Below are 288,358 nucleotides of genomic sequence, written 5' to 3'. Positions count from 1 at the left end.
GGCAGGAAAAGTGGGCGCAGTGAGGGAGGATCCAGCACTTAGCGCCATTGAAGATGACTTTGATGCCAGGAAGCATCATAAGGTGCTGGTGTCCATGTCAACATGGCTTTGGTTTATCAATGGTCCTGTTGGGACAGGAGAAGCATTTCTGGCTGTGTAAATTGCAGAGTTTTCAGACAGCCTGTTCAGTTCATCTCCATCTTACAGGCAGATTGAACAATCCCCCAGATCCCACAACTAATGACAAACTGCACTTTGTGTGTCCTGGGCCTGCACATCTAGGACATGTTCATAAAGAAAACATAAGGGAAGCCTGGTGGGAGCTGATATGTGCATCCTAGATGTCCTGACAATCATTTCAGAACATTACCTGACCAGGATTTGCTGTTTTCCCTTTCTCTTTGTATCTATCAGTTATGTTTATGCCAAAATAAACGCATGTGAGTCTTTCAGGCCATTGCTGGCCTAAGTATTCTGGCTTCTTTGTCCTTGATTTCAGAAGTATCCTCACAGGATCTCACACAGTCAGCAAGGCCCTTGCAAAGTCTTAGGTAATGGGTTTGCCAGCATCAGAGGCTGGAGTCTTACCTAGCCCTTCTGAGCGTTAGCGAGGTACCCTTCTTCAAGGTGTCTCATGACCTCTGAGTGGAAAACACACCTTCTGCAGATTTTACAGAAAGGGTTTTATTGAGATAGAATTTTGTACCAAAAATTCAGTCATTTTCGGCTTGCAATTTTAAGGCACTTTAATGATACCTGTGAATTCCGAGCTGGGCTCCCAGTGCTTCAGAATATTTCTGAGACCTAAAAAAGTGCCCCATGTTCCTGCTTGCTGTAGTCCCTGTCTGTCTTTGCCAGTCATTTCTTAGAAAAGGAATCATAGAGTATGTAGCCTTGTGTACGACATCTAGTAACATCTGTTCTAGATTCATCCGTGTTCTAAAATGTATTATCAGCCCAATGTATTATATTTCAGTGTCTTGGTTTATCTCTCTGACAATTACCAGGCATTACTTATAAGCCTTAACTAAAATGGCTAATGCACTTAGCATTTACACACAAGTTTTATGTGCTCAAATGTTGTCATTTCTCTTGAGGGCAGAGTAGAATTGCTTGGTTATATTGTAACCTTATATTTATATCTCAAGAAACTTCCAAACTAGTTTCTAAGGTGGCTGCAATATTTTGAAATCCCTGCCCCAATGTTTGAGAGTGCTAGTTAGTATCTTTTCATCCTAACTAACACTCAGTATCTACCTTTTGTTTCCATAGAAGTGTAGTGGTATCTAGTTGTAATTTACATTCCCCCAAATACTAACTAACAGCCCTGAAGATCATGTTTGTTAATGTCTGTATTAATATACTGTGGTGTTTAGAATGGGAAATGTCCCCCATACTCTTGGACACTTGGATGCTTGGTTTCCAGTTGGTGCCACTGTTTGGAGAGATTTAGGTGGTATGGCATTGTTGGAGAAAAAAATGTCACCAGTGGTGGGCTTTGAGACTAAAAGCCTCATGAAACTTCAAATTCTCTCTCTCAGTTTTCAGCTTCCTGCTCCTGCTTCTGTACCTGTTGTCTGCTGCCATACTGTTCCTGCCATTATGGACGTTAAGCCTTTGGAATCATAAACCAAAATAAACTCTCTATTCTATGAGTTGCATTTGCCTTGGTGTTTCACCTCATGAGCTGAGAGGCAAGCAATACATACATTAATATATAGCATGTATTAGTATATTAATATTATTTTGATATCAACCCATCATATGCCAATTGACTTGACTATCTTATTATGTTTAAGTTTACATCAGAAAGTAATGTTTCCACAATTGTTTGTTAAAATTTCTTTAGCTTTAAGCTCTGTGAGTTTTCATATGAATTTTAGAATAAAGTTGTATATGTTTCTAAAAACATTACTGAGATTTGGATAGGAATCTCACTAAGACTGATTTAGCAAGAGTTTTAACTTTATTGTGTTGAAATTTCTACTCCATGAATATGCGTTTGCTACCTTGCATTGGCTTTTCTTTATCTCACCATGATTGGTTTACTACACAAATTCTACAATGCTTACCCCATGTGTGCCTAGCTATTGTAACTGCGGTTTTGCTTTGGTTTCCACATGCTTTGTGAACTTGGACCATTTATCTTGCTGCTCACTCATTCTGGCATGAGCGTCCTGAAAGGCAGGTGGAACTGTCAGGAGATCTAGACTGAAGATAAGAAAACGTGGATCCAGGCTCTGGTTTTTCTTCTTTCTGGCCCTGGTCTTGGGTCTTGGGCAAGCTACTGAACCTCAGGTAATGGTTACTGCCTAGCTCGCTGGAATCAGAATATCATGTATTTCACATGTCAGTGAGTGCAGATGCTCTGCCCTTGGATTGCAACATTTGGAGAGATGTCTGCATGCTAATTAAATGCTTTTAATAATCCACCTTTAAAATGAAGAGCAAACCTGGTTTAAAAAGAGAAAGACAATGAATTGATAACATCTGACTACTGACATTCATGTTTTTCTCCTTCTTCCTGCTTATGTTCATCTTCCTGACCCCCTCTCTCCTGTTCTGTGCTGTTCAGTCTTGTCCTGTTGCTCAGTCTTGTCACTGAGAATCTTCCTTAAAATCTGGAATGCTAGCTGGGACTATAGTCAGTTGTAGGGCACTTACCTGTTGTACATGAAGGCCTAGGTTCATTTCTTAGTGCTCCAAACATCAAAACACAGCAATAAAAAACAAAAAAATACCAAAGTGTCATAGATAGATGGATAGGAAAATCATAGTAACTGGGAGATAAACAGAATCAAGAAAACAAGACTAGACCCGTATCTCCTGTGGGCAATAAGACCATCTTTTATGCGATGAGACTAGAACAAAATTTCAGGCAAGAAAGGAAATTAGAGCTAAATAGACTAAGCAACCAGGAAGTGACAGAAGTCAATACAGATACTGCCAAAATTGTACCTGTAGATGCCGTAGAGCAATCAATGGTCCAGCCTATAGAAATATCAAATACAGGGATCTATCCTACTGAAGTATCACATTCCGAGTCCATCCTAAAGAACTATCAAGCGCAGAAGATTAACACTGACTTAGCCAACAACTGCCAGGGCAGCCAGTGTGACATATCAGCATCTGTGTTTTCTGAGACCCATGTGAGAGCCGAGGGAGGAAGTGCATGTCAAGGCTCTCCCTGTCATGGTGATGATCAAGGCAGCCTGAGAATGTATTCCAGGCCTGAGCTCAGACTATTCACTTCTGATAGGAGACAGCATATAGTGTTATTGGAGTGTGTTGAGAAAGAAAGAAAGTCACACACCATCCCTTTGATTATGGCCCACATTAAGGTCAAGTTTAATTACCAGGGCTACGGATTGTTCTGCTAGATCTCAGAGGAATTCTGGTACACAGGGGACAGCAGGAGGTGTGCAGGGACAAAATGTGTGCAGAGACAGAATGGATGAACTAATGTGAGCAATTCTTGCACACACTAAGTCCGTAATAACTTTGCTGGAGGATTCAGTAATTCTAAGTAGGCGGTTAAACTAGATGTTATAGATAAGTATTTGATATTTGAAATCAGCCTAAGTAACTCAAACAAAACCCTAGAAAAACAGACCTGAGGGACAGAAAAAGAAAGAATGTTTAGGGTCACCTCAAGTTGCTTGCAAAATGTCCTGAAGAACAGGCCACTCCTGCATGGAAGTGCCCTATCCCTCTAGCCAACAGTTCTGCATGCAGGATCCAAGAAAACACTGATTTAAAACATTGCAATTCAAACTTAACCGAAGAGTAATTTTACTTAAAGGAGCTTTTGTATACATTTCAGTGTTTCCCTCTTTGAGAACACTACCTTGATACAGCTACTTGAAAATGAATTGGAGAGCTGACAAAAGTGGCCTGTGAGCCCTCAGATAAGTGAAGCTGCCTAACAAAACCCAGGCTTTGACATTTGTTATTTAGAGGGTCTTTTCATGGTCAAAATATTTGCTTTTTCTTCCGGCGCCTTCCAGGAGAGTTTATCTTAATACACAGGCTAGCTGGGGATTTTCAGTTGAACCAACATTAGTCACACAAGTTGCCTGGGTCTCCTGATTTTTTTTTCTGAAGCCACAACAGTATTGTTTTGTAACAGGCCTAGCTATGGGGCCTAGAAAGGAGAGGGTGGCTTTGGGTGGTCATTAGCAAGCCCCACGCTCACCACTCTGAGGGACCGAGTACATCTGTTGTCTGCAAGCTGTGTGAGTGCCGGTGACGGACAGGTTGCTCTTTGACGCCTGTGTGTAGTGCATAAGTCTGGGATCTCGATCCCGTCTTGGAACGCTTTTGAGCGGGAAACATCTAACAGCACACATCTCTGCAGAGGGACTGATGGTTGGTAACAGATACAGCACAAGCGGTCAGTGGACTGGGATCATCCAGGAGGACACAGCTAGTGATGCAGAAGCCCAGAGCCTAAAGACAAAAAAAAGGCCAGAGAAAATCCCTATCCTCTCAGATTCAGTTTTTAATAAAGGCAAAATGGCTGTAAGATGTCGGTGGGCAATCTGAATCCCTGTCTCAGTAGCGAAGGATTACACTGTTAAAATTGAGCCCCGATTTTTCCCATGCTTGAAAACTTGAAAGGCACTGTCTTAGTTAGAATTTCTAGTGCTGTGATGAGGCACCACGTCCAAAGCAACTTGGGGACAAAAGGGTTTATTTGGCTTATACTTCTGTATAATAGTTCATTCATGGAAATCAGGAGAGGAAGTCAAAAAGGACAGGATCCTGGAAGCAGGAGCTGGTGCAGAGGCCATGGAGGGGTGCTGCTTATTGACTTGCTTTCTCTGGTTTGCTCAGTTTGTTTTCTTGTGAAACCCAAGACCACCAGCCCAGGAATGGCACCACCCACAATGGGCTGGGCCCTCCTCCAATCAATTACTAATTAAGAAAATGCCCTAGAGGTTTTCCTACAGTCATTTTCTTTTTAAAAAGATATTTTATTGATTTTATTAAGCTATACATTTTTCTCTGCTCCCCTCCCTTTCTCTCCCCTCCCCTTCAACCATCTCCCATGGTCCCCATGCTCCTAATTTACTCAGGAGACCTTGTCTTTTTCTACTTCCCATGCATATTAAATCCATATATGTCTCTTTTAGGGTTCTCATTGTTGTCTAGGTTCTCTGGGATTGTAATTTGTAGACTGGTTTTCTTTGCTTTATGTTTAAAAACCACTTATGAGTGAGTACATGTAATAATTGTCTTTCTGGGTCTGGGTTACCTCACTCCAAATGATGTTTTCTAGCTCCACCCATTTGCCTGCAAATTTCAAGATGTCATTATTTTTTCGGCTGTACAGTGCTCCATTGTGTAAATGTACCACGTTTTCCTTATCCATTCTTTGGTCAAGGGTCATTTAGGTTGTTTCCAAGTTCTGGTTATGACAAACAATACTGCTATGAACATAGTTGAGCACATGTCCTTGTGGCACGATTGAGCAATCTTTGCATATATACCCAAAAGTAGTATTACTGGGTCTTGAGGAAGGTTGTTTCCTAATTTTCTGAGAAATTGCTACACTGACATCCAAAGGAGTTGTACTAGCTTGCATTCCCACCAGCAAGGTAGAAGTTTTCCCTTTACCCCACAACCTCTCCAGCATAAATTGTCATCAATGTTTTTGATCTTGGCCATTCTTACAGGAGTAAGATATAATCTCAGAGTTGTTTTGATTCACATTTCTCTGATGACTAAGAATGTTGAGCATTTTCTTAAGTGTCTTTCAGCCATTTTAGATTTCTCTGTTGAGAAGTTCTTTATTTAGGTCTGTACTCCATTTTTTTTAAATTGGATTATTTGTTCTTTTGATGACCAATTTCTTGAGTTCTTTGTATATTTTGGAGATCAGACCTCTGTCTGATGTGGGGTTGGTGAAGATCTTTTCCCATTCTGTAGGCTGTCATTTTGTCTTGTTGACCATGTCCTTTGCTTTACAGAAGATTTTAAGTTTTAGAAGGTCCCATTTATTAATTGTTTCTCTCAATATCTATGCTCCTGGGGTTATATTTAGGAAGTGGTCTCCTGTGCCAATGCATTCAGGTGTACTTCTCACTTTCTCTTCTATGAGGTTCAGTGTAGCTGGTGTTCTGTTGAGGTCTTTGATCCATTTGGACTAGAGTTTTATGCATGATGATAGATATGGCTCTATTTTCATTCTTCTACATGTTGATATCCAGTTATGCCAGCACCGTTTGTTAAATACACTTTTTTCCATTTTATTTTATTTTATTTTTTGCTTCTTTGTCAAAAATCAGGTGTTTATAGGTGTGTGGATTAATATCTGGGTCTTTGATTCTGTTCCGTTGGTCCTGGGCTTTTTTTGGTTGGGAGACTTTTGATGACTGTTTCTGTTTCTTTAGCAGTTATAGGTCTGTTTAATTTGCTAATGTGGTCTTGATTTAATTCTGGTAAGTGAGATTTATCCAGAAATATGTCAATTTCCTTTAAGTATCCCAATTTTGTGGAGTACTGGTTTTCAAACCATGACCTGATGATTCTCTGGATTTCCTCCATGTCTATTGTTATGTCCCCCTTTTCATTTCTGATTTTGTTAATTTGAATATTCTCTCTCTGCCTTTTGGTTAGTTTGGATAAAGGTTTGTCTTTTTTGTTGATTTCCTCAAAGAACCAACTCTTTGTCTCATTGATTCTTTGCATTGTTTTCTTTGTTTCTATTTTGTTGATTTGAGCTCTCAATTTGATTATTTCCTGCCGTCTAGTTCTTTTGTGTGAGATTGCTTCTTTTTGTTCTAAAGTTTTCATATGTTCTGTTAATTCACTAGTGTGGGATTTTTCTAGCTTCTTTATGTAGGCATTTTGTGTTATAAACTTTCCTCTTAACACTACTTTTGTTGTGTCTCATAGATTTGGGTATGTTGTGTAGTCATTTTCATTGAATTTTAGGATGTATTAAATTTCTTCCTTTATTCTTCCTTGACCCATTGATGATTCACGTGAGCATTGTTTAATTTTCATGTGTTTGTGGTCATTCTGGAATCAGTGTTGCTTTTGAATTCTAATTTTAAGCCATGACGATCCAATAAGATACAGGGGGTTATTCCATTTTTTTTTTTGTATCTGTTGAGGTTTGTTTTGTTACTGAGTATGTGGTCAATTTTTGAGAAGGTTCCATAAGGTGCTGAGAAGGTATATTTTTTTATGTTTGGATGGAATGTTCTCTAGATGTTTGTTAAGTTCATTTGAGTCATAACATCTGTTAGTTCCCTTATTTATCTGTTCTGTCCATTTTTTTTGTCTTACTGACCTGTCCAATGTTGAGAGTGGAGTGCTGAAGTCTCTCACTATTAGTGTGTGGGGTTTAATGTGTGATTTAAGCTTTAGAAGTGTTTCTTTTACATATGAGGGTGCCCTTGTATTTAGGGCATAGATATTCAGTATTGAGATTTCCTCTTGATGGATTTTTCCTTTGACTAATATGAAATGTTTCTTTTGATTGATTTTAGTTTGATATTTTGTTAGATATTAAGACAGCTACACCAGCTTGTTTCTTAGTTCCATTTGATTAGAAAACTTTTTTCACACCCTTTACTCTGAAACAATGTCTGTCTTTGAGGTTGAGGTGTGTTTCTTGTATGTATCAGAAGGATGGATTTTTTTTTCGTATCTAATCTGTTAGTCTGTGCCTTTTCATAGGTGAGTTCAGTCCATTTATATTAAGGGATATTAATAACCAGTGATTGCTATCTCTTGTGCATTTAGTTTTCTTTGTTGGTGATGTTATTTTGTGTGTTTTCCCCTTCTTTGCGATTTGTTGCTGTGAGATAATCAATTGTCTGTGTTTTTGTTGATGTAGCCAATTTCTTAAGGCTGGAATTTCCCTTTTAGTACTTTGTGTAGAGTTGGGTTTGTGAATAGGTATTGGTTAAATATGGTTTTGTCATGGAATATCTTGTTTTGTCCTTCTATGGTGATTGAAAGTTTTTCTGGGTATAGTAGTCTGGGCTGGCATTTGTGGTCTCTTAATGTCTGCATAATACTTGACCAGGACCTTCTGGCTTTCATTGTTTCCATGAGAAAGCAGGTGTAATTCTGATAGGTCTACCTTTATATGTTACTTGGCCTTTTTTCCTTTGCAACTCTTAATATTCTTTCATTATTCTGTATGTTTAGTATTTTGATTACTATGTGGCAAAGGGACATTTTTTTCATCCAGTCTGTTTGGTGTTCTGTAAACTTCTTGTATCTTCATAGGCATATCTTTCTCTAGGGTGGGAAAGTTTTTTTCTATGATTTTGTTAAATATATTTTCTGTGCCCCAGGACTCTAGCCATTTTCCTAATTGAGTTTCCCCTCCCCTCTTAGATGACTTTAGTTTGTGCCAAGTTGATACAGAACTATCCAGCACAACACTTTTTTACTTCCTTGAACCATGATGTCATTAACTACTGTTCTGTGTTGATTAAATCAATGTTTTCATTAAGGTGAGTTATTTTAAAAATACAATAGAAGAGTAACTCATTTCAAGTCATCTCTTCCTCCCTTGTAGTAGACTAGGTGAACTGTTTGAATGCATCTGTCCCATTCAGTTCTAATTCTTCACTCTGAGCCCTCTAATACTTTTTTAAAAAAAGGCTATCTAGGTCAACTCTTTGGGCTAGAACTCAGAAAGTGTGGAGCCCTGTAGAGTCTGGAGTCCAGATCTCACCTCTTTTGAGGCTGGAGGACATTGTTTTAATCCCCACTCCACCCATTGTTCTAGTTAGCTTTGTCAACTTGGCAAACCTTGATTCATCTGGGAGGATAGTCTAAATAGAAGAATCACCTAGATCAGTGGCCCATGGGTATGTCTGTCAGATATCATCTTGATAATTAATTGATGCAGGGCCCAACGCACTGTGGGTGACACCATTCCCTAGGCAGGTGGGCCTGGGCTATATAAAAAGTTAACTAAACAGGACTTGTGAGCAAGCCAGAGATTTCCTGCCATGGTTTCCATCAATAATGACGTATGAGCCAAATACATTCTTTCCTCCCCTTAGGTTCCTTTCAGTAAGAGTGTTCTGTCACTGCAAGAGAATAGAAACTAGGATATCCATGTATCATTCATTCACCCTCAGAAGGAATTACCCTGATAAGATTGAAGCTGATCTCATTGGCCAGGATAGTTAACTTTACCAAGCCAGGAAGTACAGTGCTGATGTTCACAGCAGCTCCTGAACAGGCCGAAGAGAAACTCTGGAATTTGAAATATACTTGTGAGTCTTTGCCTGCATCTTCAGCTAAGCTTTTAAAGCTCGCGGCTTCTTAAATCAAATGTTCAGTGAACGGTGAGGGAAGTTTAGTGCTCAGGTGAGAACAAATACTTTTTGTCAGAGATCTCATTGAGCTTCAAATCAATGCTGGGCATGGATGATGTGTCCTACTAGAACACTTGCCTATGAGGTTAACGGTTAGCAAAATGATTAAGTGTGAAAGCATCAAAGAAGGTGTGACTGAGGGAGGAAATGCTCCTCAAAGCAATAAGGTCAGTGTGCACATCGTGGCCACTATGGACTGTTCCCAAGAAGAAAGATGAACGTGATGTACGAGTGTGGTGTCTCAGCACAGGAGTGGTGGGGCCCACTGGGCCATGGCAGAGGGTGCTATCCTTTCCTTCCATTCTGTAGGATTCCCTGTCTGTCCTGGAAGGTGGAACTGGCAGCTCCAAGCTTTCTTAGTCTTGTTTTTTTTAAAGATGGCTATTTAGTTTCCTACAGGAAGCAGTGATAAAAATACTGCGTCCATTTAACTTCTCCTTTGTCCCATTCTTCTCTCATTTAATTGCACACACCTGTCAGAGGGTCATTTCTCCATTCTGCAGAATGCTTTCCCAAACCCCAGCTTTGTGACAGTGGCTGGAGCTTAGGGCCTCATCCCATACCCGCGTCTCCCTTTTCACCCTCACACAGCGTTAGGCATTCTCTGTTTCATCTAGACTCTCTTATCTCCTATTTTCCTTCATGTGCTGCTCCGGGCTCCTTCTCTGAGCTGGAAACACAGGACCCCATTATTCCTCAGGAAGACATTTAGTTGGCTCCTTTGGAGCATTTATTGGTGGGACCAGGCAAAACCCATGCACATGGGGCATAGATTTATTCTGTCACTCACAGTTCGAGCATAGGAACCCATTCTTTCTAGTGTGATTAGCAGAATGGTGCTCCAGTAGGTGCTCCAGCAGGTGCTGTGACATAGGCCCTCTGCTCCACAGGAGCCCACTTCCTCGGAGGCCTCTGCTGCTATGGGCTCAACCTTCCAGGCTTCTGCATCAGGGTTCAACCTGTTTTTGCCGTTTTGTGATCTGTGGTCTAGTTTTTCTAGATGTGATTTTTTTTTGGTGAATTTAGGACATCCAAGAACTACTTGCTAGTGCCACTATCTTTTCTGATTCTTGGCTGCTCCAATATCTTCCTTCCCGTCTTTGAATTTTTACTTGTTGTTAACTTAAACAATCCAAGAGACATTCCCCAGAGCATTATCAAAATTAGAAATAGGCTAGTACAGAAAACAGAATCTAAGACCTACGGGTGTATTCAGGGGAGCTGGAATAATGGGAATGCTTCAAAAGGAAAGAGAGACACGAGCGACTTGTGGACATCGGTTTGGATGTTAGCGGCAGGCTTAGGGTCCATGCAATGAAGTCGCTCTCCTGCTGAGAAAGCATTCCATCCAGGGCACCCGGACCTTGGTGAAGCTCCTGCCTAACTGAGGAAATGTTGCACCAGGAGCATCTGGTTTGGATTCTGCAGTCTTGCAGCATGCTGAAGATCTGCTTTTCACAAAACTCTGTGCATACATGCAAGGCTCGCAGAGCACGGGGAAAGGAATCTCTTGCGGCTTCAGACTGTCTTGTAAAAGTGCTTCTGTCAGACAGGCAGGCAGAAGCCGCCCTACTCCCTAATATGCTGTCCAGTTTTGTCTGAGTCTCCCGAGGATGACACCTCAATGTGGCCTTCTCAGCCTTCCGTCCATAGAACTGAATATACAAGTAAACTCATTTTTACTTTTTCCAGTATAATATTTATATTTCATGTTGTGTTGTGCTAGCTGTAGTTTCCTTAGAATGTAGAATCATCACGTGATGCGGCGACATTCTGTGCTCTTTCCCTTCTTCCCCATCCTTGTTTTTCTACACAGTCTTTCTGAGACTCATTTAAAGTGTTCAAATTAAGGGAAGGTTCTTTGCAATGAGAACTGTTCCTTTTGTGCAGCAGATGCCATTCCCGCCCTCTACTCTTGGTATTAGAGTTCTTAGGACTATTTTCAAGAGCTTTTGTGAGTTAGAGTGCTTTGCCTGAATGTGCATATGTGCACCGCATCTGTGTATGCTATGCCTGGTGCCCTTGGAGTCCAGAAGAGGGCATCAGAGCCTCTGGAACTGGAGCTACAGACACTTGCGAGCTGCCATGTGGGTGCTGGGAATCAGCCCTTGGTCCTCCGAAGAGCAGTAGATGCTCTTGACTGCTGGGCCACCTCTCCACCCTCCTTTGAACTATCTTTTATGCATCCCAGGTCTTATCCTGTAGGACTGGTCCTGTTACTTGTGTGGTTTATAGTTATTCTATTTTGAAGTCAGATTAAAGCTTGCTTGGTAAAATAAATGTGATATTTGTCCACCTTTTAATATCTTCTGGAAGGTGCTTTTTGTGATTTTAGAAGGAATCCTTTGTGGCTTTAAGTTCCTTGAAAGGTAGAACTTTTCCTGGAATCTTCTATCACTTTTGGTTGTTGCTTCCGTTAGGTCTTCACAAATCACCCTACTAGATAAACATAAAACTGTCCCAGAGACTAATAGGAACCAGGGGCACTCTCTCTGCACCCCCAGGGCAGGCCAGCATGTTAATAGACATGCCAGCAGGTATCTGCTAATGCTACAGAGGAGGAGACTGAGGCTTGGAGAGTGTCCCTCTAAAGTCTCCCGGGTCCCTCTAATGTCTCCTGGGGTGGGGGCGGGGGGGGGCACTGGACAGCTAAGCCGAGGCAGCGTATGAGCCTGGTTTCAAAGCCTGTGCTCTTCAAAGGTTTCTGCCCCTCTGGCCGAATCTGGTGACTACTGTTTACATTAATTATTATCCCTTCCAAGTTGTTAAAGGAAACGGCTCAAAGAACAGTACATTCTCGGCCACGGCGAGTTTCCCTTCCAAGCCCGCTCCAGACATGCAGAATGCTTTCCTGACGTTGCCACCCAGAGTGCTGCTCCCGGCTCCTTCCCTGTGAACGCGCTTGCTCCAGTTCCGTCTGATTGCTCGCACCCTCCCAAGCATTTGTTGTGTCTGAGGCTTCGGAACCAGGTGGCCCATTTCCCAGCCCCGCGGCTGCAGTTCCATTCCCAACATTCCGACTCGACCCCTGAAGTCAGAAGTTCTGTCTATAGCCTTTGCTAGATTTCTTCTCGTTGGCCTTCTCGACAGTCTTCTAGCTTTTAATAGCCGCAGAAAAGCCTTGTGGCCAAGCAGTCTTCTTGACTGTTTGAAGCACTTCCAGCTGCTCACGGCCAGGACGTCTGTTTTCTCCCATCCCATCATTGTCGGGCTCACCACTGTCTGACCGTGCAGCCCATGGAGCCAGGCTGAGAGGGAGGCAGGGGCTCTTTCAGATGGAAATGGTATGCAGTCCTTGTCTGTGATGATCAGCAGAGACCTGGCAGGGTGGTGTCTGCTCACCCTGCTTTCTGTGCTGTTTAATTCCAAACTCAAGGCAGCCAGACCATCCTAACGAGAGCCATTTCTCAGTGTTAGCTTTTTATGTGGTGTGAGCAAACATCTCCTCACCCCAGAAAGAGTAACAATGATTAGGACAAGGAAATGCCACCCAAGTCCAGTCGACTGTGTTGAATTGGGTTTCTTACAGAAATCTGAACTCTAATAGGTAACTAAATATTACAAGGAAAGGGAGGGGGGCCTTAGGACCACTACCTGACTCCATCTCTGATGAGATATTATGGACTCAGTCTATTGCATGCCTCACATAGTAATTACAGCGGCATAGAGTTCAAGAGGGAATGGGCAGAGGACAGCATTTCACAACACTGGGGATCCTGAAGGTTCTCACAGTTTCTCCTGCACCTTGTCAAATAATCCATGACTTGTTGATATGAGATGGTAATGAGCACAGACCTTGAAATCTAAGCAACTGATGTTGGAGTGCCGTCAGGTTATCATATCCAAAGGAACACAGGTGCCTTTGAAAGAAAGTAATTCGTCCTTATACTTCCCGAGGCAGGCTGTCCAAGATGAGGATGACAAAATGGTTGGGTTACGGTGAGGACTTAGTTATGGCTGCAGAACACTGCCATCTTATTGCGTCCTTGTGTGACAGAAAGAGTCCAAGGAGCTTTGGGGGGGAGTCTCTTTAATAAGGTATCTAATCCCTTTAACTTGCTTTACCATTATGACTTACTTATCCATCTCCAGAAAGACTCGCCACTGAATCCATCTTGGGGTGAGCCTTTCAGCCTGGGAATTTAGAGTTGCACAGACACGCAGTCCGTAGCATCCTGGAGCTGTTTTCTCAGCTGCTACCCTGGCTGTGTGAACTTGGGAAGGCCAAACCAGCTCCCGGAGCGCCAGCTTAACTGTGTACTGTGCATGGTGCCCACTGAAGTCAGCCAATAAATGATGAAATAATCTCATGGACCACTCCCCTGAAATCAGCACACAGGAGTTATGGTACAGTCGCTTCCCTGGTGAGGAAGAAGAAACAGAGCATGGTGCTTCAAGGCCTGGTCGGCTCCTCTGACCCTACACTTTCTCTTTCTTGTTCTTATTGACCCAGATGCAGCCACAGGACCAACAAGGTTCTCTTGGCTTGCTCATGCCCTTTGAATGGCCTTCCTGCAGCAACCCCCCAGCACACTTGCATTTCTTCTCTCCCCCTTTTTCCCATGTTTATGAGGATGCAGACAGTGGAAGGTGGGCTGCACCCTTGCAGGATGCCCCCCTCAAGGCTGAACACTCTGCTGCACCCAAAATTTGAGCACTACCTTCAGGATGGAAAGCTCACCATGTTGACTCACCGAGTGAAATAACCCCAGCATTTTTGTTTCTTAGGAAGTTCCTGTAATTCTTAAATGTTTGGAGACTTTATGGTTTGGTTCTTCTCGTCTGTTAGCCGTGTCTTGGATACGGTTTCCGTACGGAGTGTAAACTAAGTTGTAGAGTCAGCTTATTGCAGGGTGAACAAAGGCTGGAGAGCTGGTTGAGGTTTATTTACATAGCAAGACACATATGCTGGGAGGTCCTGGGATGTGCAAGAGATCTGGTCTCCATTTGACTCACTCAGAGGAGACTGACAGACTTCATTAATGGTTGAATTATGAGGACTGTGTTTTCTGGAATCTCAGACAATCTAGGAGAAAATATGTGTGTGTTGTGTATTTGTGTACACAAGTATGTGTGCTTTTACCTGTGTGGGTGTATACATGTGGAGGCCAGAGGTCGGTGTCTGGTGCTTTCCTCTGTGGCTCTCTATATTTATTCCTATTATTATTAATTAAGATTATTCCTATTATTATTAATTGAGACAAACTTTCTCGTTGAGTGACTTTGTGACACTGGCTGGCCAGCAAGTCTCTGGAACCTGCCTGTCTCTGGTCCTCAATGCTGGGATGACGAGCTTGCACAACCCAGTTGCCCTTTACATGAATCCTGGGATCCAACCTCGGGTCCTCATGCTTGGGCAGCAAGCATGTCACCTCCTGAGTCATTTCACCAGACCCTAGACATGTATTTAAAAGTTTAAGCTTGTCTTAGCCCTTTTCTATTAGTTTTCTCTGGATTAAATTATTCTGTGCCAAAACGTAGCAAAAGTCAGGGTGATTTTGCTTCTAGACAAGCATCCTAATATTTTAAAGGTATTTAACTAACTTGCATATGTGTTACTAATGAGATACGTAATGGGCTTCATTTGTTGGACTGCAATGGGCTCTAGAACTCAAATTCAAAGATGAGAATGGACCAAGGAGGACTTCTGAGGATGACGGATGCAGGAGCCCATGCAAGCCCATCTTGTGGTTAGAAGCACTGATGAAGACCATCCTCAAACTGTGCTTTGGAAGTAGCAAGAAAGTGGAACTTCACTAATATGTCTTTCAGATGTGAAAAAGAAAAGATGAAAATGGAGGCACAGAGAGGAGATGGGAAGGTGCGGAAACAGCGGTTGCCTGGGGACTCTGGACTCAGACCCATGTCAGGCCTGACTGATCTGTCTTTAGAAGACAGTTGAGAGGCTCCCAACATGTGTGACAAGATCACAGGAGCTACTAAGCAGAGAATCCACTGTGGCAATATGGCGATGGGAGTCAGAAGATCACGTCTGGGCTTGAGAGGGATTAGTGAGAAAATCATTAAGGGCTTGAACTACAATACTTGGGAGTGAAAAGCCAGAGTTTGAAGAATTGGCAGGAACTGAGAGCTATCAAGGTTGATGACTGCTTGCCTCATTTTCATAAGAGTTGAGTGGTGGAGACATTTATTTGAGGGGAGATATTTTTGAATAAGCCTTTCTAAGAAGTATAAAATAAGGGTTGGGAAGAGAAACACATAATGAAATGACCACCACTCAAACAAGGGCCTGGATGGCTATTGGATTCTGCCAGGAGGGATAAGGATGAGAACGTATCCCTCCAGGGCTAGAAGCCTAGAGGTCCTTGTTGACCTTGGCTAGAGCGAATCCTGTAGGACAGGAGGCACAGAATCCAGATCAGAGTTAAGCAGGAGGAAGAAGTGACAGTGTGCTGGAGTAGACAGCGTGCCCTGGGTGCTCCAGCAATGCGGGGAACCCACAATCAGAAATGGAGAGAGTGCACCTCCTTTGACTTTGAAAGTGGGTAGTGGTTGAGTAAGACTAAATAATAAAATGGAATGAACTTAATGAAACAAGGACGAATGGGCATTGGTGGCATGAAATACATTTACTTTCTAAATCCATTACTTTTTTTTTTTTAAACTTGCACCACCTCTTATTCATCTTAGGTCATCACTATACTTTAAATTCCATCATTTGTTTGGATAAACCAGCATGCTTGGTTTTTCTTGTGGGTCTGAAAATTGCAAAATTCTGCCTACTTTGTTTCTTGCCACTGTTCTGATTCTTGGTGGACATTTCCATTGACTCTTGTTCATGGTGGTTCATATCTCCTGCCCTGTGTGATGCTTTTTAAACTGCAGAGCCTTGTTCTTGGGCCAGCAAGATGGCCCAAGAGGCAAAGGCTCTTGCTTCCAAGTCTGACAACCTGAGATTGATCCCTGGATCCAACATGGAGGAAGGAGAGATGCAATTACCACAGGTTGTTCTCTGACCTCCACATGTTCACAGATGTACACACACACACACACACACACACACACACACACACACACACACACGTAAGTACATGTAATTAAATTGACTTAAAATGTAAGTGAAACCATGTTCTTTAGAATGTCATGTGTAAAACTCCAGTGAGGCCCAAAACTGAAATATCCTTTTCTGAAGATATTATGTGTAAATTAAGGCTACCACTAGCATAAGACAACGTGAAAATGAGTTTTGATTTAGTTTTGAGATTTTCCTCTGAGCAATGATAAAAGCAGTGGAGGGTGTCTTAGCTTGGGTTTCTATTACTGTGAAGTGACACCATGACCAGGGGAGTTCTTGTAAAGCAAACATTTAAATGGGCTGGCTTACAGGGGTTTCAGTCTATTTTCACCATGGCAGGGAGCATGGTAGCATGCAAGCAGACATGGTGCAGGAGTAATAGCTGAGAGTCCTACATCTTGCAGGCAAGAGGAAGTCGACTGAGACACTGGACAGTATCCTGAACATAGGAAACCTCAAAGCCTGCCCCCACAGTGACACGCTTCTAGCAAGGCCATGCCCACTCCAACAATGCTGTACCTTCTAACAGAGCCACTTCCTATGCGATTATAAGGGCCAATTACATTCAAACTACCACAGAGGATGCTTTTTTTTCAACCTAGACGTGTAATTTTTTGTGGTAGAGCATTCAATTTCATTGAGGCATTTCCTGGGGGCACAAAATGGTAGATGGGATTTCTTGACCTGCGTGGTTTTCCAGGATCATAGAGTCAGAGGATGTAAGTTATGATGTTACTAAGAACTGATCTTTTCAAGGAGGATGTAGGTTTCAGTGTTACTAAGAACTGACCGTTTCTAGGAGGATGTAAGTTACAATGTTACTAAGAACTGACCATTTTGAGGCGGAGATTGGTTTGCTTTATTCATTTCCCCCCTGTAGCTTTTGGCTCCTGGGAGACACGCATGAGCACTTGCTCTCTGTTTCCCACGTGTGTGCTTCCAGGAGGGAAACCGTGACAACCAAACCTGTGGCACTCCAATTTTTTCTGACTCTTGCCACACCTTGTCACTGCGGTCCCCCAAGTCAGCCTCCTTCCTGAAGTCATAGTAAGTGAACTTGTTTGTCTTGCTTTTCCTTTGGAGGGCAACTCCGTGTCCTGCTCACACACATCACACCTGCTAAGCACATGTTCTGCATCGAAGATCTACGAAAGCCTGTCTGACATCATTGATTGTATATAAAAGACTTCTTTTCTGAACGCAGATTCAAAATAATACAAATTTTATTATTTTCTGAAAGAATACTACTAGTTTAGTCTCTCTCTCTCTCTCTCTCTCTCTCTCTCTGTGTGTGTGTGTGTGTGTGTGTGTGTGTGTGTGTGTGTGTTCGCGTGCATATAACTCTGACTCTTGGCTTTCCTAGTGACTAGAGCCATGTGACAGGGTGGCTTTTGGTGTCTGAAACATGACATGATTAGAAGTGCTGCATTAAACTTTTCCTACCAAATACCAATGCAGTTTTTACTCATTCTACTTCAGACAGCGTCAGTCTGCATTTCATCCTCAGAACTCATGAAATATAGCACATTTTATGAGTGCACTTATTTTACATAGAAAATTATACCTGGAGAAATGACTGGACTGAATTTGTATAGCTATTGAATATCAGAGGCTAGATTAGAAACCAGGTGTTTTCTCCTCTGACTTACCACCATCTATTATATACGTAGCTCGACTTCCATCCACCAGCTCCCAGCCTTCCACTGCTTTATTTCCATAATGACATTCAGTGCTGTCTTAAACTCACCTTGGTCACATGTGTTTTGTTTCCTCTCTGGCTGGGTTCTCAGCAAGGTGAGCTGTTGGCTAACAGATGCACAGTGGAGCCCAGACCTACTAAGTCAGTAGACATCCTCTCTGTGACTAGGGAGATGGTATCATTCCTCATATCAGGGATCTGATTACTGCCACATCTGCATCCAAAAAGTCTGGGGTGGTGCACCTGGGGGCTTCACAGGGGCGTCACCTGCCTGTCACAATAGTACAGAAGAGAAAATGGAGGTCATTTAAGTAGTTTTCCCAAGGAGACACAGCTAATAAGTCCTAGAGTCTGAAATGGGTTCTAAGAACATTGTCTTCAGGTCATGACTGGTAGCCTATTGTCATTGAATAGTTACACATTAAAATCTGTAATTTGGGGAGGAGTAAACATAGGTTCCCGTAGAGTTATTTCAGCTACAATAACATCTAAAGGAAAAGCCAACCTTGCCTGACCCCAATACTATACGTTAGGCCCTTCAGAGGTCAAACACATTTACATTTGAGGGGCAGGTTTGACACTATCTGTCTACACTGGCCTTGAACTCAGGATACTCTTACCCCAGCCTCCTGAGTGCTGGGGTCATGGTTGCTGGCCACCGAGACCAGGCTTCTAACACATTTGTAATTCAAACCTGTCTTAACATGTTTGTAGATTCACAAGAAGTCCCAAGGAATTGCAGGGCGATCTCTCGTGGCTTATACCTGGTTTCTCCAATAGGCAACGTTTAACAAGATGACAGCACGGTGCCATGACCGAGTTGTCGACACTGGTGAAAATCCATGAATCAGAATGCCGCTTTCAGTGTGCCCATTGTTGGTCTAGATCTGTGGCACGTGTGGACTCCTGCAACTACTGCCACAGGCGCACCCTCTCTTTTGTTTCTCACTACCTCGGGAATCAACCATCAAACATTCTAAACTGACTGACTGCTGAGCACCAGGTAGTCACCGGCTTCCACCCCCCCTACCTAACCTTGGGATTGCAGACATGCACTGCCTTGCCAGTGGTGTTTTGGGTTATGGTTTTGTTTGTTTGGTTGTTTGGCTGGTTTTCCACATGGGGTCAGTGGATTGAACTTAGACCTTCACACTTGGATGCAGATGTGGCAATAATCAGATATCTGATACTAGGTTCTTCACACACATGTCCTGACATCATCGTAAAAGTGTGTGTGTGTGTGGGGGGGTGGTCTGGGAACTTCTGTAAGTTAGACTGGGCATGCACATGAAGACCCTCACCTAACAACAACCTTTGTTCATCATCTCAGTAAGGCCACACCTTGCTGCGAATTTCAGATGTTCCCTCTTTACACACCTCAAGGTGCTGCTGCTGCTCTTACGACCAAGGGACTTTCCAGGCCCTGGAACAAGTCCAGATCCAATCAGTAAAGGAGCAGTGTAGAGTGGATCCTGCCTAATTGAACAGGCTCGCCTCTGGAAAATGAACTGCGGGGGCAACTGGGGCCATTCCTTGAGGCTCCATGCTTAGTGTGTACTAGGTTCTTTCCTTATATTGTCTTGTAATATTTTTAATTCAAGTCTTGGATTTCAACAAATTATATGGCTCCTTGAAGGTGGTGGTTGGGAGCCACGGGTCAAACCTGGGCAGCTGCTAGTGCCCTGGCCAACACAACTGTCGGTGTTGTTTCTGAGGTTTGTTTTGACCTTGAACCCAAGGTAGAAATAAGGGAGGGTTGAGGTGATTCTGTCATCTTTCTTCCTGGGTCAACATCTATTTAGTCATCTTTCTCCCCATAGGCTTTAGACCACATGCTCTCGTGGCCCTCTTGGGTCAGGTACCCAGTGAGCTGCTTCCCTAAGAAGCCTTCATCCTTGCTCTCCATCCTTCATCTTTCAGATGCTTCAATCTGTCAAGTGAACAGAAAAGTGCTCTTATGTGGGTGACATATGACAGTGTCCTTGAACACTCAGGCTTATTTGGTCTAGAAAATCCAGACACTGCTTTAAGCGAGAACTTGGACGCTTGGCTCACAATGAAGGAAATCTTCATTCATCAGCTCTGTCAAGCAGGGTACACTGAGCAAGGCTGTACCTAAAGACCCAGGAAGCTGAATGTCTGTAAAGAGGAATTTTCTCTAACAGGAAGCTACTTACGTCTCAAAAGAGCACCCCACATTCATTTTCTAGCGTTCTCTTTGGAAAAGTAAAGTTAGGTTTGCCTCTCATCAGAGGCAATCATCTTTAGAGCCAAATCTTGACAAAATGGTGCGATGGCTTCAACTTTGCAAGAACTCCTGATCCCTTAGCTTCTCATTATCATGGGCAATGTGCTTTCCCGGGGTTAAGTCCAGAAAGCTAAATAAATCATTTGCCTAACCTCCTTGTTTAGGTTCCCCTGTGGGATGGCTGTAAGCATCTCATTAAGTCTTTGGCAGGGAGCTCCAATCAGCTCAGTGCTGGTGCGGCCAAGCCTCTGCAGCTGCCTATGAAGGCCCACAGGCTGAAGCGGCAGCAAGTTCTGCTGTCCTTAAACTCTCCACTCTCAGAGTGTACTCCGAAACCCTCACTTCCAGCACAGGCTACCTCTGAGGGAGATTGACCCCTTCTAAGAGGCTTGATAAAGGGTACTGAGTGTTCGCGCTTGGGCTTGCCACCTTGGCACAAATTGTCATGGGCGTGAAGCACAAGTGATTGTGGCCTCCTGTCTGCTCTGTGCCCACAGCAGGAGCTACTCAGCCTCTGTAACGTGACTCTCAGTCTCTTCAGCCAATATTGTGTGTGTGTGTGTGTGTGTGTGTGTGTGTGTGCGTGTGTGTGTGTGTGTGCGCACGTGTGTGCATCTAGAGGATACTGGATGCTGAGGCTCTCGCCCGAAGGGGTCTAGAATTTGTTGACATTCTAGAAGGGCAATGTGACCTTCTAGAGCCCTAATTCACTACTTCTTGGTACAGGAACCATCTTCCTTGAAGTTATTGCAAAAATTGAACATTTATTGACTGAAAATAAGAATATCACACACACACACACACACACACACACACACACACACACACACACACACCGGGGAGGGGGAGAATCTGCACAGTTTTGCTATGTGGCTGACCTCCCCACACGCGACACTCCAGTGTCTGGAACTCTGATGTCACATTTTCATTCCCCCATTGGGACTTACCTGTTTGAATGTGTTTTAAATAGGTTTGGTTCATTTCCTGCTTCTGAGTGGGACTTGATGACTGCGCCTCTTCTTGCCCAACAATCCCCGCTCTGACTCGTCTTCCCTTCGGTCACCTGAGTGTGAAAGAATTTGCCAAATATAGGCCCTGAGAGCAATCAGCAGACACAGTCAATCTGGGCAACACCACAAAGACATCGCCTGACTTGTTTGGTGTCCTGTGCTCGGCAGCTGATGCCTTCTTATTGGCAGAAACGTTTTGTGTGCCGTGAGAATTCCACTACCATTCTCTTCCCAGACCCAGATTATTGGAAATGCTACCAGAGCGTAAACCTTGGTGTTTTGTCTCCTTTCTGATGATGAACAGTTTAGCAACACTTCCCAGCTAGAAGGTTAACTGCAATTATCAAGTCCAGGTAGAAGCCAATTAAAGGAAGGGTCAGCTTTCCATTCTGCCTTTTAACCTGAAGCTGAACCAGAATCTGGTATTCTGTGGGTTCACCACTACGTGCCCAATGCCAGCAGAATTCTCACTGGGTGTCCATGTCTCCCACTGTCCAAACCTCTGTTGTGAGCTCACTCTCTCATCCTTGGCCTATGAGTCAGATTTGCTTCTGATTTCTCTGCTATCTGAGCTTGCCTATCGACCACATCTTCCCTGGGTGGTCAGTGTGAAGTCCAGAAAGGGATGTCTTGCGCACTGAACGCTGTTGGGGCCCAAGTACTTTTTTTGATATTGTGGTACTCTTTATTTTGCAAGTGAAGAACCAGGTGTGGGACTGTCCAAAAACTGCAGGGGCAAGTGGAGAGTGGGAAGTGGAATTCAGAATCCAAATTCCACAGCCAGACTCAGAGCTGTGTTCTGGTAGCTGGGCATGCCTGGATTCCGTTTTAACTCTTGTAGCCACCAACCAGCATGTGTGGGGCTTCTGTGTAGCAGCGCCCTCATGTCCTGAGACAAATGGATGGATGGACGCCCCAGGGATACAGCCCTGTGTATCCACTGTGGCCAGACAAGAAGATGCTTCATTTGAATATACAAGTTGAGCTTATTTTTCCTGAAAATGGGAAGAAAGGGGACAGTGAGAACAGGATTTTGGTGTAAACTGTTCTTTTCTTTTTTAAACATCTCATAGCTGGGAGGGCTGCAAGACTAGTTGCCAGGGCTTGGCAGGGAACCTTGCTGTGTTTACTTTCTCATATATTCTCCTATGACCTTCCCTATCTGTCCTCCCAGGGTGCTTTCTGGGAAGCAGAAAGCTGGGAGCCGACTCAAGAGATCCTGGCCCTTGTGTCAAAAGACACAAGGCTGCAGAACTCGGTCCTGCCCTAATTATGCACCAGGCAACCTGCCCCAGCTGTGGGTTTTCTCTCTGCTAGGTTCCCAAGAAAATGATACTTTGGTAATAAAGTATACATGCACATACATATGCATACACGTACACACATATACATATATGTAATGTTTATCCGTCCTGTCATTGTTTTGTTTCATAGATATATGTTACTGTATGGTTTTCTTTTTTGGTGATTTTTAAAATATAAAAGCCACGAATAGCATGCTTGGTGCCATGGTGCACACACGTCCAGTACACATCAATACATTCAATAGCCATAAAATAATAGTTGTTCAAAATCACTATGTCTTACCTGATGATGGATTTAATTGGTTTCTGGTCTCCTCATTGGGCTTGTAGGGTTGGGGAGTGCAAGCCCTTCTACAGTGCATGCAAAAATCTAGAGCATGGAAGCTGCTCAGGAGGTAGGCTAGCGACCTAGAAAACGAACAACGCCAATGTTGCGGCTAATGGGCAGAAGTCACAGATGTCCCGGGACCTGCATGGAAGCCAGCCTGTAAGAGAACCACGATGACAAGTTCTGAAGGTGCATAAGGTGGCCAGCCCTTAGCTCTTCTCAGAGTATCCCCAACTGTCCTGACTCACTGGCAGCGGTTGCTCTGCTGTGGGTCACTTGCCTGGTTCTCGGCTTTGGAAATAGCTGGTTTTCCCACCAGTTGCTTGGGTTCCTTCTCTTTGCAACATCTCTAAGTGTTAATGTGACTTTTCTTTGATACTTGTCCTTTTTTGTTGTGTGTACAAACAACAGAAAGAATAAGCTGACTTGATTGAAGAAAACCCTAGAACAAGTCACACATTTGTGTGTATATGTATGCAGGCATGTGAACTGAACACATGTGCTAGTGTTATTCTGTGTATATTTGTAATTGTGATGTTTCTAGAATTTTATGCATATTTGTAGGCATGAACATGTGTGATTTTATTCATGTATATTTCAGTGCACGCGCACACACACATCTGTGAGAAATGGATGGATCCACTATTTTCTCTGAATTTTCCATGTTGCCATTTTGGTTTCTTGTTAGCCCAGGCTCTCTTCTAAGAACCTGTTCAGATGTATCATGGTTCCCAGAGGGCAGGAGAGTTTTCTGACCACAGACTAATTCCCTTTGCCCTTTTTCCTGGCTAGAGGTTAGCTCTCTCTGTTCTCCACCCACTCATGCTTCCTCCCGTGCCAACCCCATAGAGTGACTTACACACTCCGTCCCCCAGGTTTTCTCAGCAAAGGCTCTCAGGGCTGGTGGCCCATCCATGTGCGTACTTGTTCTATTCAGAAGGATGGGGGTGGGCGGGACTCATGGGTCCCAGTTTAGGGCAAAGCACACCAGCAATATGCACGCAGTGTGTCTTGGGTTCATATGGCACTGGCACAATGGCAAAGGTGAATCGATATCGGTGTTAGTAGAAGCAGACGTTCATGATTCTGCCTTATTGTATATATTATTAAATTTGCAGTTACTCCCCCACACCAGGACACTGTACCTTTTGGTAAACAGTCCAGGCTCCTAGAAAGCTGTAAGGTGGAAGTGAGTGTTGGACTCTCCTTTATGCTTCGGTGAGTTGTATTATTCCTTCCCTCATCTGTGTCTGCCAAAAGGGCTCGCTGAGCAATCTGAGTTGCAGACATAATGATTTCTAGAAACAGATCACTTCGCAGGCACAGGTGGTGAGCACTGAGCCACTTTTTGGGTGCCTGGGACACATTGAGTCTCACACAGCAGCGTGGAGAAGGGGGTCAGGAAAGCAGCGACTGTTCCGCCTCTTTTCTCAGGCCATTCCAGGGCAGGGTGGGGATTTCTTGCTGCTATGATCACACGAAGGAAAAATACAAATGGCTTGCCTTCCCTGTTTTGAAGTATGAGTCCCCAGGTGTGCGCAGTTATGCTGCCTTCTTTACTAAAGTTTGCTGCACCCTTGTAGAGCAGATTCCCAAATCCTCTTTCCCCAGCTGAGGAATTGGAGGTCCCAGAAAGTTGCTCAACTCTGGCAACCAGTACTTGTGGCAAGCCAGGTCCCAGCCCCTACACCAGGCATTTGCTCCCTTGGGCAAGATGGATGGCATTGAAGGCAGGTGGCCTGAGGTGTCAGAAGAGGTTAAACTGTCACCTTTTGGGATTCTTCATGAACTTCCGCCCACATTGAAGGTGAAGCTGGAGAGAGTAAGGGAGATGAGGGTTGCTATGGGCTTTGAGGGAACCCCTTTGGGTAAGGCTGTGTGAAGACCCGCTGATGCACACTGACAAATCACGGACTGCTAGCCTATACCTGGGCTCTCGTGTTGACCGTCCCTCACACAGAGACCATGCCTCTGGACCCTCACACTGCCACCCCAGACCTACTTTTCCCTGTCCTGGGTGTGTGCATGCCCAACTCATAGATTTCTCCTCACACAGTCTACCTGGCATTGTGCTCTAATACCCCCGGAATCCTTCAGGTAGCTCCATCAGGACCACGGTCCTCACAGTTCTTGGCATTGTGAATATCACCCCACCTTTGCGTGTTTCACATGGCCAGAGTATCAGTCCACATCCTCCCGTGGGCATGCCAGCCCCTCCTGCACCCGTCCTGAACTACGGCTTTTTAGACCTCCCTCCTGCTGGGTGGCTTGTGGAGAGGCTGCTGCTGTCAGAGTGTGAGGTCCAGTCCTTTTTAGGGACTCGAAGACACTCAGCTCTGACAAGTTCTTCCAGTGTCCTCTGGGGGGGGGGGTGTGTGGGTAGAGGGTGCAGCCACATGGTCGCCCTCATCTTTGGCAAAGTTGTCATCTTCTGGCACAGGGAGAAGGCAAGGGTGTGGGCTACAGCTTTTGATCTAGAAACATGGCTTGTGTGAAATTATTTAGATGAAGGGGCTGAAAAGGTGTGTCTGACCGTGGTAGTTATCAAACACTATTGAGCACCTAATTTTAAGAGAGATAATACATAGATGTTAACACATTCTTGTTTGAGATCTGTAGTGTTTGCTTTCTGGAGAAGACCGAGAAACAGGGTCTAAAATATCAATCATACAGATAGACAATCTTAAAGACAATAAAACATTTTTTTAATGGTATATATAGAACCCCTCAAAGTGTCTATGTTCACGAACAAGCAATTCACATTCTAAAAATATCCTTAAAAGGTAAGCAAGTATTCTTTAACAGAAGTTGATTTTCATGTTATCTGACTGTTACGGCAGTCAATTATAATGAGAATACCTTTATATCTATTTTCTAAACTATGAAATACTGGTCATTACACTGGTCATTTTTGAAGTCTCATTAAATTGATACTGTTGGAAAACATTGGGAAATATGGCATACATGTTTTCTAGAATTTTAGCCTTGAAAGAGAAGATTCCCAAAGGTCTGAATATATCTATACACTTGTATATATCTATATCTATACAATATATCTATACACTTGTATCTCCTGATATTATCTTTGCTATTTATGTACATAAGCCACACTGGCAATGTATTTGTGCACATATGTAGTTATACAGAGCATCTCATGTGTAGATAGACTCTATCGATATGCTGATCGGTCTATCTATCTATCTATCTATCTATCTATCTATCTATCTATCTATCTATCTCTGGCAACTCGCCCACCCACATATACTCAATTTATTTGTCTGTTGTCTAGCTACATTTTTGTCTATATCATTGGATTGCAAGCTGCCAAAATGTGTACTGGAATTGTATCGGAACCAAGCAAAACGTCTCTGTAGAATTAACTTTCTAAATTTTTGACTTCAGAGTTTGCTCTTATGATCTTGCGTATTGCTTTTTTAAAAAGGCAAACAATGTACTTTAAAAAATGACTTTACCCACCATTTCACATTTATGACCCTTAAGACTTTCTGAAAGTTGGAATGCGCTTTAAACAAAAATAGCAGTAGCCACGACAATGGGCATTTTCCCCTCTGGCAGCCACACAATGAGAATGTGCTTGACACACAGCCCAGAACATTCCAAGTGAACCAACAGCAGGAAACACACTGGAGCTGAGATCATTATAAGTTACTAGATGACAATTTGTCCTGAGTTCTGAAAGCTAACCCAGCAAGTATGATTTGGCTCCAAGAACTGAATACTGAAAATCATTAAGACCCAACGCTTCCAGTGTTGGACAACATTTCTGTTGTTGTTTGAACACGGCCCCAATGTCTGCGTTGTTGTTTCCAGCCCCCTTGTGAGAGCCACTGGAATAGCCCAGGGGTCCCTGCAACCTCAGGAGAGAGTTCAGGACACTAGGATGCTTGCTGATCATTTTAATACGGTGTCCTGATACCATTAAGAGTCTTACTGCATTATGTTTCTCTTTGTTGTTCTTTAATTAAAAGCGATTGGAACTCTCAGATGGCCCCCGTGACAATGATAGTGCCAGTAAAGTGCCCATTTCAGTGGGTAGAGTGTAATATTTAGTGAACACTTAGGGGTGTGGATCCCCAGTCTCTTATATACTTCTAATTTCAATCAAGTTAACAACCAAAGCCAAACATCACAGAGACCCCTCTGCAGCAGCATGAGATTGTGGTCAACACAATCTCTGTAGCCTGGGTTTCCATGGACGCAAATTACCCTCATGGGAAGGGGAGTCATTTGGATAGGAGAGAACTCATACCTGTTTGCCATAGTACTTCAAGATGGGCAGAAGGAGGGAGAGGGAGGAGGGAGAGTGGAAGGGGAAGACAGGAAAGAAAATAAAGGATAAAGTCCTACAACACTTCATGGGTCCCTGTGTTAAATCTGTTAAAATTGCATGCATGAAAGAAGACACAGATCTTTACTGGGCCTTGCGGTCCACTTCTTCCGGCTCTGAGGGTGACAGGGGCTGCTTACGGCTTCAATCCCTTCTCCATATTTCTCCTCAATTTTTCCCAAGTTCCCTGTTCTCACAGAAACCCACATTTGAAGCACTTTGTTCTCAGCATAGGAAAGAATTTCGAGAGATTCTGTCAGTGTAGTGGAATCTAGTGTTTTTTAACTTCGGAATATTTTCCCATTGTGAGCTCCACAATAAGTCATATGGAAAAGATGGCATTCGTCCATCTTCCCAACTCCTGACCTAGATTTTGGAGATTGTAACCCAGGGATTCAAGCATGCTAAACTGGGGCCATAGCTGATTCTCACTGCTTCTCTTTGTACTTTGTGGCAAGCTTACCTGTACCTTGCTTCCCTGTGGATGTTTGGATTTTAGCTCTCTTTCCTCACCTTGCAGAAATATCCTGTTCAAAACTGGGACACAACCTATATGATTGCATTAACTGACCTACATGGCAGGGGTTACATTTATACATTTATGAGATAAATAAATATATTTTAACAGAATAAAGAGAAAATGAACCTGAATATGCCCAGCACCATGGATCAAGTTTGTTCTACCCATTAATCATGTTTCTGATAAAACAAAAAACAGAGCCAGAGAGTTTGAAAAGAAGTAGACTTCTGCTGAGATTGGTTAATTTGTTTATTTCGTTAATGTTTATAACTGATGTTATAAACACCAATAAGCCCTGTTGTCCAGGACTTGTGTTGGTGTCAAGGATTCAGGGCCTCTTCTGTCCTTTTGATACATCTTTTCCAGTCTGTGCACTATGGATCACATGCCTAAGATGTGTGTGTGTGTGTGTGTGTGTGTGTGTGTGTGTGTGTGTGTGTGTGTGTGAAGATGTAAAGATTTCATGAACTAGAAAGTTTGTCTTTGAAATCACACATCTCAAGGGCTCTTCGTGTGGAAGGAAGATGTTAGGAATAATAACTTTTGCAATCTGGACACTATGGGAAAAGGTATGTGCCCTTCCTCCTGCTATTATAAGGTTTGCAAAGAGGGATGGGGTGAAATGGCTAGATTTGTAAGGAAGTCAGGGAGCTAGTAACGAGAGCAGTCAGCAGAGTAGACACAGTAGAAGGAAAACCATTTGTGTGGATTACTTTCGTATTCAAAGTATTTTATAAGTGTAGACTATTTAAATGCATTATTCCATAAAGGAAGTACAACCATATTACTTCCCTTTAATGGATAGGGAAACTAATCTTAAAGGTTTAATTTGACAAGGTCACATAACAATGATGTATCAAAGTCTGCTCTTTCTGCAACTGTGCTCTGACCCAGAGACCCTGACCATGGCCGCTCACTAACAGTATTGCACAGTTTTTTTTTTTTGTTCCAGATAGTGATAATGATTAGCAAGCATCAAATTGTAGTACTTCTCTGAAAAAAATGCCACATTCCAAGTTTATAGAGGAAAAAGAGAATCTTATGCAGCCTGTACTATCTAGCTCACTATCAAACTCAGAGCTGCCCCACTGAGAAAGAAGATCATAAGTTGATGTATGTACTTGTCCCAAGATCAATGTACTCCTGTGTCTCAGAGGCCAGAGGGTACCAATGTCCCAGCCAGTCAAGAGGAAGTAGTACCCAGTGTGCACGGTCTATGAAACAGTTTATGGTCGGCTTCCATTCAGCACACATGGGAAACCAGAAGTCAACCCTCCTGGCAAAACTTGCAAGAGACCTGGCCCTTTGGATTAGTCTCTCACGCATCTCCTTATTTATTTGGTGCCACAGAAGGGGAGAAAAATCCAGGCAGAGAAAAGAAAAAAAAGAAAAGAATCACATGAAAACTGAGATGCATGTGAAAAGACACAGCGCTTGATGAAGGATGAGAAATTAGAACTACAGTTGGAGATTCCCCCAAAATGCCTCATTTCATGCTATCCAGAGGAGAGGATTCAAGGCACAGAAATGAGGTTGACTGGCCAGTGTGAGCCTGGATACCAGGCTGGGACCAACAAGTTTCTCAGCCACAATGGAGAGAGCAGAGACACTGTTTTGTCTTGTTTCGAATGGGGTTGGGTTAGCTTAAGGTTGGAATTGACTCAAGCCACTTTGTTGGTCAGGAAAGACATTCCGGGAAGTGTGAAGAAGCATGTTCTGGCTCAGGAGCTGACGCAGAGACACCACTTACGAAGGTCAAAGTCAGAGGCCTAAAGATGGAAGCAGGCAGCAGTCTGGTGACATGAGGGGAAACGGAACGGCACCAGGGCTCCTGCAAACTCAAACATCTGGAGGCTCTGACGTCCAGGGACAAGGTCAAGGATGGGGAAACTATTTGAGCAGGGAGCCTTCCCTCTGTTTTATTTGGAGAACGGACATGTCATGACTTGGTTGTGCATTGGCGTGGAAAGCGTATCTTTGATTGTTGACATGTCAAGGTCTCATTAGGTGGAGGGAAGACTCTAGGAACCATGTCTTTCAAAAGGCGAAGACTTAGATGCTCCATTCTTATTCAGAGAGGGGACTGTGGCTACAGATGACAGGGCACAGCCATTTTCCCCACAGACCCAAACAAGGCTCTGAAGTTTGTCAGTCCCCGTACTGTATGGACTCACGCATGGAGCTCTTTCTCTCACAAAGAATTTCTGGATCTTTGGAGTACAAGTTTTTGAACAATAAAAACGCACTTAATTCTCCAGAGACATATAGATAAGGAGCCCGGCTTTAAGGCTCCCTTCGTAGCCACTTTATAATACGGCAGAAAGAACTATGAGATTTTAATGCTTTGGAATCAGAATTGGGTCTTCCAGCTAAGCAGTGCTTTGTTCTGGGAAGCTGTTTTCTTACCTATTAAACTGGCAACGCTTATGATCCGGTGCATGGAGCTCTTGCGATGGTAAATGAATGAATACAGGCTGTGCCGGCTAGTTTCGCGACAACTTGACACAAGCTAGAGACAGTTTGAAAAAGGAGGCATGCCTCCCTTGGGGGCATTCTCTTAATTTATAATGGACGTGGGAGGGCCTGGTTCACTATAAGTCATGCCACCCCTGGGCAAGGCAGTAAGCAGCATTTCCTCCCTGGTGGCTGCATCACTTCCTGCCTCCAGATTCCTGCCTTTGGGTTCCTGCCCTGACTTCCTCAGTGATGGACTGTAATGTGGAAGTGTAAGGTGAGATAAACCCTTTCCTTCTCAAGTTCCTTTCGGTCCTGGCGTTTTCTCACAACAGGTGAAACCCTAACCAAGACACAGGCGCAAACAATGGTTTCTTAAATGCAGGTTGGATGCATTCATCTATCCATCATTTTGCTTCAAGTTCTCTCAGACAGAAAATCCATGTTCGGGGACTAGAAGTTGGTGTATGAGTGTAAATGGAAGTACAATCTTGTGGGAGACATTCTTACCAGAGACAACCAGAAACTCCTCCCCCCAAACCGCTGCGCACACAGGGATGTCTAGTAGGATGAGGGTGGAGCCTGGGGAGCCGTGCGTGTGCTGTGGGAGACTCCTGTTCCCATCTCCTGATGTGGATGTCCTACCACACAGGACACTGGGAGAAATTCATTCTCGTGTCAATGGTATGTGAACAGTAGTGAGACATACCGTGTCAACAGGGGCCAACATGGGAGAAGCTCTGGGGAGGACCAGCACCAAAGATCCAGGGTGGCCCCAGAGAGCAGCCTCAGCTCTGGGTTTGACCCGTAGCTGCACCCTAGGCCATTGTCTTAGCTGCTTTCTGCTGCTGTGATAATACCAGAGTTGAGGAGGAAAGGGTTCATTTGAATGACACTTCCACATCACAATCTACCTTTAAAGAAAATCAGGGCAGGACATCAGGGAGGAACCTAAATGCAGGAACTGAAGCAGAGGACATGAAGGAACGCTATTCACCGGGTTTCCATGACCTGCTCATCTATCTTTATTACAGGACCTCCAGGACCACCCAACCAGGGGTGGCACCACCGTCAGCGAGCTGGGCCCTCTACCAATCAAGAAAATGTCCCATAGACTTGCCTACAGAGCTTTCTGATGGTGTCAATTCCTCAACTGAGGCTCCATCTTCCCAGTTAAGACTGGGTTTGGGTCAAGTGGACAAAAACTGGTCAGCACAGACACGAAGTCGTCTTTGAACTTGTGAACACGGGAAGCCGCAGCCGTCATGTCTCTGCCTGTGAAGGTTTCCTATGGCTGTACATGACAGACACTGGAAAGACTCAGCAGTCTGGAGTGTGCTGAGGCAGGCTGGTGGGGAAACTAGTTCTCTTCCGGGCAGACTTTCTTCCCTTGGTTCTCTTCATGGCACTTTACATTTTCTGAGGAGATGGAGGGTCATAGTGACTTATTTTAGCTCCTTCTAAACTCAACTGTCCTCTTGGTAGTGTTCAGCATTAACCTTAAAGTTTTTACTTCATTTTATCTGTGTGTATGTGTGCATGCACTACAGGTGTATGTGTGGTGTGTGTGTGTGTGTGTGTGTGTGTGTGTGTGTGTGTGTGTAGAGTAAAGGAGACCTGTGGGAATCAGTTGAGTCAGTTCTCTCTCTTCACCACGTAGGTTCTAGAGATCCAACCTGGGTTTGACAAGCTTGGAGTCAGATGTCTTCACCTGTCAGATCTTCTAGGTAGCCCTAAATAATTCTCTCAGCTGGCAAAATTTAGAAATAGAAAGTGTAAAATATACAATTTCCTTGCTGCTCTCTGAATGAACATATCTTGCTGAACTAGACTACCATGTGCATTTCTGAGAAATGGAAACACTAACCTGACCTGGGGAGCACAGACCAGACTTTTACCATGATGCTCTTAGTGTCCTCAGTGGGCTCTTGTTTCACTAGAGCCTTGTTGAAACAAAACAAACAAACAAACAAACAAACAAACAAACTAGATAATCGCTTCCGAAGATACTTAGAGATCAACGTTCATTTAAGATAAACATTTAAATTTATTACATTTATCTATTGTATTGTATGTGTACAGGTGTTCTGCCTGCATGTATGAATGTGTACCACGTGTGTACGGTGCCCCACAGAGGTCAGAAGAGAGTGTCAGATCCCTCTGAAATTTGGGTTAAGATAGTTGTGTGCTACCATGTGGGTGCTGGGAACTGAACCTTGGTCTTTTGCAAGACATAAGTGCTCTTAACTGCGGAACCATCTCTTCAACTCCTAAGAACAACAACAGTACACTAGCTAGAAGAACAAAATTCTGAAGGGAAAGATTAGTAGAATGTTCTAGAGATTTTTTAACGTCCACCATTAACAATGAGTGAAAGAGTTTTCCAGTTTGCCATCTATGGAAAAATCCAGAGCTATCTTGATACTTTAAGTATATGTACACTTTATTATCTACGAGAAAATCCACAACTATCTTGACATTTCAAAGCATGTGGGTAGTTTATTATCAGCTTCCTATTCTAAAATGTTTCCATCTTGATTTGCTATGTTAACTTGTGTTTGTGGCAAATAAAGAATTTAAGTAATTTTAACAAAGAAATTCTTGGGAAATCTATTTTTGCATGGAATGAGATTATCATTTTAGTTTATGTCTGCTTATATGTTTTTTCTCAAACATATTTATTTTTTCTCATGTATCTTGGAAAAACACAGCAAACGAAAATGCACTTGCAAAATACTTGTAAAAGATCATCCCCTTTATTTTACTCTTTAAATATTTGGGGTATGCTGTTTGACTGTCTGTCATGCAACACTTCAGTAACTTCTAAAGTGCTGTACTGGTATAGTCAAAAAAATCATTCTAAAAGACTAATCAGAGAACCCAAATTCCTGTTTTATTCTTTCTAACATGTATGTCAATGGTCGGAGTATGAAGCAAGAATAACTCTTAAATCACTCCTTTTCAACTTGTCTTCATAGATTTACTACATCACAATAGAAGTAATTGTGTTAACCAATCAGCTGCCCAGGATCCTTTGCTCTCTTCAGGGAGAAATCATGGGTGGCCGAGGAGAAGCTTTTTGTCTGCTAGTCTGTGACAGCCTTTGTTTCTTGTAGTTTCTGGGATCAGGGACCCATAGCCACAGTAGGCAGGTGGAGGCAGTGGCAGGCAGCACCCTGTAAGTAGCTCTGTAGTCTCGGTGAAGGCCTTGGCCATCAGAATCCAGAGCTGTACCATGCTACACCTTTTGTGTTGGCCTTATTCCTTCATGCTGGCCAGCATTAGAGTTCTTGGCCTGGCTTCCGAGCTCTCTGCTTCATTGCTGTCTCTCCACATCCACTGTCCCCCTTCTTCCAGCCTTGGCTACTTTGAGAGCATCAGTTGCCACTTCTTCCCTGTCAAGCAGCATATTCACAGCCGTGCTGCCGACTGCTTAGCTGTCGCCACCACTGCGGCCCTAGCATTGGCGCTCACCTGATTCCTATTTCTGCTGCTTCTTTCTTTATGTGACCAGCTCAGCCTACACCTTCTTTGGGGGCCCTAATGTCACATCACTAGGAGAGGCAGTACCAAGGAGCATCTCTCAGCCACCTCACTGAGTGAACTGAGGCAGCTTGCCTGGAGAGCTGGAGAGAGGGGTGTTCTGGTCCATCACAGTCTCATCCCTTTACATCAGACAAAGCGGTCCCTCTTCTAGGTTACCCAGGCAAAGTTTCCCCCTTTTGGCTTAGGTGGAAATGGCACAGAGTCATCTGGAGTTCACCAAGGCTTGCAATAGCCCAAGGTCTGGTACAAACTGTTTCTAACAGGCCCTGGCTCAGACTGCGCCTTCAGCAGCTGCAACTGTTGTGTTATTCTCAAGGGGTCCACACAGTGTGTCCAAGACAGCCGATGCTGGCATCGGGGGTAGCCTGGCTGGCTGTATGACTGACAGTCTCTCAGTAGGGAGAGTCCAAGAGCTATTAATGGGAAGTGTGAAATCAGATTGCCCAATCCCTCAGCATCTTTGCTTATTTATAGGAAACTGAACATCAGGAGTGCTTGTAATAAGAACTTAGTGTTTAAGCCAATAATGGTTTTAACAGATTTTTAAGGAGGCTTACCACCTGCCCAGAAACCCCAGGCAGTGGTAGGTCCTCTCTGTCTCACAGAGACTTCTGGCTCTGGTTTCCTAGATTTCGGTCAGAAGTTTCACCATCCCGAATCAGCATGTCAGTTTCATTGTAACCCTTTCAAATGATTTCTCTTTGCTCATAAGGTTTTAAATGGGGCTGATCCTCCAGGCTAAGCATTTGGAATGTTGCCTGAAGCTGGGTGGGAGTCCTAATGGTTTGTTTCATGGGGTGCTATACCACGAACCAGAGAGCTGTTGGACACAGCCCAATCTTCCAATCGACAACAGAGGAAAGACGAGAGTTTGTGCAGTGTCTTTGTCTGGACAAAGATTTAGATACAGATCAAGTTGTCTTTGGTAACCTGCTTACTCATTTTTGGGAAAGGTGTTCCTTCTAAGCAAGTGTTTTCGGGTCACTCCTCATGTCTGTGGGAGTGGGGACTGCTGTCCCACTCCTGACCGCTGAAGCTTTGGAACTTATTCTTCTGTTTCAAATAAGGAACAAGCCCGACCTACTGAGTCTCTCTGACTCATTCTTTCAGGTGACCTAGAATCAACTTCCTCAATTTAATAGTACATTCTTCTCAGGGAGGCCTTCTAGCAGCCAATTTTAAATAAGTATATAAGGAAGAAGCCCGATTTTAGGCTTAGCATGCTCAGGAATGTTTCTGTATTACATGTCTGTCCTATGTAAACATATGTATGTTTTCTGATAAAAGACCTTTGCTTGGCTTGTTCTGGGAAACACTTGTTTAGGGCTATCCCCAGAGCACTCCCCACTAGTTCAGGCAGTGACCCCCTGCTTCAGTTTTCTCTCTTGGTTGTGCACAATGGCTTCACAATTTCTGAGAGCTGGCCTGTTGTGCTTTGGCGTGAAGGAACCCATGGGATCTGATGCTAATGGTAGCTCGGATCATCGTGTTCATGAACTTTGATGTAACTTTACCAATTAGGGATTTTGTCTGTCTTTATGAATATCAAAATCTTTGTAAAAAAACTCACAGATTTGGATGAAGTCTGTGACCGACATGTCCTCTGAATGTTGTCCTCTGTGTGATTAATGCTAACTTCCATACTTCCACCACTTGTCCCCATGCCCCCTCCCGCAAGCCCAGCCTAGACATCACGCTAGACTCCGTAGAGTGCGCTGAAGCCTCAGGATGTCTCACACCTCTGTCTCAAATGGATCACATAGCTAGAGACTGTTAGACCTGTAGATTGTACCTTCTTAGATTTTTTTTCTGGTTAATATTGCATTTTTTTTAAAAAAAATATTGTGATTCTTCAGAAGTGCTTTGGGGATGTTTCTCATGTGTTTCGGGAATACACAAATTTCTCTGTTTTTCAAACTTCACAGCTGTTTGATTGGCAGCTCCTTTATGACAGTTCATTCAGAAGTATTTCCAGGAGAACTTCTGCCCTAGAATATCTTATAAAAGATATTCTTCTTAGTCCAAACTAAAAATCTTTGGAGTAAAAAACAAACAAATAAACAAAAACCAAAAAAAGACAAATTTAAAGAAATCTTTGAAGTACAAATCAGTAAGTATAGGCATTTTATTCAGGTGCTTGAATGTAATATATGCTTTCATTATTTATTAATTTAGTGTATTTTTGCTTTTCCAGTGGAAGGAGGGATCAAAATCATTTCATAATTGTGAAAAAACATAAGACTGTAATTCTAATTCAGTCTTTTAGCTTTCCGTAACATAACAAGTGACTGGGATCACTGGCTTATGAAGAGAAGAAAGGTTATTTCGACTCACAGTTTTGGAGGGTCTAATCTATGACCAGTTGATCCAGCTGCTTTGGGTTGGTGGGAGAAGGAGGAAAAGTAAAATGGTCACATCTCAAGCCAGAGAGAACAGAAAATGAGGAGGGCCCTGAGGTCTTCAAGGACACACACTGACTTAAAAACTGTCCCATTTCTTAAAGATCTGGACACTCCTCATTGACACCACTCTGGGGATGTATCTTTAACTCATGGGCCTTTGGAGGTCTTTTGGGATCCAACCTGTCAGGGGACTTCTTGGGCTGTCACTTGGATTCTCATTAGCATGGCCATCTATAAACTCTGTGACAATGAAACTTCAGTGTCCAGTTCTTCTGTGTGCCCTTCTTCCTCTCTGACGAACATAGTGGAGAGTTTAATAGACTATGAACTAGTCTTTGGAGGAAAGCTTATTTATATAATGTCAAATACGTAAGTATTTGGAAATATCTGAAATAACTCCTAGAGTTTTGTTTTATGCATAAACATTGCCATAAAGATTTCAAGATCTGACTTGCTTGCCAGCTGTATATTTGGAAACATTTCTTCTCTGGGGACCTTATTCCACAGGCTTCCTTTGTGTGATTTACCATCTTCGGTGCTCACCTGTTATATTCTGGAGCCCTGAAATGAGATCCGTTATGAGATCACTTATACATAAGTGAACGTAAACAGGGGCTCCGCAGACAGAGTTAATGTATGCTTGTACCAGTCTGCTCAGGGTGTTGTAACAATGAACTATGAACCGTGTGATTGTGTGGCTTCTTGTTTCTGGAGGCCGGGAGTGGAAGACCACTGGACTGGCAAATTGGTTCCTTCCAAGGCCTTGCTCCCAGGCTTGTGGACGGCCCTCATCCTCAGTGGCTTCTCACATCCTCCTTTTCTCCCTGTGTTGGAATCCTGCCTTTGTGTCAGATTAGAACCCATCCCTATTTTAGCTTGATTCCTGCTGTCAAGAGTCTGTCTCTAAGGTCACACTTGAATCCATAGGAGCTGGACCTCAACACATAAATTCAGCCCTCAACAGGATCTCCATGTTACCAACAATGAGTCTTGATTTCTTAAAAATTATACTTTTGCCAGGCAGTGGTGGCACAGGCCTTCAATCCCAGCACTCAGGAATGCATAGGCAGGTAGATATCTGAATTCGAGGCCAGCCTGGCCTACAGAGTGGGTTCTAGAACAGCCAGAGTTACACAGAAAAACCCTGTCTCAAAAAAACCAACCAACCAAACAAACAAAATTTATACTTGTGTAGATATTTAAGTTGGTCCCTCACATGATAACTTTAAGTTTATATGAGTTTATATGTTTTTTATACAAGAAGAATGACTTAGTGCTTCGTAGCCAGAAGATACTGATAATCAAGCAAGAAATGTTTGTTTTGCTGGGTCAGAAACGTGAACAATCTATTATGCCTGGGATCTACTGATAGTGTTCATTGGTAAACATAGTAGATTAATTCTCAATGGTACTCAAGGTAGTTGGAAGCCAGTATGCCCTCTGTCCTTTGCTTTCTGACTGGAGCCTTCAATGGCTTGGTTTCTGCCTTCTTCCATCCCTTTTTGGTTGTGGCAAGGATCACTGAGCTTCTTCCTTTCCTGGAAGATAGAAATAGTAAAGACAGGAAGCAAAGCTGAAACCCTTTGTCCTCCTCCTGTGGAGACAGAGCCCTCTCACTAGGGAACAAAAGGCGGAGGGCCCAAGATGGCCATCACTGTGTTGGTGGGGAGCTTCACACCATCTTTCACAGAGCTCTAGCAACAGTGAGTTAGAGAAATGAGCAGTCACATCAGAAGCCGTCTCTCTGCCTGACTGCAGCATATGGAAAAGTCTCCTCACTCAGGGACAGCCTCACTTCCGGGCCCTCCTCCTGGAATGCACTGTATTCCTCTTCAAAGGTCCCAGGTGCAGGGAATAGGGGCAGTGAAGCCTCTCAGGGAGCAAGACTGAGGTACCACCTGTGTCCTCTGGGAAGGCAGAGACGGCCATCTGTCCCTGTTGGAGTGGGAGTGCCCAGTGTCCCTTTCACACGTGACAGAAATAGAAAGTTCTGAGGAAGAAGCTTGGGCCTATGGAGAGGGTCTCAGAGAGCTTACCATGTCACCACAACCACCTGGTAAGAGCGGGTATAAACCAAGCTTGTGTGGTTTTGGCCAATATCCTCTGTGAGTTTTTGACTTGTTTCTGTGTTCATAGGCTGTGATGGAACATCTGGGTTTGAACGGAAAAGGCCATCTGTTGTCTAGGGGGACAAGACACCCATGAGAGCAATCTTTCAAAGTAAATGGTCAACACACACCAGTGAGTCCTTCTTCCTGAGACTCTCACCCTCGTAACGACCGTCCTCTCTAGCTGCCTGTTCACCTCAGGGCCAGGTGCTCTGTAAGCAGGACAGCCCCTGAAATAGCAAACCAACCAACGGTTACCGTACTCTGCCTTCCTCAGCCTCTCCCTCCTGCAGATACCACAGCAAAGGCCACCATTCACCCATCCTGCCCTCTCTCTGCTGCCTGAGTAGATGCTAGTATCTCCCTGGTGGCCTTGAGGTCAGCTCAGGCCCGCCTTTTAATAATGAACACTTGTATTCCACCCTCAACGGCAATTGTTTCCTGACATGTTGACCTCATTGTACATCTTCTCGCAATATCCTATAGTTAAAAACCCCAGAACCCTAGACACTCCAGTACAGCACCAAGACATGTGTCCAGAAAGTACTAGGGCTTGGTCAGGTCTGCCGCTGTTCTCAGGCCCGCTCACTCCTGTCATCTCTTCTTCTCAGGACCCTCAAGTCTTCCTCCAAGGGCTTCTTCTCCATGCCCCGAGAACCATTTGTCCTCATGACTATTAGAAAAGACAGTAGTTTGAATTGTGTTTGGCTATGCCAGTGTTTTCGCAGCTTAATTAAGGTGAGCACAAAATCTTTGAATGCACAGCCCCAGACAAATGTGTTTGGGGCTGGAAATGCTCTAGAGTCTCCCACCCAGCAAGGTCTGCCCTCTAAAAGGTAGAGCCACATAGCTCAAGAATAAGAGGAGATCACAAGGGATTTCATAGGTAAATCATTGAGAGGCCAGCCCTGAGAGCAATTTTATTTTCCCAGCTCCCTGTTCCCATCACAATGTAGGTTGATGTTTTCAAATAAACACAATAAGGCCAAAGTAAGTAGTGAAGATTACGGTGTTATTGTAGCGTGCCCCACCCCTACAGTAGATGGGCTCTCTCACCTGTGTTTACTTGGGGGAAATAATCTTGTAAACATGGTAAAGGAATGCCACATCTCATGTTCCTGGAAGTTTCAAGAACAAAAGCAAGTGTGTATTTTCTTCTCTAACCACCTTTCAACCGAGCAGCCCAGTGTTTAAATCGCCCACTCCTCGTCACCCATATTGATTCTGGCTCTAGAATCATTAGCCCATCCGGGAAGGTCTGCCCCAGGGGTGGCTGTGGCTCCCATTTCTCCTTATGTGGAGGGACCAGTCGAGCTCTTCAGAAGCCAGAGGACTTTTAAATTAAGGAGAAAGCTAAGTCTGTGTATATAGAGATAAATCTTTGGGTAAATATTTTAAAAAATGAAACCAGTGAATTATTCTGCACATAAAAATGCCAGGATTTCAGTTGCTTACAGATGTCCAGATGGCGTGAGAACTGGAAGACGTGATCCCCGTGGAGGAAAACAGACCAGCTTATCATTAGCTGAATAGCTAGGACCTAATTATCGTAGGTCTCCTTGGTGCTGGTAACAGTTGAGAAACACGGCATCAGTAGTTCTAATGTAGTTGATAAAATTGATGTATATTCAAAATGAAATGTCGTGGTGAAATATTTCATGTTATCTCATTAAATAGATGCTTTCCCTAAGAACCCCTTTATCATTTAAGCTCGCAGATAAATTCCTTAGCAATCTTATAATTCTGCCACAGTGGGAGACCCAAAGTAGAAAACAGAGGATGTTCTGAGGGGTCTCAGTTTCTTTTCCTCCTCCTTACTGTTCACTCTTCCTCCTTCTTCCCTTAAACAGAGCATCATCTTAAGCAGAAATGTCCCATACATGTGCCAAATATAACCTAATTTAAACACAAATTTGGAACCACGCAAAGAAGAGAAAAAGAAAGTCAACACTTGAGTCTTATCAGGAGAAACTGTCCAGTTTCAGAGAAGACAAATTCTGTATGTGAAAGTGTAGGATGGCTGATACCAATGGGCCTGGCAGACAATTAACCCACAGTGTCTAAGGATCTCCAAGTGCCTTGCAATATTGGAGGCATCCTTATATGAGCCTATTATGTTCTTTTTATATTATTCTATAAGGCAGCAAAATTGACTTGAGAGTAGAACCCTGACTTGACCCACTTATTGCATTGTGTTTGTCATTCTTGGCTGATGAGCAACTGCTTGGTAACAGGAGGATGTTGGCATGCATGTACCAGTGCTGTCCTAAAGTCTAAGGCCGAGCCTGCTTGTGCTGCAGGGTGCGGCATGTGCTCCCCATCCTCAGAGGTCCTTGGGGACGCTAGCATTCCTCGGTAGGAGGGAAATCGTTCTTCTCCCAGGGGTGCCAGAGGCTGACTGGCCATTGTACAGGACAATTAGGGACGGTGACCATTCTAGAGGCGTTATTTTCTGGTTCTTTTTCCTTGTGTCTCTTGAATAGAGTGAGAAGTGTAAATGAGAAACAGGCCTTGGCACTTGCCGCCAGCTGGGCCAAGTTTCATGAACAGACGATTTAGAGCACTTTAAAGATGCGCTCTGAATTCTGGGGGGAATTAGTGTTTATTAAGCTCTAGTTTGGTCTCATTTCATTGCTCAGCCTCAAGAGGAAAAAAAAAGACAATAAAGGATTTAAATATAAGTGATTTTCTGCCATTAAAGTCTTCTGGAATTTTAAAAAGTCCAATTATATTGGCATTTGCCAAATATAAATGCATTTTCCATCAGCTCAGCCAAGAGAAGCTGTGATGGGCCATCAGGTTTTCAAGGAGCTGGGTGACTTTGCAGTCCCTACCTTGGGAATCAGGGCTGGTCCTTCGACTGGTGATGGCACAACAGGACACTTAGACACTTTCTGTGGGGAAGAACTGTCCCAAGAGCAGGTGTTCTACGTTAAACTCATGCTTCAGTCTCCTAAAGCTGTCAGATGTAGTCAGGTACCTAGCTGGCTCTCCTTCAAAGGGTTAAGTATCCTCAGAGCAAAGTCCAGCCTCAATGTCTAATCTAATCCTGGAAGACAGCCACGAAGCTCTTGCATATCACCATAATGTTGGAGAAGCACAACAAACAAGCCCCAGGGGCTCTCCAGAGCCCGCTCAGACAGGGGTGCAAGGTGTGAAGAACCCAGCCTGTGGCTCAGGCCTCCCCAAAGAAGCCCACTCCCCTGACTGTGACCAGTTCTGTGACTTTACACACACACCGCTGGATCCCTCTGTGCCTCTGTTTCCACACACACAAAGTGGGGTGGGGTGGTGGTATAGATTTACGCCTGGTTCACATAGGCATAGACTACCATCCGGTGCCCACTCCCACTGCAGAATTGCTAGCGGGCAGTAGATGAAGCGACTTATTCCAGACTCTTAGAAAGGTGACTGTTCCTGACCAAGCACTATAACAGGAACGCCACCCTCCCTCCTGAGATGAAAGGGTCAAAGGAGGCTGGGAAATCTGGATGTTCCAAAGGTCAGGGAGATTGGCTTGTCCCTAGTCCTATCTGGAAGGCTGACCAAGCTGGACTAGATTATTAGAAAATTAACCACGAGTAATGATTTCATCTTCTGTTTTTATTGTTTACTGTGCTCTGCTTTACTTATTCTTCTAATATTATTTTTATACAATATATTCTGATTACACTTTCCCCCTTCCCCAACTCCTTTCGGGTCCTCCCTACCTTCCCGCCCACATAACTCCATGCTTACCCTTTCTCTCTTTCTTTAAAAAAGCAAACAAAAAAAAAAATCAAGAAACACACACTAAAAAAGCCCTACAAAAACACAAAGAAGGAAAATAAAACATACAAGCAGAAGACCAATAAGATAAAAAAAATGTTTAAATAAAGCAATATGAGCCAAAAAGTCTACAAAATTACCACTGAGTGTACTTTGTGTTGGCCGACTGCTCCTGGGTATGGGGCCTGCCCCAACATGAGGTTAATATAGTCAGTGAAACTCTATTGGGGAAAACTAATTTTTTCTTTTCAAGCAGCTACCAATGGTTTTGGTTTGGGGTGGGGGAGTTTTGTTTGCTTGAACTTACTGATACCTATGACCCCAGGAGCAAAGGGACATGGGTGTGGCCTTCATTTGGCTCCCTTTGTAAGGTGCTATCTAGCTTTACATAGCCCTTTCTCATTACAAAAATTCCAACAGTATGCATGTGATAGCCACATCGCATGGTATGACCTTCCAAAGTCAAAATGCCTAGAAGCAGATTTTAAGAATCCACTCCTCTTTAAAACATCACTTTTCATCTGGGCAGTGATGGCACAGGTCTTTAATCCTAGCACTCGGGAGGCAGAGACAGGTGGATCTCTTGAAATTGAGGCCTTCCTGGCCTACAGACACCCAAGGCACAGTGAAACTGGTCTCAAAAAACAAACAAACGACCAAAACAGACAGACAAAAAACCCCCATAACTTTTATAGTCCTCGTAAGCATCTGGTAAATGTCACAACAAAGGTAGCAGTCAAATGGGTGAGAAAATAAAGAATTATTCTGAAACATTTATTCCCGAGACAAAGACTGTATGGGTGAAGGAAGGTGTCAAACAAAAGAAGAATGAATACATTATAATGGGAATTTATATTGAATTTATTATGAATCTGTTCACCTTTCTCTTCTAAATGACAAAATGGAACTTGCTGTGATATTGGGTGGCCAGACACTTGGGGGCTAACACCCAAGTAACAAAGAAATATTTATGACCAGGTACTCAAAACCAGATGAGAAGAGAAGCCGGAACCTCAGGAGCAATCATCACCAGAGCAGCCAGGCCAAAATTTCCCAACAGCCACAGCATAGCAGCCTCGTCATGGCCCTAGCATCAGGGGTGAAAGAGCTGCATCCTGTAAAGCCAGAGAAACGAAGGCTCTTGGCCATCAAGGAGAAATGGTAGCATGTGCCACATATTTATCATGTACAACATGTTCCAGAGTAAAATAATTAAACATTTTGTCATGTGCCAAAACAAAAAAATGTAAGCTTCTGGCCGATGTGTTACAAGGCTGCCTTGAAACCTATGGTGGCCATTCCAAAGAGCACTCGCTCCTCAGAGTGCAGTGCAGGTTTTGCCTTTGCTCACCTCTGGCTGAGAGTCCAGGGAGGCCAGCCTGGCTCTGCCCATGTGAACTGGTGCAGGTGTTCCCATGGCACTGAGAGAGCCACCCAAGACTGGTCCAGGAGAGCAATAAAGGCTTCCTAGATTTCTGCAGTGGTTGCAGTACCTCCACGATCCTCCAGAGGAACCCCCCTAAAGGTAAAATGATCCAGTTGATGTGAGCTCTAAGGTTGCTTGCTCTCTCCTAACTCTCTTCCATAGCTGCCTCAGCAGCAAACCTTGCACAGTTTCTTTCCTAACACTGACCTGCCAGGGAGGTCCCCACCCCCTCAGAGGACGCTTTGAGAGTTGACTCTGCTGTCTTTCTTGTTTCTTCAGACTTTGTTTCTGTATTCAACTGGAGGAACTGGGACATGACTGGTTATGTACCTGTACCTATTAATAAAGTCTCAGGCTAAGGCCAATTCTCCTCTCCTTTAATAAATAAAACAAAACGGAAAGAAGAAAGCCCGTGAGACCGACTCCCCCGCCCCCAGCCTCTTGAGCAGACTCTGTGCGCTCTGGTTCTTTGATTTGCTGTCAGATTTCCTGTCATGGTCATTTACAGACTTCCGGTGAAATGGGGAATAAGGAGCTTTAGGGTTGAACATGATGAGCTACTCTCACTGGGGAGGGAATGTACTTCCCATTTGGCACTTAGTTGTCCTTCACCCCAAGCTTGGGTGGGTTCCGCCCTAGGAGGACTGACACCAGGAAGCGTCCTCTGAATTCCGTGCCATGGCAGCGCCATGTGCAATCCATTTTTGTTTGAAGTGCGTCAATAATCAGATGCAGCCTCGGCTGGGAAAGCTGGTGCAGGTTCCTCGTCTTCCTGTGGTATTTAGTCAAACACTAAGGGATAAAAATGGAAGCGAGCGCTCCCTAGGGAAATCACAAGCTTTTATTTATCCTGGAGGCCACTGAGCATCAAAGGGCGAGTCGATTTGAGCTCTTTCTAAATAGGGAAGGCAGTTCCTGACTGTCTTCTCAGGAGATGTTATAGGCAAACGCTGGCGAATGCTGGTCAGCCGAATCAGAACTTCTTCTTCCATAAATAGAGCAGAAGCAGACAGAATTAGTAAATGGACATATGGTAGCAAAATTTAAAATGACGGCTGTCCAACCACCTCTTCCCCAGCCTTACAAGCGTTTCCTTTGGGGCTTTGTTGTATGTGGTCTTCTATATTTTAATGTACTACTTTAAGATTTATTTGTGTGTCTAAGTATTTTGCCTACATGTATATATGTGTACTGCATACGTGCCTGATGTTTGCAGAAATCGAAAGGGGCTATCAGATTCCCTGGAACTAAAGCTATGGATGGCTGTGAGCCACTATGTGGTGCTGGGAGCCAAACTGGGACCCTCTGCTAGGCAACAAGTGCTTTTTAGAGCCGAGCCCTCTCTCTACCTTGCATATCTTTTCATGAATGGAGAAATCTGAATGGGCTGCTTCCAAAGTCAACTCCGGCCAACCAACAGTCTATACTGAGAGGGCAGGGCTTGGTCTCATATTCCAATTCAAGATAGAGCACACAATCAGAACAAACATATGCACAGTGAGCGGTGTTTGCGGCACAGATAGGATGAGGACAGTGAGGGAATTGCCCGTGTCCACTACTGGCTGGAGCATTAGTGAAGAACATGCAACGGAGCCTAACCTCGCAGGACTAGAGGATTTTCATGGTAAAAGGCATTGGAGGAAGTTCCGAGCCATAAAGTTAAAACCCTCTCTTCACACTCTGCATGGGCCTTTGGGAGTGTGTGTGTGTGTGTGTGCGCGTGTGCGTGTGCGTGTGTGTGTGTGTGTGTGTGTGTGTATGTGTAGGGGGGATATGTCAGCATCAAGCTCCACTGACACCAGGTGGCTGTCACTCCTCACTGTGCGGTGACACCCTGAGCAGGAATTTCTGGGTGCTAAAGAGAGGAGGCTTTGGGCCTGTTTTCACCTGTCAGGGCAGTTTTCCTTTCTCTCAGGACTAGTTCTTCAAGGAAAGACACAAAGGCAACACAAAATCTCTCCCCCCCCCATTCCATGCTTCCAGAAGGACTCATTGGTCATACATCTTTTATTTTAAATAAAATCACCACAGTCCCTCATTTTGTTGCTGTGTTGCTTCGGCTCAGAAGCTTCAACAGATATTTATTTACATTTTTTATTTTGTTCCTCCGCTGTAGGGTGCATACGAGACACTTTAATTCAGTGACTATGACTTCTCAGATGTATGAATAATACCACTTAATTTCATCAAATATAAATTGAAAGTTGTATAGCTTTGGATGATATACATCTTCAAGTTTAATGACAAGGTCTCTTAGTTAGGGTTTCTATTGCTGCGAAAAGACACCATGACCACAGAAACTCTTATAAAAGAAAACATTTAATTGGGTGGCTTACAATTTCAGAGGTTTTGTCCATTATCATCATGGCATGGTGGGATATGATGGCATGCTGGCAGAAATGGTGCTGGAGAAGGGGGTGAGAATTCTATGTCTTGACCTGTAGCCAACAGGAAGTGAACTGAGATACTGAGCATATTTTGTGCACAAGAGACCTCAAGACTTGCTCCCCTCCAGTGACACATTTCCTCCAACAAGGCCACACTCACTCCACCAAAGTCACAACTCCTAATGGTACCACTCCCTACAAGCTTATGGGGGCCTATTACAGTCAAATTACCTCACAAGAGATCATAGTTTATAATGATCATTAGCTGCAGTTTTAAAAAAATATTTTGTTTTTATGTTATGTATGTGAGTGTTTTACCTGCATATATGGATGTGCACTATGTGCTTGCTGTACCTGTGGGGACCAAAAGAGGGCCTCAGATTCCCTAGAACTGGAGTCATAGACAACTGTGAGCAGCCATGTGGGTGCTGGGAACCAAACCTGGGTCTTCTAGAAGAGCAGCACGTTCTCTTCTTAGTTGCTTTCACTACTATTGCAGTTTTAGAGTGACTTGGTGCTAAGAAACCTTTCAGACACAAGGAATTCAAAGTATGCTTCATGGTGATGTAACAAGGCAGGAAGTTGTAGAGATTGGCAGTTACTAGCTCTGACATGCCACCTAGCATTGCCATCTTGAACCCAGTACTTTCTAAGCCATTCCTATGATATTGGTCAATTGTGTCCATGTTGGGCTCATGGTGACAGGGAGGTTGTTGTGGATATAATCATCACTTCTGAGTGAGTACCAGGGGCAAGGGAGGAAAATCTCACTTTAATTCGAACAGGGCAGAGGCATCACAGCATGAAGTAATGCCCAACATCTGCTCAGCTCGTATTAGAAGACTTGACAAGAGAAAGAAAGGTATAGAGATAGTTTCTGAGAAGCCAACAAACAACACCCACCTGTAGTCCCAAAGATAATCTTACCAGTTCAGGCTAATCTCAGACACCCCAGAAATTCCTGTGATACTTGGCATTGCTGCTCCTCTCTCTGAGAGATGTTGTCAGGGTGTTGGTGGGGTGCTAAGCATGGGGCACATCCGTGTGAGCTGGCTGTTTCCTAGAGTCATGTGCTTTCATGCACCATCTTTCTGACCTGGATTGGCTGTCTGCTTGGCTGAGTCTCTTGTTCACAACCTATAGTCAGAAATTTACAGGGGCTTTGACATGACTCTCAGAGTTTGCTCACTTCACTCTCTGTTCAGGACATGAGCATTTCCCAGCTGTTGCTGCAGACCGCCCCCAAGGCTTCTAGAGAGTCTAATCATGGTTCAGTGTCCTCTCTCCCCCAGACACACATGGCCAACACTGCTTGTGCCCCATCATTGACCATGAAGCTACAGCAATGCTCTATCATGTTTGCAGCCTCCTCTGCTCCAAGTGCTTGTCCTATGTCCTCCATCCTCCACCTACAACATGCTGTAGCTTCCTCCCATCCAGCCATCTCCTTCCCATCTTTCTTTCTGCTCCTACTTCCAGCCTATCTTTCTTCCCCTCTTACCTTTTAAGACTCCCCTTTCTATATCAGTTGGGTTTTGCTTGGGGTGGGGAGGTGTTTATATTGGATTTAAAGTAGTAATGTTATGTCTTAGCTTGAACATTTTAAAACAAAATTCTTTTAAAAATATCTTTTAGAATCAATCTTCTTTTGCGCCTAACTCTTGTAAATTTTGCGGCAATCTTAGAGTGTGCATCTCTCATAGTTGCTCCATAACCAATTGAATTGGATTCACCTGAAAATTTAACTTCATTTATAAGCACATGGCTTCTTAAACTTGTTTAAAACAAATCGTAGATTTGGCATTTCTGGTTGTTTCAGTCCGTGGCCTGCGTGTCGAAGCCTTGCCAGTAAACCGGAACATGTATATGATCACGACAGGCACACTGGGCTGAGTTTTAAGCATGCATGGAAGTATTTATGTATAGTCACACTTCTGAGCTCCAATGCCCGTCTTTGAAGTCAGCTTCTGAAATGTGTCTAATTATAGCTATGAACTTACATGGCATAGTCTACCTTCAAAGACAGGTAGACTCTACCTAAAATTCGTCTGGGGCCTGCTTGACTCCACAGATGCTATACTACACCCAGAGGGAACGGGAAGTTCCAGTACTGGTATAATTGAGGTCCCTGAGGAGATTAATGTCTCCCACAGGTACCTAGCTCCAGAAAGCCAGAAAGGGAGACTGGTCTGGACTTCCCTGTGACAGGGGAGTGACAGGAGGTGCTGTCCAGGTGAGGGTTCCCACAAGCAGAGAGAGACTACATAGTCTTTATCTCTCACTGGCATGGAAGAACGGATGCTCAGTCATCTCCTCACCTAGAACAGCATCTCTCACGAGAAGTAGGGGTGGCTGACAGGTACTAGCAGCTGACAACTTCCCACAGCTGAGTGGGATTACAAATGATGCCACGAGCAATTGACTTTCCTTCAAAGACAGAAAATGTCCACAAAGGGTAGAGTCACTCAGAGGAATCATAGTGTTTCTTTCACGCTATCCTCCATGCTGTTAGCCCTTCCTCCTCCCTGCCACAGACGCAACCCCTCAGGTAGTATAGAGTTCTTATGATGGCTGGATCTCAATCTACCTTTCTTGAATTGAAACTGTCAAACCATTAAAAAAAGTTTTCCCATTATTTTAAAACTATTATAATGTTTATGCCAAGGGAAGATGTGATGGTTTGAATAATAATAGTCCCCTATAAGCTCATATATTTGAAGGTTTAGTTATCAGAAAATGGCACTACTGGAGAAGGATTAGGAGGTGTGACCTTGTTGGAGGAAGTGTGTCACTAGGGATGGGCTTTGAGGTTTCAAAAGCCCAAGCCCGACATGGTATCCCATTCTTCCTGCTGCCTGTGTGCTGCCATGCTCCCTACCATGATGACAATGGGTGACACCCCTGACATTGTAAGCAAACCCCAGTAAAATGCTTTATTTTATGAACTGTCATGGTCATGGTGTCCCTTCACTACAATAGAACATTGGATAAGAGAGGAGACTACTAGATTTTATAAGTCAGGCTTGTCCTGACTCCAGTATGTGGGACAGTGATGTCCCAAGAGCACTTCTGGCAGGGAGGAGAAGGGTAAAAACACCAACACTGAGTGACTAGGGTTCATAGTGACTGTTTCCCTACAGGAAACTGTTGAGTAGATTTGTAATGAGTCTAAGCCCTCTCTGTTGCTCTCTAAACATCACCTGCTCACCCCAGTGCTCACCCCGCATGCCTCCCTTCCCCATCACTTTTGCTCATGTGTGCTCACGGTCATGCCCTCGTTTCTGTCTAGCCACCAGCAATCTGCAGTACCCTTCACTTCTAAAAAGAAATGAAAGGCTAGTCCAAGAGTTAAGGCAATGAGTAACTTAGCCGTTTGAACCTCTCTATAAAAGTTCAAATTTGGGTAGCAGTTCAAACTTGCTCAGTGTATAGTTTGAGAACTGTATGATACAGTTAAAAAAGTCACAGACATTTCAGGGCAAATACCATAAATAGGGATGAAATAATTAATAAAACACACATAAAAACCCGATGAAATGTTGTACTCAAAATGAAACCTCTACTCCAAGAATAGGGGTTGTTATTTAGAAACCAATAACAATATAATGCACTCATACATACATTCAGAGGATGAGAGAGTCAGGTGTCATGGTCTATAATCCCAGAACTCAAGGCAGCGGAGACAGAGTAGGTGAGCTTTTGATATCAGGAGGCCGGTCTGGACTACATAGTGAGTTCCCAGCCAGAGAGAAGCACATCTGATAGAAATGAGCATCTGTTGTATGCTTTTTAAAAGTACAAGTCTTTAACATAAAGTGCAAAACAACACTTTTTAGATATTGTTCACAAAATCTCCATAGTTCACAAAAACTTCATACTTAAGTTTATCAACTTTTCCCCCAGAATTAGGAAATAAAAATGATTCATAAGATTCTATTATCCAGCATGGAGTCGGAAACCTAATAAGTCAGCAGGACACATCTTTCACAAGACCAGACATCAGTGACTTCTCCAGCTGGGCGAACCACAGTGCACTGTCTTAAACATTATATGGAAGTTTCCATTGCACTGACTCCTTGCCAACACTTGAATTTGCCACTTTTTTTAAAATTAGTCATTCTTGTCAATGAATCCATAGCTCAAGAACATTTAAATTTGCATTTACTAATATTTAATAATATTGGGTACATGTTGAATTTATTTTCTATGTGTTTTCTCTTCACTTGACATGTTCTGGCCTCATGCACATTTTTCTTTTCCATACTTTACTATGGATCTGAAAGTTTATTTTGCATTCTAGATACATTTTTTTTTGCTTTTATGGTAAAAAGGACAATCTCTCACTCTGGCTTGCTTTTTTTATTCCGCTTTCATTGTCTAAATGAACAGAAGTTCTTAATTTAATGTGGTCAGGTTTATTGCTTTCCTTCCATGCACTGCCCTTTGGATCCTGTTTAAAATGTTTCCATCTCCACAAGGTCATGGGAACAATTTCACTGATGTATGCTGAAGTCACTGTTCTGCCTTTCAGTTCCTACCTGTAGCCTCTGGGCTGTCCACTGGTTAGAGTTCTCATATTAATGCTCCTGAGCCTCACCGGACTCGGCTTCATTTATAGCTCTTGGCTTTCCTGTCTGGAAGAGCTGAGTTTTCCCACTGAATGGGTGCTGTCTGTACTTCAGGCCTGGAATGTTGTTGGTATGGGTAGAGAACTACAGGCTTTGGAGGCTGAGCTTACAACCCAGAACCACGTGGTGAGACCAATTCTCATCATGTTTCCTATGTTAATCAAGTCTTTTGATGTACTGAATCTCAGTATAACTAGAATGCGCTTAACAGCTCAGAAGGCAAAGAGCTGACTTTATGCACAGATCCACTCCATTTTCCATCGTAATACCAAGAACACTCTCTAACCATGGTTCTCTGAGATGCTCTCAGTCGCTGCTGAGATCCTGTGGGAAGAGCTCACGCCCCATGTTTCCCCATGTCTTTCTCTAGAAAGGGAAGGCTTAGTTCCCTCACAGGAAGAGCTGGCACACACAAGAATGGTCTTTCTCTTGTTGGAGTCAGAGGAGAAGAGTCACAACTGACAAAATTATAGATGTGAAGCCACAGTGCTTAGCATGCTTGTGATGTCTGGATGGCTTGCTCGGGGATCACCCCTTCTGTTAGAGGGTTTAAGGATAACACATTTTAGAACCTTGAATCTCTTCAAAGGTCCCTCTAAGTGCTTCACAGGAGAAAGAGCAAGAGGACAAAAGGCGTACCTGGGGTCTTCAGTGCTGGAAACCTCATGCGCGGCTAACTGATTGTGTTAACTAGCTTTCTGCTACTATTAACCCTTCCAGAAACAATCAACTTAGAGAGAGGGAAGGCTTGTTGTGGCTCCTAGTTTTGGGGACTTTGCCCCACAGCCCGTTGCTTTGGACCTGAGACCACATAGCACACCATGGAGGACCCACCCAAAGCAGAGAAATGTCTTGCCTTATGGTCAGAAAATGAGAAAGGAAGAAAAGATGAAGGACCCACAGTTCTCTTCCCAGGTTCGATTCCATCTGTCCAAAGACTCTGCTGGAGGCCCCACCTTTTCTAGAGGCTCCATTGTTCCCAATACTGAGTTCCATAGTAACGGATCAACCTTTACCATGGGACCAGGTCCAGACTGAAGCTCTGATGGTCTGTGGACAGGAAATCTGCTATAGGGACGCCTCAAAACATTGCTTTCATATTTACATTCAGGGTTCATTGCACCAAATGATATCTGGGTCGTGAAGCAGCACAAGGGCGGGAACAGGCTGATCTGAAGTTACCAGTTGAAACTGACTTTCTTTGTTGTTGTTTTTGCCAAACTGTTGCTACTCTTGTAGTTTTCTTTAAGCACAGATAGAACGCGTGTGTGAGCTGTCTGTTTAATTTCCTAGTCATTCAGCCTGGCTTTGGAACGGGTGACTGACAGTCAGGTGGGTCGCTCTCTCTCAGATGCAGTGTCAGCAATCTCTGGGAAGGTTTGCCAAGGTAGCAAGAGCTGAGCTTTCTATCCTTGTGCCACACGGTCTGAGGGAATCTGTTGGGCACTGTGGGCTTTTCTCTCTGGTCACTTTGACTGTTGGTGTGGTGCACTGTGACCAGGCTTTCAAATTGCCTCGGTGCCTGGTTGTCAGCGCCTCTGGTTTCTGCCAGCTGAGCGCAGTTTTGCTGTTTCAATATGGTCATTGCTAAAAACGCTCCCCGGTCCTGTTTCTGATGATCTTAGATTAGGAGATGTTGGAGGGCAACCATGATGTTCAGAAAAGAGGGCCAATACCTGTGGAAATTTACATTCTATGTTAAATACCTTTGACCCTCTTATAAAATATAATTCTTTTATTTAGAGATTCTAATGGAACAAGGTTTTTTCCCCATTAAGACTATTGACTATTTACTTATTTAAGACTACTATTAAACAGCACCTCAGTTTCAAAACAATCATTTATGTGTATGCATATATATATGTGTATTATGTAGATATTGTTTAATATACATAATACACATATATGCATATATTTAAAATCTATCCAATCAGGATTGGGAATGTGTCTCAGTGGAAGTGAGCGTACTTAAGGCATGAACCTTAGGTTCCATTACATCTCACAGCAATCAGACAAACAACAATAAAAACAAAAATGTAAAGAAAGTAAAGCTCCCCTCCCCATGGTGGTTAGAAAGAAATTGGACCCCCATAGAGAGTGACGCTTTTCGGAGATATGGCCTTGTTGGAGGAAGTGTATCACTGTGAGAGTGGGCTTTGAGGTCTCCTAAACTCAGGCGACACCAGTGAGACAGTTCACTTCCTGTGGCCTGAGGATCAGGATACAGAACTCCCACTTCCTTCTCCAGCACCGTGTCTGTCTGCCACCGCCATGTCCTTCAATGGTGACGATGGACTAAGCCTCTGAAACTGTAAGCCACAGCAATGAAATGTTTTCCTTTATAAAAATTGCTGTGATCATGGTATCTCTTCACAGCAGTAGAAACCCTGACTAAGACATCCCCCATACACACATACAAACAAAACCGAACAACATCAGAAAACACAGTTGATAACAGTGACTCACACCTGTATAATTCCAAATTTAAGAGGCAGAATAAACATTTGTTTAATATATATGATACATACACACATTGCATATATTTAAATATATGACTGCTCTGAGTTTGAGGACAGCTTGTGACAAAGTAAAAAATAAAATCACTTGCTCAAGGCCCCAACAAATTCAAACTAGGAAAAAGTCAATCTCGGCGTGGAGGAGTGTAAATGCTCAAGGCCCAACCCCAAGCCAAGACACAATACACAAATGATAGCTTGTAGGAGAGGAACCTCATCATCGTCTCTGGTAGCATCAAGGACCATAGATATCACCATGGCCACAGCATTATTCTTGGACCTCAACATGACCCCAGTGGCAGCATGGACCCTGGACCTCATCATGGTCTCAGGCAGTGGCACAAACCTCACACATCAACACAGCCTCCAGCTGCAGCAGACTGCAGAGATCAACAAGGCCTCTGGTGGGTACAGAGATCACAGACCTCAACACGGTCTCCTGGGGCAGCCCTGATCATAAACATCAGCACGGTCTCTGGAGATAGCATGGACCACGGATGTCAACACGGTCTCTGGCAGTGGTATGGACCATAAAAACCATGGTTTGGGATACCACCTGAGGACACATTGATGTCAGTGGTCCATACTGCTGTGGGATAACATGTTGATGTCTGTGGTCCATGTTGCTTCCATACTGGCCACATAAGAATCAATCACATACCTGAAAGAAACCTTCAGACTCTGTGGAGTGCAGCTACCTCCCCCAGGCAGCTCTCCTCTCATGTCATACTCACTTAGCCCTTGATGCTGTCTCCCCTTTGCTCCCCTCCATCTTCCCACACATATAACTTAGTGACTTTCCCAAGAAAGGCATTTGTGTCTGTCTATTGTGCCCCTCCCCATCGTGGAGGAATTTTGCTTTCTTCATTTATTGTATGCAAAATTGCCCCTACTGTGAAATAACCAGGTGATCGAACATCAAATAAAACAACCCTGAAAAGATCGGAGAGGAGTGGCTGGGCTTGGCATGATGGCTGCTGCCATGTATCCTACCAACTACGGCAGGAACTTGTCCACTGACCTCGTTGGCTATGTTCAAGAGGGAGGCACAGGCTAGCTGTTTCTATAGAACAGAAACTTCACACTGAGCTTCCCCGCGCTTCTGAACACTTCCACCTTAGATACTAATTTTACTGCACTCTCATGGGACTTCCTTTAAACTCCTCATACTCTCAGGAGCACATTTTTATTTTCCTATAAATAAGCATTCACTTTGAGTTTCCTCTCTATTAAAATGATGTGAGCTGAGCTCTCTAGCATGTGTTGGACTATATTCTTTTATTTTTTTCTGGCTCTGACTGATGTTTCTGACATTGTCAGACGTGCTCTCATATCGGGATGTCAAATCCATCCTTTCCCTTTAATAGACTCCATGGTGAAGTAAGAGAGGGCTTTGGGTTTACACACTGCAACGCTGCCCGGGTGCGGGAGTCTTTGCTCTTTCCATGGAGTATCGCATCACTTGACCTGAGGTCGGTCTCCTGCTCCTTAAAGGCCATGGTGCATATGTTGATGTGCGCTGCCGAGGATACGAAAACTTAGGGCCCAGCAAAGAATGTGCTCCTTATGCGAGGCAGTCACCGGTCATCAAACATTTGGTGAAGAGGTACACAATTGTGTTTGAAATATTCCTTTACACTGTGTGAAGATGTGTCACTTCGATTGATTTAATAAAGAGCCGAATGGCCAATAAATGATCAGGAAGAAGTTAAGTGGGACTTCTGGGGAAAGAGAAGTCTCAGGGAAGAAGAAAGGTGGGGTCGCCAGCCAGAAGCCGGACATACAGGTGGAGAGCTAAAAGCCAAGAGCCACATGACAGCAGGTAGATGAATAGAAATGGGTTAATTTAAGGTATAAGAGCTACTTAGAGATAAGCTGAAGCTAAGGCCAAGCTTCCATAACCATAATTAATAAGAAGTCTCCATGTTATTATTTGGAAGCTGGTGGTACCGAGAGGTCCTGGTGCACAGGTGTGTGAACTGACATGGATAACAGCTAGTGTTACCAAGGAGAAGTTCATGTGGCTTTAGTGTTTTAATCTTCACACATGTTGGGCATAAAAATGTCTGTGTGAACTCTGTGGGTCGGCAGCGCTCCCATTCCCAACAGCTATTCCTCCAGCTCTGTTGTCACAGCCATGTTAACAGCCTTTCAAGGAAAATTTTGAGATGCTATGTTTCAGAATTTGCCTTTCTTCAGAGCTTCGCTAGACTCATATAATATATACAGATATGTATACATTTATGCCCACATTCGCATAATGTGGGATAAAAAAAATCCCTGGATTTATTCTTTAGTTCAGATTTTGTAGTCCAATTAATTTATTATGTCAGGTGTTAATGTTGAATACATTTTCAAACACATTCTGTCTTCCAAAATCTTTTGGATCCCAGAGTTGTGAATAAGGGAACTGAAAGGTTGCGTTATGTGCTTATAATTGTGGTAGTTACAGGTTCACACATTGCTGTCCATGCTGCCATGTCTTCCTCAACGGCAGCCATCATCAGGACAGAGTGGTTGGTATACTCCACAGGGTGCTGACCATTTCTTCTCTGTTATCTGTCCTTACCGAGTGTTTATATTGAGCTCTGCATTTGTCACATGTGTGCTTCATAGAGAGGCTCTCCAGTCTGTGCCCCCTCCCTTATAACCCAGCAGCAAGAGGAGCTCTTAGTGCTACACTGCAGATGCCCCTGCTTTGCCCTTTTCCCAGGTGTCCATTCTTTCACTAGAGAGACCGATACCAGGTATAGCTTTCCACAGCTGCTCCATTTACCTGTTGTTGACTTCGAGATGTGTGGCTTTCCCTTTGCTCGATTCAAGGCTTCACCTGGTTGTGCAGGCTTGCCCTCCCTTGGCCTTCTGGGTAACTGAGATTACAGGCACATTGAAGGCAGATTTTGTTCCTTTTAGGCAGCATAGAGTTAAGCTACTTTCCCTTTATGTACTTTGATTTTCGTGGTCTTAATACCATGATTTTCTGTTTTACTTGGAAACTTTATTTATTATGTCAGAGGCCTGTAAAGATTTTTCTCTTGGAAGATAACTTGTTATATTCAGCAGTTAGGTCATGACCTATTTTTTTTTTTTTTTGGTGATCTTTATTTCCACTGCAGTTTCTTTTCAGAGCCCTCCCAGAGACTTATTGTCTTGGTTTATGTGGTACTGTTCAACCTGAGTGGATCGGAGGGGCTTCACCAGAGTGACCTGGAGCCCTGGGTGTCTTTGTCAGGAAGGACCAGGGCTGCTATGTGCTTCAGAATCTTGTATGAAGGAGAGCCCTAGGCGGACAGAAGGACACAGAGGCTGTGACTCTAACCGTTTCTAGAAGCCTCATTTTCATTAGTACTGTGCTGATACTGAAGGTCAAGGAACTCAGCTTGGCAGGAGAGAGTGCGTGTGCTATGTTCTAGATGGGTTTTCCTCTTCTAAATGTACAACTTTTCCACAGTCCCGATCCAGGAATCTCCCTTTGCGTGCCATGACATCCTCGAGGAGTAGCCCACAAAGTGGAATTTTTGTTTTCATAAATACCTCACAGCTTAACATCCTTAAGGAAAGAGTATTTCTTTGCATGAATCCTGATAACTAATCCAAGGGTTTGTTGAAAAAAGTCTAGCCTGGTAGCTGGTGCTTAGAATTCGAGTAGAAATGTGTTTTTTGTTTGTTTGTTTTGTTTTGTAATGTTTCCCGTGCTCTTTGGGATCTGGTTTGTTTAATACTGCAAGTGATAAATTCTCACTAGAACAGTTTATTTGAAGTTCATGAGGCTGTCTCTTCATCACGTCAGAGGGCCATGTGGATGATGGGGAAGTAATCGAAGAAAGATTCACTGTGAAGTAAAAGAACTTTTAACAGGCTGAGAAAATACAGAGCTAATGGTCTTGAACTCAGATGTCAAATTGTATGACAATAATGCTTAGCTTTGGCTTCTAAATTGTTCCCTTGTCATTCTTAGCTGCAGGCCCATCGTGTACTGGAAGCCAGTTTTACTAGGGAAGAAAAGGAAGCAAAGTAAAAACATTACAGGAGACAATTCACAACCTAATTATCCCTAGTTACTAGAATTATAACAAAAACATCACCACCTTCCATATAACCCATTAGACTGCTGCATTTGCCCAGGCCACTTAGCTCACTCACATTACATTCAAAGCTAACTTTGTTTATATTAGCAACAAATCAGAGGACACAGTAAATGGTAAAAAGGCTAAAGAAAGTATAATAATAATGATGATAATAAATATTTAGCTTACCACTAAAAACTCAAATATCTTAGATGATATTTCTGTCAGAAAGATGTAGAACCTTTCCAATGAAAACGGTGATACTGAAAGAGTACAGAAGCAGCGGAGCAGATTCCTTTGGCGTGAGCACAGGTATCACACAATTGGTAAAATCTAATGTTTTCCTATTGTGTGTGAGTGTGTGGAAACAGAGGCACTGCTGGGGAACAATCTTTGTGTACACTATGAATATGTGTCAGTCTCATTTGCTAATAAAAAGTTGATTGGGTGATAGGCGATTAGGAAGAGACTGAGCTCAAGAGTCAGACTAGAATTCTGGGAACAGGAAGGGCGGGATCAGGGCATGGCAGGTAAACACAGAGAAGCAAGATGAAAATGCTGTTCTGAGAAAAAGTACCAAGCCACATGGCAAAGTATAGGTAGAAATATGGGTTAATTTAAGCATAAGAGTTAGCTAGTAATAAGTCTGAGCTATCGGTCAAGCATGTAGGTCATATTAAGCCTCCAAGTCAATTATTTGGGAAGCAACTGTCGGGTGTTTGGGAACAGGTGGGTGGGAGAGAAATGTCCACTTACAGAGACGCTGTTTATGAGATTATGGAAAGGAGAATCCCATTCCAAGTCAGCAGGTACTAGCTTTACTAAATACCACCATTTCCCAACTCCAGGACATAATTTCCCCACTAATGACCACTAGGTCTCCAACCAAACTTACAGTGTAAGCTTTGTTTTAATAGCTGACCCCCAACACATGCATGTGCAGACACACACACGCACACACACACACACGCACACACACACACGCACACACACACACACAAAACCTTTTCTTGGTTAGTTGTTACTTGTATAAGACACCACCATAAATCACAGTGGCAGAGAGTATGATCTCAGTGAGTCCCCAAACCTGTGAGCCAGCAGTGCTGGGTGGCCTAGACTGGCTTCACAGGGATAGCTTTGCTGATGTTGGGCAAACTTGCATCTGCGAGTAGGAGGTAAATGCCCGAGTTCAGTTGTGTGGGTGAACCTGGGGTAGCTCTTTTCTTGCTGTTCATACTCATCCTCTCCTGGGATCCATGAGCCAGGCCATGTGTTTTTCACGGGGAAAGAGAGATGCCAGAATCCCGGTTCATCATTATAAACACAGCCTGGAGTCCAGCTTGCCTGCTGTCTTTGCGTTGCCAAAGCGAGTCTCTTGGGTTTTGACAAATGGTGATGAATCATGGGGAGCGTTTTCCTGGTTCCACTCAGCTCTGCCCACTCATCCCTCCCCCATATTGAAGTTGCTCGCAAGTATGGGCATCGTTACTGTCTCCAGAAGCTGTCTGTATGGTATTGGGGAGTTGAATTAATCTGTGTGTGACTTCAGACTTGCTTCTCTCCCTTCGCCATGCACATGAAGGTTATTTTAGGTCTTTTCAGGCCTTGACAGCTCCACTTCTTTTTAGCACCATGTAATATTCCACTGACAGGCTGCATACCACCAGTTTATTCTTTCTGTCATTACAAGATATATCCAGGTTGCTGTGATAGTTAATTCCTATTAAGGGATTAAGGGATGCCTTGGCCTCAGGCACAGTTTTGAGGGTGCCTGTAAGAGCATCCAGACAGGATTAACTAAAGAACAAAGGGCATGGCCCGAGTGTGGGTACCATCCCAGTGGGTGGGGATCTTAGACCGAATAAAAAGGGAAAAAGAAGAAAGCCAGCTGAGTGGTGTACTCTTCCTCTGGCCCCCCAACCTGTGAGGAGGTCCACTCATGCCTCCTCTACCGGTCCTGCCACAATGTGTTGAACGTTCAAACTGCACCACAAAATAAACCCTTTCTACCATAAACTGCTTTTCTGTTAAGTATTTGGTCATGGCAATGAGAAAAATAACCGGTAGGGCTTTGAGTTTGAACAATTTTGGAAAACAATGCTGTATTAAGAATCTGCATGCAGGTTTTATTCGAACAAAAAAAGGTTAAGTCCTTTGGGTATACACTGCAGTATAGGATCATTTTGTCAAATGCCAAAAATGTATTCAGTTTTGTAAAAAAGTGTCTCCAAAGAGAGTGTACCATTTTGAATATCTATGAACAATTACCTTCCAGTATGGCATTCTTATGTTCATTAACCTTTGCTGTTGTTTCTTTGCTTGTTTATTCATTTATTTACTTATTTATTTATTTGTGCATGTGTGTGCATGTATGTTCTTGTGCATGTATTTGCTCACCATGGTACATGTGGGTAGGTCCAAGTCAATTTGTAGAATGGCTCTCTCCTTCTGCCATGTATATTCTGAAGACTAAAGTCAGTTCATTAAGCTTACAAGCAAGTGTTTTACCACTGAGATGGCCCTTACTTACAATTCTTTAATGACATATGTCTCTAGCACCCTTCTAATGCCCATCAGAATTCAACTGAGTGAAGACATAACACAAAGACTTGGAGCAAAGACATGACTCATAAAGGACTATTATCCAAAATATGTTTTAATAATTTCATTTTTAATTATAATATAATGGCATCATTTCCTCTGCCCCTTTCTTCCCTCAAAAACCTTCATATGTCCTTCCTTACTCTCTTTCAAATTCATGGCCTTTATTTTTTATTACTTGATGTTACTTACATATATGTATATACACATACATGTTCCAAAATGTGTAAATACAACCTGCTAGGTCTGTATAATGTTGCTTGTGTGTATATTTTTGGGGTCAACCCTATGGGTTTGGCTAACCAGTTGGTGTACTTTTCCCTGAAGGGAGATCATTTTTAAAAATTCAAAATTTTCCAGTCGAAATGACTAATTTAAAACAAATAGAAGTAGATTTGGCTAGTGGTCACCTCATCAAAGAACACACGCAGGTGAGAATTTTGAAGTATTAGTCAAGTCTAGCTTATCAATTATTCTTATCACAAATTATGCCAGTGATAGTCCCACTAAAAAGACACCCACAGCCCAATGGCCTCCACAATTTTTCCTGGGTATTCTCCCAGCAGGTTTATGATTTGCGTTTGTACTCAGGCCAAGGCTCATCTGGAGTGGGCAAAGGATCCTATGCAGGCTCTTTCGTGCACGTGGGCGTGTGGCTCTCCTGTTTGTTGAAGACTACCTTCACCCCATGGGCTGTCTGCTCCCCGAAGACTGTCTTTCTCTGAGGCTCTGCTTCAGCTTTTTTGTCTTGTCCTGCTGATCTATGGCTCTGCTTTTCCAGGCATTACGCACTATCTTGGCCACTGTAATGTAACATTCAGTCGTTTGTTCCTTCAGTCCTGTGCTGGCTATCTGCTAATGGCCTCACGATCACATTCTGGCGTTTCCTTAGGATTGTCCTGCATCTGTGTATCAAGGTGAGAACAGATGGCTAGTATCCTGACAATGCTGAATCTTCCCAACCAGGGTCTGGACATAATTCCTTTGTTGTTGTTCTTTGATTTTTTCCATCAATTTTGTACTATTCCTTATTTAGATCTTATAAATATCTCATTGGATTTATATACAACTCTTCCATTTTGTGACTGCTGATACAAATGACCTGTGTCTTTAATTAAAAAATTTTGTTAATTCTTTGCTGAAATGCATTCAGCTTTTTTAATGTTTAAGCTTATTTGAATGAACTTTTCTTTGTGTGGAAACAGCTTGCCAGTTTGTTTCTTTCAATAACTCATTTTTTTTCATATAGATATGCAAAATACTTAGTATAGAGTTTTTATAATATTTTTATTGTCATTTTAATACCCATAACATAGAGATGGCTGTAACCTGTGACTTCTCTACATTTTTTTTTTCTTTTACCTTGACTAGAATCTTGCCATTCCTTTGGATCACCTTTTGCTGCTGTTGATTTTATCTGTCAGTGGCCTTACTTAATTTCATTGACTTCTGTTTTCATTTTTATTGTTTCTTTTCTTCACATTTTTGCAAAATTTCATCTTCTCTGCCTTTTCTAGTTTCCCGAGTCAGAGGTTCAAGTTCCCGACCTTAGATTGTTCTTCTTCAGCTGACAAGTTCAGGTCAAGAAGCTCCCTACCAATGTCCCCAGTTCGTATTTTCATGTTTGTTTATTTCACAATGTCTTTCCCTTACTCTTGAGAGTTCTTCTTGGTCCCATGTGGTACTTAGAACTGCCTTGTTTAACTTTCAAGTATTTGGGGGATTTCCACTTCTCTCTCTGATGCCGATCTCCAGCTGAACTTCACTGTGCTCGGGGAGCAAATCTTAGATAATTTCAGCTTTAAAATATGTATGGTGTGCTTTGTGGTCCAGAGCATTTTCACTCCTGTTAGCATTCCACACGGGCGGGAGAACAAGCTGCCTGTCCTGCTGGTGTTGACTGAAACACAGTTGCTTAGCACTGCTGTGATATAACCTTACCTATTCCCTTGCTTTTAGTCTGTATGTCTCTTTATGCTTGAAGTTAGTTTCTCTTAGACAGCACAGCGGGGTCTTTCTATTGCCCTTTGATGGTCAGTCTTTTAATTGGCTTATTATAGCATCAGCACTTAGCTCGTGACTGATTTGTTTGAATAACAAACCGCCCTTTCATTACTCTTCTTTACTTCTTTACTTGGTCTACATTTGTTTTCTAGTCTTCTGAGTTTTGTTTGGGCATTATTTATTTACTTAGGTTATTTGGCTATAAGTCAGAACTAGCACTCCACGCATGCTGAGCACTTATCTACCTCTGAGCTACATGCTTGGCCCCTTCTACAGCAACAATTATGTACTTTCTACTGGTCTGCTTTCTCTCTCTCTCTTTATTATATTGATTATAATTCCTCATGCCCCACAGTCCTCTAGTGGTTGCTCTTGTGCATGTAATATTCATTTACAATGGCGTCAAATTCATTTTCAGACATCACTGTCTTGCTTCGTGGGTAATTTGAGTAGCTACCATCAAAGCTCACTTAATCCCTCTCTGCCTGAGCCTTTCATTTAATTCATCCTTATCCAATGAAACTATGCTCTTCTAACTAGTTATTTTTTTATCATGTTAATTAATGTTTTAAAAAGTCCTCCACTTATTTATGTTTATACTCTTCATTTCTTCATGTAAGTCTGAGTTTCTGTACCAGGTCATTTTCCTTCTCTCTGAAGGATTCCTTACAACATCTTTCAGCACAATATATTTTATCTCACTCACTTTGCTTGTTCAGTATAGTGGCCAAAGTCTTAGCTGTAGCTAAAGAGAAATGAAGGGGATATAAATAGGAAGGGAAGGTGTCAATTTCTCCCTATATGCAGACAGTATGCTACTATTCTTTAAACACCCTAAAAACGCCATCAAAAAAGTCTTGGAATGAATGAGTCCTTTCAGCGAAGAATCAGGGTACAAATAATGCAAAAACCAGTAGCTTCTCTCTACACCAATCACAAACTCACTGAGAAAATGAAAAAGTTAAAACAACAACAAAAGAAAGAAAAATTCAACTTATCTTCATGGGAATAAAAGTAAACTGTCTAGGAATAAATATAACCAGGAAGTAAAAGACTTGCACAGAGAAAGCAAGCCTCCAGACACCCTTAAAAGAAAACTGAAACCAATACTAGAAGATGGAAAGACCTCCCAGGCTCATGAAGAATTACTATGAAAATGGTTATTTTACCAAAAGTCGTCTACAGACTTACCCATCAAAATCCCAATATGATTCTTTTCACAAACAAAAAATAACCTCAAAATGTATATGGAAACACAAAGGGCCCCAGATAACCAAAGAAATATTTAGCAGAAGGAACAATGCTGGAGACACCAAATATCTGATCTCAAATTAATCTAATCACAGAACTATCTGTAATGACAAAGACAGCACAAGACTTGTTGTCAGAGAGATTCCTGTCCCACCCGATCCTTGTGCTTCCTGGTTCTCACAATTGTTAAGTCCTAAAGAAATCACACAGAGGTCTACATTAGTTATACACTGATTGACCCTTTCACTCAGGCTTCTTATTAACTCTCATAACTTACATTAGCCCATTATTCTTGTCTATGCTAGCCACATGGCTCGGTACCTTTTTCAGTGGGGTAGTAACATCTTGCTTCTTCTGTGGGGGGCTCACAACTGCAGAGGAATGGGCTTCCTCCTTCCCAGAATTCTCCTGTTCTCATTGACCCGCTTCTACTTCCTGTCTGGTTGTCGGCCTATAGCTCCCGCCTAACTACTGGCCAAACAATGTTTATTTAAAATATAATTGACAGAATGCAATTGTCCTGCATCAAAGACTGGCCTTAAAAAAAGAGGTACACACCAATGGATTATAATAGAAGATCCAGAGATAAACTCACACAGCTACAGCACCTCACTTTTGACAAAGGTGTAAAGAACATACATTGGAGAAAGACAGCCTCTTCAACAAAGGCTTCTGGACAAACTAGGTTTCTACATGGAGAGAGACGAAAGGTCTTCCTCACCCTGAACAAAATCCAACTCAACCTGAATCCCAGACTGTAATGTGAGACCTGAGACTTTGACACCGTCAGGACAAAACATGGACAAAGGGCTTCAAAAGAGAAGCACAGGCAAGAAGTTTCGGAGCAAGACTCCAACAGCACAGAAAATAGTACCAAGAACTGACATATGGGATCCCCTGAAATCCAACGCTTTGGCATAGCACAAGAAATAATCAGCCAGTGGGAGAAGCAGCCTGCAGGCTGGGGAGAAACATCTTCACTGACTGCACTTCAGACTTGGAATTCAATATCGAAAGTAGATACAGAACTGCAAAAAACAAACACCAAAAGACCCACATCATCCAGTCAACAAATGGGCTGATGAACTGAACAGGGCTTTCTTTGTTTCCTTCAACTCCAATGCAGTCAGCCATCACATATATTCTTGGGGCTAGTTTTCCCCTTGCCATGCATTCTCTATCACTGTGGACTGGAACCCTTTGAAACTGTGAGCCGAGCTAGGCTTTTGGCCCTAATATTGTTTCTACCACGTGCTGTCACACTGGTGACAAAGGTAACTAAGACAGCACATTACTGCCGTGAAGCTGTGTGAATTGTTTGCACCTCTGCTTGGTGTTTACTGTTAACCTCGGAAAACGCTTCATCAATGTTGTCTTAATGTTCTTTCCCCCTGCTGGTTTCTTCATTTTTCCCTTCTTCTGGTATTCTAATTACGCCCAGATTCTGCATTTTAAAATTATCCTCTTTGGGTTCTTTTTTTCTTATTAGTTTTCCTTTTTTAGCTATGTTTTGGGAAATTTCTATTAATAGGAATTATGGCTTGAATATAAAATGTCCCCCACAGGCTTGTGTATTTGAACACTTGGTACCCAGCTGGTGGCGATATTTTGAGAGGTTTTGGAATCTGTGAAAATGTGGCTTAACAAGCCAACTTCCTATGTGGAATGGGCCTTTTAGTTGATACCCACTGCTAGAGTTTTGACAGAGTTTATCTTTGGGCTTTCTGACCTGACAAGGCGTCTGCCATGGACAGAGCACCCAAGGCACCATGCCTTCTCCACCATGATACATTGAGCCTGAAGGAATCCTTTCTCTCAGTAGTGTTGCTATCAGGGAATATGCCGCAGTGATCAGAAAATCAACTGCGACGTGTTCAAAAGTACCGATTCCTTTCTCTATTTTATCTGCTTTAGCCACAAAATCATTAAAGGTCCTTCGATTCATATATTTTAAGTAATTTATCATTCTCTTGGCATTCCTGTGTCTATGTCTGTGTTACGCATTTGCTTTTATATCTTGCCTGCTTTTTTCCCACTAATGCTGTTGACATATTTGGATATGGCTTTGACAATACTTTTCCTCACAGTGTGACTCCCTGCCTTTTGCTGTGTCATCCCCTGCGGTTCAATGATAATGACATGAGGAACTAGTATCTAGGCAGACAGGATGGGCTTTTAATTAATTTGCCTTGGCCTTGGGATGTATTAGATGCTTATATTGGTTGTTCCTTGTTCCTTATTTTGACTCTTGTTTTTTTCTCTTTCCAGAACATTCCTGCTCGAGGAGTCTGTCAAGCTCTTTAAGCAGCACTGGCTTTCAGCAAGCAGGAGCAGTGTTGGTGAGGTGGGAAAGATCTGTGCCTCACGACGAAGTTGCAGTGTTTTCATCTGTCCACATCCTTGGACTGTGACCTTCAGACCATTTTCCCCTTTAAATGAGATGGTAAGGGTAGAGGGTTCTGACTTGGGAATGATATTCCTGTGTCCCTTCAAGGAAGTTCTTATAAAGTTTACTTCTTTTTATTTTTCCTTTGGAAAGGAAGCTTTTATGAAGAACATTCTGTGGGTTTTGAGAAATATTTTCCTTATCTCTTGTGAGACCCGTGAATGGATCTTTCTTGAATCTTTGCCCGAAGACCATCATGAGTACTTGGGGACTGTACATCTTTCCTTCAAAGAAGAGTTGGGGCCTGCAAATCCCAGGACACCAGCAGCTCTTTTTAGATTACAATCGCCACTCGCTTTGTCAACTTGCCACTGAACGTCCCCCCATTTTATGGCTACAGTGAGCTCTGGGCAGCAGACATCAGCTCTGACTCTCTGCAGGCTGTTTCTCCAGGGTAATTTGCACTGGAGACTTGTTCTTCTGGTACAAGAGGACTCACTGGTGTTTGATGTATTTTAGTTTTGCTTATTGTAAGACAGGGATCCCAAAACACAAACTCTTTCTACATAGGGACTTTCTTTCTTTCTTTCTTTCTTTCTTTCTTTCTTTCTTTCTTTCTTCCTTCCTTCCTTCCTTCCTTCCTTCCTTCCTTCCTTCCTTCCTTCCTTCTTTCCTTTCTTTCTTCTCTCTTTCTCTCTCTCTCCCTCTTTCTTTCTTTCTTTTTCTCCTCCTCCCCCTCTTCCTCCTTTTCCTCGTCTTCCTCCTCCTCCTCCTCTTCTTCTTCTCTCTCTTTCTGTCTCTCTGTCTCTGTCTCTGTCTCTCTCTCTCTGCATGCACCAGCTTGTGTATGGAGGCCAGAGGTCACTGTTGAATTTCATCTTCTTTGTTCTCCATCCTTTCTTTAGAGATTGCGTATCTCACTGAATTTGGAGCTTGCCAATCTCGTTAGTGGGCTGAGCAGCTACCTGCAGAATTCCCTGATTCTGCCTGCACCTCCAGAGCTGGGATTAGAGGCTTGTGTGGTCACATGTCCACATTTAGATTCTAGAGATTAAACTCATGACCTATGGCTTGCTGGGAAAGTGCTTTGTTAGCAGAGTTGTCTCCCAGCCTAGAATTGAAGCTCATAATTTTATTTTAGAAAAAAATATCTTCTATACCTATACCTATTCCTATACCTATATCCATATCATCAGTTCCTTTAGAACTTGCAGAAAAGAGTAAACAAAGAAGTTAGGCCTTAAAAAAAAAAAAAAAACCCGTATCTGCTGATGGAGTTGAACTCAAGCTCTTTCTTCAGCCTCCCACGTGCTGAGAGTCCAGGTGTGCAGCACCATGCCCCATTCCAGTGCTTTCTTCTCTTTTTAAAACAAAATGATAATACTCTAAGAGGCAGGTTTGCTCTGTTCTTAAATATAAACAGGTCCAGAAATCAGTAGGGGAGGATTGATCTTACGTTTTACTTACAGAAGTTTGAGCATATTTGGGAGGGCGTGTTCTTCCAATGTAGCAGATACAAAAGTAAGACTGTGATTTGGAATCCACTTGTGCTAATTTTTTTCTGTATTCATTTTATTCCTCTAATTCTTAGAGCAAATGTTCGTCATAAGCATTATGATGTTAGAAACTTTAGTTTCTAACATTTCTAACTAATGACTGGTTCATTTTAAGAATTCCCCCCTTTTTAAATTTGAGTAATTTAAGTAATTTAGAATGTACACATAGAGTTTGCCACAAAATTAGCCAAAAATAAGTATGTTCAGATCTTTAAACAATTAAATACCCTCATTTTTCCTAAAACAAGCAAAACCAAAAATCACCTTTGGGTAAAAACTAAAGATGGAAAATTTTCAACCAAAAAAAGAATTATTTATAAAAATTCAAGTGTCCTCAAATTAAAGTGTATAGTGGAAACTGTTTCACAATTTTAATTATATTGGCCATTCTCTCTAATGTTTGTAATGGGTTACAATACCTAAAGTGGATGAGAAAAGCCAAGGACAAAATGTCAAGCCTAGAAACCACATAAAGGCTCTTAAGATTTTTGCTAATTTCTGCTCCCCTTCAGGCATGCGTTGTGAAATGCAGACACATTCTGCAGGCTACTGGCACACCCACACCAGAGTCCCCACTGAGTCCTCGAGAAGTTTCAAGAGGTAAAAAGTTGTTCCCCTCTTCAATAACGAAAATAAGAAAGCATCCATTTTTCTTTATAAATTGGAATACAATAAATGTCTTTATTTTGGGATGTGTTGGGGCCACGGGCACAGACCAGATCTACTATATCTGTGTCTGTGTGTGCAGACTGTAGAAATCAAGAGAAGATTTTTTTCCATAGGAGAATCTGGTGTGCAGTGAACAGGTGGCTTTTCTGAACTGTTCTTCTGCAAATAGAACTGAATTGCAAAAGGAAGGGGCTATTGAATTCATGATCCCCAATCAAAGGAGCTGTTATCTTCCAGACACTGACCCGGCCTGATTTGCTGCTCACTGTTGTCTTTGCTATAATATAAGGAGATAAATATGTTTCTTCTTCTATGAAGGCAGATATTCAGTGGTCAATATTTAATCGATTGCTCTTTCTTTTGTTTTTATTGAGCTATACATTTTTCTCAGCTCCCCTCCCTTCTTCCTCCTTCCCCTTCTATCCTCTCCCATGACCCCCATGCTCCCGATTTACTCAGGAGACCTTGTCTTTTTCTACTTCCCATGTAGATTAGATCCATGTATATCGCTCTTGGGGTACTCTTTGCTGTCTTGGTTTTCTGGGATTGTGAATCATAGGCTGGTGATTTTCTTTGCTTTATGTCTAAATGCCACTTATGAGTAAGTACATGTGATATTTGCTTTTCTGGGTCTGGGTTACCTCACTCAATGTGATGTTTTCTAGATCCATCCATTTGCCTATAAATTTCAAGAGAGCATTTTTTTTTCTGCTGTGTAGTATACCGTTGTTTAAATGTACCACATTTGTTTTTATCCATTCCTTGGTCAAGGGACATTTAGGTTATTTCCAGGTTCTGGTTATGACAAACAATATTGCTATGAATTTAGTTGAACACATGTTCTTGTGGTATGATTGAACATCCTTTGGGTATATACCCAAAAGTAGTATTGCTGGATCTTGAGGTAGGTTATTTCCTAATTTTCTGAGAAATTGCCATACTGATTTCCAAAGTGGATGTACAAGTTTGTAATTCTACTAGCAATGAAGGAGTGTTCCCGTTACCCTACATCCTTTCCTGCATAAGTTGTCATAAGTGTTTTTTGATCTTGGCCATTCTTACAGGTGTGAGATGGAATCTTAGAGTTGTTTTGATTTGTATTTTTCTGTTAGTTAACAATGTTGAACATTTTCTTAAGTGTCTTTCAGTTATTTTAGACACACCTGTTGAGAGTTCTCTGTATAGGTCTGTACCTCATTTTTTTTTGCTGGATTATTTGCTCTTTTGATGACCAGTTTCTTGAGTTCTTTGTATATTTTGGAGATCAGTCCTCTGGCCAATGTGGGGTTGGTGAAGATCTTTTCCCATTCTGTAGACTTCAGTTTTGTCGTGTTGACTGTGTCCTTTGCTTTACAGAAGTTTCTCAGTTTTAGGAGGTCCTACTTAATTAATTGTTTCTCTCAGTGTCTGGGCTACTGGAGTTGTATTTAGGAAGTGGTCTCCTGTGTCAGTGCATTCAACTGTACTTTCCACTTTCTCTTCTATTTGCTGATGATATATAGTTTACATAAGTGATCCCAAAAATTATACCAAGGAACTCCTACAACTCATAAACACCTTCAGTGGTATAGCAGGATACAAGATTAACTCAAAAAAACAGTAGCACTCCTTTATATAGATGGTAAATGGGTTTAGAAAGAAATCAGAGAAATATCACCCTATACAATAGCCACAAATAACATAATATATCTTGGAGTAACTCTAACCAAACAAGTGGAAGACCTGTATGACAAGAACTTTAACTCTTTGAAAAAAGAAATTGAAGAAGACAACAGAAAATGGAAAGATCTCCCATGCTTCTGAGTAGGTAGAATTAGCACAGTAAAAATGGCAATCTTATCAAAAGCAATCTACAGGTTCAATGCAATCCCCATCAAAATCCCAGCAAAATTCTTCATTCTTCATAGAGCTCAAAAGAACAATACTCAACTTTATAAGTAAAAGCGAAAGACCCAGGGTATCCAAAACAATACTGTACAATAAAGAAACTTCTGGAGGCATCACAATCCCTGACTTCAAGCTCTACTACAGAGCTACAGTACTGAAAACAGCCTGGTATTTACATAAAAACAGACAGGCGGACCAATGAAACCAAATCAAAGACCTGGATATCAGTTCACACACCTATGAAGACCTGATATTTGACAAAGAAACAAAAGATATAAAATGGAAGAAAAGAAAGCATGTTTATCAAATGGTGCTGGCATAACTGGATATCAGCATGTTGAAGAATGCGAATAGACCCATATCTACCGCCACGCACAAAACTCAATCAAATGGATCAAAGACCTCAACATAAAGGCAACCAAACTGAACCTCATAGATGAGAAAGTGGGAAGTACACTTGTCAGCTGATCTTTACTGATGGGATATCTCTTTGGTCAAGAGAAAAAGCTCTTGGAAAAACAAACAGAAGATCTTTAAAAAGGGAAAGGGTCCGTTCCAAAGGAGAGAGCTATCCTCTTAAAATCTTCTCAACATCACCCTGGCCTATCCTCCATGCATATGCAGCCTTAGTAATTCCACAGAGGACCCATCAGTCATGTGATTGAGTCCACATCCTCTTTCTGATTGCCCCAGGGCAACTTTAATAAGCTCATGGTTGAACCGGCTCACTGAGTGTTGGAGCATTAGTTACTGTTGCTGTGACATTTGGCTGGCTTCAAGGGAACTGAAGGTGTGGCTGTTGCCCCTTCTGCAAAGAAAACAAGTTCTCAATGTTCTGGACCACAGAGTTGGTCAAGGTTTTGCATTCTCTTCAGTCCTCCTACCTCTTGATACCTGGAAATCCATATAATTCTCCCGACTTTGTGGGTAATATTCTGGAGAGAAAAGTAAAAATTAGTCTGTTTTTACCAACTTCAGGAAGACTGTTTGGAGAGATCATTTCCCCTTCTTCTTCTGTGGGCAGGCTGGATTTCTCATCTGTTGTTGCTGTTGTCCATCACCCGAAGGCGATGATGTGGCTTGACGCTCTCCATCTTATGTCTGGTACCAAGAGAGAATACAAAGTGGAAAATCTCCTAAATATATCAGCTCTATGGACACAACAATTCTAATGTTCCTTAACTGCCTTTGTTTGAAATGGACATCATCCTACTGGCTCCAAACTTCTCCATGAAGCTGCTCTCAACATGTGGAAATGGATACCTTATTCAGAGAAAGTTAAAACATAGAGAGTTAAGCCAAAATGAGAATGAACTATGAACTCTGACTAGGGAGATGGTGCTTGCTAGAAATGACTCTAAAACTTAGCATTAAGTTCTCTGATGATCAAAAAGGAAAACAAAGCAAAAAAATCCTCAGGCATGGATAAACATACATGCACAAACATGTCTAAATGTATGTGCATACACATATATACATGGATGAATATATATACATACATACATATACACATATACACATATACACACATACACATCTGGAATAGTGATAACAGTTTACCCTTTAGTTTTCTAAACACTAGTTCCAAAGATATTTGTGCTTGCTAGAAATATCTTGGGACAAATCCACTTCAGCCGAACTTTATTGGCGAGTCAGAACATCATGCCATAGATAGTCATGGTGACAATGCTGTGCCTTTATAGATTTTTTTTTTGGTGTGTGTGTGTGTGTGTGTGTGTGTGTGTGTGTGTGCATTTGCTGGGGCATGGGGAGTGTTCCATGCTCATATTTGCAAGTAGCCCAAAGTCAGGAAAGCAGCAGCCAGGACAGGAAATTTCTGCTGTTGATCTGGGTTTCAGAGAGCTGGACTTGCCTCCAGTAGCGAGGGACCTAGAGGAGGGTTCAAGGCCATAGTACAGCTGCTGGCTTTGCTTGTCAGAGCTCTGTCTGAAAAGGGACATGCTGCAGGAAGGGAATGCTTCAAGTTTGGGGAGCAAAATAGAAGCAATTGTAGGATCTGTGATGTAACAATGACAAACTATGGTTTTGCTGACGGAGTTTTGTGCAATTATCTGAAAAAAAAGTCTTCCCCAAACATAGACGACCGGAAGAAGGAGAAAGCAGCCTGAGTGGCAATCATACTCCTCACTTGGGATTCTGTTTCTGGAGAGACTTGCTTCTGTCTTTGAGAAATTCGTTGTGCATCTGAGAAGCTCACTGTGTATCTTTGATTAAAATTGTTTCCCTCTCCTCACTCTTATGTGCCCTTCAATGCAGACTTAGCTCATGTCTCTGATTCTAGCCACTCGGTAATATATATATGAGTGTGTATATATATATATATATATATATATATATATATATATATATATATATATATATATATATTGGGTGATTTGGTAGAACAGCCTCCGATTTACAAAGCAAAGACAACGGTCCAGTCTGAAACAGCCCACACATGTGAGGGGAGAGTGCTGCATGGGATTGTCACAGCAGCAGCATCTTCTTCTCACACACCTCAGCATGCTGTGTTACTGTAATGAAATGCCTGAGACTAGGCAACTTGCACAGCAGAAATGTATTCTCTCGTAGTTTCAGGGATCAGATAGCCACAATGCAGCTTCTTCCAGGGTACTAGGGAGGGGAAGTTCTCTTCTGAACCTGGAGGAAGGCTCCCCCATGTCAAGGGCAGTCATCAATCTCATCAAGACTCTACCTTATAGCCTTTTCAACTACAATTGCTTTGTTATTGAACCTATCATGGGGTATAATGGTTTGAAGTTCAGATCTTCACCTATGACTTCGGGGCAGGCTCAACGCCTGCTACAATATCTAGGTACACCAAGGTGAACTGATTCAGGGTGTCCTGGTAGTTTAGCAGATGAAAAAAAAAACCAAGCAGTTAAAGAAGTTTTTCAGCAAGGCAGGGATTGGGGGGATGATAACCCCTGAAGAACAATGAGGAGTTCCCAGGATACATTATCAACTGAATTCTAATTGCTAAACTCCTAGTAGATTTTTACCCAAAGTCCTTTTAATCCAGCTATGTACTATGTACTTAGAAAAGATACAACTGTCTCAGGGTAACAACATATTGATGAAGGTTGAGTATACAATTTTAGTTTTTATTTTCTCATTGCTCAATGTTGGTATCTTTCCATGGCTAGCATATTTTGAAATTTAGAAAATGTTCTGAAAATTAAATGGGGCCATAAAGTCAAAACAGGAAAAGTTACTAGGGCCAAGTAAAAATATTTGAAAGCTAAGAAAAGCAATAGAAAAGATGAAAAACAATCCTGATTTTTTCTGCCAGTTAACATAATTTGCCTAAAATCATTGGACATCACATCTAACTCTTTGGTCAGCTCCATTACTTAGCAAGAGAGATTCCCATTTCCTCCTTTTTTGACACCTTTGTTTTGTGTTTGGCTCCTCAGTAATGTTCTTCTATTTTTGACTTTTTATCTCTTAAAATCAGCACTTTTTCTTGACCAAGCCTTCCTCAGAAAGATTTTTAATACCAGCACCACACCATTGTGACATTGCTTCTCAAATATGCATAAGTAGCTCTCAGTTCTCCCACAAGCCTCCGCTCCCTGGTCCTTCTGCTTGGCTTTCAGACAGGCATCCAAATCAAGCAAGTTACTGACTTTATTCTCAAGTACAGTGCACACACACTGAAGTCCAAACACACAGAATCACATCTGGTTTTGCTGTATCAACATTACAGACCAGTGTCACCTCTGCTGGTCTGCTGGCTGGTCCCACCCTTCCTCCTGCTCAGACTATAGGTCCAGCCTTTCTTGGTTAAAGAGTGAGATGAGATACGACTGATAACCAGGTCACGATTACATTGGACAGACTCCTGTCTTAGAGCAGAAAACAATGACCCCATGTCCTTTATCCACTATGTAAGTTGTTTTCTTCCTGAACGCTGAGTGGGAGAGACACTAATATTTGCCTGATGGTTGTCAAACTTCCTTTGCTATATTGGAAACATATGTCTTATTTGTTCTACAGGGGCTGGCTACTTAGAGTTTACCTTAGCCTTAGAAAGGACTATGGAGGCCATGGACTTTTGGATTTTTGCAGTGTTGAGACTGTTAACACGATGGGGATGCCTGACATCAGCTTTACATTTAGCATTTGCTTTCGGAGGTGGCCATGAGCCCAGGGAGGCGAGGGACAGAATGCTGGGGTTTGATTGCAGGTTGCCCTGCAGTGTTTGAAATCATGGCCTCCAGTTGGTGCTGGTATTTTTGGAGGCCATGAGAATATGGGGCCAGGAAATCTGAAGTAGGTCATTTGGGGCAGGCCTTGAGGATTATAACCCCTTTTCACTCCAGCTAAAGATCTCAGCTTCCTGGTTTACTACAGTGTGAGAAACAGTAACCATGTGGTCGCATCCATCACTTCCCTGCCACAATGGGCTATACCCTCTGGAACAGTGCACAAAATAATCCTCTCCTGCCTGTCACAGTACTTTTCAGATATTGTCACAGTTGCAGAAAGTACTGAAAACCAAATGTTTATTATCAGACAGAGGTTCTGATCTCATCTCACCTGCATGCCCCATCCATCCAAAGGGGGAGGGGACTGAGTTTTCAGCATGAGATAAAGAATGTTAAGGTCCCAGATCTCATTGTCAGAGAGGCCTCCTCCTGCAACAGTGGGGGACAAATACAGAGGCCCAGAGCCAGTCATCATGCAGAGAGTGAGGGACCTCAGAACACTCAGCCCTAAATGGCATGTCTCTATCGAATCCCTGCCCTCAGGACTAAAGGAAACCTGCAGAAGAGGAGACAGAAAGAATTAAGAGTCAAAGAGGATGGAGGACACCAGAAAAATCTTCTAAACCTTCTAACTCTGTGTGATTGAAGCTCATCTGAACTCAGAGACGAAGGTAGTAACTACACACAAGGCCTTCTCAGGTCTGCACCCGATGGGGTCCTAGAGCTGAAAGGAGAAGCAGACAAATGCCCCCAATCCTAATCCAGAAGTTGCCTCCAGTTGATGACCACTTGGGAAAGAAAAGTGAGTTTTCTCCAAGGGAGTCTCATTAGGGAAGCAACTACATTTAAAGGTGGGGCTGATGCCCAGCAGTGGGTGCCACCGGAGAACGAACAATGGCGTCTTTGGAGGTTACTTGTCTCATAAAGTCAGGTTAGGGCTTTTGGTTTGTTTGGTTTGGTTTTTTGAGACAGGGTTTCTCAGTGTAGCCTTGATTGTCCTGGAACTCACTCTGTAGACCAGCCTGGCCTCAAACTCACAGAGACCCACCTGCCTCTGCCTCCTGAGTGCTGGGATTAAAGGTGTGCACCACCACCACCTGGCCAGGCCAGGTTAGTATATTTCTACTTTTTAATTTGATCTTATTTTTATTTTTATTATATATATATATATATATATATATATATATATATATATATTCTCTTTTTACACTATGGGTCTTTTTGCGTAAATATTGTGACTTCCAGTTTAGTGTTTCTATGAGATTCCTGAGTGTGTGAATAAGTGGGTCTCTGTGTTGGTTTCTTGTGATTTTTCTTGGGTTCTTTTTCTTCTGTTTGTTTTGTCCTATTCCAATATGTTAGTTTTTATTGTATCTTATTTTATTATTATTCCTTATAAACCTGTTTGCTTTTTAACAAGAGACAGAAAGGATAATGGATCCAGATGGGAGGAGAGGAAGGGAGGAATTGGAAAGAGTAGGGGAGGGGAAACCATGGTCAGGATACATTATATGAGAAAAAATGTACTTAAAGAAAAGGAGAGGTGTTCCCATGGCTCATAGCATTTCTGGCTTTTTCTCATATTAGTGTATTTGTGGTTGTACATGTGTGTATCCCTTGCATATAGTTGTCTCGTGTATTTTCTGGGAATCAATTCCAAGGCAACTCATTGCCAAAGGATAGTAATTATTTGTGGTTGCTCAAGTTCTATGTATAAAATAGCTGTCGTTATATATGACCTACATACACTTAGTGTACATTAAACCATCTGTAGGCTATTGGTCATGCTAGTTCAATGTAATGTTAGAGAACGGTGACATAAATTATCTACAGCAATTCATTGCAGATACAACTTTTTTTTTCTGAATAATTTTAATCTGTAAATATGGGCTGTAGACACAGCAGACAGTTGCCCGTTCTTTCTCTCTCTGCCTCTCCCCCCAGGACAGTGCTCATTAACTCCCATGTGCCCCTCCTTCCCACTTTCCTTTCTCCTCACTTTATCTCCCAGGCTTGCACCCACTTTGTTCCTACAATTTCACCTCTCCTTTCATGTCATATAAACAGACATGGTTTCATACTCCGGTATAAAATCCAGGCAAGAAAAATGAGAGAAAGCATGTGATGTTTGTCTCTCTGTCATTGCCTTAAATCATTTAATGTAATTATCTCCCATTGCCCTCATTTTCATAGATAATATATAAGTTCTTTCTAGCTAAAAACGCTCTTCTGTGCACATACATTTTCTTCATTTGTTACTGGTTGATGGGCACCCATATGGGTCCCATAGCTCGTGTGAAGAATAGTTCACACGATACTTATGAGCAAGTATCTTTGTGATGTTCTGACCTGGAGTCCTTCAGGTCAGCGCCCAGGATTGGTACTGCACATTCATGTTTTCCATCTATTTTTCCACAGTAGTTTCAGTAGTGACTGGATGTGTCTACATTGCTGCCAGCAATGGGTAGGGCTCCCTTTTCTCCACAGTCTCACAAGTATTTGTAGCTATTTGTGTTCTGAGTTACTGCCATTTCCCAGGGGATAAAATGGGGCCTCACAGTTTCAATTTACATTTTTCTAAAGCCTGCTGCTATTGGACATTTGCACATGATTATTGGATATTTGTATTTCATTCTTTGAGGGCTGCCTGCTCATTGAGCCAGTTCACTCACTGATAGAGAGGGTTTTTTCTTTTTGATATTTATTTGTTTACGTTCTTTGTACGTTCTGAGTGCTAACCCTCTGCTTGATAGCAAAGACCGACTCTCCCATTCTGTAGGGCATCTCTTCACTTGCTTCTTTCTTTTGCTGTATAGACATTTTCAGCTTTGTAAAATCCAACTTGTCAATTTTTGGCATTATTTCCTGAGTCCTTTTCAGAACCACCTTGTCTATGCCTATGTCTTGAGGCGTTCCTATAATTTTGCCAGTTTCAGTTCTTATAATAAGAGCTTTATCCATTTGCTGTTAATTTTATAGGGTGGTAGATATGGATCTAATTCCACGTTTTCCCAAATGCCATTAGTGAGTTCATCTCCTTTCTGATGTTTTGCTTTTAACAACTCTGTAAAAGTTAGGTGACTATAGTTGTGTGGGTTACATAGGGTTCTTTCTTTTGTGACAGTGTTTTGCTGTTTTGTTACTATGGATTCATAATATAACTTGAAATCAGGCATGGTGATATCTCTATCAGTGTTCTGTTTGTTTCATGTTGACTTTATTAGCATGTGTCTTTTGGGCTTCCATATGAATATTTTTATATTTCTGTGATAAATTATAACTTTGATGGGACTCTCATTAAATCTGGAGATTGTATTTGGTAGTATAAACATTTGTTGACAATATTAACCCTTTTAGTATACTACCAAAGGAAGCTTTCCCATCTTGCAGCATCTAGAATTTATTTCTTCAATAATTTAAAATTTTTGCTGTACATGTTCTTTCATTTCCTTGTGTTGGAAGGAGAGAGCTGCTTGTAGGTTTCTGGCCTCTTAGCCCTGAAATAATCACTCAGAAACTGTATTAATTAAATCACTGCTTGGTCCATTAGTTCTAGTGTTTTATTTGCCAATGCTTACATCTTAATTTAACCCATTCCCATTAATCAGTGCACCAGCACGAGGTTGTGGCCTACCAACATAGTTTCAGCACATCTGTCTCTGGCAGCAGCTCCATGGTTTCTCCCTGACTCTTCTCTTCTTTCTCCCAGCATACCTTTTAGTTTCCCCTGCCTATTTAGGTTTTGCCCTATCAACAGGCCAAAGCAGTTTCTTTATTAACCAATGGTATTCACAGCATAGAGAGGGAAATCCCACATCACCTCCCCTTTTCTGTTTAAATAAAAGAAGAAGGCTTTAACTTTAATATAGTAAAATTTTATGTAACAAAACGGGTATCAAGTAAGAATTATAGTTAAAATATTTATATCTACTTTATCTTTTATTATAACTAAAGAAAACTATAACTATCATGAAATTCTTCAACTCCATCAAAGACTCCAGAAGGATATAATATCACCTAAGCAAACAGGAAATACATTACAAGCAACTTCCAAATCTCTAGAAATGACAGACACATCTCACTGCCTGGACAGTTACTCAAGGTACTTCTGTACCATTGGGGCATCCAATCCTCAGCCTACAGGCCCATAGTATCCAGCAGATTTTTCCATGAAGCAGGAAATTTCAAAGGCAGTTCCACCTCTATTGGCAGTTTGTCAATCACTTTCTTCTGTACCTGCAGAATGTCTAGCAGACTCTCTCATGAAGCAGGAACCTCGAAGGACTGTCTCACCTTTAGGCAAGTTCAGCAGCCATTTCTCTGACTGGTCCTGCATATCCAGTTGAAACAGCATAACATCAGGCAGTCCAGGCAAGAGCAGTCCCTTGCCCAAATGGCTAGCAAATTCCATAAGGAGTCTCTTCACTGCCCATCTTCCTCTTAAAGTAATTGGTGCTGCCAGGAGCAGATGTGTCTCACTGTCATGAAATTCTTAAACATTTTAAATGCCATATTCTGAAGGTCTTTGAAAGATTTGGAGAATCCCTATCCATATGAAATATATCTCAGTGCATCTACAAATCAAACTAATATCACTACAAGCTCGACGATTATAGATGATTATCTATTAACCTGTATTTCTTAATTATATGATACATTTATAAATGTGCTACACAAATATAATACCTTAACCAAGAGCAGAAATATACATATAACAAAATTTACCTTAAGTTTATACCAATTAACCAAGATCCAAACCAATGCAAATCTCTATAGCATATCCCTCTTTAAATGTAAAGGAATATTTACAAACAACATTTGGGAATATGGGCATGGTTTTCTCCAAACTGCTTCCTGCTGTTATTTGTGTGAAGTAATTTTTTTGAGGGGTGTTCAAGGCAACCTTTCAGAGGGTCTTGGTTCATCAAACCATATTAGTCTGGAAGCAATCCACATGCTCTCGTCCTCCGTGTAAACAAAAGAAGAACCTCTTTTCCAAAGCAACATGTCCTTAGACTCAAATTTTGAATTCAAGATACCTTTGAAATATATATGTTGGCTTAGCGTAGCAATCCCCAGAATCAAATGTCTCTCTGCAGTCAAAAATTTAAATATAACACAATTATATGCATAATTCAGACTCTCTTTGCATATGTCATCTTTACATGGCTTATTTTTATTTATTCTTTAAAGACTGTTTTATTTATTTATTATAAACCATTTACTTCTTTTTATAACTCTCTATACTTCTTTTCTTCTCTCTTCTAAGCCTACGTACATTTATCCAACACTGTGACCCATTTAGAGGTCTTTTATGTCTGAATCTGTCCTATTGTGTATCTCTAATTATTTGCGGTCTTGAAGACTTTTTACAATGGTAAGCAGCTTGGTTGCAGCTGCTATGGATGCTGGCTCTGCCTCTCTCTCCATTTTCAAAATGGTGGAGGTACCATTATAGCCAGTTCTGGGACCACCAGGCAGGAGCTGTGCTCAGCACTTAAACTCTGAGAATGAACATGCAACACATAAACCTTTTTTAAAAAAAAAAATTCTGAGTAATAGTTAGATATTCCACGCAGAGCATTGCACTGCCTGGAAATATCTCTGTGTATGGCAGCAGGAATCCACCATGCTCTTCTGCCTGTGCACTCCTAGCAGTCCTGAGCCTGCTGCCTGCCTAGGGGAGGGGCACTGAACTGTGGGCATGGTCTCAGCTACTTTCCTAAGCAGGCGTACAAGCACCCAGGCCTACAAACCCCATTCAAATGCTCCATAGCTGGGCCTCCAGACGGAGTCAGAGTTTGCACCAGCAGCACAGCCCAGAAAGCTGGCATTTCAAAACTGCTGCTTTTTTTTTTTTCCTTTCTGTTACCACTGAATCAGGAAACCCTTTCTTAAAGGAGCCACAGCATGCTGCCAGCAAGCAAAGCCCATTTGGGAAAATAAATGTGGCTAAACTTTGTTTTTTTAGAGTCTAGAATTCCTTTCTAAGCCCTCTCAGGTTTTGCATGGGTTCAGTCAACCACATTGGTGTGGCAGTTTGTTGTAGGGAGGGAGTTGCTTGTTGGTTCCTGGCTGCTTAGCCCAGAAATAATCCCTCAGAAACTGTATTAATTAAATCACTGCTTGGCCCATTAGCACTAGCATCTTATTTGCTAACTCTTACATCTTAATTTAACCCATCTCCATTAATCAGTGCATCACCACGAGGTTGTGCAAAGTTTTAGCATGCCAGTTTCTCTGGCCGTGGTTCGATGGCTTCTCCCTGACTGCCCTTCTTTCTCCCAGCATGCCATTTAGTTTTCCCTGCCTACTTAAGTTCTACCCTATCAACAGGCCAGGATAGTTTTTTTTATTCATTAATGATAATCACAGCATACAGAGGGAAATCCCACATCATCCTTGGTAGTGTTCTTTCAAAGTATTTTATTTTCATTTTTGAGGTAATTATGAATAGGATTATTTCCCTGAATTGTTTCTTAGCATATTTATTATTGGTATGTAGAAAGGCTACTAAGTATTGTGTGTTAATTTTGTATCCTGCCACTTGGCTGGAGGCATTTATGGGATGTAAGACTTTTTCTGATGGAGTTCTTAGGCTTCTTTATATAAAGAATCTCTTCATCTACAATAACAGTAATGTGGCAACTCCATTTTACATTTATATCCTACATGTTTTCTTTGCTTGTCTTGAAGTTCTAGTTGAGATTTCAAGTGCTATGCCGATTTCAACGGAAAAACAGCAGTATAAATTTTCTTGCTATGTCTTTTTAAATTTTCTTCTCTAATTTCTCTCCTAATTGTCATTGTTAGTTTCTCTAAGACTTTGCCAATCCTGCTTACCTTTTCACAGAAGCAATAACTTCCACAGATACGCTATAGTTTTTCTCCATTTCATTAACTTTTCACCGATTTCAGTTATTTTTTTCCATCTACTGATTTGGACTTGGCTCGCCCCCACCCACCTCAATGCTCCAAGTTACATCATTAAGTTGTTTGCTTGATAACTTTTCTAATTGTCAATGTAGGCACTTGTGGCCGTAAAAATCCCTTTTAGGACTGTTTTTATCGTATCTCGTAGATTTTGCTATGTTGTGTTTTCATTTTGTACAATTCTAAACATATTCTGATGTTGTTTTGATTATTTTGGTAAACAACTGATTATTTTGCAGTGTGATGTTCATTCTCTAAGAGTCTTTTTCTTTTGATGCCCAATTCTTTTCTATCATGGTTAAACAGAATACTAGAAATTATTTCAATTTTCCTTGCTAAGACCTGTTTTGTACACTGTTGTCACTTGCTTTAAAGAAAGTTCTATGAGTTTCTGGGAAGAATGCATTTTTAGGTTCTGTAAATGTCTGTTAAGTCCATTTAATCTATAATGTCATTTTACTCAAATATTTGTTAGAATGGCATGACTTTTAGTAAGAATGGGGTATTGAAGTCACCACTATCGTCGTGTTAGTGTTAATCTATGTCTTTAAATCTAGTAGTGTTTGTTTTATAAATTGGGTAGACCCCTGCTCAGTGTGTACATGTTTAAAACTATCATGTGCTCTTGATATATTTTTAATTGGCTTGTTTTGATAATCTTTATCTCTTCTAACTAATTTTGGTTTGAAGTGTACTTTTTCAGCTATACCTACTTCTTGTCTAGCTCCATTTGCTTAGAACACCTTCTTCCGTGGCTTCATTTAATACCTTCTTCCATGGCTTCACTTTCAAGTTGTGTCTGTCTTTGTTTGTGAGGTGCTATTCTTGGAATTTGTCAACAGATGAATCCTGTTTCTAATCCAAACTACTACTCTATGTCTTTTGATTATGCAACTGAGATCATTAATAATCAAAGTTATTTTTGAAATTCTTCACTAATTTCTATCATTCTATCAATTTTGTAGTGTTTGGTACTTTTCTATCCTCACTAATTACTATTCTAGTATGGCTTATTCTTTTTGCAGCTTCATGAAGGTTTTTAACTTTAAGTTCACTCAAAAGGATTCCTTAGGTATCTGGTAGAACTGGTTTAGTGGTTGTTAATTCTGTTTTCTCTGTGACCTCTTATAGTATTTGGGTTTTCCATAGTGCTTTTAATCTTATTACTGACTTTTTTATTTCCAACATTTTATATTTTTTAGTATTTCTCTTTATTGAGTACCACTGACACAGACTATACTGACCTTTCTGTTCATCAGTTTTGTGTCTTTTCATGAGTCTCTCTCTCTCTCTTTCTCTCTCTCTCTCTCTCTCTCTCTCTCTCTTCACGCTCTGCATGGGTCTTTGGAACTCTCTCTCTCTCTCTCTCTCTCTCTCTCTCTCTCTCTCTCTCTTTCTCTCTCTCTCTCTGTGTGTGTGTATGTGTATGTGTGGTATGTGAGGTGTGCCCGCTCTTGCACTCCTACTTATGTGTGCACATGGATGCCTGTGGAGTCCAGATCAGGTTTTTGGATGCCCTGGAGCTTGAGTTACAGATGGTTAGGAGCTGGGAACTGAACTCAAGTCCTCTGCAAGAGCAGCAAGCACTCTTAACCACAGAGCCATCTTTTAATCATCTCCAGTTTCTTTAAATATATTCATTCTTTTGATTCTTTTCTGGGATTTCATCTATTTCACTTGCATTGAAGGACATTGCTGTAGAATTAGTGGTTTTTTGGAGGAGTCATAATGCCTTGGGTTTTCAACTGTCTTCTGAATTTTGTTGTTGAGACTTGCAGGACTGTGGCTAGGTTGTTGGTTGCATTTTTTTTTCTTAAATCACCTTTATTATTTCAGCAGCAGAGTTTTCAGTTTTCAAGAGAGGTAGGTTATAAAGGGTTGAGGGTCTCTTTTTTCCCAGCTACAGTTTTCAATACTCGTCTGAAGTAAATCAGCATACAGTCACTATCAGAGTTTAGGGCAGTTATGAATGTGCACTAATAATCAGGGAAAAAGCATTTACCCTTAAGTTCTGATCAAGAACATTGATAGCACATATTATATTAAGATATTAATTACTATTGACTTGAGTGGAAAGAGCTAGTGACTAGTATTTTGGTGGCAGTGGGGGTGGAAAATGGGGATAAAAGGTGTCTTATGGTAGATTTACTAAAGGCAGAATAACAGAATGAGGTAAGGAAATGTCATTAGACACCCTAAAAGAATACCACATCTCAAAGCTGGGCTGTGGAGACTCCACAAACCTGTCTAGGCTTTTATCCTTGAAAAGTTCACCAAAGGGGGTAAAACAAAACAATCAAAAGCATAAATTAAAAACGGGTATAGGGAAAGGGTTGGTGAAACAGTTCAGGAGACATTTGCTGCCAAGTTTGTTGACCTGTGTCAGTACATGGGTATGGAAGGAGAGAACAGCCAGGAAGTTCTTTGACTTCCACACATGTGCTGTACATGTGTATACACACAAACATACACACACACACACACACACACACACACACACACACACTGAATGCAGTTTTAAAGCAAAGAGGGGGTATGGAACAGAGCTGGCCTCTTGAATTGACATGGGATGTGAATGAGGACAGACAACTGTGAAGGGGAAAAGGCTGGCTGGGGGAACAGTGTTGGAGTGGAGCCTGGACTCTCCTGGCATTCGTCTTGCAACTTCTCCCAGACGCTTATGGAATCCCTGAGTGTTTCTTCACCAGGTCAGGTCCTATTAGTGAGCTGTCTTTCACAGATGGGGCCACAGTTGCTGCTCAGGTCATGGATGCTTCTAACACCTCTAAATTGCACGTCACAGTGCTGGCCCTGCTCGTGGATGTTCTTTCCTGGTCAGGCAGCCCACGTGAGACTTCTCTGTCTTCTGAAATGCTGTGTGGTACCACCTCCGATTCTTCCCCAGGGTCTAAAGTTACAATCTTCTGAGAGTTGCTGTTGGGTTCTCCCCATTTTAGTTCCTGGAGATTCTGGCCAACCACGTACGGATACCACATGTCATCTTGGATCTCCCAGTTTTATCACTTTCTGTTAACATATTTGAGAAATCTCTCCACGATAAAAGTTACTGATGTTTCCTTTGTCAGCTAATATTTCCTCTATTTTGTGAAACACTGCTTGAACGGAATATGTATGTATTCTCTGCTAGCAGGCTGTAGATTTTCGATATAACCCCAAATATTATTTTATTCTATCTATCTATCTATCTATCTATCTATCTATCTATCTATCTATCTATCTATCTATCTATCGTCTGTCTATCTATCTATCTATCTATCTATCTATCTATCTATCTATCTATTGTCTATCTATCTATCTATCTATCGTCTGTCTGTCTATCTATCTATCTATCTATCTATCTATCTATCTATCGTCTGTCTGTCTATCTATCTATCTATCTATCTATCTATCTATCTATTGTCTATCTATCTATCTATCTATCGTCTGTCTGTCTATCTATCTATCTATCTATCTATCTATCTATCTATCGTCTGTCTGTCTATCTATCTATCTATCTATCTATCTATCTATCTATCGTCTGTCTGTCTATCTATCTATCTATCTATCTATCTATCTATCGTCTGTCTATCTATCTATCTATCTATCTATCTATCTATCTATCTATCTATCTATCTTTCCTTGAACTTGCTGGCCTTGAACTCACTACGCAGCTGGGAATGACCTTGAACTACTTATCCTCCTGCCTCCATCTCCACACTGCTGGGATTATAGTGTGACACACACCCAGTTTTTAATGTGGATTGAACCCACTGCTTTGCGCATGCTAGGTAAGCACTCTATACCACCTGAGCTACACCCTTGGCCTGAATCTTCTTGATCTGTTTTTCTCCTGCAGCATTGCCTGTAATATTTTCTTCACAAAAGTGAAAAATTTCATCTCCGTAACAGAGATAAATGCCAGTAGCATTAAACACTGTCCTTTAATGTCACATTTAGTACTTTGGGTCTTGAGATCTGTCTAATAACGTAGCTTTTCTGCTGATGTTAATTTTTTTTTTGATTTTTTTTTGATACACTCCCCTCACCCCCAAATCCAATTAGACAGGGCTCAATGGAGGTGGTGTGAAGACAAATGAAGCCGACAGACCTCTCCAGAAGCCAAACCATGCTTTAAGCAGAGCAACTGCACAGTTGCTGTCTCTAGAAGTGAGACTGTGCATACCTGGCCTGGGGGCGGGGGTTGAAATTTTTATCTGATGGAGAAAGGAGAGCTTTGGAGATGGAGAATTCCATCTGCAGTCTGGAAGTGGGAGATATCCGTGGGTTTGGTGTGTGGCCCTCCTTAGCGGAAGCTTCCACAGGTGTTACCTACCCATCAATCAGCTCCCCTCTCCACAGCTCCTCAGTCCACCTGAGGCTCTAGGTCACCAACCCTTCACCCTCCACTTTACCTTTTCTCAATTGCTCTGTGTTCACGCCTTTTGTTCACGTATATAGCTGGATTTTATTTTGTGAGACAAATTGTATACACTTTTGGCAAAAGGACACATGCACCGGGAAAGAGGAATACAGTCTAGACATGAAGACAGAGGTGTGGAGCAGGGGCAGCTGCGATATGAGGGAGGCGGAGGAAGGAAAGTCACGAAATATATTTTGTTAGAGTACAATCGCAATGGTGTCCCACACAGTCTGTGCTGATAACAGGAAGTCAATCAAAACCAAAGCGAAAAGAACTAACTGTTCACAGTTAGGCTTTGTTTGTGCTCAACTTTAGCATATTTTATAATTATGTGCATTCTGTAGCAGTTTTTGGTGTTTTGTATGGTATGTGCTCTGTTTAATTTGAGAGTTGAGAAGGGTTGTGCGTACTGTACGTCTTACACGTGTGGCTATATATTTTCATCTTTTTACTTTGCCTTCCATTTTATTACTTGGCTTCTCTGTTTTTGTTGCAGATAAACACACCCTTGATTGCCAGCCAACAAGCCTTTTTTCTGCTTTTTTTTAAATTTTTGAGATTATACTATCATCACAACAGTTCTCCCTTCCCTTCCTCACCTCCAAGCCCCTGTTCTCCACTTTAGTTTGGATCTTTTAACTGGTCTACTGAGGCTCAACCTGATACGAGACCTGGGGGTACTCTTTAGGTTGATACACTTTTCTTATTTAAATCTATTCTCTTTTAAGAAGCTTGACATTTTGCTTAATTTCCTATAAACTTGTCTTTTCCTTAAACTTCTTTTCGAGATCAGCTAACTATATTTTTAAAATTCTAAGTCTATCTTTATCCACTTATTTTTTTTTTTTAGTTTCTGATTCAAGGCAATTTTCATAACTGGAGTGCCACTTTGAGGGTGTGAAATTATATTTAAAGTATTGTGCTTGCATTCCTTGGAGAAGGTTCCCCGAAGTGAAGTGTGTGCCTCCCCAAGGAGCTTGGCGGTACCTATGAAACTGGTGATTGTCCAATCCCATAATGATGGAATATTGCTTGGCAAAATATTTCACAGACATAATTAAATTACCCATCTGACTTCAAGTTGGGTAGGCCTGAGCTAAAGAAGGAAGTCTTAAGAAGACAAAAAGGTTGGCCAGTTCTTCCCTCTTGGCTCGCAAGAAACCAAAAGCCACAGTGCTGAAAACGTGTGTATGGTTTTCAAACCGGACAGTAGGGAGATGATGGAAGGTGAGCGGCCTGACATTGGCAGTGGTGGCTCAGGATGAAGTGAGATTGGCCGCTGGACACTGGAGGAGGCAGGATCCTAATGCAGAAGCAGGGAGCTCAGCAAGATTGCAAGAGTGTGGAAAGTAAAAGAAGCGGTCAGCAGCTTTGCTCTATGTTAGGGGAGAGGCTGAAGGGGCCATCTGGTCGGTTGCGCTGGGAAGATCCGGGCCAGGGAGCTAAATGGAGGAAGCAGCTGCTAAGGAGGAACCAGAACCAGATGAGGCTGAGAGTCCTTAGTCTCTCTAGATGACAAAGGAGCCTAAAAATAAGAAGTGGCTGCTGACAGCTTTCATCGAGGAAAGGCTTAGTATGCATGAGAATGCAGCCTTTTGCAAAAACTGCAGGATGACCTGAAGATTCGCCTATTCACTGCACACAAAGAGCTCTTTCAAGAGATTAGGGGCGGGATCCTCTCAGGAAGTGTAAGCTCCTCGTCTCTCAATGACCTCCGCAGGCGCCAAAGGCTGACTCATGGTTATCTTGAAAAGAATTGTGGCTATGGCTTTTGTTTAATGAAGTCTAATCCGTGGAAAACCCACAACGTTTTTACGAAATTATTTCATCAGAAACCAGCAAGTTTGGACGACAAGGGACAAAGAGAGGACAAAAGAAAGGAGGCTGATAAAACATGAATACCATTCGTGTCTACCTTTCCTGGGACCAAGAAGGGAGGCTAAGGCAGTGGGACCAAGAGCTGGTGGACAAATCTCAGAGCATCTAATCTGAAACAGGCAAACCTCTCATTCTCCCAGAAGGCTTTTGTCCTGTTGTAGGGACCCTTATTCTTTTAGCTTTCTTTCTTTCTTTCTTTCTTTCTTTCTTTCTTTCTTTCTTTCTTTCTTTCTTTCTTCCTTTCATTCATTTATTCTTTCAATCTTACTGCATTCTAGGCTTATAAAGACGTACGGCTTCCAGTTTTGTAGATTCGCAGATAGATGTGGGACCACAAGGTAAGAAGTGGGTTGGGTACTGAACCCCACAGAAACTGTTCTGAGCATTCCCTTGCCTAAGGCCAGGAGCAGCAGAGCAGGGAATACTGCCGTTTCTTTGTCATCTCCTAAATGTGTCCTTTGCCCAAAGGGGCTGTGCCTGGTGGGGAGATGGAAGCTGAAGCTGGAGCCCAGGATAGACCAGCTGCCCTGAGCAACAACCCCTCTCCCTATCCCTCACCCCAGTTTCTGCCCTGAGTCCTTTTAAAGGCCTCTGTAGCAGCAGCTCCATGGTATCCTATTTCCATCCATACAAGAGCACCCGCATCTCACCCACCCCACGCTCCTATCTACGCGTTCATAATAAAACTCTCCCTGAAACTCATCCTCTGTGGTCTGTGAATTTTGGTATTTGGACATGTCCAACAGGAATGCCATCGACTTGGGGAAGCTATGGTAGCCATCACATCTGAACAGTTGTCACTTCTGGAGAGGGCTCTGTTCTCAAAGACACCCCAGGATTCTCACGTCGACTGCAATCCAGAGCTTCCTTGGAGTCCAATACAGAGCCAAGAGAGGAAGAGAATTTGGGACTCAAGCTGAAAGGATGAGGCACAGACCAGAAGGGAAGGTTTTGGGTTGGGGAGACCGAGATGGAACCTAGATAATCCCGGCTTAGACTCCTGACCTTTAGATATTACAGATAATGAATAGTTTGTGGTGGTTTTACTCAGCGTGGTAGAAATGAGTTTTCTGTTGCTTTGTGATTGGCCTTCAAGGGAGGGAACTACTTGAGATTCCTTATGTGTTATTTTATTTTCTATAGAGGTCCTTATGGACTCAACCTGTCTTTGTTTTAAATCCTTTATTAGACTTATGGTGTGTGTGTGTGTGGAAGGGAAGGGCACACATGTGCCATGCCATGCGTGTGGAAGACAGAGAACAATCAGGGGACTGCCCTCTTCTTTCACACTGTGGGCCCCAGGAACAACCTCTGTTCATAAGGCTTGGTGGCAGGCATCTTTACCCACTGGACCCTCTGCTGGACTTTGGACTTGATTTTCTACTTTTAGAATATTGTTTTTGCCTCAAGCTAGTATAACTAACAGTTGCATGGCACAGGGGTCAAGCAGTGTAAGAAAAGGAGGTGCATGAGCCATTTTGCTTAGTTTGTTTCAATGGGAGGAATGGTGGTGATTCCCCCTCAGACTTGGTAGCTTTCTTTTATGTTGAAGAACTTTAATCAACTCAACGTCTGTACTATGTAATTGCCAGTAGACATATCTTCTTTCATGTATGATAAGTCTGAAGAGCTATGCAAAACATATCAGTAGTTACTAGGTCTGAGAGGTTCTTTTTGTGCATGTGTATGTGAGTGTGCATGTGTGTGTATGTGTGTGTATATGTGTATATGATGTATGTGCTAGGATATGAATGCTACAGAGTATTCATGGAGGTCAAAGGACAAGGCTGTCGAGTCAGTGCTCTCCTTCTAGCTTAATGTAGGCTTGGGGCTCAAACTCAGGTCTCCAGACTTGCAGAGCGAGCATTTTTCCCAACTGAATCGTCTCGCAGCCATCCCCAACCCTAGGGACTCTTATTAGCAGTTTTATTTAAAACTTGTTCCATTAGGCATGCATTAGTGACATAGCCCTATTAACAGAAATGGTGACATTAATATTAGCTACTGGTTATTATGGGCTGCTCTTTTATTTATTTTTATTTTTAAAGTTATTGTTATGAATTATGTCATAATACATCAAACAAACTATTTTACACAAATGATTTCACTGTGTGATAAAATTTCTTAGTTACACATTATAATTCTCTTTTGAGATTAGTTCAGATAAAGTATTGTTTCATATGTCATACATTAAAATGAATTTTTATGGGAAACCCAATTATGCTCCTGGAATGAGAGTCCAACTTTTTACTTCTTGAATATCATCATGGTGGACATATTGAACTTTCACTGTGGGCCACACACTGTGGAAAGTCTTCCCCAAACATGATCCTGTGTAGTGTTTCCCATATAGAAGGAAAGCTACAGTTTGCAAAGTATTCACAACACGATTAAGAAGGAAACCTCGGTTTTAAATATAGAGTTCTAGGTACTTCCAATGATAGCAGCTATGACAGACGTTTGTGACTCCTCCTACTGTTGTCTTGCTGTTGTCTGTGTGAGGAAGATGTTGACCTTTGTCTCAGGGCTCTGCTGCACCCAGATGACAGGATACACATGGAGCCTGGTGGTCCATGGTGGGTCGTGGAATATTCGAGCACTTTCTTATGGTACAGCAGGAATTCGAGGCAGACCATGTAAACTAATTTCTCAAGCTGTTTTGTATGAAGTCAGAAGAGTTAGTGACCCTTGCTAGAACCTAATTTTTTGTGTTATGACTTAAAACTCTCTGCTTGGTTGACTGTGGATATGGCCAGTAATTTATCTACTCAATGTGTCTCCTGGGTCCCGTAAAGCCAAATTATATTCAGTTTTGGATTAGGAAAATGTTTGATTAGGCTCTGCTTCACATTTCCTTTTCCCTGGTACATTCCACTCCGGGAATGCTCTTACTGAGAGAGTTTAAAAACAACTTTCTAAAGAGTTCCTCAGTCTGGGTCAGACCCTCTTCATGGCCCCACACCTGGGATGTGGCCCACATTTACCCGAAATACCTGGACCCCTTTTATCCAAGGACTTTGTAAGCATTGCTTGGATCACACCCCACCTCCCAATCCACCCCACCCCTGCTCAAGGCTTGAGCAAATGCAAATTTGTTTTCAAAAGAATTGATCTTTTTCTCTTCTCGGGGCTGGTGGGACACAGGCAGTGTTTTGCCTTTTGATGGAGGCATGGCTTTGTTTTCTTTTGGGAAAGCAGTTCCATGTTGTCTCATCAGAAAGGTGAACACAGAAAGGGGCGTGCAGAGAGCTGTTGACTTCGCTGCTGCGTCCAGGAGGTGCTCACTGTAAATTCTGAGCTGGCTTCAAGCTGTGGGATGGTTTCCCAGGCTACCCAGCCGGTGACTGTCTCCCTCTTTCAGTCCGGGCTTTGCCTTCTGGAGAACTACGTTCACTACTAAAAGTCTCCAAAATGAACAGCTTAATTTTTTGCGTGGCCCCGAAGTGATATTTTAATCCTGAGTAAACAGGAGGTTTGGTGACTGAATGCAGTGCAGATGTTCCTAACTGGCCTCTCAAGCCTCGAAGCAGTTCGTGCTTTCAAGAGACAGAGTTACCGAAAGCTTTTATAAATATAAAGGAATCCAACAATATCTGGAAAAACACATTTTCTTCCTTTGAAATTTTGTTCTAGAGCTTAAAAGATTAAAAAACAACAACAACAACAAACCACCTTAATTTATACAGAACATTGTGGTAGTCTCAAAATCTGTTTAGTAGATTTACAACCTTGATGTAACTTGGATGTAACAGAGACTTTTTCTTTTTTTGAGACAGGGTCTCATGTAGCTCAGGCTGTACGATGTACTATGCAGTCAAGGATAGCGTTGAAGTTCTGCTTCTCCCATCTCTACCTCCTAAGTGCTGGGATTACCAGTGTTCACAACTACACCATTTTCAAAAACACAACGACCTTTCTTCCTCCTTCTTTGTTGTCTTCTTCATACTATTATGAAATAGCTAGCCGGCGCAGGTGAAGACGGAACACAACGAACCCCACTTAAGTGTTTATTAAGAGAAAAGAGACGTGCACGCAGGCCTGAGAAAGTTGGTGAGAGAGAGCGTGGAAATGAAGTGTCCACTTTTTAAAGGCTGTCTAGCGCATGTGCAGCAGGGGGTGGGGGTGCTGACATAGCTATATCATATGCAAGTGACGGAGCTCACGCATGCATGCAAGGGCTGCGACGTACGTAGGTGATGTGACCATGCCACATGTAGGTCACGCAGCGCCTTTTAAGGACCCTAGGTGGCTATGTATTTTGCCTGAGAACTTATCTGTGCCTGTGTGACCCAGGAACCTGGAAGTGCCCGCTACTGCTGTGTGGCTGAAACCATAACACTATGTCTAACTATGTCCAACAGCATCAACCACAGTACTGGGGGTGGGTCTTCAAACTGTCTTTGTTATTCAGGGCAAAAGATAGGAGTCACCAAAACTGGGAAGAGGGAGGAAAACGAAGAACGGCGAGTTAGGAGGCATACTAAAATGAAGGATGCAGGGGGGCTTGAGAGACCTCACTGATTTAACAACTAATGGAATGGGCTGCACTTTCCACCCTCGGTGTGAAACTGAGTTTTCTTAGCCTTATGTAAAACTTTGTAGTCCACACACATTGGTTTGACCCTGTGTTCCTCTTAGCTATATGGGGTCACTTATTCAAACCTACTTCCTTCAAAGTTGAGGATCATTTGCAAGAAATCTTTATTATGTACCTAAGAGACCATTGTAAATACCCTTGGAACTGACTTGAGTTTAGTAACCTCAGGAGTTGTCAACATTCAAAATAAACATCATACACCTTGGATGGAAATGTTGTTGCCTCAGAAACAATTGCCCTCAACATATTAGAAACAATCTCAGAATCACAAAGAGAGACCACTGGATGAAGTGTCTTTGCAAGGTAAAACTTCACACTATCAAGAGGATGTGCTGCTCACAAAATTGGAGGATCAAGCACCAGGAGTCAGGAAGTGCATTTGACTTTTCTTCTAAGGAAGGTATTGACTGTGTCTATTAGTCCTTGGCTGGGGTCTGACCTCGCAGCCTTTTGAGACTGATTAGTAGATTAGTCAAGATTCCCTAGAGATACAAAACTAATAGAATGGATTCATATCTATCTATCTATCTATCTATCTATCTATCTATCTATCTATCTATCTATCTATCTACCTATCTATCTAAAGGGTATTTATTAGAGTACCTTACAGACTGTGGTCCAGCTAGTCCAACAGTGACTATCTACCAACGGAAAGTGCAAGAACCCAGTAGTTGTTCAGTTCATGAGACTGAATGTCTCAGCAGGTCTTCAGTATATGCCAGAATCCCAAAGAAGTAGGCTTTATGCCAATGAAGGAATGGACTTGCCAGAGAGAGTAAGAGCAAGTAGGTAAAAATGGCAAGCATCCTTCTTCAGTGCCCTTTATATAGGCTGCCAGGAGAAGATGAGGCCCAGATGAAGGATCTTTCCACTTCAAAAGATCTAGATTAAAATGGATCTTCCCACTTCAAATGATTCAGTTAAGAAAAATCCCTCACAGGTGTATCCAGCTGCTTGGGTTTTAGTTCATTCCAGACATAGTCACGGTGACAGCCAAGAATAGCCATCACAACCCATTTGAGAGGATTGATGCAAAGAAAGTGAGTGCGGGAGGGGTCAAGAATGTAGTAGGGCCTTTGTATAAGCCAAAGTTTTACTGCATGAGGGATTTTAAAACATTTGCATAAAAGTCTTACATAGTGAGGGAGAAAAAATGAAATTCTTTATTATAAAGTAGTTATATAATATTTGATAGAAAAGATTCATGTTTAATTTCTTACAAATACCTATTCTTATTTTTAAACATTCTTTTCTTCACACTCACTGAGAGGTTGGCCCTCTTTTCCTGTCCTGTCTTGGGATAAGAAACTGCAATAGGGAGGGGGTGATGGTCTAATAATAGTTGACTCAATAAGCTGGAGTTAGGCCCCTAGTACAAGGAATTGTTTTTATCTATTTCATTAGTAAGGTTTACTGTAAGCCTGCCTTCCTTGGGGGTCTCTTGCCCAGGAGATTGACCCAGCTCCCCTGGAATGTTGGGTCTGCATCCAGCCCAGAGAATCTATTCTCTTCACCAGGAAGAATTTTCTCTTAACAGGTCTTCACTGCTATTTTAACACTCACGTTTGATTTCCTTACAGATACCGACTCTCATTTTTAAACACATTCTTTTCTTCAAACTCATTGAAAAAACTGTTTCTCTAAAGAGTAGAGACATTTAGGAACCAAGTCGTAGATCAGAGCTCTCCAGATGCCATCTTTGGCCTCAGGGGAGGATGTAACTGCCAGAGTCCCAATGGCACCCTTCCCCAAACTGCTTATTTCTACCTCCTGTTCATACTATTGATCTCCCCCTGAAGAGGTAACCCTAACTGCTCCATGGGATCGGAGTGATAATTGATCTGCCTTCTTCAAACTGAATTTTAGGTGTTGGGTGTGGCCATTTTGGGGTACCCTTTCAGAGGGCCTGTCTAAAAGATTCCAACTATAAGATGTAGGAGAAAGGGATGTCCTTGACCTGTGTCTGGAAAGAGATGTGAGGGAGAAGACAAATTACCAGCATGACAAACCTCAAGTCGGGAACCAGAAGAGGCTAGAATACAAGCTATTTTAAGGCATACAAATCAAAGTCCATTAACATCTCTTGATGGGATCACAAGGGCGTCTTCCTTCTCTTGGGCTCCTTATTTTTTTTAAATTTATTTTATTATTATTATTATTTGACTTCCAAGTTTGGTTTCCAGTATGATGAACCCATGACCTGCTTTCATGCCCTTTAATGCTGCCTGAGTGGTTAAAAATCAGAGTGGTGTCCCTTTCATATGACTTGCAGGTCAGAAGGGAGGCATTTAACCATCATTTAAAATTTAGATGAAAAACAATAGTAGAACTGTCTCTCTTGGCTGTAGGTGTGTCTTATAACTGGGCAACAATTTTTTTTTTTGTTAAGAAGGAAATGATTAGTGAGCTCTAGTTGTCCAAATAACATCTCATATCAACTGATGCCTAACATCTGGGGAAAGCAATCCCTTGGACTGTTAGAAAATCATCTTAGTCATTCTTTCCTGCTGGGTGTTTAAGGCCATGCAGGTGGCCAAAATGAAATCTTTCTTTCCTCTTAGGGCCAACGGAGGGTCTGGTCCTCAGGAAACACTTGGGCTTGAGAGAAACCTCTGACTCCTCCAGCCTTTCTTTACCAGTTGTTCCACGTATGTGAGGAAAAGTCCAAGGTCTTGCCTGACCACCGCTTTACTTGGAAGCAGTGAGGAAAATCTCCCTCTGTATTGACGCCCCTCTTAGCCAGCCTGAGGGCACATCAATTCTTATTTCCCTCATGTATTTGACACTGAAGTTTGAAGGTGTGACATAGAGTTACCCAGCAGTAGCTTATTTATGTGGCTCTAAAGGTCGACAAAGAGGTTGGTGAAAAACACGGAAAACAAAATGGAAGCCACGTGAGGAAGAGCTGGTTGGTAGCATCGGCTGTACAAGAGAAGGAAGAGACCAGGAAGAGGACAGGGGAGCAGCCATTACAAAATGACAGGAAGGGTTTCTAGAACTAAGAACTACAGCAGTCTACCTCAGCACGAGTTTCTGGAAGGGGCTGCCCAGGAAGACACAGTGGGATGTGGTGGGTAATAGTCATGGGGCTGTAGGTGGCCTCAGAGCAGAACCTAAGTCAGAGCCCTGGGGAAATGATTGTAGGTGAAGTCGCAGGCCAGGGAATGCAGACAGCTCCACACTGGATTCCGGTTGTCCTTCCCTAGCTCATTCATGGGGAGATGTAACTCCTGATCTCGCTGATGGGCCTCCAACGATAAGGTCTGCGTTACTCTCTGTACAGTTCGCACACCACTGTACCGGATGTACCGGATGCGAGCCGGGCAAGGGTCTAGAGATTGAAAGAACACACAAAAGACCTGGGTCATTTGAAAGGAGATCAGCCGAATGCCGTTTATTCAAGCTTAGGAAAATCCTTATATACCTAGCTGCTGCACATGGAATTCTTCCCTTGGCAGGTGGGAAATTGCCAAACCCAAGATGGACTAAACCTGCGCTATAGCTAATCACCAGGCAGGGCAGAAGGAGCACAGGAACAAACAGGATGTTTTAGCAGGCTGGCCAGAAACTGTCCTCAGGATGAAACCCAGGAGCAGGGGTAGACTCATAGGCCCTACAGGGAGAGGTCTTGAGGCCTCTACACGCCTTTGGTTTGGGGTTTGCTCTGGTTTGGGTGACTATGATTTCAGGATGCTTCATGAGTAGACAGTGACGGCTTCCTGGAAACCTGTGAGATTCTAGCTCTAAGAGAGATGCTTTAATGGATCTGGTTTGTTTGATCCAATTCTTGTCAATGTTTTTGTTTCTATTTTATAATCACAAAATAGCTATTAGTTGGGAGGCTCAGGACTGCAATAAGGCCCAACTCCCAAACCTATTTTCTTTTTACTACATCTTGGTGGTACTGTTTGGAGATTGCTTTCATCTGATTAGATTGTGTGTGCAGTCCAACATGGTCACTGATGACACTGGGGTTCTGGCTGGGGACCGGTGCCTGACTCCTCTGACCTCCCCCTCTACCACACAAAGAAATTTCAGATGGTTGGTAGTGCACCTTGCTAAGCACCTTGGAGCAAATGTTCAAGCTACTAACTTCTTAAGAGTCTAAAAAGTCTCAGGTAAACAGCAGTTCTGACCTTAAAAGTACATCAGTTGATCATGGCTTAACTTTGTGCAAGTAGGAGTGACCTATAATTTAAAGATACAGCAATGAACTTGTAACTCAACGGAAACAGAATGTAAATCTTACTAATGCCACTGCTGGCCAAGAACTGTCAACAGCAGGCAGATTGATTCTTTAGTCATTAGGTTATCTAGGAAGATATTTGGTGTCTTCTATATTTGTGGATTTCAGTATGGTTTGGATCTTCAATGACCCCAAAGGACCACATGTGAAAAACTTGGTTAATATGATGCCAAACGGAACCTCGAGAAATGGTAGATATGCAGAAATCAGCGGTCTGTCCTAGGCATGGGATAACCTCTATTTTCATATATATACACACATGACACATAATTTTAGTTAAGACATATAAAATATTTAAAATTAGTAAGATATTCGGATAAAACTTGAGATGTCTAAGTCTTAAAGTCATGCAAGAAGGGAAAAGATGAAAGAAATTTCAAAAGGCTTGTAAGTTAGTTGTTCCAAGTTGGGTCAATAGCTAAATCTCACCAGGTGCAGGTTTTGGTGGGGTGGGGATAGACAATGCAAAGCACAAGACTCACCCTTCCTGGAATGTTCTTCAGTGTCAACTGCACTTGTACGGCTTCCTGAGTCCGCTGGGAATGGAGGAGCCGTCCATCCAGGTCTGATGACGGCAGAGGACAGGAAAGGCTTGAAAGGCAGGAAGGAGCTAGGGGAGCGTCTTAGTGTTGTTCATCACTGAGACCCAGGTCATGGAAACCTGTACGCCATTCCACGTCCAGTCTCAACACTGTCACAGCCCACGGCAGTTGCTTCTGGGAACAGAGGACCTCTCTCTGTTTTCTGCGTTAGAAAGCTGGTCTGAAGAGCATGGAGCTCCGAGCCCCACAGTCTTTGGCCGCACCAAGGCTGATGTGTCATCTGGGTCCTAAACTGGCACCTATTATTTCCACACGTTAGCTGAGAACTTCCTGGACACTCCTCATGCCCTGGTGTCATGAGCTTTGACAGGTGTCCTCACAGATGAACTTGTCCTCATACATGGTACCCACCCATTCGCTAGGCCAGTTGTCCCAGGACCTCACACTAACATGCCACTTTTAGGTTGAGTTCTCTGATTTTTATACTTAATTTTTCTTTAAATGGTTTTATTATATTTATTGTGTGTGTGGGCAGGGTTGGTTGGGTATGGGGGCGGTGGTAGAATGCCACAGCCCACATGCGGTGGCTCAGAGGACAACTTATGATAAATGGTCCTCTCTCTCCTTCCACCACGTGTGACCTAGGGATGAACATCAGGTTGTCCATCTTAGCGAGAAGGGCCCTTATCCATGGAACCATCCTGCCAGCCCGAGGCTGGCTTCCCACAAGTGGGTCGCAATCCCTAACTCTTTTTTGAGTGACCACACATGGCCACCCCAAGTGCTCAGCAGTAGGTGTGGACGCTCTTGTCCTTCTAGGATTGTCTCTTGGAAGACAGCAGGAATGAAAGAAGAAAAAGTTATAGAAAGGAAAGAGAGAAAGAAGAAGAAGAGAGATAGAGCAGGGGTATTCGCCAGTTTAGGAAATTCACAGGTGACAATTCAGAAATAAATTGAATGTGTGAGCCTGCTGTGACTTTTTTTATTTTTATTTAAAACTTACTTTCTTTCATTAGTGGTCTGGACTGGGGGTGGGGGCTCAGAGAGTTCACAGAGATTTGTGAAGACAAGATTCGGAATCTTCTCGCAAAAGCGTATTAGACTAAATGTCATCAAATTCTGTTGAAATTTAATCTATTTCTAAAAGCAGTCAGCAGCTGAGGCACTGTTGGCCTCACGGGCACTTAGAATCCCTTTGTGCTAACAGAGACAGAATCCATCCAGATTTCCTCCTGTCTTGTCTGTGACAGTGAAGGGCACGCCAGGTGCCACACACCCATTTATTGTCACCAGGGGCTGTTGACTGGCCTCCTCCAGTCATTTCTGGGGTAGATCAGGTCTACCCTGTGGAACTAATACCAACTTTTCCCACAAAGACAGTAGGGGGAGGATTTCGCCAGCTGTTGGGAAAATTCCACAGTGTCCTATTACTTGCATGTAATTTTGCTGTGACATTTTCGAATTTTACGTAAGGAGGAGCCTGCTGCTTATCTGAATTTCTAGTTTCAGTCACAGTTGCAAGGGGACACAATGAGCTCAGTGGGTCCACAGTCTCAAGGAGTCACTGCTCTGATTTGAGTAAATATTCTGCAACATGGAATCGCCCCCCAACGCCCTCACTTGTGCCTCAACATCACTGTTTTTGAAAAGTGAGTCGTGGAGCCAGCTAGCAGAGAGCAGTGGCTTCACTCTAGGCAACTTATTGGTCTCCTTCATTCTCTGAAATATGAAAAACAAGCCAACAACAACAACAGCACAACACGACAGCTCTTAAAAGAGAAGTCACAAAGGAATCAGAGGGAATTCTGGGTGACGACGATGGCTGTGGTGGCCAGGGCTGAGGGCCAGACCCAGAGTTGATGCTGGGCTGCAGCCAGGAGTTGGCTTTTATTAAAACATATATGAATGTCGATATAGGTCCAGCAGGATGGCTCAGTGGGTGGAAGCACTTGTCTCAAAGACTGAAAACCAGAGTTTGATCCCTGGGACTCACAATGTGGACAAAGAGAAATAACTGCTCAGCTGTCCTTGTTCTCCACACATGCACACACCCCCATGCACACACGCCCATGCACACCCCCCATGCACACACCCCATGCACACACGCCCATGCACACCCCCCATGCACACACCCCCATGCACACACGCCCATGCACACACCTCCATGCACACACCCCCATGCACACACCCCCATGCACACACCCCCATGCACACACGCCCATGCACACACCCCCATGCGCACACCCCCATGAACACACCCCCATGCGCACACGCCCATGCACACCCCCCCATGTGCACACCCCCCATGCGCACACCCCCATGCACACACCCCATACACACACGTAATAAACAGACATATAACACACATGTTCATAGATTTATGTGGCATTAGGATTTGACTTAACTCAGAACACCTACAGTGCTTGCAGAATTTATATCTTTGGCCAGCTAGTTCCTGATCTGTGCTTGTCGCTGCCTTCTTCAGCTCTGACAGACACTCCCCAGAAACATGCCTGCCCCCACAGAAAGCCTACAGTGTCCCTGCAGGTCACCGTCTTGTGGAACCTGGGCAGAGCATCCCCGGCTCAGGGAAGAAGGCCTCTAGAATCCTGACCAGCCAAGCACCCTGCAAGCTGGGCCCCCCTCACACTCACTGAGTGGATTGTCCACTTGATGGCGACAGAGTCATAAAGCTCCTTTATTAGCTTCCCTGTTGAGACCAGCAAGTTCCACCCTAGGAAAGCAAACACCCTACAGCTAAAGCCTGCTTCTGCGAGGATTTTGCTATGTTCTTAAACTAAATTATTAATGAATGTTTTTTTCTCACTAGTAAAAATTCGAGGTACTTTAGAATGAAACCAGTTGCTAAATTTTAGTAACTAGCAACATGAATATTTGATATTCAGTTGCAGATAAAATAATTTCATGCATTTGTCTCTGTGGATTAATAATGATATGCTAATGTGCAGAAAAACATGTTTAAAGTGAAGTTTTTAATTTCTTTGTCTAAGAATTTGAGCTATGATTTTCACTCATGGCTGTTTTATACTTAAAATACTAAAATTGATAGACTGCTCTATGTCCTTACATTTTCTTATGTATCAGAAACATCTGTTAGAATTGCAGAGTGACTATACCTCTCAGCGTTAGTTCTAGCTCCTGTTTTGAATCATTTCACGAAGACTTCGTTATGTTTTTAACTTTACTCTTCAAAGTGCAAGTTCTTTCAGATGCTTCGGGACGTTTCTACTGAGTGGCTGAGAAGCTGCACTCTTCTGCCCCACCCCCATTCAGACAGCAACAGTTCTGAGACTTACAGCAAATAGACTCACTCTTAGAAGGGGTCCACCTTCTTCGGACCATTGGATTTTCAGCACAGTGAGACAGCACAGTGGCCAGTCTCACAGCCTGCACAGAGTGTGTGTCTGAAATCGGTACAAAGGGTATAAGCTATTCATTTAATTCCTCTTGCTATTATTGTTATTATTGTTGTTCTTGTTGTTATTTGTAATCCAGACTCTGTGTTTTTCTGAAAATAATATTGAAATAAATGCCACCAAAGCTGATGCTATTATATTCTCTTTCTAAGAAGCCGTATGGTTTTAGATAAATTGTCTAACCCAAGTGTATCTCAAAGTCTGATTTGTGAAGCCGATGCTGTAACATGAAGGCAGACTTAAAACAATCCCTAAACAATTGCACCATGGAAACAGACATTCTGGGCTGCTTTTCAAAACCGGGACCCTCTCACAGCTTTTCTGAATTCTGGGAAATGGCACAAGGCAGGACACCGGGCTTATTAAAGATGCCTGAGATGACGAGAGGAAGTGAAATCTGTGTCAGGGTTCCTTGGGCTGCTTACCGAAAGAGAGCATCTGCAGAACTGTGCTTCTTAACAAAGGGTGCAGATCTTGGTGCAGGTGGGGTTGTCTCATGAATGATGAGAAAAGAATGATCCCCACTCCGGAGTGGGCCCCTAAGGCCAATCTCTGTGACATCACGTTGACATCATGGCTGCTGCGCTCCAATAATAATGTCCACCGCTCTTAACAAGGAGTAGACAGCAATAACGAGAAACAAATAATCCTGCGGGAGAATTAGAGAGTTTCCCAGCTCTTCCTTTCAGGCTTCGCTAGCAGTCGCAACAAGAGGAAATATGCCTAGGCAAAAAGGAGGAACACGTGACGTTCTCAGAGGCATTCTCTCTCTCTCTCACTCTCTCTCTCTCTCCCTCCCTTTCTCTCTCTCTCTCTCTCTGTCCCCACCCCCCATCACAAACTTGAGAACAGTTTTGTCAGACTTTAAAAGAAAACACCAGGGCAGGAAAGTAGATGCCCAGAGAAGAAAAATGGAGAAGAAAAGAAAAGAAGAAAATCAAGTTTACTGTTTGAGTTAAGACACCATGGGGGCCAGCAATATGGTGGAAAGTCAGCTATCTGGAAGGAACTTTTGAGGAAGACTAGAGAAGCCCAGAATACCAGAAAAGTCATACTTGGGATGCAGTCAATCTAAGCATGTAAAAGGCAGAGGCAGATGAATCTCTGTAGTTTGAAGCTGGTCTACATGATGAATTCTAAGCCATCCAAGGCTACACAGTGAGATGAGAGCAGTTCCTGGCCACTGGATGGACCTTACCAATAGTGTCTTGTCCTGGATGCTTTCTTGGACTGTAAGCCAGTTGGTGAGCACAACCTTAGCCCTGTTAGTGATGAAGGCAGACAGGCAGTGAGCGGCAGGGGCTGCCACGCTCTATTTGCTTCGTTCAGAGAACTGTACAGGGTTAAGCTGCTTTTTGATAGGAAAGGCTGAAGCTGCCTCTGCATCCGTGCCAAGTGGCAAGTTCATCACTAAGGTGTCCCATTAGCTCCCAGACCCCATCCTTCAGCACTGTAAATGCCTATGGGGAATATTAATCCAACTTTAGCATTCCAAAGATGCCTTAGTACCATTGCCTTAGCAACAAGTCGTTATGATAGAGCATCCTGACCAAAGCATCCCGAGAAAGGGCTTAGTTTAGTTCAAATTCCAGGGTGCAGGAAGGTTGTCAATGCAGCAGGAATTGAAGCAGCTAGTTACATCCCCGGCCAAGAACAGAAAGTGCAAATGTACGCGTGCTTGTTCTCAGCTTGCTCTCTCTACTCCCTTGCAGTTCAGCCTAGGGTGGGTGGGTCTTCCCGCTTCAGTTAGTATAACCAGCACATCTCTCTACTTACCTACCGACGGGTCAACCTTATGCAGACCTCCCCTCAATCAGATCTTCCCAACCCTAGACTCTAGAGTGTGTCGGGTTGCTGGTTCAAACTCACTGCCCCAGCAGTCCATATGGTAAGGCTCCAGCGCATAAAAATTTCCTGGGTTCTTAGTGAAATCAGCAAATGGAAAACAGCAAGTACACCTTACTTTCATTGGTGAAATTTCACCACGACCAAAGTCTACAGGTGTCCCCGCTATAATTAGACATTGTGGCCCAGGCCTGGTGGTGCAAGCCCATAATCCCAGGTAGGAAGTAGGAACCCAGGAACCCTGCCTCAAAGTAGAAAACCAAGAGGGAGCTAAGTTTGCAGCGCAGTGAGAGAATACTTGCCAATTTGTGGGGACACCAGCTTCAAACCCCCGCCCGACGTGAGGATCAAAATCTATACTAGAAGTAGAACTGCCTCGCAGCCGCAGAGATGGAGGTGAGTCTACGCAGCAACATTTATAGGCAGCAGCTCAGACTTCCTGAGCTACAAGAGTTCTGAGCAGCGCGGGCTGCAGGCCATGGTCACATTCCACACTCACCTTCTGTCTCAGTACAGCTGATCTTTCAAGTGACCTCCATGCAACAGCTTTGGAGACCCCTGCTTTGCATGTGAGAGAAGCTGAGGAGACAAAGCAACCTGTGTGAAACTCGGGAGGATGGGGACCTTACCCGAGGCTGTGACAAATTTCTCTTTCAAAATAGACCCACCCTAAGACAAGAGAAAGGGCGTTGGCCTTTGCCAGGTCATCCTGACAATGAGCTTGTGATTGTTCGTTTCTTTCACAGGGCTCTGCCTTTTGGAGCATCTTTCGTTCTCCAAAACGAAAAGAGGTTTCTTTAAACCTCTGCAGAATCTTCTTGGCTCCAGTTGTAACTGAGGGCAGTGGGCTCGTGGCTCACACAGCCAAGGAGCAGAAGAGTGGGTAAAGGCGAGCAGCAGCAGGCATGGGCAGCTTGGGCTCATTTCCAGAGCGATGCTCTTCTTGAACAAAGGGGCTTTTGCTTAGGGCCATAAACGCATCCATATAGGAGTGGGCCAGTTCCTAAGCATTTTCCTTTGAGGCCGACTTGGTGACAGTGTGCAGTGTGCATTACAACGTTTTATCTGAAGATAAAAGCATATTCTGCAAGCCGCACGGGAATCTGCCTTTTGAGTGCCTGCCCTGCTCACTCACTGTTTTGTGGACTAGCACTGTTTTTGGTCTTGGGCCCTGGGTTAGACTGTACCTAGGCTGCTCTTGGAGAGCCTGACTGGAATAGCTCTGCTGCCCCTCTCGCTGTTTCTTCCTTGGCCCAATCTTCCCTTCTGTACTCAAACAGGGCAGTCAGGAGCAGACTCGCAAGGCACCTTGACTACCTGTTCAGCTCTGTTTTCTTTGATGCTGCCTGATTATAAGATGTTACATGATTTATGTTATCAGGTAAATATCACAATTTAAAATTGGCAGCTAAAATAGCAAATAATCTAACTAACTAACTAACTAAACCATCCAAAATGTCCCAAGAAACTGACTTTGCTGTTGGTTCCTGGCTGACTTTGGGATGTCGAGGGGAGGTGGACGACACATGTCTCACCCTCTCAGAGGTCTTCCTGTTTCTGACTAGAGGCTTTTGGTAGTCTCCACGAGGCAGCAAGCATTTCATCTCTCCCACCCGAAGACTATTTGATTTCTCCATGTGCTTCTGCCTGAAGACTCATGGGAACTGGACTCCCTTAGTGGCTCCTGGGCAACAAGGAACCCATGATTGTAGCAGAGGGTCCAGAGATTGTGCAGGACGTAGCTCGTGCCCAGAGCAGAGGTATGTCCTTCAGAGACCCTGTAGATGCTATGAAGTCACTAGCCGAGAGTCTACCTACCCAATTTCCAGAATGAGAGTTGCTGTGGTTTTGTTGGATCCTTGAAAAAGAACAACATGTTGTAGGTGCCTTCAAGGTGTGCTTGGCACAGAATTGTTAGACAGCAGCTGACCTGATAATGAGACCATGAGAGGAGGGCTCTGAGCAGGGCGGGGTCTGTAGGGTGGGGTCTGTAGAGGGGGTCTGTAGAGGGGGTCTGTAGGGTGGGGTCTGTAGGGTGGGGTCTGTAGGGCGGGGTCTGCTGGGTGGGGTCTGCAGGGTGGGATCTGTAGAGGGGGTCTGTAGGGCGGGGTCTGTAGAGGGGGTCTGTAGGGTGGGGTCTGTAGAGAGGGTCTGCAGGGTGGGGGTCTGTAGGGCAGGGTCTGCAGGGCGGGGTCTGTAGAGAGGGTCTGCAGGGTGGGGTCTGTAGGGCGGGGTCTGTAGGGTGGGGTCTGTAGGGTGGGGTCTGCAGGGCGGGGTCTGTAGAGGGAGTCTGCAGGGTGCTGCTCTAAAGCAGAGCTGCCCTGGAACTGTTCCCATCTGATTCTTGTGATAGCAGCTAAAAGTTTTCATTGGTTCCCTGATTCCCAGATACGGGGAGATGGCTTTCCTAGACACATCCAGTGGCCAGCTGTTACCCTGGAGATGGATGGAAAGGCTCAGGATAGAGCTTTATGGTTCCCGCTCTCCAAACTGAAAAGTTGCCCTATGCCGTGTGCAGGCTACAGCATGGCCACTGGGCCTTGAGTGAGAATTAATCACAGTGCACCAGAACCCTAATCTGCAGAATCAGTGACAATAGATAGTGAAACCAAACCACATCATGGGGCACAGGTGAATGATCGGGTAGGAAGAATGACGTAAAGGAAGCATAGTTGGGATTGGATAAGGAAGGTGAACCCGAAGATGAAAGCAGCTTGGAGGCAGGAATGCAGGAGGAAAACCCAGGACCCACGGGTCACTAACGTGGAGCTTGGCCTGTAGTGAAACTTCTAGCTCCCCAAACTGACACGCTTTCTTGTAAGCCTTATGCCAGTTTCAATTGGGTTTCTATCTGCTGACTTCGTGACCAAACTCAGGCTATGGAATTCTAATGTAACCAGCCTTCCTTGGTGGCATTAGCTAGGCTGGAATTTCCTTACAAGCCAATTTCTCGTTCTTGTTGTTTCAAGATCCCTACTTGAAAGATCCCTATTATAGAGTCTCCTAGATTTTGCCAAGTGTGCATGTGTGTGTGCGCACACTCACATGCACACACACACGAGAGTGCATCCAGTGTGCACATGCCCCTTGCATGAGCAGTAACTGCCTTTTCAGGTCTAGAGGCCTGCATCTCAACCATGAAGGATTCACACTGTGAATCACCCTGCCATTTTGGTGATTCATTGTTTTCAGTTTGGAAAGCTGCTTTGGAGCCCCATTTAAGAAATCCCAGTTTAATGAATGAAGATATTCTTCCATGTAATCTTCCAAGAGTCTAAGAGATTTTCCTTTTGACATGAAATCTCACAGCCCACATCTAAAGTTTATGCTGAGGCAGGGTGTCATGGCTGTAATTTATTACTGTTTCCTTACGGGACACACCTAACCGTGGACTCCGCTCCCTACCTATGGGAAATGCCTTGGCTACTGCACAGACAATGCCCTTCTCTCCCGGGATACTGTCTTCACTGTTATGCTCGCCTTCCCCACATCATCCTCTTGCTGTTTGCTTAGCTTTACCAACAAAGTTAATTAGTATAGCTGGTAAGCGAGTCTGGTGGTCTTATCTGAAAGCCTCAAATGTTCCCGTTAGCTCTCCAAGCAGGGCATGCCAGTGAAGACTTTGAAAACTTCAGCTAACTTGGATGTCAACATAGCCTTCTCAGCCATTTTGAAGTACTCAATCCAGTGCTTTGCTGTGTTCATAACAGTTATGACTGTCATCAAATCCAATTCCAGAACGATTTCATCAACTCAAAAAGTAGCCTTATATCCTTAAACAATCACTGCCTGTGTCCTCCTCTCCGGTTCTATGGAAACCACTGTCTACTTCCTGTCTAGGTAGATTAGCTTATTTTCCACAGTGCATACAAGGGCAGTCACATCACTGGCACCACCTTTGTCTGGCATGTTTATTCTTTACTTTTTATCATGAGGATCGAACCCAAGACCTTGTGCAAGGCTAGGCAAAGACTTCTATCACTGAGCTATCTGCCCCCATCTATCTATCTGTCTGTCTGTCGGTCTGCCTGCCTATCTATCTCCATATATCTCTCAGAGAGAGAGAGAGAGAGAGAGAGAGAGAGAGAGAGAGAGAGAGAGAGAGAGAGAGGAAGAGGAAGAGGAAGAAGAAGAAGAAGAAGAAGAAGAAGAAGAAGAAGAAGAAGAAGAAGAAGAAGAAGAAGAAGAAGAAGAAGAAGAAGAAGAAGAAGAAGAGATGACTTTTCTTTTGAGACAGCTGTGTAGTTCAGGCTGGCCAGCAACATATTTTCCTGTCATCCTCCTGCCTCAGCTTCTTCAGTGTCTGAGTTTCTAGTCTATGTCTCTACATTTGGTTGGTGCTTTTCATCTATCATAAATGTTCTCAGTTTCATTGATGACAGCATGTATCAGTCCTGTACATCAAATTACATTTCGTCACTAAACTGTATCATACAGGGCTTATGCTGTCACTGACTGATGAACATTTTGCTGCTGTATAGCACAATTATTAAAAAAAAACCCAGAAAGAGAAATTGAGGTTCAGCCTGAAAATCTGAAAAGCAAAGCAGCCAGCCACTGGCTCTTACCTCGACTTCAGTCCGAAAATGGCCATCCTGCCTTCAGGAATCTCAGAATGAGATTGTGGTTGAGAGCTGTCTTCTCCTGTCTTATAATCTTCTCTCGGGCTGGTATTAAAGGTGTGCACCATTGTGATTAAAAGCATGCACCACCCAGTTTCTATGGCGTGGCTACTGGGATTAAAGGTGTGTGTTATTACGTGGTTTGTAAGGCTGACCATTGGGGCTGTTTTACTCTCAGATCTTCAGGCAAGCTTTATTTATTAAAATACAATTTAAATGCCACTGCAATGCTGGGAATGAAGGTGTGCCACCATGCCCTGCTATTTTCATATTTTTGATGTTATTGAAATTTAAATTGCTTTTATAATTTATTTTTTTCTTCATTTTTTGAGAACTTCATACAAATACAAAGAAATATAATCAAATCTACCTCTCACTTCCCTTCTCTCCTCACTCCATCCCCCCTAGCCTTCCCCTCATTAACATCATGACTTTATTTTTTTATTACATTGGTCAGACAGGCGTATTTTTGCATTATTCTGTCTGCTGATGTACATACAAGAAAAGATGTTGCTTTGAGCCTTCCAGTCAGGATAACAGCAGCAAGGAGGATCTTGCTTTGGTATAGACCTCACAAGGGAAGACCTTTAGCCTTTTACCACCTGCTCTGACATAGCTGGGCTCTGCCTACACTATCGAGAAAGACTTTTTATCCCTACTATTTTTAGTGTTTTTTCCCATGCAAATGCAAAGATTTGAATGATTTCCCCCCAATGAGACACATTTTTTCTTTCCTTCTATTAATAAACAATTGTGCATTAATAAAATAATTTGTAAATCTCTCTTGGCCATCAAAGTAATAATTTTTTTTTGTCAGTTTAGATAGGTTTCAGTACCCAGATGTGTGGTTTATATTTAAACCAATAGGCTTTGAGTAAAGCAGATTGTCCTCCATAGTGTGAGTGGACCTTGTCCAATCCAGGAAATCCACAGGGAAAACAGACTGAACTGAGACAACACTCCACAGGTACATGAGCTAATAACTTGAATCTTTCTGGGAATTTACTCACATCTCATTGCCTTTATGGCTCTGAAAATACTAAGTAATGTTTCTAAGCTTTGAGTTCAATGTCAGCACTTTGTTGAACATATAGGCACCCCATATTCATAAGGGGCATTAATCTCGAGTTTTCTTGTACTCCTTTTCTGCCTGTGGTGTCAGTAAATGATGGAAAACCAGAATGAGCAAGTCTCTTCATTCATTACTATAGAACAGGTTTGATAAGGGTCAAGGTTTATTCTTCTTGACGTATTTGGCAGAATGCACCAGTGAATCCATATTGTCCTAAATTTCAGTCAATTAAATTGTTTATGCATGTGTGTGCTCACATGTGTGTGATGTGCCTTCATGTATGTACACGTGTTCACATGCATCTGAAGGCCAAAGGCTCACTCATATCAGGACTTTTCCCTGATCATTTACCACCATATTCACTGAGCAGGGCCTCGAAACAGAACCGAGAGCTCTCAGATCCAGCCGGCCTAGCTCGCTGGCTTGCTAAGGGATCCCCCCGTCTCTGCCTTCTGAGTGTTGGAAACGCAGCAGTCCACCACACTGACTGGGCATTTTCCTGAGTGTAGGGATCTGAACTCTGACCTTTACACTGGTACAACAAGCGCTTTATTTGCCGTGACTCTTCCCAGCCCTGGATTTCATCTTATTAGATTTGTAAAAATTACTGACTCATTGTTTTGGGGTTAATTTTTATGCTTCTTTCTTAAATAATTTTTGATAGTTTGTATATTTTTGGAATGTGTTTATTTCTCCCAAGTTGCCCAATTTTTTACATATGCATTTTAATTGAATTTTTAATTTCTTTTTCTTCCATAAGGTCTTTGAACATGTCGACATCTCATTCCTTATTTAGTAAGATAACCCTTCGCTCTCTTTTGTCTATTTTTTTCAATTTTCTTCAGGAAACCAGCTTTTGCTTTCATTTATCTTTTGGACTGATTTGAAGTTGTTTATTTTGTGAATGATTATTCAAGCCTTTTTTGGTTTGTTTTTCAAGACAGGCTTTCTTTGTGTAACAGCCCAGTCTAACCTGAAACTCACTCTGTAGACCAGGCTGGCCTCCAACTCACAGAGATCCATCTGCCTCTGCCTTCCAAGTGCTGGGATTAAAGGTATGCACCACCATGCCTTGTTGATTTATTCAAACTTTTTTGTGTGTATGCTTGCATGAATGTGATGGGGGTTGGTATATGTACATGTGTGGAGGCCAGAGGTCAACATCAGATGTCTTCCTTAGTTATTCTCCATGATACTTATTTATCCATCTATCTGTCTGTATATCTATCTTCTGTCCACCTAATATTTATCTATCATCTGTTACCTATTAACCTATCACCTGTCTGTCCATTCATCCGTCCATCCATCCATCCATCCATCCATCCATCCATCCATCCATCCATCCATCCATCCATCTATCTATCTATCTATCTATCTATCTATCTATCTATCTATCTATCTATCTATCTATCTATCTGCCTATCTATCTGCCTATCTATCTATCTAGTTTCTTACTTAACCTAAGTTTTCATCAGTTTGACTAATACTGGACAGCAAGCTCACATGATTCACTTGTCTCTGCTTCTTGCAGATTACAGATGTGTTCTGTTGTGCCCAGATGTGCAAACTTACTGAAGTCTGAATTCAAATCCTCATGTGTATGTATTGTGTGCGTGCATGCCTCTCTGTGTGTACATGTGTGTATATGTGCATGTGTACAAGGGTGAATGACACATGCCTTCCTCTGAGTCATCTCTCCAACCCTTGCTCTAGTCTTGTTCATCTATTCCTTTTTCTGCCTTTAGTGTAGTTTCATATGCTTTTCTACACTCTTGAGAAGAGCGCCGAGGATGGGAATTTGAGACTTCATTTCTTAATGCCCATTCCCGAGTCTTGATTGCACTGCACCTTGTGAGCTTCTTATGTTTTCTTTAATGATAGTCTAGAAGTGGAGTGCTTATTTTGATTTACTTAGAATGCTTCAAATTGTATTCATGAATTTTAATCCATTTACTAAAACTAATCTGGTAGAGTTAATTCCTCAACTGAGGTTCCCTCTTCTCAAGTGATTCTAGCTTATGTCAAGTTGATAAGAACTCATTAGTACACAAGACAACCCACCAGCCAACCTACCAACCAACTAACCAACCACTTTTTCCATCTTTGCAGAAGAACTTTGTGTGCATTGGGGGCTGTAGAACTCAGACAAGGCAGATACATACATACATGCACACATACATGCATTCATAATACACACCATCCCCCACCATCTCCAAGCACACCATCCACATACACCATCCCCAAACATGCTGTCCCACAAACCATCCCCACACACGATCCCCACACACCACCCACACATAGCATGCCCCCACTACCATCTCCAAACACACCATCCTATACCATAGCAGCAGCCTTGAAAAATCCTACCTGCTTTTCCACAACTTCAGAGAGAGGAATGGGCAATATAAAGAACTGCATCATTTATTCACACATGTTTGGTGGATTGTGGGAAACTGGCCAGAAATGTAGAATTTTCCTGCCTAACTCAGAATTCCCTCAGTTTGAAAGCCACCACCCAAGGTCATCCTAGGGATATTTGTTAAAACAAAAACAAGCAAACAAAGCCACTTACATATGTTTTTTGTTGCTGTTGTTGCTGTTGTAGAAAGTAATGACTAAAGACTGAAAGAAATTGATGGTGGAGTACTATTTTGAGAGAAAAGTCCAGAGGACACATGTGTGGGGAAGTAAAGTCATTGTAAAGCTGGCTTATGTCTGAGAATCCAGAAGGCTGTATGTACTCATAGAGATGTATGTGAGTTCGGGGAAGACAGAGATGGTTCTAATCTTGCATTCCTGTTGACCCCAGGGCTGAAAAATCAAACACTTTATATCTATATGTACATTTATATACATATATGTGTGTTATATCTGTGTGTGGGGTGGTGTATCTGAAAGGTGTATTTGGGGATGCTGGGGGGATGGTGTGTGGAGTGGTGTGTATGGAAGGTATGTTTGGGGATGGTGTGTGGGGTGGTGTGTGTGGAGGGTGTGTTTGGGGATGGTGTGTGGAGTGGTGTGTGTGGAGAGTGTGTTCAGGGATGCTGGGGGGATGGTGTGTGGGACAGTGTGTGTGGAGGTGTGTTTGGGGATTGTGTGTGTGGAGGATGTATTTGGGGATGGTGTGTGGGATGGTGTGTGTGGAGGGTGTGTTTGGGGATGGTGTGTGTGGAGAATGTGTTTGGGGATGGTGTGTGAGGTGGTGTGTGTGGAGGGTGTGTTTGGGATGGTGTGTGGGGTGGTGTGTGTGGAGGGTGTGTTTGGGGATGGTGTGTAGGGATGGTATGTGGGATGATGTGAGGGATGTTGTGACTGGAGATGGTGTGCGTGGATGGTGTGCGGGATGGTGTGTGTGTGGGTGGTGTGTTTGGGGATGGTATCTTGGACAATGTATGGAGCAGTGTCTTTGGGGGATGGTGTGGGGACAGCATGAGGATGGGACTAAGGAAAGTTTAACACATGCAAATTTCCCTGTTCTTGCTAAAACTAAGTTATTATATAAGCCTGTTTCTACTTTTGAAACTCTTGGCTGATATCCAAGTTGCTAAAGTTTGATTCTCACAGTTTTGCCAGTGCTTGTGTGTGTTTCTATCCAGAAAGCCAAGATTTCGGTTCCTTGTTCTGCCATAATTTAGAAACTCTCCCGAGCTTTCTAAATAAATGTCAGTGTCATCTTAGAAGAGGATCAGGTTCCAGATCTTTGCTTTCCAGACCGTTTCACTGCAGTGGCTAGCGACGGAATGTGATGACAGAAACGAACTGTGATACTTCTGATTTAAGGGAATGGCTGTGGTTTGGGTGTGGTTTGTGTCCCCAGAGGGATGTGTGCTGGAGGCTTGGTCTCCAGTTAATGACAGTAATAGGAATGGGACCTTAAAGAGCTTGGACCATCTAAAGAGTTGTGTTTGGAGCTGAAAAATGGCTCGGTGACGTAGCATGTTTGCAGGTCTTTCAGAGTACCTGAATCCACTTCCCAACGCACACTTCAGGTGGCTCTCAACTGCTTGTAACGCCACCTCCAGGGCACCTGGTGCCATCTCTAGGCACTTGCACACATGTGGCGTGTACACACAATCTCATAAATATTTTTTTAAAAATTGTTCTTATACCAATAGATTGCTGCTCACACAGGTCAGAGAAATTCCTTTTTGCAGGAGGCCACAGCAGCTGTAGGGATGTCAAATACTTAAGCATATTTGGGACATCTATACTACCCCTTCCAAGGCTCAGAGAAGCTGGTGGAAGACGGGAAAGCAAGAGTGTAAGAATTTAATGAGGTAGAGCATCATCTTTGGAGCAGGACATCTCTCCTGTATTCTTGCTTCCATAGGTGTGCCAATAGTAGGAGACCTGGACAAGATTAATTAGTTAATATGAGATATGACAGTTCTAAAGCTGGTAAGTCTCCCTTCTTGATTCTTCGTTCACAAGGGTGCCCTTCTTTCTATATTTTGGTTGATGATTTTAGTTTCCATCACTAACTGAGCTTCCCTCTGGCACACTTTGCTCCCCTAGAACTGAGAGTTAAAAGAACCTCATTTTCGTTATAAATTTCTCAGCCTTAAGTATTTTATTATAGAAACAAAAAGCAGACATACAATAATTGACTGGAATGCCATGGTCAATATTGGTGTATACTGAACTTCTCACTGAAAATTCACCAAACTAATGAGGTCTCGTACAGTCGACGAAAACTTTTAATCCTAAGAAACACCAAAGTAATGTTGTTAATGAAAATGGACTCTAGGCAAGAGGCTGTTCCGTGGCTATGCTTACAATCTTAGGGTCCCAAGTTGATTTTGTTGTTTCAATCTAGTCACATCCAAAACAATATTATATTATAAGCAAAAATTATAATAAATTATAATTATATTTATAATATAATTATATAATATAATATAATATTATATTATAAGCAAAAATTATAATATATTTTTATTCAAATTCTCAGTAGAAGCGAGGCACTAGATCCTGCCAATTTAAAGTGGCCGGGTTACACAAGAGTGTGTATCAGGGACACTTTCATCAACTGCCTCTTATTTTAGGTCTTAATATCTTTTTAGGTCTCAGGTTTAATATCTGTTTCTGTATTTCTGTGTTTTATCCTGCTGTTTCAGATAAAAAAAATTCTACCGCATTTTGAATATTTTCTTCAAATTGGATACAACTCTGTTTTCTTGTGTCCTTCAGCTAAGACTAAATTTCTGATAGTGTATTTTCTTCTCTAAAATTATCCTTTGGACAGTTTGATTGGTTACATTTCTTATCCCATTTTCTTTAAAAATTTACACTAATTTTATTGAAGTCTTGGCCACTCAGCTTTACTCTCTGGGCATTTATAGGACTTCTGTATTGCCTCTGACTTCCTCAGCTCTAGGTTGTAGCAGTATCCAGGATGCCTCTAAAAACCATAGAGTCTTTTTTGTGCTGGTGTTGGCCAAGTACCATGTGACTATTCCCAACCTTCTGGACACTTGCTCAATTAAGTCAGCCTGAATCCATGCAGACCACAGTAAAACTGACTTCAAAGACTTTAAACAAATGGCCTGTGAATTCCTTGAGTTCACCCTCTAGGGCCAGCTAAATTGTGGTCATTGTCTTCATGGACTGAAAAAGATCCCTTCTAAGACTTGCAAACCTTTTAGATCAGTAGTTCTCAACTAGTGGGTCTTAACCTATTCACAGGGGTTACACATCAGGTAATTGCATTACAATTCATATCAGTAGCGAAATTACAGTTATGAAGTAGCAACAACATAATTTTATGGTTGGGAATCACTACAACATGAGGAGTGTGTACTAAAGGGTCTCAGCATTAGGAAGGTTGAGAACCACTGTCGTAGCGGGGTTTTTGTTAAGTCTCTACTTTCAGAGGTCAGAATGTTTTGGTTCCTTTTTAGGGAAAAATAATTGTGCAAACAATGCCAGACTGCCAATAAAGTTGTAGGAGACACTGTAATATTAAATACAGGAGTTACTGAGTGGCCATTAAGTCTTTAAAAGTGTATTTATTTATTTACTTTTGTTATTTATTTGAAATAGACTTTTTTGTTCAACACATTCTGATTATTGTTCCTTCTCCCCCAGTTCCTCCAAGATTCTCCCCACCCACTCAAATCCATACCTTTACTTGTTCTCAAATCAGAAAACAAAAAGACATATAAAAAGAAAGACATTGAAATAAGATAAAATAAAAACAAACAGACAAACCTAATAAGTCAAAACAAAGCAACAAAGAAAAAATAAGCCAAGAAACACATATGGGCACAGAAACACACACACTAGCAAACACAGAAAATCCATAAAACACCAAGTTGGAAACTATACTTTATAAATGAAAGATCTGTAAAGGAAGGGGGAAAAGGCCAGAAAAGGGATCATGGGGCAAAAATACCTCCTCAAATGCCATTAAGTTTGTTTTGTGTTGGTTGTCTAATGCTGGGCATGAGGCTTGTCCTTTGTAGTGTTTTGAAAACCCATTCGAGTCCATTGATCAATGTGTCTGTTTTTACGCCAGCACTTTGCTGTTTTTATTACTATACTCCTGTAGTGTATATAGTTTGAGGTCAGGAATGTTGATACTGCCAGCAGTTATTTTATTATTCAAAAGTTTTAGCTATCTTTGTGTGTGTGTGTGTGTGTGTGTATGTGTGTGTGCTCTGTGTGTGGTGTGTGTGTGTGTGTGTATGCGTCTATGTGTGTTTCCATATGAAGCTGAAATTATTGGAATTTTGATGGGGATTTCATTGAATCTATAGTTGCTTTTGGTAGGATGGCCATTTTTACATGAATCCTACCAATTCATGAAGATGGAAGATCTTTCCATCTCCTGATATCTTTTTTAATCTCTTTATTCAATATCTTAAAATTTTTAATTATACAGGTTTTTCACATGCTTGGCTGGAGTTCTCCCCATGATATTCTATGTATTTTAGATCTACAGTGAAAGATATTACTTCCTGAATATTTTGCATATTATTTACTATTTTGCTACTTTGCTGAAAGTATCTATCAGCTAGAGAGGTTTCCTGGTAAAGTTTTTAGGGTGTCTTATGTGTGCAATTCTTATCATCTACAAATAAATGTACTTTAACTTCTTTCATTTCTATCTGTAGCTCCTTAATCTCCTTGAGTTGTCTTATTTCTCCAGCTAAGACTTAAGGTACTATATTGAAGAACTATGGACAGACTTGACTTGTTCCTGATTCAAGTACAAATGCAGGCAAGTCTCTCGTATACCTGTCTGTCTCTCTACGGCTTTTATCATGAAAGGGTGTTGGGTTTTTGTCAAAGGCCTTTTCTGCATCCAATGAGATGATCTTGGTACTTTTTGTCTTTCAGTTTGTTTATTTGGTGGATTACATTTATTGATTTACATATGTTGAACCATCTCTGCATTTCTGGCATGATGGTAGATGATCTTTTTGATGTGTTGTAGTATTTGGTTTGCAAATATTTTATCGAGAGTTTTTGCATCTATGTTCATAAGGGAAATTGGCCTATATTTTCTGTTTGGTCTTTAGATGGCTTAGTTATCAGGATAACTGTGGCCTTGATAAAAAAATAGGCAATGTTTTTTTTTTATGTTTCTATTTTGTGGAATAATTTGAATAGTATTAGCATTAACTCTTCCTTGAAAGTCTTGAAGGATTATGTGATAAAACTATTTAGTTCTGTGCTTTCTTTCGCTGGGAGACTTTTTAATGAATACATGTATTTCACTAGACATTATAGATCTGTTTAAACTGCTTATTTGACCTTTGTTTAAGTTTAGTATATGGTATATATTGAGAAAATTATCCATTTATGTTATATTTTTCAATTTGGTTGGTAAAGGTTTTTAAAGTATGTTCTTGGGAGTCTCTGGATTTCCTTCCAGTACATATGTACTTCTTTAGGAATTTCACATCATGCACACCAATCCTGGCCATCTCCCAGTCCCTCTGCATCTGTCTCTGACCCTTGTCGCGCTCGCCCATAACACACACACACACACACACACACACACACACACACACACACACACGGAAAGGTAACCCAGGTTTCATGACCTTTCTGGTGATGCAGGCCATGGACATCATCATAGACCCTGCCTGTTTTATGACCACAGACCTAGACAAAGCCTTGAGAAGCAGCCTGGGTCCAGATGCCACCGTGGTCCTGATTGGCATCACTCCTGCTACATGGTGGTCACCAGGCCCAACATAACCCCAGGTGTGTGTCCACCCCCTGACTTCCACACTACCCCAGTGGTAACCAGTAGCATGGACATTAACACTGGCTCTGAGTGCAGTAGGGCCACGGACCCATCCATGGCTCTTGGACCCAGCTCAAATCCAAGTCCAGATTACTCCACTGGTTGGGGCAGAAGGCCAGGCTGTTCAGATCAGGATAGGTCCTGCATTAGCATGACTCTTGGGCACCTACTTGGCCACATGTGGCAGCTTCAACACCAACCATCCTCACAGCCCCTGATGGTAGCATGGACATTGTCACAGACCCTGGACATTGTCACAGACTGAGGCTCCAGTAGGGTCAAGGACCCAAGCATGGTCATTGGCAGAAGCCCAGGACTGACCAGTGCCGTGTACCTGTGTGGCAAACAGGCATCCCACATTAGCCTGTTCTTCAAGGCCTTTGCCTCTTTAGATACGTCTCTCTCTATAGAGCATGAACGTCTCTCTGCCTCTCTCACCCTCCCATACCCCAGCATATATTTGCTCTCCATAGTGGTGCCAGACTATCTGGTGCTGCACGGCTTCTGGCCTGCCGTGGCTTCTTCCTGCTGTGCGAGTCCTTCTCCGGCTGCTCATTTCAATGGCATGGAGCAGCGGGTTTGGACGCTCTTACTGATTTCCCCAAAGAACCAACTCTTTGTTGCATTGAGTCTTTTTATTGTTTTGTTGGTGGTGGTTGTTTCTGTTTTATTGATTTAGCCCTGAGTTTGATTAATTCTTGTAGTCTATTTTTTTGTGTGTATCATTTCTTTTGTTGTTGTTGTTCTAGAGCCTTTAAATGTGCCCTTAACATTATGAAATCTCTCCAACTTATTTATTATTCATTTATTTTCATGTAGACCCTTAGTCTTGTGAACTTGCCTCATAACTATCTTCATTGTGTACATTGGGTACATTGTGTTCCATTTTTATTCAAATCTAAAATGTTTTAAATTTTCTTTCAAATTTGTCTCCATCCATTCTCCGCTCTATGTCTATTAGTTTGTGATTTTTCTGTTGTTTCTATTTTACTTTAACCCATGGGCGTCAGATAGGATGCAGGATATTCTTCAATTTTCTCGCATCTCTTGAGACATGCTTTGTGTCTGAGTATGTGGTCAATTTTGGAGAAATTGCATGAGGTACAGAGAAGAAGGTCCATTCTTCTGTGTTTGTGTGAAATGCTCTGTCTGTTAGGATGATTTGGTTTGATGTCAGTTACCTCCAGCATTTCTCTATTTTGTGTCTCGGTAACCTATCTGTTGAGTGGGGCACTGAAGCCTCCCACTATGATTATGTGAGGAATGATATGTGATTTAAGCTGTAGAACTCTTTCTTTAAGAACTTGGGTGTCTTATAAACACAAGACATAGAATTGCAATATCGTTCTCATGGATTTGATCTTTAATGAGTTTATGGGGTCCTTCACTGTCTCTTCAAATTGTTTTGAAGTCTGTTTTGTCAGTTATTAAAATGACTACTCTGACTTATTTCTTGGATCCATTTGTTTGGGTTTTCCATCAATTTTCCCTGAGATGACGGCAATCCTTGACATTCAGGTGCGATTCTTGGATACATCAGAAGGATGGATGCTGAATTCATAGGCAGTATGTTAGACTGCATCTTTTCATTGGGAAACTGAGACCGGTGATGTTGAGAGACCAATGACTAGTGTTTGTTCCTTCCCATTATTTTGTTGTGGTGATGTGGGTTCTCACCCCTTGGTTTGCTGCTCTGAGATTATTTATCCCTTGTATTTTCTTGGTTGTGGTTGGCCTGTTCAGGGTGAAGTTTTTCTTCAAGTCCCTTCTGTAGAGCTGGATTTGTAGATAGATATTGCTTAAATTTGTTTTTTTATTGTGGAATGTCTTTCTTCATCTCTTGTGACTGAGAGTCTTGCTGTGTATAGAAGTCTGGGCTGACATCTGTGGTCTCTTCGAGTCTGTAGAACATCTGTCTGCATGATTCTGCATTTGAGTCTCCACTGGAAGGTCAAGTGCTATTCTAATAAGCCTGCCCTTTATATGTTAGTAGGTTTGTTTCTCCTGTAGCTTTGAATTTTCTTTCTTTGCATTGTGTTTTGATTGTTATGCAGCCAGGGGAATTTCTTTTCTGGTTCAGTCTATTTGGTGTTCTTCTATATGCTTCTCTACAGATAGCTCCTTCTGTAGATTAAGGAAATTTTCTTCTATGATTCTATTGAAAATATTTTTTGCACCTTTGACCTGGCTCTGTCCTCCTTCCTCTATTGTGATTATTCTTAGATTTGGTCTTTTCATATGTCCCAGATTTCCTGAATATTTTGTGCCTGGATTTTTTTTTTAAGATTTAAGATATTCTTTGACCAAGATATTCATTTCTTGTGCCTTGTCTTCAATGACTGAGATTATCTCTTTCTTCTCTTATATTCTGTTTGTGAGCTTTGGCTCTGAGGTTCTGGTTTAAGTTCCTAAATTTTTTATTTTTAGTGCCCTTTGGCACTCTTTAAATTGATTCTATTTCCACTTTTACTTCTTGAACAGTTTTCTTTATTTCATTTCGCTGCTTGTGTTTTTATAGATGTCATTTATTTATACTCTTTAAGGCCTCTGATGACTTTCATAACTCTTTTGAAATTCTTGTCTTGAACTTCAACTATATTGCATTTCTCGGGGCATACTGTAGTGTATCATGCTTGCTGTGCTTTAGTGGAGACATATAGTCCTGATTGTGTTTTTACTCTGACATCTAAATATCTGGGCTTGGAATGACTGTCATTTTAAGTGTTGAAGCCTGGTCTTTTCTTTGTTGGGTGGGTTTCCTACTCAGTTTTCTGTTGCCTTCTCTGGATCTTAGGACAATGTGGTGGCTGTTTGCTATCAGGTAGAAAGGGTTTCTGAGTCCCTGCCAGGTGTGACAACTAGAGATGCTGGGTAGACATTGTTTGGATGCTTGAGATAGACTAAAGGGGAGTGGTCTGCGTAGGTCCACAGGAGGGAGGAACTTGGTCTGCCAGGAGGATCTGATTCCCAGTGAGGCCAGTAGGGAGAGAGAGAGAGAGAGAGAAAGAGAGAGAGAGAGAGAGAGAGCACCAGACTGTCTCAACAAAGGTATGAACTGAGCAAGAAAGGTTGCTTAGTCCCCAAGGCTGGGGACAGAGAGGAAGGACACAGCAGGCTGTCTGCTACAAAGCTGGGGGTAAGACTGGGGAATTGGAGTTAGAGGTTGGGAAGGAGAGTGAAGATCTCTTATCTATTTCTCTGGTCAGCATGGCCAGAGGGTTTCTAGGAAGAGATCGGCTGGGCTCAGATGTTGACAGAAGGATGTGGTAGGGAAGGAAGACTGATATTTCTGGCTGTTGTGGCCAGCCAGTCACCAAGCTCTTAAAATACAAATGACATCATACTTCTTTCTCTGCTCCTCTACTGAAATACAAAAAAACCTACTAAAAATTTCACCATGGTCTGTAGAACCCCAAGTGCTATGTCACTTCCCCCGACACTGTCCTCTCTCCAGCCCTACTGCCCTCTTGCTGTTCTGGGAGAGGGGAGCATCAGGAACACCACATTTATTCTTTCTTCTCTTTGAGACTCTTTTCTCACAAATTTCTACTTAAGCTTCACTTCATGAGACCTCAGCTCTGTAAGACTAGAGTCCAGCTTTGGCCACTCCTTGGACTGGTGTTTGTTGACCTCCACCCAAGGCAGCCTCCTTCAGACTGAGTTGGGGCCCTTGCCTTTGTATTTGGCATGCAGCACACGGGAGGCTTGTACTCCTTTTAGGTAACCATGCACTGGATACTGCCTGAGAATGACTGTTCCAAAGATAATAGGCATCCCAACTCTGTCTGTAGGAATTGGGGAAAATTCCAAGAGGGAGTAAAAGATAGACTATCCAAACCAAAGCTTGGAGGATGAGACAGAAGAAGATTCTATGCAAGAGATAGACACATATTATCCTTCGGCCTAAAACAAAAACCCATGTGTAAATTCTTCTCTAATACACCGAAAATAAAATGCTAAGTCAAGACATGGTTTGGAAAAGAAATCTATGCAACCCAAGTTTTAATTCAAGGCTATTTCAAAGTCTTAATGATTTTTTCATTTCTAATTTTTAAGAGGGAGGACAACATCACAGGTTATAATAGGCTTTTGACACCAGTGAACGTTTAGTCAAGTCAAAGAGAGAAAGACACTTATAAGAATGTGGAAGATCCACCCAAGACTATTGGAGTCTGTACTGATTCTTCTGTATAGACAGGAAATTCTCCAGTGGAGAATGCAGGCTGGTGTGGGAAAGTATGGCACAGCCACGGTGCCTTACTGTTGGGAAATGGTATCAAGGAGACCAGGGTGGTCCTGACTTCCTTCGGATTTGCTGAGTATCTTGAATGGGCCTTATGCAAGAGTAATAGAAAATCAGCTGTAATCACATTTAGAGAACATTTTTTCTTAAGCTTAAAGCTTAAGGCTTGCTGAAGCTGGACCTCACAAATACTGCCAGCCCTCTGTGCGATCAAACTGGGAGATACCTGCTCTAATGTGATGAAAGCCTTAACCCAAATTGTTGAGCCACACAGCACTTCTGCAGTCAGACGTACAGGGCACAGTGCACCGAAATGGGCCCATTTCATGTGTTTATTCCAACAACTCGCCACGGAAAACCAATTTGGGGTCGTTTTGTTTGCTTTCCAATTCCTATCACAGACCTGGATGAGGATTTCAACATTTGAGAAAGCTAAGGTCAGGGACAGGTCAAGTCTCTGGTCTTATATGGATTCTTAGAGGCATGTTAAAAGCTTTTAAAAATGATCTGTGCTTATGGCTATGACTCTTCCAATAGTTTTTAAATGGACTGTATGCCTTACCTGAAAATAATATGTTTAAAATGTGTGTATGCATGCATGCATGCGCGTGCGCAAGTGCGCGCGCGCACACACACACACACACACACACACACACACACACACACATTGTATGTGGCAGAATGTGTATGAAGGTGTGTATGTGTGTGTGTGTGTAAAGACACGTGCATGCTACAACTTGGATATGAAGGATACTGGACAGCCTTGGGCCAGTCTTTTCCTCCCTGTTTGAAGCTATGTGTCTTTTGCCATTTGCCTCTGCCTATGCACTTCAGGTTAACTGGTCGACTGACTTCTGGGTGATCCTCCTGTCTCCGCTCCTATTGCATCCTAGCATTGTTGAGCTTACCAATGTGACTGCACTTCTGACTTCTACCTGGCTTCTGAGGCTCTGACCTCAGGTCATCAGGCTCATATGGGCAAGCAAGTTGGTTTATTTTGTTTTTTGTCACAGATCCATCTCTCTGCATGTGTCAAACACCTGTGAACCTCATTTGATAGTTTTCCTTCCTACCCTTCCATTATTATTAGTTTTTTTTTGTTTCTTAATCGGAAAATTAGCCTTTTGGAAAGTTAATAATAAAATGATACATTTCTATATTTTTGTGTCACTGTTACCATAAATATTTGGTCACAGATTGGCCAATGTCCTGGTATAAGGCTAGCTGAATTTCCATTTTTGTGAGTAGAGTAGAAACAAAATGAGATTTTACAAACACAAGTCTATGTCTGGAACTTGCTCTGGCCTCCAGAACATATATCATTTCCTACAGTTCAAATTAGTATGTTTTATTCTTGCTCACTTTTTAATCTGTAAAATACAACACTGTAATATTAAACAGATGGGGTGTTAGGAGACCCCACAGCAGGGATTCTGCTTGTAGCTCACAAATCTTGTTGCTTTGTTTCAGGGCAGAGTCTTAGTATTAATTATCAAATACCTTTGAGCTTTGTTCAGAAGTGTGTGCGCTAGATTTTATCCGTCAGTGGAGTTCATCAACCCATGATGTTTTGCTTTAGAGTCTAAGTTTCTCAGAAATGAATTCAATGATTGTTACAGGTGTTATTAATGATTTTATTAATGTGAGTTTTGACTGATAATCTGTTTCCCTTTGAAGCTCTACCTAATAAAGATATATCAAGTATCCAGTCCTTTTAAACAGAGTCACAGTGTATATTATGAATGATAAGTGATGTTGTGATGAAATTGATTTTGCTGTGTCCAGAGTAATAAAATTCATTCACAGTAACCATTATCATGCCAATGCTCCCAGTATCTTGAGAATGGCTATTGATATTAAGAGCGGGGTAGAAAAAATGAGCTTTAATCAACATCCCTAGTCTTCAGAGAGCAAGAAAATCAAACTGAGTTCATTTACAGGAAGACAATAGAGTCAAGAAAGAATATTTTGGATTATTAAGTGTGATACAGTGGTTTTATGTTGGGGAAACCGAGGCTGAGTCAGTGAGACAATGTTCATATGCTAGAGAAAGCACCACCCCTCAGGTTCTCAAGCGGCAGAGTCTCACTGTGGCCCAGGCTTTTGTGGACACTGGATCCTCTCTCAGGCCTATTGCTTGAGCCCCTTGTTCTCTACTGCAGTGTCAGAACTCTGAGATTGGAGAACACAAAACACATCTTTCTCCTTAGGTTTACAGGTCCTTCAGACTTGAAACACGAGTCAAGCCTTCTGTGGTTGGTCTGTCTTTATTCACCAGAAGATTTAACAGGTACAGGCAGTTCCTAGTGCACAGTGCAAGAATCATATCAGAGAATTCTTTTCTAAATCTCTAGCATCACTGAAAGGGTTTGGGTCATGTAACTCAGGGCTCTAAGAACAAGGGCCATACTGGATGAGGCAGGAGTTGCTTAGTCTTCAACAAACCATTTAAATACTGTCCCCAGTAGTTCAACAACCACTTACTCTGTCCGGCTTAAGAGAAGAGAGATTCCACTTCTGATGGGAGAAGCATTGTGTAAGAAAATATTGGAGCATGTGTTTGCTGAGAACATATTAGGAGCCAGACAATAGGCACTTGAGGAGGCAGAGGCTACTAGGATCCATTCTCCATCTTCAAAGCCTTTCCGGTGTATAAAGAACCAAGGCAGATGCTGCCAAGTTTATCTGTTAATGACAGCGCAGAAACTGATATTTTGGTTGTGTAGTAGGGAGGACAGGTGAATGAATGAAAACCACAGAACATGCAGAAACTCAAAGGACAGATAACATTGTGAAAGATGGTGACAGTGTTACGGCAGATTATTGTTCAAAGGGAGGGCTGAATAATATGTAGAGCTAAGGAAATGTTTTTCTGTAAGGAATTCATCAAATAGATTTCGATCTCTCACTTCAGGGAAATTAAGTCCAGATGGGTCAAGAACTTAAATGTCAAAGGCAAAGCTTTAAAATGAGCAGAAACAACGCGGGTGAAATCATTCTGCCCTTGAAGTTGGGAAGGATTACTTCATCAGGACCCCAAAAGCATTCATTGCAAGTCTCCAATGGAAATTAAAAGCATTTGGTTACCAAACAATAGCTTAGAAAGTTAACATAAATAGAAAAAGAGGAAGATGCTTGTAATACTCATCACTGAAATATAAATCAACCTGCATCTCTACCTGCCATCTATCTATGTATAAATGTATTTACCTGTTATCTACCTGGATAGCATTGATCTCTCCATCATCTGTCTACCTGTATCATCTACCAACATAAAAATAAATGAGGAAAAGACTTTTCAGTTAACAAAAAATGGACACAAGGAATGACAATTCACTGAAGAGAAATGGATATATGAATAGTTAAAAGTTAAATGCTACTTTGTTTATTAACAATTATGATAGAGATTCGATCGGCAGAAACTATCATGTCCCACCATCATGAGCTAGACAACTGGAAAATGTTGTCTAGCTGACCTAGCAGCTGGAAAATCTCATGGTGTTTGCGTAAAGGACCGACATTCCGGCCCTCAAGGTGTCCCAGCAGTCTTCCTCTGCAGACCCTTCACTCATGTTACAGAGTGAGGCATCCATCAGAAGTGACTGTGGAATGCCTTGGCAAAGGGAACGTGAATGAGAATAATGAGAATTAAGAACTGAAAAGGGAAATTAGGCCCCTGATACCTCTCAATTAAAGCTATCCTTTCATTTTCTTCTTAGAAACAACCAGCCGGTCCCCTTTCAGTGGTTATTCCTTGCCAGTATTTCCTCCAATCAGGGTGGGACATTCTGATCATCCTCCTCCATGCTGGCATTGTCTGGCTTGAGTTTATACAAGTCTGGTGCATGTATTCACATTTTCTGTGCAATCATACGTGCAACTTTCCTGGTGTGTCCTAAAAACAGGATTTCCTTTTTGTCATCCACCACCTCTGGTTTTTGCCTCCTCTTACACTTTGACCCCAGAATCTGGAGAGGTGGGTGTGATACAGATGTCCTGTCAAGGGCTCATTATTCTGCAGTCATCTGTTCTCTGAACATGAACAAGTTGTGGCTCGTTATGTTAATTGTCCTCTACTGCAAAGCATAGCTTCTTTGATGAGGGCTGGCCACTCTCCAGAGGATGGCTTGACACCCGTGATTATATGGACAGCAGAAATTGCACTCAACTTTTTAAAAAGAGGACACACCGTGGAGGTGAATGTGATCAAAATACATTGCATGAAATTTTCGCATAATGAATACACAAAACAAAATAAAATAAAACTATTAGACTTGTGGTGGCTTCCACAGGGAGAGGGGTATATATGCAAGTGAGCTGACAGAACTGAGCTTCGAGGAACTGGAATCCCATCCTCGTGATGCTTTTATGGTATTGTATCCAGTAGCCATGATGAGAGGTTTACCTTTTAGAAAAATTTCATGTAGACTCTTGGATGAAGTATAAGAGGTAGTTCACAGCTGCCATTCAGGATTACTTGAGAAAAGATATTAAGTGTGCTTATACAGAAATTGACCAGGTTCTTGCAACATATGCTGTTGTCCTTTGCTGCCCAACTTATTTGTAGGGAGAAGGAATGTGAACCGATGAACAGGGAGTTTGCAGTGGGAGCGGAGTGGTGTTGGCTAGAGAGGATATTTGCAATGAAGAAGCATTGCTGGGCATAGACCTTGTCAGACTTGGCCTTGCAAAAAAAACGGAGACTACTGAAAAAGTCACTGTTGACTTGGTAGAAAAAGATGACTTTGGACACACATCCATAAGACGGAACCCATGCCTAACATTGCTTTGGCAACTAAGAACCAGAGACTATATAGCCCAGAGACACGGCGGTGAAATCAAAGACAACTGGTAAAAGAAAAAAAAAAGCAGTGAAAAAAATGTCCTAATGGCATTCTGTTGTACTTATAAACCTGTGCCTTGTGTGTCCTTCATAACGGAAGCTTCCTCCTGTTGCAGATAGAAACAAGTACAGGGACCCAGAGTCAGACATCACACAAAGATAGATAGATCACACACACACACGATTGGCAGACAAACAGATAGATAGATAGATGAAATGTCTCATCAAATCCTTCCCCTCGGAGCTCATAGAACACTGCAGAAGAGGAGGTGGAAAGACTGTTAGAGTCAGAGGGGATGGAGGTCATCAGGAGAACAAGGAAGTCCTGTGAATCAACTCAGCAAGCCTTATATAAACTCACAGGAACTGAAGCACAGCACCCACGTGGGGTCTGCATCAGGACCTCTGTGTATATGTTATAGCTTTCACTTTATATGTTTATCTGACTCTCATGTGTGTGAACAAGTGGGTCTCTGATTCTGATTCTTGTGCCTTCTCCTGGACTCATCTCATTCTGTTGGTTTGTCTTGTCCAACTTCCTTGTGATGGCTTTTATTTTATCTTACTATATTTTATTTTGTTATATTTGGTTGTCATCGCATAGAAGTCTGTTCTTTTCTGATGAGAGACAGAAAGGGAGTGAGTTCAGACTGGAGGAATGTGGGGAGGAGTAGAAAGAAAGGAAGACTAATCAGAATATATTAAATAAGAAAAAAATCTATTTTCAATAAAAGCGTGTGTGGCAGGGAGAGATGATCAGGGTGAAGACTGCACAGGAGAGTGTAGGATGGAATTCAGCTGTCGGAACAGGTTGATAGCTGGTGGATTGAGGCTTGGATTCAGGAGACTGTGGGGAGGAACAGGGCAGCAGAAAAAGTGCGAGGGTTCATTATATTGCCATCATTTTCTGTGACAACCAAGGCTGATTGGCAATGTCCAGATGCGGGAAACCTTGCCAAGGAGAAAGGCTAGTGGGATGGTCAAAAGGAGTCTGAGTTGGCTAGTTGCAACAGAATTCTACCATCAGCATGACCTTGATGACTTCATCAAGCAGATTCCGTGAAGGCTCCAAGCTTCTGCATAAACACAAAGGGAACAGCATCTGGACCACTGCAAACTCCCAGATAGCCCCAAGGGCATTAATATGGGGAATGTTCCTGGCTACTGCAAGCCTGGCTTCTATTTTAACTCCAGAACCAGCTCTCGCAGGCTTCAGTTCTTTACAAGAACTCCTGATCCTAAGAGCTCGGTTTGGAAACATCTTATTTGTATCACCTTTTCCATAATGGCTGAATCAGAGCACCAGAACTTGAAAGGCCAGTCAAATAGAAATCATGCTTCAAAAGCCTGACTGATGACAACCACTGTCCCGACAACTGGCTTCAAAAATCACAGGGAGTGAGGGAAAAGCCAAAACAATGTGGGAGAGCATGAGGAAGCTGGTGAAGGAACTGTTCGAAGACATGAATCAACCCTCCGCAGGAAATACCTCTGTGTGGAAAACACTGGTAGCCTTCCTCCTCACCACGCCAAAGATGAACTATGAATTTACTAGTTCAGTGTTCGTTTGCAGTGATCATGAAAATGGCCTGCAGCCCTTCTCACTGCCTTGCTAAATGATGCAAAACTCCGGAGCGGTTCTGCTTCGTCTCAGCACTGAGTGGGGTCTCAGCTGTTGTGGCTACAATAAGAGGTATTTATTTGTGTAAGGCACGAGGCATTACCGTGCCATGTTACCCGTGGTTACTGTACTGCTCTCCCCTCATTTCATCCTTTCAGTTATATCAAGAGAGCAGATAGTTTTTAAAGCAAGGGAACGCATGTCAAGTGGTTCATTTTTCTGCATTGGGCGCTATTAGCCAGCTCTAATGGGAAACTATTTCTAGATTTGCACATGGGTCCTCTGACATTACGGCACGTTCTGCAAAAGGGCTTTTGTTGAGCTCAAGCGTGACCTTAGGGAAGACTGACTAAAGCAGAGAGCTTTCAGCACTGGTTGCTTGGCCTCCTCCTCCCCGTCTTTCCCTCAGAAACTACTGATCATTTATGTTGTCTTTGGAATTTCCCTTTTCCAGAAGGTAACATTGTTGGGATCAAATAGTAGGTATTATTTTCCGATTGACACCTTTAATGTTTAAGTCTTCACCGAAGGGACCCACACATAGAGGGGGCGGGGTCTTCCTCCATGACCCCAGATTAGACACAAAGCACAGCAAAGCATTTATTTTCATAGAGAGATCCTTTATTAAGTGTGGGAGAAAAGGAAAATGGCCATTATAATAGATATATAGTTGTTCATTTTTATATTTTATGTTCCAGTGATAGAACCTATGATCTTGTATTCTTAATTTTCAATTAAATTTGCAATTCCAAATGACATAAGATGCTTATTTCTTTTGTTTATATTGCATTTGTATATCTTGTTGGATGAGGTCTTTAGATCTCTGCCCATTTTTAACCAGGTATTCATTTTCTTGCTGGTTCTAAAACTCTTAAAAATTCATTGGCCTTCGGGCCAAGTTGGCCAAGGGCAGCCTTTAGAAAATGCCAACAAGAGACCTGCTTATTTATCTCCCATCGTGAGTTCTCTTCTTGTACCACACTTGTCATTAGTTTTCTTTCTTTTTCTTCTTTCTTTTTGTCAAATTAACAAATCTTGAAAGAGGAACCCTCCATTGGGAAAATGGTCTTCACCAGGTATTCTGTAGGTCCGTCTTTGGGGGCATTTTCTCGATTAATGATTGATGTCACTTCTGTCACTCCCGACTTCCAGTTCAGGTTTGCAGAAAACAAGCAAACTGAGTGGGCTGTGGAGAGCAGGGCTGTAGGCAGCGTTCCTTCACCATATCTGCTTCAGTTCCTGCGTCCAAACTCCTCCCCTGCTTGGGCAGCTCCCTTTGCTTCCCTCAGTGGCAGACCTGGGGCATGTAAGCCATATAACCCTTTCCCTCCTTAAGTTGGTTTTCATCAGTGTTTCCTCACAGCAACAGAAAGCAGACTGGTAATGTTCTTCTTTTTATACAAGAAGCTCCTTCCATCCTTAAAGCTTCACCAAGACAGCAGTTCCTAAGGAATCTCCCCACTGCAAGGTCAGATCTTCTCTGTGTTGTCTTAATCAAGTTCTAATCAAGTTATACATCTAACATCTGTCTTTCCCAGTAGATCAGAACCCTGTTATGCCCGTTGTTCAACACTGTGTTTTACTTTGACTTCACAAGAATATTTGTTAAGTGAACAAACAAATGGGAAGATCTGCACAGCCCTCTTCTGTCTCTTGCAATGTGAGGTTGAGAAGGTAAGCAAGGCAATTTCTTTGGACAACTTGGTAGTTCTTCACAGACTTCAAGCCAACCATTGTTCTTTCCATTTTAGAAATCCTAATAATTTCCCCAAGACAAATATAAGAACCATAAAGATATGGGTTTTAATTTGTAGAGATTTTCATTATATAAGTTTAGCATGGTAATTGGGTTGTGGAGACTTGTGTTGCTAAGTCATTTCTTGGAGGTGTATTTTAGAAATTTTAAGGTTTTCTTGATGTCACCTGCCATAGAGTGACAGATTATAATAGCTGAATTTAGCCAGGATGGGGCGAGAAAATTCTGCTCTTTAATAAAGCATTATTAAATTAATATTCATCATTACCAATAAGAACAAAGTGAAATCTAATAAACTAAATTATTTTACACACACATGCACACACACACTTACACTATGAAATGTTTAGCTTCAAGCTTCAGCACTCTTCCACCCTAATGTCTGCGGCAGGACTTAAATGTTGCAGGGTTGAAGCAAACACTGCAGAGAAAATGGTAGAGATTTTGCACTTCCGTCTTTGAAAGTTTGTCTCCTGTACTCTGTAAAGAGCTACATGAGGAAAGTGCTGGAGATACGGGTGAGGCGTTTCATGAACAGGCAGAAGCTGTGTTAGCTGGTAGGAGAAAATTCAGACTCGGCCTCTAGCTACCCTAGATACAGAGGTTCATTTTGGTGCCTGAAATTTCAAATGAATGCCCTTTATTATGCGCCTTATTACTTCTTATCTTATTTCAATGTTCCTCTACTGTGATTTTCTCTGTAATTATAAGAAATTTAGATAGGATTCTTCAGCCTAACTTTTATCTCTCTGGAGCTTTGTCCATGCCTTGGACAGCACCCATCCTTGGCCCATACCAATGTTTGGATGCCTTCTGTCTGTCCCAGAAGTTTCCAACTGGCTAACCCTCAGAAAACTGGAGTGAAGAACTGGATGTGAACTTTGAGGTGGGGGAGGGTGAAGGTTCATTCGCAGCATAAACCACGATGTAGGCTGAGGAGGAATTTGCAAACCATCGAGGGCCTGCTGGCATCAGCAGACTTCTATTGCTTGCTCTAACCTAGAGAAGTCCTCCTGAGGCACCAGACCTCTGTCCGCAGCTGGGAGGTTGAGCAGAAAACGGGAATCCTTTTTAGACCTCATTCTCATTCGCGCTTCAAACAAAGTTGTGGTAACTGGTTGCTTAAGCAGGCCTGTATTTCATGCAGTGTTCTTAAGATGATGAAAATCGTTGTGAACACCATTCCTTTTGGACCAACTCTGTGATGCAAGCCTTTAATACCGGCACTCAGGAGGTAGAGGCGGGAGGATCTCTGTGAGTCTGAGGACAACCTGGTCTACAAAGTGAGTTCCAGGACAGCCAGAACTGTTACACAGAGAAATCCTGTCTCAAAAAATCAAAATATAAAACAAGACTACACTGAGATGTACACATACATGCTCACAAGCATAGACAGACGTGGCACACACAAAGGTAGGTTTATATGTGTAGTAAAGTCATTCTTAACATCTCAAAAATCTAGAAAAGAGCTGGCTAAATGTGTCTGTCTTTCTTTGGTCCTCCTAAACTACGTTGTAGTGGGAATCAAATATATCTGTCCCTTTTGCTGTGTTCCAGGGAGCTCATGGACATTAGCTGTCTATCCAAGGCTAAGCTGGCTCACATTGCTTCTGTAATGAAACAGCTTCTTCCCAGAGCAGACCCTTTAAAAGATGGCACTGCATGACATTCTGCACCACAGAGGTGAGGGAAACTAAATACAGGTTCCAGGTGGATACTTAAAGCTCATGATGACCACCAGGTAGAGTCTAACATTGGTCCCAGGCAACTCGCATTCAGGTAAGTTAGGGATGGTTAAGGAGAGTATATTGGAAAATCTTGGTTAAATAATGATATTAACCAGTGCTGCATTTGAAACAAAGAGCATAGGCAGGTGACATAATCAAGAAATGTTGACCGCAGGTGGATAACCTTCTGTCCTCTCCCTCTCCGAGACACCTGGGACAGTGTCAGCTGTGGTGAGCAGGTAGGCGCCACACACTGATGTGTTATGTGTCACACTTCAAGGCTGAGGAAAGGCCAGAAAATCATGTCCATGCTTCTGTCCCCAAGGCTGGGCCCCAAGGGGGCCTTTCCTCAGACCTCTTAGACAAACCTGGGGGCCCAGGAACTGCATTTTCACACACACACTGTACATAGTCGAGTACTGGTGGGAATGAGGTCTGATCTGCAGATCCTTAGAGCATCCTCTTCTGAAGAAGGCGGCCCAAGGGTCAGATGGATGCGGAGTACTGCCATCAAAAATGGTACAAGAGGTCATTAGGGAGGCAGAGACAGTATAAGGTCCTGTTTGCATACAGAACGGCATGTGCTGAACTTGTGAATGGCAGACAATAGCCCAAGCATCAAGGCTTCTGGCTGTATGATTTTCCATTCATGATATTATTATTCAGGGCAAAAGTAATCCATGTTTATAGCATAGAAAGGCATCTACAATGTTGGTATCTCCCATCACACTAAAAGGGATTTAGTTTCTTTGTCAGTGGTAGAAACTCTGTCTGTAGTGGTAGAAAAGCCCACATCTTGTCCTGAAACAGTGGAGGAGGGAAAGCTGGTCAGCAGATCACAGCTACCTGGACACAAACCAGTCCAGATGTAGGCATTGAACTAAGAGATGTTTGAAATACTAATAGTTATTCTTGCTTGGAAATCTCAGTTCTAAAGGTGATGGGGGTGGGGGCTACTAAGAGAAGAGAATCAAAATACAATGCAAGTATGTCTTCAGACTGAGCAGGCTGGAGCGTGACTGCATCCTAGCAGGAGTGTTAGAAAGAGACGGAGGCAAGAAGAGCATGAGTTTGAGGCTAACCCCTAAGATCCTGCTTCAAAAAAATAAGGTAAAATAAAATAAATTATATAAAAGAGTATTCTCAGTGTCTTGGTGCTGTGACCATGTGCACAAGATCTGGGCAAGATGGAGGCAGTCAATATTCTAGTGTGGATGGGGAGGGCTTGCAACATTCTACCCTAGAGGAAAAGCTATTGGCAGCTGATGGCTGTCGAAAAATGGAGAGCTAGTTTCTTCAGGGCTGCTGCCCGTGAGAAGCCATCTTCTTTAGATCTCTACCACTGTTATAAACACCATGTCAAAAATCAACTTGGGGAAGCAAGAGTTTGGTCAACTATTCAACTTGTAGTCTATCATCAAAGCAAACCAAAGGCAGGAACTGAAGCAGAGATCGTGGAGGAGTGCTGCTTCCTGGCTTGCTCCCCCTGGCTTTCCCAGATTGCTTACTTATACACCCCATGGTCACCTATCCAGGGGCTGTGTTACCTGCAATAGGCTGAGCCTTTTCACACAATCATAATCAAGAAAATGCCCCCACAGAGTTTCCTAATGGTCAGTCTAATGAAGATAATTACTACAATAAAATTTCTTCTTTTAAGATGTGTCTAGGTTTGTGTCAAGTTGACAAAAACCAGCGGCCACATTAGCCATTAACCATGCTCCATATATCCATGTACACAGGTAGCACTGAGTAGACTCAGTGCATTTTCTTTTTAAAAAGAACCCATGAAGTTCAAATGTTAAAGGGAAAATAGGGGATTATCGGAAAAGGTGAGAATAGGTGATGGATTTGAGCAAAACCTATTATACTCTGTGAAGACTGAGCAGAAGACAAAGATCCGCTTGCCTGCCAGGCATTCCTCTACTATGGGCCAGAAGGAGACAACAAAGCCCTGCCTGATTCAGTGTTGGGCAGTCAGGCTCTATTAAGGCTAGCAAATATAGGGGAGGATATGGAAGAGAGAGAGACAGAATGGTTCATATCCCATGAAGAGAGGCACATCTGAAGAGCAAGAGGTAAAGATGGTGAGGAGTGGACAAAGACGGGCAGCCTGTCTGCTACCTGGAACCATGGTAATATCCAGGCCTATGGTATTGCCAAGGGCCATGTCTGTACCTGTGGTCCTACAGTAGCCATGGTCTGTGTTGAAGTCTGTGATTCCTGCTACCACTGAAGGCCCAGAATAAAGGACTGCACAAAGATGGCCTCACCCTCACTGGCTACAACACTAGGGAGAGCAGAGCCAGCCCCTCACCAACTGTAGCACTAGGGAGAACAGGCCCTGCACCTCTCCTGGGCAACACAATGGAGACAATTCATCTGAAAGGGGCACAAGTGAGCCTGCTAGAGAATATGAGCATGAGAGATCTGGTCCTGTCCCTCATCTGTCATATGGGGACACAAGTGAGGGGGAGATGTTCTCTCCCCTCCCCTTCCAGCCTGAGGAAGGCAGGAAAACAGGATACTGGGTCATAGGAAAAAGCTGGCCCCGGCCTTCACTTGCTGCATCACTAGGGAGAGCAGGTCCTACATCTTACCTGGACAGCAGAGCAGCTGACTGTGGTGTGGGTGAGCCTGCCCTGAGAGGGAAGAGATAGGAGAGGGGGAGAGATAGCTTCACAGTCCCCCATCTGCCTGGTGGTGCTGAGGGCAAGGGAGAGAAGTTCTACCCCCCTCCCCCCACTGCCTGAGCAGGAGGGAGAGCTGCCCCTGAGGTCACGAGAGCAAGAGCTGACCCCTGCCTCTCACTAGTTGCAGCACTAGGCAGAGTGTCCCCTGCACTTTACCTGGGCAGCACGGTGGAGCTGGCCTTGGTGTAGCTGTCAGTGAACCACCTTGAGGGCCTAAGAACAAGAGAACCAGCCTTGCCCCTTGCTGCTTACTATATAAGGTGAACTAGCAGGATCTCCATGACACAGGACAAGATAGGATAACCAAGATGTGTGATTTGAAAAAAAATGGTCCATAAAGGGAGTGGTCCTAAAAGGAGCTGTGTCCGTGTTGGAGGAAGTGTGTCACCGTGGGGGCAGGTTTTGAGGTCTTTTTTTCTCAAGCTTCTCTCAGTGTGACAGTCAGTTGACTTCCTGCTGCCTTCTGCTCAAGAAGTAGTTAGCTTCAAGCCTGTTTGCCTGCTACCATGCTCCCCATCATGATGATAGTGGACTGAACCTCTGAAACTGTAAGCCAGCACCTCAATTAAAAGTTTTCTTTCTAAGAGTTACTGTGGTCATGGTGTTTTTTCACAGCAATAAAAACCCTAATTAAGACCTAGGAGGAGTCCCAATGAGGGCCCAATATTGATAGAGTAGCAAAAACAGAGGCCTTGAACCAGACCAAAGACTGCTTACAATGAACATTTGCTAATAATATCTGTAGATTAAAGGGCTGTAGTACAATACAGCTTCCATGATAAGATTTTGATTTTCTTTTAAATTTTATTTATTTATGTTATTTTGGGGGGGGTTGCAAGGGCAGAGGACAGATGCAAAGGGGTGAGGAGATGAGTGGGATCAGGATGCAGGATGTAAAAGCCACAAAAAAAAATCAATGAAAAGTGAAATTAAAAATATATGATATACGAAATTCTCAAATTATATATCATAAAGCATGTATTTTCCTTTTTCTTCACCTTTGTTTCCTGATTTGTCCATGTGGTCCTCTGGTGTAACATGAGAGCCAGGCTGCTTCAGGTATCTGTCCCTCCCAGTACCTCACAGCCCCACAGCTGGCAAGCCCCAAAGAAATCACACACAGGACTCCATAAGATTGTAAACTGATTGGCCCATTAGCTCAGGCTTCTTGTTAACTCTTATAGCTTATATTAACCCATTATTCTCATCTATGTTAGCCACGTGGCTCAGTACCTTTTCCAGCGGGACAGGTTACATCTTGCTTCTCTGTGGTCTGGGCAGGAATGGTGGAGGTAGTTTCCTCCTCCCTAGCCTTCCCCTGTTCTCATTGCCCTGCCTCTACTTCCTGTCTGGTTGACCCGCCTATACTTCCTTCAGCATTTTATTAAAATGCATGATTGACAGAATACAGATAATTCTCCTGCACCACCACTCTGGAATGTCACTCGCAGCTAAGGGTCTTTTTTTTTTCTTTTTTTGAAGTCATCTCCACTTGTGGCTACCTTGACACTGGTTATGTTACATCTCACTTATCTTTAGCTCCCTGGATAAAACCATAGCTCCCATTTTCGATCTAATACACTGTGCACTGGTTACATAGCAAACCCAGTTTAGTGAGTGGCAAGTACTTCAATATTTGTGATTATCATTGAATGCGCAAAGCCTTTCCATTATAGTTAATTGAATGATCCCTGCGTATTTGTAAATACCAAGTTCAGTAAACAGTCCTAGAGCGGATCCGCCACACCCCACACAGAGACAGAGGGATGGAAGACCACTGTGCATGGTGGACAGAGCTAGACACGAGATGGAGATGAGAACCAAACAAAGGGCGACTTTTAATGACTGTGTGTTCAGGCAGAATACAAATATTTGTGTGTTTTCTATTTCAGTCCTTTGAATATTTCCCAACTGCCTAAAATTCATCAAAGCTTAGTATTTGCATGTGATTTTTGTGGACTTTTGTTTTAATTTCTCACACGCATGGTTGCAATCATGGTGCGTGACAAAATTTTGCAGATAGTGCCACTCCTCAACATGGCCATAATGGGTATAAACACAATGATCTGGGGCACCCCGATTCTCCTATTTTAGGGAACCTGTTATCGACTTCCATGGAACACATAAACTCTATCCAGAGATTTTGTAAGGATGTACCGAGGTAGATGTTCAAACTTACCGTAGAAAGGAGGGTTGTGGAGTCAGGCACGTAAGAACGTAGTCGTTTTTGGCATCTTTGCCTAATGGAGTCTCAAAAGACAGCATGCCATGCCTTCAAACTCAATTCTCTCCCCCAGACTATCTTCCAGTACAATTCATTTTGTTTCCCAATGATTGTGAACAGAGTTCTAAGGTCATTTCAATTTAATTTAGAGTAAGAGTTTTTTTCCTGGTCAGGTAACTTTTAAAATTATATATTAAATAAATAAAAATGAATTAATACCCTCCCTTTTCACATCTCTGCTATTTTAAAACAATCTCTGAGAATTGTTGAATCAAACTGATGTTTAATAAAATGTTTTGCCTTTAGTTTCCTTCACAAAATCTATGGGTCACTGATTTTGCTCAGGAATACAAACCTAAGATGGCTTAGGAGGGTTGTCTTCATTCTGTATTTATCTGACTGTGGCTGTATCAGACAGCAGCTGGGGCCAGGGTCTTGTCAAAGTCACCTGCCTCTTGTCCTAGTTAGGGCTCCTATTGCTATGATGAAACGTCATGACCACAGATGCCTGGGGAGGAAAGGGTTTATTTGGCCTGCACTTCTACATCATACTTTATCACTGAAGTCAGGACAAGAACTCAGCAATTCCCGAACCCGGAGGCAGGAACTGATGCAGAGGTCATGGACGGGCGCTGCTTATTGGCTTGCTTCTCTCGGCTTGTTCAGCTTGCTTTCTTATAGAGCCCAGGACCACCAGCCCAGGGATGGTCCAACCCACAATGGACTCGGCCCTCCACCAACAATCATAATTAAGAAAATGCCCAACAGGCTTGCCTGGAGCCTAATGTTATGAAGACATTGTGTTGATTGAGGGTCCCGCCTCTCAGATTTCCTTAGCTTGTGTCACGGTGTTACAAACCTGGCCACCACACCACCTAAGTCTTGCCCTGGGATGACAAGTCTACTCTCTCTTCAGAATCCATATGACCTTTCCGTGTGTGGAACTCTGGGTGGGCTCGTCTCTGGGCTGTAGGAGAGAGCAGGTGAAGCCAGTGGAATTATGACCATGGGGAAACCTTAGACAACACACAGAATCACTGACTCCACTCCAGTGTCTCAGGTTACCCAGGGCTCAAGGAGAGGTTGCCTGTGGAACCTCCTCAGCTCTCGTTCTCTAGCTGAAGGCCTGGAGACAAGAGACAGACTCTCCATACCTCGGTCACCTGTAGATCATGGTGGGAAAGAAATTAAATCATCATCATAGACTCTTCCTTTCTTGGAGAAGTGAAGGGACCATAAGGGTCCTGATCTGGATCAGCTAGGAACCTGTCAGACATTGACTGGCCCAGTCAGTGGGCCAAGTCTAGGCTGCTGCCATAGGATGCACTGATTAGTGACTTAAAAATGTAAGTTCATATTTCAGGATCTCCATGAGTTCTAAACCCAGGTCAAACATAGCTGAGATCTCTGCTACGGGCCACAAGGCTGAGTTGAACGTTGGCCAGAATCCTATCCAGGCATGCCAGTTTCTGGTGGAATTTATTTCTTGGATTCCTGCCAGTTCTCAGCGACCAGAGGCTACCCACAATTCCTTGCCCTAGAAGAGTAGACAGTGAGAATGACTTCATCTCCTGCCATTAGCTAGAGAGGACTCACTCCACTTAGGAGTTCACCAGTTGGGTAAAGCTCCTCTAGACAGCTCACTTTCTTAAGGCCAGTGTGTTTTGGATCATAATCACTTTTGAGTATGTTCACAGATGCAGCTAGATTAGAGCTGGGCTGAGTGGCTGGGGTTAAGTTCGCAGTCTGCAGAAGCTGGGACTGGTGGCTAGCTACTATAGAGTTTTGCCCACTACAGCTCCCTGGCAGTTTAAGACCTACAAGACCCTGCCTCTCGCCTCCTGTACATTGGTAGTTGGTGCGGGTGCCTCAGAGCCCAAGAAACCCTATTTTCCATCGGAAGAGTCTGAGAGGCCCAAACCTGAAGATATCTCTTCATCTCAGGCCTAACTCTGGCCGCTGATTTGAGCATCTGTCATTTTGCTGTTGTCTGCTGTCTATGCTAAGAATGGGAAGTGAATTTTATTTTCAAACCTGAGAGACAAGGCAGCTTCTCTCTTACCTGCAAGTTTTCATGAAAAACAGTGGTCTGTCTTTTCTCACTTACATTTTACGCTTGCTTGCGTGTGTGTGTGTGTGTGTGTGTGTGTGTGTGTGTGTGTGTGTTTGAGACAGGGCTTTATGTAGCTTAGTCTGCTCATTGTTTTATGTTCATCTTAATACGTACCTAACTAACACACACACCGATCACACTTTACCTAGACTCCTAAACCCACTGTGGACTGTTCTGGAATTCGCTCTTTGCTGCATCGTTGCTTGTTACCACGTTGCTGACTGCTCTCCAGCACAGTGCCTTTGCCTTCGGTTTCTAGTATCATCTCCCTTTCCTCAAGCCCTATCCAAAGAGGCCTGCCAACCTGTCCACTCAGCGGCACCTCTTGCGTCTTGCCTTCCTCTCTTAGGCATTTGTGTTGGCTGTGGGATTTAAGACTTCTTCACTCCAGTGTCTGACGTCTGCGTCTGGACTCACTTGGAGACTGGGTCTCCAGGCTTCATTCTGAATTCTCTCTCTGTCTCTCCCCTTTCTTCCCAGCTCCGTATCTCTCTCAGTGTGATCTTTCTGCAGCCTCATGAGCATCACTGCCCCAGTGTGACCAGTTTTAACCTGTGGCTAGATGCTTCTCTGGGGTATCCCCAAAGAAGGCCCTTCTTTTCTCTTTTAGCCTCTCTGATGAGGAGCAGCATCTCACAGTGCAGACTCAAGAAGACTGACTTGGACGAGTGAATGCACGTGAGGATGGGTGGAGAAGAGCTGGAGTTCTTCCACTGCACACACCCTGTGCAGTCCCACTGTTAAGGCCCGGGGAGCCGTATGAGCGAAACGATGCCTGGCATTTGACTGTTGTATTCTTCCTCACATTGTTCCTGGAAAGTTGCCTAAGCTACACAAGGCCTGCACAGCGCACTCTCCCCTCCCTTCGGTGGGATGCTGGTGAGAAGCGAGTCTTAAACACAGACCGTGTGCTGGGGCCTACCAAATGTTTGAATGCGCTCATATAAGGATCTGCTGGTCCTTAGTTTCTCAACATCTATACCACATGCGTGGCTATCTTACTTTTCCTGTTTTATTACTTCTAATTAGTTTTATTATTCGATAAAGATCCCAATTGTCCTTTGATATCCTGAAAAAAAAATCCAGCTACTAAGCAGTACAGCTCAGTCCTCATCCTGTTCCTGCTGTATTACAGCGTGGACATGTCGATTGGAAATGCTGTCCACATGTCTGAGTCACTGCCAGGAAAGAAAAAGAGATGTTCCTGCAACAGAGAACTTAGCTTCAAGCAGTGGAGGAGAGGAACCAAAATTTGCATATTTTTCTTATGTATTGAGGGTGTTATCTTGATATGAAAGCTCTTACATTCTGCTTTGTGGCATGAGGATTAGCCATCAAGCTTGCTTGAAACTTGAAATGTAGACCAATCTGGCCACAGACTTTCCTACCTCTGCCTCCTGTGTGCTGAGATTAAAGGTGTGCACCACTACACCAGTTTAAGAAGGGTATCTCCCTGAGAAAAGGCGGACTCCCAGACAAACTTGCCTGCAATGAATGGCCAGTGTTACCATTTCCCATGCTACACCCAGAAGGACATACCCAGTAGCAACTCAAGAGGATCCCTCTTTAGTATCAGTTCATGTTTATGCGTGTCATACTGCCCAGAAATACTGAGGTACCAAAAAAGAATGCATCTTTGATTCAATCTTTGTTAAATTTGTTATTGCAAGGTAAAGGCCAGCAGGGGATTGGTGGGGAGGAAAGAGTGCACATGGGAGAGACTGGGGAGTATTTCGTGAAGAGAGGGCCCATTTTTGAAGACAGCAGAGGATGTAGCAGTCCCTGGAAGCTACTCTGGAGATCCTGCGGAAGTCATTCCTCACCCTGCAGGGCCAAGAAAACGAAAGAACAAGATGTGCTGACCCATTAGCATCTTCTAATTTCCTTTCATCTAGTTTGTCTCCGCTGTCTTCATAGACTCTGTGTTCTGCAGATACTGTGACAGGAACACAGACTCAGTTCTAAAAATCTGCTCTCAGCTGCAGCATCTCATTAGGACCCAGTGTGTCCCAGGCTTAGTCCCTTTGCATACAGTTTAAAGACAACATCAGACTAATCCTTCAGACATTTGAGGAGTACTCAAAGCTTAGGAAAATTATCCCATTTTAGTGATGACTCAGCCTGGGCTGTGTTTCTGTGATTAAAAGCAATTAGTTTAATTTCTCCTCCCCCCAACTGGTCTTCACTCCAAGCTTCCTCCGCTAAGCTGCTGGGTATTGCATTAGCCATGCACAGAAACCAAATTTATCTTTTTTTTTGTTGTTGTTGTTGTTGTGTGTGTGTGTGTGTGTAAATATGAGAGTTTGTTTAGTAATACAGGGGTGTATGAGCCTGCAATACCCCCTTTTCCCTCACGGCGCTTACCTTTGAACCCGCCTCTTTTATTAGTCCCACACTTATAAATGTTTCCAGGAAACGATTTCCAAAACTATAAATACCTTTGTTACCTCATTATCAGAAAGTTCCCTGCATTCCGTGCCTACATTTCATGTTGGTTTACTTCAGGGATGAATTCCCAAGCAGTCTTTGTGGATCCGACAAACCTAAAACCTGAAATTCAGACATTGAAAAAGAAAATGCCTGACAACTCTCTTTCAGTAAACAGTCAACGATATTTTTGTCTTCCAGCCGTTTCCTCGGGGGAGTCTGTCACAATAAAAGTTATTATTTCAAGAAAGAAGGACGATGTCTTTATCTGTACAGCCCACAGCTCCCCACCCTTTATCTCATGTACCCATCACAGTGTAGGGGCACTGACCCTGCCCCTGCAAAGGAGGACGCACAGTCGAGGGGAAGGGAGGTGACAGGCAAAAAGAAGTGACAACGAAGAATACTGCATCAAAGCCAGGCTTGTCCCCCAAACTAGCTCTGCTGCCGCAGCCCCTGCACTCAAAAGCCATATTTCTACTTAAAACCAGAGCAAAACAAACAAATAAATAAACCCTCTTTTCTACCTCTGGATTCAGATGACAGGAATATTTTACCCAAGAATGTTGAGCAATCGTAAATGACTTTTTCTCCTTCCACACTGGAAACAAACCGCAACTTAATATAACAAAACTAGTCATTGCTCTCGCCAAAGTATTTCATCAGCTCCTGGCGTCCGTTACATCTGATATGCTTACCCAGCATGACTGATGGCTTGCTTCTTAATAAGCAGGCTAGTTAAGCAGAGCAGTTAATGACAGGAGATTTTTCTTTGGCTCCAGGGCTCAGCATGCACAGACAGGACCCTGCATGAATTCCCCTTGCATGGGACGATAAGATGCTTCCACGCTGCCAGCAGAAGGCAACTTTATTAATTAGAAACACATTGTGTGTTATCACGAAAGATGCATTTTTTCCAGGAAGAAGTGCCCCTTGGCACCGAGGATGACTATGAAGAAGAGCAGATAATGAGGTTACAGACATGACTTTATCTCCAATTTAGAATGCAAATATTTAGGATCAGGATTAAGACTTTGGTAGAGACAGCCTTCAAGATATCTGCAAAGGAAATACTTGAGACTGTTGTTTTCATTTTGTTTACAGCAGCTCTGGGAGGGAGACATTTACTCAGCCCTACAGGGTATCGGCAACTCAACAGAGCCTGGTTCCTACATTTTAAAGAGTCTTTTGAAATACTTCAACTTGATATGCTTTAAGCAAAATCCAGAGAACCAATAAATGGACCAATAAAGTAACTACAAAGATATCACATACTGAAAACAATTCAGCAAAGTCAGCCCATTTTTTGAGGGGAGATTGTTCATAGCTTCAGCAGAAAGAACAGTGTTTAGAGTTGAGCTGTGTGATACTAAGCAGGCTGCTTTCAGACATGTATGCAGATATATAATATAAGAGAATCTAGTCTCTGCGGCCCCATGTAGACCATCTTGATTGACATCCAGTCCCAAATGGATGTCTTCCAGACTCCATCCAATAGCTGTATCCTATTGCAGACCTATCTGTTTTACAAAACCTCTGTTTAACTAGATTTCCAGCCTATGGGAGTTCTTTTTAAACTGCAGTGTATCCTGTTTAACTTTCTGCCATCACAATAAACATTTTTATGTGACAATATCTACCCTCTCTCATAAATTTTCTCACATTCCCATTAAGTATCCCTATATGAAGTCAGTTATCTTGCCAGTTCGATTATTTTCTGAATCCTCGAGTCTTCTAGGATTCCCCTCTTCACCCACACCACAGCTGACATAACATCTGGCCCTATAGGCCAATGTCAGGGTCAGTTGGGCATCTTATCTCTACACACATGATGTGCAGGTCTGTGACATCTATGCAGACTTGGTGTAGATGTTGGTCCATCATGTCTTGGATACTTACTCTTTGGAGGGGATGGTGAATACTTCTATGGTTACTCTACAGTGGTTGCATTGCAACTAATCTCTCCTTTGCAAGGGACTTGCAGAATTCGAGGCCCCAGGGCAATGGTTCTCACCTCATCGGTTAATTCTTTCTGATGTTTGAATCTTTTAAGTTTTATACTATGCAATATGCTTATATCCTCACTATGTGGCCTTCTTAATCTATTAGCCTGCCTTTTGAGGACTATTGTGGATGCTACGAGATGCTGTTCCGGTAGATGGAGTGGCATCTGACTCCATACTACTAGGTGTGTACAGAGATGAAGGAAAGTGACACCAAGAGTTTTCTTTTAATACCTCCTGGGAACATAAAAGAACACTGGCATGTTTACATGTTCTCGAATGTAAATCAGTGTAATAATAGCCATAAACATGGAGAAGTTAGGCACAATTGAATTGTTCATGTCATACACGAAAGGAAAACTATTCTGAGTATATGATGGCGTGACATGACTTGTTTTGATACTCAATGCAGTCAGTAGGTGGTCAAGTGGAGGCAAAGGGTGGGGTAGGGTTATTTCTAAGATTCTAACTGTGAAAGGTGAATTGACGAGAGATTTGCATTGTTGTCGAACATTATTGTAAGGCATGCTATTTTTGTCTATGCTGCCAGTGTTTAACTCTATGAAGCTGAGATATCTTGCCTCTATAAAACACCCGGTGGTCTAATAAAGAGCTGAATGGCCAATAGTGAGGTAAGAGAAAGGATAGGTGGGGCTGCCAGGCAAAGAGAATAAAAAGGAGGCGAATCTGGAAGGAGGAGGAGAGAAAGGGGCAAGAAGAAGGAGAGAAGGGCACTAGGGGCCAGCCATCCAGTCACACAGCCAGTCACAGAGTAAGAGTGAAAGTAAGACATAAAGAAGTGAAAAAAGAAAAACGTCCAGAGGCAAAAGGAAGATGGGTTAATTTAAGTTAAAAGGAAACTGGCTAGCAACAAGCAAAGCTAAGGCCAGGCATTTATAAGAAAGAATAAGCCTTCACATGTAGACAGGATGTTCCTAGAAATAATGCTTCTTCTGGGAACGACAAAAATAGAAGGTCTCAATCTTCTGGATTAAGATGTGGCAAAGTTTGATATTGGACCAATGACTGTAGATCAACAAGAGACAAACAGGAGCAAAACCCCTTCCCCAATGAGTCAAGAATGAGAAACTTTTAGAAATGATAGAAAGGATTCCTACTATTGAAAATAATAACCTTAATTTGGCAGGTAAAATTCAATCCATGTCAATGGGTTATAAAACCTTACAAAATGGTACTGAGAAATTATATGAAAGTATTTATTAACAGACAATTAAAATTTGTTAAAAAAGTTTTGTAAAACTAGCAGATAGAATATCCCTCCTGGAAGGCAATCTACATGCCATCCAAATAATCTCTAAGGATGAGAAGATATCCTTAATGGAAAAATTTAAAATCACATGTGCAGAATGAGAGCCAGAAATTAATTGATTTGATGAAATCATTAGAAATATTTACAGATGAAGAGATACAGATTTTACAAAAGACAGTGATAAAAAGATTTGGATTCATAGAGGAACATGTCAGAACTGATAGGGAGAGGAGGTACAGGCAAAAGACAATAGCTAAAGATTGAGCATCACCAGTACCTTCCAGAGTCAGAGATAATTTATGAAGAGTGTTAGCTACTTATCCTATTATTAACTTTGAAAAGCCAGCAAATACTCAATACCCAAAAGGATACAAAGAATGTAAATGAGAACCTATATGTATGAAAGAACTAAAAGATATTAAACAAGCAGTAGTATTTTAGGAAATGCATTCATCATATATCAGTGCTAAAGGTACGAATACTGTGCATTGGTATGGATCTTGGTTTATTGACACAAATTTAAGGTCAATTTTGTTATACTGTGTATATGCATTTCTGATCTTGATTAAGGTATTATGTTTGTCCAGCTCATTTAAAAATGTAATGTATAATTAAGAAATATAGGTTAATAGAGAGTTGATGGGGGAGAATTGTCTGTATTCTATCAATCTTATTTTAATAAAACGCTGATTGGCCAGGCAGGCAGTATAGGCGGGAAAGCCAGACAGGAAGTAGAGGTGGAGCAAAGAGACTGGGAGTATTCTGGGAAGCAGGAAGCTCCCTCTGCAGTTCTGCCCAGACCACTGGAGAGGAAAGATGTAAGCTGCCCTGCTGGAAAAGGTACTGAGCCATGTGGCTAATGTAGATAAGGATAATGGGGGTAACATAAGTTACAAGGGCTGATTAGAAGCCTGACCTAATGGGCCAACCAGTTTATAATCTTATGAAGTCTTGTGTGTGATTTTCTTTGTTGCTTGCCGGTTGTGGGGTACTGGGTAGAACAGATACCCCAATAAGTCGGTCCTCATGTTACAGAGAGTCATCTACAATAGTCAAGCTTGTAGTCATGTTAGTTGGGTTTTCTAGATATATAAAGATATATTTCAGTTATATAGGTATTCTTCAAATCTTTCAGAGGCCTTCAGAATATGACATTTAAAATGTTTAAGAACTTAGGACTTTTCATAACAGTGAGACACATCTGCTCCTGGCAGCACCAATTACTTTAAGGGGAAGATGGGCATCAAAGAGGTTCCTTATGGAGTTTGCTAGCCAGCCATTTGAGCAAGAAACTGTTCTTGCCTGGACTGTTTGATATTATGCTGTGTGAGATGAACATGTGGGACCCACAGAGAAATGACTGTTGAAGTTGCCTAAAGAAGTGGCCTAAAGAATTTTTCAGGGGGTTCCTGCTTCAAGAAAGAGACTGACTGACAAACTGCCAATATATGTGGAACTGTCCTTGAAATTTCCTGCTTTGTGGAAAAGTTAAAACCTTCCTTTTTACTTAAACAGAGAAGAGAAGGTGATGTGGGATTCCCTTCTAAATGGTATGAATACCATTGGTGATTAAAGAAACTGCCTTGGCCTGTTGATAGGGCAGAGTAGAGCTATGTGGGGAAAACTAAACTGAATGCTGGGAGAAAGGAGGTGGAGTCAGGAGAAGTCATGGAGCCATTTGCCAGTATGTCACAGCCACATGGCGATACACAGATTAATAGAGATGGGTTAAATTAAGATGTAAAAGTTAGCCAATAAGATGCTAGAGCTAATGGACCTAGCAGTGATTTAATTAATACAGTTTCTGTGTGGTTATTTCAGGGATGAGCAGCTGGGAACAAAGAAGGAGCTTCCCTAGATGTTAGGGAGTTGGTAAAGACATGGGCTTCAAGAAATAAGGTTACTCCACATGATTGGTTTTAATTAGTCTCAGCTGTACTAGAAGATGATCCACAGCTACAGTCAAAGTGCTATTGAAAGAAAAAAAACAGAAAAAGGATAGAGAAAGTTCTTTAAAAGAAGAGATAGAATAGCTGGGCATGGTGGCACATGTTTTTAATCCCAGCACTTGGGAGGTAGAGGCAGCCAGATCTCTAAGAGTTCAAAACCAGCTTTGTTTACAGAGTGAGATCCAGGACAGTCAAAGATACACAGAGAAACCCTATCTAAAATAACAAAAATTAAAAAATGAAAATAAGAGAAATAGAGTTAAAAAAAAGTCATGTGAAGATGGAAAATACACACAGAATCTGAATTATATATGTTACTTGTTTTCTTTGAATTTTTAAACTGTGAATGAGATAACTACAGAGAGCTATATCATTGGACAGGCTGCTAAGCATCATGTCTAGGTGTAGGTATACCAAGGAGTTCCACAATATTTAGGAATGGAATATAACAAAGCTTTTTTTTGTTGGAGGGGGATAAACTCATAGTAAGGGTAGCGATATGAAGTCTTCTGTGTGTACTGGGAACTGGGAACCAAATTCAGCAGAAAAAGAAGGCCATATACACTTTTCAAGTGCACTTATAGTACCTGAGACCACACCCAAAATGGGCCAATGACTAAAAGGCTATTGGTTGAAGAAGTTCCCACAATATCCATGTGTGTGATTTATTTGGGAGTTAGGTGGCAGTACCCCAATGAGCAAAAAAAAAAGTAAACAAACAAACAAAAATCACAACACCATTTTGGCATCCAACATGGTTCTAGAATAAAAGAAAATCTAATAATAAATTTAATAAATGTAAAAATTGCATTGTTTTTCTTCATTTGCTGAGCTAATTGCCATAACTTAGAGGACCTTTCTTCCAGTTCTTAGCTCATGACACTCTTATGTAACTTCCCCTGCACTGGGCTCATCCTCTGAAATATGCTGCTTGATATCAACTTCAGCATGATTTCCTACTTCTAGGATGCTCTCCAGACTATGTGCAGTATTCTCATCCTTTTTCATATTTAGTTTTTGTCAACTTAAGAAAAACATAGACATGCTTGGGAAGAGGGAACCTCAACTGAGGACATGTCCATCAAATCAGCATGTGAATGTGTCTGTGAGAACATTTTCTTGATTAGTGATCAAATGTCTATTCCATCGTGAGTAGTGACATCCCGGGATAGGTGGCTTGAACTGTGTAAGAAACGTAGTTGAGCAAGCCAAGGGAAATCAGCCAGTAAGCAACACTCCTCCCTAGTCTTTGCTTCAATTTCTGTCCTGAACTTCTGCCTTGAATAGTAGATTCTTGGCTTGATTTGCTTACTTCTTTTCAGAGTAGATAGTGTGACATAGTTTCTGAGTTAGCAATGAATTGAGTGGATTCGTTCTGGGCATGTAGGGGAGACATGGGCATGTCCACATTGGTGCTGCTCTCATTTTGGTGATGGAAAAAGTGTAATGACCCCAGGGTCATTACAAAGACCTCGCACTCAGGTGAAAGGGTTTCTCCACATTGGTTTGAACTGGAATAGAAAGTACACAAGCTCATTTTAATAATTTTTCTCTAACTCTTTTGAAATCAACATCCTGTTTTAGAGGTAATGAGAGTCTTCATAATCGGCAGTTTATCATCTGCCGTCCACTCCTCCATGGGTTATCTCAAGAATCTGGAGCACAGCACTGACCTGATCTGTTTCAGCTTCCCAGTATATACAGTAGGAGTAGTGAGAACTTTGAGTGCACACGTTTATTTTGGGAATGCACAAACATTTCAATAAACTCAGAACTCTATGCATTATAAAAATGTCAATAAGCTCAATTTATTTCCTGTGGGAAAAATTTCCACAAATTTTAGGTTTTCCTTTATCCTTATTTTTAGCAAATTCAGACTTTTTTATTCACACGTGAACCCTGGGCATTTTCCATGGGTAAGAGCAAAATATCTCTGTCCAGACAGATGAGTATCTAAAAAATTCATTTTCCTAATCAGATTAATTTTATTGTTCACCAAATATGTGTCCTTGTGCCAGTGACCTAAATTTGGATCTTATCATTAACGTGTAGGCACAATTACCACATAGTATATAGTTTTGAGGAAAAAAATATTTAGACATAACATTGGTGTCTCTATTAATGACAAGGAACCTTTGGAGTCTTTATTCCTCCACATCTGAACACCCGGCTTTTACCAGTCCTCTTCTATACACAGCAGTCGCAGGGTTAGATGTGGTGTGTTGTGACTTCTCCCTTGTAAAAATTATCTTCTATTTGGGGAAGATCAATAGCAAAAACAAAGATGGGAGACATAGTAACCATTAAATGAATGGACTAGTTCACCTGGGTGCAAGGAGGTACTGCATGCAGGGTGGTCAGTGTGCATATGTTTAATGGGTGCCACCTAAGCAGAGTTAGTTACCAGAACATGTGAGGTTGGCAGTCTTCTGCAGAAAGTGCCATGCTTTGTGTAATAACTGGCCTCTGTCTAGCTCCGGATGCAGAACTTCAAACACTCTGCTAATATCTTAAGGGCTAAGTGACCGATGAATCTTTTGTTCTATTTATACGGAGTCCCTAATTCCTAACACAGGGACGTCAAGGGTTCCTGTAGTCTCCAGAGTGATATAAACTCTTTTTGCATATTAACAAATGATATGCCTGGTAGCTGGTAGACCTTAGGTTGCTCTGACTTGTAAGGTGACTATTGACCATGGTGACTTGGAGCTTCATCCCCTGCCATGGAAAGGCGCCTGAGACTGATTTCAACCATCACTGGCCAGCAGGCTAGTCAGTCATGTCTTTACAACAGATGTGCAAACCCTACATGTCATGGTAGAAGAGCTTCCAGTCCTTGGAAACAGAAATGTGCCTGGAGTGAGGTGTTGGGGCAGCATGGGGGATTTGCACCCCTTTCTGCACCCATAATCTGCTTTGAACTGTGCATCTATGTCTTTCCATTTGGTTGTGCATGAGTTATGTCATTTATAATTAACAGTCAAAGTAAAGCATTGTTTACCTTTGAGTTCTGTAAGCTCTTGCAGCACACTATGGAACACAAGGAGAAGGTCATGGAAAGCAGAAGGGTGCAACTAAGTTTTAAAAATGTTTGGGTGACCCAGGGGCTACTCGCTTGATTGGCATCTGAAGTAAAGAGACAGTTTTGTAGAACTGAGTCATTGACCCATGAGGTCTGTACTAACCTTGGGCAGTTAAGTGTCAGCAGCACTGGGCTAAATGCAGACACTCATATGGTACCTGCACAGACTTGAGAAGTCGCTTGATGTGGGAAACCTACACATTTGCTTATGGGAGTGTTGTAAGTATACAAGAAACAGCTTGTTTCCCTTGGATAAGGAAAGGGACATCAAATGCAATGGTTTTCCCCATTAGGTTAAACTGAATGCAGCTGGCAGGACAAAGGTGGCAGAGAGGGGTTTGAGAGACTGTGATGGAGACTGTGAAGCCCATACGACATGTCCCTCACTCAGTTTAGCACGGGCAGCAGAGTTTACTGTAGGTGTGGCGGGATGTTTAAACATGAACAGTCTACATACACATATGTAAAACAGATGGCAAAAAGAGCACAGGAGACTGACAGTGAGTTCAGATTGCTCTTGTCCCGGGAGAGTAAAAGGACAAGTGGGTCCATTCAGTTTGGCAAATTAGTGGGCCAAGGTGATGGCTCAGTGGGTAAATAGACTTCTGAGCAAGCCTGGCAGTGTGAGTTCAGTCCCCAGAACCCATGTAGAAGGGGAAAGAGAGAACAGTCACCACACGGCTATGGACTTAGTACCTCTCACCTCCAGACACAGTGGCATGCACACGCACACATGCATACATAGAAAGAGAAAATCAAGACTTCAAATATTGTTGTTAGGCTACATTTTTAAAGATCTGTACATGGGTTGGCTGTTGTAGTTCCTCAAAAGATCAGGGCTCAAAGTAACCCCAAAGTTTTGACCTAACCAAAGGATGATGAAGTTAAGAAGAGCAATACTAGGAAAATGTGTTATATTAGTAATATATGTCAAGAATTAAACTAATCTCTGCATATTAGTTTGCTTAATCACAGTTTAAGTTTTTTTTGCCCAATTTGCATTTTGCTTACAAAATATATTACACTGTAAAATATTTGATATTAATGAAATTAAAATACAACATTAATTCTTCATGGAGATCAAAATAGATATTAGAGGGAAAAACTTAGGATAAATAAAAGAGAAAGGCCTACAGTCAATATTCCAGGTTTTCATTTTAAGGAATTAGAAAAAGTAAAACCGAATAAGCCCAAAGTCTACAGATGGAACAAATGTTATATATGTGTTATGTATATATAAAACCACAAATATAATAAGTGCAGAATGGAAAGCTAAGGAAATAGGCAATCTGCTAAGAATTGTATGAGTTTACCTCTTGGGACTCACTTGCAATCCTCCCTGCCAAAGTGATGTTTAGAAGTAATTAGGATTAGCTGAGGTCATGAAGATGGAACGCTGAGGATGGGATTAGCACCCTTGTAAAGGTTGTAAGTGTGCTCCTCCACTCTCTTTCTCAGAAGCACACAGTTGGCAGTTTGCCCCAAGGCTCTCATCAGAACACATCCAGGCTGGCCCCCCACTGCAGGAGTCCAGCATGCAGAAGGAATACCTTCTGTTGTTTATAGGTCACTCCGTCTGTGGACACTACTTCAACTGGCTAAAGAACATGCACACACACACACACACACACACACACACACACACACACAAACAAACAAACAAAAAACCAGAAGGACTACCTAGAGACAGTGAACTTAGCTAAAATCTAGTTTTTAAAACAAAATCAATATCAACTATTAACACCATTGATAAAGAAGAAAGGAGAAGACACAAAGAAAAGATGCTAGGTATGAAAGAGGATATCAGTACCACATTCACAGAAATTCAAAGGATAATAAGCTGAATATTGTAGCATGTGACTTTAACTCCAGCACTAGAGAGGTAGAGGAAAGTATATATCTATATGAGTTAGGTCAGCCAGGGCTATATAGTGAGACCTTGCCTCAAAAAATAAGAGAACATTAAACATTACAAAGAATTTACATGCGTGAGTTGAACAGCTTAACTAAAAGGGACAAATTCTTCCAAAAATCACAGGCTGTTAGAGCAGATGCTAGAAGAAGGTGGTCCAAATACCATTATAGTGCTTTATAATGTGACTTTTCAGGTGAATACACAATGGAAGGTTATCCTTAGGCTAGAGGTTTCCATAGGATTTGGGTCTGCTTCATATATATCCTCTCTCTATAAGAATGGGGATTTCTGATTCATTTTCTGTAGCTGTGATTACTGTGATATCAAAACCAGAAAGATATAACAGAAGAGAAAAGAGAAAGAAGGAAGAAGGAGAAAGCAGAAAAGACTAAAGAACAATAGTCCAGACTGACAAATCTGCAAAACTTTTTATCAAAATAAGCAGTCAATTCCATCCACATACCAATGTGCTAATACTTCATAACTAAGCAGGTTCTATCTTTGATTTATAACATTTAAAGAAAACCAACATAATATACATTTTGTAAAATCTAAAGATGAAATATCATATCCTATCAATTAATCCAACTAGTTCATTTGCTAAGACTCATCATCTATTTATATAAAAACTCTCCTCAAAGTAAGAATGAGGGACTGCTTAACCTGAAAGATTGTATATAAAACCCAAACAAAAACCCTTCAGCTAACATTGTATTTAATGGTAAAAGACTGAATATTTCCCCATAAGTTTACGGGTAAAGTAAGTCTGTTCACATTTACTTCCATGTTTACATATCTCTGCAAATTCCATCCCTGTGGCATTGCATTCTAGTTTGGTTGTATAAGACAAGAACACATAGAGATGGAAAAGGAAGAGGTGTTGCGGGATTCCCCTCTGTATGCTGTGAATACCATTGGTTAATAAAGAAACTGCTTTGTACCTAAAGCAGAGCAGAACAAAGGAAGGTGGGGAAAACTAAACTGAATGCTGGGAGAAAAAAGGTGAAGTAGAGAGGAGCCATGTAGCCCTACCAGAAACAGATGCTGGAACTTTACCCAGTGAGCCACAGCCACATGGTGATACACAGATTAATATAAATGGGTTAGATTCAGATTTAAGAGTTAGCAAATAAGGAGATAGAGCTAATGGGCCAAGCAGTGATTTAATTAATACAGTTTCTGTGTGGTTATTTCGTTCTGAGCTGCCAGGTGACTGAGAAATGAACCAGCAGCCTCCTACTATGAGTATGTATACATTGTTGAAATAAAAATTCCATAAGTTGAAGATGGATATGCTCTACATGATAGCTCCATGTAGAATAATGAAATTAGATTATTATCTCTCACTCTACACAAAACTCACATGGTTCAAGGACCTCAACATAAAATACCCCGAATCTGCTGAAGGAGAAAGTAGGGAATACATTTGAACTCATTGGCTCAAGAAAGGACTTTATGAACAGGAACGTAAAAGAATAGGCTTTAAGACCAACAATAGATAAATTGAATCTCAAAACGTTTAAAAGCTCTGTATAGCATAGGAGGCCATCACTTGAGAGCAGATGCAGTCTAGAGAATAGGAAGTCTTTAACAGCTGTGTTTGTCTGAGGAATAGTGCGACATAAGCTAGAGTCATTTGGGAAGAGGGGACCTCAACTGAGAAATTAAATTCAAATTGACCTATGGTCAAGCCTGTGGTGCATTTTCTTATTTAATGATTGGTGTGAGGGTCCAGGCCTTTGGGAGTCATGCCACCCCAGGGAAGGCAGACTTAGGGAATATAAGAAAGCAGCCTGAGCAAGCCTTGTAGAGCAATCCAGTAAGCAGTACTCGTCCATGATTTGCACTTTAGTTACTACTTCTATGTTCCTCCTCGAGTTCCTGCCCTGACTTCTCGAATGATGGAATAAAATATAAGATGAGACAAACCCCCTTTTTCCTCCCCAAGTTGCTTTTGTTCATGGTGTTTTATCATAGCAATAGCAAGGTAACCAAGATAGGTTGTATCTTGAATATGCAAAGAACTAAAAAAATTAAATGCCAAAAGAGAAAACAACTTAATTTAAAAACGAGGCATGGAACTAAACAGAGAATTATCTAAGAATGAACTACAAACATATGAGAAACATTTTTCAAAATGTTTGACCTTTTTGGCTACCATACAAATGCCAATTAAAAATAGTTGAAGATTTCATCTTATTCTTGTCAGAGTGGCTAAGAACAGACAAACAAACAAAATGATGATAAATGCTGGCATGGTTGGGGAGAAGGGGGAACATTTATTCATTTCTGTTGGAAATGCGTAGTGGTGAAGCCAGTATGAAAGCAATAAAAAGTTAAAAGAAACTGTCTACCAAATGATCCAGTTCTATCACTTTTGGTTATATACCCAAAGGGCTCCGTGCAGTCTACTGCAGAGATGTTTGCTCTTCTATGTCCATTGCTGCTCTATTCACAGTGAACAGGAAGTTGAAACAGACTCGACATCTATCCACTGATGGATGGGTCATAAGAATATAGTTTATTTACACAATGGACAAAGAAAAATGAAATGATAAAACTCACAGGCAAAGGGAAAAATCTGAAAACAATCATCTGTGTGAGATAGCACAGACCCAGAAAGAGAAACATCACATACTTTCTCCCACTTGTGGGGGTCAGTTTTGAATCTTCAGATTCCACTCCTTTAGCAGTGTTAAAATGGAGCTACCCTATATCTTGTCAACAATGTCCCTACTACACACCACAGGCTAACAAAAACTCCACTGCCAGGAATAGGTTATTTCTTAGGGAATGGTTGGCCAGTAAGGTCCCATAGGCCTCTAACATTCCAGGTTATTGCCAACATTCTTGGCTACTTTCCAGAACCCTATAGTAAAACCTTATTGCTTAAAACAACATCTGCCTGAGTCATAGAATATGAAAAAAAATCAAACATTGGTAGAAGGTACTATGCACTCTGTGAGGTTGGATAAGTGATCATCAGTCTCACCCAGTTGTGAATTCCGTGGGTTACAACCATGACTAGCTCTGCAAGGCACGCCCACTTGCGGAATAGTGATGCGAACAACTGTGGAAGGTCTTAACAACCTTCTGATTGGATTGAAGTCTGGCTCCATGAGATAAAACCCATATCTACCCCATTAATTGCCCAGGAACCTATGGATAGCAAATCATAGGCCCTAGGGAAGGACCTGCTGTTATTACTCTGCTCAGAGACCCACAACTGGCCGAGGAAGAGGCTGTAAAACACCTAATGCTAGGTAGAACATGTATAATTCATCTCTTCCTCTCTAGGCTCAGGGATCATTGCAGGCAAAGAAGGGGCAGAAGAATGTAAGAGCCATAGGGTCTTCTGCACATGGCAGAGAAGCTGCAAATATGAGCTCACAGTTAACTGTGACATTAACAAAATTCCAGGATAGAGAGGGAAGTTGGTTATGAATCTCCTTCCTTAACTGAGTTGCTTATTGGCTGCTGGGAGAGCTTGGTTTCAAGCATGGAGCCCCTGGTAAGACAGTTATGCTCCAGTGGAAGGCCAGACATCCATGCTTATTCACACAGCACAAATTGGTCTTGATTTTTTTTTTTAAGGACATAGAGTTAGGTGGGTATGGAAGAGAAGATGCTGAGAAGAGTTGAGAGAGGGGTGGATGTGATGAAGACATGTACAAAATTCTCAAAGAACTTAAAAATTTTTGATATACATTAAGTTAGTCCTGAAGGGTAGAAACAACACCAACTTCTAAAATTATTTATCAAATACTGTTGTTTTAACTTCCAAGGTACAATAAAGAAAGACATGGCTAAAAGATTTTAAATTGCCTGTGGAGAACATGTTTGGAGTCCAAGAGGGTGGGGGAAAGCATTTTCCTTTGCTACTTTGGAAGTTCCAAGAACAAGTTCCTTTGTAGTGTTATATATAGAATTTGACAAAATGATGGTCTCTAAAACATGGAACTAAGATGGATGATTTCCAACAGCATCAATGACACTAAAAATGCTGTATTAGAAACAAAGTGAGGCTCTGGAAGAGCAATGCATGCTCCTATGAGATGAGCCATCTTTCCAGTCCCACATCAAAGAGGTTTGAATCACAGTTGATCATGGGTGACTAGGAACATGGAAGCTGAGACCACAGTCATACATGACCTTATCACAATGGCTTGCATATTTTCTCTTTGGAGTTCTAACAATCTCTCTCTCACACATTTTGGCATTATCAATTTTTTTTGCAAATGAATTTAAAGCTGTTGTCTTTGGAGGAGCATTGACCCCCTTAGTCCTATGAAAGGCCTCATTGACCTTCATAATGATCCCTCCTTATATTTTCCCCCTTAAATCAGTGTGACTGCTTCCATGTCTCGAGTAGAGCCAGCATGCCATCTCCTTTCAATCTCAGCCTGTGTGAGACTTAATCAACACATGGTTCCATGAGTGGTGGGCTGAGTCTTGATAAACAATTTACCTCGTGTCAAAAATGACTTTGACTTTTATTACAATAGTGGCACAAATGTTAACAGAGACAAACATTTTTTAAAATTGCATTTGAGACCCACTCCATGAGATGGACATAAGAGAGCACAAACAAGATCTGTTCCAGTGTAAAAGGGTCAGGACCCCAGCACTGACAAAGGAGAAGTATACAATGTCCACCCTTAACCAAGAACTTATTTGCAATTGATACCTGCTGGAAAATCAGTTTTCCTCAAAGACTGTCATTGGGTTTATCAACTGTATTCCGGGGCAGGCCCATATCTAGCAGTAGTTGTCCAATACAAGACAAGCTCCAATTCTTGTGTGCATTTTTGTTGAATTATTTTCTGTTGTATTGTATTTTTTCTGTTTAGTTTTGATTTTCACTTTTCTTGAGAGAGAGAGAGAGAGCAAGAGAGAGAGGCAGAGAATACAAGCATGAAGTTGGGTGGGGACAGAGGAGGTGGAGAGAATGGGAGGAGGGGCTGGGGGAACAGAAAGAATATGATAACCATACCGCATGAAAGCATTTACGAATAAGAACTAATTTAAGAAGGAATGCATCAAACACACTGACAAACCCTTCACAAAGCTGAAAAATTGTTGAATTGTTGTAACAGGAATTACTGATTTAAAATGAGTTCTCCAGGCAACACGCAGTTGGATCTTGTTTAGTTTTCTAATTTTGACAGGGTGTTTTATTTGATGGCTTAGATCATTCACATTTAGGGTAATTGTTGATATTTAGACCAAATCTACTAAGTTTGTGTTTCCTTATTATATTTATTTCTTATTTATTTTGTCCTTCTACTTTTTTTTTCTGCCTTCTCTGGTTTAAATTAAAAACTTGATTACTCAATTCCCTTGCTGCTCATAAAATTTTAATTAGATTTTCTTAGGAAAGTAATTCTGAGAGCGATAGCGATAGCTCAGCTGGATAACACACTTGCCAGCAAGCCTGAAACCTTGAGTTTGATCACTAGGAACCAACTCCTGAAAATCATCTTTTGACCTCCACACACGTGTGTTTGCACACATTTGTCCACCAACATAAACAAATGCAGTGTACAAGAAAAAGAAAACAGCTATGGTCTCCGTAGACATACATTCTAGCTAATTCTTGACTGGTGAACCGTGAGCAGCAATGTCCTGCTTCTCGCGGAGAGTGGGAGTCTCACATGAGAGGGTCTGTTATAGCGTCACAACGTGTCTGCTCTTCCTTACTGTTCATTAAGTGCCCCTTTATCCATTTCATTTTTATATCTGACATTTTGCGAATATTACTTTCAGAAGGTTATTTTTAAATAAATTAAAAGAATAACATATAACATCTTTCATTCGTTTACTGGGCTGGTTCCTTCTTTCTATGGACTCCGGGTCACGTCATTTTCCTCTTCCTGAGGAAGGTGAGCTTCTCTTTGTTATTTTCCAGAAGAGAAGCTTCTGGTGAAGTTTCTGTCTTTGAGAAACATTTTTAATTACGTGTCTTTCAGTTTTGAGGGATAATTTTGCTGGATCTAGAATTTAAAGATTCACTCGGTTTGCACTCGTGGCTTCAAATCTTTCACCCTCCTCTACCTTGGTTGCATGCCCTGATGTAACTCTTACCTCTGCTCTCCTTGTCAGCTTCCCCGTTTAGCGACAGGCTACAGCCTGGAGATGTGTGGTGTTTGGAGTGGGAAATGCTCCCACAGGCTTGGGTATTTGAACCCTGGTCCCCTGTTGATGGCACTGTTTGGGGGAGGCTTAGGAGGTGCAGCCTTGTCAGAGGAAGTACGCCATTGAACTTGGGTTTTCAGAATTTAAAAATTCCTGTAATTTCCAGCTGATTCTCTCTGTTTCATGCTTGTGGTTCAAGCTATGAGCTCTCAGCCTTCTCCCCCGGCCACCATGCGTGCTGCTTGCTGCCCCACTACCCAGCCATAGTAGATGCTTGCTGGCAGCAGTACATTAGAACTAAGGAGAAGAATGAGCAGCATTGGCAAAGAGAGCCCACTGTAGACCAACAAGGTGGTTGGCACAGACATTCAGGGACCGAAGGTCCTGCGGAGGAGCTTCAGGGAGAAGCAGCTCCTGATCACCAGCCAGGATCACATTGTTTTCTCCTGTGAGCATTGAAATAGAGAGGGGAGGCTGGAGGGCTGTCTGAACCGTGGGGAGAACCTTCTGGACAAAGTGGGAGCCACTGGAGACTTCCTCCAGAGCAGTGGCAAAGCCAGACTTACTTGCAGGTTTGCAGTATTACCCTTGAGGTTTCCAAGAAAGCAAAGAACTTTGCCTCTGCTTTCACAGTGTCCCCCTATCCATTATGGAAGGATAGGGCTAATTCTGGGGTATCCACTTCTGGTAACAATGTTGAAAAACTCATTAGCCCCAGCCCACCTTCCACCCTCTCTCTTGCTTGAGACTGTGTCCCATCATCCACAGGCAAGGAATGGACCCAATCAGGAGGTTAAGTCACTCCCTCTGCTTGGATCTCAATCCCCCTCAGGCCTCCACTGGTGTCTCAAGCCTGTCTGCTAATTACCCGGGGCCTTGGAAAGCAGGCTGGAGCCTTCTCCACTTTAGACGTGATTTTCAGTAATTAGTAATCAATTACCACTCTGCTCCTGAGACAAGTGCGATTCCTTTTCCATGATGTGTGCTGCTCAGCAAAGCTGCGCTGACAGGCAACTGAGTCATGCTTCTCCCAAGCCCGCCAAAAGCCACACACTAAACAAAGTGGGAGAAAGAGGAGAAAATGAAGCGCTACACACTGGATAACAGATAATTAGATAATTACCCCTAGCCCAAAGCACACTTTGCATTCAAAATGAAGAGATTTGGCAAAAAGAACGCTGATGTCAGTTAGTGGGTGATTTTATTTCGGAGAAGCGCTCAGCGGGGAGGGTTGAGTCATCCTTCTTGCTCGGCCTCATCATGTGTAGTTAGCCTCTCCTCCCGTAATCCGAACTGAACGCTATCACCAAAAAGAATATTTTGAAACACCATGCCACCTTTACAAAACTGACACACGCATGTGTGAGAGGGGCTGAGGGTGAAATTCGGGGATGCAAGGCCTATGTTTTCAGTCTGACCACCCGTCCGGCCTTAGCCGGCTCACATGTGACACCCCAGCAATACTGAGCTGCGCTTGGGCCCCCCAAGTTTGGTATTGTCACAAATCCCTGACCTCTGCTGTCCAACCTGTCAAGGGACCACCTGCCTTTGGGGCTCTTACAACTCCATGGATCACATTCCTTATGCTTTAAGCAATCCAGTTCCCACTGTTGCTAATGTGAAACTGTGTTTAACCACACTCTGCTCTTCCCAGACCGCGCTGCTCGCCTCTCCTCCACAATCTACTCCTAAGACACAGTCTCTAAGTGCTCACAGGAGTGCTGGCATCCCTGGGCTCAGCTGAGACAGGTCTCCAGAGGGTGAATCTTTGGAGCAAGGGATACACAGCCCCCTGCCTTGCTGTCTGGGATTGGCCAAGCCTCATGCTCTTGAACCAAAGTGTAGCAGCCAGGGCTCAATGGTTCTCTACTCCTCCGGCATGACGATGGTCTGTACCAGGAGCTACCAGCCTACATGTCATCAGAATGAGGAGCCAAGGGTATAGAGAAATGAGGCTTTTATCAGAAAACAGTGGAAATCATTGGAGAATGCATACAGAGGGTCATTCTGTCTACTAAGGTCAACTTTAGTAGAGGGAAAAAAGTAAGGATTAGAACATACACTCAGAGTCTTGGAAAACATCAGGCAAGCCCAAGGAAACTAAAAGCTATGTTTTCTAGAAATAAAATAGATAAAACTTTACCAAAGAAGACAAACACAATCTAAAGAGAAGGGTTTATATTCTAGAACACAGAGGGTCACGGAGTCACTGTGAACAAGGGTACATTAGCAGCTGGATAAATGTAATGAAGCATTAACATTTTTTTGGCTTTTTTTTACATTTATATTAGATGTTTGTTTGTCTGTTGTTTTGGTTTTGGAATTCTTTAGACATGGGTTCTCTGTGTAGTTTTGGCTGTCTTGGAGCTGACTTTGTAGACTCTGTGGCCTTAAACTCACAGAGATTGGCCTGCTTCTACCTCCTGAGTGCTGGGATTAAAGGCCTGTGCCACCACCACCTGTCTTTTTTAGTGAATGAGCAATGTACTCCTGGCTTGGTGTCTACAGATTCTGTCTACAGATGATTGAACTAACTTTCATTTGAAAGCCTTTCCCTGCAAACAAGGAGCACGTATTGGGTTGGGTCTACCGTGAACAATGCAGAAAGCCCTCCTCCTCCTCCACACTCTCCTCCTTTGCTTTGCCCCAGCATCTCTTGAGCCCTGAGTTGGTGTTGAGGGACCATCTGCAGGGACCATGTGTAGAACATTGGCACACCTCTTTAATCCTAACACTTGGGAGGTAAAGGTAGGCAGGTCTCTGTGTGTTGGGGGCCAGCCTGGTCTACGAAGTGAGCTCCCGGACAGCCAAAGCTGTTACACAGAGAAACCCTGTCTCAAAAACAAAACAAAACAAAACCAACCAACCAACTTACCAAACATATTAAACAAAGAAGCATACTCTCAGCTGCAGATGATCTTCCTTAGGTATACATGTGAAACTGAGAAGGTTTTGCCCTCCCCCTCTCCAACCTGCCAGGGCAGTGACAGATTACTGACAACAGATGGACAGAATAACTAAAATCAGTCTCATGGTCCAGAACCTGTAACTCCCAACTCTGCAATGATTTTACTCCCTGGAATTCCAGTTACGCATTCTATTTACTTGGATTTTAAGCCTAGCGTCGTCTGCCTTCTAGGATTGGCCGAGCTTCCCATGCCAAGCTCATCCAGCCTCTATCACAATCATTTAAATAAACAAAACAAAACAAAACAGACATGTTCCCCACAGTGGGGTGCTTGTTTCCCTCTGATCGTGGGATAGGATGATAGCACAAGATGACCCATCTAGGTTTTCATAATTACCTATGCATGGAAGGACTCCTGAGCTAAACAAGCAAAGCTTCCCACTGATATATTAATGATTGCTGGAAAGCAGGAGGATCTATTCATAGCTTTTAGAGGAAGTATCAGATTGCTTTCTAATATGACTGGGTTATTATTTAGTCTAAATTCCAGTGTGCCTGTGTCTTTAGCCACCTGTTTAAGAAAAGTTGTTTAGACTATCCTAGAAGAAATGAAATATAACTGTGATTTTGATTAAGGTTTCCCAAGGGAGTGATGATGATAAACAGCTGTTATGTGTCCCTTGTCACTTGCATGCCTTTGGAGAAATTTCTACTCAAATATATTGATCATTTTAGAAGTTGACTCTTAAAAAATACCAAATAATCTTTCTGTCTATTTCTCTAAGTAGACAGATAGATATAAATATTCTGACTACTAGATTGATATATTCTGATTATTATATTGGCAAATATTCTGTCATTCTGTAGATTATTTCCCTCAATTATGTTTTTCTTTAAAGCAAAAAAAAAAACTTTTACTTTTAATGAAGTTCAAATTATTTTGATTTGTTCTCTCCCACATTTCCTGTAATGAGAAATAGCTTCCTCCTGTAAGGACATGTGCTGGTTTATACTTGATATGTGCATGTTTAATCAGTTCTGAATTAATTCTTTTTACAGTTTTAGGGCCAAGAGCATTGTGTTGTGTTGTGTGGGAAATGAGTGTCTGCCGCTCCCTGTGAGTGTCTAGACAGTTGCTTGCCCATTACATGATCTTGACACCCTGGCTAAAAATCACCTCACCACAGAAGGGCTTGCCTCTAAGCCCCAGTTCTATGCCACGGCCCCTGTTGGTTCTCACATCACCAGCATCGCACCATTTTGATTGTTTGAGCACGTTAGTGCACCTTGACATCCCAAAACATGGGCTGGAGAGATGGGTAAGTTGGTCAAAGGTATTGGCTGCCAAACTTGATGGCCTGAGTTCTATCCCTGCCACACACATGGTGCCTTTCCCCCTTTTCAGAACTGTTTATACATTGAGCATGGCATGAATTTGGGGCTCAGATTATCTATGTGCCAATGTCACATTTATAATTTTGAAGGGAATTACATAAACTCTGTAAAACTGTGTGAACATTGCAGCTTTAACTTTTTGGATCTCAGCAGCCTCTGGTTATATATGTACGTAGTATTTCGACTTTCTGCTTCTCTCCCCCTCTTCCTTCTTCCTTTTCCTCTTCTTTCTTTTTCTTTCTCTTTCTCCCCTTCCTTACTCCTCTTTCCTCCTCTTCCTCATCTTCTTCTTGAGATAGAGTCTCCCTGTGTAGCCCAGGTTGGCCTCAAATTCACCATTCTTTCTCCTGCCTCAGCCTCCACCATAGCTAGGGTCTTAGCTTTCTTTTAACAAATTTTCTCAGTACAAGTCTACTTCTTTTTGATTAAATTTAGTTATAAGTATTTTCTAGCTAGTGATATTTATTTTCCACCTTTTCAGATTATGCTTTCCCAGTGTACAGAAATACAATTATTATTTTATCATGCAACTATAATGAATTTATTATTGTAAACATATGGGTGTATGTGCGTGTGCATATCTGTATATGTGTACATACATGTATGTATATGGGTGTACATGTGTATGCATGTGTGTATGTCTATGTATGTACATATGTATGTATGTGTATGTGTACACATGTGTACATGATTGAGCATGTGTGTGTGTGTGTGTGTGTGTGTATTCCTTAGAATTTTCTATATTAATTATGCCATCTGTGAACAGTTTTTTCTCTACTTGGGATATGGATTCCTCTCGCTTCTTTCTCTTGCATAAGGCCTGTGCTAGGAACTTCAGCACAGCACTGGCTGGCAGCGAAGAGCGGGCCCGGCATCCTCAGAGGTTAGACACTTAGAACTGAGGTTGGCAAGAAAGCCTTCAGCCTCTTTCACCATCAGCGTGATCTTTGTTCTGGGCTTTTCACAGGTGCACTTTATTAGGTTGAAGCAGTTCCTTTGTAATCCCAGTTTGTTGAGTGTTTTTATCATGACAGCTTATTGGCGGTTGTCAAATGCTCACCCTGCATCAATTAAGATGAATTCCTTTCTCTTTTATTCTGCTAATAGGATGTGGCTGCAGCTGTTGCCTCTTGCCCCTTGGGCCAATATAGTCCATCGCTGGAATGCTTCTTCTCAGTCGTGGAATAGCATCTTTTAGCTACTAGATTTGGTTTGTAGCATTGTCGGCATTGGAGCACATGGAATCAGGTAGAACATGTCTGTCAAGGAGAGCCAAGAAGGGAGCATGGGAGCTGAGCTGACTGGAAGGCAGTTCTGAGAAAGCCTTAGCGGGGATGATGGTGAGACCTCAAAGCAAACAGAGCCAATTGACATCATCAAACACAAGTACAGATCAGTGCCCACGTCCTCCTCTCACAGAAGGTGGGATCCTGGCTAGGGTACTCTGCTTGTCCCGAGGACTTTGCCCTTGAATGCCAGCTGGCTGTGCTTGCCAGGGCAGGTTGTCCTGGACAGCTCAGTGGCTTATGTGCATGACTACCGTACACATAAGCGAGGATGAATAGCAGCAAAGACAATTCAGATATCTGCTGCCACGCTTATGACTCCCTGTGAAACCACCCCTTTGGCAACCAGAGATGGTCCTCAGGGGCATTCTTGGATGGTCCACCACGGCAATCACACGGGCCGTGGAGCAGGTCTATAGCTCCCTCCAGGCCAGATTCCAGCTTCTTCTCTGAATCTGATGGGCCAAAGCATGGAGCCTCATTGCTTATCCAAGAACGTCTTTATGAGTCGCTTGCTTTGAGTGCTGGCAGATGTAATTTGTTGCCTTTATTATCTTGTAAAGATGTTAATCTCCCAACCACAGTGAGGGGGTGCTTCTGTGACTGTTTCTACCCTCCTACTTGACATGTTCAAGGGCCTTCAAGGTCTCGGTGCCACCTTGCCAAGGTTCCTGCGTTCCTCACCCATCTTAGGGAAAGCGAAGAGAATGAAGCTGCACGCGAAGCACCTTGTCACACTCTTGCCCTGGGCGTCCACCGTGAGTCACACTGTGAAGGGTGGGAAGGCATCCAGATGTTTCATCAGCCTGTGTCTTGGCTCCGAGGAAAGATCTGGAATCCACAGGGCTCTCATTGAGCTGGTGCTACTATGATGGTCCCAGTCCAACATAAGTCTTAGTTCAAACTGTCCGTGGAAACGCATAGGGGATACAACTTTTATATAGGACCTTTGGATAGGATCTTTCCACTCATGCTTCCCACACAGCTCAGCAAAGGTCAGCCCTATTGATACTATGTTTGTAATCCACACTCTTTTATCCATCAATCACTTTTCTTTAATGTTCCCCATATATTCGTGTGGCCATGGTGGTGACTGCTTGCAGACCATTTAGCAAGCACTGGCCTCAGACATCTTTATATGGTTGATCTTTCTGTGGGTTCTGTCAATTTTCCACAAGTAGAGTTTTGCATAAAGCACCTGCTCCTTGAGCATTGACTCTGTTCGGTCTCCTTTTATCCTTTGAGAACTGGTTGGAAAGTATTCGTTCAGTTAGATCTTTATTGTGCATGCTTTCATTTGGGGGACATTAGAAGTCAGGCCCTGAGCATGATAGCCTGAAGCTATGGTAACTAAGAAAGCAGAGCCAGTTGGCTAAACCGGTTCTTTCCAGTGTCCAAACACCTTTCCTCCCCTACTGCGTTTGCTGTCGTCTGTGTTCCCTGTGAGCTGTTTCTGTGATCTTGCCACAAGAGGTAAGAACGATTCAATGATTTTCCTAGACTCTCCCCAATACAAGGGGTATCAGGAACAAGAGCTGTGTCCACAGCATTTGTAGGTTTGCTTCTGAGTTGTCAGGCAGAGTGCAAAGGTGTGAAGGAAGATGAAGACAGAAAGACTACCTGGAGTATGCTTCTGTGTGGGACAAAGGAGACCTAGAACTAGGGGGCTGAGGGTAGAGAGATCTCTGCAGTGGGCTGCTTGTAGGTGCAACCGTGTAACCCTTCTGTATCATGACTCCTGGGATACCCATCACTGTGTTTGCCATTTCTTTCTTTTGTAATGATATCCAAACCTGCTAGTCCTTAGTGGGATTTTGTTATGTGATTCAGATACTCTCTTAGGAGATAAAATCAACTAGAAATAAGGGGAAATTGGGTAAGGCTTTGAAGTCTTTGCTTCCAAGTTATGGTGCTTCCATTTTTACAGCACTGCCATACACAGATGCGTACACACACACACACACACACACACACACACACACACATCTCAGTGGCACAAAACCAAAGGACTCAGCTGACTCACGCGTTGGTTGCCCCTGCTGTTAGTTTCCACTCACATGGTGCTCTCTAGCTGAGAGGACACGCCAGCCAGGTCCTGTTAAGAGTTTAAAGAGGGAGAAGGAGCACTCTGAGTGTGAGTTGGTTGCACTGCAATGCCGTAGTCCCCTCTTCCATTCTGTTGATTTGACCTGTGAGTCTTTTTGCTTTACAGTAATGGAGAAGTATAACTAGGCAACCTTTCTGTTTTTCATGTTTAACAAAGTATTCAATAAATCATTGGGCACTTTCAAAACTTTCTATAAAGTTGGCTTTGGATGAGCTGGTCCTCTAATAATATGCTGGCTAACATGAGTGTTTTGGGTCATGATGAAGTTAGGCTGGGCTAAACCATGATTTTATGTCGGTTAGGTGTTTTAAAAGCATTTCCAGTTTGCAGTGTTTCTTTTCTTCTCATTTTCTTTTTGTGTGTATGTATGTGTATATGTTTGTGTGTGTCTGTGTGTGGGGTGCATGTGTGTAAATGTATGCATGTTTGCAAGCATCATGTGTGTGCACACATGTGTTTGGACACACACACACACGCACATGCAGGCCCAGGATTGATGTTGAGTCATCCTTGATCCTTCTTTGATCTTGTTCATTGAGGCGCAGGCTCTCAATCAAGTCTAGAGCTCACTGAGAGGACTGGCCTCACTATCAGCTTGCTTTGGGGATATCCTGACTCTGCTGTTGTACGTGAGATTTCATCTCCACGCTCCTGGTAATTGTGTGGGTTCTGAGGATCTAAACTCCAGACCTTGTGAGGTACATGTTTAGCCAGTAGGCCCGATCATCAGTTCAGTTTTTGAGGTTTTTTTTTTCCCCCATTGGGATACAGTTCATGGTAAGTTGAGATACACATATTTTTATTTTAACCAGCAGGGGCACTCTGGAGCTTTATGAGAAGATATAAACCACTGGTTTGGTTCTTGGATTTCTTGTCCTGAAAGGATTGTAATTGGACTAATCTACAATTCCAAGTTCTGTGCTCACCCTTAGCTTGGTTATGAACAGTTTGCTTCAGTATCCTGACATCCTTCTACCTTTCCATAAAGGAAGGAGGGGGCTGGCAAGATGGTTCCGAGAGTAAAGGCACTTGCCACTAAGCCTGAGGGCATGAGTTTGATCCTGAAGACCCACATAGTTGGACGGACAGAATTGACTCCTATGAGTTGCTCACTGACTTCCAAACTTGAACCCTAGCATGTGTGTTCACATGTGAGAGAGCACCTATGTTCTCACACGTATATACACACACACACACACACACACACACACACACACACACAGAGTAAATAAATGCGTGAGAAAACATTGTTTAAAGGATATAAAAGTGCTGCAGTAGCCACGTGTAGATCCTGGCCAAGCAGCATTCAGACTTCTCTGCTCAAACTGGTGTGTAAAGAACGAATGCCCGGACTAGTTAGAGAGACTGGGAACTCTTCACTAACTTTCGTGGTGCTTTTTGGCAGTTTATGTACTTTGGCTTTTTTGTTAGTTTCTGTGTAGGTGGTTTTCTTGGGAAGGATGTGGGCACTTGAGTAAACATTGTGATCGAGCCACCATGGATTTGAGAGTGTGTCAGGGTGATTGCTCAAAGATATAAACAGTATGGAGACTTGATGGCTCTACCTTGTGGCTGGCTGCTCTCTGTGAAAACATGGACCTGTGCCTTTAGGCTAAATTAGCTCCTGGGGCTAAGGTTGTAGTCTCAGCCCTTCCTTTTAGCTGTTGTTTTCACTTTATTTTGTCTTTGTGCATGTGCATATATGCATGACATGTGTTTGCATGTGCAGGTGTGAGAATGCAGATATGTGCAGAGCCCGAGTCAGGCCACACCTCCAGGAAGGGTCGTGACTGACAACTCTCCATTTTTGATGCCTGGCTCCTCCATACTCCTTGTCCTTGCATGCTGTATTGAATGAAGTCATGTGATGTAGAGCTTCCTGTTACTCCTAGCAGGTTACAAAAGTCAGTTTTCCTTTGCTCAGGGGATTTGATTGAGACATGAGACCGCTCTCTGAGGAGCCCCCTCTCCCTATCCCAGCCCCTCTTATCTTTTATGCCTCTCTCCCTCCCATCTCCTCCTCCTCCTCCTCCTCCTCCTCCTTCTTCTCTCTCTCTCTCTCTCTCTCTCTCTCTCTCTCTCTCTCTTTCTCAGTCTTGATGAAGGTGCTCTCCAGGCTTCAGAGGGAAGGCCCTCTTTTCCCCCCACTTAAGGTCCTATCATATCATGCTTAACTCTTCACATACCGTATTGTTTCTGGCCAATGCTTTCTCCCAAGCCCAGAGCCCAGTCATGGACTTGAGAGCTCCTCATTGTAATCCACCATCTCAAGAGGGCAGTATCAGCATCAGCTTCTGCTGTGTCCTGAAAGCTACGATTACGCTACACTTCCTTCCTTACAGTTGCCAGTTCTTGTCACCCGGCCGTTTAAAGAGCGGGCCCTGGAGGTCAGTTTTGGGATGTGTAGCTACCTCTGAAACTGTGGTTCTTGCTCGTTGGATTCCTTTTCCCCTCACCGATGGCTGGTTATGAGGCAGTGAACGCTACCAATCTGACCGAGTCCTCGTCTCCACAGAGTGAGAGATACCTCTGAAAAGCTGAGTGCCCAGGCCCCGACAATGCAGATTTGCACTTCCTGGGGTATGGGCATTTTTGTGACTGCCCTTAAGAATTTAGCACAAACTTAGCTGCTTCAGACAAAAGTCCCTTACTCTCACATCTGATCTGTGTGAGTTTGAAGCCAGTGACAGGCTGGCTCAGCTGGGCTTGCTGCTTGGGGCCACACACTGGACCAAAGTTGTTGTTGTCCTTGATGTCTCTGGCAAGGAGACTGTCTCCAGGCTCAAGCAAATTGGCAAATTTCAATGCCTTGTGGTTACAAGGTTAAATTCCGGTTCCTTGCAGACTGTCAATAGATTTTGGGTCTAGCTTCTGGAGGCCATGTGTGTTCTCTACGCTTCCGGCCTTGTTCCTTCAATCTCAGAATAGACACTGGACAGCCAAGCCTTCTCACACCCAGGATTCTTCTAACGCCTGTTTCACCTCGGTCTTTTTGCCTCCCAGAGCTGCAGACAGTTCTCTGGTTCTCGGGGCCCCCGGATTTGCCTAAATGTACCCAGAAAATGTGTGTAACCTCTGAGTTTTCAGGCCCTTAACTGAATCATACTTGTCTCAGGCCGTGTTACATTTCATGTGCTCTGGTTATTAGTGTGTTGGGCATCGTTGGTGAAGGACATTATTCAACCCAGTGCAAAGACACTGAGAAGAGCCAGGATAAAAGTGACAAAAAGCCACCACATGTAGTTGTAGAAAATAATGTATATAAAATTTGGTAGAAAGAGTTAGAAATGGGAAGGATATCTCATGTTATGAATGCAACAGGGGCGTTAGCAACAGGATCTCGGCAGTCGTGGCCATTTTACTTCATCCGACCTGGAGACAGCGGTCCGTGTCATTTCCATGCTATGTACGCCCCGCACAATGTCAGTACAATCCCGATGGAGTTCAGCACCTACTACTCTGTCTCGGTGAAAGTTCCCAGGTGCACTGAGGCCCACACAGAGCTTCACCCACTTCCTCTTACACGGCACAGAGCAGACGACTCTAAATGATGGCTAATCCAGGAGTTCTTCAGCGTTACACCCATCTGTCTCTGTTTGAAAATGAGCGCTGCCCATAGGACTTGAGGCCAGCACACACATTCTCAGGAATGAGGCTCTTTGTCAATATGTTCTCATTTCGCACTGCCTTTGGTCTGGGGCGGAGGCACGCCTAGGTGACGGAGGTATGGAGAGTGAATCTCGTCTAGCCTGGGGCAGCTGGGGCAGCTCCTCCATCTGTTTCGTCATCTCAGCTGTCAGGAGACATTTGATCTGGAAGATTTTGATGTCTCCAATGTGTGGCAATCATAAGCCATTCCTAGACTTTCCCCTTGGGCTCAGGTTTTCTCCTGAGTTGGTTCGAAATGAAATGCGGCGGGAAAAGTCCATTCTACTTCTGAAATGAAAGCCTATCATGCAAATCGGGTAGAAGCTCAAAAGGGCCATAAGAATTATTTAAACTATGGAAATAAATGGGGCTCGATTTCGATTTCTCATTTTTCCTTTATCATTAACTTTTTCCAATCATTTTTCAGTCCTGTTGAAAATCAGATTCTCCAGCCCCAGGAGACACAGCTTGGGAATGCCAACAAGACCCCAAGTAGCCTGTGATCTTTCTCCTGCAGGCCTACGTGACTGAAGGAAATGAAGTGGTGTGTGTGTGTGTGTGTGTGTGTGTGTGTGTGTGTGTGTGTGTGCATGCGTATTTTGTGTTGGACCAAGCAAGAGAGAAACATCAGCATTAATCAGGGCATGCACAGAGACAGAACGTTACTTTATTCTTGGCCCTTTCGGGTTCATGCCTTGCTGAAACTGTCCAGGGAGTGAGGGGAAAGAATGAAGAAAATGGGAGGTGGTTGAGAGAGCTCCGGGCACTTAGTTTCAAACCAGATGGAAAGGAGGAGTCTGAGTCTTTCCTGGAGGTTTTAATAATGCATCATCCTTCCGAGAGTTTTCTTTTATGATGAGAAGACTGATAATCCTGTTAAAACGCTGCCTGTGATCTCAAACCTGGGAGGGGGAGTGTCCAGCAGAGCAGCTTTGTAGATGAAAGAGGGCGGAGATGTGGATCGCAGGAGGAGCACCCCAGAGACTACACTTGGTTTTTACTCCATCTCTGTCTCTCCCAAGTTTCAAAGTTTGATGAAATTACTGTGGAAGGCCAATTTAGTCTGCGAGTCCTCCTCCCCGGAAAGAGGAAGATAACATCTGACAAATGATTGTGTCATTGTCACTGAAATAAGGGAAGCCATTGAGGTTGAAGAATGTCATACCTCAATTCTAAATCTTTTAGTATTTAATTAATGCTTTTCTATCCACATTTTCTTTTTCAAGTTTATGTTGCTTTTCTTAGGTTAATCTTTTATAAACGTTTGTACATTTAAAGCCCAACTAAATGTTTTTATCTAGCAGTTCTTAAAGAATCATCTTTGAAATACCAAACTGAGTGTGTGTGTATCTCTCTCTCTCTCTCTCTCTGTCTGTCTGTCTGTCTGTCTGTCTCTCTCTCTCTCTCTCTCTGTGTGTGTGTGTGTGTGTGTGTGTACTGGGGTCTTAGTTTATTTTTCTATTACTGTGGTAAACACCATGATCAAAACTTACTTGAGAAAAAAGATGGATTCATTTCATCTTTTGGCCTACATTCCATGATGAAGGAAGAAGTCAGGGCCGGGACTCGAGGCAGGAACCTGGAGGCAGGAACTGAAGCAGAGAACAGAAGGAACTTTGCTTCCAGGCTTGTTTCTCATGACTTGCTCAGCATCCTATTTGCTTTTCCACCTGCTCAGAGGGTAATGCCACCCACAGTGGGCTTAGTCTTGGTTTTCCCACATCAATCATTAATCAGAAAAATGTTCCCATAGACTTGCCAATGGGTCAGCTTGATGGAGGCAGTTTCTCAATTAAGGGTCCCTTCCCAGATGACTTTAGCTGTGTCAAACTGACCAAAAGTTAACCAGCAGGAGAAATGTATTTAAAGTAAGTAAACTGAAAATTATCCTCTTTCCTCTGCTGTCTCCCTTCCTCAGATTCACTTCCCTTTTCCCTTCCCTCTCTCATTTTTTTTAATCCCCCCACCCAATCTGGTCTTTTTGTTCAAACACTTGTGTGTTGCTTGCAGGGTGTGAGGATGTTCTAAAGTCTTCACCTCAGTTCTCGAGGGAGAGGTGCTGCCAACTATTTCTCTCCTGCAGATGAGGAAACAAGAAAGACAGCGCTGTGGGCACCCTGCCATGCTCCCAGGAGCCCCTAGGTCACACAAAGAAAGTTTCTGCCGCTTAGCGCTGTTTCAATAACCAGACACAGACACCTGGTACAGGAGACAGAAAGACAGAAAGGATCCTGGGAAGAAGATTAGCAGGTTCTGGTTCTATGCTACAGAGGCTCCCGGGCAAGAAGTGCTCCTGACCCAGAGTTCTCATTTGCAGCCAGAAAAGGCTACAGCAGGCTCCTAGACCTGGACACAGCTGGCAGCCTAAACGTCAGCCTTGAGGCCAAACTGATTTGAGGTAGGGAGCCTGTGCTGGCCTGGAACAGGCAAACCCTGGGAAATTAGGCTGAAGCTATCATATTTGCATGCTCTTCCTATAATCATTCAGAGACCTGGCATAATAGCCAGGCCCCAGTCTCTGTATTTGGCCAGTGTCAGGACAAGTCAACCTTTAATGGCTCCCAGGTAGTATTCCTTGACCCCCGTCCCCCTCTTTAAACTTCTTGTTCATGATTGGGAGCGACGTAGGAAGGGTGGTGATTGTCACGCACACAGAGACTGCGTCTTCACTGCGGCCCAGATCTTCTACTGTGTTCTCTGCCTTACCCAATGGAACCGCCCTCTGCATGACCTTCCCACAGACCCTAGTGATTGCCTCCTCTTCCCTTGGTTGGCACTGCTTGCCAGGCTCTCGCCTGCTCACCTGCCTTCTGTAGACAGATGAGCCACCTCCCTACTCACCATTCCCCTGCTTCAACCCTGCACATTTAGATGACAGGGGCTGGCTGGAGCTCCGGAAGTGAGGTCTTCCTGGAGCAAGAGCCTCAGGAGTGAAATTTCTCTGTATTCTGGTGTCTGTGTGGCTCGTGTCTCACATTCTCCTCTGAGGTAAACTGAACACGCTACAATTTCTGCTTCTCAAGGCGACTCCGCCAGAAAACACATTATCCCATCAACCTTTTTCCACTTTAGTGTGAATTAGTTCACTATCAAAGAATTAATTCTCATCCCAAAGGGGTCTTGCTCCTCTCCCATGGAGGAAGATATTCTACAAGTAAGAGGAGCAAGGAGAATAAATGATCCTTGCTGAGTTTCCCCACACTCTGCTACAATGAGTTCAGGCTCCCTCTCTCCAGTCTTCTCTCTACCTGACTGCCTAATGCTTCACTTATCCAAAGCACAGAGGTAGAAAAGTCCACCTGTGGTCTCCGGAGCTTCCCTCTGAAGGCTCTCGCGCCATGCAACTGTGATGAAATGAATTTGGAATGTTTCTTAATTGTTGTCTTTGTTCTAGGGGCTTGAACATGACCGTTTACTAGTCATGTAAAGGATGCCCCCCAATTTCTATCCCACCAGCTCAGCCCGTGGGAAGACCTTGCAGACACATAGTAATTATTGGAAGCTGACGACTGAGTGGCTGACAACACAGGATCCCAGCATCCTGTCTTCCTCTGGGTGTCAGGCTGAGGGGGCGGCTGCTTCCTGTACTTGGTGTTTCTGCAATGCCTCCGGGCTTCCCTGTCTTCTCATTCATCCTTCCAACATCTGTGCAACCAATTTTCGTTGTTAAATCTCCCCTGCCTAATTGCCTGCTTGGTGTACTTTTAGACCAGTTAGCAAGTAAAGAAGTCAGAGAGAGAGGGGGAAGGGGCAGCGTGGCTGAACTGGGTCAAGTTCACTCCAGGGCTTTAGGTTTGGCTGTTGAAACAATGAGCTCAGAAGCCCAAAGTGATCATTTTTAACACTGTCTGGAACACCTGGGAGAATAAAACACGGTTTTTCCCCCTTCCTGTTCATACAACATTCACTTCTGACACTACATATGGTAGAGGCCTTTCTGAAACACCTTCCAAGCAATGTTGCTGCAGATTCTCTAGGGGGAGCTGGTTGGTAGTATTTTGCTCTACTCTGACATTGTCTGCTAGAAGGCCTCAGACCTATGAGACTGCCCTACTGTTGGGAGAGGCTGCTTGTTTATTTCCCGGCTTCCCAGACTCCGAAAATAATCACAAGAAATCTGCATTAATTAAATCACTGGTTGGCTTATTAACCTTAGCTTCTTATTTGTAGCTTTTACATCCTACATTAAACCATCTCCATTAATGTGTATATTGCCACATAGTTGTGGCTTACCAGCAAGGCTCCATCATGTCTGTCTCTAGCTGTGGCTATATGGCTTCTCCCTGATTCCGCCTTCTTTCTCCCAGCATTCAGCTCAGTTTTCCCCACCTAGCTCTATTCTGTCCTATCACAAACCAAAACAGCTTCTTTATTCATTAACCAATAAAAGCAACACATATGCAGAAGGACTTCCTACACCACCCTACTTCAGACTCCAGTCTTGTTTGAGTTTGCAGAGTTTATGAAGAAGTGGTTACAGATGGAGAACCCTTCACCCTCCACCCCGAGCTGGATTAACTGGCTATATAGTTGTTACAGACATCTAGAATCCTTTCACTCATGTTTGCCAGTTCGTCTTAAAGGCTATTACTGCTGAAGACACAACTGATGGATAACATCTATAACATTCAGAGGGGAGGGGCTCAGTGTTCCCATGCCCACTGCTGCCCTGCTTCCCTCCCTGTGTGGGCTAAACGAAAGCTGAATGTTTCAAAGCTCATGAAAGCCTTATCTTAATGGGTTCTCTATGCAGAATTCATTAATACATTACACAGACGTGGTTGACGAAAATGGGTTTTGGTCCTTGATGATTGAACTCGGTCTCTAAGTGTGATCTTGTTCCAGAGATTAGAAGTGGGATTGAAAATCTTCACCCTCTAATCAAGCCTTGGTGCTCATGGTGGCCAGATGCTCAGAAAGTTAGCCCATGTTATCTAAGACAAAATATCTTAGTGACTGTTTTTTTAACCACTCGAAAATCCTTTCATCCAAGAAATTTTTATTACACTTTGAGCATATAAGCATATAAAGTAGGTATGCAAACCCAAGGCTGTTGTTGATTAAAAACCCTAAATTTATTTCAATGCAATTGAAAGGCATATATGTGATTTTTATCATTTATTAAAGATGAAAGCAAATTTGTATAGGAATGGGACAGATGCATTTGCTGGTTTTCATAAAAATAATTGAATTTTCATTGAATATTTAATATTATAGGACACAGAGTATCTTCATGTTTTCCCAAACTGATCAATATTTTGATCTATAATTATTAGAGCTGAGACTGTTAACTATCATAAGTATGCAAAATGATAGATGTATGCTTTAGGGCCATTTCAGATAATATTAAGAATTTTGTCCTACCCTCAACTCAAAATGCATTCAGCATTTAAAAAATGAAACTCAAGTCAGCAACTCAAAACAGCAATTTGTAAAATTAAATACTCTAATACTATCCAATCTAAAGATATACTGACTTGATAATTATAGTCTAAGGACTGACGGCAGTAAAGCATTGTGTTTGTTTTTCATAGCTAAATCTCTATGGTTTTGGTCATTTCATAATCAAAACCTTTTTTTGTTGTTGTTGTGGTCAATTATTTTTTGACTCCCTACATTTCCTATGTAACCCCATATGGTGTCAAAAGTTATCAGCTAAAAGCCACACCCAAATGCCATCTCATCAGCATGCCAAAGACACTCTAACCATTCTACAGGCTTCAAGGGTTTTAGTATGTGCAATATACATTTCAAAAGAGAAATTTTGTTTCAGCTAGACATGTTAATGATATGAAGAAGGTCTATATAATACGGAAAGATGGAGAATAATTGAAAGTCCCTAAGATAAAAGCCCAGGGCACATGCCTTGTACTGCCGACCCCAAGTACAACGTGACTAATACTTGGCATGGTGCATGCCCAAGAGCTGTGCCCAGCACTGATAAATAAGCCCATTTGGCTGGAAACTGATCTACTGATGCTCTTCTTACACCATCAGTGGAATGGAAGACAAGAGTCAGGATTCCTTCCATTATCTTTAGACAAATGGTGCCAGACTTGGTTTGATTAGAGGACACCAATTGGTGTCTCCTGGAGACTCTTCTATAGCTTATACATTTCCGTATAAATAGTTTCCATTTTTAAGAACAAAGGCTCCTTGTTCATAGATAGCCTCTCTCTTCAGTGTTTATACCCCATCTTCGATTATCTACATCCCCAGATCAGACCAAAACCAGTCTCCAGCATAGGAAATCTAGTTTTCCTGACGGCAAGAAATCAAGCAGCTGGATGAGCACTCTATAGCAAAGATTGTCAGAACAAAACGGATGGTAAGGGGGTAGGGGCTTGCACTTGTAGCTGTAGAATTTAAGAGGCTGAAGCAGGAGGATTGCTTCAAGTTTGAGACTGGGACACATAGTGAGACCCAGGCTCAAACATATAAACTGACAAACCCGAAAAAGAGAAATAAAAAGGGGAAAAAAAGACAGAAAACCTGAGAGCATGTTGTCGATTACCAGCCCCAAGTCTAAGGCCATGGTACTTTTTTCCAATCCATGTTTCAAGTTCTCAAAATGCAGTTTGATAACAGTTTATTTTGATTTTGATAAGAAAGATATATGATTAGTCTTGATTTTATGTCTGTATGATGTTTGAGTCTTTTATGTACTGCACCAGATTTTCAGAACCTGGTTCACTGATAGGTATTGCTTCGTCTACACTAATAATGCTGGTGGATAATCTTTAGATGTTGACTGGTGACTGAATCTGTGGAATTCCGGTTGGATAAGCTGGGTACAGAGGAGACTTCTGTGTTCAGTGCACCATCATGGGACACAAGGAATGCTGCAGTTACCATGAACACCTGGAGTTAACCACAGATGGAAGCTCTCGGTGCTCTCCAGAGGTTGTGTTCTCTTAGGAGTTCTTGAGTTCAGCAATGTTCCTGCATTCTTAACAGGTCTATATTTACTCATTTAATAGTTACAAAAGATACTGTGATTTTCCTTCAGTTTGTATTTTTTTAATTAAGGGTTAACCTTTTGGAAATGTTGCCTATTTCAGAGATGTCTCTCCAGATGTGTGGAGGAAAAGACTGTGGACGCCTGCTTGGACTCCTGTTGGTCTTAGATATGTCGGTGATAAGACCATCATTTGTTCTACATTAACCCACTAGACAAACCTTTATGCCAAATTATAGCTCCGTGGGCACACCCTAGCAAGTAAGAGATAAACCAGAGCTATTTATTAAGTCAACCAATAAAGTTTCAATAGAGTTGCCAAGAAGTTTGAAATTAAAACTAAATGACCACAATCAGGAATTTATGGGAGTGCTATTGGGCTTGTGAGAATTAAGAAACGGTGCCAAGGACTCAAGAGAAGGATGGTAAGTAAACATGGAAATGAATAGCACGAGGATTAAAGTTACATGTAGAAGCAAAATCGTCAAGAAAAAAATTGGAAGAGTGCAAAGATTATGGTATGGATGGAAAGGATAATATAATTCCAAATTATGACTGTCACTCAAGTCAACCCATGACTATTTTCTCATAGCGCTTTAACATATGACCTAGAGGCAGCAATCCTGCAGAGGCATCCGGCACATGCTTCTCAAATAATCTCATGATTTTCTATAATCTTAACCCTTTCTTCACCCTGTAACCATGCTCTGGGGCTGATTAATAACTTGTGTTTGGGGAAAGGAGTCTCTTAGTCCATTCAGACGAGGTGACTCATAAGTAGCAAATGTGTTTACACAGTCCTGAATTCTAGGGAGTTAAAGTTCTAGCTGCCTGTAGATGTCAGGGCTGAGAAGAACTGGTGTCCTGGCTCAGGATGACACAGTCTCATTGTTGCCACAGGCTAGAAGGAACAAAGCAGCTTCCTGTTTCTTGTACAGGGACAGTGTCTCTTTCTGAGGACTCCAACTTCTTCATAGGGATGCTTAGAGATTCCTCCCAATGCCATCACACTATGGGTTGAGTTTCAGCTGTGTTTTGGAGGAAAAGAAGGAGTCTGCAGCAAGTCCTATGTCCCGTAAGATAGGAGAAAAAGAAAACAGAGGAAGAACTGTGCCTATAACTCCAACAGGAAGTAAGACTTGGATTAAGAATATTATTAGTCACATTGCGACTAAGAAAAGAGAAGAGTTGCCAGAATCCACTGTCACCCTCTCTGTTCCCTATGAGGGTAGGACAGGGAAGGCTTTGCTTACCATGCTCCCGGTGTCCTCTGAGCAAGCACAACTCTGAGTTCTGCCTTTACTTCCACAGGGAGGCCATTCTTCACTCTTCAATCTGCCAGACCTTGCTCTGAGACAGTCCCATTCATCCTCTTTCACTGACGGTGTTGACCATATCCTGTGCTAAGTTCTGTTCTACTTGGCCTCGTTCTCGGTCTCTGTGCACGTACACTGTGCCTGTCTCTGTTCTCGGTCTCTATGTCCTCTGTGCACTTACACTGTGCCATGGAAGGCTTTTCAATTTCCTCTCTGACTCCTGCAATTTTCCTAAAGATGTGTCTTTAAAGAGACTGTCAGTATGGTTTTGAACATTTGAAGTTCAAAACTGAGAAACCTACTACTGCACAAAAATAAGCTACATAATCTTGTAGATGGTGAATGGGGCCTACCTCAGCTTTGCTCCTAAATAACACTTTATACTGTATGTAGATCCAGGAGCTATTTTAACACTGCTGGTTAGTCAGAAACCATTGAGCTCTTGAGACACAATCGGGGAAATAAGTCAGGGTACATAAAATCCACAATGAAGGTAAAGTTGGTCAACGTAATATTTATTAAACCATCTTCTTGCGATTTCAAATACAATAAATTCATGATTCACCCAGTATAAGAATGATAGCAAGTGCTCTAGAGGTCAAAACAATGTTTGTGGGTAATTAGCAGCTCCTTAGCAAGGGGGAGTTGGTCTAATAGCGGATGATAATACCTGTATTCTCTATTTCATTTCTCTTTTGTTTTCATAGCACTAAGTATTAGAACCTGGGCTGCACACATGTTATAACATAATTCGCTATAATAACTGCTATAATAACTTTTTCTCAGTTTATACATGAACATATATAAAACACATGTAAGCTCCTTCTCCTTCTCTTTTTTTTTTTTTTTTTTTTTTTGGACAGAGGGTTTCTCTGTGAAGCCCTGACTGTCCTGGAACTCTCCTCTTAGACCAACCAAGCTAACCTCAAACTCAGAGATCTGCCTGCCTCTGCCTTTTGAGCACTGGGAATAAAGGTGTGCACCATGGTGCCCCATGCACGATGCCAAATGTTCTTTAATGCCATCTGATTATAATACAAATAAAAGTTTCTTTAAAGTTTTTGCATTAATTTGAGGAGTTTTCCATATTGCTAAACTTTTCCCTCAAAGTAGTTCCTGAGAACTAGCTCATTTGCTGAATTTTTGTATCAATCTGAGGCATTTCAGGCAAAATTCTTACTTGTGAAGACAACAGACTGAGAAGCACCGTGCAAGCTCTTCTAGAACTGCCGAGTCAGGACCTCAAGACCTCACTCTGATGTAAATGTAGCAGAGATAATGACAAAGAAATGAAAAGTAAGAAAGAAAAGAAAATCAAACAATTTTTTTCTGAATTGAAGATTTTGATTTTTTTTTTTCAAAAATCTGAAGAGTCGGGGCTACTGAGTTTCAGCCACGACAGAGGATCTGTTCTGCCCCACCTCCAGCAGTGCTGAGGGCTGAACCCCGAGCCGTGGGTGTGCCAGACAAGCACGATAGCACTTAAGCTGCTCCCAACCCTTTGTTGTTGCAGGGCAGTGACTTGGTCTGCTTGGTCTTCTGTCTCCAGGCTCCATGGGAACAACTACAGTAGCTCCATCTCCAAAGTAGTTTTGGAAATGAGCAACCTCACATCCATTAGACAGAACACAATAGCCCTGTGCTTCCCAAAGCCCCATCTGAAGGCAATGGTTAGTTTTTGACTTGTCTGGCTATACTTTGGAACTCTCCGGACAGGGCTTGTCTTGAATTCATTGCCTGAAAACATGTTTCTTCCTAGGATATAGAGATCCCGTCACCTTGAGGTAGCACTGACAGCTGTGGGCAAAAGTCCAAGGAACAAGAGGTTCACATACATTTTGCAAAGCCTGACCCTGTTTATATGGGGTTGAGGAAGTCTCAGGCACTGTAGGAAGATGTATGAGTTGGGAAATAAAACTGTAAAGACCAGAGCCAGACAGAGGGGCACATGTTTGTAGCCCCTGCTACACAGAAGGCTACACCAGGCTGATCGCTGGAGCGCAGGAGTTTGAAGACAGCCTGAGCAACATAGCAAGGGCTTATTTTTATAAAGAACAGAGGAAAACCCTTAGACTCACTTCTCGTCAACCCCAAGGTTTTTCATAAACTTTATATGTTCAAACTGAAAGTGTGCTCAAGGGCCTTCTGAAAACTGAAGGCATGTTATGACATGAACAGACTAGCTGGAAGATGGATAGGTTCCTTTGAGTCATTTAGAAAATCTATGGCTGGAGACGTGTTATAGCATGCGCAGATTATCTGAAGATACGTTATTGTGAGTTATTTAGAAAGTCTATGCCCAATTATGACACAACTAAGCTAAATGCACAGAGACTACAGTGGCCACACATGACAAAGTATGAAAACCTGGAAGGATTCAGGCTGGTAAACAAAGCAACACCAGCAAGGAGATGATGCAATGCCAAACCTGGAAATAGGCAGACAAGAAGGGTCTGATTGCAGTTCCAGGAATCCACACGGTGGAAGGAGAGAACCGACTCACACAAATTGTCTTCCACATGTGCACTCTGGCATGTACGTACAAATACCAAGTGAGTAAATCAATGGAAAAAAAAAGGTGGATGTTATGTTACAGGAATTATCATTCAGTAACAATTAATTGTGTAGAATATTTGTTAGAATGTGATTTTATACATAGTGAACAGGCAAAGGTACTTTATGAATTAGCAAGCCAAGAAGCTCACAAAATGGCCAGGGGAGGCAGGTAAGGCCTTTCAACACAAGTCTGTTCTGAAAAGATCAGTGTGGTCGCTACTGCAGCTGCTGGGACACTGACCACCTCTGGGCTCCTGCCCTCTGGATTCCGCTTATCCCCTTTGTACACAGCAGCCTGCCATCTGGCCACTGGCCATCTGGAGTGCCTGGGAAGGACAGGGCTGTCTGATCTCATCACTCATGGGTAGCCTCTTCCATCAAGAGGCATGGGAATGTGACGGGCACAGTCAGGCAGCCAGAAAGGCAGGATCACTCCTACATGGCCCGACTACAATGCCAAAGGTGAGAATCAGAAAGTCTGTCCACAGCTTAACTTCAAGTTCTTGACTTGATTTCCATTGTAGAGTCGCAAAGGGCACAGGGTAGTGCCTCATTTTATGGACAATATAGCTCCATATGAAGACCAGCTTGCTATTTTAAAGTTTAATTCCTTTGCTATTGACCTATTCCTTGTGCATGGTACTATGTATCATTGGGACATTTTCCATATAGGGATACAATGTATTTCACTCATATTCCTATGTACCCCAGAGGTCTCTCCTTTCCAATCCCTCCCCAAACTCATTAATCTTTTCCCCATCCCCTAGACAACTCTACAGATACAATTTTATGTAACCCTACAGAATCTAGAAACCACAAGGGGAGAAAATGCAATCTTTGCCATTCTGACCTCATTGGTTTCATTGAATGTGATTGCCTACAGTTGCATCCACTTTCCCTATAAACGGCACAAATTCATTCTTAATTTCATGCACGTACACATGCATCGCATGTTTCTTCATCCATTCCCCTGCTATTGCTTCCACACCTGGCTGCTGTGTAGAGTGCCAGGAAAGCGACTGATGTGCCTACCAACTCTGCTGTGGAGACTCAGACTCCTGAGGGGAAGCGCCTAGGAAAGGCAGGGCTGGGTCCCGTCGTAGGCCTGGTCTAGATTTTCTGAAGAACTCCCATTCTGACTTCCAGAGTGGTTAGATTGCCTCGCATCTCCACAAGCAGAGTGCAAGGATTCTGAAGGGTGAACAGATTCCTGGAAATGACAGGCAGTCAGCAACTTAGAGAGACCATTTGGGGTGAAACACACAGCTTACCAGTGAGTGAGCGCAGGTGATGGAACTTTGGCTGGGGTGTTCCATGTCTTCTTCTGGCCCCAAGTTCCTGGAGCACCCGATGAGTGTTCTTTAACATTTCACACGCCCCTACTCTGCCTTGCTGGGATCCAGTTCGTGAGTGGGGGAAGCTTTAGTCATTGAGCGAACGCTCTGGACACCTGCTTTCCTTGGAGCTTGGAGAGCTGCTGGCTGCAGTATGCTGAGTGCCTTTCTGTGGGATGGGAATGGTCAACCTCCTGAACTTGAACTCTGAATGACCCACAGCAAGGAGAACCACAGCAGGGAAATCCATCCAAAGTCACTCCTGAAAATGAAACAGGGCTTTAGGAGCAAAGAAAACAGAACAGTCATTTTGATACGGTGAAACAGCCAAGATAAATTGTGCACTCTCTCCTCCGTGAACAGTGAGCTTTCAATGTGCTCTTCAAGGCAGAGACTTTGGGCTTCTGATTTTACTTTAGTGGCCTGGAAATAAAGCTAGACATGGTTCTAGCTGTCGCACTATCTACAAAATACTAGCACTTTTTTGAAATATTTTTTTGAAATTTTTTTTTTTGAAATTTATTTTTTTGAAATAAAGGTAGGTTAGCGTCCCTCACACACTCTGGTAAAACAGGCCTGTCTTTTTTTTTCAGACTCTGGGGCTTTGCTTCCTTACCATTTAAACATCACTCAGACAGGAACTTTTATTGGCCCCTACCCGAACAATCTGTTTTTGAATCAATTTCCTGGCTTGCATTATAAATTTTGTGGATTTCTGCACAAGTAATTTGAGAGCAGCAAGCTCTAATTCAGTCAGTTGACCCAAGAGATTGGACAGGTTCAAAGGGAAATGGCCCACGCCCCTCTGTCAAGTCACCCGCTGTGCTGAGCGCTTTCTGCCCTGTAGGTTGTCATCCTGGGCCTGGAGGCAGGTTCCACAAAGATAGCACAGACCGCAGTGGGCTATGCTTTGGCTTGTCTCCCACACTGGAATTTTGTTCAAAGCAGAACAAGACACATTATAACATGTTCATGATCAGTGTAGAAAGTCATAATAAGGCGCACCCTGCTGCTCTCGTAATACACATATCTTTCTTGTCTTTCTGTTCGTATGTGAATGTGTGTGTGTGTGTGTGTGTTATGCTCTTGAGCTGTGGGCATAGCAATTCAACTCTCAAGTCACAATGATTATAATGATCAAGAGAGTAGAAGTTACTTTGGAAACTCTCTGGACCCTGAATGTCCCTGCAGAATATAAGCCATATTTCTCTTCCTTCCTTCCTTCCTTCCTTCCTTCCTTCCTTCCTTCCTTCCTTCCTTCCTTCCTTCCTTCCTTCCTTCCTTTCTTTCTTTCTCTCTCTCTCTCTCTCTCTCTCTCTTTCTTTCTCTCTCTCTCTCTCTTTCTCTCTCTCTCTCTCTCCTTCTCACTCCTCTCTCCCCATATTACACCTTTAAGGAAGATTCCAAAGCATTAAGCTATGGAAGCAGAAGGCATGTATAGTTATGTAGGGAATGAATGCTGGAAAGGAAGATTTTAATTTTTATTGTTGTGCCCTTGAAAATATGATGGCCGCATTAAATTGCTACCAGAAGAACAAATATGCATCAGTATAGCATCTCTTTCAGTATCTAACTATTATCATGAATGTTCATGTGTATCTGTACAGTCAGAGTATTCAAAATTTACAAATTACAAAAATTAAGGTTTATCAATCAGAAATAATATTACTAATAGCAGTAAATAGTTCCAAATAGTTTAGCATTGCTTGCTGAGTTGAAATCCTTACACCTCATCTCATGGGGGCTCAATGCTTTAACCATCCCAATGTTTGATTTAAATATTATAAAATATTAAACCATGCAAATACTGATAGAATTTTATTTTCTATCAAAGATGCAAATATTTCTATTTTTGCACTTTAGCCTATGTAACACGGGGTGTTTAAACCATAAATATTGCAAAATTTATGATTTAATATTTGAAAGTCACCATCTCTTTCAGAGTAAGAACCTTGCGTAGTGGGATATTATTTCTATTTTGGTAAATCAGTCTTGCCTGAAGACCAGAGGGCAAAGCTAAAGCCCCTAGAGGTCAGGCAATGGTGACACACACCTTTAATCCCAGGATTTGGGAGACAGGGTCAGATGGATCTCTGTGACTTCAAGGCCACCTTGGGCTGTAGAAGATGAATGCAGAAACAAACCCAGGTGATGGTGACCTCCATCTTTAATCCCAGCCCTAGGGAGTCACACCCTTAATCCCAGCACTAGAGGGAATAAAAAAGTAGGAGAAGAGAAAGACTTAGTCTGCTTAGTTTACGGTTGCCTAGTCTTGGTAGAGGTAAGACTTCTCTAGTGACTTGGCTGCTTTGCTTTTCTGGTTTTCAGGTTGAACCCCAATTTCTGTCTCTGAGTTTTTATTATTCATGCTGCAGTCTTGCAGTTAAAACATTGTTCGTGATACAGAAAAATTGATCTGGGCCTGGAGAGATGTCTCCGTGGCTAAGAACAGGTACTGTTCTTTCAGAGGACCTGGTTAGAGGCTCAGCACCCATAGCAGGTGACTCACACCTGCCTCTAACTCTAGACTGACGGGATCTGCCAGCCTCTTCTGGACTCCACTAGCACCCACACACCTGTGCACGGACACCCTCGCACATAAGAAAGATGGGATAAACTTTCCAGAACAACCTTATTGATTCTGTCCAGACATGGACAGAGTAACCGAACATTCCAGGCCTTCTCCCTTTGACCTTCTGGGTTGGTGGCCAACATGACCTTCTCAGCCCTGTAAAAGCCTTTTGTTTTGGTTTCGGTTTGTTGGGGATGCTTGAGTGGGTAATGTTCAGCACACACCTGGACTCCATGTGTACCATGAAGATGCTTGATTCTAACTTGGAGGGAATTAGCTTCTGTCAAGAAAAGATGGCTACCCCTTCAAATAAGTGCATCACAATACAAACCCACTTTGTTCTGAATAAAGGACATAGCCTACTGATCCTACTGCTTTTAATAAGTTACTCTCAAGTGCTAAGGAATTTAAGAGCTGCCCAATGACTAGACTGCTATAAAACCATAATTGCTGGAGAGAAAGTAGCAGAGTATTATGCAAATGAATCATTTTAATGCAGAAGAAGGCCTTTATTTTATTTGCTGATGGTAAGATGTATATACTTATGCTGTGTACAAGAATATCTTGTAATGTGTGATGTAGAAGAAGAGGCAGGCTGTGTTCCCACCGCCCGGTTCCGGCTAGCTTTATACCTGGAATAATTACACAGAAACTGTATTCTTTTAAACACTGCCTGGCCCATTGTCTCCAGCCCCTTATTGGCTAACTCTCACATCTTGATTAACCCATATCTAATAATCTGTGTGCCACCACGAGGTCGTGGCTTACTGGGAGGATTCTAACCCACCTCCATATTGGGCAGGAGAAGTATGGTGTCTGCCTCACTTCCCTTCTTCCCAGCTTTCTGTACTGTCTACTCTGCCTACCTATGTTCTGACCTATCAGGTCAAGCAGTTTCTTTATTAATTAACCAATGAAAGCAACACATAGAAAGACCCACCTACATCAGTGTGAGATTTGGCATACTGAGGTGAGCTCATTAGCATTGTCAGTGCCTAGCACACTTCCCTTTTTTTGTGATAAGAATGACTTGGTCTTCATTCTTTCATAATTTTCAATACAACACCTGCTCCTAACCGGAGCCACCACACTGTGTTGTCTCACGAACAAAATTACTTCTATTTAACAGAAAATTTGTATCCTCTGCCCAATAGCTCCCAAGAGCTCTCCAAATTTTCAACCCCAGTCCTAGCCTCTGGTAGTCATTCGCTTCCCATCCGCCCATTAAAATGACATTTTAGATTACACACATGAGATGTGTACCATAATGTTTAGTTCATTGTGCTAGGGTTGTTTCAGTTAACAAAATGTCCTATGATTATCCACGCTGTAGTAAAGACTCTTTTGTCTTAAAGGTAAAAATAATGTTTCATCATGGATCTTTTTATTTTTTGAAAATGACTTTTCAGATGAGTAATCTCTAAGGAAGTGTTTTAAAGGCTTCAATGATAAAACACATCCAAACACTATGCTTTCTAAAAGTTACTCTTTTGATAACCTTATATGTAAACATAATGTATTTTGATCACATATACTCTCCATTCCTCTCTAGCTCCTTTTGGGTCTCCTCTCACTTCTCCCTCACTGTGTCTTCTGTCTCCTCATCTTCCTCTCTAAATATAGCACTCACTGAGTCTCTTTAACATGCTGCCCATATGTGTTTGGGTGTAGGGCTGTGCACTGGGGCAGGAGCAACCTTCAAGAGGTCACATCACCGGACAAAACTGACTCTTCTTCCCCCAGCAGCTCCTCAACTAGCAGGGAGGCCTTGGGATGCCTTCCCCATCCATGCTGGAATCTTGGCTACTTTGATCTAGCGCAGTCTGCCACAGCTACTGAGGGTTAATGAATGCAACTCTCCTGCTGTAGCTGGAAGACACTAATTTAGAGCCATCTTCCCATTGCTATGGCTTTTACAAGCTTTCTGCTCCTACTTTCCTGATGTTCCCTGAGCCTTTAGGATAGGGGTGGGACACAGACGACCCTTTTGGGGATGAGCACTCCACAGTTGTTTATTCTCTGTGCTTTGACCATTTGTGGTTTAACCTCTATCTACTGCCTAATAATAGTAATAATAATAATAATAATAATAATAGCAAATGAAGAATAAATAAAGGTCTCTGAAGAGGACTGTGATGTTCCCATTTATGGGCCTAGTGATAAATAATTTAGAAGGCAGTTGATATCATATCTATTTAGCAAAAGGCTAGCAGTCGGTTCTCCTCTTGGGTCTGTGAACTCTCTGATCACGGGTTCCTGATCAGGTCACAAGACCAGGCCTCAGTGCCCTCTTGTTGAGTGGCCTTCAGTCTAAGCGGAGACTCACTAGTTATCCCTAAAACACTTGTGTCACTCCTGCATCAATGAGCACATTTTGCCAGGCAGGTCATTGCTATAGCTCCCAAGTTCATAAATTCCTGTCCACCTACCTACTCACTTCTGGTACTATGAGAGCTAGCCAATAGGAGAAGGCTTTCTGAGCAGTACCAGCTTGATTTCTGGGCATGACGGAAGTGTGTGGTATCCTTAGTAACAGGGTCCTATTGTCAAGTTCTGGGGGCCAACAAAGAACAATAGCAATAGCTCGCTATTCTTCTCCTTCTCTTCAGGAATTGTTGGTTATATTGTCAGTATAGGTTTCCATTTCTAAAATGTTTTCTGCGCTAAGCATTGTGTTTCTTGACAGACCAGTCCCGTAGGTGAAATAGTCATTCTGATTAACTCTGAGTCACCATTCTATCATGACTTTTCAAGGACAAACAGGTTCGGGGCTTTTCGGGCTAACAAACCTAGTTACAGCCAGCTGGGGAGCTTCTTGGCCCCCAACAAAAGCCAATGATCTTCCTAGTGGCTTCTCGTTTCAGAATGGAAGTTTCCTGAGCATTCATTCGCCAGGGCATTGGTAGCCTTTTAGTTATCCCCATGTCTGGGTTGTTGGACCAGCACACAGAGGCGCTTCCCACCCAGAGTTTCCAGGAATTAATTTTCATCTATAGGCCAGGCATGTCAGTTCGAAGTGCTGGATGGAAACATGCAAAATGCCTAACCTGGATCTGAGAAGAAATTACCAGGAGTGCCACTAAGTCCTCACCTTAACTCTAAGGTTAAGGAACAAAGGGGCCAAAGGAGAGGAGGAAAGTCAGTGATAAACTGAAACATTTTAAATGGAATGAAATTTAAAGGACACTTTAAAACTTGTAGAATGTCCCAAAGGCGCCTGTAGAAGCACATGCACAAGCACATGCACAACATCAATGCATACATTGCAATGAAGAAAGACTTAAAATCTGCGGTCTAAGGATCTAGACCACAAAATCAGACAAGTAGTATAAAGTTCAATAAAGAAGAAGACAAAGAAGATGATGATGATGAAGAAGAAGAATGAGGAGGAGGAGGAGGAGGAGAATAAGTCCAAAATTAAAAACACCTGAGTGCAGAAATTAACAAAATAAGAAATAGGCACAAAAGAGAAATTAATGATGATGATGACGGACAATGCAAAATATCTCTGAATCATTTCCTTGACCAGACAAGGGACTTAGAGCTACCCAAAGACCACTGACAGCTCTACAATACAGAGGCAGTTCAATCAAAAATGGACAAGGAGTTGCAGATGTATTTCTGTATTTGCAATATGCATGTGTGTTCAACAAACATAAGGAAGAGTGCGCTTCGGCTGCTTGTGCACAAACGGAAATGGAAAGGCAGTTGGCTCTTTGATGGCGGTGCTGTGAGTATAGTGGAAAAGTTACCATACAGCGTGCTGATGAGAAATCCGAGCCTTGTCACCCCATGTATAGGTTATAATTTGCTCCAGCCCTTTTGAAAATGGAAGGCAGATCTCTATAACAGTGACCTTAGGAGGAGTTTTACCTCTTGGAGCTAAGTACAGTCTAAAACCATGCATTTGTAACAACAATATTCCTGTTTTAGCCTTTGTTCTGTTGCTGTGATAAACCATTATGGCCAAAAGCAACTTGGGGAAGGAAAGGGCTCATTTGGCTTCCAGTTCCCGGTCACAGTCCATCACGGAAGGAATTTAGGACAGTACCTGAATGCAGGTTCTTGGAGGCAGGAACTGAAATGGAGGCCATGGAGGAGCGCCGTTCACTGGCTTGCTTGCTGTGACTTTCTTCTACAATTTAGGATCATATGCCCATGGATGACACTGATCACAATGGCTGATCCTCTCCACATTTATCATTGATCAAGAGAACGCCTTTACAGACTTGCCTACAGGCCAACCTGAAGTAAACATTTTCTCAATAGGGGTTCTCTTTCCAGCTAACTCTAGCTGGCATCAAGTTGGCAAAATTTAACTAACTTAGTCCCTAAATTGATAAGACAAGTGAGGGTCATGAAATATTAATCATAAATAAAAGAATGAGGGTTCAAAATACGTTTATTATATGGGACTTTGAAATGATTACGCTAAGTGAAAAAAATGCAATTCAATTCATATGAGAAAACAGCTTCCATAGAAGAATTACTTGGACCAGGTTTGACTGTTCCCATGTCTAAGAGGGCATCAGAACACCTGGTAGGTGGGCCAGTACTGTTTGGGAAAGCTGGCTGGGTACAAGCCTGCGAATCAGCCAGTAAACAGCATCCCTCCATGACCTCTGCCCTGAGCTCCTGCATTTGCTGTCCTCAGTGATGGATTGTGACTTGGCAGTATAAGATGAAATGGGCCCTTTGGGTCCCAGGTGGCTTTGGGTCATGGTGTTCATCACAGTAACAGGAAGCAAAGTGGGACATGTATACCATTCTCGGTATTCTACTCTAGATAGTCACTACTAAGAATGTGTAAAAACATGAGCAAGAGGCACATGCAAGAGTGTGCTTGGAATATTACTCATAAGAACTCACGCTTCACTTTAGGTCATTAGATGTGCGTGTTGTGTTATATTCATGTAAAGGAAAGAATGACCTCGTGCAACAATTGGAATGAAGGAATCACAAATATACAAGTGAAAAAAGACATCTTTAAAAGACTGTCACAGAGTCTCTTTATATGCACCAAGCACCATCATGGGAGAATGCCGATGGCTGCATGAATTCTTTCTTCCCCTCATATATTATGTCCCTAACGTAGTTTCTCCTCCCTCCTCTCTTCCAAGTCATTCCCTTCTCACCTCCCCTCTCCCCCCACATCCACCCCTCCTCTGTTTCCCTTCAGAAACAAGCAGGTCTTCCAGGGATATCAACCAAATACGGCATACCAAGTTACAATAAGTCTAGGCACTTACCCTCATGCCAAGGCTGAACGAGGCAGCCCAGTGGAAGGAAAGACAACCCAAAAGCAGGTAAAAGAGTCAGAGACAGCCCCTGCTCCCACTTTTAGCAGTCTACAAGAACAGCAAGCTACATAACCATAACGCATATGCAGAGGACCTGGATCAGAGCCACCCGGGCTCCCTGATGGTGGCTTCAGTCTCTGTGAGCCCCCATGGACCTGATCAGTTGATTCTATGGGCCATGTTTTTGTGGTGTCCTCCAAACCTCTGGCTCCTATGATCCTTCCTCCTCCTATTCCTTGGGATTCCCTGAAATCCACCTAATGTTTGGCTGGGAGTCTTTACATTTGCTCCTATATGGCAGGATGGAGCTTCTTCGATGAGGTTATAACAGGCTCTGGTATTTGAGAAGAACAGAGTACCATTAGGAGTCATTTCATTGATTCTTTTTCCAGTCGCGTTTGGTTCCATTCCTGGTCTCTATACTATCTAGCCTTTGGCTCCTGGCCATCCAGGCACTATCAGGCATGGGCTCGCTCTCACCCTTTCATGGCATGGGTCTCACATTGAGCTAGTCGTTTGTTGGTCACTCCACAAGCTGGGCATCCCATTTACCCCAGCACATTTTGCAGGCAGGGAAACTCATAGGTCAAAGGCTTTGTGACTGAGTTGTCCCAGTCCCACCACTGGCAGCCTTGCCTGACTACAGAGGACGGCCCGCTCAGGCTCCGCACCCCCATTACTATGAGTTTTCTTTAGTATCGCTCTCATAGAGTCCAGGGAGTTTCCATTATAAGGTTTCTACCTAGCCTCCAAATGCACCCAGATTCCAGTCATCTCTCCCAGTACTCTCTGCCTCCATTAGCTCCTCTGCGCTCTGCACACCTAATCTCTACCATTCACATCTCCACCTACTCTCAGTTCTCTAGTAAAATCTACTCTCTTTCCTTTTTCCAGAGAGATCCATGCATCCTGCTTGATCTTTCTTTGTTACTTAGCTTCTCTGGGTCTGTGGCTGATAGCCTGATTATCCTTCACTTTATAGCTAATATCCGTTTATAAGAGAGTCCATACCAGGCTTGTCTTTCTGGGCTACCTCACTCAGGATGACTTTTTTTTAGTTCCATCCATTTGCTTGTAAATTTCGTGATGTTATTGTTTTTAATGGCTCAGTAATAAGCCACTGTGTAAATGTACCACATTTTCTTTCTTGTTTCTGTTTTTGAGTTATACATTTGCCTGCACTCCCCCTCCTTCCTTCCCTTTCCCTTGTATGCTTTCCAGGGACTTCCAAGTTCCCTATTTACTAAGGATATCTTGTCTTTTTCTCCTTGTTATGTAGATTCATATATGTCCCTCTTAGGGTCCTCTTTGTTGCCTAGGTTCTCTGGGGTTGTGGATTGTAGGCTGCTTTTTCTTTGCTTTATGCCTAAAAATTACTTATAAAGTGAGTATATATTATATTTCTCTTTCTGGGTCTGGGTTATCTCACCCAATATGTTTTTTTCTCCATCCATTTCCCTGCAAATTTCAAGATGTCATTATTTTTACTACCGTTTAGTACTATGTTGTATAAATGTACCATATTTCTTTATCCATTCTTTGGTTGAGGGACATCTAGGTTGTTTCCAGGTTCTGGCTATTGTGAACAGTGCTACTATGAATATGGCTGAGCACATGTCTTTGTGGTATGATTGAACACTCTTTGGGTGCATACCCAAAAGTGGTATTGCTGGGTCTTGAGGTAGATTGTTTCCTAATTTTCTGAGAAATTACCATACTGATTTCCAAAGTGGCTGTACAATTGCAGCAATGGAGGAGTGTCCCCCTTACTCCACATCCTCTCCAGCATAAGCTGTCATCAGTGTTTTTGATCTTGGCCCTTCTGACAGTTGTAAGATGGAATCTCAGAGTTGTTTTGATTTGCATTTCTCTGATGGCTAAGGATGTTGAGCAATTCCTTAACTGTCTTTCAACCCTTTGAGATTTGTCTCTTGAGTGTTCTCTGTTTAGGTCTATACCCCACTATTTAAATTGAATTATTTGTTCTTTTGATGCCAAGTTTCTTGAGTTCTTTGTATAATTTGGAGCTTAATCCTATGTCTGATGTGGGGTTGGTGAAGATCTTTTCCCATTCTATAGGCTGCCATTTTGTCTTGTTGACTATGTCCTTTGTTTTATAGAAGTTTCTCAGTTTCAGGAGGTCCCATTTATTAATTATTGCTGTCAGTGTTTTGCTACTGGGATTATATTTAGAATGTGGTCTCCTGTGCCAATACTTTCAAGGCTTTCTTTTCTATAAAGTTCAGTGTCGTTGGTTTTATGTTGAGGTTTTATATCTATTTGGACTTGAGTTTTGTGCACAGTGATAGATATGGATCTATTTTCATTCTTCTATATGTTGATATCCAGTTATGCCAGCACTGTTTGGTTCTGGTACCACATTTTCTTTGTCCATTCTTTGGTTGAGAGGCATATAGGTTGTTTCCAGTTTCTGACTATTATGAATAAAGCTGTTATCAGCATCATTGAGCATGTGTCCTTATGGTAGTAGGATCAAGCATCCATTGGTTATATGCCCAGGAGTGGTATAGCTGAGTCTTGAGGTAGATTGATTCCCAATTTTCTGAGAAACTGCCATATTGATTTCCAAAGTGATTGCATAAGTTTTTACTCCCACCAGCAATGGAGAAGTGTTCCTCTTGCTCCACATCCTCCCTTGCATGAAATGTCACTTGTGTTTTTGATCTTAGCTGTTCTGAAAGGTGTAAGATAGAATCTCAGTGTTGTTTTAATTTGCATTGCCCTGATGACTAAGGATGTTGAATATTTCTTTGAAGTGCTTCTTGACCATTGGAGATTCTCTTTTTAGATCTGTACTCCATTTTTAAAATTGGATTATTTAGCTTGTTTATGTGTAGTTTCTTGAGTTCTTTATATACTTTGGATATTAGTGTCTATCAGATGTGGAGTTGATAAAGATCTTTTCCCATTCTCTGCATTACCTTTTTGTCTTATTGACTTCATCCTTTGCTTTACAGAAGCTTTTCAGTTTCATGAGGTCCCATTTATTAATTGTTGATCTTAGTGCCTATGCTATTGATATTCTGTTCAGGAAGTTGTCTTCTGTACCAGTGTGTTCAAAGCTATTCCTCACTTTCTCTTCTATCAGGTTCAGTATATCTGGTTTTATGCTGAGGTGTTTGATCCACTTGGGATAGATTTTGTGCAGGGTAATAGATATGGGCTTCTTTGCATTCTTCTAATGTGGACATCCAGTTAAACCAGCACCATTCATTGAAGATGCTTTAATTTTTTCCATTGTATATTTCTGTGTTCTTTATCAAAAATCAGGTGTTCACAGGTATGTGGATTGAGTTTTAGGTCTTTGATTTTATTATATTGAATAGCCTGTCTGTTTTTGTACTGATACCATATGGGTTTTGTTTTTCTTTGTTTCTTTATGTTTTTAATTTGTATTGATTCTTTGTGGATTTCACACCATGCATTTTGATCCTGCCTTTCTTCCTGTCCCCTCGCATCTGCCCTCTGCCCTTGCCACCTCCCCCCACAACAAAACCAGATTTAAAAGAAAAACCAAAACCAAAGCAAAACAAAGAAACTAGAGAGAGGGAGGGAGGAGAGAGGGAGAGAGAGACAGGGACAGAGAGACACAGAGAGAGAGAGAGAATCCTGTATTCTGGCCAGTTGAGTCACACAGTTCACCCTTTATTCCATTCATCTTTCTACCCATCTATTCATCTCTGGGATGAAGCCTACTTGATCATCGTAGATGATGATCTTTTGGATGATCTTCTTGGTTCGGGTGTGCTTGCTTCATTTTGTTCTTGAGCTTTAAAGTGTGCAGTTGAATTTCTAGTATGAGATTTCTCCATTTTTTTTAATGTTGGTACTTAATGCTATGAACTTTCCTCTCAGTACCACTTTCATTGTATCCTGTAAATTTGGATATGCTATGTATTCATTCTCTTTAAATTCTAGAAAGTCTTTAATTTCTTTATTTCTGTTCTAACTCAATTTTTATTCAATAGATAGCTGTTCAGTTTCCATGAGTTTCTAGGCTTTCTGTTGCTTCTGTTATTGAAATCCAGCTTCAATCTGTGGTGATCTGATGGGATGGATACAGGAGGTTATTTCAATTTTCTTGTATCTATTGAGATTGTATCTACTGTAACCAAGCATGTGGTCAGTTTTGGAGAAAGTTCCATGAGATGCTGATAAAATGTTCTGTGGATATCAGTTTGGTCCATTTGGTTAATAATGTCTGTTAGCTCCAGTATTTCTGTTTAGTTTTTGTTTAGATGGTCTATCCCTTGGTGAGAGTGGGGTATTAGGATCTTCCACTATTAGTGTGTGATAGCTGATATGTCATTTACGCTTAAGTAATGTTTCTTTTACAAATGTGGGTGTCCTTGCATTTGGGGTGTAGATGTTCAGAACTGAAATGTCATCTTGGTGAATTTTCCCATTGATGAGTATGAAATGTCCTTCCCCATCTCTTTGAAATACTTTTGGCTTGAAGTCTACTTTGTTAGATATTAGAATAACTGTACCAATTTGCTTCTTGGGTTCTTTTGCTTGGAAAATCTTATTCCAACACTATACTCTGAGGTAAAGTCTGTTTTGATGTTGAGATATGTTCCTTGTATGCAGCAGGAGGATGGATTCTGTTTTCATACCCATTCTGTTAACTTGTTTATTTTTTTGGAGAGTTTATTTCATTAATATTGTGAGATATTAATGATCAATGATTGTTAATACCTCTAATTTTGTTGTTGGTGGAGGTAGTGGTGGTAGTTATAGCGCGTGTGTGTGTTTCCCTTCTTTTGGTTTTGCTGGTGTGTGATTTTTTTTATTTCTTGGGTTTTCATGAGTGTTGTTATTCTCCTTGAGTTGGAGTTTTCTGTCTAGTATTTTCGCAGGGGTGAATTTGTGGATAGATATTGCTTAAGTTTTACTTTGTCATGGAATAATTTTTTTTCTCCATCTATGGTGCTTGAAAGTTTTGCTGGGTAGAGTGGTCTGGACTGGAATCCGTGGTCTCTGAGAGTCTGCAGGACATCTGTCCAAGACCTTCCACCTTTTAAAGTCTCTGCTGAAAAGTCAAGTGTGATTCTAATAGGTTGGCCTTTATATGTTACTTGGCCCTTTTTTCCTTTCAGCTTTTAACATTCTTTCTTTGTTCTGTATGTTTAATGTTATGATTATTATGTGGCAAAGGGACTTCCTTTTCTGGCACAGTCTATTTGGTGTTCTGTAAGCTTCTTGTATCTGTATAGGCATGTCATTCTTTAGGTTGGGAAAATTTCCTTCTATTTCTCTGTTGAAAATATTTCTGAGCCTTTGAGCAGATATTCTTCTCCTTCTATTCCTATTAGTCTTAGAATTGATCTTTTCATAGTGTCCTCAATTTCCTGGAAATTTTGTGTTAAGAATTTTTAGATATAACATTTGACTGTGTAACTATTTCTCCTATCATATGTTCAAAACCCTGGGTTCCCTTTTCTATCTCTTGCATTCTGTAGGTGATACTTGTGTCTTTAGTTCCCATTCACTAACCTAGATTTTCTGTTTCTAGAATTTTCTAAATTTGTGTGTGTGTGCATGTGTGCATGTGTGTGTGTGTGTGTGTGTGTGTGTGTGTGTGTGTGTTTACTACCTCTATTTCCATTTTCAGGTCTTCAACAGCTTTATTCATTTACTTCAACTCTTTGTTTCTTCCTGGTTTTCTTTAAGGGGTTTATTCATTTCCAAGTTTTGCTTGTCTTTTCCTTGATTTCTTTAAGGGATTTATTTGTTTCTTCATTATGGACCTCTACCATTTTCATAAAGTTGGATTGAAGGTTATTTTCTTGTGCTTGAACTATGTTGGAATATCCAAGGCTTGCTGTGGTAGGACAGCTGGGCTCTGGTGCTGACAGATTGCCATGTGTTGTTGACTGAGTTCTTACACTGGTGTCTAGGCATCTGGGTTTGGGGTGCTTAGAGGTCTGTGTGCCAATTTCTGAGTTTGTCTTTGTTGGATGGATGTTTTGTTCCTTGTTTCCTCTCTGGTCTTCTGACCTTTGTGGCCTGAAGTTTTGGCAGCTGATGTGACCTCTGTTCTAGCAGGGAATCTCAGTCCCTGTTGGGACTGTACTATGGTGGCTAGCTTGCTCTTTGGTCCAGCAGGGTGTCTCTGCCTCATTTGGGGGATGGGATAAGGTGAAGAGGAGGGGGTGGGGATATTGGGGAGCAGTAGGAGAATGGAAGAGGTCTGTAGGTAGGCCAACTCTCTGGAGTTCTGGTGCCTGACGCTGCCTCCATTTCAGCAGTGAGTCTCTGCTTGAGTTCACCGATCTGTTCTTCTGACTGGTGTGGCTTATTTTTCTGACTGGCATTGCCTATAACTGATCAGCAGATATCAGCTGGGACAGGGACCCAGGGATAGTTCTTTACCATAAAGAGCCATTTGCCCTGGGTCTGTGGGCTGAGTCCTTCGAATCTGCAGCTGAGCGAGACTAGCAAAACTAGGGCTCAGGGGCATCACCCTTACACACAAGTCTTCCTTGACACATTATCTTCATGTGACATTTTGTCATCCCATGAGCTCTACCTCTGTGGTGGCCAGTGCCATATTTATGATGATTTAGTTGTGTGTTGGAATCCCTTGCTGTTCTCCCAAGGCCAACCACATAGACACATGAGATAAACTCAGTAAAAGTCAGTGATTGAAAGGAGGTCACTTTTCAGTTCATAGACTACTCTGGTTTCTAGTTGGGAGCAAATAGGCATGAATCATTGCCAGCTACAGAGAGTAGTGTTTATTGAAAGATTTGGGATATGTCTGTCAGTTTGTTTCTGCCTTGAAATGCCCTCATCTTAGGTTATTGGTTTGTCTGAAGTGGCTAAGAATTCATAAGCAAAATGTACAGAATTAGGATTACTTGCAAGGCCAATTGACATGCCCCATTCATTGTTTTTCTAGTTTGTGTCTCCTCTATTTTGGTGAAGTTTTGGTACATGTTGTTTCTTGGGTTTTTTTTTTAGAGGTTTTATTTGTAGAACTCTAATATTTGCGGTGGTCTGTTCTCTTGTTTCTAGGCATTCCCAAGGGATCATACAGGCAGAAATATAGAAAAAACAAAAAGCACATTTTGGTTGAGAGTTATGAAACATTACAGGAATCCTCAGCCTAAAGTCGGAGAACATTCTGTATTCCTACAGCTAAAGTCAAGATGGCATTTACCTGTGAGAGCGTTCAGTTACTGGGGAGGCAAAACAGGGCTTTGGGAGGGTGGGAGACAGGCATCTCCAGGGAAGCTTAATGTTTCAGTTTCCTTAGGACTTTTCTTTATTTGAATAAGATCGATGCAGTCTCTCTAAAGACAGAGCAAATGCCTGCTATTCATCAGATGGAGAACTCTGATGAAATCAGAGATTTTCTCTGAGTCCCATTTCCTTTTTTCCATCTATAAAATACAAATCATAAAATTAGCCTATGGAACTAGATCTTGGTACGGCCTACCCCACACTGACAGCACAGAAGCGGACAGATCTGTGCAGCAGACGGCAGAGCTGCAGCCCTCACCTTCTCCGTCGCTGTGTGTGTGCTTCCAATTTCAAAGAATAAAATTAGGCACATGAGGAAAATTTCGTCTTTCCTTTGTAAACCCTTCTGCCGAAATAGGCCCAACGGCAATCGACACTTCATAATTCCAGGGGCTGTAAGAACAAAACAGGCTGCCTCTGCTCCTGACTGTTTCTCCTTCGCTTCTGTGAAGTCAAGAGGAACATACAGTGATCTGTTTTTCTCTGTACTGATGATTTAACAGGAGACAGTACAGAAGATGTGGACCAGATGGGGCTGCACGAGGGTCCCTAAGTAAAGCATGTAGGAAGAGGAGTCACCCCACGACTTCTAAAGAACCTTGGAATCCTTCTGCGAGCCCCCCCCTCCCAGGATTCCTGGTTCCCACTTACCCATGGCCTCTCGTTTTTCTGAACAGTGACGTCACATTGCCTTCCTCAAACTGAGTCTCTAAGCCTGTTTTCACCCCTTCACACAGGGAAGGTCGCTGGGAATCCCACAAAAACCAAATCAAAATCAAGGTTAGTCAGTGCTGATCAGTGCTGTCAGACTCTACACACACACACACACACACACACACACAGAGAGAGAGAGAGAGAGAGAGAGAGAGAGAGAGAGACAGACAGACAGACAGACAGACAGACAGACATTGAGGAAGAGAGAGACAGACAGACAGAGAGAGACAGAGAGACACAGAGAGAGACAGAAAGAGGTTTCTTTTTAAAATATTTTTCAATGCATGTATGTGAGTTTATGTGCATAACATGCATGCAGGAAGTCATGTGTCCAGAGGGTGACAGAGCTCCTGGAACCAGAGTTATCGGTAGTGTTGCCTCCTGCCGTGGGGGCTGTGAACTATACTTAGGTCCTCTGTAAGAGCAGTAAGGGCTGTAAACTGCCCTGCCATCTCTCCAGCCCCCACCCCTACTTTCTACACCCATTTTCCCCCAAATGCCAGAAAAGGATCATAGCCTTTCTCCAGCCATGGAAATCCTGAAGTGCATGGTCCCAATCCTTCCTGTCCACCTGCCTCAGCCACTTTCTTCCTTCCAATCTTCTTTGGTCCTTTCCCCCTAAAATAAAAATAAAATGCATACATTTTCCGATCCTTGGACCAATCTCTAACCCTCTTATCCCACATCTACTTCCTGTGTCCCCGTCTGAGGTCTGTCCCAGTTCCTTGACTCACCTTGTGGTCTTGTTGCTGTGGCTTGAATCTGACTGCCTTCCGTAGTCTCCTGTTTAGAATGGTTGATCACCAGTTGTGGCACCATTTTAAAGGCCCTGCAGCCTTTAGAGACATGGGATCTGGCTGGTAGAAATAGGTTGACACTTGTGGCCACCCCTCGTTTCAGACCACGCTCTCACTTCCTGGTTCACTACCCTGGGAATAGCTCGGTCATACCCTTCTGTCAGTGAGAACACTGCCAAGGCCTTCCCGTTAAAATGGACCGAAGTCCCCCTGAAACACAAAGGCCAAACAGACCTTTCTTCCTCGAACTTATGTTTGTCATGTATTAAGTCATAGCAATACGAGAGTGACTATAACATTCCTGGACTCCGTCCCCTACTTACCACTCGGCATCCCTAATCTCTTTTATACCTATGGTGCGATCATAGCACTCTTGTGATTGCGTCTTGGGTAAATCAGAACAGATGAGATGAAAGCAATCCAGAGTGCACAGACACTAGAGCAAGGCTGCTGAGCAATAGCATATGAGGCTCTACCTGCTGCTGATCATAAGGTGAAATTGCTTCAGGCCACTGGGATGCAGGTCAAGTCCTTAGACTTAGACCCTCTCTAGAAGAAATACTAAAGGAAAGGCCGGTGTCACAGCTGATGAAAATCAGAGACGCTCTGGGCTCCCATGTTGCTTTAGGACGGTGGATTTTGAATCATGGGGACGAGAGCGTGAAAGCGGACGTGGTGGTTGCTGCAGTGAGTGGGTGTTACTAAGGGGAAACTCCAGGTTGCTAGTGAGTAGAAACCAGGCAGATTGTAAACATCCCACAGTGCACAGGGTGGTCCCTACCGCAAAGACTCGGAACACCGAGCATGCGCTGCGGCTGAGAATGAGAACAGTAAAAATAAAAATTTCACCTTTCCCTTCTTGGGTGACGCAAGTAGGAAAATATGGCAAAAGGAAAGAAAGTGGTGTGGACCAGGGAAAGGGCAAGGTAAAGAGCAATGGAGTTTTGATGCAGAGATCCACGGGGCAGAGGTGGGGAATTAAAGCACACGGAGAGCGGCTGTATCCTCGCGTGGGCTCTGTGGAGCCACACTGGAGGAAGAAGGGGCCTGTCATCCAGCAGTGAACTACACTTGCTGCCTCCGCTGTCGGGGTAACAAACTCCCAGAAATGCAGAGCGTCTAGTGCAGAATGAAGCTGGGGTGACCTCACCAGCCTGTGGTTTTGATGCTTAGATGAGGGACCTAAAGGCGACAGCTTCAACACACTTCAGAGCACTACCCATGCCTTTGACAACTTCTAACCAGGAGACATGCGAAATGGTGAAGGGTGGTGGCCTTTGCAGCGAGGGAAAGGTGAGTGCCTGGGCAGGCATGGGAATAGGGAAGGGACCTCAAAATCAACAATTAGTTGAGAAGAGGAGAGAAACAGGAGGGAGAGCTGAGGCAGGAGAAGGGAGGGGGACAAGCTGAAGGTGGAAGAGCCTAAGCCAGTGAGAGATGGTACAAAGGGGGAGCCCGCAGACAGAAAGTGGTGTGCAGTCTGTGGGGTCGGTGACAGGGGCTCTTACAAAGGTCTGAAAAGCTTCATGGACAGGAAGATGTCTTAGGTGCTGGGAGGAGAACGGCACAGCTAAAAGGGATGCTCAGTGCTCTGTGGAGAGGGACAAGGAGAGGACTGGTGGGGCAGAGCTGAGAGAGGAGCAGGTGGTGACACCACATGGGCCACAGAGCCCTCAGCGTGAAGGATGCAGCTGGGTGGCGGGCAGGAGAAGAGAATGAGCTCACCAGGGCTCCTCGCACGGAAAGCCTTCTTCCCAGAGGACGACTTTCCAGGACAGAGTCAGACCCCTCTGGGGTGTAAGTGTGGCCTATAGCATGCTCCTCCTGTTCGCCTTGTTGGCTAGTGAAGGATGGAACCAATTCATCACAAGACACAAATGGCCATGTTTTCGCCTTTCCAATGACACCCCCTTTGGAAAATTCAAAGGAAGTTTTCCTATTTTTTTCCCTAAAAGTAAAGTATCTGGTTATATGTTCTTGCTTCCCCACACCACCAACCTAAAGTGAGTATTACAAACTCATCCAAAGGGTGCTAGGATTTTGGAGACACGTCCATGTCGGGTGGTTTTGCAGAGTACAATTCACTAATGTTACCCCCACCAGACTATGCGATGATGGCAAAGGAAAGGACCCTACGCAGGTTGGAAAGGAAGCAGAGGCCAAGCAGAAATGGAAACGTGTTCTAGAAAACAGAAGGCTTAGGAAACATCCACGCAGCTCAGGAGTAAACAACCCAGGACCCAACAGCCTTCCCTGTCCTTGTTCCCCTGCAGGCCACAGCTGCATCTATCTCTTTGTCAGAATAGCTGAATAACCTATCTGCTACTGTATCTTGAATGCGTGCTAAAGTGTTGTGAGCTAAATCACCAAATTTATATGTTAATAGTCTTTGGAGAGGAGCCTTTGGAAAGTGGTTAGAATCACACAAACCTGTGAGACCAAGACCCCTGTGATGTTATCAGTGCAAGAAGAGCAGAGGTCAAAGCCAGTACATTGGCCCACTGTTGTCTTGTGATGTCCTCTGACATGGCACCATATGACAAGAAGCCCCCATGAAATGCCAAGCAGATGCAGACGGCATGGTTTTCTTAATCTTCAGAATCATATCCAAATGAACTTCTAGTATTATAGTCTCAGAAATAGAATACAATATAGTGTATTCTAGCATAATAACTTATTATAATTATTATATATCCTTATAAGTAATCTCAGTTGTTATGTTATAGCAATAGAGAAAACACTATACAAGGTGGAGGCCTAAGTGACACATCTGCACACAGACCCAGGTCACCTCTGCTTCTTCTAGATCCAGAATTAGAGCTGTTAGGTCGCAAGAAATTCCTTTTCCCAAAGTCTGGCATTTAGACAAAGGTCAGAACTCCCTCAGGGATTTAAGAAGGTGTCAGAGGCCATGGACGTATTCAACAGGTGACAACTAGTATTCACCAGGCCGTCCTACCAGATAAGTGATTCTCTGCTGGGGAGCCCTGCTTGGTCAGGCTGTAGGCTCACTGGCTGTAGATAACTGTTTGTGCCTGTCTGTAATTTCTCTCATGAGTCACTTTTATTTCTTCCCTATGTTTTCCCACTGCTTGTGTGTTTATCTTGTGAAAACATTCCATCTGCTGGGCACGTAAATACCTGTGGATGGTCAGGAAAATGACTTCCCTCTACACTATATTATTCTGGAAAGTAAAACAAGCTCTCCACATTACAGTGAGAAACTTAGAAGCCTGGTTCTCTATTGTTAGCCTGGAGAGAGTAATTTGGTCAGATAAGTATCCTTCTGGACAGACCACAAACAGAACTTTCATAGATTTTGCTTATGAAATTGCTAGTGTCTGGCCTTGTAGGATCTAAGCCCTTCAGAAGATTTAATGCAAACAAGGGTGATAGTACAGGTATCTGTCTTTGTTATATCATAGTCCTTCAAGAGATCAATAGCAACCTATGTTATTCTAAACTTCCTTCACTGGCTCCTCCCTCCTCTGACTCAAAATAGCAATTAATACTTTTTTGATGTAAGATTTTGATGTAAGTATTCGATGTAAGATTTTAGAATCAGTAGAATCTAAAGGTCCTGAGATGTAGGTAATTAGAAAAGGCTCTTAACCAACTAACCATGTCCGGATATTATTAATCACAATTAAGAATGTAAAATAGTACGTGTATTCTTTACCTTTTTCTTGAATCTGTCAATGGATTACTTTCCTTCCTTTGTAACCTGTAGTGATCCCTTTAAGAGATGGAAGGAACCTTCACTGCTGTTGCTGAGTTCAGCTGCAAATTAGCTGATAAGTTTTGCAATGTATCTTCAAAGAATGCCTGTGTCCCTAGGAATTTGCTTTGTAGTTTTTTAATTACCAATAAGTTGCTAATAAATGTGTGTGTGTTTGAGTGTGTGTGTGTATGAATTTGGAACAGTAGAAGAAACAAGAATGTAGAAGAAATAAAAATGGAGAAGAATAAGGAATGAGAGAGTAAAGAATGTAGGCAAATAAAAAACAAAGAGGGAAAATAGAATTGGAACAAAGAATTCAAACAGAGACTTGAAACCAAAGACTTAGAATTACAGAATTGGCACTAAAAAATTAGAAGGTAGAGAATTATGAACAAGTTGGACAAGAGAAGTAGAATTAAAGAAGAAATAAAGAAAATGACCCTCAGATCAAATGAATGAAATTACTATAGATATCCTTTATTTTCCCCACTCCTGAGAAGCATTTCTGCTTTGGAACTCTTGGAAATGGCTGGGAACTGGTCTTTCGGTCCTTACAAGAAGGTAGTTCTTACGTACTAAAAGGCATAATTTTCCTGATCTCTGACTAAAGGGACAAATGATTCTTCCATTAACCTATGCCTGTGGTGCAAATTAGTATATCTAGGACTCTGCTAGCCTCCAGGCTCTGCTCCCTCAGTTCCTACCTATTACAGCGTCATCCTGGCTCTCATGCCTGCCCTCTACTCTAAGTTCTCCAGCCTATGAGCTCCACTCCCCTTCTGCCATCTTCTCTGATTACTAAATAACTCAGCCATTTTGGCTACATGTCTTCTGATCTTGGTTCTCTTTTCCCTCTTGGTCATCTTTGCCACCATCTCTTTCCTGTTCCTCTCTTACTCTTCCCCCACTGTACTGCTCCTCTCATGAGCAAGTCTATTCTGCTGGTCCTGTGCAGTCTCGACTCTTCCAGATGCCCCTGGCTGTGTTCTCCCTCATATCTACAACCAAACCGTCTTCTTAACCACACCTAGAAGCAGTCATATCCTCATTTTCATTCAAGGCCATATCCTAGACTCGCCAGTGCTTGGCTCTTGTCAGAATGCCTATGTGCGTCTATGAAAAGGATTATAGTGAGCCAGTCGAAGATGTGGTGGTATGGTGCTGTTGGAGGAGATTGTGGCTATGCCAGAGCAAACCACAGAGGCATGCTGGACACACAGGCTTGGCACACAGTGATAGGGACAGTTTATCAGGTCATCTGAGAAACCCATTCATAACTCCTTCAAAGCTTGGAAACCTAGGACCTAGACATTAGATACACATGAGTCACAGTGGACAAAGCCAGAGATGAGATTTTCCTTATTTCAGTTATGGCCCCCTGACTCCCAAACTGCTAACAAACTGCAGCAGCAAATGATACTTATCTTTATGAGGTTATATTGTGACCTATTTAAATGTCAAGTCATTCAATAAGCCAAGAACTTCTCCAAAGAAGAAAATACAAAATTAGTGGAGTTTGAATGCATAGCATTCAACTCATGGAAGGACAGACGATCAGAAGCTGTTTAGTGAAAACTGGTTGAACACAGCGAGGAGCTACTTCCTAGCACAGTATAAGAACCACAAACCTTCCTGAGAATGTGTGTTGTAACCGTGCCAACCTGCAGGCACTGTCTTCTTTCTGAAAGTGTGGTGGTCCTAGCAATTGGATGAATAAGGATGCCGATAAGATTGAATTTTAATTTAAATCACAGACTTATGTCATTTAGAGTAATAAATTTAAAAACTCTCTGGACATGGAATAATGAAAGCACAGAGACAAAGACATGGGGAGTTGGTATTTTAATGCCGGTTAAGCAAGTTTTTTTATTTATTTTGTTTCTTCACCTACATTATAAATTTGCTCATAAATTCTTATTAAAAAGGAAAAAAGAAATCGACTTTTCCTAACGAGGAGATGAGTTATTTGTTGACATTGTTCTCTGGAAAGATTTTATGTCCAACTCCTGATCCATGTTCTTGGTCATTCAGGATGGGACTGGGCATGCCCAGCTTCCTGAGACATTCAGAAAGGAAAAGCATGACAAGGCTGAGTCCTCTGGAGGGATTTACAGGGAGCAAGGGCTTCCGAACATCCAACACTGTGTGATGCTTATGAGACAAGCCTTTCTGCCATAGTTTTGCAGGGTAATATGGAGACAGGTTTTATTTATTTATTTATCTATCTATCTATCTATTTATTTATTTATTTATCTGTTTGCTTGTCTGTTTGTTTGTCTGTTTGTTGTTCTTCAGTGAAAATGGAATGAAAACATTTCTAGAAAAAACTATTTGTCTCCACTTATGATTTTCCCTGTATACTTGGGGAAAAGGAGGAAACGTAAATCCATTTATTTTTTTCAGAATCTGAATAGGATCTATATTCTAAGTCTATAATAACTAATCTGTAGACCTATGAGATTTTCCAAGAAAACGTGTATATTGCTTTGTTTATATTCATAATAGAGAGTTGTAATCCTTTAAGAAGTGTTAAAAAGTAGCTAGGAAGTAGATGTGTATTAGATTCAAGACGAAACAAGCATCAGGTAGCCAGAGCCCAAAGTCTTGGCTTGGCAGCCGGAAACTACAGTTAGGAGTGGCGATGACTTGCCAAGGAGTACCAAAATAATAGAGTCCATAGGAAGCCAGGTCTCCACCTTACAGCTCAGGTCTTCTGTGCACTGAAGATTCATAAGGCTTATTTTACACTTCTGGGAATATTATTACTCTGTATTGAAAATTTGGGAATTAAAACATTTTATTTTCTAAAGTATAGGTTGAGATTTGTATCAAGTCTGGTATATTTCTTGTTAGAGTTGAATCTTGTTCTGATTCCCGTTTTATGATTACTGCATTTTCCCATGGAAAAGGAGAATTTTTAATCATCAAGTTGATAGGATGACCCATTCTCCAAAGGAGTCCATTTTCTTCCTCAACCATCTCTAGAACCACTTGATGGGTTCATGAAGAAGGCAGTTATGGTGGCAGGGATGAAAGTTAAACATGGAGTTGGTCTGGCCAACCATCTCTGGAACCCCTTGATGAACACAGTAGTTATGGTGACAGGGATGGAAGTTATACACGGAATTGGTCTAGCCCAGCAGTCTTAAGAGGCATACATCATAGTCTCTTCAGGCTGGAGTCCATGGCTCCTGGGGCACAATGTGCCTTCTAGTTCCTGAGAGACCAACACTCTCCCTCATGCAGTGAAATATTCAGGCCACTTTGCATTTCTCTGCAGATTTCCTCAGAAGTCAAGGAAACGTGGAAGCTACACAGGACAATTACTCTTAGATATTAATCTTGTGTACCCTGTCAAGTTTGCAAACATCATCGTATCCTGGAGACTACAATTGTATTGATCCCGGCATTCGCCATTGTATTTTGTTTCTGATAAAGGTATAAAAAGTTTGATTGCTCTCAATAAAATTGTCACAGCCCCAGTCTTTCTGTGACCCTCCCAACCAGCCAGGTTTAATTCCTCAGGGGCATATCAAGTGACCTTGGCTCGGTACGTATGCATGGACTCAGCAAATGGACTTCCAGTCATTGAGACCAATTTGTTTATAGACATCTCTGAGTGCCCAGTGTATGAGAAGTTGAGATGAATCCTGAACTTCGATATAGTTTCATTCTCTAGGGTGCTTAGCCAGCCAACTGATAGCAGGTTTGGTTATACTGGGAAACCTCCATCAGGAAGGGGACAGTGTTTTGCTCTTCAATTATAGATATATTGGATCACTGGGTATGCAATACTTTCCGCAAATCTAGTACACGAGATTAACAGTATTTTGTCACTGGAAATGGCATTTTATATAGCCCTCCTTAGGAGCAAGGAGCTCACTTCACAGCACTGAAATGTCACGGTGGATGCCTACCCTTTGAATTCACAAGTCTTACCACGCTCACCACCACTCTGAGGCAGCTAGTATACTAGAATGGTAGAATAGCCAGCACCAACTAGGCAGAAATACGTTGCAAAAGGTGGACAAGACTTTGCAGCTAGTGTATATACTCTAATTCAGCATTTGGTGTATGATGCTGTTTCTCCCAAAGTCAAGTGTCTTAGCTAGGGTTTCTATTGTTGCAATGAAACACCACGACCAAAAGGAGAGGAAATGGTTTATTTGGCTTACATCTCAGTATTGTTGTTCATCACTGAAGAAAGTCAGGACAGGAACTCAAACAGGACAGAATCCTGGAGGTAGAAGTTGATGTAGAAGCCATGGAAGGGGGCTGCTTACCGACTTGCTTCCCCTGACTCGCTCAGTTCACCTTCTTATATGAGCCAGGATCAGCATCCTGGGGATGACACTACCTATCATAGGCTGGGCCCTTCCCCAAGGATCACTAATTGATTCATTGAGAAAATGCCTTGCAGGATTTCATGCAGGATCTCATGCAGGCATTTTCTTAACTGAGGCTCTTTTCTCTGATGACTGTAACTTGTGTGAAGTTGACACACAAAACCAGCCAGTACACCAACGTTCAGTAGTTTAAGAAGCAAGAGTTGGGAATAGAAAGGGTCTACTCACCATCACCTGCAATTTATCTTAGTAAACTTAGCCTGTCATGTTCCCATGACTCAAAGTTATGATAACATACAGGTTTCAGTTTCCCAGAGAAGAATTCTCTTCCTAGGAGATGCAATGTGCTCTTTTGAATTAAGTGTTAAAATGGCCATTCTACCACTTTGAAGTTCTAATGTCCCTGGAAGTTTTGGTTCTGGCTGGGGTGATGGACCCAGACTGCCAATGAGAAATAGGACTGCCACGTCACAAAGGAGCCAAAGAAAAGCCTACCTGGGTGTTCAGATGATCCCTTTGGGAGGCTCTTATGATTGTCTTATCTCTAGGTTAAGGAAAGTAGAAAACTACACCATTCAGAAAGGACTATTCAGAAAGGGTTGACCAGACCCTTTATAAATGAAGATCTAAGTTGTCTTCTGGCTGAAGGACTTCCCAAAGGTGTACAGAATTGCAAAAGAGTAGTAGAAAAAGGCAATTGCTCAAACTTGCTACAAATTTGTGGAAAAGAGTATAGTCATGAGTGTCTCGCCTTATATTGTTACAAACACACCTTTAGCACCAACCTGTGAACTTAATTCAGATTAAGCCTCTGGATTTTTGGGAACTTGTGGGTGGGAGAGAAACTTCTGGTTACAATCCAACCTAAAAACTTTAATGTGCCCCAAAATTCATTCAACAGAATGAATGAGAGAAATACTTGCAAGTGGCAGATGTGACATAGATTTGAAATCCAGAATACCCAAGCACCTCCTAAAACTCAGCTTCACTAAGAAAGGGGCACAAAGAACTTGGAAAGACATTTTGCCAATGAAGACAACTGAGTGCCCAGTACAGGAAGAAGAGATACTGCACATCACAGTCACTAGGACGAGGCACATTGAAACTGAAATAATGCATTGCTTTGTACCCACAGCGATGAATGCTGGGGGAAAATGATCAGAAAGAATGACAAGTGTTGGGAAAGATGTAAGGAGACACTTGTGCTCTGCTTCTGGGAATGTCTACTAGTGCAGTTATTATGGGAAATAGTGTCGTAATTTCTTAAACAACAAAAATAGAATTAGTAAGTTCCGTAGAAATTCCACTTCAAGGTATATCCTAATATACCAAAAGAAAGGTCTTAAGAAATGATTTGTACACCATAGTTTTGGCAATATCATGGCAACTTCACAGTCCCAAAGCTGGAAGTAGCCCAGTTACTGATGGGAAGGTGAACAGATAAAATGTGGCCCCGACACACAGCAGAATGGTGTCCAGCACTGAAATGGAAGCAAATACTACTTACGTTGCACCATGGGTTACATGAAAAAAATTATTACAAGCAAATCCAGACAATCACAGACAGAACTATGTACTATATAAGTCTACTTTCACAGAATGCTGGCCTAGTGCTATCTGCACAAGTACCAAAAAGAATGGTGGGAATCTTATTTAGTTTCAGTTTGGAAAGAGAAAAACAAAAGGGCATGACTGATCAGAGTGGTGGTCGTACATTGTTATGAAGACACATAACACAATATTTTCTTAAACATGATTAAAATGGTGCATTCTAATTTTATCATGCTAATAATTTAAAATGGAAAGAGATCACATCACAAGGTCATTACTCTAAAACCGTATTATCACCTGGAATCATGTAGAGGTCATCCGTATGGTCCCAAAATGGTCAACTGGCAACCTCAATGACTTTCAATTCTGAGAAGAGGCAAGACATGGGTTCTGCAGACTTGAAGTTCATAGCCTGTCCTGGGAGGTTGCCAGCACAGGAGAAAGGAGAGAAAATGAAAAGATGGCCTGGCTTTTACTTCCACAAATTATCCTGAAGTCTATTTCAGAAACACAGTCTCATAAAAGACTGGCTAGTTGTATGTCAGCTTGGTCCAAACTGAAGTCTTCTGAAAGGAGGGAACTTCAACTGAGAAAAGTTCTTCTCCATAAGGCTGACTGTAGGCAGGCAAGCGTACCAGGTATTTTCTTAGACACTGGATGGGGGAGCGCCCAGCCTATTTTGGTTGGTGCCATCCCTGGACTGGTAGTCCTGAGTTATATAGGAAACTGGGCTAACAACCTACTAAAAGCAAACCAGTTAGCAGTGTTTTCCCATGGCCTCTGCATCAGCTCCTACCTACAGGTTCCTTCCTTGCTTGAGTTCCTGCCCTGACTTCCTCTGATTATAGACTACAATGGGGAAGTATAAGCTGAATATACCCCTTTCTCCCAAGTCGCTTTTGATCACAGTGTTTTGTCACAGCAATAGTAATCCTGACTAAGACAACACGGCAATGTGTTTTTAGCCTTGAAAGCAGAATCTAGAGTGGTAATGTAAACTCCCTTGTGTCTCAACATTCTCAGCCTTTTAGGACATAATGCCCTGGTCTCTGCCCTCAGGACACATGTGTGAAGGATGTTTTTCTTTTTTCAAGGTATGATTATTTGTTACTTTTAGAGACATATTTTTGACTGGATTCAGATTTAGACGTAGAAGCTCTTAGTAAGGACAGCCTACATTTCTTGGCAATATGTTCTTGGCACTTTTCTGACTTTCTTCATTCTCTTGATCAAAAGTTCAGCATCTTCTGCAGCCCGCTCCTTGTTTTTCTTAGTACATTGTTTCTTCAGAACAAGACATCGGCGCTTGTGCTACAGAACACATGGAGAAACATGATGCTTCATCTTGGGCGCATTGGTCCTGGGCCCCTTATCTTCTTAAGAACTTTCTGATGTATTGGTGAACATTATCTTCTTTAGAGAGATTATAAAACTTTCAGATTCTACTAGCTCTTTTAGGTCCCAACTGACGAGACACAGTAGTATCTATCAGTCCAGGAATATCATTCTCTCCCCACCTCCCCTTTCGTTAAACAACTGAGAATTGAGAACACTCAGATTGGCATCCACAATGCATCTGCAATCAGCCTTTCTCTTCCTCTCTCCAGCTCTCCTTGGTCTATAACAAGAATGCCCCTCACTCAACAGCAGGCACACTCCGCCATGCATCCAAACACCTTGCTTCATGGAAAAACCTGTTTGTTATTCCCACCACTGATTGGGACCCCATAATTCTTCCATTCTTCACCCAGAGCATCAGCATTTACCTCTGTGGTCATGTGCTTCTTGTCGAACCTAGGAATCTTGTGTTCATCGTCCACTTGTGTTGTGGGAGTAACTTCCGCTGCCTCAACCAATAGTCGCTGAAATACGAGCCCACAGTGCAGCGGGGAGCGACTTCCGCTCCATCAGCCAATAGCTGCTGAAATACCGGCCCACTGGGGCGTGGTATATTTCTCTTTTAAAAAGAGAAGCAGATCCGGATCAGGCCCTCTTGGTTCCAGCTCTTGGTTCCGGTGCTTGCTCCTGGCTCCTGCTCCCAGCTCCTGCGACTAGGCTCCCTTCCTGATGGTTTATGGTGTATGTAAGTTTTACCCCCCAAAATAAATAACCCCTTAAAATATAACTGGTGTGGGATTGATTCGCCGATACACTTGAATGAGTTTCTGACAGCCGGTGGCAGGAAAGGAGATATTCAGCTTCATTTTGACTGTGAAGGATGCTTTTAGTTGGATGGGACACAAGCTTATAACAAGCACAGTAAGGAAAAATGGCCATTCATATTTTGTGGATCCTTTTTCACATCTGGAGATGGGCCTAATGGCAGCGCCTCTCCCTCTGGTTTTCTGTGGCATGAAGGTTCTCCCCCCTAGTGCAGAGGAGGCTTATGCCACTGCCTGGACTCTGGGAAGATTGTGCCACGCTGTGCCAACTTATCTGTGGAATGTGGACAAAATGGAGTTTGCATTCTGAAATCAAGCCAATGGATGACTATGTCACTGAAAACTTGTGCTTGAACTTGAGTCTTGAGTGTTTTGGAAGATGTTCAGCAATGCAGAAGACACCTGCGCCTGAGAAGCCAACCTCTTAGAGTGCACAGAAGTAGGTTCTTCCAGTGATAATTCCTGTCTTTAATTTCTCTCAGCCCAGGCACCTCACACAGAGTCTTTAACTCCAGGTGGTTGATTCCCTCTCTCACTTAGGGTCTTTTCACCAGGTTCTCCCTCATCATCCTATCCTAGAGCATGGGTCATCGAAGGTCAATGTGTCTGCTGTGTTTGTGTCCCTAGGCCATGACCCCTGAGCAGATCAGAGGGTTTGTTTACATACCTGCTTGGCGTTACTTGTTATGCAGTGTTACTGTGCTCAGAAGAAAAAGCTGAAATTCTCAGAACATCGAAATGTGTTTATCCGGTTTTCATGGAGTGTATTCTTTGGCCACAAATCTCCTCTTCATGTAGATTTTTATTAGTGTTCCAGAAAAAAACATCAGTTTCTGAAACTCATTTCATAAATGCAATGTGAACCTGTGTGGTGGGGCAGTGAAGTACTGTGTGGTACTGGGAGATGTTCAGGGGTCCTCACATGTCAGCAGCTGGATGCTTGTCACATTTGACACAATTCAGTGTGACTGATACTTCTGTGTCAGGAGTCCAGCATTGGTGCAATTAAGAACCAATCCTAAAAAGCCATTTGACTCACATTTGGCATTTATATTTTCATCATACATAAGGGATACTTGCAATACTGTAAGGCTCTAAAAGTGTTTGACTAAGGATCTAAAAGTTGGTTCTCCCAGCTATTAAATTGACCTCAGCATAGTTTCTTCATTGGAGAGCTCATGTTTGAATGCCAATTCTACCCAAGAACTGAAACAAAACACCCAGGGCATAATTACCAACTGAGCATGTTAACCACTTGATAGGAACACACACACACACACACACCTTAGCATGAAAAGAATATCATTAGTTTCTTGTTGCTGGAATTATAGTACTGAATGTATCACTAAATTCAATGTGTCCCCACTACCTGGTCAGTCCATGAAATAGAAAATGGAACAGAAACTATAAAACAACAACAAACCAATAGAGTAAAAGTGGCCAAGAAGAAAGAAGGAGGTCATTATGACAGAATTAAAACAATCTTAGCTTATCCTTTTCGGTGCAATGTGGAGTATAATGAAATTAACAGGCATTGGTGCTCTCCAATGCAAAGCATGAAATGACTGGAGAAGGGGTAAGGCTGGGGTTGTGGACACTCTACACAGGAGGAGCTCGGTGAGGAATGACCGCAGTTCTATGCTATGAAGACAACAACTTTCTCTTCAGTGTAAACCAGGCTCCGAAGGATTTGCTTATTCCAAGTAAGATTGGATAAAAAGGAAGTTTACAATTTCCTTCCAAGAGGTTATAAACTTCCTTAAGATAAATACAGCAACAATCATGTCATCTAATTGCAGGATGTTGTAGTCATGGCAACAGGCCTGAGGGCCTCAGCTTGAATTCAGTTTTTCTTGTGACATGTAGCGTGGGAAACCCCACATTTTGGGGCAATTGTTCACTAAACTTCAATTTGAGGCTCAATAAAGAGTCTTTAAGGATCATTGTAATTACAAGCAAGCAGTGTCACATTTGGGGGCACATCTGTTTTTAATTTCTGTAACTTGCCCAGTAATCTGGAGGGCGCCAACTGGTCTCAGAAAAGCTTTAGATGGTCACCATGGTAGACACCTCTATCTGCTCTGATAACCACAGACTGGGGCCCAATCAGAGAAATGCCTTCCTTTCAGGTAAGGTTAGTCCTATGTAATATTTGGGGAATATATAATTATTTTTTCCATTCTTCAAATATAGTGCCCTGTACTTTGCCTTGTGGTCCTGCTTTATGAGTAAGATGGGACAAAGTCAAGGCCAAGCTCAGTCCAAGTGCACAATTCTACATGAATATCCAGAAGAACATGGACAGCATTTCTGCTGCTTGTAGCTCTCCTAAATGGTACAAGAGACAGTCCAGATACTCAGACTCAATTGGAGACCTGTCCCCTCCCTCCCTCCCTCCCTTTCTCCCTCTCTCCCTCCCTCCCTCCCTCCCTCCCTCTCTCCCTCCATCCCTCCTCCCTCCCTCCCTCTCCCCTCTATCTCTCTCTCTCTGGATATTTATGTGTGTGTGTGTGCGCGCACACACACACACACACACACACACATACATATAGATGCCTGCATGAGTGTGTGCTCACATATTTACGTGACCACAATGATTTGGGTTGTGATAGGCAGTGTGAGGTTCAGCAGACCCTGACAACCAAATCACAAAGATGCCCTGCTATGGTGGTGATGTAGCTTCCTATTTTTCTGAGTCATTGTCAGTTGAGTCCCATCTGGATCTTTATCTTTATTTTTATCCACAACAGACCTAGAGCTGGCTCTTGATGATGGTAACAGAATGACGGAATCTCCATTCCGGGGTTCCAAAGATGTGAACTGTTTCGTACAAGTGTTCTATATAAACAAGCATCTCTAAGCTTAGTTAATGTGATCGAAGCAGACTGAGTTTTGTATTCCCCATCATCCAAGCCTTTGATGCTTAGCTAGGGAAGTACGCATCCGTTTCAGATTCTGCCTGACTTAAGGCTTCGTTAACATCTGAGCCATGGGGAGCTCTTGCTCCCGTGTCATTTATGTCAAGAAACTCATCAGTCAGCCTTCTGCCCCTGCTATCTCCAGAAAGTTAAAGGGTGAGATGTCACTGGTCTGTGCATAGCAACGTGGGATCTGTGTCTAGAAGTACGAATCTCACCATCTGCAACAGCTTCTTCTCTCAGTGTCCAGGCTGGAAGAGCGTGTCCTGTCTTTGGACTTGTAGAGACTCATTCAACCATTCTTACAACATGACCAGGTATACGCAAAGATCTTAGAACTCAGAGTCCCTTTGGCAGCACCCAGCATTCTCTTTGGTCAGGGTGTAGCAGTCAAGAATGCAGGTCTCCTCTGATCTGAGTTTTCCACACCCTCTGTGTTTTTGTTTTTTGTTTCTTAGGTCACCTGAGTGACCTAAGTGGTTCTAGAGTGGTTCTAGAATATTCCAACAATTTGATTAAATAGTTTCAGCTGAGGCTCAGGTTACAACCTAGATTGAAAGCTGTTTGGGTAACCAATATTCAAAAGAGGTAACACAGTCGTAGGAACAGCTTATTCTTGAGTACACTGAGACAGACGTGGTAGCCTCACAATCAGTCACACACACCCACTGAGAAGACCCCATCCCCTCAGAGTATGCCCTCCACATGGAAATCTACGCTGTAAGACAACTTTACCTGACATCTGTCCTTGAACATCTCTTAAAATGTTGTCTTTTTACTTTGTTTATTTTTTATTTTGTTTTTGGTTTGGTTTGGGTTTTTTTGGATAGGGTTTTAAGACATTTAAGGGGACATTGACCTAGAAAAAGTATGAACAGAGGGCTCGCTGTGCTTTTGGGTTAATGCCTTAGGATTTAGATTCCCTTGGTCAGTAAGCACCAGCTGTAGATTTTGAGGCTGGGATCGAAGCAGACCCATTTGGAGTTCCTGGGCCTCTCTTCACCATCAAGCTGTTTCTTCTCTAGCAGACAGTGGACGGCGGAATTTCACAGGCAGTAAGGTATTTACTGGAGACAGTTTGCTTTTAGGTCTGCCGAAGACTCAAGGCCAAAGAAGGGTCAAGGTGGAATGGAATAAGCTGTGGCGATGTAACAAAGACACAGTTCCCTTGTATTGTGTGACTTGAGCCAAATACAGCCTGCCTGGGATGCTGCTATGGTGTAGGGATGATTCACGCTTCACATTCTCAACATTGGGATCTTGTCCTTTGGTGTGTTGGGGTTACAGTGTTAAGTCTTTAAAAGATGGGACTTGGCAGGGAATGGTGTCCCCGCTAAGGGACGTTCTGATGGGATACGGTGTCCTTATGGGTGGTTATCATGGAAGAGCAAGAGCGCCCTGCCCCCACATCCTGTCTTACGGTGTGAACCTTTCCTCCCACGTGTGCTGCCACTACGGTGGTGATATCCAGCATAGGTTCCTGTTCAGAGCAGAGCTGAGGTTAGGGCCATGCCTTTGAGCCTCAGAACTATGGACTAAAGAGTGTGTGTTTGTGTGTGTGTTGTATGGTGTATGCAAGTCTCTGCATGTGGGTGTGAAGGCCCATTGTTGATGCTGGATAACTTGACCGCGGTCTCCCTTCTTTGTTTCAAACAGGGCCTCTCGCTCAGCTTAGAGCCTACTGCACTAGCTAGACTGACTGGCCAGTGAGACCCCAAGATCCTCTGGTCTCCACCGCCTAGTGTTAGCGTTACACTGCCACAACGAGATGTCTACCTGACTGTTGAGAGCAAACTTGAGTACTCATGCTGACTTGGGAAGCTTTATACGCCCTGGGCTATCTCTCTAGCTCATGCCTCTTGGTCAAATCCCTACCTTGGTTCTTTCTTTCTAGTATCCCAAAGACAGCCTCTTTCTACAACAAGGGGCCTAACATCAGCAGCAAGAACTCCTAGAGAGCCTTCTGTATGCACTTGGGCTTTGTTTATGGGAAAAACATTTTTATAGAGATGGTTAGGTATTAATACCTTGTAATTCACAACACATGTTTTGACCATAAAAGTGGCAAAAGGGACCAATCACTTTTAACTATTTCACATGCGTGTATTTGCAGCTAATGCAAAGCATATGTTTTAAATATTTAAGACAAATCTAGGCACTGAGTTTTAAAAGCAACTCCAGTCACTAGATGAGGTCAAAACCAGAGTACATAATGGCTTACCAAACAGACAAACGGATGGCAGAAGAGTACCCACAAACACCTCTTTAAAACATTAGTTTAATTTGACTATTTTTAACCAATCACACAAGCAAGTATTTGAACTATAGATGTTATATACGCAATGGAACGTTTTTCAGCCATAAGAAGAAATGAAGTTATGTTGTTTGTAGGATAATGGAGGCAACTGGAGAAAACTTTTTAATTGAGTCCCGAGAAATCTCAGGGAGACACATATATGGTTTCTCTCCTTGTGATTCCTAGATTCCAAGTTTCAGTTTTTATTTGAACTTAGGAGGATGCGTGCATCTGTGTGAATGTATGCATATGTATGTGCTGTGCCCACACAAGGGGAAGAGGGCATTTGATCCCTTAGAACTGGAGTTGCAAAGCTTGTTGTGACCTGGGAGAATTGAATGCTGGGAACCAGCCTTCAGCCCCCTACAAAAGTAGCTGGTATTCTTTACCTGTAAGCTAGCTTTCCACGCCCTGGATTCTGTACACACACACACACACACACACACACACACACACACACACACGATCTGAAAGTTGACATAAGACTGCCTAGAGGGACAAATGGAAGTTATAAGAGCAGGACGAGGCAATGATAGGAGGGTAGGAGGGAGCGTGAGGTGTGTTAGCTAGTAGTCACTAGGACTAACTAACTTGTGGATGGGAGGGTTTATTGTGAAGGCAGAGGTTTTCACTGAAACTTTTAGGAGTTTAACGGGAGCATGGCTGCCGAAGTAGGAAGCAGCTGGTCACATTGTGTCCGCAGTCAGGAATAGGGGAGAGAAATGTTGATGCTCAGGTCCTGTTCATTTGGTCCCTGCACTGCCTAGGTTTAGGGTCGGTCTTCGCATCTCAATTAACCCAGCAATTTAATTTCTCAGAGACACACCAAGATATTTATTTCCATGGTGATTTTAGATTCCATTAAGCTGGCAGGATTAAACATCTTGACATATATATGTGCAAAAGGCTTTAAAAGCTCTTACTGATGAGTGATTTCATCCAATATGTTCGCTGCAATGGAAATCTCAATGGTAATCTCATCATTAATTCATCATATTTTTAAATAAATTTTCCACCTGCTTTTGTCACTGAGGAGTCACTTTTGCCTACACAGACTTGAACATGCATTTGTAAAAGAGAAGAAAATATCTTTACCCCAGGTAATCATGACCGCACCTCACAACTGTGATTATACCACCACAATGCCATTGAACCTGTGTTTTCCTGGGCCTTCAAAATATTGATTTGTTTCCTCTGTTCCTGCTTGCCAATGGAGTGTTAAGAATTCCACCAGTGACTCAGTGGGAGGCTCCACATCCAAGCCAAACAGCGTTTTCCACCAGCGTCTTTTACTTGCTCATTTGCTTCTATTTTCCGAGACCTGGCTGCTCTGTTTCCAGCACTAAGATTATCAGCTGGCTAAGTCATTTCATTTGAGCACGCACAACGACAGCCTCCTTGTTCCCTTTGTGTTGTTTTGATAGAACCATCTACAGAAATGTCTTGTGTCTGTCTGGAATACAGTTTGCATCAGAGGAATATAAAGGACGTGCATGTGCTTCTTTCTGTTGCTGGGTTTCCTAGTGACTCTTAGTGCTGACAATGAGTTCCTCGCTTTATTCTCTGTCTTTACAGATTCATGCATGCTTACTTTTTAATTGCTTACAGCCATTTTGGGTTTTTTTTATTGCTTAAATCATCCCCTCCTGTACACATTCAATTGCCTCTTTTATTTTTTGATCCTTATACATTAAATAGCTTTCTAGCTCTGGCGCGCGCATGCGCACACGCACACACACACACACACACACACACACAGAGAGAGAGAGAGAGAGAGAGACAGAGAGAATGAACAGATGTATCCCTCACTCACTTTCTTTTATTATACTTCCATGTGCGGTTCCATGTCACTGAGTCCCATGTGAGAGACTGCAGAGACACACACCTCTGCTCCTTAATCTTGTTGTGCCCTTCGCAACCGTCTCAAACCCATTCCCATCGCCTCAGATTTGCCTTTTACAAATATCACAGCAAGGGACTCCTGTGTCATGTGACTCTTGGCTCTCGCTGTGGCATCCTGGAGAACTGGCTCTCTTCTCAATGCTCTTCTTTGTAGTCATCTGTTCTCTGCGCCACAAGCTTGCTCACCCGGTTTGCAGTTTCAGATCAGACCACCTGCTTGCTTGCCTATGCACTGTGAAAATCCGAGGGTTCTTTCTAGATCCTAAATAGAAGAAGTTAGTCAGGTATATGGCTTGCTAAATTATTCTCCCTGTTTGCAGCTTGTGTTGGGCAACTGTCTAGATTAGCTTTCTGCTGGTTGAATAAGCCATGGGGGCAGCGGAGAGCACTCTCTTGCTCCCTGGCTTGAGTTTGCTTTTCATTAGCATTTGTGATAGCATGAAACATTTGTCACGTGAACAAACCGGCACATTAACAAAAACCAAGACATTATTGTTAGTTAAGGTCTACCACGATGCCCTCCATCTCCTCCAGATCCCACCCAGAAAGCCACGTTATACTCAGTTCACCACGACTCTTTAGGCTTTTATTGGCTGTGATCTCCCTTGTTTCTCGTGATTCATAAATCTGACGAGGACCGATCAGGAATTTTGCAGAGTGTGTCTCTGTTGGAATTTATCTCATTTGTTTTCTGGTTCGATGGAAGACATGGGTTTTGGAATGAAGATTGTGTAGGCAAGGTATCATTTTGGCTCATTCCTATTAAGTAGTATATTGCAATCTACTAACTACCTGGAGTTAGGTCAGTCTCCACAAGTGAAGTGTACAACCTCCTTCAAGACTACACTCACTTCAAATACCATCTTCAAGCATGAAGTATAAGGCCACCTTACTTCTGATACAAAGGCTATAGATATGGGGGTTCACTAACTCCACAAGTTTAGTGACTTGCTAGAACGACTCACAGAACTCAAGAAATCGTTCAGTTACAGGTGCATTAAAAAGCCATCAAACTGGGAGGAGTCAATGGAATAGGCAGAGTAACATCAGATAGATTCCAAATACGAAGCCTCCTACCTCAGAGGCAACCACCTTCTGGTACATTGATGTTAGTCATCAACCAGCAACTTTTCTTTGTGTTTATGGTGCTGAGGTTTGGCTCAAGGTGTCAGGTCCTAGGAATGACTGGCTCTGCCTTAGAACAGGAGACTGAACTCAGCCTGCAGCTTCCGTCCCTTTCCTGAGCTTAAAATGAAGCCAAGCATCCTAACCTTCTGACCCCTTTGTGGAGCTTTTTGACATAACCAGGCTCCCACACTCCACATCTCTGGAGCGTACCTCAAGGCTCTTCATTAGAAGGAAACCAGGCATCATCCGAGGAGCCCATCATGAATGACAAACTCAGTAGACTCCAAAGAACTGGAGGTTGCTTTCCAAGAAACATGAACCAATGCCAGCCAAGTTCTCTAGAAGGAACCATAAAGTGCGATGATTAGTGTTGGAGAGGTGAGGTCTCACATGCTGGCAGTTACAGCCTCGTGATCTGAACATCTCAGCATCCCCTGTGCTTCGGGACACGCCCACATCCCTTCAACCGGGACACGTCCACAAACGTCTGGACAGCGCTTGAGCACTCACTGCGCTGCAGTTACACCCTTCAGAATGGCGTGCCTGTGCCTTTGGAATTGTACAACACCCACCCTTTCCAGAACTTTTTCATTTCATAGCACATGCCTGAAATAGTTGTGTTATTTAATAACATTGTTTTGTATGGGGAGATAAGGTTTACGTTTTTGCCTACTGAATGAAACTAGGTTGCTTCCAGTCACTAGGGACTTGAACCTAGCTAGACTCAAGTGTTTGAAAGGATATGTAATTTAGATCAGTTGAGCAATTGCGTAGAAGCTCTGTGTCTAATCACTATGTTATGACTCTTGTCAAGTCTGTCACGGGGGACCAGCCTAAGTTCTGAAGTCCTGAGCTGGGAGATGAGAGAAAGAATTGAGACTCAGCATCTTCATAGCATTTGGCGTTAGCAGAGTCCGGGTTAAGCAGCTCGGATGGCTGCCTAGTGGAAGCTCTCGTGTTGATTGGCTGTCATGTTATGATGGATGCTGTTATACCTCCTTCTATATGGTAAGCTGCCTCCAGTATATCCTGTATTCTGAAATTTCTACTGAGAGCTTTGCTCACATTTAAATTGCTTTCTCATTTTATTATTGTGTTATTTTTTAAAGAATCTTTGTGTGTTTTGTTTTCAATCTTTTATCAGACAAATCTGGCATTTTTTCTCAGTTTATGCCTTATTAAAAACAAACAAAAAAACCCATTTTATCTCTTTTTGTAGGATAACTGAAACTTCTTGTTCAAACGTCTCTTTCCTTGATTCTTCAAGAGCAGAGTCTCACGGTACAGGCCAGGGCAGCCTTGAACTCCTGATCACGCTACCTCTGCTTCTTGAATACTGGGACTATAGGTTTGTACCATCATGCCTGGCTCATATCTGATTTTCATAAGATTCTGATTATTGTTTTTTCTTTCATGAATTATGTGCATTCACATTTCATTCAAAACTCCTTTTTCAGCCCTGTATCTTCCAAAAGATTTAAAATGCTTTTTCCTTTTTTCACTGTATTCAGTTTGAGTTATTTTTTGTGGGAGTTAAAAGGTCTCTGCCCAGATTTGTCTGCTGATGTACATGTCTATTGATTTACCCTGCAGATGTCTGATTAGTCTAAGTTAGGACAGAGACGCTGAAGTCCCTGCTGTAACAATGGTTTATCTATCTCTTTTGTAGTCTTTTCAGGATTTGCCTGATGTTTTAACACCATGTGTGTACGTGTTAGGAAACGTTGAATCTTCTTGGAAAAATGGCAGCTTTTATTGTTGTATACTGACTTTTTAAGGTCTTTTGAATGAATGAAAGTTCTTCATATTCCTTTGAAATGCCTATCTATATTAAGGTCAAGTGTCTTAATTAATATTGAAGCATGGGAACTAAAGTTACTGTAGTTCTCCTTTAAGCTAAGTTCTTTATTTTTAAAAATTATTTATTTTACTCCAAACGGAAAGTTAGATAGACAATACTCACAGCTAACACTAGGGCTTTATGAACAATAAACCTTCATTTCTTGTTGCATAGGAACATGCTATTGTCAGAGTGGAAAGCAGCCAATGTAGACTTTGGAAAAGTAAACAGTTAAATAATAAGTGGATGTGGGATTTTAGAGAAAATGGCTCACATAGCACATAGATTTGAATACCAGGGAGTGGCACTATTTGAAAGGATGAGGAGGTGTGGTCTTGTTAGAGAAAGTGTATCATTCGGGGTGGGTTTTGAGGTTTCAGAAAGCCTAGTCTAAACCCAGAGTCTCTCTCTTCCTGTTGCCTACAGATCCAGATGTAGAACTCTCAACTACTGTCCGTAACATGTCTGCCTGCATGTCTGCCATGTCTGTCTTGCTTCCCCCATGACGAGACCTTTGAAACTGTAAGCAAGCCCCAAATAAATGATTTATTTTATAAGAGTTGCTGTGGTTATGGTATCTTCTTGTGGGACAACCCTTCTGTACACTATGGATATATGTTGGTCTCATTGATTGAGAGTAAAAACCACTTTGGCCAATAACAAGGCAGAATATAGTTAGGCAGAGAAGTCAAACTGAATGCAGGGAGAAAGAAGGGTGAAGTTGAGGGAGACACCAGCCAGCTGCCCAAGAAGCAAGATGCCAGCAGACCAGTAATGTCACGGTCCTGTGATGATACATAGATTAATAAAAATGGGTTAGTCTAAATGTAAGAGCTAGTTAGTAATATGCCTGAACTATAGGCCAAACGTTCTGTAATTAATATTAAGCCTCTGATTGATTATTTAGAAATGTCTGCAAGACAGCAAAACCTCTGTTTATAGTATCTTATCACAGCAATAGAACACTAATTAAGATAGTGAACACGTTTCCCTCTTTAATTCCTTGAGAAAAGTGGGTTTCATGAGTTCCTTTGATGCATCTCCAAGGGTGGCTGCATCATAAGCAGCCTTTCTTCCCAGTTCACCTGCACTGTTCACTGCAGATAAAGAGTTCTATATGGCTACTTCAAACAGCAGCCTTTGCAGAATCCCATGACTGATTTTCCTTATTTAATTTCAAAACAAACCTTAAACGAATAAAGTTCCCTCTTTATCTCTTAACCTTTAACCTGGGTCTTGATTCTTAAAATGGGCTTCTGGTAGGCAACTTATAATCGATTATTTTCTAAAATCTTCAGGACAAAGACACACACACGCATGCACACACACACACACACACAGAGAGAGAGAGAAAGAGAGAGAGAGAGAGAGAGAGAGAGAGAGAGAGAGAGAGAGAGAAACTCATGACATTTTAGCTCTACTCTGAAGGAAGAATGAAAGTATGCCAGCATCATCTTCCAGCAAGAGAAATGTACCTTCTATTATATCGTTACCTAGTTTCATTAAGTGTATGAAATCTTTCTTTGTTATGGATTATGTTTTTTTCAAACATTCCTTTTTCTATTTTTGGAGAATCATATAACAGATTCCAGGCAATGATATAACTCCTTCTTCCAGGGTCTTGGACAGAGGAGGCCAGGAATGTCACATTTTAGTCCCCTTAAGAGTAGCCCCTGCCTCAGAAGGAACGGGAGTAAAGAGTCAGCCCTGCGGTTTCCTCACTAGCTCCTTAGGTCACCTCCTAGGTATGCTCTGCGTAAGCAGTCCGAGTGCCAGCTGGGATTCAGCCCAGGCTGCCTGCCTGCGGCACCAGCATTAGCATGCTCCTTGCAGTCTACCTGGGTATCTTTCCCACCATCATCCCCTCCCCCATCGTGCCAGGTCTTCTTAGGATGGCAATTCCCCTTATTTCACACCCCACTGTCAATCACTCACAGTGGTGCATTTCTGGGGCAAGCAATACAATGGCAGATACTCCTCAAATCATTGTGTTCGTAACATCCGAACCCCCAGATTTTATTTCTCAGAATGCACTGGACTTAGTAAACTTATCTTACCAGTGGCATTTTTTTAAACAGTGCATGCCCCATGACACAGTCATGGCTGACTGAGACTGTAGTCTTGATGCTACTGTTAACATACGTGATCTTCATGCCAGTCCCTACTGCAAAGTCTCTTCAGTTACTTTTTGATTCTGTAGTCTTTGCTTTGATCCCCAGGTCCTGAGTGTCTGCATCTGCTGAGGCACGTAGAGTCGGTGTCAAGTGGGAAAGCACTAGGGAATGGAGAGTCCATTGTAATCCTCTGTATTGTGGTTGTGGAATCTGGTGGCAGACTCGGGCTCTAGACTGTCCCACAGAGCACTTGCACCATCAGACACACACCATTGAACAGAACAATCTTGGTTATTCCAAAAACTGATGGGTATGACTCCCTCTCCTCTCTTCTCTTATAAGGTCTCATGTAGCCCAGGCTGACTTCGAATTCACTATGTAACTCTCTTAGTTAGGGTTTCTATTGTTGTGATGAAGCACCATGACCCAAAAGCAAGTCAGGGAGGAAAGGGTCTATTTGGCTTACACTTCTACATTGCTATTTATCACTGAAGGAAGTCCAGACAGGAACTCCAAAAGGGCAGGATGCTGGAGGCAGGATCAGATGCAGAGGCTATAGAGAGGGGCTGCTTACTGGCTTTCTTCCCATGGCTTGCTCAGCCTGCTTTTTTATAGAACCAAGGACCACCAGACCAGGGATGACACCACCCACCACGGGCTGGGTCCCCTACCATTGATCACTAATTGAGCAAATGCCTTACAACTGGATCTCATGGAGGCATTTCTTCAACTAAGGCTCCTTCTTCTCTGATGACTCTAGTTTATGTCAAGTTGATACCCAAAACCAGCCAGTACAGTAACCAAGAAAGATTTTGAACTTCTGATTCTCCTGCTTCCACCTCCTGAGTGCTGGGATTTTAGTGGTGTACCGCCACAGTAGTCTATTTGTATGTGGTACTGGGGATCAATTCTAGGTCTTCATACACACTAGGTAAACCGGACGCCAGGTAAGCAGCTCCCCTAGCTGCCTTCCCCTTTTCTTTTATAAAAAGGTGAGAGTGAAAAGATTATAAATACTTCTGCAGGAGTGTGTGCATGTATGTGTGTGTGTGTGTGTGTGTGTGTGTGTGTGTGTGTGTGTGTGTGAAAGAGAGAGAGAGGGGGGTCTATAGTGATATTTTGTTTATGGTCTAAGGAATAAAGCTTGTCTGAAGATCGGAGCGCAAAGCTAGCCGCACTAGTAAGCCACACAACCCAGGCAGCGGTGACACACACCTTTAATCCCAGCAGTCACACTGGTTAGCCATAGAGGCCATATGGTGATGGTGCAAATCTTTAATCCCAGCACTAGAGAAGAATAGAAGGCGGGATGAGACAGGATCAATCTCGTGTACCACAGGGTGGCCTTGAATTCACAGAGATCTATCTGCCTCTACCTCCTGAGTGCTGGGATTAAAAGTGTGTACCACCACTGCCTGGCTAACTAGTGGCTCGCTCCACACTCTGATTCTCGGGCAAGCTTTGTATGTTATAGTACAAACAAAGTATCATTACATATATGTATATGCTTCTCTCTTTCTTATGCGTGTACGAATCCTAAGCAGACAGCCAAACTGAAGATTTTTCCTTTTCCTTTTTTTGGAAAGATTCTTTATAAAAGCCCATTTTTATAATTGAATAAATGAATAGATAAATAAAACCAGAACACAACAGCAATGCCCTCAGCTTCCCCAGGCAGGGGATGAGTCCTTGTGAAGGGCCGCATCCACATGCCCCATTATAAGATGGCGCTGACATCCAGTTTCACTGCCAGGTGAACGCACATGTACTAGGTAACTTTCCACTGCTGTCCCCGCCTACTCCCGAGGCATCATCTGGGATTACGGGCAGCGGACCAATCCAAGAGTGACACGTCCGAAGCAAGGACTGTTTCCTATATAAGGGATGGGTTCCTTCATATCTGCGTCCCCGGCCATGTTAGCTGATGCTCTCTCTCCCAAGGGGCATTAAAGCTATTTCTGCAGAAGAATCCTAGTGTCCCGCGTGGTTCCTGCTGGCGAGACGATAGCGGGGGACAAGTCCTACTGTTAGTAATCCTTACAGCGCAGGCAGCCTGCTTTCCCCATGCAGCCTGCATTCCCCATACAGCCTACATGCTCACTGGCACAGTGTTGATCAGCTGGAGTCTAGGACTCCAGCTTTGGCGTCCAGAGCAAAATGAGTTCTCCAACACCTACAACTTTCTCCTTATAATCTGGTTAAAGATGAACACAGGCACAGTCATCCTTACTGTCTAAGTTGTGAAGATCAAGTCAGTTCCTGGCAACACCCGAGGGACATCATGGGCTGTCGATCTGTGGCTAGGTGTAAACTTACACATTTTAAGGACATTTTTAGCCTAGGAAAAGCTCTAAAAGAGATCCCTCATCTGATTTTTCCTCCAGCCTTGTGCAGTACTAGCCTCTCCACACCATCCAGGCTTGTGCTGTGTGGCTAAATCACCAGGCGTGTTCAGAGGGGATGCCTCTGTGATGCTCTGCCTGAATCTGTTTCTAAGGCCACGGGTTCTGGGACCTCATCACCTAATAGTTAAAGCTATAGACAGATGTTTCCTGCTTGCCACCAACTGTCATTTCTGAAAAATAGATGTTTTTCTTTGTGTGCTCAGCTATTCGTAGACACGGAGCCAATGGGACAGTGTTGCACTCGGAGCGCATCCCATGGCATCCCTTTCCTGGTGCCCATGTGTGACTCAAGTAGGGCGTGGGCCTCTGTGAATCCGCCATGCTTGTAAGCCAATCTGTTTAATGAGCACATAGCCAGGCCCAAATGTCACCCAGATGCTCCAGCTTTATCTAGGGAGCAGAGAACTCTAGGAAGCCCAACTGACCCTTCCTGATCCAAATGCTGCTATCACCCACCACTCCCAGCTGCCCCAACCTGGTCTCATCTTTAATATTAGCACACCCAAGCTTCAGGCAATTGCGCCAGCCTTCTTTGCTCGACAGCACAATGAGCAGCCTTAATTACCCATGACCTTTCTGAAGAGTTATATCCATTAATTAACATTCACTCATGGTTGTCTTGAGATGAAGACTGAGGGCTGTCAGACTCTGCTGTGAAGGAGCCAAGTGGAAACTGGAAGAGGGCTCTCCCAATTTGGTTATCGGGAATGATCGGTCATCTCCGAGATGAGAAAGACACTCCAAACTCTTGCCCAGGAAGTCTGACTACACCAGAGAACAGGGTGTTCTTCCTTAGGTCACCTTACCAGGCAACAGCACGGTGGCAGCTTTCTTCCTAGCAATTGTAACTTCACTGGCTACCTTGGCTTTTATTCACACTCTTATCTCCCCGGCTTCTAATTTTCCCTTTTTCCCAATGGCCTTCCCTCTTGTCTTTCCTTTGATCTCCACCTCTGTCTTCCTAGTGCATATCCTTGGACACACTACAGTCCCCCACAGATTTTACCTAGCCGCACATGTGTAATGTCAGGGAGTAGGTGTCTCTTCATTTGATCTTTTAGGTAGACAAGAAGTGTCCTGGGCCACTGCCGGGTGTGAAATAGGCATCTGCTGTATTTCAAAGCTACTATCCAGAAATCCTTGGGAAAGAATGCATGTTGGAAAATTGTCTTGAAATAGGGGAGGGAGAGAGAGAGAGAGAGAGAGAGAGAGAGAGAGAGAGAGAGAGAAAATAAACAGCAGCCATCACACAGAGTTTTGATATTTAGACTCTTCCCCTGGGGAAATGAATCCATGGTGAGTTACTCATTAATCTGAAGCTACCTTTCCAAATGGAGAGCCAGGGATGGAGAAGCTGGCGACACAGGAGACAAGCAGGGCTCCCTTAGTTCACGACAGGAATGAGACAACCAATATCTAAAGCATGCAGCCTAGACCACGCAGTGTCAATTGACTGAAGGGTTTTCTGCACAAACGACCTCAGGAACCTAACTTCCCTATGACTTGATTAGATCAGCACTTCCTCGGGACAGCAAAATGGAATTTGTGGGTGCTCTCTGGAGCATTACAGTGCACCGACAGGTTTAGTCAAAGTAAAATAACCCTGGTCAGGGTAGGAAAAGCCTGTAGCTGGCCATACTGGAGGGCTTGTCTCTGAGCGTATAGAAGGTACGAAAGGATGAGGTGGGGGAGGTGCTCATGTTAGCGCCCACTATTGTGTAGCTTGCGTCTCCCGGGTTATTCCTGGGCCAAACACTTTAAGGGAAAAGAAAGGGAAGAGAAGGAAGGAGGAAAGAAGAGAAGGAGAGGAGGAATGAGGAAGAGAAACAAGGCCAGTGAGGATAGGAACCCAGATGAGAAGTAGGGTAGCTGGAGAAGCTCCTCTCACTTGACAACTCGTGGTGAAGACGGAAGTTCCACCTTCAATCGTAGGATACCTACTGCCATGGCCACCCTCGCTTTCTCCTCTCTTGTATCCTCGGGCTGTGCTGAGCAGCCCTGACTTCCCAAACATGGTGCAGTGTGCACTTGGTCACAGTGCGCTTGGTCCACCCTTTCGCCTCCACTGGAGCTTCTGGCCCACGTTCTTGGCTGCTCTCTGCTTTTTGGTCCCCACTACTCCCAAGTGGACGCTATTTTTAGACTTCTCATCCCCTGCTACAGAGTTATTCTCTTTATCTTTCTAACAACAAAGGATAGGTATAATGTAGATCTTTTTTAAAAAAATTGAACTAAGCCTGTACGCAACACACACACACACACACACACACACACACACACATTGGATTTCAGTTAGTTTGGGCTTTCTTGTCCCCACCAATGGAGACCTTGCTCCCAGCCCCCTTCTTGGCTAAGAGATTGAAGGTGTTATCATAGCTTCTTCGTTATACTGCACACATTTCTTTAATACTTTAATTCATATGAAATAAGTGTGTGCTTTTCTTTAATGTGTGTGTGATTGTTTTTCAATAAAAGAAATTAATACATTTAGGAAATGCCTCAAAAGCAAACCATGACCATCTTTGTATAGCAACAGGGTTGTCTGCGAAAATTTGAGTTTTGTATATCATGAAAATGTCCAAGAAAATCTTGACTTCTTTAAGTAGAAAATAAAACCATACTAGTGACCATGAAATTAGGGCTTGTTCTGACTTTTTAGACAAAAATAGAATAAAATAAAATAAAAATTTATTTCTACCTAAGATACCAGTCTCTAATAGTCTGGCATTTATGTCAATACAGTATTTTCTCGATAGGCATGATGGAATGGGGACTGTGGTTTATGGTCTATTCATGGGCTTATAGTTTTTCCATTAAATAAATGGATTCTTTCCAAGCAAGTATAAACACTGAACTGTCACAGGCCTAGAGGTTTGCAATGCTAAGTGCCCAAAGATACATACATTCCAGCCGGCTGGTGGGTGTGGCATCTGGAAAAAATGATGAAGACATTGTGAGTAAAGGGGAAATGTCAATTGGACACACTTCTGTGCGTTTGGGAAAAGTGAGGCACCAAACCCAGCAGTCTGCTCTGCAGAGCAGCCAGATGTCCCCAGGGAGATGTGTGCTGGGTTGAGTTAGGGCATATTGAGGATGTGGGGTGGAAAGAACCACAGGAAAATGGGCAATGTGGGAAAAAATTCAAACTCGCAGAGGAAGGGAAATAACAACAATGGCCTCAAGAGCAGAAGTTGGCCTTGTTTCCAGGGCCGGCACAAAGACATCGCGGTGTCAAGTCTTCCAGGGGGAGACAGTTGTTTGCTTACTGAGGTGCCGCGGGCTGTGGAGGAGGGTGGACCACAGAGAGATTCATAACTAGGGCAACACAAAACTAGAACTAAGTTTGGCCCATCAAAGCAAGCGCTCTGCCTGATCCTGAGGTGCCTCAAAGGCCTGGGGTTAAGCAATGAGAACCATCTAGGGGCACACACTCAGGGAAACGTATATCCCTGGAGGCCCATTGCTGACTAAGCATATTGACATCATAGGCAGGCGAGAGATCAGGAGATAGAGGTCTGACATGCACACTGTACAAGCTTAGGTTGGGGAGCAGAGCCCCTCAAAAGAGCACATGGTGACAACCCCAAGGTTCCTCACCATGAGGTAGGTGCACTTCTAGAATGAGGAGATGGTATCAGTGTGGATGGCTTCTTAAGAGAAGGGAATGGCCTGTCACACAAAGTGTCCAGGGCTGGGCTGTGTGACAGCTATTGAAGGTTAATAAACCATCCAGAACAAATACACAGCACAGCCAACGTTCTTCACTCCACTAAACCTTCGTCATTCCTTCCCAACAAGATTCTTTCCTTCATACTAGAATCCTTTGCCATTTCATCAGAGGTTCTTGTACCGGTGAGTAGGAGAATAAAATCAAATGAGCGAGTAATTCAAACAGGCCCAATCCTTACTACAGCTTATCTAAGCACATTTCAGAATACCCAGTGGGCAAAAAGATTCAGTTTCTTTATAGCTACTCCATTGCCTGTCAATCTCTATTTATGGAAAAAGCAATTACAGTAAGATCTTAGGCAGCTGGAAAGACAAGAAGACCCTAAAAGTGGAAAAAACTATGGCCAGTACTTGGGCAGCATACTCTTTATGCCAGAATCTAATATAATTCATTCTATATAGGAAACACTAGTGACCAAAGGAGGGGCTGCAGTATTTATGATTGGGCATTATTTGCCCACTAAGTGTGACTCAACTTCCTTCTTCACATGGGGCCTGCAGACTCCCGAGGGCCCACCACAATCTCTGACTCTACTGGCCTAGTACTGTCCCTCCAGCTGCTTTATCCATCCATGGAAGACCCATTGGTACCCACATCCTTCTCAGAGACCTCAGCTGATGCGCAAAGTCATTGACCTTCACGACTGTATCTTGTCCCTCCCTATGGTAGGCAATGGTTAAGAATTCCAACTAAAGGAAAACCACGCACCCTACCACAGTCAACCATGAACTTCAGAATTGGGGTGTCCTGCGCAGAGGGCCCTTGGCAGCTCAGTCATCCTCTGAGGAGTTGGTTATCTCTAGTGAAAATGAAGAATTAGGGAGGCTCTCTGGGTTTTCTTTGGATTTTATCTGTGTCTTGACCTGATAGATCTTCATTTTTTTGTCAGCTTACATACCCGTAAAAACATTAAAGAACAGCTTTTCCAGTTTTTCTGTGGGAGGATTTATAAGGATTCTATAGTCATACATCACTAGAATGGAATTTCTATTTTTGTAATTCACACTTACAATGTTAGGAACAACTGGTTATTAACTGATCACCAATGTAGTTAAAAAATACAAAGAGAAAGCCTTGAGTTCTTAATGCTTTAAATATACAATGTTAAGTTAAACTAACCACATCATTGAAATAAGGTAGCATTTCTCAGGAAAGAGGATGGCTAATCAGCAAAAGTGAAATGTGTGGTTTAGACATGGTATTCCTGAAATGGTGAGGGAAGAAGTGTGAAGAACCTCCTCCCAATTGCTAGCAAGTTGGCAAAAACTAGTATGGACCCACATTCAAGAAAATTGGCATTACCAGGGGTGGTGGCATATACCTTTAATCCCAGCACTTGAGAGGTTAGCAAAATCCTATGTTTGAGTTCAGATGGTTCATAGAGCAAGTTCCAGCATAGCCAGGGCAATGCAGAAAAACTCTGTCTCAAAAAACAAATAATTGTTGTTGTTGGAATTGTGAATGATAATCTTAATTGGGTAAATTATTGCTCAGAGGTAACGATAAGATTATTGTGCATAACTGGGCAGTGGTGGCTCATGCCTTTAATCCCAGCACTTGGGAAGCGAAGGCAGACAGATCTCTGTGAGTTCGAGGCCAGCCTGGTCTACAAGAGCTAGTGCCAGAACAGGCTCCAAGCTACAGAGAAACCATGTCTTGAAAAACCAGAAAAAAAAGAATATTATGCATGTTATGGCATGTAGACAAGTCATCTGAAGGTCAGTGCTCTGTTGGGAACAGCAGTGAAAAACTGTGAACCCACAGGTAAAGCAAGCCTGTCACCCAGAGCTGGTGGTGCCGTCTGTAAAAGTCAACTGAGATTACTTGTGAATCTCTATCACACACTCAAAAAATTTCAGTGGCAAGTGGGAGAGAAAAATGGAATTATAGATTACTCAGAACCAAAGATGGAAGATTAGCAGAGAGGAAAGAGAAATAAAGGAAAAGGGCCAGAGGTTAACATTGCCAGTTTTAAAGATGCTCTCCACTTATTCCAGTCATGCCAATCATTCTGCAGGTGATCTAAAGAGAAAGGAATGGGTAAGAAGATTGCATGTGTGAGCAAAAGGGATACTTTAAAACAAAAGGGCCGATAAGTTTGAAGTCAGAAAAAGGAGAAGGGTTTACAGCCCACAGCTCGTTTCCTATAAACAGACAAGAAATTATCTAGTCTAAGTATGGAACAATTGTCTAAGCATACCCCAGATTCCATCAGTCCTGAAAATCAAGAACCTGAACACAAGAAGAGGGCAAAAGCAAACCAAACCAAAACCCTGAGGGACTGCAAATCAAATGAAAAAAAAAATGTAGCGTTTGCAACTGAGGACTCCTCGGAGCAAATAAGTCAAGCAGGTATAGGCAGAGTATCAGTAATGGTGGGTCCAAACTGAGGAGCACCAGCCATCAGCTTGGCTAATCCACAGCCATCCGACGGGCTATATAAGAGAAGCTCTGTTCACAGAATGCTAAATAAGAAATCACAGCATTCACAAAAGCCCCAAGAAGGCCAAATATGTTGATGTGGATCTAGCAAAATACTCACCAAATCTATACAGAGAAAGTCAATCAGTTCTCTAGCTATTGATGACATATAATAATCAATAACAATTTTAAGTTCATGGGGCAAGGGAAAATAACAAAACATACTGAAAGATAAAAAGTCAGAGGGCCAAACTGTCCAGCTCCCAGAGGGAAAATGATAAAATGCTATGGTGACAAAAGAAACAGATCATCTCATCGGAATGGAGAGCCCAAGAATACACCAGCAAAATACCTTGTCTCGAATAAGGAGTCAAAGCATGCTAGTGAAAAATAAGTCACTTCCTCAGCCAAATCATGCTAAAAACATTAGTTATACTATAAAAAGAAAGAGATTTTAAAAGCAAAGTAAACCTAAACATTGATCTTAAAAGATCAATAGCAGCAAAAGCGTTTGAATGGATCATAGGCCTTACCCTAAAACACAAACAAAAAACATTCTAGAAGAAAATGGGGCTTATCTTGAGTTTTACATGGAACACTAAATGATAAATAACACACACACAGACAACACACACACATACACACACACACACACACACATGATATGAGGGGGTAACTAACTGGGGGTATAAACTTGGTTGTATTAAAATAAAAAAAACCCTGCTCTTTAAAGGAAACTGTTAAGAGAATTAAAAAATAGATTAGAAAAAGATCTTTGTAAAACACATACCTTGTTAAGGACTGGCATTTGTACTACACAAAATACCTTGTAAAGGACTGACAATGTACTACACAAAATACCTTGTAAAGGGCTGGCAACTTTACTACACAAAGAGACCTTAAAACCAAAAACAATACAAAGGATGATGTAAAGCTTGGCGACGTGCCTGAGCAGATATCACAAGAAAGCCATGCAGATGGCAAAAGCATGGTTTTTCCATTTGTCATTAGGAAATTCCAAATTAAAACAATATGAACTTTGTCAATACCTATTGGAATGAGAAAAAAGTACGCAAACTTTTGATGGTAGTTATTTCTGCTGGAGCTGCTGGGCGCCCAGTCACTTTGGCAGACAGCTTGGCTGTTCTTACAGAGCTGGTCACATTCATGGCATTTGGATCATCTTTGTGCTCCTAGGGATTTAACTCTACTACCGAGAGATCTTACCTGCAAACAGAGTGTGCTCATGTGATTAGTTCGTGGAGAAAATAGCCAATAAGCTGAGCAATGGAACCACAAACCATCATGCATAAAGCTTAAACATTTACTTTTAAGGGAAGAATAGGCAGTTCCAGAAAGCTAAATGACACATGGTTTCTATTATACAGCACACTGGCAGAAAGCAACGCTAAAGCAATATTATCAATGCGATCATCCTTGTAGGTCCCAGAGATGTACAGGACAAGTTTTTTTTTTTTTTGTTAGTATTGTGGGATGTTGGATCTATTGTTTGTGATACGCTAACATAGTTATATGACATTACACATTTGTCAATATCCACAGAACTTTACAGTCCAGAGAAAGCAATACATTTAGGAATTTGGTGGATCTCTGAACTGCATGTAGATAAGATAATCTAATGGAATTATAATTTTTAAAAAGAACTGCCTGAAAAAAAATCTTACTGATGAGGGAGAGTGGGGAAAGGGTTTTGATCTGGAAAACTTTTGGAGAAAAGAGAAACCTCCCACCCCAGCTCTGGCATGTGGGTAATACAAATTCATCTCAGGGGTCCAGAGTCAGCAATCTCAAGGCCTTTGGGCATGGGTCCTGGTAAACACACTGCAACTTTTGGGCGTTAGCCTGGAGAAGGACTTCCCCCACTAGTCAACGGAGAAAGCTACTGTGTACTGTGGCAATGAATTAGGGCTGTTGATAACCCCAGGAACACCGCTTAACCTAATGTATGGAAAGATAGGTGCATCAGAAAATGTATGCAGGTCTGTTTCCATAGGAATTAAGATTCCCATATCCCCTCATCTCGATTCTTGTACTTTTCTTCCCCAAGGCAGAGAGAGGTGCTTGCCTAGAAGAGTAATCAACTCCAGAACTCAGGGAGCAAGTCTGTATGCAAGCTAGAGCAGAAGTAGTGTGTGGAGAGAAGGGAAAGCCATGCTCCAAAATACAATGTCCTTGTCTTGACTTGGGTGTATCACATGGAACCAGCAGACAGGACCCGCAAGTTCACAAAACACTTCAGCAAGAAAGTAAGGTGGTATTGCTACAACCAAAAGATAAAGCATGTCAAATAATTCCTCGGTTCAAGCTGGTTGAAGCAGTAAAACAGTTGGAGATAAGAGGCCAGTAGCATATTCAGAAGACTTCTGAGGTCTGTGTGTATATAGTCCCGCCTCAGGGACAAGTATACTCTCTGCTCCCTAAGTGCAGGCTGTGCACAAGTGACTTCCCTCTAAAATAAAAATAAAGAAGGTGGCATAGGCTTACCACTTACAAGGCTCTGTGTTCGACTTTTTAACACTTAAACCACACACACATATGCACAAGCATGCACACATACATACATATTCATACGCACAAGCATGCACACATACATACATACCTACTCATATGCATAAGTAATTGCCCTAAGTGCTTAGTTGGGTCCATGACACATTCAGCAATAAGTTTTACCGTTGTGCACGGAGCGTTGTCTCCCTGCTTCCTTTCAGGCTGTGTCTTTCTGCTCCCCCTTCCTTACTCACCCCTCCAGGCTTGTACTTTCCCTTCCATCTGCCTCCTTTCTACCACTCTCCCCTCTTTCTCCAGCCCACTCTTCGCCCAAGCAGAACACCCAGCACCATGGTGCCTGGCGCTTTTCACACCTGTAGGTGACGGTCAAGGTTGTCAGCGCAATTTACTCTCAGCAACCCTGTGCTCTAAACTTCAGCAACACCCTCTGGTTTGCTGTGAGACAAGTAGAATTTTTATGTTGGTTGGCTGGTGCGTTTTCAAGCAAGGAAGCTAAAACAAAGCTTGGAAAAATAGCTCTGCCAACTGTCCCAGCAAGCGTCAGAGGCAACTCCAAGGCCTGAAGCTGTGCTTTGGGCATGTGAGCTGGCTAAGAAACCAGCTGCACCTCCCACCGAGACACTGGTGTGCGGCTCGCTCCCTGAGGTCTGATGTTCTCATGTGCCTTCCCTGTGTCCGTCTTATCTAAAACAACACTCTTTATCTTATTTTATTGTTGCATGTGTTTTTCTTTATGCCCCCACCCTTTTTTTCTTTCTTATATCCATCCATTCCCGATAGCCTTCCTTCTGTTTTCATGTCCTATGTGTTCTCTTGTCTTCCCAGTTTTGCCTAACACATCTTTCGTCCTATTTGTGAAGACATACTAGTGGAATAGCCTATGCACACACTCTTACGTGTTTCAGAAACACACAAAATAACAACTACAGTCTGTGCATGAGTGAGAATAGGCAAACTTTGTATTTCTGAGTCTGGGCCACATTGTTTAACATAGCAATTTCCAGATCCATTCACTTTCCTTCAAGATCATAATTCCATATGTCTTCATAGTTGAATCAGTTCCATTATGCGTGTGTGCCATATGTGTCCAGTCATCTGTTGATGAACATCCAGGCCAGTTTCACTTCCTTGCTGTAAGGCAGGAATAAAGGCAGATGTCTAAGTGTCTCTGTAGTAAGACATGGAGACATTGCGGTATACGCCCAGGGATGGTATGGCTGACGCACACAGTAGTTTTTTGAGAATTGCTGAGAATTATCTGTATTGATTTCATAAAGGCTGTAGAGTTACCCTCGCACCAATGGTAGAAAGGGCTCCCTTTCCCGCACCCCAGCCCAGTATTTGTTATCCTTGGTTCTGATGATAGCCCTTTACTTTCCATTTTTCCAGTGGCTAAGGATGTTGAACACTGATAGGAGTTTATTTCTTGGCCATTTGTGGTTTTTCTTTTAAGAACGATCTGTCAGCCAAGCACAAGTCCAGAGCCAACCATGCACTTGCCCAGAGTCAACCATGTTCACTCTGCATTACTCAAGATTCTAAGTATAATAAAATTTCTTTCTTCTTTTCTTTATTTTTATTAAGATATTTTTAGTATAATCTTTTCTCATTTTATATAACTCTCCCCATTCCCGCTTCCTCCCTTCCTCCCTTCCTCCCACCCTACCCCACCTTTTCCCTACTCTCCCCATCTGTTCCTCAGAAAGGGTAAGGCTTCCCATGGGGAGTCAACAAAGTCTGACACTCCACTTTGAGGCAAGACCATGGCCCTCCCCCCATATCTAGGCTGAACACGTTATCACTTCAAAGAGAATGTGCTCCTAGATATCAGTTTAAGCACTAGGGATAAATCCTGGTTCCACTGCTAGTGGCCCCACAGACTACCGAAGCCTCACAGTTATCTGCCATATTCAATGAGCCTAGTTTGGTCTTATGCTGGTTCCCGCACTATCAGTCCAGAGTCAGTGAGCTCTAACTAGCTCAGGTCAGCTGTTTCTCTGAGCATCACCATCATGGTCTTGACCCCTTTGCTCATGTCATCGCTCCTCCCTCTCTTGGACTTGTCTCTGGAAGCTCAGCCCAGTGCTTTGCTGTAGATCTCTGTATCTGCTTTTAACAGTTACTGGATGAAGGTTCTATGATGACAATTAAGGTAGTCATCAATCTGATGACAGGGGAAAGCCACTTTAGGTTTTTCAAGCTTGCAATTTTCTCAATTTAGCTGCTACTGAATACAATTTACAGAGTAGTTTCTTTTTTATTTAGTTTGTAGAATACCAAAAGAGATGTATGTGTGTCTATATAAGTGTGTGAGGGAGAGTGTGTGTATAAGTGTGTGTGTGTGTGTGTGTCAGAGAGAAAGAGAAATAGAACTAGCTAGTTAGATGATAGATAGATAGATAGATAGATAGATAGATAGATAGATAGATAGATAGGGATGGATGGATAGATGGGTGGATGGGTGGGTGGGTGGGTGGGTGGGTAGACAGGCAGATGGACAGACAGACAGTCACAAGTGTCTTTTGTATATAAAGCAATGTAATACAACTGAAACATGAAGGAGTCAAAATGTCTGTGGAATCTGATTCACTCCAAAGCATTAGCTCCTCATCTCATCCTGCTTCCTTCTTCATTCAGTTATCAACATGTATTCTACATTTTTCTTATCTTATTTTATAGTTGATAGGCTCAGAACACAGGGTCTATCTTCTGTGATTAGTAAAAAGACCATGTGGACCATTTGCCTCTTTGTGGTAGAAAGTGACCATCTATCATGGTTTGGGATTTCAGATGCTGCAATCCAAGAGATCAAATAGCAAGTTAATTTATGCAAACTTTATATGGATGACTCACAATAGCAATAGTTATAGGGTCTGATTCACATACCTCAATGCCAGTTCGTGCAATGAGCAGTCTATAAGCTATAAACACTAAGGTTCTTCATTGCACAAAGCCTATTTTGTGTGTGTTTGTGTACTTGCAATCTCTGGGCTATTTTCAAGAAGACACCTTATTGCCACTATATATATGCACAGAATTGCACAGTAGATCTCCAGTAACAAATATTCCTATATCACTGAAAATCTGCTGGCCACCCAAGTTGTCTGAACTAGTGACTTTCTAATTCTGGTCTCATAATTTCAAGAATGGATTTTCACAGACTACAGTGGGAACTTCAATGGGATGCAAAGACAGAGTGATCATCTGCAAGGGCATCCCTTGTCTGTTTTGTCACATGTTCTCCCCGAGGTAAGGGGATTGTGATTTGGGTTTGCATTCTATGTGATGATTAGTGTTGTTGATCTTGTTTTCCTACGGCTATTGGCCATTTGTTCTCAAAAGTTAAAAGCAGATGTATGCTGTTCTCTCAATGGCTATCACACTAAATAAGGAGATTAAAAACCTTTTTCACTTGATTTTTATGCATTTTGGGTTTGATGTTTTCATAACTAGCTTATATAACCCTTGTGACTAACGAAGTAGTGAGGTCACAGGCTTTCCAGTGTGCGTATCTAACACAGAGCATGATTGATTCTACTCAAGGCTCAAGTACATTCTTGTGAGCAGAGTTCTCAGATTGTCGGGGATACACCAATGCCTTTCTCAGTGGGCCAGTGTGGACATAGCAATCCAGCTCACAGTGATGGAGACAGGATTCATTGGTGATAGAATACAGTCAACGAGATCAATAGTATAGTGTGATGACAAACCAGAACTGGAAAAACACAAATATGGCTGGCTAGTGTTTGACAAAATGCAAAACACAAGGGAAGAAATAAATTTCTGGACAAATTATTGGAAACAGCTAGAAATTTACACACAAAGGACTTAAAAGACTCCAAGTACAGGTCCTAGCAAAATTTAACTCTTATTGATTGGTAAACTTATAAAACTTGTAGAAGAAAAAAGATTAGTAAGTGTTGAAAAATGAGTATTAAGACCTAGATGACCTACAGGGTATGATGAGAAAATTTTAGGTGTGAAAACAAAAGTATGGTTTGTGAAAACAAAGTGAAGCTGAATGTACTAAAAATTTTTAAATACATTCTGGAAAATATACTCTTTTGAAAGATTTTGCTTTATTTGTTTTTATTTATGTGTGTGTGTGTGTGTGTGTGTGTGTGTGTGTGTGTGTGCATGTGTATATGTATATGTACCATCTGTGCTGTGTGCAATACAGGTGTGAGGCCAGAAGGGGACACTGGATCCCCTGGAATCAGGGTTACAGATGGACGCTAGGAGTTGAACCCAAGGCCTTTGGAAGAACAATCAGTGCAAATACTGCGTTGACACTTCTCTTAAAAGTTTTCAGGTGCATGGATGGAGCTAGGAAATATTATATACTGAAGTAACCCCATCCCAGAATGACAAATACCACACAAAGAGGTCATGATTTTGAGTGGAGTGGGAGGAGGGAGTTGAGGAAAGGGAGGAGTTTGAGGAAGAGGAAGGAACGATAGCAATTGTGCAAATACGAGCGTGTATGAAAATGTCAACAAAATCACAAGTTTAAATTAAAAAAATAGGAAAAAATATTTTCATTTCTTTTTATTAATATTAAACACAGAAGTGTTATTAATAGATACAAGGCTTTTTTATAGCTCATATGCCAAGTCATTTCATCCCAAATTAAGCTCTATTGTATCTGAAGTAATTGTAATACCCATTTGAACATTCATTTCAACACAAACTGTGTAACAATACCTGTCACGCCGAAGAAATATTAGTTGAAACAAAAGACATACGGCCGGGGAAGTGGCACATGAAAAGGTGACGAACCACAGCTGGACGCTGGCAAAGTCCACGTTAAAAACAAGCAGACCCACATCACACCCATTGGAAGGGCTAAAACAAAAACAAGTAAACAGGAAACCCCAAGTTCTGGCCACAAGACCGAAGATCAGAAACTCCTGTCCACGGGTAGGAGCAGTGGGAACTGATCAGCCATTTTGGGAGACAGTCTCTAAAGTCGACCACAGCATGAACACAGGACATGGCAAGGTTCTATTTGCCCAACTGCACTGCAAGGCCCATTCACACAAAAGCATGTCAATTCAGGTCTGAACGAGGTGCACGGGCAAACACCCAGAAGAAAATGATCAGGATTTGCAGGGTAAGCGACGAGGGACAGCTGTGCTCAGTACTGCTGGGCCATTTCCTCACCCAGTCCTTTGTGGTCTAAAACTTTTCTGAGACAAGAAAAGTTGTGATAATTCTAGAGACTTAGCCTCGTGTTGGGTATCCAAACCATAAAGTCTCTTTCTTTAGAAAAAGAGAACACCTTATGCTACATACTAAAAACTCTTTTCTGAAGTTTCTAAAAAGTTTTGAGTCATGAAAGGCATAGCCCAATCTCATCTGAAGGCGAATTTAGCCGTATCTCGAACTGCTAGTGATCAACCAAATACAGCTTGCGAGCATCACACGGGGGACCACTTCTTCATCATCACCTTTACTGTTATTCGTGTGTTTGACTGGGTCTGTGTAGCCATAACATGTCACCCTGAGCTGTCCAGAAACTCTGTCAGCACGCTAAAATCCTTTTAAAGATTCTGCCAAGACTTAATTTTGACCAATCCCTCTCTAGGCTCAGCAGAACAGAGATGAGGTCTGCTGTTCAGCAAGAGCTCCCGACAGTTACTGACAAGCGCTCAGTGTTCAGGTCTCTTCATTTTGGTATGATTGTGACTCAGAAGAGGCTGCAGGCTGGTCATGAAACACTTAGGTCATGAATGCCCATATGCCACAGGAGTAGTTTGGGGTCCCCTTTTATTACTGTATGTTAACACCCAGAAACCTTTCTAAGTGGTAGTCTCAGCGGTGTGTTCGGAGTTCCCTGTCGAGGAGGCACAGGCGTGAGGACACATCATCCTGATTGGTCCTCTTTCCTCCACTGGTTCCCTCTCTGCTTGCACCTAATTCTCATCCAGGCTTGAATAGAAGAGGAGAGGGCAGTGCACACCAGGCCTCCTCACAGTGTGGCCTGCTAGTTTTACAGCCACATTTAGATAAAGGTGAGAACCTTGACAGGAAAGAATGGCTAAGCTGTGTCTGCTGGATCCCTTATCCCCGACACTCCCAGTGCACAGTTCAGATAGAACATGGAAGAAGGATTTATTGCTGGTAGTGTTTACTCATGAGGCTGGATATGGAGGTTAGGCGTGTACACGCATAACACGGCTGCTCTTGAAGTCAATATTTTCATTCTGTTCACTGTAATCTTCATCTGGTATCTTAAAATCTTAGTCCAACTCACACTTTCCAAAAGTTTTGTAGTTTCAGGTTTAACGCTGAGGTCTCAGCTCTGTTCTAAGACAACATTGAAGCTGCCGGTAAGGTCTGAGGTCAGTGTTCTCATTGGCTGATTTTTTTTTCCCACATGATGGCTCGGTTTTTAAGCATTGATCATTTCTGACACTGTTTTCCCCTACTGTACTTGGCCATGAAGCCTCTCCCATTCTGCTAAAAACCTACCCCGTGGGCTCCCTAGGAGTTCTAGCTATCCAGGTCCCTCCATCCTCCAATGCCCGAAAACCATGGTTTCTATAATTTGTAAGACATGGGAATGCCCCAACACCTTTGAAACAGAATAAACGGAACAAGGTGGAATGAATATTTCTGCTTTATTCTTTCTCAAACGTTAGTTCAAGACTTCAAATAAAATTTGCCATGAATTCGTTCCTTTCCCCCAATATCTCCTGGGATGATATTCAGAAATGTAACAAGTCTAGATATCAGTTGGGAAAGCTGAGGTGACAACCTAGCCTCTAACCCATGAACAGGACACATTGCTCCGGTTTTCCCTTAATTTCTCCTATTTGTGATTTATAATATGATTTTCTGAAATATTCCATTATTGATTTCTATTTATCCTTAAAATAATCTAAGACCTACTTCAGACTGCTTTGCTGTAAGCATCCAGTTTGTGGCTTGGAATAAGGACTATCTTGGTGATCCTTGTGTACAAGTGTGAGTTCTCTGCCCTCTGATGACATCTGCCCTGATGTTCTAAGTGGCAGCTGGTGTGAGCTATGTGTTAGCTTGCACATTTATTCTGCATTCTTCTGGTCTTAGGCTTCTGTTTATTCTGTCACTACATTTATTTTTGTCCATGACTGAGAGTGTTAAAATTATGACTAGAATTGTGGATTCGTTTGCGTTTCCTTTTTGTGGCACCTTTCCGGGCCATACTGTCAGGTGCACACACTTTACAGTATCTGCACATTCATGACCAACTAACTCTTTTTATTATTTTATGTCTTCCTTATTTATCCCTAGTAATATCAGCCTACTTCACCCTGTATGTTCACAACATGCATGACACACATCTATATATTTCACTTAGCCTGTGCCTTTATTATTTATTTTTCTAAATGTATATGGGTATTTTGGACGGCATGTGTGACTGTGCACCACATGTGTACCTTGTGCCTGTGGAAGCTAGAAGAGGGCAACAGATCCCCCAAATTAGAGTTACAGCTAATTGTGAGCCACCATGTGGTTCTGGGACCTGAAACAAGGTTCTCTGACAGAGTAGCCAGTGGGCTTAGGCACCGGTTATCTCTCCAGCCACTGTGGGTCTTTATTTCTTAAGTGAATTCTACTGCACCACACAGTAGTGGGCCCTGGAAATCTCTTAATTTAATCAGTGTTGAAACTGCTTGCACATAATGCAAACATTAAGATATTTTAATGAAAATCTATGCTCATACTATATTTTCTTTTTATCCTATTTTTATCTGTACGGTTTGGAAAAGTAACGAGGCCTTAAATCTCTACCTCATCAGAACATCTCCACCCAGCTTGGAATTTCCTCCTGTCCCTTCCGAGGCCACGGTTTGCAGTGTCCCCACCAGGCAGTAGTGATCTGCTTTGTATTACCATGGAAGAGCCTTGTCTTTTCTAGAACTCCAGTTAAATATAGTAGGACAGTATGTGGGTTTTTTTGTCCTGGCTTTTTGTCACTTTCAATCCATCTGAATTTCCTTGTTTTGAAACCATCTCAAAATTACATAAATATTGCAAAACCATGCAAAGTAATTTTTTCCTAAACCATGTAAAAAAACAAGTTTCTCACGGCTTAAGTGTGTATTTCCTACAAAATAAGTTAGTGACACTCAAAAGGCCACAACGCATGCTTTCCACAAAAGTTAACTTTCTTGCGTGTATGGGGAACAGCACTGTCAAAATGATAAAACTGACATCACACATCCCATCCACCGTAATCATCACATCCCAACTGGGTTCTGACCACTTGTCCCTGCATGTGGAACACAGAACCAGAGTCTGCTTATCCTTTTGTCTTTGCTCTGTAACCTTTACAGATTAGAAGATTACAACATGTTACTTTGTAGCCTGTCCCTGAGGGCATTCTTTAAGACCTGATTCAGCTTGCCTTTTGTTTGCAGAGCTGTCTAAAACTTGATACTGCCTTCTCTTCCTGTCAGGTAGCTTGTGGGTCCTTGCACCAGTCATGCCATACTAACGCTGTCAAATTTGCATATGTCAGGGTTTTCACCAATTACTCTTTATGACTGACAAGAATTTGGGGGGGGGGCTAATTGGGGGTGGCGGGGGCAAGTTTCCTTTGCACTTGTGCAAGTATCCCATTCCTCAATGAGCACTCAACTCCTTTGTTCACTCACTTGTTCACACTTGGATAAATGTATGGCTCTCTCTAGTCCGCTCACTGAGTCACTACTACCATTATTAGTGCCATTATCTTAATCTCAACCGTCCCTGTTTCAAAATGGCAACGCTCTCAACTCAATCTCACGGTGATTTTCAGTGCTTAAACGCTGTATCCTCCTCGGTACAGCATCAGCCCCAGGCTTATTTTTATCTCACTTTTCCTGGACCAGACGAGCTTTCCCGGATCACCAGACTATGCTGAGTGGAAGTAGTCATTAGAAGCTAAAATCTAGATGCTGTTTGTGTTCACTGTTGTTGAGATCATCCTCTTCCTAGGTTTCTCCTTGTGGACAAAGCAGGAAATGGACACCTGTGAACACATAGGCACTGACCTGTACTATTTCAATTTTTATTCTGAAATATGCCATATATATATATATATATATATATATATATATATATATAGAGAGAGAGAGAGAGAGAGAGAGAGAGAGAGAGAGAGACATCTTCTGCTTCAACCTCAAAGTGTGAGTTTTAAGTTTATTGTCTTGCTTCCCACACCAACAGTAACTAATTCCAATACCCCTGTCTCTGACTGTGTTTAGTTACTCAACCAGACCTCTTTTTTTTGTGACTAATATGTCTCCTCATGGGAACTCATCCTTGAAAAGGAGAGGTGTCTCACTTCTTTCATGCTCTGGACCCAGTGATCCCCTTAAAGAATGGCCCCTTCACCGAGGTTCGTCCTTGACAAAACGTAACAAACCATGGCCCCACTAGCCAAGCCTGCCTACCCTCCCTTGGTTCTCCCACCGAGTGTGTATACTCCTGAATGGGTACACGGGTAGGATTCTACATATTCTATCCTGATGGCTTCATAAGGATACTCTTTAGATTCTGCTAGAATTCTAGTGCCTGGACCACAGGCACTGTCCTAATTCCTGGAATCCCATTTTAGCCCTGCCACCATAGATCAGTCTATCTCCCAAGGTGGGCTTCTTCCACGCCCTGTTTTGGGCACAAAATCTAGACTGTCAGTATTTGAGGATGGCCTCTTCAGCCTGCTGGACTGTGATTCTCTGCCCTGGACCTGCTCTGCGGACCTGTTGGTTGTCACTCACCCTCTTCTTGGGTTCTCATAGTCTGTACCAGACATGATCCCTATTCAATGCATTCATTATTTCCCATTGCTATTGTGAGCAAATATTTTAAAGTACTTTATAGGCACACTACTCTTAACACTACTTGACTAATGACATCATATGCCAGAACATTCTGAATAATGGAAGGTCACTTATTTCTGCTGGTCCTCTGAGATGTTGGCCCACATACTAATCACAGCTTTCAAGTTGCGCGTAGGCAACAATGGTACATGCCACACTGGTTCTCCACAATGATGGCTGTTCCATCTTTTTAGGACATTGACTTCTTAGAACGGGCAATTCCCATCACCTGAGTGGGACACTTCCTGACATCTTTTGTGTCTAATTCAAATGTCTAGCCATGACTCTGCACAGAGACCTTCTTGGCTGTGCTAGTGCCCTGATACTTACAATGGGACCCTTGCATTAGGAAAACGTCCATACTAAACTCTGCTCTGCTTGGTTCTTGTTAGGGTCCTGGAGAGGTTCCACAAAAGACCACCGTGCCAGATATACAATCAGTAAGAGTGTTTATTAGTCCAGCATGCTGGGGCCATCCATCCCACACCAAGGCAAAATGGAAATGACCCCCCAGAGAGCTTGTGGGCTTATTTTAAGCACAGCTAAGGGAGGTCCTAGAGCAGTTAGGTCATTTTAGCTATGACTGGCTTAAGCAAGTGGCAGTCATATTAGTACATTCTGATTGGCTAGGGCTAGGAAGGTCTGGTTAAGTTTACAGTTTTTTGGGGGGGAGGTAGGGGTCAAGCCTGACTGTGGCTCAGGTCCGGCCTGACCTGGTATTTCATGTACCAGGCCTGCTTGTCTTTGGAAGAGGGTATTGTAGATTGATTGTCTGTTCTTGGCTCCCTCAGAAACTGCTTACTCAGTCTCAGGAAACCGAAATTGAGACCTGATCTCTGAGAGAAGACCAAGTGATCTGTTATGGCGTCTTCTCGGTCTTCTCAGTTTCAGCGCAGCTGAATGGGTGACCACCCAATACTCGTCAGTTACCCATTTCTGACTCCTGGAGATGGACACTCTTCTCTTCTCCTACTCTCCCCATTCATCCTTGACTGCACATAGAGTGTTCTCTTTTTCTTTGGATACCTGTTACCCCACATGTTTCTGACCCCTGCTCTAGCTCATCACAGGTCCTGTCCTTCTGTTAGCATGGATGCCGTTCTTGCTGTCCTACTTAATAACTTCAGCTGACTCAGAAAGGGACCGATAGAGAAAACTATCCACTACCCTTTTTAACCATCTTCAGTTTGGCAGCAACATTCTATGGCTGCTTTTTCTTTAGTGGGAAAGAAATATCCGGTTGCTCACAACCTTTGAACCTGGGATGCAAGCCCAGGGCCAGTATGGGCCTACTTTCTGCAGCTAGGTGAAACTTTTAAGTAAAATAGACAGGCTGCCCAGGGCTCCCCATTTCCACAGACTACGTCTTTCAGTGGTGTTATCTGAGAAAACATACCAACAGTAATTGATCCACTAAAAAGATTTCGAATGTACATTATTCAGAGAGGTATTGGATTAGCACAAAGAATTTCTGGCTTTTTATTTTATGTTTTTGTATCTTAGCCTTAATTATCATTTTTTATATGGAATAAAATTTACTTTTCCCCCTGAGCCTGTTTGAGAATCAGTGTCGAATCTATGTGACCAATGCTAAGTTTCACAGCTTTCATGAAACTCTGGTTTTATGACTCCAGTGAATGTTGTTTTATATAAACAAATAACATTGTAAGATTTTATAGACTTAAAGTGGCGTTTTAACAGGCTTTAAGATAATCTTAATTTATAAGACAGTGGGGTGCTTTAATCAGACCTTTTAGTACCTTTAAAACACACAAACACATGTAAACACACATACACACACACACACAAACACACACACACTCCAAAATAATAACTTTAGTGTACAATGAAAAGGAAAAGGAAATGAAATGACAATAAATTTTCTTAATTATTCTCAAAATTCTGAGGGTAAACTGAGTTATAACCCATACTGTCTTACAGTGTAACACAGAAACCATTGATGGAATCAACTACCTATGAGACAATAACCTTAACAGAGCAAAAGGATTTGTAGGTCTGTCTTTAGAGGGAACGAACTTAACCCCTTTGCTTTTACTTTCCTGCCTGCTGGTCTACTTAGGAGGGACTTTTCATCTCATATGGTAGATGTTTCAGGGCTTGGTTTTTTCCTTTATTGGCAGACAGCTAAGTCCTATGGGTCCTTATATATTAAACAAGGTTGAGGGGAGGGAACTTGGTGCATTCATGCACCCTATCGCCTGGAGTTTTACATCTGAACCAGGTCTGGTAGCAGTCCTTTGATTACTGCGGCTCATCAGAGAGGCTCCTCAGAGGATGGGCCTGGCCAATGGTACCTACAGCACAGGGCAGTGCCTCGGCATAGGAGAGGATGAGTGACAGGAACATTCATTCCCTGCATGCCTGTAAAGCACTTCGGCATGTGATTCTTCCAAACTTGGTGCGGCAACAGGATTGGTATTGGAGAGTAAGCATCTGTGTCTTGGCTGAAACTCTCCACCATACAGCTCAGTTGCTGCACTGGGGTGAGTCTACTGTGGACCTGCACATTCCCCAAGGTCAGCCCTGCAACAGTGGATCTGCATGGGCATCTTAATTTACATGCTAGGCCCTCCTCCTGCCTCCCTGACCTCATATCCATAAAGACCAGGTCCTAAGTTTTCTGTCCACTCCATTGAGTTTCTCATGACCACCTTGTTATTTCTATTCAGGTACCTGGCATGCCTTTTCTGAGCCCAGGGTCTCACTGCACAAGTACAAAATGCAAATCTATTCCATATTTATGCTAAGGCTGGGATCTACCACTCTAATACGTTTTTGTCATTCCTAAGAAGAATCGAAAATGACTCACTAAATTTATATTTTATTTCTTTCTCCCTCCCTCTTTCCCTCTCTCCCTACTCCTCTTTCTTTCTTTCTTTCTTTCTTTCTTTCTTTCTTTCTTTCTTTCTTTCTTCCTTCCTTCCTTCCTTCCTTCCTTCCTTCCTTCCTTCCTTCCTTTCTTTTTTTCTTCCTTTCTTCTTTTCTTTCTGTGTAGAACTGTATTGCATTGTCAACATGCGGAAATCCACGCTGTCTGTCATCAGGACTGAACATTTCCCACAAGGATGTCACATATCTTTGCAATCCCAGCAGCCTCACGCCCAGACAGCCAGAGATCCTTCCTCTTTTTGCTGTTCTTGTTGTATTGATTGATCACATTTTCTGTAGATTCCCAGATGAGATTGTAGATTTGCAAGGCTTAACACATCTCCAGTTCTTTGCAGACATTCATTGTACTTTGAATCGAGCTAGAGGTATAATAAGATTTTCACAATTTGATAAAATTAGTTCATCTGGGGTGAACAAATGATGAGAAATCATATTTCTTGAATCCACTGATGTCTGGAGATAGCTTTGGCTCGACACATTAAAAATAACCTCTGAGAAAACTGTGAACAACTTCAGAGAAACACATAATACCCAGACTTGGGGAAGAGAGTTGCCAAGGACCATCAAAAAGGGCAGCACAAAGAGAAATGAAAATTATGAGACTTCTTGCCCTGTCGTAAACATCCCTACTTAATAATGTCCAGTTGTTGCTTACAGAAAATAAAGGATATTCCGTGGTAGGGCTGGGTGCCTGCACAGGCAGATGCCCAGTATTTAACACAGACAGGACAAGTTGTTCTATTTTATTTGCTTTAAATCGATTCTCCCACTTCAGTGGAAAAAGGACAAAAATAAGAGCGGGACAGTGTGTGTAAGCAGCTCATTAACCACGCAGGCCTGAGCGGTTGTGGGGCAGAGCGACGACAGCACAGCTTTGTGTTCCTTCAAGACGCGCACTGAGCACAGGATGCTGCGGGTGCTACCAAGGCACTGCTCGTGTCAAAACGCAGCGTCAGGCAGGGGAATAACCTTTCCTGTTGCAGGAAGAGTCCCAGGACGGAGAGAGGTGTGAGCAAATCATCAGCTCAAGTGTCGGCTGAACTGCACTTCTCTCTTCATTTTCATTGGTTTTTGTTGTGCTGTGCCTGAATGAGTTAAAAAGAAAGGCGATAATCAAAGGGGTTCTGTTGTTGTTTTGGTTAACCTAATGACAAAAGGAAGCATATATTGAAGAAATGTACTTCCTTGCTCACGTTCTCCCTCCTTCTGCTCCTCATTTGGACCTTGGGAGCTCAGTCCAGTGCTCCAGTGTGGGTCTCTGTCTCTATCTCCATCCATCGCTGGATGAAGGTTCTATGGTGATATGTAAGATATTCATCAGTGTGGATATAGGATAAAGCGAGTTCAAGCACCCTCTCTTCTACTGCCCAAGGAACAAGCTGGAGACATCTACTTGGATCTAGGAATGCCTCTAGAGTCAGGTCTCTTGCCAACCCTAAAATAGTTCTCTTATTTAAGATATCTACTTCCCTGCTCCCATATCCACCCTTCCTCCATCCCACCCATCCCATTCCCCCAAGCTCTCCCCATCCTCCCCTTCTCCCTTCTCTCTCCCCATCTCCTCTTACACTCCCCCCGTGCACCCAACTTTTGCCTGGCAATCTTGTCTACTTCCAATATCCAGGAAGATAACTATATGATTTTCTTAGGATTCACCTTCTTATTTAGCTTCTCTAGGATCACGAATTATAGGCTCAATGTCATTTATTTATGGCCAAAATCCCCTTAATGAGTGAGTATGTACCATATTCATCTTTTTGGGTCTGGGATATCTCACTCAATAAAGTGTTTTCTATTTCCATCCATTTGCATGCAAAATTCAAGATTTCATTGTTTTTTACCCCTGAGTAGTACTCTAATGCATATATATTCCACACTTTCTTTATCCATTCTTCCATTGAGGGGCACCTAGGTTGTTTCCAGGTTCTGGATATTACAAATAGTGCTGCTATGAACATAGTTAATATTCATAGTTAATAATAAATGCTTTTGTAGTATGATTGGGCATCTCGTGGGTATATTCTCAAGAGTGGAATTGCTAGGTCCTGAGGTAGGTTGACTCCCAGTTTCCTGAGAAACTGCCACACTGATTTCCAAAGTGGTTGCACAATTTGCATTCCCACCAACAACGAATGAGTGTTCCCCTTACTCCACATCCTCTTCAGCATAGGCTATCATTGGTGTTTTTGATTTTAGCTATTCTGACAGGTGAAAGATGGTCTCAAAGTTGTTTTGATTTGCATTTCCCTGATCACTAAGAAGGTTGAGCATGACCTTAAGTGTCTTTTGGCCATTTGAATTTCTTCTGTTGAGAATTCTCTGTTCAGTTCAGTACCCCATTTTTTAATTGGGTTAATTAGAGTTTTAGTGTCTAGTTTCTTGAGTTCTTTGTATATTTTGGAGATCAGACCTTTGTCTGATGAGGGGTTGGTGAAGATCTTCTCCCAATCAGTAGGTTGCCTTTTTGTCTTACTGACAGTGTCCTTTGCTTTACAGAAGCTTCTCAGTTTCAGGAGATCCCATTTATTCATTGTTGCTCTTATTGTCTGTGCTACTGGGGTTCTACCTAGGAAGTGGTCTTCTGTGCCTATATCTTGTAGACTTCTTCCCACTTTCTCTTCTATCAGGTTCAATGTGGTCAGATTAATATTGAGGTCTTTAATCCATTTGGACTTGAGTTTTATGCATGGTGATAGATATGGATCTATTTTCATTCTTCTACAGGTTGACATCCAGTTGTGCCAGCACCATTTGTTAAAGATGCTTTCTTTCTTCCATCGTATAATTTTAGCTCCTTTGTTGAAAATCAGGTATTCATAGGTTTGTGGATTAATATTTGGGACTTTGATTTGATTCCATTGGTCAACATCTCTGTTTTTGTGCCAATATCAAGCAGTTTTCATTACTGTAGCTCTGTTATAGAGTTTGAAGTCAGGGATGGTAATGTCTCTGGAAGTACTTTTATTGTATAGAATTGTTTGGGCTTTCGTGAGTTTTTTTTTGTTTTTCTATATAAAGTTGATTATTGTTCTCTTAAGGTCTGTGAAGAATTTTGTTGGGATTTTGATGGGGATTGCATTGAATCTATAGATTGCTTTTGGTAGAATTGCCATTTTTACTATGTTGATCCTCCCAATCCAAGAGCATGGGAGAGCCTTCCATTTTTCTGGTATCCTCTTCAATTTCTTTCTTCAAAGAGTTAAAGTTCTTGTCAAATAGATCTTTCACTTCCTTGGTTATAGTTACCCCAAGATACTTAATGCTATTTGTGGCTATCATAAAAGGTGATGTTTCTCTGATTTCCCTCTCTGCTTCTTTGTTCTTTGTGTATAGGAGGGCAACTGATTTTTTGAAGTTAATCTTGTATCCTGCCACATTACTAAAAGTGTTTATCAGCTGTAGGAGTTCTTTGGTAGAGTCTTTGGGGTCACTTATGTACACTATCATATCATCTGCAACTAATGAAAGTTTGACTTCTTCCTTTCCAATTCGAATCCCTTTGATCTCTTTATGCTGTCTTATTGCTATTGATAGAACTTCAAGCACTATATTTAAGAGGTATGGAGAGAGTGAACAGCCTTCTCTTGTTCCTGATTTTAGTTGGATGATTTTGAGTTTCTCTCCATTTAATTTAATGTTAGCTGTCTGCTTGCTGTATATTGCTTTTATTATATTTAGGAATGAACCTTGTATCCCCAATCTCTCCAAGACCTTTATCATAAAGGGGTGTTGAATTTTGTCAAATGCTTCCATGAGGGGTGCGTCCACTTACTGAGATGGTGGGACTGATCTAATGGGAGCTCACCAAGGCCAGCTGGACTGCGACTGATGGAGCATGTGATCAAACTGGACTCTCTGAATGTGGCTGTCAATGAGGCTGACTGAAAAGCCAAAGACAATGGTCTGGGGTTTTGATTCTACTGCATGGATTGACTTTGTGGGAGCCTGGTTTGTTTGGATGCTCACCTTCTGAGACCTGGATGGAGGGGAGAGGACCTTGAACTTCCCACAGGGCAGGGAACCCTGACTGCTCTTAGGACTGGAGAGTGAGGGGGATGGGGAGTGAAGGAGTGGGAGGGGAATGGGAGGTGGAGAGGAGGAGGAAGTTTTTAATAAACAAATAAATAAATATCCAAAACAAAACAAAACAGCAAAAACAAACAAAAAATAAAACATAAAAGTATAGTGCCTAGTCATTCACAATAAGAACATGTAGAACAGACAGGGAGAAGTGCCAAAGTACTCCTGATAGGTAGTACTCTCTCTGCATCTTTGCTTTGACTGTTTTGCTGTCATGAATTAGCCCCTTATATCCCCATTATACTGCTATGGCCTTTGTAGGATATGGTGAAAATGTAATGAATTGAACAGTCCCCAACTTTTGCCTAATTAGGGCATGGATTTGGGTGAGCAGATTTCTAACTGAAAGGAGTTGGGGGGAAATCATAATCAGAATATCTTGTATGGAAAAATCCATTTTCAGTTTAAAAGTTAAATTACAAAGAAAATAGTGTTGTGAAAAAATATATTAGAAAATGGCAATTTTTAAACTTTGTACTGATTCTTTGTGGATTTCATAATGTGCATCACAATCCCACTCAGCTCCCTATTCCCTCACTTCTGACCTCTGTTCTTGTGATCACCCCGCAAACAAAACAGAAAAATGAAGATAAAGTAATAAAACAAAACAAATAAATAAAAAATCTCAAGGTGGAAAAAAAACTTAATGTATAGCTCTCAATGTGATTTCTGTCAAACATGTATGTGTTAGAACCAGTGAATATAAAGCCAGGCAGAATATCAGACCCTTCATCACCCTTTGCTGTGAGGAAACTTCCTAACACACACACACACACACACTCATACCATACCACACTCATAAATCACACCTACATCTCACACATATGATGTGGGAATCCCCTCTGTATGCTGTGAATACCATTGGTTAATAAAGAAACTGGTTTGGCCTGATAGGGTAGATAGGCAGGGAAAGCTAAACTGAATGCTGGGAGAAAGAAGGCAGAGTCAGGGAGAGCTGCCGCTAGAGACAGACGGGTTGAAACTTTGCTGGTAGGCCATGACCTTGTGGTGATGCACAGATTAATGGAGATGGGTTAAATTAAGACCTAAGAGTTAGCAAATAAGAAACTAGAGCTAATGGACCAAGCAGTGATTTAAATAATATGGTTTCTGTGTGATTATTTCAGGCCTGAGCTGACGGAGAAACAAAGAAGTGATCTATTTCAACACACATAAGCACACACATTCATATCATACATATACATGCTCACATACATACTCACACCACATTCACACACACATGCTTATACACATACACTTACACATTTAACCACATTCACACAGACATTTGCTCACATACATACATTCACACACACACTCATGCTACATCACACTCAATGCTCATACATAGATACTTACACATATGCACATACTCTCATCCCATACTCACACATACACATACTCATACCATACATACACATGCTCTCTCTCACACATACACACTTTACTCCCAGCCTACCTCTGATCACATCCATGACCTATGACATTCCATGTACCTACACACCTGGTTGAAAATAGCGCGAAAAGAGGAGGGCTGTCTTAGCAGAAACCTGCCTGGTTTCCCATTGGTTTACGATTACCTTACACATGGAAGCTTTGTAGCATTTATACGTATTTTGTTCATTGGCTTTAGAAAACGTCTCTGCTTCGGCCTCACTTTGGCAGGTCGTCGCTGCCCTGCTGTGTGCAGAAAGCCACAAACACTGCTTTTTCAGAATGAGATTTTGAGTCACTTCCTTCGCATCCTCTCTTTGTGGCCGCTGTTGCTCACGTATGTCACATGTTATTGGTGAGCGAACCTTGTATATCTGTCTGTGTGCCACCTGGATGCCTCCTTGGCTGAGCCAGGGGAGACACAGCAGCTCACACGCTAGTAACAGAAGCAGGATGGCTGCTTACCGACAGATAGGCAGCGGGAACTCTGGAAGCCTGGGCCCCTGCGTTCCAGGAAAGCTGTCGGCAAGGAGTGGGGCTCTTCTGTGTGTGGTGCTCCTGCACAGCTGAGTGTGGGACCCTAAGAGATTGGCCTCTTGGGATTTCATCCCAGGGTACTTTTGGTCCTTTGGCCACAGTTTTGATGGAAGGCTTTCTTCGGGGAGAGGTAACCAAGTCTGTGGCTGTGATTGGTTTCCCGTCACAGGACGTTGTTCTCTGCCCCATCCTACAGTGTGTTCAAAGCCCCCAGGGAACCTGTTTTTTAAGCAGCCCTATAGCACTGTGTCAAAACCTTTTCCATCTTTCTTCTGCTTTTCTCATAAGGTTTATAACTACCCCAGCAATGAGGGTACCATCTCTTAGCATGCCTAGCCTATTTCGGTACCTGACATCTTTAATTTTGTGGCTTTTCCTTGCCACCTTCCTTCAAACTATTTACTTTAGTTTTCATAAAAGAAACCACAAAAAAATATAAAAGACTTTTTGTTATTGTAAAGTAAAGCCCAGACAGGGAAAATGAAAAGTAAAACAACCCCCCCTTCTCAACTGACCCCGATTGTATAGATCAATAGAGCATCACAGAAAACCAGCCCTGACTGGGATCAAACCCTCCGGGAGCCTCGGTGACTCCTCCCCTGGATGATCCCATCCTTGAAGCTCAGTTTTGCTTATATGGAGCTTTATTCCACTTGAATAACAAAGGATGTGTTATTTTATGTGTGTGTTCTTTTATTTAATATTGTGCTGATGAGTTCCATCTAAATTATCCCACATCCAAGCAGTTTGTTCCCTCATTCAGAGCCGGGGACTCCCCCTTTGTCTGAGGACGCCACAATGCACTCACTGCCTGTAAATGTCTGTAGACATCTGGGTTGTTTCTGAGGTTGGACTCTTACAAATAGCACTTTAATTAACATTCGTTTACGTGTCTCTTGGTGCAGATGTGATGCGTTGTTTCTCTTGGGCACATGCCTACTGGAAGTGGAGTTCCTCGGTCTTAGGAAAGGTTTACTTCTAAATTTAGTGGTGATTGCCAAACACTGTGTTAATTCTCATTCTTCCCCCCGAGTTTATCACCCTATTAAAAGCCAGTTTTTCTCTATGTGATGGTCTTTTACTACTTAAAATTTATACTGTAGACATTTTCAATTGTGAGTCATGTTTTAAGAGATACAAAGAAGTTTGCAAACAAAGTGGTTGTAGCTTTTTAAAATTGAAATTAATTTCAAGAATTTAATATAGTCAATGTATTTGTTCACTGCCTCCTGAAAATCATGGACACTCTCTCTCTCACACATGATGCATATTTATAGGTATATGTAAATAAATATACAAATACAGCTTGCTGCGTCCACTTAGTGTTACTTGTGCGTATTTGTTTCTAGGACTGAGCACTTGGCTAACCACTGGATAACCACTTAGGGGGCTTCTCCCTGGGGAAGACTGATTGATTTTTCTCTCCCTCAGCCATCATTAATTGCCTAATGGTCTTTAGTTCTTCACCTAGGGCTGGTGGCCTGGGAGACCTCCTCCAGCCACACGGACATGTCACCAGGTGTTTTGTGACCGAGTTGTTGGGATCCCATGGGTACAACCCCCCCGCCACCGCCCCAACTTGGCCTTTTTGTCCTGTATGTAGGGGGCTTAAATTCAGGGAGAACAAGAAAATTTCTAGGAGCTAACCATGCCTTTGTGTGGAGGCTGGTCGCACTTCCTGAGCTAAATTTATTATTATTTATTGTTGCTTCCTTTATAGTCAACAATTTGAAGTATGTGTTGAGGGGTTAAGACTGCAGCATTTCCTCTGTGGGATTCATGCTCAGGGTCTCTGGACTGGTCAGGAATAACACGTGGGTGTGGCCTCAGATGGTGCGGTTGCATGCACTTTCACTGTTCTTCACACAACCCTGTTCAACCTGGTAAACATGAGATTTAGTTTGGCTTTTTTTACATTTTTTCTCACCTACCTGTTGCTTGTTCTCCCGTGGGAAAAACCCAAACTATGGAAAACAATTTTAAATCTCCCTTCAAATTTATTTCTCCCTTGGACTTTGTTGTTGTGCGGTTATGCCAGCTATGAAAAATTAACAAATTTTTTGAACAGAGCGGTCTTAATATTCACTCAGTTAAGAGCAGTCAATATGGCTTTGATGTTGAGAATATCTAATAATGTGGTAGATTTCAATTCAGTTGAAATACAGCATACTTCAGATTTTATTTTTATATTAGAATTGGATCTTGAAAAGAAACCATCTGCAGCACAAGGCAAACTATTTAGAAGGATTTAATTCTTAGTGTTTTATGGCTTGCTAGGTTAAGTTCAGTCTACAGTGCTCTCTCTCCCACTTAGGAGGAAGTCAAGTTTACAGTTGTCCACTGAATGTGCAATGCTATGGAGAGAGACTCAAGGGATCAGTAACAGCACCTGCAATAAGAGCAAGAATGGTCTAATGAAGTGATTAAGGGGTGACCAGCCCCATTGTACAGAGAACCTACAAGTCCTATCCCCTCTCCTCACCCACGGGGAAAGACACAAAAGAAGGAAAGTCAGTAGTGGGGAGTCGGCACAGCAGAGATCTTGGTCCCAGGCTGCATTGTGACTTTGAACTCTGCAAAGTCAGGTGAAGAGAGAGTCACGCCCAGGACCAGTTAACCTGGAAATACCCAGGCCCACAGGCTGTAAATGGTACCATCAACTGTTTCTTGGAGGTTGGTGGTGCTGTGGTTCTAGAGTTAGGAAATCCTGAGGGCACAGTTTTAGCATTCCCTCACACTCTCAGGGTTTTCTTTAAGAATCCCACTGCTTCTATGGTGCAGAGGCAACAAAATCACACCCCCACGCTCCCACACCCCCACACCCCTACACCTCCACACTCACACACACACACACACACACACACACACACACACACACACACACACCTGGCAGAGGCCTGGTGACATACCTATGAAATAGGCCAGCACATGACTGGTGTGGGAAGTCCTTCTGTATATGTGTTGCTTTTATTGGTCAATGAATAAAGAACCTGCTTTGAGTCTATAGCAGGGCAGAACAGAGCTAGGCAAAGAAAACTAAACTGAACGCTAGGAGAAAGAAGGTAGAGTCAGAGAGACACCATATAGCCCCACCAGAGACAGATGCCTGATGGAACCTTGCTGGTAAGCCACAGCCACGTGGCAATACACAGATTAATAGAAACAAGTTAAATTAAGATGCAAGAGCTAGCCAATAAGAAGCTAGAGCTAATAGGCCAAGCAGTGATTTAATTAATACAGTTTCTGTGTGGTTATTTTTGGGGATGAGCAGTTGGGGACAAACAAGTGGTCTCCTACAACATGTGGCTGTAAGGTAGGATTGAGCTCCAGCAGAAGCCCTGTAAAAGAGGCTTTCACAGGAGCCCTGCTTTTCTTTCATATAAGGCAAGAAAAATCCAAAGTAAGGAAGACTAGCTATAGTGTATCCTAGGGACTTGAGCAAACAAAGACTGAAATTTGGTTATAAGACTATAAGGTGTTTCCATTCCCTTCAGAACAAGGACAATGACTAGTGACAAAGAGGTTGTGACAGCATTATAAATGGATATATTCTTCCAATGATAGGAAATTCTTAGCATATATATATGTATATATGTGTGTGTATACACACACACACATATTTAAGTTTATGTTATGAAAATATTTCATTATATTAAAAACAAAGAATATTTATGGTTAGTTAACTAAATCTTCACCTTTGGACTTGATGTCAGACGATGTGACACAAAAGTTGATGTCAATATTTGAAAGGTCCTCGAGGCCATACACTATAGGAACAGAGTCAGTTTGGACATTTGTTAGAAAACTCCATGTAACAAGAGCTAACTCCTGTTTTATTAATCTCATCATGTGACATGATCCTCAAACAGAAATGCTCTGGAGCATTGACAAACCTTTACAGCATGGAAGGCAGAGATCAACAAGCAGATCCTTAGATCCGAATGCGACTAACTAGCACCCCATTACATGAAGGTGACTAGAAACAAGCAAATACTTAGAGAGTGAAATGCTTGTCACCAAATGACTTGAGTAAAAAAAAAATCCCAACAAGCAAACATGTTTTGAACTAGTTGAAGGTAAAAATACAACTTTATCCACATTGGTTGAATGCAGTAAATACAATGACTGGAAGCTAAGTACGTACAGCTTATGAATCATAAATTAAACCATATTAGAAAAGAAGAAAGAGCTATGACTAATGCTCTAATCTTGGAAACTAAATGAATAACAGCAATTTCAACCTAAGCCAAGCAGAAGGAGATAAATAATGAAAGTCAGCTCAAGTTGGAGTGAAGCTAAAGAGAGTCTACTAATTAGGGAAACTGGAAATCAGAATTCTTAGAAATGATTACAAGAATGGTGATCCATGTAGTCCAACTAGCCTAGAAAACCCGAATTACCATCAAGGAAATGGAAAAAAAAGTCTTCACTGCTGTTCTCGTAAACATCACAGGTATCATAAAGAAGCACAATTGTGGGATTTTACATGAAATAGTCCAATCCCTTAAAAGGCACAAACTCCAAAATTCACTTATGGAAATGGATCACATAAATATGCCAGTATCTGTTAAAGAAATGAAGTCAATGATTGACCCAAAAGAAATATCAGCTTGATTGAGTTCACCAAGTTAGGTAAAAATGAAATTCCAGCTCTAAAAAATACACTGTTGATAGAATGAAAATAAACCATTTTGACTATAAATAAGGGCCGGTGAGCTGCTCAGAAGGTAAAGGCTCATACCACAATCCTGATGACCTGAGTTTAAATCCAGAATGCACATGGTGAATGGAGGGAATCGGCTTCTTCCAGCTGTCCTCTGACTTTTGCAAGTGTATGGTGGCATCTGCACATACAAACACACACACACAAACACACATACACACTGTAAAACAATTATAAAGAAAATGTATTAACAGTTCTAAAATTCAATAATAAGAAAACAAAAATCATTTTAAAAAATGGGCAGAGATCTGCACGTAAACCTCACCAATGAACATGTACAACCACTAAGTAAACACATGGAAAGACAGTCATTTAATGTCAAGAAATGGCCTTGAAGAAATGTGTGAGTGTGTGCTTGTGTGAGGGGAAGGGCTGCTGTCCTAACACACTTAGTACATAAATGGCATCTTTTCCCACATGGAGAAATAAAACATTCACAAACCCTGAGAAAACTAGCATAAGTCCATGTTGGGGCTGTTGCTTCTAGATCTCTTGTATGTGTGTCCTGGAACCGAACAGTGGAGGAGGTGGATGCTGCCTGTGGCAGACAGATGGACTTAGAAGACAATGTACAGACTCTAAGCATCTCGAATGATCCTTGTTCTGGTTTAAACTCATGCCTGGCTAGACACAGGTATTTACATATAGAAATATCTATAAATACACGCATATCTATACATATACACAGCAATCTATACATACGCATTTTTCAATCTCTCCAAAGTGAATGTCTGGAAGTGATGAGATTATAGCGGCAGGAAACACACCTGAAGCCTTAAATTTGATCTTGGATTCTGCATTCTGGAATTCTGGAACTCAGGCAGGAAATAGAGATGATGATTCTGGAGCAGCCTGTAGTGCCAGGAAGTGAGGAAGTTATCAAAAGCAGACTAACAAAAACATATTCCCCACCAACAGCATCATGATAGATGGGCACAGAAGTTAGCAAAGAAACTTCCAACTGACCAAACTTGGAACAATTTGGCCACAAAAATGTAGTATTTTATAACTCCAATTATAAAAATAAACACAAATGAATTAATAATAGCTTCTTCAAGAACAAAGTCACAGAGAGATATTTACAGAGGACACTTTTGTTTGGATACTAAATTTCTTTATAGGCCCATGTGTCAAATGTTTGGTTGCTATTCTGTGGTGCAATTGGAGACTCGCATATCAGATAGCTTCCATATCAAATGTTTACATTATGATTCATAACAGCAGCAAAATTACAGTATAAAGTAGCAACAAAATAATTTTAAGATTGGTAGTCGCCGTGGCATGAAGAATTGTATTAAAGAGCTGCACCATTCGGAAAGTTGAAAACCACTGCCCTACACCATGATTTACCATAATTTGAAAGCTATAGGAGACTGACCATAAGCTGAAACCTCTAAGCCAAGAGTCAACATACATCTTTCTTCCTCATGAATTCGTTACCTCTGGTCTCTGTCATAGTGGGCAGAAAGTTGACTAGCAGAGGAAAAGAGACAATTCTTCCATAAAGAACTATGTGTAATTTATAGACATTATACATTATATATATATATATGTATATATATACATACACACACACACACACACACACACACACACACACACACACACATATATATATATATATATATATATATATATATATATATATATATATATCACCACCAAGAAAGAGAAGCATAAATCCTCACCTTTTAAATGAGGGCTGACATAATGACTTTGCCAAGAGGCTATTATAAAAAGAGAGGATCAAAAAGTAACTTGGTACCATCCATGTACACTGAGAGAGTAGGGAATGCCCAACAATGTAAGACAAGAAAGTAAGGTATTAAAGCTCCGGGTCGTGGACCAGACAGTACCAATGCACTACAGAATGCAGCGGCAAAACTTTCAAGTGTGAACTACGCCACTCTAGACAAATAGGCCACTTTCTGATGCTAGCAATACATTTGGAAGGGCACCCTACTCTCTCAGTCCTCCCGTGCTCTGAGTTAGCTAGAAGTTTTAGAATCTGGATTTCAGTGTACATGGATGGTTAAAAGTCCAATTTAAAGTATCTTACCCATCAGGAGTCTTTGAGAATTAGCTGTGCGAAAACGAAAAGGCAGAAGAGCTTCACTGATGAGAATCTGAGACTACCAGTCAGGACGTGAAGTGGACAAGTCCCGGGTCTCCCCATTCAGAACCTCATTCAGATTCTCTTGGGGCCACTCTAAAACCCTGACTGGAGAGGTCAGCTGTTTTGTTCAGTGGGAGTAAAGGGAGACTCAGAAGGAGGGCAGACAAAACATCTTCATCTCTATGCACGCCTGACTCAGCAATGGGGTTTGCCTCCTTCACTAAAGAACCCGAGACTCCCAGGGGAGGTCTGTCCCCTAAAGGAGCTTCAGGTACTAGAGGCCAGTGGGGGCTCAGCCTTAGGAAGCCAGAGCTCCTGCATTCAGGAAATGAATTCCTTACAGGAGCCTATTTGGTTCTTTCTGGTTCTAAATTAGAGTCAGGGACTTAAGTTAGGGAAGGTATTAGTTACTAGTGGAAACCTGGTTATTTGGGGCCAGTTTATTTTTATTTTTTAAATTTTTTATTTTTTTTATATAAAGGAATATTTTTCGGCCTAAAAATCCTGTTTGTTTTATGTCAACCAGGATGGCCTTGAACTCACAGAGATCTGTCTGCCTCTGCCTCCTGAGTGCTGAGATTAAAGGCGTGTGACACCACACTCAACTCTTTTTCTTTTAATTATCTGTGTTTATTTATGTTTTATGTGCATGAGTGTTTCGCCTGCATGTATGTCTGTGTGAACGTGTTGAAACTTCTGAAGCTGGAATTTCAGACAGTGAGGAGCTATCATTTGGGTGCTAGGAACCAAGCCCCAGTCCTCTGAACCTGCCAGGGCTCTTAACTACCAAGCTATCTCTGTAGCCCAGGAATACTTCTCTTACTGCGTGGGTTGTTGGAAATATGGTTCTCACTTCCTACAAGACTGACAGGCATCCTATACAGGTTGCTGCAGAGAACGGACCAACTTCCAGGGCCGGCTGTCAAAGACTGTGGGTCAGAATTCTAATTTTATATATGTTAAGACATCTTTCATTTTTATATTTAGTCTCACAACTTTGTATAACAGTAGAGGCAGCGAGAGGGAGAGAGAGAGAGAGAGAGAGAGAGCGAGAGAGCTAATGATTTGATACAAACCAATAGAGCAGATACACAGACAGAATGATGGGGATGGAAAGTGGGGAGGGTGAGAGAGAAGAAGGAGGAAAAGCAGGAAGAAGAAAGAGGAAAGAGGGGGAGGGAGAAGAGGGAGAGGAGCAGGACTAATGGAAGGGAGCAGGGCTAAAAGGATGGGAAACAAAAAAAGGCTTTTCAGAGGCCTCAGGAAAAATACCTTCCTGCATTTACTTGGCTTGTATTGCCTTTGCAAGCCCATTGCCAAGCAAGGGTAGGGCCTGAATCCTAGAAAAGTCTATCTGAAGAAGAAAGAAAATTCATCTCCACGTTTCGTCTTTCTCAACAAGATTTTTTTTTTTTTACTTGCACATGTTCAATGATTTAACTTTAAAAATCTGTCCCCGGCACCTGGAACAGTTTTGGGTAGGAAAAGATGCCATGCCCAGTGTTCCTCTTTCAGAGGAAGCCCCCCAGCACTGTTACACATGGAAGCATTTCAATGCCTAAACATAGCTGCATGTTATTATTTACACATGCTGTGGCCCAGGGGGACGCTGGGCACACAGATTTTCTTGTGAAACAATCGATGTTGCCTCAGGCTTCTGAAGTTCATCCACATTTATTTTGCTGCTAAAAAGTTAGGAGGGGAAAAAAAAAACTGAAAATAATCAAATCCCTTGCAAAATGCTTGGTACCTTTGAAGATTCCATTGCTAAATGTTGTCTTCCTTGTTCAATGCTGATTATAAAGGCTACTTCTGCCACAGGTGAGCTTCAGCAGTATATGGTTAGGTGTTTTCTTTAAAAAGTAATAAGAATGCTAATAAATGAGAATTTTGTCATTCATTTTAAAAAATCTAGCTATTGAGCAATGCAGTGACTAAGATATATTGTCATATCCAAACTTCAGTACCATTTTAACTCACAACACAAATTATCATCAAAAAAGGCCAGAAAACCACTTCAAATGTGCATATTGATCACAATTTAAAGATAAATAAAAGTTTCTTTCATGCTTGGGGGTGGATTCCCACCATGAACAATGGTGTAGGTACGTCGTGATGCCGAAGGGTTTAAGCTGCATACACCCATCAAAATTACTTCCAAGCTAACTGTAATTTGAAGTCCCAAATATTTGTCTTTTCTTTCTCCCTCACGGATGTGTACAGTCCATGATATACATAAAACAGATGGAAAAGAAAAAGAAATGCTGAGTTCCTGGCAATGTCTCATTTCTAAAAGTTCCCCCAAAGACTGACACCAGTTTGGGATAGCTATCCTGGGAACCAGAACCTTACTTGGATGCTGTCGTCTAGCCAGGACACTATCAAGATATTCCCTTGGAGTAACTGATGTTGGTTAGTCAGATATCTGCCTTCGTCTGTCAGTGCAGATCAATTGCTCGGAAACTCTTAGAACTCCTTCTAAACCAGTTCTTTCGGGCTTAGCATTTATGCATCATCTAATTGGGCAGTGAGTGTAGCAGTCAGTGTCCCATAGAGGGAGAAGATTCTTCAGGGAGAAGATGAGGGAACAGGGGAAGGTGGTCTTTAGTCAAGGGCAAATAGAAACACCCTTTATTAAATTCCATGCTCATAACAGCAGCACGAATGTGAAATGTAACGTTAACTGTAATAGGAAAACTGGGAGACAACCCAAATGCTGCTTGGGGGAAAATTATTATATGTCCATTATTAAGCAAGCAACAGAGTTCTTGAATTCTGTGTGACGTTTGGTTCTTTGGAGCAGGGCCATGTGGCTTGTAAGTGCCGCTTCTTGGGACAGGGGGCCAGGAGTTTGAAAGGAGGTACTGGGTGCCCTCAAATGGAGCCAACGTCTGCTGGAGGCTGTGGCTCTTTCCTCTCTGAGGGTCTGCCTGGAATGGTTTAAGTTTGGTGGGATGGAGGGGATCGGGTTAGGATGGGGAAGAGAGACTATGGACTCAGTTTGGGACTCGTTGTCCTTGGCGAGGCTTCAGGAAAGACTTCCAACAGGGAAGTGAGATATGTGAACTTGGAGAGCTACAAAAGTTCAGTGTAGAATGGCTTGCGTCCAAGCAGGGGCAGGGAACATAATACTGGTCATCATCACTTTGGAAGAAGTTGCAGGTGAATTAACTTTCATGTATGTGCCTGGCGAGGGGAGCCTCAGAGACTGCTGACAGGCCTTTCGGGTCTACCCTTTTAGGCACCAGCTACAAAGCTTGATCCCCTGCCACCCGTCTCCTATCATTCTGTGTGAACGTCCGACCATGGTCAGCCAAGAGCTGAGATACGATCAGGTCTCACCAGTGAGAGCTTTGCACAACTGATAGCAGCCATGTGTGCACATTTCCCCCCTCCCCACTGCACACCAGCCACACCCTCAACACCCCAGAAAGAGCTTGGTGATTCTGGGGAGGGAGGGCAAAATCATGAAAGAAAGGTAAGCTGCTTTTGAATAAATTCAAATGCAGTCTTTGCAGTTTTAACTTGGTTGTTTTTTAATCAGGGAGAAGAGAAAATTGATGATGGTTTGGGGCTGTGGTCCCAAACAGGTCCCCAAAGACTCGCCGTTCTAGTTTCTAGCACTGAAGGGAAATGCTAGGCATATTCAGTTAGCTCTATATCTCATCTACTATGATTTTAAATTTTTTTTCCGGTAGAGATGAGAAGAAGCCACATTTAAGAACTGCATGGTTGAGCTGAAACCAGAACAAACCCAACAGGACAATCTGGCTGATGGGATCCATAGCATTTTCTCTCTCCACCCTGAGGGCTATGCCTGTAGGGAATCATGCTGGATAAGCTGGGTCTCAGCAAGGAAAACCCAAAGGTTGGGATTGCCCAGGTCTGAGGTTCAGGGAATTGCTTCCAAGGTGAGCTTCTTTGCAACTGCCCACATGCCCTGGAATAAGTGCATTTTTCTTCCTAGACGGTTTAGTTTGCTGTCATTAAACACACTCCTTGGACTGGAAGTTCAGATTATACAAATGGTATGACTAGACTTTAATGCCGTTTCTCTTGTAATTTCCTTTACTAGTCCCTCCTCTCTGTCTTCTTTCTCTTCTGTTTGAAGCATGTACATATCTCATCCAGGGGAAATATTCAACCTTTGAGGCTCATGCGTTGTGGTTATCAGCTACCAGAAAGCAGCACACAGAAAAAAAAAAGTCAGCATCAGATGCCATGCCAGGAATCTGCCTTTCCCAAGGACATTTTGGGAAACAAGCCACAGGGACAACCCCTCCTTCCTGCCACCTGAGGAGTCAGCTTAAAGAGGCACTATTATTTAAGGCAAACATCCTAAATTAAATGCTTTTGAATAGCTTAAGATTTTTTTAAACAAAAACCTTTGTTGCAATTTAATGAAATGGTATATAATTATTGGTTTGATTCTGATGTGTCTCTATGTGATACCATCACCACAATGAAGGTAGCATATCTCTCTGTAATCTTTTGTTGTTTGTTTGTTTGTTTATTGCGGCAAAACACTCAACATGAGACCCCTTCTTGTGTTTTAAGCATAGCATACTGCATCACTAGCTAATGACACCATGTTGTGTGCCTGGCTTCTAGAATGAACTTACTTAAGCATGCCCACTGAGCTTCAGATATGTCCATCTGTAGGTGGATAGATTAGAGATGACTGTCTTTGTACAGGCTGGTACATGCTTATAATCCCAGCACTCTGGAGGCTGAGTCAGGAGAATCACAAGTTTGAGATCATTACGATCTACATAGGGAGTTTGTTTCCAAGCAAACAAAGAGGAAAGCAATAGACACACAGAAGAAACCCTGTAGTAGAGCAAGCACATGCAGTAGAGTGTGATTTAGCCTTTGAGGAGCAGACACCTTTCTAACATTTGTGTCTAGACTGATGAGTCTGGAGGACAAGGCACTCAGTCCATCACATGCAATTCCTCTAAAATATCATCTTTCAATAAAAGGCATCCTGAGTGCAAATATGTCTGAGCCCAGCGTCTGGAGGGAGGCACACCCTAAGATAGCCACTGTCAGACCTGTGAACTCTTCATTTCGGTATGTGGCTAGATATGAGGGGCATTCACACTTGCAGATCTTCCTGAGAAAGCCCTTGATAGAGAAAACTTGCTCTGTCATCCATCTCTAGCAAGCAAACCAACTGTGCTGACGCAGCAGCACCAATATAGAGGAAACTGACTTCAACCATAGGGATGAATACTTATAAATTAGGTGCCTGTTGGTAGGTTTCATTATTGAAGATTTTCATTTTTATTTCACTTTATTTTATAATCGAAATGTATCCAAATCAAATGTGCAAGGCAATGGTACTATGAAGGCGTACCAGCATGACCCTTATTCTTAAATTAAGGCACAAACATGTTTATAGTTCCTATTGGGAGTATGTTCTAGAAGTCAGTCCCTCTGCTGTCTATTAGACCCTACACAGATGTGTCTGTTGTGGAATGATCTTTTTATACACTGTGAAGATATGTCATTCAGACTGGGTTAATAAAAAGCTGAATAGCCAATAGCTAGGCAGGATTTTGGGGACAGAGAGACTGCTAGGAAGAAGGGCAGAATTGTAAGGGAATCACTAAGAGATAGAGAACAAGTAAGTCATACAGGAGATGAGATAACAAGCCATGAGCCTTGTGGAACTATGTAAATTAATAGGAATACTAGGAATACATTAATTTAAGTTAGAGAAGCCAGTTAGAAATAAACTTTTGGCTGAGTTCTCATCATGACTAATAAGTCCCCATGTGACTTTTGTGAGTTGGCGGCCCAAAAGAGAAGTCCGTCTACATTTGTCAGTATTTCTAGCACTGTTGTTAAATATGAAAACCTCAAGCAAGGATTCCAGTTATTCAAAGACATATATAAGACCCTCAACTGAACTTGGATCACATCGGCTACAGATGTCTTATACGACCATGGCAGAACACCACCGCCAATCAAAATACGGAGAACAATGGGCTGTGTGGTGCCAGACTCCAACCACTCCGAATATCACACAGCACCTGCACCTGAAGCGCAGAAACATAGACGAGGAAGGTGGGGAAAGGTAAGAGGCAGAGGACCAGGAAGTCTGCTTGGAGAGTTCCTCTCCTAGAAACATCAGGAAGCTTCAGGTGTAAAGTCTCGGCATCATGGCTGCCTAAACAAGATCTGAACAGAGTCAATGCCAGTTGCCCTACTAATATGGAAGAGGGAAATTTCACAGGCCCCAGCTCTAGAAAAACTCTCCCGTTGGTTTTCTAATACTAGTGGTCAGCTTCCAAATCATACATAAATGGACTGATATATATTGATATATATGTATAAATATATATATATATATAACCATATAATAATTGTGAACATGTATGTTAATTTAAGAATTAGGATTATGTTGGTATATCTTCATAGTTCTGTTGTCTTGCACATTTGATTTGGATCAATTTCTGCTATAATATAAAATGAAATAAAACAAAGAATTTCAATAATAAAACCTACCAGCAGTCACCTAATTTATAAGTATTCATACCCTGAATGAAGTCAGTTTCCTCTATACTGGCCGTACTGCGCCAATACAGCTGGTTTGCTTGCTAGAGATGGATGACAGAGCAAGTTCTATCAAGGGCTTTCTCAGGAAGATCTGCGAGTGTGAATGCCGCTCATAAGTGTGTGTGTGTATGTGTGTGTGTGTGTGTGTGTGTATGTGTGTATGTGTATGTATGTGTGTATCCTAATCAATTCATGAGAATATATATGTGTATGTATCAACAACTGAGAAAAAAGGTCATGTATATGAGAAAGAAAGCAGGTCAGATTTCACATGGAAGGGCTTGGAGGGAGGAAAGACAGAAAATGATGTATCTGCATTTTAAATTCAAATAATTTCTTAATAATTAAGAGTGTTCTGCTTTTTAGAAACTATTATTTCATCACACTGAAACATAATTTGTTGCTTGTTTGATATCTGGCATCTTGTATTTTATCTGCCACCTTTGAATGTAGGGCCACAAATAAAGTCACTTTTTTTTTCCTCTCCAAATACTTTGTCTTAGTGAAAACCAAGGCTCCAGGCCTGGTCAACTAATTCTAAACGTTTGTACCAGCCCATTTCCCTCTGGAATTAAAGTGTATCAAAGCATGTCATGAGCATAGCAAGAAGAAAGCTTTGGTTTTCAGAGGAAGCCTCAGTGGCCTGTGTCCTCGGTCCCTCCCCAGTGCTGAGCTCCGCCTGCGACTGCATTCTTCCTCTGCTTTGTCCATGAGGTCAGCATCTTTCTCACTCCAAGTCAATTCCAGATGTCCCTTCATTTCCCCTTAAACTATGAAATAATATTAGGGTTTTTTTCCCATTAGTCTTTGATGATTACATCGAACCCAGTAGGTCTTCTGAAAATGAAGGATCCAGTACAAGCAGTGTTGGCGCTGGCTGTGCCAGGTTTTGTGTGCTGCAAATGTTTGTCCTGAGAGGAGCTGAGGTGTAAGGCCTCCTGAAGTGAGTACCTGAGATCCATGTCCCTGCTCTTCTGGACAGTAAGGTCACCCTGTTCAGCTTGTGGGACAGTGATTGACCCTAACTTCTGGCTGCCATGAAAGTAATAACTGAAGAGCAGACTTCCTCTAAGTTTGAGTTTGTTGCTGTTGTTTTCTATCAGTGCAGTTTGATTCAACTCAGTGAAAGCTTCCTAAACCTGATCTTCCGGTGCGCGTCCTCTTTCCTCCCGGCACACACTGCAGCTGCTTCTGAGTATGTCGCTTTCGGTAGTGACACGGGTCTTCTTCTCCAGGGTTCACAGTCCTGTCATTTGGCTGACATTACACAGCATGTCTTCTTCTCCGTGTCCTACATGCTGCCTTCACCTTCCCATCTAGCGGGTGTCTTCAGCTGAAGAACAGAAGGAGGGACCGTCTTCCTTTGTCTGTGTTGTCTATGTTTCTTTGGTGTCTTTCTCCCCGCTTGGAGAAGTGGTTATTGCCCTTCTGTTCCCTATGAAGTGTGAGCTTGACTATGGTGTAAGCCACAGGCAGGAAAGAAAGTCGAATTTAGGAAGCAGTGCTGAGATCACAACCTGAGTGATGAGTTCCGTAGGTATTTAATTTCTTCCTTGTAACAACCTAGAATAAGCTTTATATCAGCATTGCCTTTCGTGGTGAGAAAGCTAAAGTCATTGCCTCCCAAGTCACCTCCGTCGGCCTCAGAGTGAGAGGCTGTGGGATTGATTCAAGGTCCTACTGCGAGCACAGACTCCTGGAACAGCTGGACACAAAACCATGTTTCAAAAGGAGGGAAAGAAAAACAAAACTTCAAAGGAGGAAGAATTGTTGCAATTCCTTTTCATGTTCCCCGCCACAGTCTCCATTGACTAGTCCAAGATGAAGGAGGGAGGGAGAGAAGAGCGCCAGGACCTCCTCCTCCTCCCTGGCTTGTCAGGGTTATTGCACGAATCCCATCAGAAGGCATCAGGGCAGGGCCTGGGAGGCCAAGAGCAGCTATCCAAAGTTGGCCTCCTTACCCGCCTCAGTGCCATTGAAGTTTTCAAGCATCCCCATTGAGCTGGACAGTGATCTTGATTTTCACCTCAGTTTAGTTCTCTCACGCAATGTTGACAGTCAAACTTTGTCATCCATGGCGCCCTCATCTGAACTGAAGAGACAGAAACACACCACAAACGTGCAATGGAGTCACTCAGTGCCAGCCTCGGGGTTGTGCCTTAGCCTCACGCTATTCTTCCTGTTATTTTTCTATTTAATGTCACATTTAAATTTGTAAACATTCCAAGCAGTCCATATTTTATCTGAGAAGACTGAAATCTAGAGAAAATGTGTGATGTAGAAAAATGGGGGATATGAGCCCAGGCCCTGCCTGATTTTAGAGTCTCTCTATCGATCTGTGTACCTAGCCCAGAATTCTAACTTGGGAGTATTATTTTTAAATTGTAGTACCATCCATTGTCCTCTTCCTCAGGTAGAGTTTCTGTTATCATTTGTAAAGATATGGTAGGGGACTGATCCCACGAGGGGCAGCAGCAGGTCATCCAAGACCTCGACGGCAGCAGCGACAGCAGGGAGGAGTCCACAGCACTGAGAGACAAACAGATACGCCATGCAGGGAGAGTTGGGATATAGAGTTTGTTTAGTGGGTTATGGAGGGGAGAGAGAAAGTGAATGGGGGAGATGAGAAGAGGAGGAGAGAAGAGAGAGAGATAGAAGCTGCCTCTTCAGAAGAAGGGCAGAGAGAGAGAGAGAGAGAGAGAGAGAGAGAGAGAGAGAGAGAGAAGACTGGAGAGGGGACAGGACGAAAAAGGGGGTTGGGAGTGGGCGGCGCTTGTCTCTTAAAGGAAAGAGTACCCAGGTGACAGACCAGACCCGCAGATTACAACAGTTTCTTTCTCCTTGATGTGTGTACCAATATGAAGCTCATTTTCCTATTTGATGAGTTTTTCATTATTCTAATTGATTCTCTTTTAACTTGTCTCACCTGTAGTGGTTGCTTTCATATTCCTGTGTGATATTTTATCCTCTCAATGCAATGTTGTTTAGCTCACACTGGCATTCAGGACTTCTCCTTAACTCACATTGACATGCACGACTTCTCTTCAGTTCACATTGGTGTGTGAAACTTCTCCTCAGTTCGCACTGGCACGCAAGATTTCTCTTGGGCACAAAGTCCACTGTAGGCAATGCCCTTTACTCATATACTATCTCTCTCCAGTGGATGACTTTGATTTGTTAAATTTTTACTTCTTAATTTAATTGTAAAAGTATGTTTTAATTAAAATATAAATAATTATTTCTTTTCCCCCTTTACTCCCTCCTCCCACATCTTCCCCTCACTCCCACTCAAAGTGATGACTCTTTTTGTTTAATTGTTATTGTTTCTCTCTCTCTCCCTCCCTCCCTCCCTCCCTCTCTCTCTCTCTCTCTCTCTCTCTCTCCCTCCCTCTCTCTCTCTCTCTCTCTCTCTCTCTCTCTCTCACACACACACACACACACACACACACACTAGAGGAAGAGATAGAGATAAAGACAGAGAGAGATGTACACGTAGGTAAATAGAACCTTCTGAGTTCGTTTTGTTCTTTATATGTTTGTGATTTCATGGCTAACTATTTTGCATTGGATAGTCAATTAGAAAGTCCATCCCGCCAGGAGGTGGTAACGCATGTCTTTAATCCCAGCACTCAGGAGGCAGAGGCAGGCGGATCTCTGTGTGTTCAAGGCCAGACTGGTCTACAAGAACTAGTTCCAGGACAGGCTCCAAAGCTACAGAGAAAACCCTGTCTCGAAAACAAAAAAACAACAACAATGAAAAAGAAAATCCATCCCTAGAAAGGGCTAACTCCCCTCTCAGCAGTCATTATTTGCTCTTTGTCTAGAAGGGGAACTCTAGTGATTTTCCCTTTTCTGCCTTAACATGTCCCTTGATGGTGTCATTGTTCAGGTCCTGTTTAGGCATTTCTAGGAGACACATTCTCTTCATGGTCCTCTAGTTTCTTCAGTCTTCCACAATGTTCTACAATGCAAATGTGTTCACTAGATTAAGGGGATCCATTGATTATGGGGGTCCCAGCCGTGCCCAGTCATGGTTTTCTGTTTATTGTAAGAGAAGCTTCTTCGAGGAGGAGATGAGCGCCACAGTCATCTGTGGGGATACGTTGTAGAGTATTATGGTGAACAACCTTCATCTTAAGCTGAGACTCCATATTGACCTTGAGAACCTGTGACCCTAGTGACTGTGGTAAGTGAGCAAATGGGCATTCAAAGTGGATCACTAGTGAGCAGGGTGGATGTCAGCACACAGGTGCACACACAGTGTGCACACACAGTGCACACACACACACACACACACACACACACACACACACACACTCAGTCCTAGGAATACTGTTTTTCTGCCATGTTCAATAATCTGGGTTAAATAAACCAGAAAGGTATATGCTAAACTAAATCAACCAGGCATGGAGCGTCAAACAGTTAAATGATTCTACTAACATGTAGAATATAAACATCATCCTCATAGAAGGAGAGAGAAGAGAAAAGGGTATGGGAAATGGGAAAATATTCAATGAAAGCATAATATTTAAGTTATAAGATGGGCAAGTTCTTGAGGTCTCCTGTGCATCATGGTGACAGTAGTTACTTCATATACTTGAAATTTGCTAAGAATATATCTAAGTATAGTCACCATAGGCAAACACACATATGTAGTCATGTATATCTGAATTGACTTGATTGTGAAAAATCATTTTTACGGTGTATGTATATTATCAAATAATCACTGTTTAAGTGTAAGCATTTTTTTTTATTTGTCAATCATACCTCACTGAGCTGTGAGAAGGAGAAAGAAAGATGGTAATTGATGAGTGTGAACCGGGGTAGGTTTAGAAATGACACACCTCTACATCTATTGGAAAGGCAGGTTAGACTAAACCAAGGAAAATGGCAGACTCGGATGATTCTCAAAATCCAGAGCAGCCACAGTAAGTCGATCCTATAGTCAAAAGTACAAATTAGTACTGCACTGGTAGACAGCTCATCAGATACTTAAGACTGTGGATTTCACCAAGTGAGCAAGAGAGAGTCTGCTTTATCTACAGATTTGATAGTAAAGGAGTAACCAAAACAAGGGACAGGACAGAGGAAGACCGATAGGCAAGAGTCTCTGTGTTAAGAAGCTGAGAGTCTGGGTTAGCTTGGTGCTCAGGAGGGAATCACAGGAAAACATGTAGCTGTCTGAGGTCTCAGAAATGCAGCTGTCGGGCTGCTCAGGGCCAGGCTGCTGTGGAGCAGAGGACAAACAGCCCTGGCGCTGAGGGAACGGAATAGCCTTTCCCCTCGTTTCTGGTGTCTTTGAGTGTTTCAGGAGCTCCCAGAGACACGGGTGTGTCTTCTCCACTTAGATAGTCCCAGGACCCAGTGGTTGGTTCAGGAAAGAAGTCCCCTGAGAACTGCTTGCTGTGGGGTGAGCAGAGGAATACACATTTTCAGTCAGAGTGTGTGAGCAAAGCTCTGCTTCTAACCCAGGGCTCTGCGTTCGGCTCCAGTCCTTTCCGTGAGCTTCTGTGAGGCTCCTGGGACATACTGCAGACCATTTCAGCTTAACGAGCATGGTCTAATATCCGGCTGATCAAAGCCTCCTCTGGATAACTCACTTGCATGATAAAGGCCCCGACTGACACCAATTGACGACTTTCCGTTCACGCCTTCGCCTTCCTCCAGGACTGCAACACTGTCAGATGTGTTCCTGTCCATGAATCTGCAGTAGCCCAATCTCTTCACTGTGGATCTCCAAGTGAATCTCACGGGCATGGAAAAGAAGAAATCGACATGGGAGGAAAATTTATATTGACATTCTGGATAGCATAATTCTGAGGCTTTGGGCCAATTGAGAGAGATATCTCACAGAGAAACGGCAGGTAGGTGGCCATATTCTGGGGCATGCTCTAGGGAGTAGGAGGGACCTATGAACTTTTCTGAATATAATACTCCTGGATGACTTTCTGTTCTTCAAGACCCTGGATAATGACCAAGACTCCATTGGAGGGTAGCAACAATATCTGCCACACTGTGCCCCTCACATGCACCAGTCAGGCTATAAAGGCAGAATGCAGCCAGACGGCCAGCTAGCTCTGCAGGCCGACCCCTGCCCTCACATGCCTCTTCTCCTGTCTCTCTCCTAATTTGTCTACTTGTTATCAATGAAGTTGATCGCAGGCTGCCTAACCCCCTGCCATTGCCTCGACTACAAGGTATGACTTCCTTTGTACCATGAGTAATTCATTCATCTTTCTCACTGAAAAGGCCTGTCCTCCTTGGTGGTAGAAATTGCCTTCCCAATCTCTGGGCTCAGGCTGTCTATAATACCCACTCAGTAGGTGTCCAAACCCTGCCCCTTTCTTTCCTCTGCTTCTGTCCATTGAGGGATATATGCACACTCTGAAACATTTGACTACTTAAGCCAAAGTCAGTATAGCTAAAACATCACAATTCTGTTTGGAATACCTTGCCAATCCTCTGGCAGCTGCAATCCTTAGGAGAATACTTCTAAGTATAACTTGGGGTCAGGACTTATGTCGAGCATGGATTTGAGGAAATGGAAATACAGGTCCCAGCTCTTAATGGAGCATGCGCCATGGCTAAGGTGATGAGTGCTGAGGGGTCATGGGCATAACCCCCTGAGGCACCAGAGGAAGCCCCTTCATTCTGCGTGAGGTCGGGTCCAGGGACCAAGCACTTGGCCAGATCTCTAGGTGCAGCCTCAACTAAGTGCAGGCTCCTGGCTAGTACTGTGTAAATGCAGGATGTAAACCGAGAACTACCTGCTGGGACAGCAGGCAGTTCCGATTGTGTGGTGTGTAGGGAGTGGGCGTCGTGTGGGTGGGGAAGCTCACCCGGAAGGAAGGCTGCTCTGGTCAAGTTAGAAACTCAAAGGAATGGTTACGCTGAGACATTTGAACTTTATTGCCAGCCCTTCTCATCACTCTGTGACACCCCCTCCCGCTCCCGGTAAATCATGAACAAGGTATTATGTCATAGCTAAGATTTAAGATGAAAAAACTTGCAGTAGAATGGAAGAGGGATGGTTGCTATCTGAGCGCTCTGGAGATAACAAGTCTGCAGGCATCACCTGTGCTTTTCTGTCTCTTAACATGAGTGCACATGTGAGAGAAAGGGCACTTCGGGGTCATTCAAGCCGCCAGGGGAGTCGCCAAGCGCATCACTGTGAGCCAAGAAGGGCCATGAGAGACTCACATTGTGAAAACGGCAGGGATGTTGAAGATGTCTCAGGGGAGCACTGGGCGGAAGGCAGATGGAAAACCAGTAGAATTTGTGTGCTCTTCAGCTAGGAAGGGAGGCCATTTGCACAGGTGTCAACACAGTGGCAGGTCCTGGCCACCGCCCAGGGTGTGACTCAGACACACTGCGGAAGCCACTGGGCAGGAGTCAAGGTGGAAGATGTCATGCAGACGGAGGCTTCAAGGTTGGGTGATCATGGATGAACCAGATTAAAAACACCGTTTTCCCGAAGGAGTGTGCCTCTCTCACTACCAGATTTGAGTAAAGAAGTAAAGGACCCTGACAGTTGCATCCAAGACCCAAGATGCCTCCATGTGATTAGCTCAGGTCATCTGCATAACCCTTAGGTGGGCCATTATGTATTCGGATTTGGGTGGGAATTCCAATAAGGTCCCAGTGTTGGCCTGAGAGACGATGACACTCAGATTCAGGATGCTCAGTGCTGGCAATTCTGTCACACTCACGTGTGCGGTGCTTGTGCCGCATTTATGGAGTGACTGCTGTGGGTTAGACTTTTGACAATGGACAGAGAGAGACAGACAATTTCTTTGAATGAAAAAAAAAGTACTTCAAGGTGACAGTAAAGACTTTGGCTTAAAGGGAAGCAAGTCTACCATGGAGGGACAGCTTTTGTGTTAATGGAGAGACAGCAGATGCTTTTGTGTTCAGTGTAGCTAGAGGAGTCCTTAAGTTGACACAGGAGCGGACATCTGAGAGATACTCTAAATCTTTTGGAACAAATGTGGCTCAGAAGAAGGCAAAAGCAGGCAGGAGCCGCCATGGCAGGGGCTCTGAGCGGGAGCCTGGGAAACCTACAGCAGAGGTTGGATGCTGGACTAGGTGAGGTTGTGAAGACATCAAAGAGAGCCGCAGGGGCCTTGGGCAAGCTGCACTCCTTGGTTTCCTTTGCTTAGAGTTTGAGGGGAGTAGGAGACCACATTCTTCTAACTCCAAGCTCTTTGATTTTCCTCTGTTCCTTGTATATAAGGCCAGCACATTACTTCTAATCCCATATGATTATTACTGCTATCATCGAGAGAAATACTAGCTTTCCAGGTCCAAGGCTGGGTGTGGAAATTCAAAGCTTTCTCGAGCAGGAAAGAACATCACGCAAGCATACATTTTCCACACAAATTCAGAAAGGCAGATTTGACATTTAATCCTTAAAACCACAACAATCTAACACAGTTTGATTCAGTTTCTCCACGGAAACTATACAAAATTGTATGCAAATACCCTGAGTCCAGCTAGAAGCTCTTTGAAACGAACTCTACTTTGGGAATGTAGGAGGACTCTAACAATATTTACAAGACAAAGATAAGAACAGGATGGGTTACTGGTTTCAATAAAACCTGGGGAATGTTGTTTTGCACTTGGCATGAGGACTCACAATGTGGTTTAGATCTTTCGGGAACCGTTTCTCTAAAATGGTGTGCAATTGGGGAAGGTGGGATTGCAGAAAGCCACAGTTGTTAATACTAAGTCACCTTGACTTTGACCTAACCAGGAAGGAAACAAAACACAGCAAAAACTTTGGTTGAAAGAGTCTTTGGCAAGCCGTACACCTCCAGTTTTGATGGTTGCAGGAAGCCCACCCTGTTTGAGTGGGTACTTGCAAGGAGAGAAGGTTTTCCCTGGGTCAAAAGATGGCTACCTTGACTTCCTGTCCTTTTAGGGAAGACTCCTCCAGAGTGACCGACTTTTACTGGAGGTCCTTTGGGGTAGCTGGATGAAAGCGTGAGAAGAGTAAAAGTTGCATAAGACCTTAGCTCTGGCCTCGGGAGACCAGCTTCATTGCCTTTGGCATGTTGCTAAGGCCCTGACTCCCAGGCTCACAGAAAACATTTTGCTATCACACACTTGTTGGCTCTAGATCTAGACTCAGTTCACAGCCTTTTATACTCAGTAAAACCCAGTGTCTTTTGCCCAGGGTGGTGCTATTCTCTTTTCTAGGTCAGGCATGGGAAGAGGAAGGAACACATGGATTTTGATGTATTGTCTCAAACATGGATGCCACCTGTGTGCATCGGGAATCCTGTATCTCATCATTCATCACCAGGATTTGGATGAGCTCTGGGGGATCATTAAACTTGACCCACGAACTAGTCAACAAGCTAGGAGACCTCTCAGTTAACAGGACAAAAGTAAAAACAAAGTTACCAATTCAAAAATCTGTCTATAAGCTGTGATGACCCACGTATCTGCTTAGTATTCTCAACCTCGAGAGAGCCAGAGGCCAGTGGTTAGTGTGATGTTCTTGGGGCCACCCTGAGACCACAGCAAGGCTAACAGAATTCCCGAGGGGCTACAAGGTTCATACTCCCCTGCCTTGTTCTGTCGGGTTTACCCTGACTCGTATTTGTCTGCTGCTCTTTCTTAGATGTTACTGATGACCTCAGGAGCATAGATTATGGTTTTCAAAATTATCCAGGAGCAAACATTCATGATGCCTTGAACCATACTTCAGGACGAAGAGAGAAATGCACAGAGTCCTTGAAAACACCCTTCCCTTTTCCCCTTGGGCTGAGTTGTGAGCTTCAGCCTGTCCCAAGACTTCCATCCAGGCCCTACAACACACCAAATGCTATTCTTCCCTACAAGCAATACCTTCTTGGTCAGACAGAAGAGCAACAGGCATATGTCCAAACATGCCAATGTGCTGACTGTCTTTCTACAGACAGAGAGCCTGCTGCCACCTGAACACTTCTGACCTGGACTTGGTTTCAAATGTTTTTATTGAAGAGTTAAATCCCTAACTTCATCTGCACCTATATAACTATATTATGTTTTGTTGTGATCTAGCTACCTTCACTCCCCCTGACCGACAGTGGAACTTCCTTGTGATCTGTAATTGACAAGGATGGTTGCATTCTATCTGGCCGGTGGTTTTCCACAGAAGCAGTAGAGGTATAAAAGGCATTAGCTCGAGGAAAAATAAAGGTTTCCGCTGTTCTTCCACCTGAAAAAAAGCCTCCGTGTCTCAATCCCAGCACCCCTCGCCAGTCTGGGCATCCAGGCTGCGTTGGCATGGCAATGTTTTAGTCCAAGGAGTGAGTCTTATCTGAAAGCAATTATAAAAATTTATGAAAACAAAATATTAGTTTAATTAAGCATTCAAAGAAAGCAAAGGGAAGAAAATGGGGGGGATGTTTGATGAGTTGATTGGCTATTCTTAATATCTTAAAGAGAAGCTAAATAGTCATAAGGCAAATACTGAGTAAAATTAGGTATCAAAACTAAGACAGCATGTGGAAGTGTAGAGTAAAGGTAATGGGCTAAAGTTTATGATTGATATTTTTAAATGTAAATTTTCCAATCTTTTTCTTTTTATTGGATGTGAAGAGCTTCCTACCCCTGGACCTGTGATTGTCACCATCCTGGTAGGAATAGAGACATTCTAAAGAAACTGCTTGTGCCCTTTGTCTCTCAGACTTTTTAGACAGTGCACCCAAGACATTGTAATTTCTCTAGGGATTAGAAGAAAAGGACTGAACTTGTTGCTAGGCAAAAGGAAATCATCTCCCAGGAAGAGATTTCACGTAGTTCTGACAACTGAGACCACCATTTAAGACAGCGGTTCCCAACCCACAAGTCGTGGCCCTTTTGGCAAGCCTCTGTCTCTAAAAATATTTACATTATGATTCATAACAGTAGCAAAATGGCAGTTACGAAGTAGCAGTGAAAATAATTTTATGGTTGGGGGTCACTACAGCTAGAGGAGCTGTAAAAGGATCCCAGAGTTAGGGAGCTACCCTGCTGTTGCTGGGAACTGAATTCAAGACCTCTGGAGGGGCAGCCTGTGCTCTTAGCTGTGAAGCCATCCCTTCAGCCCCAACGGCTACAGCATCAGGAAGGTTGAGAACCACTGCTTGAGAGACTCAGTCATGGGTCAGTGATGGGTAGAATCACACTGTGGTTGGGACTAGCTACTTATGTGTATCTCTATCCTTCCTTTTAGGTCTAAACTTCAGGTGAAGGTAGATTTGAGCTATTGCTCAGTCTCTTTGTTCCTTCTCATAGCTAAGTCACATTGGATACATAGGCTTTCTTGGCTTTTCCCTATTGTTTGTCTCTTTAGTTATCATACTGTGGACAGGTGGCCTAGCCTTAAAAGGGCTTTTGAAGCCCAGGTTCTGAAACAACTAATGGTTGAAAGGGGACACAGACAAATTTTCTTAAGGAATTATTTAAAGACATCTTCTAGGGGTATCCCACCAATGAGAAGAGCTCTTGCTTCAGAGACTCCCAAATAGCAGGTGGCTGATGACACTCAGAAAATTTAAGGAGGAAGAACAGGTGGTCCTCGGCCCAGCAAGGAAAGAAACTAAGTATGAGATCTGGGTCCTATACTCTCAGGATCCACGTTTTTATGATGACTTGGGGGGGCATGAATGACAAACACAGAGTGTGGCCATTGCTAGTATGTAGACAGTCTCTGGTAACTGAGAGGGGGAGAATAAGCCAGATCCTAAGAAATAGGCTACTAGTGCAAAATGTACATATCTATGCTGAAACATGTGCAATAATATCTCACTAGGATCTAATACCATCTCACTGTACAATAATATATCTATTATTATTATTATTATTATAGGTGAATATAGAGTATAATTCAGGAGCACACACACACACACACACACACACACACACACACACACACACTTGCTTCTGTGGGTTGAGTCACTTGTGACCACATAGCTACTTACCTGTGTGTACACCAGTAAAATGATGGCCCCTGTATCTAAAGTCAGGCTCTCCTGTTGGGGATTTGGGTTCGTTGAAGAGCGAGCGTTTTTTTTTTCATGATGTTGGTCACACCCATTTCCAGAGAGGATACAGAATCAAAAAAAAAAAAAAAAAAAAAAAAAAAAAAAAAAAAAAAAAAACCTCAAGAAATTTGCTGATGGGCTTGGTAAAAATAATATCTCTTTCTGAGAAGCTGTTTTGCCCTTCCCAGCCTACAGTAAGGCTTCTTAGAATAAGACATTGAAATTCAAATTGCCAGGGGTACTTCTGACCCTTTGAGGAAGTGTTTCTCTGAGCACCACTTCCTTTTGATCAACGCTACGCCTTAGTGGGTTTTCTTATGGCCTTTGCATCTGGTCGGAAGTGAAAACATAGCTTATGCTTGTGATCAAAACACTGACAAGCTAGCTCTGATCTCTCTGTGTTGAGCCTCCTCTTTCTGTTCCTTGCAATGGTTGTTAAAGCCCAGATGGGAGCAAAATGAGCAGATTTGTCAACAGCAGGGCAGAGTGAACCTTTTGGTGATTTTTCTTCCTTCTTAATATTTGACCTTTTTGTTGCTAGTCGGGGACTTCCAGCCCAGAGGTGGTAAGAATAATTCCTTGGACAAGAAGGTTTTATGGCTCTAAAATGGATGTGGAAAAAGGGCATCATAACTCTCACTAATTTCTAAGTGAAGTTTAAGCATTTCAATTCTTTTAAAAAAAAATCTGTGACTCTTCCTCAACGAAATCACAGATATTTTCCCATGAACTCAATAGTGTTGTGTGCTTTGTTGTATGTACTTAAAACTTGCTCTGAGACGGTGATGGTGGCACACACCTTTAATTCCAGCACTCGGGAGGGAGGCAGAGTTAGGCTGATCTCTGTGAGTTCAAGGCCAGCCTGCTCTACAAGAGCTAGTTCCAGGACAGGCACCAAAGACACACAAAGAAATCCTGTCACAAAGAGCAAATACAAAAAGAGAAAGGAAAGAAAAACTGTTGATCTGAAATCGATTCCTAGATTCTGTTAGCCCAACATGTAACCTTCAGAATGAACAAAATAAAAACTGGAGATTCAATGAGAAGTAAAGAATTAGGAAGGGATATTAAGAATAAATCATAGCTGGGTACAGAGCCACACTCATAAAGTGCAGTTACTCAGTTCAGTATTGTGAGACCAACGTGGACCACATGAGACCCTGCTTACAAAGAAAACAAAACCTAAAACACATAACAAAACTCTAAGTTCTTTGTATTTCTCAATCTAATCGCCAGACAATGAGATGTTTTCTGTACCTCGGAAGCTTAGTACACAGAGAAGCCTCTCAAATGATGGGCTTTGTGCATACAAAAGCAAGGCATTGGAATAAGTTCCTGTTAACTCTGCATAGACTCTTACTTTCTAGGACATTCACTTCAGTGTGCAGACATTTAACTTAAAAGGGGACTCTCATTAGGATTATGCTGCTGTACTAAGGTTAAAGCTTAGCAGTAGAGTATCTTGGTGAGTCTAGGCCAAGGTATGCTGCATAGACTGCACCATGCAACAGATCACATGTAAGAGGTTTATTGGGAGGGGAGTGAAAGTCATCTTGGAGTGGGGATGAGACAGAGAGAGAGAGAGAGAGAGAGAGAGAAAGAAACCAGGAGACAGAGAGAACAAGAAAAAGAGAGCATACATTGTGATGTCCAGAGAGGCCTTATGAAGGGTGCTCGGTCTGCACAAGGGCAATCCATAAGTTGCTGGTGCTGAGTCACTGAAGGCATGCTGCGGGAACACTTAATTTTTTTAACAACTCAGACTCAGAGTTGGGGGTCTCCCATATGACACCATTCTTATGTCATTGTTTAGTTACTTTGAACCTTTGTCTGTCCCTGAATATTTTGAGTTTCCTCAAGAATTGGGGTCTAATAGGAAAGAAAGATCAGGACATATCAATACATTGCAGAACATATAATAGACCCAAGAATGTGGCCCTAAACATTGCTACCAACAGTGGAAGACTCAAATCTGCAGCAGTATGGAAGCCATGTGGCCCTAGGCCCCACTAATGGTTCATGGATAGAATCACCCAGAATTATTCCCATGCCACATTTGAGGATAAGAAGTTGCCACCAAGGTCCAGGAGGAACTTGAGAGTTGATATTTTATATATAACCTTGGCATCAGAGCTCTTAGAACCAGCTGCAGCAAGCATAGAAGACACATTTCTTAGAAAAAGTTTACTCAGTTGCTGACTGCTGCTGGCTGCCAGCCCAAGCTCATCAGCCTTTTGAGCAGTTGCAGTATGTGGGAAAAAAGCAGTACAGCCTGGAGCTCTGAAAAGCTGAATGCCTGCTACAGCATGTTGTAACCTTGTAGCCAAACCTTCTGCGGACCAAGGAGACAGAAATGAGAAACAAAATGAAAAGCATCCCTCCCCGCAAGAACAAATGTGCTGGTTCCGGATAAAGGATCTTTACTTTATTCCTTTATCCTTTCTCCCCTCAACAGAAGTTCACATTTCTCCAAGGCTGGTACCTGGAAGCAAAGAAGCTGGGCTTCTTTGCTCCCCTGGAATGAATGGTTGTGGAGACCAGAACAAGTTCTCTCAGTTTCCACTCCATGGTGGGTCCTAGTAAGGGATAAAAAGTAGAGGTGAAACCATTCATATCTCAATGTCTTATAAGTTCCATGTGAGAGTTTTGATTCTCATATCATTTCAAAGATACTTTGTATCATTTCAAAGATACTTTGTAAGTGTATTGCTGAATTAAAAAACTTTTGCATTTTTCTAGCATGTCCCTGGATCTTTTCTATAAAAATCTACATGTATGTCTCCCAGAGGGTAGGGAACCCCTCGTTTAAGGTTCTCCATGAATAATATTAATTTTGTTTCTTTCACTGAGACTCAGTACAAACTGCAAATAAAGCTATGATGGACATATTTTACTCCATAAAAGTCACAAGAAGTGTGACTCTGGTATATTCTCTTCAATATACTGAATCATCTTCATGCTCCAGAGAGAACAGAAGAACTATGACTCTGTGTATTCTAAAGCTTGTTCAGGATTAAATCAGCCAGGTCAAAGAAATTGGTATAGAAGAAAGTTTGTGGGAAACTTTATAGTGGGAACCGGATGACATAAGTCACAAAACAATCCCACATTAGTTCAGAATTATGAATAATAAAAGGGTTATTTATTTAAGGGGAAAAACGTACAGACCACTATCCTAGATAACAATCCTCTATGCTAAGGAGTCAGAAGCAGTAGCTGGAAGCAAGACAGCGGGCACACATTTAAAACTGCTTTTACATTATAAGAGACCATGCCCACGTGGGCTGATATCTTAAAGGCTATTGGCTGAAGGAGTAGAATGTGATCCCACAACACCTCCCCCTTTTGTTTAAATAAGACAGTTCCAAACCTAATACAAAACTATACACACTAGGAACAGATATCAAGTATAAGTAGAATTACAACTAGCATAAACAATATTAAGCAAGGAACACATGTTAAATGTTTTCATAAACATTCTATACTATGGAGTCTAAATCTTGTGTAGGAAATGGCTTGGCTAGATCATAAGAGTACAGTGACTACGACTATGTAATCTTCAACCCCATTGAAGGCCTAAGAAGGGAGATAATATTACTTGAGCAGGCAGGAAGTACAATCAAGTGGCTTCCAAAGCAAGCAATATGTGATGGAGACAATTAGCTACCTGAGCAATCACCCAAAGTCTCATTTTGCAAAGTTGGAGCAACCATCTTTGGCTAAGGCCTAGTGTAACTAACAGACCATTTTCAGAGGCAGGAAATTTTTCAAAACTGTCTTACCTTGTCTTGGCAAGATTTGACAGTCCAGCTTATCCATTTCTGGATACCATGTACCTTGTCAGTGGTTGAGGCATGGGCAGTTTCTTGCCCGAAGGCCAGTTTTGCCAATAAAAAAACAAAAACTGAATGGAGTGTCTTTGGTGCTCAACATTCTCTCAGGAATTGATTGATGCTGTCAGGAGCAATCACGTCTCATATCAGCAGAACCCTAAGTTATTTAAATGCTGTGTTCTACAGATCCTTGAAGTGGTTGAAGGTTACCTATCTAGACAGAATACAATCTCTATGTATCTAAGGAACCTAATTGATCTGACTGTATGTACAACAAATATGAACAACTATTGACCTATAATATTTAATATCTGTATAACGTAAAGACTAAAACTTCATGTCAGAATATTAAATAATCCATAAATAAATGTGCAACAAACGAGGACAATGACCTCAAAATGTAAACAATCTATAACTATCTTGATCAGAGGTAGGAGTAATATATAATGCAATATGAAAATATATGCTTAAAGTTGTATCACTATACAAAATGTCCTAAACAGAGGTAAAAAACATGCAAATATACAATCTGACAGAATAACTTTGCATAGGTATACAAATAATGTAAACAAAAATAACAAATATAATTTGAACTTGTATCAATATACAAAAATGATACCAATGTAAACTATCCATGAAAAATAGCTCATAAGTATTCATGCTATTACCAACTATTATTATCCCTCCCTTTTTGTTTAAACAAACATAGTTTTCACCTCAACCCTCTATCTAGTACAAGAAATAATCAACAACCCGTAAACAGTGTTCTCAACCCTAAGGACAAATAATTTTTTGGGATGGGGGCATTGTCCTCTAGAATTGCTTCCCACTGTCATTGGGATGATGTTCTCTTAAAGGGATCCTGCAAAAATTAGTCATAGTTAAGTTCTAAAATTACTGCCTAGTATAGTTGCAAACAATTTTCTATCAGTCAATAGGGTTTTTTGTTTTTGCTTTTGTTTTTCAAAGTTCTTATTTGGAGTTCTGGCCAGAATGTCATAAGAAAGTGCACCATTTCAGCAACTGGTACCCCAACCCCCCAAAATGGTCTTATAGTAGTGTTATCAGCATCACGATGTCATCTCAACTAGGTGGAGTTGTTGCTGTGGGGTCCTATCTTCTTCCTGGAAACTTCAAAGATTACTGCAGGAAAAGGATCTGTAGGAAAATCTATTGTTCATTGTGGAAAACTTAAACACTATACATATAAACATATATTTAATGAAGAATACAATATAGACAAAATAGGCATGGACAAACTAATATTTTTCCTAAAATCTTCCTTTTATCCCATACCAGATGGCTCCTGTTATGAGACAGAAATTCTGAATGTTCCTTTTAACAACAAGCTTGGATTTAGAGAAGTACAGAGCCATTGTCCAACTCCAAAACTAGCTAAAAATGTGTGTATGTGTTTGTGTAAATGTAAGTGTAACCAGTTCCTGGATTCATAGACCATATTCCGTTTTCTAGATGGTCCTTAGTGGATAGTCCTTCTGTCAGCATTCAAACATCCAGGGTCTCTTAAATTTTTCCATGATGTGGATTTTCCCATAAAGATAAGAGCAGAACCCTGCCCTAACCCTTATGAGAATTTCTTACCACCTGTATGATGGTCACCATGTGGATGAGCTGTCATTTCTCCTTTTCAAGAGGTTTCTCCTTTTCAAAATGAATCTTTACTCATTTTGATGGTATCAATAGTTTTTCTTTTCCTGTGGAAATAAGAGTGAAACCCCTTCCCCAATGTAGCACATCTCCTGGTTTCCATTGTGAGGTCAACACATCCTTGAAATATATACAGTGGTTGATGCAATTCAGAAGTTTTTTCAATTATCCAGTACCTCTCTGCTGCTGTTGTTCCTTTCTCATTAGCATTAAGAAAATTCAAGTTTAAGCTGTAGCAGAAGATCCAGCGGAGGGCGATGAATGGAGACAGAGACAGAGACCCACACTGGAGCACTAGACTTAGCTCCCTAGGTCCACATGAGGAGCAGAAGGAGGGAGAACATGAGCAAGGAAGTCAGGATCATGAGAGGTGCGTCCACCCACTGAGACGGTGGGACTGATCTAATGGGAGCTCAACAAGGCCAGCTGGACTGGGAGTGATGGAGCATGTGATCAAAATGGACACTCTGAATGTGGCTGGCAATGAAGGCTGACTGAGAAGCTAAGGACAATGGCACTGGGATTTTATTCTACTGCATGAATTGACTTTGTGGGAGCCTGGTTTGTTTGGATGCTCATTTTTATAGACCTGTATGGAGGGGGGAGGACCTTGGAATTCCCACGGGGCAGGGAACCCTGTCTGCTCTTAAGTCTAGAGAGGGAGGGGAAGGTGGGGAGGGGGAGGGAAAACGGAGGCGGGGAAGAGGTGAAAATTTTTAATAAATAAATAAATAAATTTACAAAAAAGAAAATTCAAGTTTAATAAAGCTTTATGCAATCTATTTCTGGGGATATTTTCCATCCCTTTCTGTTTGTTCAGCATATTCTTTTTAGCATGATTTGACTTTTCTATAACTGCCTGACCTATAAGATTATTTGGCATACCTGTAATGTGCTTTATATTATAATAAACAAAAAGCCATTTTCATTTTCTTAGATACATTTGCCGGACCATTGTCTGTCTTTATTTGTGCAGGAATACCCATTATGGCAATAACTTCCAATAAATGTTTGATTACTGAATCAGCCTTTTCTGAGTTCAGGGCAGTTGTCCATTGAAAACCTGAATATGTGTCTATGGTGTGTTGCACATATTTTAAATTACCAAATTCCGTAAAGTGGAACACATCCATCCACCAGCTTTCATTCCTTTGAGTACCCTTAGGGTTACTCTCTGCAGGCAATGATGTTTGATTATAGAAAGAGCAAGTAGAACATCTTTTTATTATCTCCTTAGCTTGTTGTCACGTAATAAAAAAACTTTTTCTTTAAAGATTTTCCATGTAATAGAAAACTCTTTTTTTTAAAGCTTTGCTATTGACATGATGATTTTTATAAAATTCAGAGACTTGCAACACATTTCCAATCAATAATTAATCAATTTGTGCATTATCTTATGCTAGAGGACCTGGCAGACCCACATGGGATCAGATGTGTGTTATGTATATAGGACAAAGTCTATTCCTGATTATGTCTTGCACCTGGATGAATAACGAATTCATTATTATTATCAGTCAATTCCATATTATCTGGTATAAATTCAGCAGTCTCAATATGCAAGACAACTCTTTCTGCATTTTGTCAATCAGTAACTATATTGAGAGGTTCTATAAAATCCCTTAATACCATAAGAATAGCATTTAAGTCTGCCTTCTGGACAGAATTATAAGGACTTTATTTCACCTTACTTAATTCTTCTGATTTGTAACCTGCCTTTCCTGATCTATTTGCATCAGTATAAAATGTGCAGGTTCCAGTTGTTGGTGCATCATGTACAATTCAGGGAAGAATCCAAGAAGTTTTTTGGATAAGGTTAAATCTATCACTTTTGGGATAATTGCTATTAATTTCTCCCCCCAAATTAGCATAAGCCCTTTGCTAGGGTTCATTGTCTTCTCATATATTTTTTTAATTTCTTCAGCAGTAAAAGGCACTATAATCTCTCTTGGATCTATACCTGCTAATTGACAAAATCTCAATTTATCTTTTATAATTAGTTCAGAGACATTTTCCACAAGAGTTTTAATTTTTTATTTAGTTTATGTGGTAAAAATATCCATGCTAAGATAGTATCATCCCTCTATATTAAAATTCCTGTAGGAGAAATTTTGAAAGGCAATATGAATGGAAAACAATTAAGATTTGGATTCACTCTATACACATATGCCTCCTGTAATTTCTCCTTAACAATTGTCAATTCCTTTTTCAATTCAACTGTTTATTCTCTAGGAATATTCAAGTCTTTATCACCATCTAAGGTTTTTAAATGAATTATTAAATCAGGTGTTATCCCAACAGCTGGTCATAGACTGGAAATGTCTCCTAATAATCTTTGAAAGTCATTAAGAGTCTGCAACCAGTCTCTCATAATTTGTGCCTTTTGTGTTTTAAATTTCTGTAACCCTATTCTGTAACCTAGGTAATTAACAGAATCTCTTCTTTGAATCTTTTCAAAGTAACTTGTAATCCCTATTTAGGCAAAACTTTATTTCTTCAAACATCCTTTCTAAATTATCTGTATTTGAATCAGATAACAAAATGTCACCCATGTAATAGTAGATTATAGACTTAGAAAATGCTTATGTATTATTTGCAATGGCTGGCTGACAAAGTGGGTACAGGGTGGGACTATTGAGCATTCCCTGTGGGAGGACGGTCCATTTATATCTCCTAGTAGGTTGAGAATTATTATAAGTAGGCACTGTGATGGCAAACTTTTCTCTATCCTTTTCTTGTAAAGGTATAATGAAGAAACAATTCTTTAAATCAATAACTATGAGAGGCCATCCCTTTGGTTACAGAGAAGGCAGAGGAATTACAGATTGTAGAGGGCCCATAGGTTGAATAACCTTGTTGATAGCCCTTAGATCTGTCACCATTCTCCATTTTCCAGATTTCTTTTCCCCCCCAGATATCTTTTAAACAACAAATACAGGAGAATTCCAAGGGCTGCTTGATTCTTCAATATGTCAAGCATCTAGTTGCCCTTGTACCTGCTGTTCTAAAGCCTGCAACTTTTCCTCAGCTAGAGGCCACTGCTTAACCCATATTAGTTTCTCAGTTAACCATTTTAAAGGTAGGGCTGTTGGTTCCTCTGAAGGTTTATCAATTGCTTTGTGTTCTTGTACAGCTCGAATAGCTGGTGTCCATTGTCTATAATATCTTCTAATATTTGCCTCAGAAACATAAGTTTTGGGGGCTGCAGGAATGTTAATCTGGGTATTCCATTGCTTCAATAGGTCATGACCCCACAAGTTCACTGCACTATTAGCAATATATGGCCTCAGTCTCCTATCTGTCCTTCTGGTCCTATGCATTCAACCCATCGTGTGCTTTGTTTTATCTGAGATAGGATTCCAATTCCCAGGAACTGAACATCTACCTCTTAAAGAGGCCAATTCAGATGCCAAGGTTCTGGAGTAATAATACTTACATCTGCACCCATGTCTAATAAGCCTTCAATAAAATAGCCATTTATACACACTTTTAGCTTTGGTCTTTGATCATTTATAGAAGTCTGTCAGAATATAAGTTTCCTCTGTCCTACTGAAGTTTTTGACTCATCCTCCACATTTTAAGCCATCATCAGATCACTATTGCTTAACAACATTCATTGGATTTTTTCATGTCCTGGTGAAACACGTTCTCCACAGTAACTGGGAATGATTGGACCACATTCATCTTGGGAACCTGCAAGAGGCCCTCTCCATGCATTTCCCAATGGTATAAGGTTGCCTTGTCTATCTTTCATTGACCTACATTCATTGATTCAATACTGGCCTTTGCCACACCTTCTACATATACCTGAAGGCTGAGTCCTTCTATTTCTGCCATTCCCAGAGGATGCATTATTCCTAGAAATCCATTGTCTACAATTCCTTCTCAGATGTTCCATTCTACCACAATTAAAGCATTTGGTATTTTGAAATCTTCTCTTAACATTGGAAATTGCTTCTCCTACCCAAGCTTCAGTACCATAGTCAAGTTTCTTGACATTTATTGTATGCAAGACCCATTCATCCATGGGCGCTTATCTGATCTTTAAAGGTCCAAGGATCCTTTTGCATTCTATGTTGGCATTCAGGGAATTCCCACATCAGGAACCCTAAGATATTTGCTTGTTTTTAAAATTCCATTTGATTCTGAAGATAAATTTGAGGAGAAAGTTATCCTACCTGCTCTCTTTTCATTCTTTCCTCAGGTGGAGGATTGAGAACTTATTGATTTTACATTAGACCTGTTTGACTCCATGATCACTAAAGCAAAATGGATCAGGTTGATGTAGATGCTGCAAATGGTTCCAAGAAGGAAAGTTCATCATCTCAACACAATATTCCTGTTGAAAGGCTAAGAGATAGGCAGATTCCCCAACCTGGAGACAGATAGAAAGAGGAGTCATGACTAGGTAATAAAACTGGCAAATTTCTGAGATGACCAGCTTCTCCCCACCCTGGTGAGTTGAGACAAATGCCTGGCAGCATAAGACAAAGGCTTTGTCTTGTTGGCATTTTGTTCCTACATTCCACCCCCTGCCAATGGACTGGCTCTACAACCTCAAGGCTAGATTAGGATATCATACAACAAAAACAGTTGCTAGGCAATTAGTCACCCTTTCTTTAACCTGATCACCCTCAATTAGGGGAGGAAACTCTTCAGAGACTAAAAAAAAAATCATCTCATAAAAAGAGACTGGATCTTTTGGCTTTCTGAGTTCCCCTTCTGCAGTGGAGAGGGTCATTTTTCTGCGTATCTGCGGTATGTGTGTGTTTCCTCATCCCTTAGCCCATATTCCTTTCTACAACTGCTGATTCTGTCTGCAGTGTTTGACATTTCTCTACAGTTGCTTGTTGTACTTGAGATTTTTCCTGACTTTCAACTCTTTAAAAAGAAAAAAGAAGCTGATTGATCCCTAGACTATTATCATATTGGGGACTTGTCTACGATTTCTTCTGAGGACCACAGACTTATCTGTGTAAGAAAATAAGTCAACCCTAAACAAGATATGAGGTGTGTCCACTAAGAAGTTGGTACACTTCCCCCATTCTAGAATGGGACTGGTTATATTATTTTTCCCTCTAATGAGGAAGGGCCTCTCAGACCTTCTATGTCTGTGTATGCTCCCTAGGAAATAGTTAAATTGTTTGGTGATTGGAGACCAGTGAGCAGGTGCTAAAACTGTATTGTTAACCGAAAATCTGAAGATGTTGATGCACTCTGGTCAGAATGAAACATAAAACCTGAAGGGGGGATTTTTTAGGGAAATTTGAAAAGTTGCTCTTTACCTGGAGACAGAACTTTGAATTCTTTTCAAAATGCTTATATCCCTATCCTGTCTCTGCTGTAGTCTTGAGAGTGAGGCAGTTCAACCAATTACTGTTTTAAACTTAAATTGGATGATAGTTAAATTTCTCCTCTTTTCATCTTTAGAAGCTATGTGATAAATCTCAGAATGATTATACTCACTCTGAGCTTCAACTATGGAATTTCTTCTTCTGTTTCTAAATTTTTGCCAAGTAGGCCTACCTACAGAGGCCATAGAAATTATTTCCTCCTTCATCCATGCTAACTAATTAAAGTGTATGCTTCAGGACATAATGGTTCATAATTAATTTATTAGATGTGTGCTCAAAGGGAGATGGGCTCACCTTAAATAAAATGCTACCTTGTGGCTTGTTGCCATCTTGAAGGATGAACTCATGAGGATGAAAGTAACCATATGGCTGACCATTGTTTGGCTGGTGAAATAATCAACATGGGATTTCTACTTAAATTTGAGCTAACTTTGCAGATTAATTAAGATTATCAAATGGGTCCAGATGACCCTCTACTCATGTTCAGAGGAATTAAAAGGGAGGATATTCTCTTTCTTGTCCTCCAAGGCCAATTAAGTCCCAAGAAATGATTGAACATCACACAAAATGTCTTTTAACTATGTAGTCACCTGTTCTCTTGTTCAGGGAGGGTACAGAGCTGTCACCTTATAGACTTTAACCATTGTCCAAAGAAGAAAGTCAACAAAGAGGAAAAAAATTCTCTATTTTTCCAAATGAAACAAGGCCTTTGACTTATCATTAAGTAGATGGACTAATTGACAAGAAAGATAGGAGGAACTAGAGGCTCTCCCAAACCCAAGTCAGTTCCAAGGACCACATCTTCAACTGATATTGACAATAAAGCCAGAATAATTAATTTTGGTCACCTACATGGCCTTAAATACCCAGGAGAAAGGTATAACAAAGATGAAAATGATTAGTGTAATGGTCTTAGTAAAATGCTACAGGTCCCCAAGTGGCTGAAGTGGGCAGCAGGCCATAAGAAGTGGTGGCAGGCAGTTGAGTGTCGGTTGTGAGAGCAACCAATCCCAGGCAGGGATGGTGCAGTTCCCCAAGTGGTAGCAGTAGGCCACGAGGGCCAGCAAGTCCCAGGCAGGGAGCCATGTGGTAGATGAGAGAACTTGACAGGGCAGCCAGTCCTACAAGAAGAGACAGATGAATGGACACACCATGAGACACCGCCATAGGTCTCCAAAGGTGGCTGGTCCCGAGCAGGGAGCCACATGGTGCGAGACAGACGGATAGGCAAGCCATGCAGAATGAAATTGGATATTTATTTAGTGGGTTATGGAGAGGAAAGGGGAGAAAGGGAAAGAGCAGAGAGAAAGAGATAGAGATAGAGAGAGAGAGAGAGAGAGAGAGAGAGAGAGAGAGAGAGCAGAGAAACAGAGAGGGGGAAGGGGAAAAGTGGGGAGAATGGAGATATAGAAGCTGCCTCATCTAGAGAGAAATGGAAAAGGAAAGACTTGGGCTGCAGGTAGAAAGGAAAATCTGCCTATATCTGTGATGGATGGGGGAGTGGGTGGAGCTTGTCTCTTAAAGGGACAGGACAGATCATTACATTCCCATCTTTTTTTATATAATGAAAAGATGGGAAGTTAGGTACCACAGGTTAAAGGAATTGGGGCATCGAATTCTCAAGACTGCTTCTTGCTTATTTGTGGGTGTTGTCTTCAGGAGGAAAACTGAGAAGGCTGGGTGCTGGTCACATCCTGGAGTAGCTGCTCTTTTTGCTCCTGTCTGGTGTTTGTTGTATGGAAATGTCTGGTGTCTCTTACACCTGTTTAAGGTATTGGCAGAACAGAGGACAAAGTTACGTTAAGGAAAAAAAATTAGGATCAGAGAATTGAGAGGGGTGTATCTGACCTGTTTAAGGTGAATCTTTTAATTTGGCTCACTGGAACTCACAAGAATTTTTTGGGTTTATGAAAACATAAACTTTAAACAGGAACATATTTATATTAGAATGACTGTGACAGATGTTGTTGTACAATGAAAAGTATCTTTAAAAATGTGGAAGGCAGTATGAGAGAGAATTTTGTTAACTTGTATTTGTCCTCACATCTTTACAACTTGCAGGTACACACCTTAATAAATTATATTTGTGTTTTGCTGAAACTCATTTGGTGAGGTTGTCTTTTTAAACTGACAAAACCTCTCAGCTGTCAAACTGATTCAGAGATCTTTGAGAGGGATAAAATTTTTTACTTGTGTTATTTATTAAAAAACAACAGAGAACATAGTTGGCCAGAGCCTAGAGCTACTCCTCAGGGTCCTTCATGGTTGCTGAAGGTCGTATTTGTCTTTTGCTGTTTAGTGCAGGACCTGCCAGGCTCCAGAAGATCCTGTGGGCTAAGAAATCTGTAGGAAGACAAACCTACCCTGACCTGAGCAGCTAGGCTGTCTATTCCAGCAATTCTTTCCACTGTCTGGTGATCTTCAGTTTAGATGAAAGGCAGTTTTGTCCAATGGTCAGCACTTGGCA

The 288,358-nt window shown here is 42.4% G+C and overlaps 1 long non-coding RNA gene and 1 pseudogene across 2 annotated transcripts; one reads left to right on the top strand and one right to left on the bottom strand.

The window, feature by feature from the left end:
- Nucleotides 1-94,675: 94,675 nt before the first annotated feature.
- On the bottom strand, nucleotides 94,676-207,653 carry LOC125410395 (small ribosomal subunit protein eS6 pseudogene; annotated as a pseudogene).
- Nucleotides 207,654-210,379: 2,726 nt separating this feature from the next.
- On the top strand, nucleotides 210,380-218,167 carry LOC125410377 (uncharacterized). 2 transcript variants are annotated; one of them, XR_015002577.2, is made up of 4 exons: nucleotides 210,380-210,759; nucleotides 216,583-216,776; nucleotides 216,988-217,116; nucleotides 218,035-218,167. It is a non-coding gene; the product is annotated as an uncharacterized LOC125410377 (long non-coding RNA). The 2 variants fall into 2 exon arrangements; XR_007235037.3 differs by lacking the exon at nucleotides 210,380-210,759 and adding an exon at nucleotides 210,967-211,502.
- The last annotated feature ends 70,191 nt before the right edge of the window (nucleotides 218,168-288,358 follow it).

Source organism: Myodes glareolus, chromosome 8 (genome assembly GCF_982192425.1).
Source record: "Myodes glareolus chromosome 8, mMyoGla1.1, whole genome shotgun sequence".
NCBI lineage: Eukaryota > Metazoa > Chordata > Mammalia > Rodentia > Cricetidae > Myodes > Myodes glareolus.
This window is presented reverse-complemented; position numbering and strand designations above follow the sequence as displayed.